This window comes from Strix aluco, chromosome 31 (genome assembly GCF_031877795.1).
Source record: "Strix aluco isolate bStrAlu1 chromosome 31, bStrAlu1.hap1, whole genome shotgun sequence".
In the NCBI taxonomy this organism is placed as follows: domain Eukaryota; kingdom Metazoa; phylum Chordata; class Aves; order Strigiformes; family Strigidae; genus Strix; species Strix aluco.
The window spans coordinates 745,344-1,012,784 of NC_133961.1; the positions used below are offsets into that span (position 1 = coordinate 745,344).

Here is a 267,441-nt window from a genome sequence, read left to right on the forward strand (position 1 = left end):
GAGTAAAGCATGAGCTTAAGTCCCACTGAATTCACCGTTAGTCAGATACTTAAGGGCTTTATTTAAAAATTACCTCAGTAAAACCCATCCTTGGTCAGTTCTTAATCACACAAGTTCCATGGGAAAGGAATCACATGGAAGCAGCCTCTGGGCTGCTAGAACATTAACACATGATCGACACAGTATATTATTTGTAGAAGGTTTTAAAATATTTTTGCCAGTTTTTAGAATGAGGGCTAGCCTTAGTAACCATGAAGTTAATTCCAGCTAGTTGGAGTTAATTCCAGCATCGATCTCTACAAGCCCCTGTGTCTCCATCTGTACAATGGAACCAAGAGCAGAAGGGGCTTTTTAGGAAAGTGGTTTCACAGTAACCCGTGTTATCCTCTAAGCTTTTGGGTTGATTTCGCTTTTAACCTTTTTCCATCCTTCCATCTGTTGAACACAAATCATTCGTGCCCGAGGCTTACAGCGCGAAGGTCAGCTTTTCATAACAAAGTGTTTAAAAAAAACCCTCAGGTTATGTCATGTGGCTTCGGTTTGAATGTAGTTCCCAGCTAATTAGTCTGGTAACGTATCTATATTTGCAAACAAAGCATAACTATGATATTATCCCAGCGGAGATCAGCAAAGGAATTTGGGGAATGCAGATGCTGATAATTGTAGTTCCTGTAGTTGGCTGGAGCAGACAGACGGCTGCCCTTGTGCAGACCCCGCTTGGTGCCAGGAGTGTTACACATGGGACAAAAGGCAGTAGTAGATCCGATTGCAGGATGAAAGGCCAGATTCTGATGTCCCACCTCATTTTATTCCATCCTTTCTCAGTTAAAGTTATCATGAGGTATTTCCCAAATAAAGATCAGGAAGATTCCCAGGAATCTTAAGTAGATGGAGACTAGGAATATTTAATTTCTTTTCTGAGAGGGGGCTGTAATTCTTCTTTCCTTTTTTCTTTCTTTACTTTTTTTTAACCTGTGCCTGAGTTGCTAACTCAGGTAATTCTGCCTGACTGTACAGGTATTCTGGTGCTTTTGACATCTTGAAGAACTCTGTGTTTTTAACACTTGCCATTCTTCTGGCTTAGAAAGGAACGATAACCTTGTTTCTCTTTAAAAACAAACACATACCACTACCACCACCACTTCAACCCTGATGATAGCTACCGTTTTGGCTTTGTTTGCGTTGAGCTTTTGCTTCATAATGTAGATTTTACAAAACACGGGATGATCTGCATGTCCCAGAGGACGAACGGTGCTGTGGCACTTCAGTTAGACTGTGTTTTCAGAAGGATGGAAAGGGCCCATCATACTGAAGTGTTAGCAATATCAGCATTATTTTTAGTGGACTTAGAGACCCTTGAGGGTAAGCCAAACATTTTCATAAATATTACTTCAAAAAACTGTGAATCCTTGGCTTTTTTTGTTGGTTTTTTTTTTTTTTTTTTTTTTTGCATTTCCTGGCTCTGTGTTGAGAACCTGCATGCTGCTGGTGGCTGTACATCTGTACAGGGAGGTAATAAATGAATCACGCCAGTGGTCAGTCTTAACAGAGATAGAAACAGGGAGAAATATCACTTGAATAGACCCAGGAACAAGTCTTCAATGTGGCTTCAATGCTGCTGTGCTCATCACAGCCAGTTTCACTTGGTTTTTGCTCTTGCAGTCTGAGTGTAGACATGGGCCTCTGCAAGAGCAAGAGGTTCCTCTCAACCTGATGCTCCTTAATCATCTATTTTATTGGAATGCAAAAAAAGAGTGTGTTGTACATTGACTTGACATCGGCCTGGCAAGTTGGATGGGGCTTTGACCAGCCTGATCGAGTGGAAGGTGTCCCTGCTCCTGGCAGGGGATTGGAACTAGATCATCTTTAAGGTCCCTTCCAACCCAAATCATTTTATAATTTCATGATTCTATGACTTTATACTATTTTTCCTATAGCAGAGGAAGAGGGGATCTTGTTTGCACACCAGTGCAGCTGGAGCAACCCCGCTGGTGTTGACAGCGTGTGAGGAGTTTGCCGCGAGCTCATTGCCTTTGGGTGAAGCTCTGGATCCTGAACTTGTAGTGCTGCAGCACTCACTTGAGCCTGTATTGTGCTCCCAGACGCTTGACTGACTCCCCTTCTCTCCCTCCTCTCCTCACCAGGCTTTGGGTATAACCACAACAGGAACTGACACTCTCCCGATGGCCACATCAAATCTCTTTAAGGCAATGGAAGCTGAACGCTGCCCGAGAGGGCTCCCCTGGCTGACAGACTTCACCCCCTTCTTTCACTAAGCCTTAAATAATGAAATCTTCTGGCAAAACAAAGAGGTTTAAAGATGTACAGCATTCTTTATTTCCTCTTTCCTTAGAAGGCGTTTCATCAGGCAACTTTCTGGGGAAATTGATTTAATTATACAAATGTAAGATGCTACTTATCACTTGATACCTCTCTAGCTTTTATACATAAAGTCAGACTCAAAGCAGGGAAATAAGTGGAGCAGACGCGTGTATGAGTAGTGTCCTGTTTTCCACTGTTAGTCACTGAGCATGGCAACGTGGTGGTGCTTCCCACAGCAGCTCCTGCAGAGCAAGCTGGCAGGAGGGTGACACGGATGAAGGCTACTGTTGTGTCTTCCTCTGTGTGGTTGTGATTTCTGGTGATGTTCTGTGCATTTGCAGTGAACATGAAGATACTTGGGTTTCTAAGGCTGTAAAATACTTTTCAGGGTTGAGCACGGGCTGATGAAGAAATGCAGTGCTGTGAAAAGATGCCAAAAGCGACCAAGACAACTCAGGGTCAAAACTCAGTGGCACGGCTGAGCCCTGTTTGGACCCTGGTGTGCCAGAGGAGAGAGGAGATGCAGCTCAGGAACCAGCTCAGCAGACACCTTCCCGTGGTGCCCAGCCTGACACCGGGAGTGGTATGGGGAGATCCTGAGACTCTTCCCCTGATGTCAGCCCCTGCCATAGAGCAGGACTCAGGGACAGTTTTGCTTCCCAGCTCATCTCAGCCCAACAGCCTGTGTCCCGAGTAGTCCTATGAGTCAGCTGGGGCAGCATCCTGCTGGCAGGACCCGCAGCTCCGGCTGCTTCGAAGGAAGACACAGCTTCCTCAAGGGGACATTATTCCTGCCTCTAGTTTGTGGTCAGCTTGAAGACCTGAAGGCTGAGAGCTGATGAACCTTGTCATTTCATCTCAGCTGACAGAGCTGCAGATGCTCTTCTGAATCAGCTCGATGCTGGATCTTTGTTTAAAACTTGCCTGCATGCTTTACCTCCCTGATGGCTGATGGCTCTCACAGGTCACAGAAATCATCTGCCACAGTGATACTCAACCTGTGCCTCTCATGCCTCAGTGCATCTCATGCAGCCTGGCAGTAGCTCCCCTCACATCTGCTGTTTGCGAGGCAGGCAGGGAGCTGATCACAGGAGGCTGCGGGGGAGAACAACGCCAGGCAGAGAAGTCACGCTTGCCTCTGCTTCTGTTACAGCCAAGAAGGAAGAGAAACATGCTCCTTCCCCTCAGGCAGTGGAATAAAAAGAAACCACAGAGGACCACAAAACCATCACAGGACAACATCTGCGAACGCTGTGCGCTGCCTCTAACAGGCTGGGACACAAGCACGTGAAGATAACCCTGTGTGGCCACTTCGCATCAGTTGTTCTGCAGTTTGCTTTCACATGAGGGGAATTAAATGGATGCTGACACAAGATCAGAGCCAACAGAATTATGTTTTCAAAGGGAAAAAATCCCCACAGAATGTGTCATAGACATGTCCCTTCTCACACAGCTCCCACCCCAGATAGTGCTCTCCCTCCATCAGGAGCCTGAAAGCTGCCTTTGTGCACCTGAGGCACCTAGTTCTATTAAGCCAAGCTTTCTTAAAGAGAGCAAGAGCTTGGCTAGGAAAAGCTTTTCTTAGGCTGTGATTTTTCAGATCCTTTGTTTCTCTTTAAAGTCTTATTAAGAAAAAATAAAATCCAGAGGTTTTATTTCTATTTAGAGCCTTCTCAGTTTAAAATAAGCCTTCAGCCTGATCCTAGCGAGAAGCAGGCCACACCAGTAGCCGATGAAGAAAACCAGAGGAACACGCGTTCCCAGCCTATACCCGTTACAGGTATGTGATTGTTTCTTTTTCTGTGAATCAAGGCCTGGAGAGGGTTTTCTAAGGGCTGGTTGATCATGTATTTCTAGAGCTTGCAAAACTGACAAAGATAAAAGTGGGGATTATCCATTGCTCTGAAGGATAAATATAGGAGTAGTATAAACAAATACACCTTCTCAGGGAAATTTTTGTTTCCTGTAGCCTTAACTGCCTATCAGGGAAAGAAGTAAAAGGTAATAGAGAAAGCTGACCACTTCTCTCCTAGCAGCCCTATTCCTATAAGCCAACAGCAATAAACACCTGCCTTTAACAGCTAGCTCCCAAGTACCTTAATCACTCCACCAAGCTTGTGCTCTCGGCCTGAATGTGTAGCCGAGGGAAGGGGATGCACCTCTTCACTGTTCTTTCGGTACTCAAACACCTGAGGCATAAGCACTTCTGTGCTACGGGTGTTTATTTCTGGATACAACACTCACTCCCTTGCATCGATAGCATTGTGCCTGTGTTAGAGCAGCTTCTCATCACAGCTAAAAGAGCTCTGCTCTTAAATTCTTTATTAAATCTAACTTTACCTGCTGTTAGAGGGGTTAAATTGTAATATAGTCTAGTGACTGTACAACCAGTGGTGGAGAAAAGAGGCAGAGCCTGACTGGGCTCCTGCCTTTGCTTGGCATCTGCTTCCCAGGGCACATTCAGACCCCACCCAGAGGATGTCAGGCACCTCCGGCAGCTCTCCAAAGGCAGGCAGCAGCCTGTGTCACAACTGTAATTCAGCAAAAGCCAGGGTGCACAGCATGCGCATCTCCTTGGTGAACAAATTCACAATACTTCAGCTTTTCCCAAGACTCAACACAAGTTTAATAATTGCTTCTGCAAAGCTGAGAAAGAGGAGGGCCTGAGAGGGGAGCAGGTTAAGGCGATATTGAATAGCAGGTCTTGGAAAGCTGAAATGAGGTTTGGCCCCATGACAAAAAAGACATGGCGATGCCAGAGGTGTCTGAAGGAAAACCTTTGGTCTTTAACATCAACGTTCAGTGGCTGCCGTGCTCCTGGGTTACCTAACACAGGCTTTTACATTTCAGCTGGGAGGCTTTATAAGCAACTAGTTGTTTGCTGATGGATGTACCCAAAACAGCAGAGTCCTGAGCTGACGCAAGCTGAGCTCTCGTGTGAGCCCCGTAGCGCATGGGCAGGTCTGCAAAACAGAGCAGCAGGTGCTGGTGGTGCCAGTTCTCTTTTCTGTCTAAAGCTGCTGTTACAGTCCCTTCCCTGGGGCAGGACTGGATGGAGCTGAGCTTCCTCCGCTGCTTCAGAGGGTCTGGCCTGCCCGCCTGTAAGAGGAATGCTGCAAGCAGCAAACCGTGGGGCGTTTAAGTGCAGTTGCAGAATATTTGTGCTCCGCTTTGTGCTCTCTGCTTTTGGTCAGGCCGTGCGTTCCTGGAGGTACCAAAATATTATGTTCAGAGCTGCTACCCTTATTTTTTTTTGTGGTGGTAGTCCAAAATATGGTTTTGAGGTTTTTTTAATTTTCTCCCCACAAAGCTGTGTACCCACGAATATTTATCTCCAATGGACCCACAGAGGAAGAGACCCTGGTTTCAGGGAGGCAGCCCGGGCGCATGGGGCAATGTGTTTCAGCTCCAGGACAGGAATTCAGGGTTTTAGCAGCTGGTTGAGTGCCTAAACCAGGCTGAATCACCCACTGAAGCTGGGGGGGGGCAGCAGGGTTGGGATCCTGCCTCGGATCACGTGCACACCCAGCTCCTGCTGTTCCCAGAGTTGCCAAGTATTTAATCCTCTGTGGGCTGTGACTTGAAAAGATTGTGTTTGACCTCCTCTGAATGGGAAACGCTCCTGATGGGGTGCAACGGAAACAACATCAAGTTCAAAGAAACACAGGAATGTGGCTTGCTGGACTTGGGATTAGACTGCATGGATTTATAAGGACGCATCCCACCCTGCTGTTTGATCATTACCATGTTGCAAGGAGTGGTGAAAAGCACCTGGCTGTGGTCACCTTTTCCTTCTGCAGTGTTGTGGGGCTTGCAGCAGCATGTCAGGAGGCTTTACAGACCACAGCAAAAGAGATCTCAGCCTTTCCAGCCCGGACCCAGAAGGGTTTAAATGCAAATGTTGCTGCTTTAAAACTTTAAATTCCCTTATACTTTGGGAAAAATCCTAATTTGGCTGTTGTTCTTCAAGCCCCTAATGGTGCTCCAGTGGTCTGAGTGAGCTTAAACAAAACAAAATTGGGTTTAAAAGAGCAGCAGTACTGAGCAAACCTTGTACGCAGTGGGTGGCTTCGTCTTTTCTGTACAGCCAAATGTCAGAACTGCAGTCAAAAATATTTATCTCTGTACAGTACATGAAAAGGCCGTGAGGAGTCATGGCTTCACCTTGCTGCTTCTCTATTCAGCAGCTCTGGGGAGGGTAAACTCCCTCCATGTGCAGATGCCCCAGCTCAGGCCACTGACAGAGTCTGCCCTCAGAATATTATTTCCCTGCTGCAAAATCGTATTGTTAACTAATAGCAGCTGAGATCTTTCCATAGGGAAGTAAACAAATAAGGGCCTTTTTTTTTTTTTTTCCCCCTGACTTGTTGCAGAAAAAACACCCACGATGTGTTTGAGAGGAAAAAAAGAAACAAGCTCCCTGATGTGCAAAGATTTCCAAAGAAATTGAAGATGATGACTCCCTCCCTGTTGAGGTATATTGCAAACGAGGTCTTTGTCTTCCAGCTTTAGAAAAGGCAGTGTCTGTCTTCAGAGCAGGTCCAGCTCCTCGTGGCAGAGGGGTTAGGGCAAGGAACAAGGGGGTGAAAGCGAAGCAGCCTGGCTGCGGGGGGCCCCCAGCCCGTCCCCCTCCGTGGCAGAGGGAGAGGTGGGGGCTGCTGCTGCGGTTCAGGCAGGGCTGGGGGGCTGCCGGAGCCACCCGCCTGCTCACCCAAGGAGTGCTGCGGCTCGAGGGGCAAGGGCCAGCACTGGGGGCCACCAACCAGAATTTATAGTCTGAACCGGCTCCAAAGCCCTATTTGATATGAGCAGGCGGGTCCTGCAGGCACCACTGTGTGTGGCCCTGGAGGGACGCGCCAGCAGATGGTTCCTGTCCCCGAGAGCCGTGCGGCAAAGAGGAAAAACATTCCAGAGGAGGCAAAAAAATCCTCTGTGTTTCTAAGTGGGGGAACTGAGGCATGAAGCAGCATCCATTGCAAAAATGTCAGGAATAAATCCTCTGCTTCCACTGGCGAGGAGATGGGGAGCACAGCCATGTGCAGGGCAGGCTGTGGGGAGGCAGCAGCAGCATCGCCCTGTGCCTGGGTCTTGCTGCCACTGGTTTGGGTACCCAGCAGCTAGGAAGAGTTTGGGTTTAGTCCTTGTGCCTCAGGCCTGGATGTGGCCCTGTTGGCTTCCCCGAGTCCACTGTGACCTCTGGTGCCTGTGGAGAGGCTGGGTCCCCACTGTGTGCAGGAGCTGGTGAGGGAGCCGAGACCTGGTGCATGAGGCTCGTAAGCCCACACCATGTGTGAACCAGAGGACGTAGTTCCCCACACTGCTCCCCACTGTCACGCTGGCATCTCCTCCATCAATCTCACTGTCAAGACCCTGAGAAAAGGGCAAGGCAGAAGGTGTAACTGAGCACCTACCCCTCCAATAAAAAAAATCAACCCTTTGGACCCCTTCAGGACTGAAGAAAAAACTGATGTGTGAGGTGTGCTAATGTGTCCTGATGGATCTTTAGTGGGAGGCAGGAAAAGGAGCGAGGCCCTTCCCAGCAAAGCCTGAGGCCCTTCCCAGCTGAGAGCAGCGAAGCAAAGCAATGGCTGCTGCTGTTCCTGCTGAGGGAGGTACGGCTGTGCAGGAGTGCTAACAGCATTGGGAGAGCAGGGAGGTGGAACCAGCAGGGTCAGGCGAGCGTAGCTGAACCAGCACTCAGAGGATGCTGCTCTGACAGATCCCTCTGGTATGGTGGGACTCCTTTCATTCCTAACGTTGCAGTCATTAGTCACCAAACCAGAAAGAATCTCATCTCCGATACTGATTTCCTGCCCTGGCTACTGATCCAGGCCATAATCACTTTGTTTTTCTCCCAGGGCCAGTCAAGAAGTAGACTGGAAATGAGTCGCGAGCTGGGGTCAAATGAGGAAGAAGTATGATCCCCCAAGGAAAAACATTTCTCAGTTGATGAAGTGTGAACCCAAATGGCAGGGAGGGGATGAGGACCAGCAAGCCACCAGCCAGTATTCATAAAACCTCCCAGTACTCTGAAATACAACGGGGGCCACAGCCATCCTGGCTGGGAGCTACAGCGAGGGGCACAGGGGCCAGCCCAGTGCGGTGAGACAATCGGAGGCACCAGATTCACACGTCTGCCCGTTTCTTGTGTTCCCGTGCAACCGTTAATTTCTCTCCCACTTTAAGAAGAGGTGAGGCAGAAGAAAAGGTGGCACAGATGCTTTTTCCTGGCAGAAATTGCAGTCCTGCTCTAGTTTGTCATGGGTAGTGTCACAGGGCTGGGGGGATGAAATCCTGAAGCCATAAATCCTGTGGGTGGGTGGCTGAGCGCGTGAGGAAGAGGGGAACTGGCAGGCAGCTCCTGGCCACTCTCTGCTGGGTCCAGAGTGCCTTTCGTGTCCACTCTAGCAGGGGGCTGACAGCTGCGATTATCACATGCCAGGGCCCAAAAGAAAAATGTGCCACTTGTTTTATGGTCAGGAGTAGCCTGTTGATTAGCACTGCACTCTGTAAATATTGTGTCCCCTCTCTTAACAGGGCAACCAGCAGTAACTGGTCTCTTACTCTTCTTGGAGATAGAGTAAATCATGAGATTAATTTCCTTTCTTTTTTTTTTTTTTTTTGGATACCCTTGTCAGCAGTAAAGTATATTAAACACACCATAAGCAAAAGCCTTCATGCTACCCAAGAAAATATATTCCTTTAGGGAGCCACTTCATGCCAGCAGGTTTTCAGCATCTGTGTTTACCTCTGGCTGGTTCTTTGTAGATGTAGAGACAGGTCACGGCCACTGGCAAATCACTTGAGCTCCACAGAAAAGCTTTTTTCATAAATAAAGAGAATTTTCAGATAATTGAGGTTGGTGGGAACTTACCATCCCCCCTGCAATGTGGAGGACGCTGGGTGTTGAGCCAGGGGCACGGCTGGAGCAGCAGCAGGGACCCAGAGCACCCCGTACAACCTGGGACTCCCCACTCCGAGCCTCTACCCAGGCCAGGGCACGCCAGGGCCAGCCTGAAAACCTGCTGACCCCTGTGGTGTAAAGATACATCCTGGGGTTTGCCTGGCCTCTGTTAGTCCTCCTCCACCACCAGTGCAGTTCCAGAGGGAACAACCTGGAGGGCAGCAGGGCCTGGGGAGCAGAAAGTACCTGGCACCTTTGGAAGCTCAACTCCGTCAGGCTCTGACCCCTCAAAATCACAGAATCACAGAATCATCTCAGTTGGAAAAGACCTTGAAGCTCCTCCAGTCCAACCATCAACCCAACACTGACCGTTCTCAACTCCACCAGATCCCTCAGTGCTGGGTCAACCTGACTCTTCAACCCCTCCAGGGATGGGCACTCCCCCCCTGCCCTGGGCAGCCCATTCCAACGCCCAACAACCCCTTCTGCAAAGAAATCCTTCCTAAGAGCCAGTCTGACCCTGCCCTGGTGCAGCTTGAGGCCATTCCCTCTTGTCCTGGCGCTTGTTCCTTGGTTCAAGAGACTCATCCCCCCTCTCTGCACCCTCCTTTCAGGGAGTTGCAGAGGGCCAGGAGGTCTCCCCTCAGCCTCCTCTTCTCCAGACTAAACCCCCCCAGTTCCCTCAGCCGCTCCCCATCAGACCTGTGCTCCAGACCCTGCACCAGCTCCGTTGCCCTTCTCTGGACACGTTCAAGTAATTCAATGTCCTTTCTGGAGTGAGGGGCCCAAAACTGAACACAGAAATTGAGGTGCGGCCTCACCAGTGCCCAGTACAGGGGTCAGATCCCTTCCCTGTCCCTGCTGGCCACGCTAGTGCTGATACAAGCCAGGATGCCATTGGCCTTCTTGGCCACCTGGGCACACTGCTGGCTCCTGTTCAGCCGGCTGTCAATCAACCCCCCCAGGTCCCTCTCTGACTGGCAGCTCTCCAGCCACTCCTCCCCAAGCCTGTAGCGCTGCTGGGGGTTGGTGTGGCCCAAGTGCAGCACCCGGCATTTGGCCTTATTGAAACTCCTCCAGTTGACCTGTATCAATCAAAGATCCTCAAACTGGTAACAAGATTTGGCAATGTGGTGTCTGGAGCAGAGCGGTGTCCCAGGTGGGATTTGAAGCGCACACCCTGGGGGGGCGTTTGCAGAAGGCAGTGGACAAGCCTGAGTTGGGGAGTCAGAGAGCTGTTTCCTCGGGCTATTTTTTAACGTGACTCGGCCCCCGGGGAGCAGGGGACCAGCACCTAACAGTCGCCTTTTGCTGTGTTCTGAGAAAGAGGCAGCGAGACTGTCTGAATCTCCAGGGTGGACTTGGGTGATGGTTTTGTTGTTGCCACAGGTGTCACCTTGGGTTAGACCCACGTCTGCATTTGGACTTCCCCACTAACCCGTTTAATCCACTGAGATACCAGCCGGTTCCCACCTCCTATCTAGCCTTTGCAGTGCTCCCGTGGCTTTCCCAGCATTGCTGGGGGAGTGGAGTTTGGCGCATCCCAGAGTAATACAGCTTGCAGACTTCTGCTGCCCCCAGGGTGGGACAGCCATGGTGCTGCTCATGGTTTAAGGGGATTATGTGGTTCTGCAAGACGAAGGCAAGCAGTGGGGAGATATGAGGACATCAGGGAGCTACCAAGGCAGATGTACAGCAAAACCCACGTTCCTGCTGAGTGGGAGTGAAGCAGGGGGGACAGGAGGGTCCTGCCAAGCTGAACCCTGCCCCCAAAGTCCTTGGCAGCCCTAAAGGAGACAGAGTAAACCTGTCCCATCCCTCTCTGCTCTGGATCCTGCGGGGGTATCAGCAGAGAGAGAAATAATACATCAAGCATCTGACAGCTCCCACAAAAAAGACAATAAATACATTTCCAAGTAAAAAGTATATTCCATGGCTTCTTCCCCATCTGCAGAGCAGACAAGACAAATATGGCCTAGTTTTCACAGATGCTGGCACCAATGTATCCCACCAGCTTTAGCAGGTGCTGCAGATGCTTGGTTCCTCTGGAAAACAGAAACCAGGTCATAAATCTCTCTCTCTCTACGTGTCATCTTCAAACTTTTTAATTAAAACTCTGCCTTCTCTTGTTTCTGGGGTCTGGAAATTAATTGTCATTAATACAGTTTAGGGCTCTGTTGCTCAGATCCTTTTGTCCTTCAGGTGTGTGGTATGATCAGAAATCTGGAGCAGACCATATACCTGCTGCCTTAAGGGAAAAAAATAATCCATTTTTGGAATTCACTTTGCAAGAGTTGTGAGCCTCGTTAAGCTCAGCGCTGCTGCAGCTCCCCTATGGTGGCTAGTGGTATTTCTGGTAAGACAGCTAGGTGATTGTATTAGAACCACGCCACTACTACGGCTAAAGCACAGTCCTGTGAATAAATGAGAAGGGGGCAAGTGAAATGAAATTGCTAAAAGTTTGTCAACCTGGACGGATACTTTCCCAATATTTTATGTCCATATTCATCTCTTTCTTTTTCTCTTTTTCCTCTTGTTCTATGTACACATGTACATAATCAACAGCTCTTTCTGCATTTCTTGGCTCCTTCGTTTTTTCCTTTGCCTGTCAACACCTCCCAGAGGACTCTCTCCTGACTTCTTTCTCTCCCCTGCTAAGTAACCACGAGTAACCATGGCCATGGCTCGCTCTCTGCCCAGCGTGCTGTTCCCTGAGCCGTGTGTGGTCTATTTGGTATGGAGCCCTTACAGTCTCTTGCATTTGCTGAAAAGCAGCTGGTGAGCAAAGAGCCCAACAGCACACACTGGGCCGCTGTGGCTGCAGCACAGTTTCTTGCCTGCTTTTCTGTGTATCATGGGAGGATTTCTTATTTGCATGTTCTCTACTTCCAGGCATGCTACGTGTGCACAGACACGCTCATCCAAATGGAAGAGAGTCGTGTTTCATGTGTTTTCTACATCTTCATAAAAAATCCAGCAAAAAAAAAATAATCTCAGGAGTAAATGCTCCCTTGGTGTATATTGCAGCTTGTCCAGAAACAGCTTTTCTTCACAGCTTTTCCCTGTCACTTTGCCCTGCCATCTTATATCACTACTCTGCTGCTCTGCGCCCTTGCAAAAGGGCACCACATTAGGGATGGAGCTAGTCATTAACATCTAATCTTTTTTGACATTGGTAACATCTGCAGCATGGCAGGGAAAAATACACAGGACTTCAGTATGGAGAGGAAAAAGAGAATTTCCCCACAACCTTTCTGGCCTGCTTCACTACCTGGGAAACAGAAAAGAGCAGGCAAGGCTTCTTCTTCAGAGTCAAACGTTGGATGGCCTAGACTCACAGAGGACCCGTTGGTGTTTTCACCACCTTCCAGGATCAAGTCTGTATGTCTCACTAAACCGTATGGACTCACGTGTCGCAGTCCAGTGTGCGCAATTGCACGCTCCCGTCAGCCCCTCTGTCAGACGCAGCCCTGCCCGTGGTCACAGGTAGGGGACCACGGACCTCTGCGTCCCCCAGGCAGGGGCTCTCATGGGTCGCAAGGGCAAAAGTGGAACTGAAGCTACATAGCTCTGTTAGTTTCTGTCTGACCTTGAGGCTGTTGAAGAAAAATGCCTGGATTTGAGCAATAGCTTGGGGCGTCATCTGTTCGTGTAAATTTTCTAAAACGCTTGCAGGAAAGCAAGCACCTTACCCCATGGTTTATAGGTAACAGTACATAACCCCCAAGAGAGAACACTGTCCCTTTGAAAGCTACAGGTATGTGTAAGAAAGCTACAGGGAAGTGTATGAAGATTATAAAAGATATTTATCTGTAGTTGCAGTGAACTGGCCTTGGTGGTCCCTCAAGTCCCCTCTTTACACTCCTAGTAATATCCAAGATTCTTACCTTGGAGCCAGTAAATGTCCCGGCAGTTTGTGAAAGATGGAGAAGCAGAACATTGTGATTGCCCGTGCCAGTGGGTGGGTGGCTCTTCTGGGGAATCAGCAGTAAGGCTCCAGGCTATGTTTCCTGTTAAGCTTTACTGCAAATTAAATAACCACACCACATACACAGAAATCATTAAAGATACCTCTAAAGCAGACTACTAATTTTTTCTTTTTCTTAATAACCAAAATGACTGAAAATGAGCAAGATGCAATCCTGGAGTTAGGGATGCAACTCAAATCAAATCAGCCAAGTCATGAATTGGCAGCAGTACGAAATGAAGTCAACAGCTGATCAAATCATCAAACAAGTGCATACAGGATTTGAGTAATGAAGCCACACAACATATGGCAAATTTTATGAAACAATGCGCACTGCTCCTCCTTACTCCGCTTATGCTTGTCACTTGCCCACACATACTTTCTTTCTCTCTGTCTTCCTTAAAATCTTTGTCTTTTTCCCTAGGAAGTAACTGGAGAAGCAAAGATAACTTTATTTATTCTGCTCCAGTAAGGATCAGCTGTTGATGATGGATCTGTCTGATGTGAAACCAGCTGAGGAAATACTAAGAGCTTGCAAAATGAGGATGGTTGGAGATTATTCTTGGTATAATATACAACATGATAGTTTGATTAGATAAGCCCATTTCACAAGATGGAGGGTCAAAGTTGTTTGGAGAAGCAGGAGAAGAAATCAAGGGAAACTCTGTCTCCTTTTCTTGAGAGCTGAGAGAAGGTCCTGACCACAACCAGCTGTTGCGACTTTTGCCTCGGCCCAGCTGCAGCCCCCAGGCTCCTCCGATGCAGCCAGGGCTGTGTGGGCTGTGTTAGGTGGTGAAGGAGAAGCAGTACCAGTCAGGCTGAAACCCAAAAAAGAGTGTGGGAAAGGGGGCTGAAGCCCTGAAAACCTGGTTGCCATACATGCTGCAGTTTGCCTTGAGGTGCTCAGTGTGGAGATATAACAAGACATCTCATAGTTATTAAGCTCATGAAAGTGGGTGTCTGTCTAGAGGTAGAGAAGAGCTGGATGTACACAACATTTATGCAGTATGTCCTCAGTCAATCTCAAATTCTTATTGGCCTAAACAGCAGCTTGCTATCATAATATCTACTTTTTCCACTGAAAACCATGTTGGCTGTCTAGGCATAATGTTTCTTCTCTCATTCAGATGATCAGAACTGCTCTGTGTGTGTGAGAGCAAGAGCTCAAGGATTTAAGATTCATGAGAAAATTCAGAAACAGCATTTTAGATGCTATATATCTACCGTTGTACTACCTGTGTAGTTTGCAGGCTCTTGCTGTCACAATGAAGAACAGCCTCGCAAAGGCCCCTCAGCAGTCCTGGTGCCACAGAGGATCCTTACGCCTTCCAGTCTGCGTGTCCTATTTGCTCAACGTGACATATTTATTACTAGTTTCAGTCTTGCATGGTCAACCTACCTTAACAGACTGTGCAGAGCACAAAGGAGAGAAAACTCAGTGAAGGCAAGTCAGATGGCACAGGACGTTCCTCCAGGCTTGTTCTGGGGTGAGGGAGAGACGTTAGGTGCAATTTTACATCCTCTGCAGATGATAGGCTAACGACAGACACACCAGCATTGCTTGCTGGATTGCTGGGCTGGCGGCACTTTACCAAGAGGCTGCTATTATTTATAGTAGGAGATTGCCCAGATACTGAGACTTTGTCAGCTTCAAGTGCCTCGTTCAGCAACAGGATAAAGGAATGAAAGTCAGATGAGAAAGCAGCTCGTGGGAGCTTCATAGCAGCACTGCTCTGTTGAGGCAGACCAGGGCTGGCGTCAGTGAAGGATCTTGCTGTTAGCTCACCGTTCCGCCAGCAGCGCGCAGAGAGCTCACAGCCCTGGATTGCTTACGGTGACCATATGTCAATGCAGAAAGCATTTCACCACTGTGCTTGCTGTTAATTAGCTTCAGTGATGCAAAGAAGCCAGCGAGGAAGCGGCAGCAGAGTCTCCAGCCTAGGGGGACACCAGCACACCCCAGGGAAGTTGGCCACTGACTCGGGGCTGCTCCCTCGCAGGCTCCTGACGCTGTTTCCTGGGGTGACCCCAGCAGATTTCTCCACTGTCCAAGGAGTTCAAGATAACTATTGTGGAGCTGCAGTTTGCTTCCTAGTTGTGCAAATGAGATTCTTCCTTTCCAGAAAACTTTGTCTTCTATTGTCTGATTCAAAGGAGATTCGGTTCCATCCCAACAGGTACAAGATTCCTCAATATGTATATGGGCAGTTTTGGGGCATACTGAGGGGGTGGAGCTTCAGGACAGAAAGGAAAACATTTTCCCAAGGAAGTCTGCAGCAGCAATATAATGGAGAATATTTTGGCCCAGAAGCAGAAATTAAAAATATTGCTAGTGCAAATGTGTCCTGGGAACTTTAATGATCAGTGGTGGTTCTCTGTTTTACACCTCACTTGGGAAACGGCTGCAAATAGTCACCCTAAAACTATGGTAAGGCAGGAGAAAGGCACCGCTTCCTCAATCAGTGGCTTTGGCAAGGGAGGCTCTGGAGACAACTCCAGAAAGTGGAGGAGGAAAGGGGGAAGGAGGAGGTAGTCCGTACGTGTGTGTGTATGTGCATACACACCCTTCAGCCCCTGAGGCTGGACTGCATCTTGGCTCCTTAATATTCAGCCCCTTCGGATCTGTTCTGGGACAGCTTCTCAGAATCGCTCTTATTTGCAAGTGTGAAGTGACCTTATTCCCCTTTATATTGCTGCTGTCTGAATGAAAACATCAGTGGAGAAAGCAAAACAGCACAGCACGCTGGAAAATAAATGGTGTATAACGCACGTGTTCCCGCCTGAGCTGCCAGGCCATTCTTCTTTCGGCCACGCTCTCCCCCCAGCAGGTTGTGGGACACTCGCACGTCGAGCCGCGTCCTGCCGCCTTGCACCAGGCTGCTCCCTGAGAGCTGGTGACAAGGAAAACTCCCGGTGCCAGCACGTCCCCAGTGCCTGCGTTTCCTCTGTGAAGGACAGGACGGTGAGATCCCTTGGCAGGCACTTCCCAACAGCCACAGCCCCAACGAACTCATTAGTGACCAGGTCATAGAATCATAGAATCACAGAATCATTCAGGTTGGAAAAGCCCCTCGGGATCATCGAGTCCAACCCTCAGCCCGACTCTACAAAGTTCTCCCCTACACCACATCCCCCAGCATCTCATCCAAACGACCCTTAAACACACCCAGGGATGGTGACTCCACCCCCTCCCTGGGCAGCCTGTTCCACTCTCTGACCACTCTTTCTGGGAAAAATTTTTTCCTCATGTCCAGTCTGAACCTCCCCTGTTGCAGTTTAAAGCCGTTCCCTCTTGTTCTGTCACTAATCCCCTGTGAGAAGAGACCAGCACCAACCTCTCCACAACGTCCTTTCAGGGAGCTGTAGAGAGTGATGAGGCCTCCCCTCAGCCTTCTCCTCCTCACACTGAACAGTCCCAGCTCCTTCAATCTCTCCTCACAGGATTTGTTCTCCAGGCCCTTCCCCAGCCTCGTTGCCCTCCTCTGCACCCTGGAGATCTCTCTCATATTGAGGTGCCCAAAACTGGACACAACCCTCCAGGTGTGGCCTCACCAGTGCAGAGCACAGGGGGACTGTCACCTCCCTACTTCTGCTGGTCACACTATTTCTAATACAAGCCAGGATGCCGTTGGCTTTCTTGGCCACCTGGGCACACTGCTGGCTCATGTTCAGCTGCTTGTCAATTAGAACCCCCAGATCCTTCTCTTCCAGACAGCAACCTCATCAGGTCACCTTGACGAGGTGAGACAGGAAGCCTCTCAGCCCAGGTGTCCCCAGTAAACAGAGTACAGCCGCATGGTGTGGCATTTCAGGCAATTTGGACACTGGATCAACCAGCACTTGAGTCAAAAAGATGTCTTGGTGGTGAGCCAAGCAGCATCAGACAGCAGGGCAAGCACGCCTCCTCCCTGAGTTGCCAGAGTGGCTCTGGCCTCTCGCTATTGCACTGTATGAGGTCTGGGCTGCTGCCAGGCATCTCAAAACCCACGTCTGTGGATGTGCGTGGGGATGTGTAGATCCCTGGGAGCACAGGAGCTGGGGAAAGACAGATGCACCAGGGGAAGACAGGAAGGATTTAGTATGCAAGCATGGAGCTTCTCGAGCCTGGCATGAATGGAGTGGATTTTGTGGAGAGAACCTTACCTCTGGCTCCTTGCTGCCACTTCTTGCCAATACTGGTTTTGCTAACGCAGTGCAGGACACAACTGGCCAAACACAGAACCAATCCTGCGCTGCTTTGTGGGGATCCTGAGCGCTTTGCCGGGTGCCACCACACATCCCCCTCATGCCCGGCAGTGCCTCTGAGTGCTGCCCTGGCTGCCAGCACGCTGCTGGGGCTCTCTGAATTTCAGGTTCCGGGCAGTGAAAGGGTGGGTCCATCCATCATTTATTTCCATCGTTTGTCATCCCCAAGTCACTGTGCTGTGAAAACATGAAAAAGCCAGGTCCCCGCTGACCACAGGGCAGCAAACTCAAGGGTCAAAGGCATAGCAACGAAACTGAATAAACAAACAAAAAAAAAGGCAATACTTCACTGGAGACAATGCAACAAGATATTTTTGGGAAATTGCTGTTTTGAAGGAGTTTGAGAACATGCTGGAGACTTCATCTCTTAGGTCACTGTCTCAAAGACAACTTAAAACCAGTTCTGATCCAGTCATTGCTACTGGACAGGCAGGCTTGTTACAGGCAGTAAGTTGGTTATAAGCCTGATCCCCATTGTTTGGGTCCCTCTTGCCACCGTTTGTGCCCAGGTTGAGGACAGTGACTTTCTGGCACAGTGGGTGAGTGCTGCCCTCTCCCCAGCTGTAGCTGCTTGGGAGCACGGCTGAGGCTTTCGGGGGCTCTGTGTCTCCAGGTATGCCATGTCCATGGTGCTCAGTGGCTTTAAATAGAGTTCTGGGAGTTTGGGGCCCTCTCAAAATTAACACCTGAAGGTGACTTAAACAAAGGCCATGGTGAAAGCTGCAGGGCTCACATGGCGCAGCTCACAACTCCACATGCCCGCCGAGGCTCACAGAAGCAAAGACACCACAGTGTCCATGCAAACCAGCACAGTGTGCCATCCAGCCCCGTCTTTCCCATCTTTGGGCTGGATTCTCATCTCCAGTGACATGGTAGCAGTTCCTTTTTCCTTATAGGAGTCTCTCAGTGTTTCCATTTGTCTCACTAAAATCACAGTCTGGCTCTAGGTTTTCATTCTGGTTTTGACACCTTCGCTTCCAAATAGGAGGACCATAAATTTCTCCTCACCGTTTTTGCAGAGGGCACATAACCAGAGCATTCCAGCCTTTGGAGGTAGTCCTGTTAAAAAGAAGAGTGAGGTGATGGTGTGTTAGAAAAGTTCTCCAGGGAAGCCTTTGCCACTATCAGCGTTTGAAAGACGATCAGCTGTTAGCTAAATCTCCTGTAAAACATCACTTAGTCTGCTTAGGCCAAAGTGGGTTGGTCAGAGGTGGTCATAAGGATTTGAGAAATGTCCCTTCAGCTTTACAGGCTAACCAGTCAAGAATATGAAGTAGAAAGCAGTGGGAGTAGAGATTTTAAAAGCTGTGCTGGCCCAGGAAGCGCAGCCACATCGGTGTGCCCACCCAGCGTTTGCTGAGAATGCACTATGCCACAAGGGACCTGCAGCTGCTCTGCCCTCCATGACTGCAGGCCCGGTGTGTGCCTCATCCTTGGGGCAGGGGCTGGGAGAAGCTTGCTGGAGATGAGGAACATCTCCAGCCAAGGGAACTTCAAAAATGAAGTTGAACATTTGGTTTAGATGCATCTTGCATCCCCGCCCAATTGCCGACACCTGCCTGAAGTAATGACGTTTTCCTCAGTGTGTTTTTCCACCTGAAAAAGAGGCTTTGCTTGTGGGTAACAAATGTGTGAATGCGATTTGGGTAATTAGTGTGACTGAGGGATTGTGCTTAGATCAGAGAGGGAATCAGAAAATAACAGAGGGGAAGAAAAACATCTTCGAGCGCTGCTTCTTGTAATCAGGCATCAGGGCTAACGCAGCGTCTTTCTCTATCCGTGTACGATCACTGCATTTACATTTCTTGCCTGAAGATACAACTGATCTCAGGACACATTTATAAGCTGATGGCGCCTGCCTCTCTGAGGTGGGCACAGGGCATGTCCTGTGCTGCAGGAAGGCAGACAGCTTTTTCCAGCAGCACGGATGCCGGGCAGGAGCTTAGCCAGGCTCCGGCTGTCTGCAGGAGCAGGTACCGAGGGAATGGTGGGATGAGGGAGGTCCTCAGCACTGCCAAGAGACAAGCTTTTCTGAGGGCAAGTAATCCCCTCAGCAAGAAAAGGGCTTTTCTTTCTCTTCTGTAGAAAATCAGCTAGAAAATATCTTGGAAGAAAATTCTGTTTCCATGAAATACGTGGGACAAACTGTTGCCATTTTGGAGCCTGCTGGGATCTGCTCAGGCTCTGGGTTCTTACGCTGGTGGGAAGTGGCTCAGGAAAACGAAGAGCATCTCTCATCTCTGTCGGCCAGTACAAACTGATTTTTTTCCTCCCCCTCTGCTGTTTGCCCTGCTGCACAGGTGTCCTGTGCTTGGCCTGCAAAGGAAAAAACCAATTTGGTTTTCTTCTTGCTTTAATTGTGTTTGCTGCGTGTTTGTGTGTAGCTGAAGGGCAACATGCACCTGCTTGTACAAACTTTAAATAGGCCCATTTGCTCTCACTGTTTCAGTGAGAGATCCAAGCGATGTCAAATGCGGGCATCTGTTGCTCAAAGGAAATAGTGGTGTCAACTTGTCATACTTCACTCCTGCATCCTGTGTAGCGAAGCAGCAACCCACGCACAGCTGGAATTCCTGCCAACAGAAGAGCAACAGTTGGTAGGTAAAATCCACACAGTGCCTCGTTTCAGTCTTTGAAATTAGACTCTTACAGGGCTCTGGTGTCGTGTGACCTTTTGCTAGGCTGCCAGACAGAGGTGAATTTTTCTTTTGCATGAAAACAAACAAAAAAAAGAATCATCTGACTTCAAAAGATTCGTTGTCAAAATGTTTTCCATCTGTGCGGTATTCTGTTTGTTATTTGCTTTTGTCTTCTGTTCCCAAGGGGTTAATTAAGACATGTATCCTTCCTGGCTTATTTCTTTAGTGTAGAGACACTGAAAACACAGATTTGTTTTAATCTATGACAACATAGTCGTATGTCCTGAATCACTACTGACAGAGCTGGAAGCAGCTGATGAGAGCAGCAATATATCTCCCTCCTGATAGTTTTTTTTTTAAATTAAATTAAAATTCCTCCTTGAAGGGCAGTCCTTGTGCTTTTATCAATATGATATATAGGCACTTCGATTACTTCCCTTGCTACTGCCCATTTCTCTGTTATTCACAAATCCTAGAGTTATCTGGAAACCGTGAAGATTTTGACTGTGTTTATAGTTTCGGCAGTCCAAGGAGGTCTAATTCTAGTTGCAATTAATTAAGACATGTACATACAGATTTGTTTCATGGTTTGCTTTTAGACTCTGGACAGGCTGGGCTGCTCTGCCACAGCATGGCTGCTGGTCGATTAAGGATTATATCCTTTGAGTTTTATCTCAAACAGTGAAGTTCAACATTTCCTGATTCCATAGAAGCCAATATGTTATCCTGCAGCTTATGGAGATGCTGGGTGAGCATCTAAATGTCCCTGCCTTGAGGCCCTGCTTAGTGCAAGGGCTTGTGCAAGGCGTTGTATTCACTTAGAGCCTCTCTCTTTAAAGAAACAAAAGTAAGGACAATAAAAAAAGAAGTAAGGGGAGAAAAAGGGAGAAATAAAGAAATTGTCAGAAAGGCCTCTGGGTCAGAAAGAGGTAGAGGCGGGTGAACTTACAGACCTGGTCCAGAAGACCGGAAAACTCAACGGGCTTTGGCTTGAGCACTGCATGTAGGACAAGCTGTATGGCCTCTGCTCCAGGGAGGAAAACAAGGCTTTTGTCTCCAGGCTGCCATCGTTAGCAACACAAGTGCCATTTTTGTGACAGCAAACCCAAACTACAAGGACTCTCCAGGTGATACCACATGCAAGACCATGGAAGAGCCCAGAGCCATACCCACTGCCAGCAGCCCCAAGTCTGGAGATCTTCCAGTGGGGTGCAGGTTGTTACAGTCCTGCTTGCCCGTGGCCTCCTCCTTGCTAGGCCAAAAGACATTTCTTATTTCAAGAGAAGGGGCTGTATCAGCGCTACACGTGGGTATGCTTCTTAAAAAAGAGCAAAGGCCGGCTGTCATCAAAGACAGCCTAGTCCATACTGAAATCTTAAGAAGACCCAGCGGAAGGACAATGTCAGTGTAAGGATTTCTGCAGCTCCATATCCAGCCTATAAAGTCCATAGGCCCTGCTTTCTGGCTCAACGAGTAGCATGGAAGATAAGGGCGTTATATCTGCGTTGAAAAGATTAATGTCAACGTGAGGATTAGTTCTCCGCAGCGCAAGAGATTAGGTTTGGCTTTTGCAAGCTTTCCCATTATTGGCTTTCTCCCCAGACAATCCCACAAGCCTGTACCACCTCCCTGGCCAACACTGAATCTCAGGGAGTGTCTCTCATTCAGCTGTACTTCCTTTTGCTCCAACTCCACATTAAAGCGACCATTGCACTGAGACTGGGCTTCACTGGGCAGATTTACTGGGCCTCTCCCACACACCCCCAGGGATAAAACCTACCTTCTGTATTAGGAAAGGAAAAGAAGCAAGTTTTCTGCTGCCAGGCAGAGGGCCGTGGCCACAAGTCCTCTCCCCATCCAGCCGTGCCAGCCAGAGGTGGTACCTCCTCCTCCAGCCGTTCATCAGCTCTCCTGGCAAACTGGTTCCTGTGAGCGCTCCCAGTCCTGCTCCAGGCAAAACCAACCAGAATAACTCACACTATCTACTTACATTGTTTAAACTAATCCAGGCTGCTTTGCCTGAAGTGGATTAAGGGGTGCTCTGACTGGGAAGTCAGGGGAGAAATCAATTTGTCATCCTCTCTGAACCCGCTGAAGGAAAGGCTTCTTCTGTATTCAGGCATCCACGCTGCCAAGAGCCAGGAGCAAGGCACAGGTGTGTGCCAGATGGAGAGCCGAGGGGATGTGACAGCGAAGGATGTGCTGACAGCCTCGAAATGCAAAGTGCCTATGGCCTGGCTTCACCCAGAGCGTATGCTCCAGCAGCTGTGGCTGTTTCGAACCCAGGTTCAGGAGGATCCTCAATTCTTCTGCTCTTAAGATAATTTCCAGTGGTGTTTTTTGCCTCACCTGTTTAATAGCCCCCACTCTGGGCAAGGCTGAGAGCAAACCTGTCGCTCGCTGGCCGGGGCGCGGGGTGCAAAGCCCACACTGCTGGTACCTCCAAATATTTTGGCATCGTGCTTAGCTTGGCTCTGTCCTTCGTTCAGGGTCTGTGTTCCACCAGCAAAGCAAAGCACATAGAGGAATACTGCCCGTTTGTGTTTAATGCTGTAAGTTCCAGAGGCAGAGACCCTGAACTGGAGGAGCTCTACCTGTTGGCGAAGCTGCACTTGAAGGAAAATCAGGGCTTTGTTCGGGAATCTCAGAGTTGCGCTGGTTGTTTGCCTAGTAAGGCTTCATATCATAATAGGATCAAATATGCTTTACAGACAGTAAAACTGAGTCACAGAAGAGAAACAGATGTCTAACTTTACACAGGAACACACGCCAAGCCAGAGAACATGAATCTCGATGTAGAAAAGGTCAGGCTCCCAAAACAATAAAACAATTTAACTATCTGACACCTTTTCACTGATTATATATTTCTGTGCAAACTTGCGACCATTTTTACTCTCCTTTAAATTAACATTTTGGCAAAAGGGAAGTACTTCGTGATGTAAAGTGGGGGGCCAGCTCTGATTCTTGCGTCGGTGTAAGAAAGCAAGGGAGGAGCACAGCGGGGAGGTGGGTGAGGAGAGGGGCACCACCACGCTGGGTCCCTCCTACCCTGCCCTCACCCCACTGCCTTCTGCAAAGTCCAATGGCTCCTCGCAGGCTTTCCCCCCAAAAACTGAAGGGGGGTGAGGAGGAGAGCTTGTGTCTTTATTTATCACACAGGTTTTAAAACACTGAGGGTTTTTTTAATCTTTGTATTTCTTACGCTGCTATTTCCCATGGCAGCTCTACATCCAGTCCCAGCAGCAAGGCTCATGCCAGGCAGCTGGGGACATTAGCACGCGCTGACCTGGGTCTCTTTTCAAATGACATCACTCTCTTGGCGCACTTAGCCTGGAGGACCCCACAGACGTGTAACCTGACCTGGAGCCGCACTGAGACCATACGGTTTATGCTCTGTCCCCACTGAGCTGGTGATGAAGCAATGAAATCTGAGAGCTGTGAAAAATGCATTTCAAGTTGAATAATCAAGAAAGTGTCGAAGGAAAGGTCCTGTTTTATTATGACCTATAAAATACTAGGAAAAGGCCCCATTCGTTTTCCCCAGTTTTATTTTTAATAGATTACTTAATGGGTTGCTGCCGAGGTAAATATATGTGTGTATAAAGAAAGTTTAAAAATTATTGTGCCCATACTAAAGGCTGCTCACAGTATTAAAAAACAGAATATGTGAAAATGCAAATACCTCTCTATCTTTCTTGTCAGTTTTTATTTTGCACCTTGCGGGAGCTCCATTTAATCTCTAGCAATAACTGATTTCCCCTGGGTTCTTAGCCTTGTCCTTCCTGCCTCTAATACCAGGTTGGCAACCCAGTCACAAACAGTTAAAAGCAATATTGTAGGGTGAATATAATCATGGCCAGTAACTGGGCAACTGCCCGCTTAATCTGATTATGGGGCTGTGACGCACTGTAGCCCGTTAACCTTGTTTTGACCAGCTTCCTGACACTTGTGGCACAAATGAAGTGTGACGTGATTAAATGAGACTGATCAGTTTTTCTCACCAGGACAATACCCAGCAGCTGCTGTGCTCGGGATTTACAATGCAGTGAAATCTTTGAAGTCCCATAATTTAGCTGTTATGATTGCTTTCCTCTGGCTGGAGGGATGACTGCCCTCTCCAAACACATGTGGTTCGGTGTGGACACAACGACTTCTCTGTGGTGGTTCCCTGTCGATCTCTGCAGGGTCCCAGCTCGTCCCCCAGACATAGGTCCGCAGAGCAGGACCTGATGCAACCAGCAGATGATAAACTCACCACGTGAGAGAAAAGCATGACAGTGCGATGAGAGAGAAAAAAAGCAAACACAGCTCTATAAATGTATTTGGTATTCTAATGATATTTTAACATATTTTTGGGGGGTAGTTTTTGGCCAGATTTTTTAGAAGTGGAAGTATTAGTCATGTAATAATCCAAGTAGTCTGTGTTAGGTTGCTTCCTAATGGTGTGAGCTGTGTTAGGTGATGATAGTCTTTCTGCTGCGAAAGAATAATTTCCCTTACTTTGCGTATTTTGCGGCCAGAATGACCGTTAAAATCGTCCTGACCTGCTGCGTGACATTTCGGAGCGTTTCCCGTTGGGTGCTGGAGGGCAGGGCCTTTGCTGGGGAGCGCCCTGGAGTGCCTGGATTGGTGCTGTTGGTACGGTGTTCTGAGCAGTCACAGATATGTGTGTGTCTGGTAAGTTAATGTGCTGATGTGCCCTTCATAAAGAAAAAAATCAATCTCTGCTAAGCTTGCAAGCCCTCTATTGTTTACTGGAAAAGGCTAATAGGAAAATAATAGGAAAAAACGAAGGAGAGACGAAGAAACAAGAGCATTAGGATGAAAAGAAAATAATTACCTTGGAGGGGATATGAAATCAAGGACAATATTTTTCCTCCCTGCTATGGGCATTTTTTTTACTAGTAGAGTGCTGGGATAAGGACACATTGTTCTCCTAACGTAGTCAAAACAAATGTAAAATCCTGAGTCTGACACTGAAAATGACGGGTACTTGTTCATTAGGCTGGGCTAGGGCAATCCCGATCACTATTGCCCTGTCTTCTCATGCATAACTTTGCACGTTTCAGTCCACATAAATGAATCCTAAATTCAAGAATGAGGCCTGTCAAATAAACACGTACCTGTGAGTCAAAGCAAAATGCATGCAGAATAAAAATGCCTGAGATTAGCAGTATGGTAAAAGTTCTTCTCCTGGACTAGATTAATGAGTAGAGCTTTGGGAGCTACACAAAAGGCTGCGTGCACGTGCGGACACCGCGTGGCAGGGGAAGGGACCAAGACACCGAGCCTGGTGGTGGCAGGCCGAGGGAAAGGTTCTCCTTGAAGGCGGTAACTCAGCCTTCATCTCCTGGTAATTCTGGGAAAGATTTCATGGCCTAACACTCACGTGTTCAGGATTACCTAGCCGAAAATTATATGACTGTCAGCAAGCTGAATCGTTTTGAATGAAGATGAACAAGGCACGTAAGCCAAGTCAGAGAACTACTGTTAACTAATCACTTGTCTGACCTTAACTGCTCTCTAATTACAGTGTCTAGGTCCTGGGTGCCTTAGATAAATGCTTATAATAATATGCTGGTTACAGGAGGACTGGCCGTGCTTTGTATGTAGACACGTCAAGTTGATAAGGGTATTAAGTCCTGTGAGACGAAGTGCAGGCAGGTCTGGTGCCTGCTGTCGGCTTCTCCTCCCTGCCCACTGCCTGGGGTGATGCTGCCATGGGGCCCAGCAGGACCTGGGGGGGCCACCCCAGTCCCCTCTTCCCCTCCATCTGCCCTTCCCCTCTCCCCAGGGTACGCCGCCTCACAAGATGAAGCCTCAGATGACCCAGGAGTGGAAGGCAGCACTTCATGGCTCCTGTGACACATTATTATGGGTGCCAGCAGTGCCAGGGGCAGGCAGCGGGGCACGAGGTTGTTGCTTGGAAGCAGCCACCCCGCGTTATCGCATTTTTAATGTATAAGCACAGATCTGCATCCAGCTAACACGTGCCAGGCTGCTCAGTGCTGCCAACTGCGGCAGGGATGGGGCAGCCTGGGGGACTGGGACGGGGTCTCTGATCTGTGAAATCACAGTCAAAGCAGGACAAGTCCGATCTGATGGTCCCCCAGTGTAACATGAAGCCCTGGCAAGCTACCACCAGGCACCAGCCCAGGTTTCTCTGCTGGAAACGCCTTTGGTTGTCCAACTCCAGGGGAGGAAGCCCTGAATGGGTACTAAAGGCAGGTACTTACCCAGCAAAAATAAAGCCTGGGCACTTCCCAGAGCCTGTGCTCAGTGGTCCCTTTCCTTCCCCAGGGAGGGACCGGACTCTGCCACATTAGTAGGCTTTGGCTACCTCAGACCTCACACTGAACATCACCCGGCTGCAGCGGGAAGGCATCTGGCTGCCTCCCCAAAAGTGGAGAGGTCGTCTCATCACCTAAGGCAAATAGCCAGACGCTGCACTCCCAAACACATTTGTTATAGCAGCGTTGTGCAGAGGTCATAATCACGGGTGAGGTCTTCCTCGGGCCAAGCACAGGGCTAGCACAGTGGGAGACTATCATCTGAACAGGCGAAGAATAGAGGGGAAGAGATCACAAAAAACCACTAGGATTAGCTGTTGGCTCACAAAAGGGAAAATGAACAGAATAGGATATCGTCAACTAATACAACTCATTCTGGGAACGGATGCCAGAACACCCGTACTCTGCCAAGGCAAAGACTGTCTGGGCTAGTCCTAAAGTGTGAAATTATTTCCCCATTCCTGGTCTAAGTCCCCATTCTCTCTTCTGGATGCAGGTTAAATTCAAAGACTTGTTCTCTGTTTTTCATAGCTGCTTTGTTTTTTTTCCGGGTGCCTGCTTTTGCATTTCTCTGATGTTTCCTGTAGGGATAGTCCTCTGTGATTCCCTACGACAACACTCATGAAGACAGACTGTTAAATATGAATCACAGATGCCATGAAGAATTCCCTGATATCAGTAGATAGGACGTAGAGGAGGTAAGAGTTAAGAGCAAAATGCAGTATGATAACAGAAGTTCATCCAATCCTACATGCTGCAAGGAAGAATTTTGTTAATGTAGTGTTGCGGTCTTTCGAGAGTATCCCTCTCCGGGAAGGATTTCTTGGAAGCTCTTAAGTGCCTTTGGTAAGTCTGAGCATTTAGGCCATACATCTCTGGTACAGATGATTTGGAAACTCTAGCTCCTGCTTCGGAACAATAGGGCAGACCCTAAGCACTGGTTTAACTCTTTATCTTTTACTTGGGACAGGATTGATGCAAGGTAACAGTCTGTAATGACGTGCTGGACAGAATTTGTCTTGACCTGGTGATTTTAGATTGCCTGATGTTAATAGCTGCTTCTCAGCACTCTTGTTGGCTTCCTGTTTACTTACCATTTGCTTTAGAGTGTCTTAACAGACCTGATGTGGTATCAACTCATTCGCTCCTCCTTCCTCTGTACAGAACAGAATAAATTGTGTCCTCCTGCCTTAGTGATGAAGACGGGAAATTTGTCATGATGGGCTAATGCTATTGCTAGGATCCCTCTCACTCTTGAAAAAAAACGCTTTTACAACTTGTTTTGCTCTTTTAGAGTCTCCAACTCTGCTTGCCATAGGATTGTCCCAACTTTATTTTTCTATACTCATCCATTTTCTACACTTTACAATCTTGACTGACTATATAGGACAGAAACGTACCCTCAGATGTGTTCCTAAGCTGGAGCTTTTGTCTCATGGAGAAATTAGAGTACAGATAGCTATGTTTAAATCACACCTCTCAGCTGGTTTCAGACCAGCTTAATCTGACTTGCTACATCTCAGTGCTAGTCACAATTTAGCCATTAACAAGGTCAAACTTGGAAAGAATTGACTGACTCAAAAACAAAGCTCTGAAAAGAGCGTTAATAAAGATAAATCCCATTTTCCTGCCATCCCAGCTAGCCCAGCCACCAGCATTTCAAACCTCTCTGCTAGGGCCTGATTTCTGCTCATGTCTGCAAGCTCAGGGGAGCACTCCTACTGCTAAATTTTTACAAGCTAACCCAAATGAATGCCTATACAATGCTCTAGTCAACCTTAAGAGGCTTCTAACAATACACTGAATAAATAAACACTCAGCCATTACAAATAACCCAGATCAATCAACCCGGTGGCCATGCAAGGGCAGGACAAGCCCATGCTAAGTATTTGTGCAACATGTCATGCAGAACTGTAAGTGTAATACAAACAGTAATGAAGCTATTTCCTGGGCATTAGCACCAGCTTCTAAAAAATGAATCCATTGGACTTTGGGGACATTTTGTTTTCAGATCCAAATTTGCTCTGGTTTTGTATGAAATCCCAAGCCAGTGAAAACTGTGACTCACACCTGAGAGACACTTGGGTCATGAGAGCTGATTCAGACCCACCTGAGCTCAAACAGGGCAGTTCTCACGGGTCTGAGTACATGCTGCTGAGCAGGGAAACCCAAACCTTCCCTTGTGCAGGATCTTCACTTTCTGCACAACCCCTGTTGTTGTGCAGCCGCATGCAAGGAGACAGGGATCACCGCTGCTTTCTTCTACATCAGCTTCTACACCTGCTGTTAGTGGTTCTGTGGTGTTTCCCTACATCCACAAAGGCTGTACTTTGTCTCTTGAAGTCAGCTGGATACTCCTTTACCTGACACCTTGCTGTCTCCTCATGTAACATGAACTTCATCTCGGTGTCCTGCCAGGTGTGGATGTGTGGCTTTGCACAGCTCTCTGTTAACTCCGGCCAGAGCGTGAGCAAGACGGCTTCTCTCCTAGTCAATGGGACAGGAAAGAACATTTCACAGACATAAGCTGTCCTGTACTGTAACCCAAACCTGCTCCTTTTGTTGGAGAGACAAAGAGAAGGAGAGTTTTATGCTGAGGGAGACATGCCTGCCAGTACTGGGCCAGAGGGATCTGCTGGCTGGAGAGTTTCAGATGCGACTGGAGCTGCTGGGGTTCAAATTCCCATTCTGGTTTGTGGCACAGTCATTCATTTTGCTGTTGGCCCTGCTGACGCTCCCAGCAGCCTCTGGACCTGAAAAGCCCTTTGTGCTTGTAGCAGGTGAAACAAATACCAATGCACGTGTAAGAGAGGTCATTTTGGATTTCCATACAGACAGGTTTTCTTTTTTTTTTTTCTTTCTTTAATGAGATTTCAGGAGAGGGTGAGGGAAGGTGGCTGATAGAAGAGCTTGTAATTGCTTATACAGCTTTACCTACCTGTATTAACAAAAGCACGATGGAAGAGAGGCAAGGGGCTGGCTGCTCTCTGGAGTGTGGTAGGGAAGGGCAGGGATGCATGCAGAGGTGGAGAGGGCTCTTCTGACATTGCATGCGTAATCTAATCTAGGCCATAATAATTTCCTACTGGCTCAGCATCAGTCACATCGTTAGCCTAACACTGAAATTAGATCTTGCCTGCCAGTGACATTTACTTTCCTATCTGGCCCATCTCTGTACTGCAGTACTTCCTGGCTCAATTCATGTGGGACCAACAATCCCAGTTATGTCAATCCAGACATAGCAGAAAGCTTTTACTGAGCACTCCCTGCAGACCAGGGAAACCATCAGTGAGTGTTTCAATATGCCATTGCTCTCTTGTGTAAAATAAGAACAGCTCCGTCTTACAACTTGGGGTCTTATTCCCTTACAGCTCCCTGCATTGATCACAAACAAACAAACAGCAAATACTAAAAAGGTATGGGAAGCATATCCCTTCTGTAAATCCATACTATATATATGTCTATACTGTGTGCAGCCAGCTGAGACAACTGAGCTGGTCGGCCAGATTCATTCAGCTGCTGCTCCTCTTCCTCTGTTAGGCACCAGGAAATAGAGATGCAGTGTTTCTGGCCCCTGCATCTCAGACCTCTAGTCATACAAGCTTGTGCTGTGATCTTATATATTAAACACGGTTTAGCCAGCAGGTTTCTCCATTAGGAAGCCTCAAAGTGTTCAGAAGTTGTGGCAAGGCAATGGGAGATGTGCTTTTCTCAAATCAGGGCTGCCAGAGCCACCGCACTAACAACGCTGCAAACACTGAAGTTTTCCCTTTTCCCCATGCGCCCAAAATGACGTGTCATTAAGGGGTCCTTGCAACAACCAGCCAGTTCTTCACGCTTCTGAAAACTAGAGAAACCTGGACAAGTTCCTGTGTGGGTCATAAATTTCTACTGAGCCTCCTGTGCTTCTCAGGGTGCAAACTTCTGGCTGTACTCACTACTGATGGCTGCACCTCAAGGGCAGGAGAAGTGATGTGAGCCCCAGTTTGAGCCCCCCCTCTTGCCCAGGAGGGGTGCAGCTCACAGGGTGCTGGCCCTGGCTCCTTAAAGAGGATATGCTTCACTTCAGGCACAGCCACTCGGATCTCTGTAAATGTATGAGCTGTCCCACTGTGGGAGGGATTAGTCTCCTCTTAGCTCCAGACATTTCCAGTGCAGTTGTTTCCACTGGAGTCAGACATTGGGAGCTTCTTTCACATTTGATGGAGACAAAGAGGCATTTCTGGGGGTTTAGCTCATCCTGAAGCAGACGTTTAAAAAGTCAGATGAACCCTAGAAGTGCTTTCTAGGAGGACTTTATCCTTGAACAGGTCGAGGAACATTAGTCATTGAAAAGACTGAATTGTGGACAAACTCCAAATTCCAGATTACCATTTAAAAATACAACATTTTAAACAAACATTTTAATGTAAGCAAACATTCAATTTACCCTTGTTAGCAAACACAAAATGACTTAATTCATAGTTTTTCAAATACCAGCTGGGTTCCCAGTTAGGAACTGCAAACACCACATAGATTATCTTCTCCTGACATCTTGTTGCCTTGCATTTCAGAAGGGCTCAGAGGAGATGGGTTCCTTTCGTAACCTCTTACCTAATCACAAAGTCATTTTATGGCCAAGACCATTTTTAAAGGTGTCTGATTGGGGACCTCAGGGTTCAATTCCAAAAGAATTAAGATCTGGCACTCAGAAAACTCAGTTTTATCTTGGCTCTTATTTTCCTATAAAGGTTTTAGGATCCTGGCTACTCCATTCCCTCCCACATTGTATTTTTAATGATTTGCTTGCTTCTTGTTACATTTCCTCTACCCTGTATACAAAGGCATCAGTGTGAGATACCACCAAATATTCTGTGAAAATATAAAAAAAATAAATTCCCACATAGGCATATAAAAGGAGGCTTTCGTGATGTGTTTTTTTCATGACCTGGAGCAAAAGAGAGGCACTCTTAAAATAGGTGTTAAGCCAGAAGCATGAGTTAAACTCTCAGCCCTTCAGGTGGCACAGACACTGTAGGTGGTGTACTGTTTTACTTCAGCTGGGTATTTACGCTCATAATGTAGTTTTATGGCGCTTTCCTGCAAACTACAGCAAATTTTCATCAGGTGTGCTGGGTCTGTGTGGTGGGGTCTCTGGTAACGGGGGAGGGGGCTACAGCAGTGGCCCCTGTGAGAAGCTTCTCAAAGCTCCCCCGGCTCCAAGTCTGACTCCCGTCCGGCCAAGGCCAATTAGTGACTGTGGCTGCTCCTCTGCCACAAGAAACCTGAAAGGAGGATGGTAACACTTCTTAATGTCCCATTCTGTCTGTTAAGTGTCATTGTTCCTGTTTTGAATTAAAGTGACATCCTTTTTCTTCCCCTAAGGAGCCTGTCTTTTGCCTGTGACAAAATGTAATGTAATGGGTGAGCGACCCCTCCCTGTCCTTACCTCCATTCCTGAGAGTTTGGATTCATTTTTCTCCTTCCCAGCACTGGTGGGGAAGGGGTGAGTGAACGGCTGCGTGGTGCTCAGTTGCCCTCTGGGCTCAAACCACATCAAGACATACCAATGTGACTTTTGTTACTTATTTGTTAGGACCTCTTTAAGAGACAGCTGGAGCTGAACTGCTGTGGTCCTGCTAGGAGATATGTATTCATCGAGGCATTCATTTATTGACTATCTACTTTACTGCCAAATAATCCTCTCTGTTTGCTTGTCTTCATCTACTTTAGATTCTGGAAGCAGCCTGGAAATTTCGCACACTGCCCATTACATTAATGGAAAGTATTGATATGTCCAGGAGGTGGTCAGAAGACCTGAGGACAACATAATCATGTTGCTGTTCTACATGCTGCCTATGATTACTTATTTTGAAATCATTAGCTGAAAATATTGACATGTTAGGTAATGAATAAAACTCACATCAAAGAAACAAAATTACTTTTTTAATTTAAAAAAAACCCTGAAAATGCAATGGATTTCTAATGAGTCCCTCCAGAAAACACAAGTACTCAGAAGGTCGGGTATAGTAATCCGAGTGGGTAAGGGGTGGGGGTTGAGGAGCTTGCAGACAAGAACTCTGGTTTCGTAGCTAGAGAACTGTAACTATAGAATTGCCTAATTTATATGTACATTTATAAATATGTAAAATGGAAAGGACGCAATTTTTTTGAAAGCGCTTTTATTTTGCAATTGAATCTGCTAGTGCAGCCCCTGCCACACCACGGAGTAGGATGACAAGGTAAAACAGGCATCGGAACTTTCCATCAGCTTTTATGATTTCGAACATTGTCCTTTGTATCAGAGTAGCTGGAATTGGGAATTTTCTTGGCTTGAGCAAGGGATGTGGGGATGTGGAACTGTCTAGACAGCCTGGGGCAACCACATATGTTGGGGGGCATGGGCTGGGTGTGGTAAAACTGCTCTGAAGATGCTCCAGCTGAAATTTAACATAGCTCAGATTAAAATGGGGAGAAGGAAAAACAGCTGTGTGCCACCTGAGCAACAAACTCAGGTGGGATCCTTCATCTTTTGTGTTATCAGGGAAAATGTAGACATCACCCAGTATACTCACAAGTTGCTATCATGGTGGGCAGACGCGCTGGTTTTGGCTTGTGAAGAGCAAAGCCCCTTGCCCTGCTGTCAGGCTATGCCCGGGGACATGCTGCTGCTGCCGTGGCATTGCAGCCTCCTACCACGGCTTTGGCAGTCGGGGAGAGCTCAAAACCCAGTGCACCCAGCTGTGCTAACAGTAGGGCAGTCGTGCACCACCACTGATGAGGTTTGTGCTAAGGAAGGGCAGGACCGGACTGAAATTGTGAAGCCCAAGATTATGCCGGCGCCACAAAAAAGAGGAGAATTTTTGCCTCCCGCTCCCTCCCAGTCCCAAAACCACAAGCGAAGGGTAGATAGGAGGTAGATGGAGGAAGTCAACCAGTGATGAGCTAGAAAGAGTGGACAAGGGTCTAAACACACTCTCCTGGAGCACAGCGTGGCAGGCCCTTCACTGTGGGTCAGTAAGAGGGACCTAGGCAGGTGATGTAAAGATTTTCCGTGCAATGGAGAACAGTCCTGCATTGCTCAGGGTATGGATAAACTGACCTCGCAAGCCTTTTCCATCTCTGGTTTCTGAGTCCCAAACAGAGAATGCAGTTACAGTGCAGCTGAGGCCAAAGGGGAGCTGGTGCGGCAGGAGGGTCTTTGCAGATAGCGTGAAGAAAAAATGAAAATGAATGGGCCAGAGCTTCAGAGCCTTCCCTTTCCATAGCACTAGGACAGGAAAGCCAGAGGCTATTGTAGAGCAAGGAGTTTCTGCCCATTTTCTAACACGCTGAGCCCACAGCCTGGCAGGAGAGGAGGAAGAGGATTTAACACTTAAGCTAGCTTAATTTGTACTAGCAGAACATCCCAGATCGGGTCCGTCATAACATACCCTTTCCGGATGCTCATTAAAACCATTTCTGCCCATGGAATATAGAGTAGCTTGAATCTGCAGAGACCAGGCCTAGCATTGAGCGCTGGCGTGCCTCAGGCAGCGGTGAGGGGTGAGCTCCTGGGAGCACAGAGGCAGGCCCCGGCGGCTGAGCGGACGCCTGAATCCAAGCCTGGCACTTCTGGAGCCCAAAGAAAGGTGCCTTAGTTCACCCAGGTGCTTCCTGTCGCTGCAGGCTCTGGAGCCCACGGTACGCAGGGGTTGGGGGAGCCTCGTCTCACTCACTCCTTGAGCTCCATCGTAGTTCAGTTTGCTGTTTTGAGAAGGCTGCCAGTGTAATCGCACGTGTCTGAGAACTGTTCCTTACTTTTGATTTGATCCTTATGTTTGCAACGAGCATAGTGATGAGGACCACATCAATGCGTAGTTAATAACCCTTTACATGTTATGAGAGAAGCATACGAGTGATATGAGGTAATCTGAATGCCTTTTATGACTTCTCCTTTGAAAACTGATCTCTGACTCTGTTTTCTAAATAGAATAATGTTGCAACAGTCAGGAGAGCTTCAAGCCTGATGCAGAGCTAAAGATCAAAACATTGCAAAGCCGTAATGGAGATGAATTCTAATGGATAGATGGATATAGGCTGATATGCTAATATACCTGTTTAACTTGATAATGTTAATGATGATGACAAATTTATGAATGTATTTGGATCTACATTTATCATTTGGCTGCAATATATTAAAAATTGGATTATTATTATTTTCAATCCATCAAGAAGCTGTTGCTAAGCACAGCTCCAAACTCCCTGGCTTGCTAAGTGGCAGTTCAGTCATATACCAAATAGTGCAATACATTACTACTAATTTTTATCCTTAATTAACACAGTCCTGACTTTTCATCATCACCAATCCTGTCACTGGGCATGACACATATGAATGACTAGAATTATTTTTTTTCAGAGCACTACTTCCAGATTGAAGACAGCAAATTTAGAGTAGCATCTAGAGACATTATTGCATTTTGCTCTTTTGCCTCAAACCAGTGTGAACTCCCTAAAAAATCAACTTCTAGCTTATAAGAATGATTGTGAAATTAAATGAGTTGGATACTGAGCTAGTTAGAAACAAGAAACGAAAAATCTGGCCTTCAGTTTACAACATGCTGAGCACTGGTACCTCCTAGAGAGGTCAGGTTCTCCTGGAGATGCAGATCCTCTGCGCTGTACTCATGAATAATCCTTTGTCCCCCAGAGGAAGAACCGGCAGGTCTGCCAGTATGAGTTGAAGACACTCCATCATCTACAATATCCTCAAAAGAGGTTAATAATTGTCAGAGATTAGCTTCAATAAACGTCTGGATAATTTTTTTGCAGGAAACCCTTTATGCTATTGGCTGTCTTTCATCTGAGCATCTCAAAAGAATATGCAACAAAAAGGGGGTTAAATCTCACAATCCCGGTGGCTTGAGTGCATTACAAAGATTAAATGCCCGCCCCTTGGCAGCACAGTAACATGGAGAGAGAACTTTATGCCAAAGCCACATATCCTCACACCTATTCTTCTACTGTCATCAGACACCCAAACTTTGACACACAGTTTGCTGAAAGAGCACCGGATTTGTTCACAGATTTGCCGCAAAGAAATTTCTAAGCAGGACAGAATACAGCTGTGATGTGGATGGAGACAAAGACTGCATACCTCTACACCTAATTCGGCACCCACACAAGACACTACTCACGCAGGGCACCCCCCAGCTCCTTAGTACTTCCATTACATCTGTCCCTACTTCAGCTTCTCTGAAGCCACCCGCAGCCTTCCTGTGGATGAGTGCGATTCCGTGAGCCATGGGGACACTGTCCTCACGTGCAGTTTTATTAAATGCTGTTTGATGTCAGGAGATTGGGATGTTTATAAATTAGAGGATTGATGATTTCATTTCAAGATAGGGCAGAAGGTGAAGCTGCATTTGGAAATTAAAATCCAGCAGCAAAATCCCACATCTTTTAGAGTAGTGAAGGAAGTGCCAGAAACTTTGGCTACTAGCAACTGTGCTAATATAAATGAGCCTTCTCTGACAAGCTTGGCTCTGAAGAAAATTTCCCTTTCTAGCCCTTGGCCATAGTGCACAAAGCTACAATAAGTGGCTTTCTCGTAATGGATCCTGCCAAGACCACAGGCCAAGCACAGCTATTCATTACTCCGGCATAATTTACTACGAAGCTAATAGAAGCAAGAAAATAATCTTTTTTTCAGAGTATATTCCTCGTTTGTTCTGATCATCAGCTGGTACCCTGCATTACTGGTAGCGATTCAGAACCCAGCCACATTCTGAGCAACCTGAAATTATTTATTTATCCTTGCAACATCTTTGTGGTGTAGATGGCCTGTAGTTTCACTGAGTCAAAGAATGGGTTGACAATAGCGACTTGCTCAAGGCCACACAAAGTCTGCAACAGAGCTGGGATCACATCGTGCTTCCAGGTACAAAACCAGAAATCCACCCCAGTGATACGAGGGCAGTTCATTCGAGATGAAGTGAATCAGAGTGCATATTGCTGACCTGAGGGCTGTGGTCCCGCTCAGTTACTGATACTCAGACCTCTTGTTTGCTGGCTAATCTCGTTTGAAGTTTGCTAGTGTTCACACACACCCACTTGGAACTGTCAGTGCAGATAGCTAGAAACAGGATTTAATCAGAATATAGGCTAGACTGTGGTGATCAACCACAGGGCTCAGCTACACTTGGCCAGCCCCTTTCATCCCTTTTTCCCCTTATTTTGCCATGTTTTTTTTTCCTCCTCAATCCACCTCAAACCGTCCCTCTCCCCTCCTTTGGTCTTTGCCCTAAACATTGTACAACATGCCTTGCATGTTCCCGAAATGGTGTTCCCACCGCATCCCTTAATGTGTCCTGTACCACAAGCAATAACCACCTTTAGTTTGCAAGGCACCTGGGAGGCCGTGTCTTGGCTGACTTATCTTGGCAGGCTTCACACCAGGTAGCAAGGTCTAATCAGTTTTCTCTGCTTGGGAGAAGCCAATGTTGTGTGCTCCCTTTTCCCTGATGAGGTTACTGTCTTTGTTCTCCCTGCATCTTTGTGTTTACAGGGATTACACTTTTAATCACGTAAACCAGCACCCACAAGGTAACAAGGAATCACACTGGACCCTGTGCTGACTAAGAAACTGAGATGAATAAAATGCTTTTATGGCCTGAGAGCTTCCCACTTAATCTCTTAGTGAACTAGAAGATCTCGCTTCTTCCGCCAAGGAGGCACCCACCCACCTCGCATTGCCTCTTAACCACCAGGCAGGGTGAGGCAGCTGGAGCCCGCTGGGGTGGGTCAGCCGGGGTCATCACACTGGGAGCCCAGGCAGGAAGGGCAGCGGCTGGGGACCGGTGGCCTGGCAGGCAGAGGAAATTCCCACAGCCACATCCCGCAGGGGTCAGAAACCAGTCCTCCATCGCAAAGCCCCTGCTGGGAACTAGTTCCCAAGCTGAGTTCCACGTGGGAATTAGCTATCAGGAGTTAAAATACCGTTAAAGAACTAACAGAAGCTAAATCTAGATATCCAAATACAAGTCTTATTCTAAATAAAAAATTAAATTCATCCTTGCAAATGATGTGAAATCCTTATCAATAAATCTCCTCAAGCTCCTCTGACTATATTAAACATTAGTTGTAAGAATTCTGCTTGAAGCAGTATTTTTGTTCAGATTAGCTGAGCACAGTTTTAGAAATCATTTGGCAGCTTTCTACTGTTCTAAACTGGCTTTAATTCTTAGCTAAAATACCTTCTGCACTAAGCCTTCCTCTTCAGCTATTAAATACACGCTGCAAGCTTTTTAGAGAGTCAAACTTTATTCTATACACATGCAGATCTACTTATGTACTTGACACACACACAGGGGAATACTTTACAACCAAAAGGTACCACTTAATGAACAGGCAGCGATTTTCCCATAAAAGCAGAATGGCTCATGTGGTAACGTGGGTTTCTTCACTCCTGGTCATTATATACTAAAAAATAATGTTCCCTAAAACAAGGCCTGCTCCTCCTGTGGCAGCCAAGCGGGATCAGGATTGGACCCCTAGACTGAAAATGCAATTTAAGTTTTCTAAATGCTGGGCTTCAGAGCCTTACAAGGATATTAAATCCCACAGGCTAGTTCTGATTGACTGGCTATAATGAAAATGTCTCTTATCTTCCAATTAGGGAATGAAGATGAGAGGAGCATGCATGCATCAGAAAATGGAAAGAGAGGCTTTCTGAGGGCAACATACTCCTTCCTTATTGCAGAAGGGGCAGAGTGAGCATTTATGTGCCCCGTGAAGGTCCAGCCTGCCCGCAGGGGACCAGTCCTGACCGACTCTGCCAGGCGTCACTGAAGGGCTCCTGCCTGCTGCTACACAGCAAGAGGAGGGGTGGTTGTGTGACACACTAATGCCGCCACCACCCTCCACTGTCCTCAGAACTGGCTGTAGGTGTCTGATGGGCAATGGATTTGAGAAAGATTATAGAGTCATAGAATGGTTTGGGTTGGAAGGGACCTTAAAGATCATCTAGTTCCGACCCCCCTGCCATGGGCAGGGCCACCTTCCGCTAGCCCAGGTTGCCCAAAGCCCCGTCCAACCTGGCCTTGAACCCTTCCAGGGAGGGGGCAGCCACAGCTTCTCTGGGCAACCTGTGCCAGGGCCTCACCACCCTCACAGGGAAGAATTTCTTCCTGACAGCTAATGTCAATCTGCCCTCTGTCAGTTTAAAACCGTTACCCCTCTTCCTGTCCCTACACACCCTGATCAAGAGTACCTCCCCATGTTTCCTGTAGCCCCTTTAAGCCCTGGGAGGCCGCTCTAAGGTCTCCCCAGAGCCTTCTCTTCTCCAGCTGAACCCCCCCAACTCTCTCAGCCTGTCCTCACAGGGGGGTGCTCCAGCCCCCCGAGCATCTTCGTGGCCTCCTCTGGCCCCGCTCGAGCAGGTCCGTGTCCTTCTGATGTTGGTGCCCCCAGAGCTGGACACAGCACTGCAGGGGGGGTCTCACAGAGCGGAGCAGAGGGGGAGAATCCCCCCCTCAACCTGCTGCCCACACCGCTCTGGGTGCAGCCCAGCACACGGGTGGCTTTCTGGGCTGTGAGCGCACATTGCTGGCTCACAGTCACTTTTCCACCCACTGCCACCCTCAAGTCCTTCTCCTCGGGGCTGCTCTCCATCCACTCCTCACCCAGCCTGTGTTTGTGCCCGGGATTGCCCCGACCCACGTGCAGGCAGGTGGCTCGCCGGACCCCGCCGATGGTCGCCAGCAACATCCTCCCTCCCGGTGCCAGCCGGGCAGGACCCGGCCCCGCGCGCGGCGGGTCCCGGCGGCGCTTCCCCGGCAGTGCGGGCGGGCAGCCAGGCCGGCGGGCCCGGGACATGACCCCCGCCGGCCCCTCAGCGGCGCCCCGAGCCCCGGCGCCGGCCCTAACTGGGCGGAGGGGAGCGGCGGGCCCCGGCGGGCCGGGCGGGCCGGGGCAGCGGCGGCGGGTGGGCACGGCCGAGGACCGGCGGGGCGGGGCGGCGGCGGGCACCGCCCTCGGGCCCTCCCCCCCCCCGCCCCGCCGCCCCCGGCCGCAGGCTCCGCCGGGGCCGGACTGGCGGAGCAGCCCCGAAGTTTGCGGAGCGGCCGGCGGCGGGGCCATGTGGCTGCTGTGGCTGCTGCTGGGCTCGGCGGGTGAGTGCGGGCGGCGGCGGCGCCGCCCGGGGGCGGGGGGCGTAGCTCCGCTCGGCGGAGGAGGGCGCCGGGGCCTCCCTGCCGCCGCTCCGCGGCTCGCTGCGGGCCGGGCCGGGGGCGCAGCCGGCCTCCCCTCCGCTCCTCTCCCCTCCCTTCCCGCGGCGGCCGGGCGCGGGGCACCGCCTGCTCCGCGGCTCGCTGGGCGGCCCGGCCCGGCCGGGGAGGGGAGGGGATGCCCGCGGTGGGGGCGGGCGCGCGTCTCCGTCCCCTCCCGCCCTTCCCGCAGGGCGTGCTCGGGGTGGTCCTGCCGCCGCCGGCGGGGCGGGGGGGGCGTGGGGCCGGCGGGGGGCCCGGCGCCCGCAGGGGGTTGGCGGGGCAGGGGCGGCCCTTGGGGTCGGGCGCCCCTGGGCCGAGCCGGGCGTCGAAGCCGCCGCCGGGCCGAAGGGGCCGCGGCCCCGCTGGTGGCGGCCGGACCGGGCCCGTGTCGCTGCCCGGGCCGCAGGGGGCCGCGGCGGTGCCCTGGCCCGGGGCAGGCGGGCGCCGGGCCCCCAGGTGAAGCCCCCGGGCGCTGCCCGGCGCCGCTCGGGGCGGTGCAGGGGGATTTCCTAGTTTTTCCTCCCATGCATCTTTGTAGAAACTCTTTTTCCCTCTCCACGGTCGGCATATGTCTGTCAGAGTCGGCGAGTTGATGATGTTTTGTGCAGCTTTGCTGCAGGTGTGAATTATTTCTGCAACATGATCTTAGCGGGCGCCTTTCCAGGCCGTGTCAGGGGCCCGGCTGCGCTGCGGCGGCTGCTTCCAAGTCGCGCCTTGGCGATGAAGTGATGACACGCAGTGGGTAAAGCCCAGATTATCAAGTTCAACTTAGTTTTTTTCTTTTTTTTTTTTTTTTTTCCGAAGAATATTTGTTGTCATGAAGAACCGATAAGTTTCACAGCTTCCGCGATATAAGTTTGTTTCCAGTTTGGTGTAGATGGGTGGGAAGAGGCGAAGCGTGGTAGGACTTACACTGGGTTGAAATGACATAACTGCAAACTTCAGCTGCAACACTTGTAAGTCTTGTGTAGGTTTGGGTGTCTTTGCAAAACTACTTCAGCAGTTCCCTTTTTGGAAAGCTTCAGGCAAAGCTCAGGTTAGTTTATCTGGATTGTGTTGCCTTCTTCCTTATTAATTTCCATTTTACTGCAGTCATGTTGCCAAGATTTCAACTAACTACTCCTAGCAAGGTACATATTTCCATGTGTTGAATGTATTTGCTTGTAATATCACCCTTAGATTAACACAGAGGGTTCCATGCTACAAGATGCTGATCTTTACACATGAAGATCTCGCAGCCACCCACACCCCGTGCTCTTGCTCCACCTTGGCCTGGGGGCAGTAACCAAGAAGACCTGTTTCTCATCTGGAAGTTAGTACTTCAGCTTTTCCACTGCAAACTGCCATTCTTGCACAACACTTACCCTGCAGTTATTTAACCAGAGGCTCTCGCTTACTTTGGGGCAGATTCAAAGAGCTTTCTGAAACATTTTTTTTTTTTTTTTTTTAGATGTGCTCTGTTTTTCCTTTGAAGAATAAAGTATGGGGTCTTTGGGGATTTGTTTTTTAAATGCTGCTTCCTCTGTATATTTTGGCACCCCTGCAAGCTTCCCACAGGGAGAATTAGTTTGTCTCTGCCTAGCCTTCACTGTGTTTTGAATTTTAGTTCTGGTAACTCCTGAAAATATTTCTTTTCCTACTGAGTCTTTTTTGGGTACAGATGGGAAACCTTGAAACCCTGGGGATCAATTTCAGTTAACAGAAAATAAACACTGTATAGCTCTGTCTAAACAGTTGTTCTGTTAGCATGCAGCAGTAACTGTTGCCTTGGATTGTGTCGGTAAAGATTTGCAAGACAAAGTTTGATCTTTTATTTGCATCTTTATTCTTAGTATTAGAGTTGGATCAAATAGTGCTTTTGATCCTGAAGGACCTTATCTGCATGGGAAAGGTTTTATCTTGTTATGATATATAGTGTGAACTTACACCAGCCTGTTTTAATTTCAGTTTTTCATTGCAACTGATAATTGATAGAGACTTGCTCTGAAGCTTCAACCTCTCTTCCCCGCACAGGAGTCCCGGATTCCTTCGCTTTCCTTTTCCGGTCCCCGCCTCACTTCAAGTCTCATCAGGCTCTCTGCCGTGTGCACACACACGCACACCCAGTCCCTCCTCTCCTTGCTGTTGTTGGTGTAAGCAGGTCGCGCTCAGCTCTGGTCCCCTCCTGCTGCCCTGCGTGTGCCGTGCTCCAGCCCAGCTCCCAGCATGGTGCTTTGCTCGCTGGCAGCCCAGGAGGTCCTGCAAGGATCCCACTTACCAGCTTCGGCTGTAGCAGCATCACTGGGTGAAGTTAATGGAGAAGGTTTGTTAGTTAGAAAACATCTATGTTTATCTTCTTCCACAGTTTGTATTACTTAAGTAATGCAAGCTGAGCCACACACGGTTACAGGGAGTTTACGAAAGGATTGCTTCAGAGAATTGCAAGTGCACTATAGCTGAACAAACCAATGAAATGTAAACAGTCCCCTACTTTCTGTAATCCTGACTACCACTGGGCTGTATCGTCAAGGCAATTTTTTTTTATTCAAAGAAACCTAAATCTACTGAATATATTTTGAACATAGATTTATGTAATTTTTTTCTTCAACCTGTATATTGTCCATTAAGGAGAGAAATGATGGCAGGAGTCATAAATATTTAGCTGAATAAACTGCTTTTAAAAAGCATGATTAAAAAGTGAGCGGAAAAGGAAGATTATGTTTTTTCTGACAACTACAAACCTTCCTGCTTTAGCTGTGAAGTACGTCTTAAAAATGTCGGTCTTCAACTGGCTGGAGCGTCAAGATGCAGTGCACAGCTGGAATTGCTGAGTATGGTCCCCAAGATGTCACAGTTAAGGACCTTTCTGATGCGTAAGCCAAATATATAATGTAGATATTATACCTCTTAAAATATACTCAACTTGCTCTGTATTAAGGGGAGGCTTTTGTGTCTTGTTCCTTCCAGTCTTGTGGTGTACTACTGTTGGAATCAGGGCCCTGTTCCACAGACAGCATAAACATGCAGGGCCACACATGTAGTTGCAAATTGTGATGAAAATGCATCTCAAAAGCTTGGAAAAAACCAGAACATCCCCCAAAATCAAGCAGGGCATAGGAGCTGCTTGAGGAGTGATGTTACCACATTAATCTGCACTGTGTAATGTCTGCTGGCTTAAAACTTGCACGTGCTACTAAGGAAATACCTAGTATTTGCTCACATGGGTCTTCATTTGTACTGATGTTCAGAGGGGCTGCTTTTAGTAGAATTTCTTTGCTGAAAACCTCTGTGTACTGCATGGGAAGAGCACCGCTGAATACTGTTCTGCTCTACTGCTGTGTAAGCGGAGAGAGCCAGAAAACCACTGTCTGCTTGGAGACTTGTGTCTGTCCTGTGTATACAGTAGATTTATTTTGTATTTTTGATACAGTTCTCTTAAAAACCCTTAAACTGCGTCTAGTGCTCCATAACCCGTGTTTGGGTCTCGGTACACGAGCCAGCTGCGGGCTTGTGTAGCATGTCAGTGTGTTAGAGATGGACAAGGATTCTTGTAGGAGCTCTGGCAAGTCGGGAAGCTTCAAACTTGGCAAAGTACTAGGAGAAATAGGTGATACGCAACAAGCATTGGGTATTTGCTGAAGACGTAAGTCTGCCAGCAGGCGTGGTGAGAGCAGCTGGGAAGTACTAACCTTGGTGCAAAGCTCCACATTCACGCTGGGGAGAATGTCTGGGATTTCTTGCGGGAGCCAGCGCCCGCAGGCAGGTTCTCTCAGATCAGTTTCTGGTTATTGGATGTTTGAGGCTGTTGTCAGACTTTACTCTTGCAAGTAGATTTTTGATGCAGGGGCTGAAGTAAGCAGATGATGCTTTTGTGGCTTTCATGTAGACTTTGGGGATTTTGAATAGCATCCGGGAAAGGGACATGTCCCTGTCTAGACTTCTGTGGGTTCCTGTTGCTCCTCGTGTGTGTGTGTGTGGGGTCGGAGGGCCCAGGAGCTTCCAGCCACCCCATCCCACTTGGGATAACTTTGTCACAGCGGCAGCCTGCAGTTGCCAAGGGCTGTGAGGGTGAAAGCGTGATTGCAATGTTGCAGGCACATGTTGTGATAGGAAGCAGAGATTGTTAACTGTAAAATAGGTAGTAAAAATGCACCTTTCATACCAATGTGAAATAAAATGTTATAAGCTTACAGTCAGTCTGCAGTACCTGATACACTGGGAGGCTAGCAAGCTCCATACTTCTTTGGATGAAAAGATTTCCTGGTGATACTATAATGTGTTTATTGTGACAACAGTAACCTGCATCCTACTTCCATTTGTATGCTGATTATCTATCAGGTGAGGAATAAAACGGCTCACTGCTGTAAATCTGGTAGACTGTAACAGGGAGATGATGATTTGTTAGGCAGCGATGATGAGCTGAGGTTCAAGCATCTCTGTTTCAGGGCAGTAGTGTAGGAAAGCCTAATAAAAAATTATCACCTGGGGACAGACTTTGTTTTGTGGCTTTTTTTTTTTAAATTTTATTTTTCCAAACTGGTAAATCTTACCAGGATAGTTTCTGTGATATATCCTGTCCTGTGGTTGCTCTCTGTGTAAGCATAAATGCAGTAATGGAGCAGGCCTGACAAATCTCTAGTGTAAGATCTGCTGTGATGATAGGAGTGCTCTCCATTTTAGTATCTTGTCCGTTGTGGAAGCTAATGATGAGTTTTATGAATTGGTAGGAAGCCTTGTAGGCTGTCATTGCTCAGTTGTCCAACCTGCTGCAGACTGAAGCTGTGGCTGTCCTACCTTTGGTAGAAGGCACTTTGTGATAAGTATTTAAACTGGCATTTTCAGGGTTTGAACTTGAAAGCAGTTTCATTATCAGTAGGTGGGTTTTGAAGATGAGGAGGGAGAAAGATCTTATGTCTCAATAGTGCTTGGTTTGGGTGTTCTTGTCTTTTCAAGTATTAAAGCAAACTTTTCTGCTCTGGCAGGATCTTGTAACAGGATATGCTGAGATTCAGAATGGAATAGTTCAAGTGAAACCAGTTTTAATGATGTATTTTAAGGTATTTCTCAAGTGAAACATTGAATGACAGACTGAAATGTAAGTAGATGATGGCTGGAGGTAATTTTATAGTCAGCCATTAGTATAATCAGTTTATTATAAATTTACTGACTGAAGAATTTTTGAGGGGGAGCTCACACGTGTTTTAAGAAAACCCCAACAACAACAAAGATGAAAATTTAAACAAATAGCTTAAAAAAAAACAAACCAAAAAACTTGGCAAACACCCCTGCAGAAAGCATTTAACTAAATTATAATATAATTCAGATAATGGAACTTCTAACTTATAGGATGAATCAGGGTTTGCATTTGCCATGGACTGAGTGCATATCCAGATACTTGCTTATCTGACATGTAGAAACTTGTTAAACTGCAGTAACTTGATCATGTGTTTGAGAGGGTTTTTTTTTTCGTGCAGCCACTTGTGCTAGTAAAACTGCCAGATGAAAAGGCAGTTAAAGTCAACCTTACGTTGTATGCAGTGTTGGCTATCACGAAGAAAAGTACTTTTAAGGGAGAAGATGGCATAATTTTAATTGGTTTTGGTGTGTGTTTGTCTTAACTTCCACATGGGAAGTGTTGAGGCAGTGAGGAGATTTCTAAAGGGATCCGTTGGTGTCTGTGCTCACCCTTGTTCTCAGCTGCTTGCACAGAGATCCACACTTGGATTGCAAAGGAGCTTGTGGAATAAGATACCTAATTTAACGGCAGCTTATAGAAATATGTCCTCTTTGAAAGTTTGAGAGAAATAATAGGCAATTCCTGTTAGTGTGAGAAATGTGTTGAAGGACTGGGGAATCGTGTGGGTGGATAATCAAAAGGGCCCGGATGAACAAAATCAAAATGGAAGCAATTTGCAGGAGGGTGGCTGGTGGCAACTTTCTCCTCTGTGATCCTGCCATGGCCTGGACAGCTGTGAACTTGGGCACAATGAAAATGTACCAAGCAAAGCTGCATTTTGTGTATGAGTAAATGGTTGTGTAACACATGTGTGACACGTCGTGGTGAAAGGGAGCTGAGGTAATGAGGTGATGTGGGCATGAAACTCGGCTAAAATGATCTCACAGGAACGAGCTTTTAACCCACTGTGTGGGATTATTTAGGATTAGGGGCTGATGAACTCATGGCAGATATGAGGAGGTCCTGATACTGTGTCCTCTTAGCCAGGAGGATTCAGTTTTAAAATGGATTTAGTATCTCTCAGGCAGCCTGTGACGCTTAATTTATTAATGGTTGAGAAGGATATAGGTTGAATATGGTTTAAGTGTGCTGTTGTGTTATGAAATAGTTTGTTTCAGTAGGGCCAAAAATACAGTTTTTCAGTTTTTACTGCTATATTTTTTTCTTTTAAATTAAAGGAAAATCTGCAAATGCTACATCTTTCTACGAGTCTCTGGTGTTGGGATGTTACCTTTCATCTACTTAGATTATTACTCCAGATGGCTTCTGGGGAACATGATGGGGGAAGATTCTTGGTTCAGGGTTCTTTTGTTGAAGACTTTAGATGGAAACAAATTACTTCAGATGAGGTAGCCTTTGTCAGTCTATTTTGAAACAACTGAGTTTGTTGGATGAAAAGTTCAATTTTAAGTAACATTTTCCTGTGGGGATTGATCTCTGTTATTGATAAAATGCAGTAATGTTACTGCAGCAAGTAGGTTGTGGTCCCATTAAACATTAAGATGTGAATTCTGGCTACTAAGTATTGCTTTGTGCTCAGATTCCTTCATTCCTTGGAGTCCTTTCTCTTGCTCTATATATTTTGCATGAATTTATCACTTCAGTTGTTAACAAGTCGGATGACGCTTGTAGCTCCAGACAGAACATGGTTGCCAGCCATATCTGTGTCCACTGAAGACTTGCACACTGCTGGGCAACGCTGTTCAGGGTCTTAGTGCTGCAGGACCTACTCCAGGTTGTATTACTGATCGGCAGTATGACTTTGGGCAAGACCTATTTCTTCCCTTTTACCCGTGTAATCAAGTTTTTTGGAGACCAACTCTCTTTCTTCCCATCTTTCTTTTATGCTATTAGTGCTACCCTAATTTTAGTCAAGAGCTGTATGTAACTAATAACAGGCATATCTTTAGAGTTCAGAATAGTTCTTTACCTTGAAGAGATGTTCTGTCTTGCTGGTAGGGGTTAGATGCAAGGGTAAGTAGGTATTTTTCTTGATATTATGAATTTTTCCCCAGTATTCCTATTTTTCCTTTCTCTTCTCTTTGTTGTTGTTACAGTAAGGTCATTAACGTTCTTCAAACAGAGGAGTTTGAGGTTTAAAAAAATGTGAAGCATGATATGGACACACAAATTGATATAATTATGAAAATCCATGTATTTGGCAAGTTGCACTTGTAAGGCAGGGCAAGAGTTGACAACTTGCAGTACTGTTGCTTGTCCAGGGTGCTCTTCACAGGTGACCTGCTGTGTAGTACTGTATTGGACCTTCTAGCTAGCGGCTGCTTCACGGGGAACGTGGTCATTGCCCATGCGTGGCTACAGAAGGTAAAACTTCAGCTTGTGTGTTTGAGTTTGGAAGCTGCAAATACAGTCTTGGGACTGCTCTTGTGCTGATGTTCTCCTGATGCAAGAATAAGTTGTATCAGGGGCTATGAAATGTTTCTGTTGGTCTTTCTATAAGCGTAGCTAAAATTCTGCGGCTTAAAATAGCCATTATTTCTCAGATTGTAAATTCCTTTCTTGTCAAATTCAGATTTCTTTGCCTCTCTTTGCCTGTATCCTTGTTCTCTTGTTCTGAAGCTGCATGTTGATGACTTAGTCTTCACTTGCTTCTTTCCATACTGATTTGTCTTACCTCCCTCCTCCCAGGCATCTCAGTACCCTGTCTTCTTTTTTTTTCCTCATGACCTCACCTGAAATTGTACCCATTGGTGCATAGTTCTAGCTGTGAATTTCCTCATCATGCCTTTGACTCTGTACTTAGGCCAGATTCTTTCTTTTATATATGCCTGTTACACCTATACTTACATGCTAGGATTGTCCGCTTCTGTAGGCCAAACCTGCGGCTAGGAATCGTCGTCTTTCCTTGCCTCTATTGCAAGTGCTCAGCACCACTCTGCTGCCTTTCTCTGCCTGCAGTCTGGTGTCCCAGTTTGTATCCCTAGCCTGTCATGAGGGTGCCTTTCCTCTACTTTGTGGTCCACTTCGTCTGTCTTCTTGACTTGGATCTTACATTCTATGGAATATGAGATCACTGATGCAGAAAAGGGGATGCATTAGGATGATCCTACGCTGCTGGGCTTGCTCCTCGTCTACCTGTCCTTTCCCCGATCCATCGCTTAGCTGTGCGGGGTGTTCAGGCCCAGGTTTGGGCTATGTGGAGCTTCTGCTGTAGCTGAGTTTGGAAGGTGGTGTTTGGTTCGAGCAGACTGCTTGGGGCTTGGTCTCCCTCGGTTCTTGATACAGTTTTACAAGTGAATTGTGCGTCTTGAGCAAATTAGTTTTTCAGGGATCATTTATGAAGTACAGTTAATGTACTTGACACACAATGCAAGGTGTGCATGTATAAATGGCTAAACAATTTGTGAATGAGGGCACTGTTAGAGAGACTGATATAAAATACAACAGAGCAGTTCCTCATGTTGTTAAGTATGCAGAGTAGCTCTGCTTTGCTTCACCTGACAAAGCACATCAGTTCTTTATGAGCAGATATATTGATAGTCAGCTCTTGTGACCTCCAGAGGAAACACATTGCAGTCAATGAACTTCAAAGGCAAAATAACTCTTCTAACTTGCTAACCAGTCTCCTGTCGATGGCCCAAGTTGCTCTTGTGGCTAGGGCCAAAACTATGCGATTTTAAGAGCTGGGTGGAACTGCACACTAGATGATCTAACGGTTGGACTAGATGATCTTCAAGGTCCTTTCCAACCGAGATGATTCTGTGATTCTGTGAAAATGAATATATGGTCTGACTGGAACCTGAACTGCAGGTATTTTTGTCTTGAGGAGAACGGCTGTCTGCCAGAAGAGTGTGGGGCTCTGAATGAGTGATCTTGGGGGTGGGGGATTGTCTTCCACGATCTGAACAACAATAAGAAACGTATCTTTTCAAGGACTTGGCATCATGTAAAACAGTCTACAGCTTTGCTCGGTTACTGGAAAGACACAAAACTGGAAAGATGCTGAGATCAAGATCCTCTCAGGTCAGCAGAATGCAAACTGTGCTTGTGAAATCCTGGTCTGGAAGAACTGTACTTACTGCTCAATCAGTTTTAGAAGACTTAAGTCATTAAACTAATTAGGCATAATTCAGAATTGGCCAACAAGCAACAACAGCTTGTTTTGTGGTGATTGCTGTCTATTCAAACTCAAAAAAGCTTTTTATTTTTTTAAGACAAGCTTTTGAAAGGTGGAAAGAAGGTGGGGAGGGACAGAAAAAAATCCATGTGGGTGAAGTTGGTCACATCTCTTAATAAAATGCTGGCTGAACTTCAAATACCTGAGAGTGAGTGAAATAAAAGCCTGCATGGAGTTATAGGTAGAATTGTAAAAAAAAAAACCAAAAGCAAACCAAAACCAAACAAACCCACCATTGTGAACTTCTGAATGAACATATTCACTTTACCATGTAACTGAGGTTCTGCGTGTTAAACTTGCCTTTTATTAAATCAAGTCCTGTTGGCATTCCAATTTACATTCTCTTAAGAAATTTTTGTTTGCTAGCCCTTTCTTAAAAGGTGATACCTGCCTCTACTTGTTAGGCATTTTCAATCCTGTGAATGTACTGGCTTTGAATGTCAGCAAGTGTGAAGCTCTGCAATATTTCGAAAAGCCTGTGAGTTCTGAAACAATGCACAAGCATTTGTCCTTTTACAGTCGGATGGGAGGGCTTCCCTCTAGATCTGCAAGCAGTAGGTGAGTTTTGGGAACCAATTCATTTTTGCTCCTCTGAAAAAGGAGCCGCTGTGTGCAGTGAACAAATCAGGAGTGTACATGTGACTAGAACATTAGCAGAGTACCTGAAAGATAAAAAGGACATTGATAGTAGAGTTGCTAAGAGTATTTATGAACAATACAAATTGGCAGTACCAGTTGTACCCTAAAAATCTTCCATGAGGAGTGTTAGCTTCTAAATTGCAAGCTTGAGGAAGAGCATTGTCAGCTTTTTTCTTCCTACGAAGACTGCATCACACTTTTTTGAAACATTTTTTCATTGCAACCTTCCTTTTCCAAAAAACAGTCCAGAATAGTTTCAGTGACCTTTTTTCATACTTGTATGTCCATAAGAGCACAACAGCCAGTTTTCTTCCTCCTTCCAGTTTTCAGAAAGCGTAGAAACAAAATGTTTTACAGTGTAATTTCCTATTTGCACTGCAGCTTCAAGTGATTTACTTTTTGAAATGCCTGTCCTTTTCAACAGGTGAGATATTAGTAGGCATTTCATGGAGAAGTCCTGATTCTTTGGAGATAATGTATAGACGTGTTTGTCTCTTAGTTACATCAACAGAGACTGCCCTGAAGTAGTGGGTACTTGATGACATCGGCTTGCACATCTATACCTTTTCATCAGTCTCACTTTTTTACTATAGTATAGAATGCTTTTGCCATTCTTATGCAAAACTATGCATATTAGTTACAGCAGCAATGTCCATTGTCTCTTCCTGCAGCAGCTTTGATAACTTTCAAGCTTTCAAAATTAAAGGCGCTCTACTTATTAATGACTTCTACAAGAGTTAGACTTCAGCATTTAATCAGATTGGGTTTCCTTAAAATTTCTAATGGGATCCTTGAAAATCTGCCAGAGGACTATATAGTTTTTCTGATGAATTGTTTTAATGGAGCTCTGCCTTGCTATTTGGTTAACAGTCTTCATGGTAGCCTCCGGCTGCTTACTTTCCAATTTCCTTGTGTTATCTGTAGATAAATGTCCACCTTATTGGAGCTTAATGGCCAATTAGCTGAGTCAAATGAAATCTAAAAATACAAAAAGCAGTCTGATCACTGGCAGGATATTCTTGTCCTAACTGAGGTTGAACCCAGAGTTGCTGGCCTGCTGGCTGCCACTGCTCCTTGTAAGGAGTCTCATGGGGAAACTGTTCAGCCTGTAAAGGACTGTTTAGCTAATTTTTCCCTACAGTGTTGGTACTTCGTTTGTTTGCTCGTCAACAGTTGCAAAATTAGGGAGCCCACTTTTGTGAACAGACTTTCCCATTTAAGAAGTGATCAATGTAACGTCCCTTGGGCCTGTACCGAAGAGACCTGTGTCAGGCCTGTCACATCCTGTTAAAATTAAACCCGCATGACTTAAACTTCTACAATACTTGGTGGTTGTCTCTGTTTTGAACAGGAAGCGTGTCTGATATGGGATATCTCAAAGGGACAGTGACTTTTGGGAAATTGGGCACTTTCCACCTTGGCCAGTCTGGCCCTTGAAGGTGGGATGAGTTGGGTGTTTGCAAACACGAGCCTTCCAAGCTATTTTGTGCATCCCTATAAGAAAACTCACTTGGCATAGATTTAGTAAATATTCCAGTGTTGTTTACTTCAATTTGGAAGGACTGTGTTGGACTATTGTTTTGGAAAAAATGTGTTATTGAAATGCTGTAGTAAATGTTTTGGTTAGAGAACAGTTTGAGTGAGCTCAACTGTCAAAATTAACCCCTAGGTGCAAGCAGCTGTACCAAGAGCTAGTCATTGCATGTCTCCAGGACAGTCATTCTCCATACCTTGAGATGTACAGATTCATAATCTGTTTTTAAACAAGCTTCCCAAGTTGTTTGCTTCTCCTCCTCCCACAAATCATGCTTCAGCATTAAACAAAAGGAAGGGGTAGGTATGAATGCATGCAAGAGGAAAACAAAAACTGACACCATAGGAGCGGTTCTTACTGAGCCCCTGTGAGTGTAAATAGAGGGCAGTTAATTTCTGTGTCTAAAATTACTTGGAATTTTCTAGGTCCAGAGGATCACTTGCCTCTATAGAGTCATTGTGTGAATTGAGTCTGGTTGGTAGTTGAGCAGGCAGGAGTTTGGGAAGTTGGAGTTTTGCCTGTTACAGAGTGAGCCTACCTATATTTTAATCAGAATCCCTGGGGTGGGTATTAGCTGCATACCTGCTCAAAGGTTTTTGGTTATGACTTTGCCTGCTTACTACTGAGGAATAAATTATTCAAGATACACCTGTGGGCTTTAATATTAATAATTCACATTTTTATGATACTTCTTAAAAACCGGTTTATATATTTGAAAAACTACTGATCAGCATATATCTTCAGGTACCCATCTCCTTGGCATCTGAGCAGCACAGAAACAAATTATGGATGCTTGCAGCATTCCCGTGGGACAGGAGAGCATTAGCAATCAGTAACAGATAAGGGAAACTGAAGCCAAGCAAAGCAGAGTAATATGATCATATAAGACATCTGTGGCAGGGCTGAACCCTGTCTTCTCAAATTCCACCCAGAAAGCTGCCCTTTCCTGAAAGGGATCCTGTCTGCAAGGCTGGACTATGTCTCAAGTACTGACATTAATCTTCCTCCTCCTGAAGCTTACATCGCCAACATTCCTGTCGCGGAGCACGCTGGTATGAAACCATTGTGTTGTTTAACCCAGCATCATGGTGTTTAGATGACATATGGCTGCCAGTTTGTAAAGCTGAAATCTGTGTCTGCCTCCACTCTGGCAACTGCTGTTGAGGGTGAAAGCTCTGGGAGTGTAAGAGACTTACATTTAAGTGTGTGTAGACAATATGTAGGGCTTGGTAAGCTTGATGACGAGCTAGGAAGGGGCAGGATAGGTAACACCATGTGCAGTGAAGGCTCATGTCCTCCTGTGTCTTTGGTGTGTAATAGCACAAACAGATAATGGCATCAGTGAAAAGCTCAGGTGTGAAGTGTGGTAGGAGTAGACTAAGTTCATTTTCCTAGATTACTTTTATACATTAGTGATAGGAAATGTGCCTGTGTGGTGTTACTGACAGCCTTGAGGGGCTGGCAAGAGTCTTTTAAATCCAAGACTGAATTCCTTGGCTTTCTACTGAGCTTCTAAGTTGAATATATTTGCGTTGGCAAAAAAGTTGGCTGACTTGAAGACATGCTACGCACAGACTTAGTGTCTTGAAATAGTAGGGCTTGAAGATCATCTTTGCTTTCTCAGGGGCAAATTCTGCCACTGAACATATGTTGTCGATCACATTTTGAAGTATTTTTTTCGCTGGCTCCCATTTTGTTGCCCTTTGCTTTGAATGCAGCCTCCCCCCCCCCCCCCCCCTCCAAAAAAAGCTGGTAAGATGTGGTTGCTGAAATTACTGAATTTTGTACGTGGAGCGCTCACTGTGCCCCTCTGAAGTGGGAATATTTTACACATGGGTATAGCGGGACACAAACCGAGGTGATGTGTGATCATGTACAAATAGAACTAAGATAACGTCTTAGAGATAACGGTGATCTTTGGCAGTGCCTAACATCAGGCAAATTGTTTGCTGTGCCTTAGTTAAAATGGAGATACCACTTACCCACCTCAGTTTCTTTAGTTTCATAAATGCTGATAAGTGCTCAGTACCCCACAGTGAGTGTCATCAATAATTCATTATCACTTAATTGCTGGAGCTGATTTCTGATTGATTTGGTAAGTAGGATGCTAGGAAATGGTACGTTTCCGCTGTCAGTTCCACTTCACTGCTTTGGCCAACATTTCATGGGGGAGTTGCCCACATACCTTTTCACTCTTCTTCTGTGGATGCTTTGCCCTAGGGCCACGATAAAACTGCAGGATCTTACAAAAAGAGTGGGGCAAACAGCATCAGATAGGGTTGTGGATTTCTTTTTGCATCAGCAGCATGTCCAGGAAAGGCAGAACTGCAGACGGGCTGGTGTTGGAGGGCTTAGCCCTGCACGTATGACACACTGTCACTGTATGTCACTTCTCTTCTTACTTGTTTGGATAGAGAGGGTTCTTCTGGACTACTGTCTTTTCTTCCTGCTAGTGCTTAAAGGTCTGCTACTTTTGTCAGATGCTGTTGTCTGTAAGCTTGGCTGAGAAGGCTGTTTCAGTTGTCCCTTTTGTATCCCTACTTTGAATCACTTGTGAGCTCGCTCTGATGGTTTTCTGTCATAATGGGAATACATAGTTTTGGAGTGGATGACCGTTGCGGTTGTATTTTGCTTTCTTTATGTGAGGAATGTGTGTTAAATTGTAGCATCAGAGGTGAATTCGGAATTATGCAGGTTCTCCTTCCACCGATTCCTGATTGCAAGAGGGCGAGTGCCTCCAGTCTCCCAGGGTGGAGTATGGCAGATTTCTCTTCTGGCAGCAATTTGGACACTAGAGAGGGGAACTTTAAAATAGATGTCCTGGAAAATATGTGGTGCTTGTTTTTAGTAGCATAGGATAGTCTCTGTTCTGTTTAAGATATGAACTAAAATACAAAAGAGGAAGCAGTGCAGTATCAGTCTTGCACACCTAGAAATGAGAGGTGGGGAAGAACTTTTGGCTTATCTATATAGTTTATCCCCTAGGGCTACTGTAAGCATCTGTCCTGGTTTAAGCCCAGCCAGCAACTAGCCACCACGTGGCTGCTTGCCCTGCCGTGGTGGGATGGGGAGGGGAATCGGAAGAAAAAGGTAAAACCTTGTGAGTTGAGATAAGGACAGTTTAGTAGAATGACAGAAGGAGGAAGAAATAGTAATAACAATAATACTAATGAAAGGATGTATAGAGTGAGTGATGTACAATGCAGTTGCTCACCACCCAGTGCTCAGCTGGTTCCAGAGCCACAATCCCTCTTCCCCTCGCCATGGCCAGCTGCCCCCGTTCGTATTGAGCTTGACCTCCTATGGTATGGAATAGCCCCTTGGCTAGTTCGGGTCAGCTCTCCTGGCTGTGCCCCCTCCCAGCTTCTTGTGAACTCTGTCCCAGCTGAACCCAGGACAGCGTCTTTCATCCCCTTTGTTGGATGAAGGTCCAAAGGTAAGTAACTACAACAGGACTTTACTCATAGTATCTTCTGATCACTTTCTCATCGTTTGGGACATCATCTTGACATTGCTGTACCGTTTAACACCTGTGCAGGGTTTGGCAATGCAAAATGTTCTCAGAGGCTGTGGTACATCCTAAAACCAGCACAGAGTCTGTGGGAGCATGTCCTTCATCTGAGTCTGGTTTGCCAAGGAGGCATTAGAAGGGAATGTGGTGGGGTTGGTGTTTTTTTTTTTTTGGTATAAACATATGTATTTTTGTATAAACATACATAGTTTCCAGATAGATTCAGTTCTATCTTAAACACATATCAAGAATTATTTTATTACTATATTTATACATTTTTGAGGCTGTGTGTCCGGATTCTTCTCCTCTTTGAATGAACTTACATGGATATGTTTCAGTGCATGAACTGTTTTAAAGTGCTATTCATATAAAAATGAATTGACAACCTAGGTCTCAGAAATAAGTCCTTTTGTTTTGAGGTGTTCTGATGTCTTTAAACTTCATTGAAATGTCAAGGCTGGAAAGCACAGCAGTTGCTAAGCTGCTTTGTGGGATTCCCTAAAGACTACTTTGAGTGAATAGTTTTCCATGGAGGAGTTGTTAAAACTTAAGAGTTTGACTTGAACACATTGCAGCTAGGATATCTTGAGCAGTAATGTACCTGCACAGTATGTTCCGAAATCTGTTCTTTAACATCTCACAGAAAAATTTATTGTAGACTTTTTCTTGAGAAGGGGAAAATAGTAATTTTAACATCTGAGTGTAGTGGCTTAAACCCTCACTTTCCACAAACAAAATGCTTGATTCTGTGTTCCTTTTCACTGGTGAGATTTTAACAGTTTCAGAGGAGCAATTCCAATGTAAAACTGGTGCAACAGGAGGAGGAATAAAGACTTGGGTTGGTCTATGGGGAAGGAGTAATTGGATTTCGATTTCTAGTGGCACACTTGAGTTTTGTGCTCTGGGTGGGGCATGCATGAGGGGAAGGAAGCTTATTCTGTCTATACATTTAAAGTTTTACTGTGGTTTTCATCTTGCCATGCAAAATTTCTTGTGCTAAGTAAGTGTGTGATCACAAAGCATCTCTGTTAGCATGTGCTTCTTGCTGACAAGGTGCTTCTGAAACACAGAAGGTATGTTGACATACTGGTAAAGTTGTGTCACCCATCCCTGGCAGTCGCTGTGAATGACATGACAATCTGCTGTGTCTGTGCCTGGTGAGAAATGTTGTCCAGGTACCCAAGCCGATTGTGTCAGTGTTGTCTGGCCCTTCCTGAAACCTGTTGTTTACAGAGTTATCTGAAATACACTGAGGAATTCTTAATGGGCACTCCGAAAATGGCAGTAACAAAGCTGCAAAGTTACCTTGCTGGCAGCAGTCTCTGTGCGAAAGTCTTCCTGCCTTTGCGATGAACCTTCCTGACGGCTGGAGGATACTCTGTATCATTGGCAGTAGAATTTTAGAGGAAGTAAGGAATTAATTTTCCCCAGAGAGCTCATTTCTTTGTCACTGGATTTCTGGTTGTACCTTCTTTACAGCCTCCAGCTAGCTGAGTTGACCTGTGTTGCCACTGCTACATGTTGTTTGTGTGTTGCCCCCTCCTTCTCTTCGGGGTCAGCATGTATAGATGAACTTCTGGTCATATGGGTAATCTTAGGGACCTCGTAAGTGGAAAGGAAGCAAGAACTTTCATCGTCCCCTTAAGGATGTGTGTGCTTGGGATGTTGTATCACAGACATGTTCAGGTATCCTTTGAGTTCACACATGGAATGAACTAGTGCTATTTGGTGGTGGTAACACTTCATTTAAGTTTCACAGAATCACGGAATCATCTCGGTTGGAAAGGACCTTGAAGATCATCCAGTCCAACGTTTAACCCAGCACTGACCGTTCCCAACTCCACCAGATCCCTCAGCACTATGTCGACCCAACTCTTAAGCCCCTCCAGGGATGGGGACTCCCCCCCTGCCCTGGGCAGCCCATTCCAACGCCCAACAGCCCCTTCTGCAAAGAAATACGTTTGTGCAGTCATCAGCTGTAATGCAGTCAATACTTACAGTATTGTTTTTAAATTTATTTCTTTGGAAATCTGGACAAAACACAGCCATAGTGCAAAGAACTAGTGGATAATTTCAGTGCTGCTGGCTGAGCCACATTATCTCCTTTGTGTATGAAACACATGAATATGGTGTGGGACACTTACAGCTTGTGTTGTGTTTACCAGGAATGAAGTTGTTTGGGGCTGGAGTCCTGGGCAAGTTTTAGCATTGCATTATGTTTTCTGTATCTCAGTTTTCCCTTTATACTTTCAGCTAGTTCACAGAATATGGGTCAGTGTACATGGTCAAAAGTAATATTATTTTTGTGTTAACTTCCTGAATCAGAAATATCCATATATATAACTTGCAGCAAGGCAATGAGTGCATAAATCTTTCCTTTCTGTGTTACAGATAATTGTGTTGGAATATGTGAAAATTAATTGCATAGGAGGTTAGGAAAATGGGAAAGACCTATAGTAATCATATTCAGCCTTTTTTGAGTGATTAAAAAATTCAAGTTAAATGAATTGTATTTATTAATTGAACTTTACACCTTTTTCCTTTTTAAAAGGGACTAACCCTTGAACAAAAGGGGAACCCTGTTGCTTAAGTAGAATGCAAAGACGATTGAAGAGAGAAGTGCTCTCAGTTCATTTCTTCTGCACCCACTCCAGTTACATGGCCATTAACAGTTAAATTATTAATGAGTATTGCTGAAGGCAGCCACACCTGACTGGCAGCTATTCTCTTTCCTCTGTGCTGGTCGCCAGGGTCACAGGAATCTTGTTCCACATGAAGCAGTGTGAGATGCAATCAGGCTTTCTTCCAGTGGAGAACGTGGCTGAGCTGTTGATGTCTTTCACAAAACTCATTTTTTCTAGTTTTCGAATGCAAGGAATTTACTTTTACATTACAATGAATGATGAGCATCCTCTTACATACTGGCAAACGAAGGCCTGTCTGAAGTGAATCGGTCTGGGAGGCACTGGCATGGGCGTCTCTGAAAAGAGAACATCCTGATGTATTGTGTAATATCTGAGGTCACGGGTTATCCAATGACATCACCTGTCTCATGGTGCTTATCCTGTGTCCTGGGTGGCATGGCTTACTGTCATCCTCTAGTGTATAATGTCTCCTGCTCGCAGGACGGTGTAGCTGTCCTGTTCAGTTGCTGTGACAGGGTCTTTACAAAGAGGAAAGCACCCTTTTTTGGAAGTATCTTGAAGGACGGTGACGTTTTTTGTTTGTAATAAAAACAAGATTAAAAAAGATCCCAAATTCATGGTCTGTGGGATCTAAGTGCAGGATTCATTTTCTTGTCCAAATATTTTACCTTTGTAAGAGTGATTTTTGAGCTAAAGTACTGATCTCTAATTACTTCAGTAACTTGCCAGTATTGGGAAGTGTAAGTGAAGAGAAAATTTGGGGAAGATAATTGTGTTAAATGAAAGCCCCCTCCTGCTTCTTTTGTAGGAGGAGAGTCTTTGCTCTTTAAATTTTTTTTTTTCCATTTGCTTTGCCCCTTGCCTGAAGGATGTGATCTCTTTCTGAAATGTTTAATTTTCCAAAGTTATAGCAGGGTCTGTTAGCTCAAAGAGCTTTATACCTCACCCATGAGGCTTGTTTCTCTGATCCTGATGAAGAGGATTCAGAGAAGAGAGGAAACCTCAGTGTATGGATGAGTGCAGTTTACCAGGCTTTCCAACTGGGAAGGTGGGAGCTGTGACTCTGTAACTCTTTGATGGAAGACCTGAATAGAATGTGTCAGCTTGTCTTTTAAGAAAAGTAGAAATTATTGCAGTAGCTGGGAATCAAAATTAAAGAAATGAGTCTATGAAGAATCTCAGGTGCCTTTTTAAGGCTCTTTATTGCTCCCAAGCGTCTTCAGGTTTCTCCAGGAGAAAAATGAGTTTTGCATATTCAGCAAGATGGCCATTCTCTTAAATACGGGCTCATGAGTTTAAAGCCAAGGGTATGTGTGGCAGCGGCTCTGGTGCAGTGAGACTGAAAACCTTAGTAAGTCTGGAGTAAGTCTGCTTAGGTACTTTGTTAGAAAATCTAAACCCAGATGAGCAGCAGCCAGTATGGGCTGCAGGTGGGTTGAGTCACTGTTCTGTCAAGTAAGAATTAGTTATTGTTAACAGCAGTGACGTGCAGACACAATGGCTCAGGGAAGCACAAAGGCTGGAGACTGCTCTGTGTGGTCGCTGCCGTTGCACACTTGTGTTACGGGGAGTAGGAAAACCCTTGTCTAGCGCCCGTGTGCGTTATACTAGTGGTCTGTTTTGATGGCAGTGGCTGTCAGTCTAGCACTATATATTACCTACCAAGGTGTCCTTAAAAATATCTACTATGCACAGTTTTCCTTGTCTTCTGAACTTGTAGTGTGTGGGAAGGACAGAAAGGAAGGTGCAAATGTGTGAGTGGTAGCGGAGAGCCAGTTAGAGCTAGCCAGCTGCTGATTCCCTGGGGCTGCAGAAGAAATTTGAACATGGTTGTTAAAGAGAAAATATGTTCAGATTGTCTTTGTATTCCAAAGACGTCTCTTTCTGCTTGCCTTATCTTACCAAGATTTGATAGCTGCTTGGCAGAAGTCTTGGCACTGCTTGGCACTAGCAATTCTCTGCTCATCGACCTGAAAGAAATGACTGCTGAAACTCAGAAATGCGCAGTTTGAGCTGTGCTGCCTTTGTCATTATCCAGTCAATACAGTATGATTTTTTTCATATTTCTTTCTTTCCAGAGATAAGGGGAAAAAATAGACAAGCTTTCATAAAGTGTGATATCTTTCTTTTAAGTCTGATTAATCAAATACAGTCTCTACCACTGAAAAAGCGCAATATGTGAGACCCACGATGCTAAATTTACACCCTGCAATTTTCCAACATTAGTTGCTGCTAAATTGACAGAGTGACTGGAGCCAAATATACCTGCTTTGCAATTATATCTGCTGCGTTGGTATTTATGGGAATAGCCAATGAGACTCAAGATTAACCCTTAATGGCAACATGCTGAGACGGCTGTTTCATTAGTGTCTTCATCGAGGCTTTCAAGAACCTCCGCCACGGCCAGTCTCAGGTGCTACTGCAAGTGATGATGTTTGCTTCCCTAGAACCTTGAAAAAAAGATTGTCAAATCTATAAGCTTAGTGCATCTGAAGTTTCAGTTTGGGTTTTGTGTGAAAACAAATTTATCCTGCCGTGGAACCAAGTAGATACACGCTTTGAAAATAAAAACTTTATTATTGAATATGTAGAAGCATTGTCTTTTGCTTGGCCGTCTTGAGGTCTTGGGGTACCGAGCTATTACAGACTTTTGTCTTTGAAAATTTCCATGAAATTCCTGAGATCTTGTCTGTTGCTTTAGGTCCCCATCTATGTACCTTCTGTCGGTGATTCCCCAGCTCATCAGGTTGCTCCGCAGCCCTCGGAGCGTTTGCCGGTTTGGTGCTCTCTGTCTGGACATGTCTTTGCCCCAGCTTCTGCAGAAAGTACACTTTGTAGCCTACATAAATATGATGGATGCCGGGAGGAATGTGGAGCTATCAGAGTTTGTTTAACCAGCAAAATGGTGCAAGGGGTTATAGCAAGTTTTTAGAGATCCCCTGAGTTTTTCTTTGGCTCAGCGGAAGAATACCTGATGCAAAAAACGTTGAATGAAGCCTTAAAAGGCAAGAATGGTTTTATAGTTAACCAAAAACTTAGTAATTATTGTTAACTTGGAATTTGTCCCAGGATTGACCCATCTGAGTAAAACACATCTAGGTTCGGAAGCTCCAAGTGGCTCAGGTGAGACACCCAAAATATTTGGATTGGGGGCTGAAGTATATAAAGGCTTATTCTTTCTTAACTAGAGTGCACTGGGAAGCTTCCCTCTGAGACTTTTTCTCCAATGGGCACTTTGAGTAGTGGTGAGGTTTAAACTCAGTGGTCAGACAAGCACCACGCAGCCGCTTGCTCACCCTCCCCTGCCCAGGGGATGGGGGAGAGAATTGAAGGGGTAGGGGTAAGGAGACTAATAGGTTGAGATAAAAACAATTTAATTGAAATAAAAATAATAATATTAATAATAGAAAATACAAATGAGTAGCGCACAATGTGATGGCTCACCACCCGCTGACCGATGCCCAGCCCGTTCCCAGCTAGTGATCCCAGAGAAGTGAGAATCCTGAAATCACAGTCCCAGCAGTGAGAGCCCCAGGTCCCAGCCAGCCCTCATCGATACACTGAGCATGACGTTACAAGACATGGAATATTCCCCTGGCCAGTTTGGGTCCGTTGCTCTGGCTGTGCTCTCCCCCAGCCTCTTGCGTACCTACGCATGGACAGGACATGGGAAGTTGAAAAGTCCTTGATTTCTTAGCAACAACTAAAAACATCACTGCATTAACAACATTCTTCTCATACCAAACCCCATACTGAATCCAAAACACAGCACTAGTCTAGCTACTAAGAAGGAAAAAAAAAATTAGCTCTATCCCAGCTGAAACCAGAACAAGTAGGGTGGCATAACTTTTTTTTTTTTTTTTTTTTACTTTCAAGGCCAGGACAGACTTCTAAAAAGCAGATACTACTTTTCTTTATTGGAAAATGTTCAGAGGATTTTAGGAAATAACGGAAGCAGAATTGGCAGGAATCAAGAAGCAAAAAATTAGAAAAGGAAGAAAGCTGGTATACCACATAGACTAAATCCTGGACTGTTTCTTGGGTGGCCCTTTCCAGAGACGTTAACCACAATCGCCTCCACTGCTCCTGGGGAAACGTTCATTTTTTCTCATGCTGTATCAAAAGTTTTTCTGCTTTTTTGCTAAGTCTTCCTCTGCGTATATTCATTCTGTTATTCTTCAGTCTTCACTGTGCTGTTAAACACAGCAACTGTTGAAAGAGCCGAAATCCAAGATTGCCTATATTGCAAACAAACCCCTGATTTTACTGCTAGCTCGAAGGCAGTTTGTAATATATATATAGTGTGCGTGGATGGTGTTTTGCTGTGGCAGTATTTGCTGGAAAGAATTGGTCACCAGTGCCTTGCAGAAAGATTGCACAACAGCACTGTGCACCCGCATTAACATCCCGTCTGCGTGGGGGCACTGTATATGTCCCTCTACAGTGGAAAAACATCGTTGCTCTCGGCTAGGGCTTCTGGTACGATGAATAAGTGAAATAAAGAAGGTGAAATTAAAATCTTGGGAAAAGAATGAGCCTCTCGCTTCAGTATAATCCCTGTTATATATCTTCTTAACAGCATGTTTCCCATTGACAAAATGCAAATGCCATTTATTTTTCTGTTATTGATTTGCTTACAGAAAGCAGCAGAAATCTAATCCGTGCAGCAAATACTGAGTCACTTTATCTTCTGTATAAATTTTTATTATTACTGTATAAAGCACATCAAAGAGCTCAGTTTGAATGGGAGAAAATCATGCTTTAGGTAGGTGGTTGTAAAGGCTGTTATTTTTCACTTGAAGTGATTATTTTCTAGGTCTCTGATAGTGATTATGGGAAATTCCCAACTTCAAATAACTAACCACTTGTGTACATCTGTTATTCCTGAGCCCCATCTTCTGCCCCCACTTAACTCTGAGGCTTGCCCGGTGGAGGACAGGCGACCAGAGCTATGGGAGAAAGACAAATGTACACTGTCTTTTGTAAAAGAAACCTCTCGAGTGTAAAGCAATGGCAAAAGCTCTTTAAATACACCTAGGGCATGTCATTTGAAGAGGTTTGTGTCCTGTGATGTCTCGGTATTGAATTAGACCAGTATATTAGCAGTGATCCTCAAAATATTGTGAGTGTGGCGTGAGGTCCTGGACGGTCTAAAGGGTGTTGCTCTGGCTGTGCCATGGCGTGTCAGGTTTTCAGTACAGGGTGGATGAAAATTGGCCGATTATAATCAAGGCTCTAGTTTGGCTTGTTAAGTTGAAATTTGTTTTTCCTGAAGGTGTGTATGTCCATTTCTGCATTATCATTGCAGCTGGAGAGGAATGAGTTGTCTTTCCCCTTGAAGATGCAGGGATGTTCTAAGTTCACTTTGCACCATGTTTTGTCACCCAACTCGCGTGGGCTTAATGTATGTCCTCTTTTCAGTCTGACTCTTATTTCTGTTGGATTTTCATTCCTATTTGAAGAGGTTACCATCCATTTCCAGGTAATGCTGGCTGTGTGCTGTCACTAGCACCTAGTACGCTCTCCCTCTCTTAAACTGTTGCCTTTCTTTGACTCTTGATTGTCTTCTGCTAATTCTTCTCCTAATTTTAACTGTTGCTTCAAGGTATTGCTTGGAAAAACATTCTTGTTGCTCTTCCAGATTTTCTTTTTTTTTTTTTTAGGAGCCTCGGGAGAGAGGTTTCTGGTCTCCTCGTTTTCTGTTCCGAGGGCAGGACTTCAAAGCAGGATCTGAGTTGCTTTCCCAGGGTAGGGAAGTCTGCAGATCTGTCTGTCTCTGTCTAGATTAAAATCGTGGTTATCTGTCATCAGTCTCCTAACGCTTGGAAATTAGTTCGGTGTTGTTGAGTGAGAGGTTATGAGTTTTTTTTCTTTTATTGTTAAGGACATTGTTGATGTTCTGTTTTACTCTGGCCTGCATCCTGGCCCTTCTTGGACTGGAGCCTCACATCCCAGCTGTGTCACAGGCTCCTTCCGAGGTGTGGCCTTTTAATGTAGTAGTACAGCCCAAGTTCTCCCCCTGTTACCAATATCACAGCTTACTTCCCCTCCTGACGTGCTGTACTGACATGCAGTCAGATCCTAAATGCCTGAGTTACTCTCCTGATATCATCAGGACAATATCATTATCATAACTTCATCCTGTTTTGCTTTCAGAGCCCTGCATGTTCTGCCTCTAGCCCACGTGTCAAATGGTGGTTCACCAGTAAGATGTCAGCATGGGATACCAGTCTTCACCCCCTACTGCTTGCTGGGACACAGCATGGCATGTCGGGTTCTGACAAGCAGCTTTCCCTGCTGGGGAAGATTTGACGTGCAGCTGCCAAGACAATTATTGCTCTTAAACTTTCACTGCTTACATAAGGAATTGTGGCATAGTTGTTAAGGGCAAGCAACTTTATTAGAGTAAGTGATGCCTGTTGGAGTTGAAAATGGCAGGAGTGTTTTGGTTTTAGGTTATCTGGTTTACCCTGAGAAAGGCTATAGGTTAGCTGTGGTTAGTTTGACGTAGTGCTTCTGTCACTGACCAAGAATATCATTCTCTGCTGTCATCATCCTACATATTTGGACTCTAAAAGTATCTGGAGACGCAGAGCTTGTTTTTTTGGTTTAGTTTTTTTTTTTTTCCTCACTGGGTAGGACATTCTTCTGCCTACCAGTTAACAGTTTCTGTTTATAGTTTTTCTTCCTAAAACGCACAGCTCTTCCTTAAACTGCATTCGTTAGCAGAGGTTGATTCTGTGTGTGATCTGTGTGTGGGACAGCAGACTGCAGAAATACTAAATGTAAGTGCTCAGTGACTGCTTACTGGAGAAGAGGCAAGAAGATACCTCCTCAGCATCCTGTTGAGGGACAAGATTGACATCTCCTTCATAGTTACTGCTTTGCCCTTCCTCTCCTCCTCTTCCATGTTTTTGTATTACTGCATATTTGGGAATTGTTGCTTTTGTATGCTGGGATGTAGAGAGGGATAGCGTGTCTAGTATCAGCTACCAACTCCAAAGGACTTCAGTGCTTTTTATGCCTATAAGTTACTATATAAACATACTTTACTGCCATAGTGAAATGCTCCTAGAGCAACTGACATTACAGAAACTTTTTTTGCAAAGAATTAACACTGATATTTACAGCCTCACAGCTAACTGCTGCTGCATTGTGTGATTACTTCTCATTGGAGCCCCCTTTTAAGTCATTGTTGTGTGGCACAGCAGAACAGCTTGAGGTAGCACCTGCGTGTGTGGAAATAAACTAATAGTAAATTCAGTTGTTTTCTCCAGACAGAACAACTGTGAGATTTTTCTTACATCGGGTGTAAGACCTAAAAGAATCTGCCCAGCTAGTAAGGCTGAACATCCCAGAGTTTGCACAGCTAACCATAATTTCTGAAGGCGCTTAAGTACAGGTAATTCAATACGTGTTTTTAAGGAAGAAAATGTAATTAACAGCAGCCTTTTATGACCTCTTGTATCTGCATAGTGCAAAAAAAGTCCTTGCAGAAACAAGTCTCAAAGAGCAATTAAAAACCTTTGATCTTTGAAAGTGAACGTTAGATTCTGTGATTGGCAAACTTAAATTTAATTGTGCTAGGTAGGTTTTTATTGACATGGAGTATTGTGTGAGGAAATTTAAACCTAACCCCCAGTTGTTAGAAACCGAAAAACCCCCAAGGTGCTCATTGTTGAATGGAATTTCTGTTCATCACTTCTGTTGTTATAGGTTATTCCTTTAAATTTGATTAATTTCGGACATTGAATTCACTTTTGTTCTGAACCTGCAGCTTGGTAGATTTTGATTGGACAAATGTTTCTTTACCAGCATGTATCTGAACTGAACTGACAGGATTTCTAATGGTTCTGCAGTCACACTGCAAAATCCCGACTATAACGTCAGTTGAACTTTGTCATTCTTTATTACTTTTCTTGCCCTTCTGATCATTTCATTGAATGATACTTTCTTCTTTAATCTTGGCGTTCACTTTGTACAAGATTTACTGTCCAGTTCTGCCACTTGTCCTTACTGGTTTACACAAGCTTATGATTTATACTGGGTGATGCTGTCGGAAGTATCATGTTGCCAAGGAAAACGTTAGACAAAGAAGGCTGTGTTTGCTGAGAGACCAAGCAGCTAAACCCTGGGCATGTAACAGCAGAAAGTAACTATATACAGATCTGTATGTAGCAGTTTGGTTTCATCTCACATGAATATTTAAAGACTGGATTTATGGGTGACTGATTAGGCCCTGCGTCGGGGAAGCATTTTAAAATTTCATGTTTTATTATGTTTTGGAGACAGACTGTAATTGTCTCAGCAGCTTGTGAGATAAAGGCAAATTTGTGTTGAATCCCTAGGAAAGATCCTTGAATAAACTAAAAATTATAAGTAGCGCTCCTCCCACCTTCAAGGTGTTTATCTGTCGATACGAGACTGTATTTCTTTTCTTTCCTCCCTATCAATAGGCCATTCAGGATTAGTGCTCAGACTTCCTCCTGTTGAAGAAAAAAGATAAGATTCAGCTTGGAAATCTTATCGCGAGGTGGATGTTGTCCATGAGTACGTTTCTCTTACCCTGCCTTATCAGCAGAGTAAGCAGTGAGATGAGACTGGAGGAGGAGGAGTTTCGGCATTAAGAGCTGTTGCAGACAAAGGAATGTAAACATTTCCCTGGCTGTGATTGGTATCATTTAACTTTCCAGTCAGCTCCTCTTGTCTGCCCTGGTAAAAGATGGATTTGGTCCCTGCAGTGGTTCAGACCAGCAGCCAGAGCTGATGTTGCAACCCACAACAGTCCTGTTTCTTTAGAAAGTATTTGAAATCTCTAAGTAAGCTGACATTTAAAAGCTGTGAAAATCAAGTGTTTTTTATCTTTCAAAATGATAGTGGGTAGTAATTTGAGCATAAGGTCTACAAATCCAAGATTTTCTGCAATCATACACAGGGGGGAGTTTGATATTGATGGTAGTTTGGGACATGAGAAACAAGACTGAGTTTACTTACTCTCTATTTACTCTCTTTGCGTCCATGTCCTGTTGAGAATAATTTAGGCTGTGTTTTCAGGGTGACTAATGGCAAATGACCAGATAGTGCAGGCTTGATGAAGACAGCATATCTGTTCAGTTTGGTGAGATGCAGCAGTGTTGTCTGTGGGGTGACAGATGATACTCAATAGATCATAAAGTTTATCAAGGCAAAGCTAGCCCTGCTTACTTTTTTTAAAACCCAGGCTTTTAAGGCACAACTGGCGGACTAATCTGAGGTTCTTCACTGTGTCAGGTACTTGTACTTTTATTCATCTGACACTGGCTATGGTATAACAAAGCATGGTCTGAATCTGTCCAAGAGGAGGATAATACACCTAACGGTATCATAAGGGTTCTGCAGAGAAATCTTTCCTCAAAGGTAGAGAGGCTGAGCAAAACAAAATAAAATAATCACTTCTGAGATGCTAAAAACAGTTATCTTCTCTGTCCTCGGCAGGTGTCTGTAGTTTGTAACGTGATCTGTGAGGTGACTTACTGTTGTTGCCCTTTATTGTAGGGTAGCCAGTGTGTAGTGATGAATGTATTACATACATGGTTCATGAAGAAGTTGGATTCTTTTCTATATACACAGGTTCTGTCTTTCATCAAGAAGTGTGTTGAAAGTTGCTGAGTCTGGAGGGTATACAATCAATAGGATCCACTTTGCTTTTAGCATGTTTGAAGATAAAAGTTACATCTAAGTTTTTTGTTCTTTCTTGCTGTTTTTGCTCCTACCCCCATCAAGATGCTTAGTTGCATTTCCTGATGTGTATTTATACTACTTATCTTTTTGCCACCGGTACTCTCCTGTTCTTCCATCAAATTGAAGCTTGAAGTTAAATTCAGGAAGTGTCCATTCCTAGCCGGGGAACATCTGGAAAAGGATTATACGTCAGACACTAACCTGGCTGCAGTCAAAGCAAAGTTCCATGCAACGGTGTCTCTATTGGGAAACAATACGTGATACTCAATAAGGGTCTAAGCCAAACTGTTGGCACTGGTCGGGCCGGGAGAGCCAGAGCTGTTTTAGAAACAGGCAGGTCTGTCACAGCCTGTGAAGATGACTGCTGTTTTCTGATGCTGAAGCTGAACTTCCAAATAATCTGTCTGAACGCAGAACTGTGCCTTCAGAAGCAGTGCCTTCTGCTAAGAAGTAGAAAGAGAAGTGGTCCTGTTAATGCGCTGGTGTTTGGAGTAGAGCTGATAAATTGCTAGGAGTGGTTTCAAGGGAGGAATGCCGCTGCCCTGTGATTCAAAGCACTGTGCTGAAGGAGGGATCTTAGGAAGACTGAAAGCCACAAGTCAGTGGTCGTCACTGACTGCTGCTTGAAAGCCTTAATGGCCTATAAATAACTGCGCACTGCCATACTGAAATCTGAAATGTGAGCTTCTGGTGCAGCAGAAACTAAAAGAATCCCCCAAAATCTGCTGGTCTTACCTTTTTACTTTGCTAACTGTGCACATTACTTCGATAAATTGAAGATCCTGTAGACTTCTCTAGCAACCGTGCAGCAATCCCTTCTGTCTCTCTCCTCATTGTGCTTACCAAGATGCACGAATGTATACCTGGCTTTAAGCTGCATGGAAGTTGAAGTGATTAAGCACCTGATCGTGGAGCCGACATGGAGACAGTAACTGGCCAGCTTTCCTCTGTCAGAGAGTAGCTTCCCTCTGGACTCAGTGTTTGCAGGGGGTCTGTGTGTGTGTGTGAGCTGCCTGCTTTAGTTCAGTTGCACTGCTGTGGAATTTTTATTTTTTTTTTTTTGTGACAGTGTCTTCTGCTCTTTTGGAAGATCAGAAAGATAATAAGAACCTGTGGGTGTAAGACAAAATGATTAGAAGAGAGTCACTGTTCAATAACCTGAAGATGACAATTGATGGAATACATCCTTTGTATTTCAGATTTTTATTCTGGACTGTGTTAACTTTCCATTTAAGTGCCTGGAGATAATAGCTAAGCTCTTCTGAGAGTATGAGGAACACATAATTAGGGAAAATGTTTCCATTCCAGAGGATGTTAATTATTAGAGGGTTCTGTGTAAGGGCATGCTCTAATTGATTGCACAGTAATGGTTTTCATAGTCTGCTTAAAATCACTGAAGGGGGAGGAACTGGAGAGGAGTCTGGGATAAACAAAACAATCCTAAATTTGTAGTATTGATCTCGTTCTAGGAGTTGGGTGGATGAGTCAGTCCAAGTTGGTCTTCCACTGTAAGTTATCTTGGGGGATTGAGGGCAAGCAGGGTGGGGAAACTGGTAAAGATAAGCATTTACTCATGTGGCCACTACAGTCAAAAGAAAGAAGTTGGGGGTCACGTACTGACCCCTTTTGCCATGAGCATCCAGGAGTCCCCACTAACAAAAATTAGGGAGAAAGGTAACCATGTGGTGACTCCATTGCCTTGCAAAGGATCATAAATGTTATTCACCAGGGGATAAAAAGGGCTCAACTCCATCATTCCTTAGTTCTTGTCTGGAGCTCCATATGCACTTCTTGGAGTTAAATGCTTAAATTCGTAAGTGAATGAATTGGCCTCAGTCTCGCTGCTGTCACAGTTCAGGCATGATCTCTGTGTTTTCCAGGCAGAATGTCAGGAAAAGTTGGCCTAGTTGTCAGGAGTCCACAGCAGTGTGATGAGACACACAGGCTTGTTACCTCCTCCTTCACCCCTACCCCTCATTTAATTTCTCTTAGGTACAGCTGTTTGATACAAACACTCCTGTTGGCAAGTAATTACAAGTATAGTGCTAAAGCAGAGACTGGGATGATGAAATCTGAATTCTGTCCCAAGATCTGCTGTAGGTCTTCTGTGCTATTGTACATAAATCCTGTAGTCTTTTCTTTTTGTGAAGACAAAAATAATGTAGTCCTCGGGGTGGTGTTAGAGCAATACATTCCTTGAAGGTATTAAGAATAAGATATATTTTCTTCTTTCACTTCTGTAAGGAAGCGATCTGGTTGGGTAACGTTCATTTGGGTAAGAACAGTGTATAATCCCCTTCTTGCTGGGGAATGCTTCTCTTCCGAGGTACACGCCATTCAGTAATCTTTCTTCCTCCCCTGCCCCTCCTTTTTCTGTTTGAACTTGTACTAGTTTGGAGCTTTGTTCACTCTGTACTGTTAATGTTCCACCACGCCAACCGTGCCGAGAGCCCACGGTCCTAGGGGATGTGTGTATTTTTGGTGTGTGCTCGAGCAGCTGCACTGGAGACGAGCAGATGTGGGGGCTCTAGTGAAATGCCCAGTCCCCCAAATATAGAATCCAGCCATGAAGGCGGTAGGATTAAAATAAGCCTGTTAACCTTGGTTCACTTCCTGCACATGGTGTTGCAAGGAAAAGGCAAATGGTTGTTTATTCGGGAGTGATTTAGAAGATTGTATTTAATTTAGGTCCTTGCATGACTAAGTGCTGAAATGCAGCCACCTACTATAGCGAATGTGCCAATTTTGTAAACTAACACTGTAGGATATTTAGAAAAAGATATTCTATGCATATTGTATTATTTACGATGGAGATCATGATGTGTAAATTGCTCTGCAGTTCCATAAAGGCAGCTTTTGCTGTGAGGAAATAATGGGTGAAGGATGGGCTCCAATAGTAGTCTGTGTTCCCCACCACTGTAGGTTTCCCATCTAAATTAAAAGAAGCTGTCCTTTAGTGCTCTAAAAAGGGTTTTCCCATTGACTTTGACTTGCCTCAGTAATATTTAGTGTTTAATTGGAAGTAACCGGAGGAGTTTCTGTTCTTTTGACTAGGCTGTGTATTTTAAATCTTGAAAATGCTAGATATCGAATATATTGCGTCTCATGGATCACAGTTGAAAACTGAAGGAGGGAAAGTTGGACCTGAACAGTGAGCAGTTCCTTGAATAATCACAAATTTACCCACATTTTTGAGCGCTGCTATTGCAGTGGCGCTGTCAATCTGCATTTACAAATAACCCTCATAAGTTCTAATGTTGCATAAGCAATGTAATCATCAGGCAGTTTAAATGAAGATGGGGAGGATAGGGATTAAAACTGTTCAAGGGGATTTAAATTGTCAGATAATCACTGGCAGGTGTCCTTTACTTGTGACAGATGGCTTAGGTGTTGTCAGAGGCTTCATGGCAGAGCAATAGAGAGCTTGTCTTGTTCTTTGCTTCCCAAAGCCAGCCTGGATGTGCACTGGGATGCTGTTCTTCTGCAGTAGCGTGTAGGAAGGCAAACCAAGTTGAAGACTAGCATTTATGGGGATTTACGAGAAGCACTTATGAACATGCAGCTGCAAACAACTTTTTTGGTGATACCAATGGTGTTTAAGTGATGGAAAGTAAACTTAGTCCTCATTACTGTACTTCCCTTTACCTCTTTGGTGCAGCTAATGGGCAATCTTTTTATGCCCTACGTACTTGAATTCAGTATAGGACCTTCCTCTTAAAAACTAGTGCACTGTTTTAATTTTAATGATGGTAAAGTGCAGTAGGGAGGTTGGGTAAGTTTGCCACAGACTCTGGGTGGCTGCAGAAGTTCTGACTTTGATGTTCTCTCATAAGTGGAAATTGGCTCTGCTCTCCGTTTCAGTGCAGTGAGTGTTAAGCCAAGTCTACCTTAACTCCACTGGTGTTATCTTGCTGACAGCATACTTCTGTTGCCAGTGAAGTTTATGCACGCACATGTTAAACTGAAGTTTATAGGCAAAACGTAATGTTTAGAGTTTCTTCATGCTCAGCTTTTGAATTCCTCATCTGGGTGCATCATCTGCATTAGTAGATATTGTAAAGTAGATGTGGAGTGGGTCAGATGCTTGATGTCAACATAAAGAGGTATGATCACAGAATCACAGAATCGTCTAGGTTGGAAAGGACCTTGAAGATCATCTAGTCCAACCTTTAACCTAGCATTGGCAGTTTCCAACTACACCAGATCCCTCAGCGCTATGTCGACCCGACTCTTAAACACCTCCAGGGATGGGGACTCCACCACCTCCCTGGGCAGCCCATTCCAACGCCCAACAACCCGTTCTGTAAAGAAATACTTCCTAATATCTAGTCTAAACCTTCCCTGGCGCAACTTGAGGCCATTCCCTCTTGTCCTGGCGCTTGTTCCTTGGTTCAAGAGACTCCTCCCCCCTCTCTGCACCCTCCTTTCAGGGAGTTGCAGAGGGCCAGGAGGTCTCCCCTCAGCCTCCTCTTCTCCACACTAAACCCCCCCAGTTCCCTCAGCCGCTCCCCATCAGACCTGTGCTCCAGACCCTGCACCAGCTCCGTTGCCCTTCTCTGGACACGCTCGAGTCATTCAATGGCCTTTTTGGAGTGAGGGGCCCAAAACTGAACACAGTCATCGAGGTGCGATACATCTGTTAAGATAAGATCTATAAGATGTATCTGATAAGATACATCTGTTCTTAGTGGCTAAGTTTACAGATGCAAATGGACCTGAATGTAAGCATTTGTAAATAGTTTTGCAGCCTCTGAGGAATCAAATCTCACAATATCCTACCAGTCATTCAGCACTGCTTATTTGCTCTCTTTTAAGATGATGGAGGAAGATCAAAAAGCATTTGTTAAAGTCTGCTGTTATCACTCACTTTTCTTTAGCTGTGGTGTGTTTTGCTGGTGAGCAGATGTTGGCAGGTATTGAAGGTGGGTATTTTTGATGCCATCTTGCTGCAAATTCCAGCTGCTGACTTGTTCTAGTCTCTCTCCTTTTGTTTTCACAACACGTTGCAGATTTCAGTAGAGTGAGAACAGATTTCTGGTGTGCTGAAATCAAACCTGGTGTGGATTTATACCTGGCAAGGGGATAAGCAGAAAAAAAGAATGAATTCATTCAAGTATGGAGCATACCGTGTGCATCATGGGATAGGAAAGTATCATGAATACCCCTTCAGCCTCACAGCTACGTACCAGCCTGGATCAAAATAATTCTTTTCACGTTTGAAAAACTTGAAGCAGCGATGTATTGAAAGTATCCAGTGACGATGCCAGGATTCCCACAAAAAACATGCCAGAGGTTTGGCAGTGAAGAGTTCATGCTTCATCCTCGGCGATAGAGGGTTTTGCAAAGAGGCTGAAGTTACTGGCATTGTTCATGAGGGTGTTTAACACACAAATGTCTGGTATTTCTTCCTCAAAACCTCCTTGGCCAGGGTGACTGCCTACTCTTACACTGTCTGTGTGAGAGTGATACAGAGGCAGTAGTGTGATCTGTTCTGTAATGTGCGCAGTTCTCTGGAGTGCTTTCAGGTAAAGGGTTTTTTGTGAAAGATATCCTTGACTTGCTTTCTTAATACAGTGTGAAGTGCTCAGTATGACTTGTCCTTTTATTTATTTTTCCCTGATTCTTTTTCAGTGACTATTAAATATTTAGATGCTAACATTTTTGGAAGTGGTTGCTAAAACAGATTGACTTTCTTTACTCAGTCCCCTTCAGAGTGAAACACGAGTCCCTTTTTTTATTCAGCCCAGATGGTATGCTGCTTAAAGTGAGCAATGTGTTGCGGTGAAAATGGACTACTTCTTTCCCCTTCCTCCCTTCCTCCTTTACTTAACTGAACACATCCGTGTAGCTCATATTTGGGTTGAATTCAAAATTAGTCAAAGAGGCTGCAGGGTAAATATGTCAACTATTGGAAAGCCAGCTCTGCCAGATTGAAGGAATTTCTGCCCCTGCCAACAGGCGGTATAGTCAGGTTTTGTGCAGCCAACTTGCATCTGTATGGACCTTATTAGAAAAATGGACAAGATGAGCTAGTTTGGTCCTTTCCATGTCTGTCTGGTGCATGTGTGTAACCCTGCTCCTCCTCACGCGCGTGCTCAGAGCCCCCCGAGTCACGCAGGGGGCTCTGCGCCGAGCGGGCAGGAACAGGGCGTTCCTGAGGGCTGGGAGGTGATGACTGCGCTGAGGGTTGCTTTGAGGGTTTTTGCATCCGATAGAGGAGACTGGCAAAGTGAAGGAAGCAAAGGAGCAATACGATTTAAAACAGTTCCACATGTGCAACTGTTTTGACAGTTCTTTACCCACCAATGGATTTTTTGGAGATGGAGTAATGCACGTAACAAGTTTCTAGATGTGTTGACTATGACTCTCAAATCGCTGTCTGTAATCTGCAGTTTTCTTCTAACAGCTGATGAGATGAAGGTCATGTTTTAAGACAAAGAGCTGTTGCTTTGAAACTGGGTTGAGTCGGAGTTCTGTGTTCCCATTCCGCAGCAAAGCTTGCACAGGGCTGTCGGCAAGTAACTTGATCTGCCAGTATTTTTTGTTTCCTGTTTGGTGAAAAGGTTAGTAATACATCCTTGCTTTAGTAGAACATTGAGGATAAATTTATTGTATGACAAAGGAAATCCTATAAACAAACAATTTACTGAGTAACAAAATCTGGTATCTGTTCCTGGAATGTTGCTTCAATTTAGTAGGTAGAAGTATAGCATTTATTTAAAGGAGTTGTGGAAAGTAACAGGGACTCGATAACTTTTTTGGAGGGTTGTTTCTTGGTTTGTTTTGCTTTTTGAAACTAGAAATTCCTTAAATGATTTGTCTTGGTCTAAATTTTTTCATTAAAGAAGTGTGGACATCATGGCTAAAGCTTTTCAGGCAAGATCCGGCAGCAGATCTGACAGGAGCTGAACTTCAGTTATTCCGCACAGGAGGTGTTACAGGGCTTGAAATGTATCCAGGTCTGTTTTCTGAGGCACACCCTGATGCGTGGAGGGCGGAAGACAGTTCTGTAGTTAGGGCAGGTAGTGGTGAGACCCGGTGTCTGTTCTTAGTGTAGAAGAGGTCTCACTTAAGCATTGACAGCAGGATTTTTCATTTTGAATAGGTGCAGCTTCCCTGTGCAAGTGGAGCAGGTTGGATGAGAGATGTAGGTATGAGGTTAGACAAGAGGGTAGCGCAGAGCAGCAGGGAGAGATGCCATGAGAATGGCACCTTTTTGATATCGCTGCCTAAATGTACTGCCTAGGTGCTTAGGTTTTAAGAGAGGAGAAGCCTCGGTGATGCCTAGTTCTCTTGTTAAGCTTGAAATAACTCTGGTTTACATCAGAGATTTATTCTTAACCAGGACATTTCAGTTTTGTAATATTTGAAAACTTGTAAATTTTCTCTAATAAAAGTTATGACAACTACCAGGAATGTCTTCCAGTGGTACCATACTGACCTGAAAGCTATTTTTGGGGGGGAGTGTGGAAAAAGGGAGTTAGATTCTGCTGTTGAAGCTCTTGGATGCTTTATAGCAAACTTGAGAACGTGGCATATTGCCTGTGCATGGAATAGAATGTTTGCACTGAATATATAGAACATTGCAAAGAATACCCGGGTGTCTCATCTCTTTCATATCTCGATCTGGTGACAGCATGCCATAGTTTTGTAATACTGTGGTAGATTTTCTCCAGTTGCAGGCAGAGGTGTTATTAGTGCACCGGGAGTTGTTTGCTAATAGGAGGTTGTGTAACAGTGACGGTTTCACCCACTGTAGCTGTTTGAGAGTGGTGATTTGGTTTGGTGATTACTTACCAGGTACAGGTCAATGATAGAAGACTAATCCGAATGTGTTCAATTGCTAGTTTAAGGAGGAAAAAAAAAAAAGGGTAAAAAAACCCCCCCAAGCCAACAACAAAAAACCCTTTGGTGGTTGAACATAGAGCTGTAGAACTCAGCAGTGATGCTGCACCAGCCTGGGGCTGGTTATTGACAACACCGTAGCTGTTGGGTGTTTCATGGCAGGACTAGCCAAGGACAAACTGCTCCCATTGCTGATTCAGATTTAGGGAGCTGGGCACCAAGCAGAGCTGGGTGCAGCGTTTCCCCGGGAGCTGCTGGGAGCAGTGAAGGCCCTGCCTGAGCGGGCTGGAGCTCAGCGTCTGCCGGTGTGCTCTAGGTTGTAGCCTTTTCCCATCACAGTGTAGGGAGCAAACCCGTTCTTTCTTGATCAGAAGAGCAGCGATGCAGGGAATCAAACTGAGGTTTGAATGAAACTGCTAAAAGCAAAAAGCCTCAAATTGTCAGCTCCGAAGCCTGGGCTTGCTTTTTGCTGGCTGTCATTTTTGTTCTTTAAGAGGCTACAGCAGCAGAGTTACAGGTGGCTCTGGGTGTGTGGCCAGTGGCTGAGACTGCCACATCTGCGTCAGAAGACCTTATTTCCACCTTTTTCTGAACTACATTTTCTTTTAACAGCTCAGGGCAAATTGCCATTAAGGTATCTGCTCTGTGCTGGCAGATTCTTAAAACATCCCCAGCAGAGTCAGCTGTTTGCAAGAAATGACATTTGAGAGGAAATGCATTGTTTGGGGCAAACACAGGCATAAAAAAAATACTTCCCTGAAGCATTCCTATCATGTGTCATTTGAAACAGGGATGTAAAACTTAGCAGTTTTGCCTGTCAGGGATGGAGCATTTTGCTATATTGCAAGGGAGGAAGGGAATCATCTGCGCTGGGCTGATTCAGGAGTTTCTGGAAAGCCTCATGCTTAGAGGCTCGTTGTTTTGGCAGCTGAGTTCTCCAAAGATGGAGAACATGTATGGAGCAGGTTCCTCCCTGGGACTGCAGAAATGAGCTAGGAAAGGGTCTTCCCTGAACTGGCTGATCCTGGCAGCTCTGTGCCCCGTGCCACGCTGCAGAGTGGGGCCCTCGCCGTCCTGTGCTTCTCCACGCCCCTGGAGCTCGGGCCTTCCCACAGAGGGGAAGGAGTTGGGCTCCAACTGGAGCAGCAAGCGAGCTGGTGTAAGGTGGGCAACGGAGGGAGCTGCCTGCCACTCCCCTGGGTTCCAAAAAGCATGCGATTATCCTCAAAATAGGTAAATGATTAAGCTGCGCATCAGCTTAATTTGTTCTTCCTGGTTTTGAACCATGAAGATATGTGGGCAGGTGGGGGGCGTATTTTTGTGACACCTCCACCCTTACGTGGAAAGGTTTGTGTTTCTGGTTTTGCCTGGTCAAGTGCGTGTTGCCTGGGACTAGTCTGGAACATGACAGAGGAAGATGAGGGGAAGGATATTCTTTCTGTCATCTGCTGCCTGTCTTGCAGCTTCCCCCCAGCTCGACAACACGACGTGCCATTTTGGTGCTTATTAAAGCCATTGAGTGTCATTATCTTCCTTCACTGACGTTTGTGTTTCTGTGACATCTGCATCCAAAAACAATGCACAAAGTGGGAAACTCAGTAGATTAAAATGACTGACTAGAGCTGTGTTTAACCTGGAAGGCAAATCTCTAGGTTTCCCTCTTGTACTGTTCTCTTGATCTCCAGTATCCTGCTCCACTTGGCAGGCTCTTAGTGTGCTAACTGCCTTACTAGCCTGTGGACAGATACATGCCAGGGGACTATATTAACACCAAGAAGCTCAATTATAACTTTGATCAGCAGCACTATATTTAAAACTTAATTGAAAACCTAGTATGAATTAGTCAATGTGTCACCTAGTTCCTAGCCCTTGGGTAACAACAACAAAACCAAAATACTCTACAAGCTAAGTACTGATCTGACAAAAGCATGGGAGTAGGAGCGGAGTTCTTTGGTCTCATTTATTTTACTTGTGTTTAGACCGACCCTGTGAAGGAGAGATTTTTTTAAATTTTTTTTAAAACAAACTTTGCTTTGACCTTAGGATACATAGAAGGCTGCATGTATGTTCCTAGAAAGAAAATGGCAAGAAAGAAATCTGTAGAATGGGGAGTGTGAATGGAGAACAGGTGAAATGATAATTTAGGAAGAAGAAAGCTCTGCCAAGTACCATGCTCAGGATGCTGGTAGGATAGTGACAAAATAACCAGCGTCAAGATCCATTTATCTCCTCTTCGTTCAATTACTGGTAAACAGCTTGCTCGGTGCCTGCTTTTGCTGCCTTTTTTAAAATCCCCTGTGAACTTTCCTCTTTTTTGTTTGTCGCAGAGAGCCAACTGTTGCCTGGGAATAACTTCACAAACGAATGCAACATTCCTGGGAACTTCATGTGCAGTAATGGGCGGTGTATCCCAGGGGCCTGGCAGTGCGACGGGCTGCCGGACTGCTTCGATGACAGTGACGAGAAGGAATGCCGTAAGTGACCCCTGCTGTGACCTTAACATGCTTAATATCACAGGGCTTGGCTAGGTGGTGTTACTGGTGTGTTCTGTGGTGTGTTTTAGGGAAGTAACAAAGTTACAGCCAGTTTCTTAATTTAGCTATTGTTAGAAAAAACGTACAGCTTGTCTTGCTATTTCAGATCTTTAATGTTCTTCAAATTGTCCAGTTTTAGTACAGCACTTGGTAGCAGGTACCTAAACCCCCGTTCATGGATGGATAACTTGAGACAGACTTGACTTACTCTGTCAGTGGAAGGGTGGTGCTCTGCTTTTTAGGGACCCTGCATATACTGCTTCAGCACGCTGGCCTGGTACTATGAGTTGACCTCCACTACATCAAGACTAGTCCCTTTCATTTCAGAATTGTTGACTGTATCCTGCTGTTTTCGTTCTCTCCTGTCAAAATGTAATTCTCAACCCTTTGAAACTTAATATTAACTTTCTGGAAAATAGACCAAACGAATTGGCTACTAATGTTTACATGTTTTAATCCTCCCTACAGAAGTCCCAGTTCTAGAGAGCTACAAAAAGTCTGATCTGGTTCTCCTCTGTGATTTCATCTTTTTCTTCGCATTAATTAAGCTTTAGTTAATGTTATTCAGCCATTAGTTAAGCATGAAACTTTCTATCCTACATGTTTTACCCACACAGCAGGGTTACACTGCAGCATAACACTATGATTTGAAATCCAGTTGGGAGTGAAAAAACTCTCAAATTCTAGAACTGAGAAATTCCTGAGAAGTTACTGCTTTCCATCTAACAAATGTTGCGCCTTTACATATATACTTCATGGAGGTTTTCGTTAAACTTAAACCAAATTAGCTTACCTTTCCCAGGACACTTCCAAGACATCATTAGCTTCCCTTATGGAACGAAAGGAAGAAAGAAAAGCTTTGTCCAAATTAACTGACTAGAAATACCATGTTTTGTTACATGCTCTTGCTTTTTTTAACTTGATGCCTCTTCAACCCCGGTTATCCATTCCTTTTAAAATAAAGGGACTTTAGTGTGCTGTAGAAATCTCCGTACGTTGTTCTGCTTCAAGCCAGTGAGCTTTTCTTCCTTTCTAAGGCATTAAAAGTATAGATATCTGATGCTTTGCAGTCTTTATAAAGCATCAGGCTTGTCTTGCAGTGTTGAAGGCAGGTTAATTTTTTTTTTTCTTCCTTAGATTTTAACATCTCAGGAAAGGATGGACCCGTTGTAAGGACTGATCATAGTCATGCGTGTCTGGTTAAACCCTAGCAGCATCTGTGTTAGTGGGAACTTTGGCAAGAATAAAAAATGTCCGAAGTTCAACCTGTACCTTTCGGTGAGATGTTCCTGATGACAACAGCTGTGGGACTCTCAGGTTCCTCCTTGCCTGGCTCCTGAATGTGCTGCTAGCATGACTTTTGGTGTGCTCTTTCTGCTTCTTAAAACAAGCTGAATGATGGCACTTCTCTGCATTTATAGGATATAAACTGGGAGATTTTCTGTCTCTAAGAATGTTGTCATCCTCTGCCTTGCATGAATTTTGTTTCACGTGGTACAATTAGAAAATCTTAATGAAGATTTTTCAGTAACCTTAATGAAGATTTACTTAATGAAGACTGGGCTGGGTATTTGCCCATGAATCAATAACAGGAAAATACACTTTGTGACTCTGTTCAAAAATTTCCTTACCAAAATCAGTTGGATCTCGTGAATTTCAGACAGTAATGAACATAGTAACTGATAATAAAATATAAATAGCTGCAAAATGACAAGAACAACTTCCATGAACTGTCGTGAGAGACTCAAACCTCACTGACCTGGGCTATGCTGCAGCTGTGAATTTAAGTTTCTGCAGAATTGTCCTTTGCTGGGTGTTTTTATTTAAATCCTTCCAGCCCCTTTGACTGACAGTTTTCTGGATGAGCATCCTTTTGATCCTGACCAAATTAGTAGAGATAATTAGACTGTTCTTTCTTCTTCCCATACATCTATCTGCTAACTGATCACCTTCATAAATGTAAAATTAGCATGGAAAAGAGACACCAGGGACAGCGAGGATTCATATCCTGTGCTGGCCTGCTGTTAACAGGTCAGATAAACCAACACAGAATGGAGATAGTGCTCATTTGAATCTCCAAACAAAAAATTATTATTCATGCAAACAAGGTTCTGTAATGCATCCAGAGAGCTTCGAGCTGCCTGCTCTGCATCACCATCCCCTCCATTTTAGTAGGCAGCTTTTAACTCTGTGTGTGCTGCCATGAGAAGCGTGTCTAATGACCCAGCCATGGCGTGGGGGATGCTGAATATGCCTGTGTGGCTACAGTCAGTGCAGAGACACGGAGACACGGAGTGGGACAGGCATCACTGGGAGAGAGAATTACAGCATTAGTAAGGAGGCTGGGAAGGTTTTGCGTTGTTAGTTGTTGGCTTATGTCTGAATTGAGGAAGTTGGCTTACTGTCTCAAGGATAGATGATCCTTCTAACCCAGGAAACATCCCCTTCTGAGTCCTGCTAAGCACCTAGCCCTGCTGATAGCTTCAGAGGGACAATTCTGTCACTTGTATATGCATACAGTGTGTATAGCTAAAAAAGTTTGCTTTGCTCTTTTGATGAATTTTGAAAATGGTCCTATTCTTACAGTGTACTGTTAGTGTTACCGACCAGTCTTTTACATCAGAAAAATAGTCAAAATTTGGATGGGCTTATACAGCCTGAATCTGCTGTTAGAGGAGTTCCTAGCTCAGAGTTAAGCTGTTGAAAGACAGCCCTAATGTCTTGTCTGAGAAGGTCTCCCCCCTCCAGCTTGTGTCAGTCTGTAAAGATAGGCTCCTAGGTTACTTTAGGCTGGAGAGGACTCAGCAGGTCATTTGGTCCAGCTGCCTGTTCAGAGCAGGACTAACTTGGATCAGGGTTGCTCAGGGCCTTGCCTGGTCAAGTTTTGTACATTCCAAGGATGGAGAGTCCACAGCCCCAGTGGGCGCCTGTTCCCGGGTTTGAATATACCCACTGGGAAAATTATTTTTCCTAGTACATGATCAGTTTCCAGTGATGAGATAGAAGCTGAATCAAACAATTTTTAAAGATGTGCAGTGCGATTAACATTCAGATCCTCTGGCCTTGGTGAGTGTGAGAGGGGAATGTAGGAGCCCAGGAATTGTTGTTCTTCACTGCGGAAACAGCAGCTGAAAAGTAAGAACAGTTGACATTCAAAATGTGTGTGGGCATCACCTCTGGTTGTGTCGTTGTACCAGTGTGTGTTGTTACTTGTGTCAGGCAACTCCAGGGAGGACAGCCGTGCTTGAAAGTGTCATTCTAGCATCACAGGGGTTGGAGAGTGTGTGTGTGTATAGATACAAGTATAAAACTTTATAATTTTTTTAATCATTTTATGTATAAAACTTTTATTTTTTTAATTGCTTTAGGCTAGGTTTTGTTACCTTCCTCTTAGCAGAACAGGGCTATACTTACTAAAACTTACCTTGCAGCAAAATTGGAGTCCTTTGTTTTCTTCTGTGATGCTGCTTTGTGTTAGCTGAGCTGTTGGTAGTGAAGACAAAGCCATAGGAGCAGCATGAGATGGCTGAGCTCCCAGTGTATTACTACTCCGAGCTGTGCTTTAAGCTGCTTTGTCTGTGATTCCTCATTGACTAACTAGTTCCCATTGAAAAGCTTTACCTTGCTTTAAAGTGTTTGTGTGGGAACAGGAGTTTGGTTACAGGATTCATGTGGTACTGTGTATTGTGAAGACAAGGATGCTGTGTTCTGGCATGCCCACTGAGGAAGTTTCATGCAGACGTGTGTGGTTACGTGCAAAGTCTTCCCCTCTCCTTTGGATTGCCTTATGGTTGAATGTGAATGTCCAGCAATATTTTATCAATTCCATCGCTATAGCATCTCATCCTGTCTGTCCCCCTTCATACAGGAAAACTTACAACTCATGGTCTGATTCTCATTTTCTGCAGCCAGCAAGTGCGAAGTGCTGGTCTGGGCGGGAGGACGTAAGATGCAAAGCAGAATCATCAGCACCTTGTCCATTCATGTCTTACCCCTTTCCTCTGTCCTTTCGTCCCTTTTCTGTCTCCTGCTTTGCAGGACCATCTCTGTTAACCATGTCACTTTGCTTGTGGGCTTTTTCTTCATCTTCCACACTTGCCAGAATCCATACCATCTGTCATCTTCCTTGCTTCCTCTGGGCCCTGACCGTGATCGGTTTAACACTTCCCATGCCAGCTGTCTCTGCTGTTCAGTGCACAGAACATTTCTCATACTTTTGCCTTCTGTCAGGGCGATGTGATGACAGAAAAATTTTACCCAGTTTTATGTGGGGAGGAGGGTTGAGAAAAGGCATAAGAGGGAGGGAATAAGCTGAGACAATGACTTCTTACTGACATAAATAAGAACTGCTTCTCCTTGAAGCTCAGTATCTCTTTGGCTTTTTCTCCAAGCCACTAATTGAGCTTGAAAATAATGAATTGACCGTAGCAGTGTAAATGTTTTCTCAGTATTTCCAGTACTGTATAGTTTGAGTAATCAGGTATCATCAGTGCATCTCCCAAAATGGAGAACCCTTTTGTAGTTCATTCCCCCTGACTCTGCTGGTTCTCTTCTGTTGGATTGCTCATCAGCCTGCGTAGTCCAGTCTCTGTCATACAGGTTTCTTTTAAATGTTAGTGGGCTTTTAACTACTACTACTGCTTTTTTAGCTGTCTAGATGATTTATAACAGAAGCTGAGGTTCCTCTTGACAAATGAAGAATCTTTACCAACAGGACTTCCCTGTGGAGCCCTATAGGTGTTGATTGTGTAGCTCCTAAATCCTGCTCTGGTTGCATACCAGGCATAATGCCTGCACTGGTCGAGGCGGGAGCTGCACGCTGTCAGCCACTGTTCTCTGTTACCAGACACAGAAGATCCAAAATGGCACAAAATAAAGAATCTGAATGGAAGGAGCCTAGAAATGTGTGCTTGCACGTTTCAAAACATTTTGAGTTAAATGGATTAGCTTTATACCTACCTGCTGACATGTTCCTTTGGGGCCAAGACCTCTATCCTGCTGTTGAAAGGATTCTCTCCTTGAGATTTAAGAGTACACTAATGTTCTTAGTCAAGCTCCTAATTTACTCTGTCATCTGTTTCCTCTTTTCTTTGCTCTTTGTACATCTTTGTATTAGATTATTACAGAAAGAACAATGTGAACACTGAAAATGGCTTTTGTCAGCTAATGAGCAACAGCTAGTGGAGAGATGGCATGTTGCTCCCTTTGTCAGCTAACGAGCAGCAGATGGTACAGATTCAGAGCATGGCACATCATCCCTGCTAAGTGCCTGGCATGACAGCAGCCAGAATTAGAGACGTACCAAATACCCAAAAGTCTAGATTTTCCTTCATCGCTCTTCTGAGAGCCATTTCTTACATGCCAAGTTTGTGTGTTCAGCTATGAGCGAATAGTGGCACACAGTGAATACAGTGACTAGCTGTAAGGGCTAAAGAGTGTCGACTGTGGGCTAGAAAAAAGGCCCTGTGCGAGGATAGCCTCGGGGCGGTGTGTTCTCACGTTAGGAACTTCTGTCTCGCACGTGTTTTTATTTCCAGTTGCCGCTGTTGCTCATTCAATGCAAACGTAAAGGTGAAGGAGGTTTTTGAGTCAATGCTGTGTGATTGGAGTGTGTAGAGGTCTGAGCAACAGGGCATCATCCGTGCTTGTAGGAGTGTGCTGCCAACACACTTCTGCACTGGCTAGCAAGAGCTGGCCTCTGTAGGAACATCTGGAACTGCGATAGTAAAAACTTCATCACCAGCAATCCATCATCATCAGACCTTGCTCCGATTGTCCTTCAGACAGAGTCTTTATGAGTAAAAGTCAGTCTTTATTCTCCATGGGGGGAGTGTCTTCATTAAATGAAGTGCTGCATGAGAGTGGTCAATTTTAACTAGCATTCCCCAGGCAGGTACTGAAGCCACCCACCAGCAGGCTTCTGCTACAGGGCAGCTTCATCTCTTGCCTGAGACACTTGTGCTTGCAGGGAACCCCCTGCAGTCAGAACTGCTGGGTTATAATGTCTACGATCCAGGGTTGCACTCAACGTGGTGTGGTGACCCAAGCTCTTCTGGAGTCCCACACCAGCGGGCTAACTCTCACAGCCCTGAATGCTGTGACTTGTATTTGGGCAATCTGAGAAACCAGTTTAATTTGGAGGTCTAGCAGATCTGGTAAGACCCCTTCTGTTTCTGTAACAGGGAACTGAAGCCCTCGGAACCCATGCTGAAGCCATGTCATGGTGACAGATACCCTAGGAACTCTTAGATCTGGTAGGCTGCCTGCTGTAGTGCAGATGAAGGCCTGAGAAAACTTAAATTTTCTTTTTATGTTCAATTCCTTAAAAAAGTGTTGGCGGCGGGGCTTTTATTGATGTGTGGTGGGAGTGTTTTCTGGTCTGTGTTTTTATGGTTGTAACCATGCTTCTACTGTTGCTTTTTCAAGCATTTTTAACTGCCTTTGGCAGGTTAGTAGAATAAGATTTGAGATAGTGCTGTAATTACTTGTTCATTACTGATATGTTGGCATATTAATCCTTAATTTCATCTTCTCTGATGTGTTTCTTAACCATGTTCTTGGTTTTACCCTGTAGAGTTTGAACTGTGTGTTTATATATAATAAAAATGCTCTATTTTTTTCACGTTCCATTCTGTGTCTATCTTTTCTACGTTGGATATATTTTCAGTTCCATGCAATCTATTTAAATGCACACAGCATTTTGTATAAATGCTTTATAGTCTCAGAAGACTTTATAAATCTTCTGGTGTCATCAGGAGGTGGAGTGAGGGGATGGGACATGTGGCACAACTAAACTTGCATCATTCAAAGCGTTTGTATCTGCACGCTTGCTCTTACTCTTCGTTGGCTCTGCACTGGTGGGGAGTTAAACTGGATTAGCAATATATTGTAGTTTGAAAACACAGCCCATGATAACCATTTTTAAGTTTCCCCAGGGTTTCCCATACCTTATTGTTCCATGTCCAATTTAAAAACTACCTATCAGACAAATGTTTACTGCTCCCTCTGGTGTTCACTTGCAACAGGTTTTACTGCTCTGCACGATGAGGAACAGAGTCTGCGGGACAGTGGTGTTAACAAACAGCTACACGCAGTTGTGGATGAGATATAAAGAGGCTTTTCACAAGAGTGCTAAATGAAACCCACGTTCTGCAATTAGCAGCCTGGGTTTCCTAGATCATGTGAAGAATCTTTTCCTGTGCTCTAAAACCTTTCAGTCTGGAAAGTGAACAAAGGTGGGTTGGTTAGGTTTTCATCTTCAGACTGGTACTTCAGGTGCTTTTTGACTGACTTAATTACACCCAGTTTCTACACAAGAGGTAGCTTTTGAAGAACTGCATGCATTGAAAGCTGCACAGCATCAGAGGGGTGGAAATTATTTAAAAAAGAAAAAGCCCGCTGAAACCAAAGTCATGGCTGAGGCAGTTGTTCTGTCATTGGAAAAGCTCTTGAGTGCAAGAACTCCTTCGCTGCCCAGTGCAGCCCAGAGCAGGAAGGAGGAGGAGGACTGAGTGGGGACTGCACCGGCTTCAAACCCATGTCACACACCTGGGAGTCTCAGATGAGGACTGTCAGACTGCCTTGTCCTGTCCTCTTTGACGTGGGGTAGATTTCAGAGGAAGGCCTTCAGATTTGTTGCTGTTCGCTGCTTTAAAAAGAAAAAAAATAATTCATGGAGTTTGCCCTCGATGTGGAGCTTTGAGCCTGCTCTACAGGAAGATCACGAGCTGGAATTCTATTAAGGCACATTATGTACCCATGCTTTTCCCTTTAAGTCCTAAAATTAAAATGGAGGCATGGACAAAATTTACTAATAAATGGTCATTACTATCAACCCAAATCATTGTGGTGACACTCTGAATTTAGGTGTTTGTCCTTGCCTTCCCTTACGCTTTGTTGTGAGAGCAAATTCATGACTTCCACACTACTAAGTAACCAGATCTAGTAGCCACTTTAAAAGACAGAGGGAAAAGGTCTTGTAGAGACAATGAGCTCTGCAATCTCTATAAGCTATTTAATGACTGCTTATTATGATAGTACAATTACTACAGCTGAAGATATTTTGCTTGGGTTTAGCCACTCAGCAGAGTCAGACTAATGAATGGCTTTCATGTAGAGGAACAAAGGGCACAAAATAACTCTGGCTGCTCTCCTTTTAAATACTAGGCTTTAGGCTCAACAAGCAGAGCTCAGTGCACTGAAGAATTACGTGCAGCGTTTTGTTAATAAGAAATGTCTGCCCAGTTCAGAAGGGATTGTCTAAACCAGCTGAGATTTCCTAGAAATACAGCAGTGGGCCAAGAGCCCAGGTAGGACTAATCCTACCCATCGGTGAAGATTACTAACTTTGAATTGTTTAATATATCAGTGGCCCCCCAAAATGGTTCTTAAAATGTCAGTTAAAACCTGGTGTTAACTAAGGCTAATGCTATAGATGGTGGGGGGTCGGGTGGTATTTTCAAGAGACAAATTCAGATTCCTGGGATTAAGATCCTGCAACAATTTTTTAAACTGCGCCGTCATGTATAAAGGTGAAGTTCTCTCATCTGCTGCAGTCTGTTGCTGCTAGCCAGGTGCACTTCTAGCTTGGAGGAGCTTCCAGTGCTGGTTTCTGATGTTTGGATTCTCTCCTGCTAGCTAACAGCTTATAGTAGTATGAGCTAAATAGCTGTGAAATGTGTGTTGTATCAAAGCTCACCACATTTTGGAAAAAATAAATAAGCGAGTAATGAATACCTGCAAGTAAGTGATACAGCAACCTGTCACTGGAAAAAAACAAACCACGAAACAACAACAACCACCACCAAAACAGGGAACTCCAGCATCAAAATCACTTTGTCACATTGGAGGATTTTTATCTTACAGTTCTAACACCATTCAAAAGTATCAGAGCTGAGGTTGTCCTCTTCGGTTCACCAAATCTATATCTGCTACTTTGGGACGTGTGGATGGCCGTGGCGTGGCCGGTCTTACTCAGCAGTCTTAGGTGGCTGTGAACATGGGTCATTGTCTGTGTGCACTTTTGGAGATGGTCACCAGCCTCTGCTCAAGATTGATGTGTCCAAAGACAGCTAAATGGTTGATACAAATAACTGAGCTAGCCGTCAAACACTGACTGATTTAATGTGCTTTGTGATCCCCCACGAGCACGAAGGAAGGTGATACGGGCACAAGGAACAAGATAAAGGCAGAGAGATAAATATAAAAGCAGCACGTTAAAATAGCAACTTGGATACTTTAAAACTCTGTGTTCCTGCTGAAATCTATGTGAAATGGTGGAAGTGTGGGGTTTTTTGAGAGTATGATCTGGGAATTTAACTCTCTATAAATGGGACTAACAGTCTACCTTTGTGGTGCCCTACCTTGCACTACATCTCCATCTAGTGCATTTTAAATGTCTGTGGAGAAAGCACAAGTCTGTAAGGAAACCTTTAAGTCGGTAATTTATTTTTTTATTGACTACTTATGGCAGTGGGGGTTAATACATGGAAGGAGAAAATCTAACAGCAGGGCCAGAACTAAGGAAGAGAAGCATTCTGCCAGAGCTTGCACCCTGGAAGGATCACAGCAATGAAAAGCTGCAGTCAGAGTAGATTTTGTGTATTTATGTTAATGGAGTAAGTGTTGTCATGTGCTGGGATGCCAGGCTGCCAGGTGTTGTGCAAACAACCTGCGCAAACCCAATCTTTAGCAGTCCTGTTCTTATTTGTAATCCAGTAGTAATTTGTGTAAAAGGCTAATGAAATTAACACCTTTTTTCTTCTTCTAAATAACTAGACTACATAGCAGAAAGCTAGGAATTCCTCTATGGAAGTAGTTGTGTGTGTTGTAGTAGTTGTACGTATACCCATGGAAGACCTCGGGACTTCTACTCCTGAGGGCTTTTGAGCCTCCTTCTGTTTTTCTTGCTGCTTCCTCTTATCCAGGTTGACCTGGAATATTTCTTGCAGGTAGGTGACAAACATCAGAATTCTTAAGCAAAGCTGAATATTAAACAGTGCATGAAATGAGCATTTGCATTAATTGGGAAGATGCTGTAAGCCAGCTGCTGATCTTTGTCGCATACTCAGATGGCTCTCAAACTTTGAATATCAAACTGGAATTAACTCTTGTTTTCACTCGTGATTAAGCAACCAAATACTTAGTAGTTATAATAAGATTTATAATGAAGTGACCATGGTGAATGTTTCATTTGAAGCTCAATTACAGAAATTCACACATGAGTAAGGGCAAGTGCAATAGCTACTTAGGTTTGATAGCTTTTTACTCAGGGAGATCAAGAGGGTTTGTGGTGCTAATTACTTAATCCTCTTGATGGCCTCCTAGATGGGGTTCAGTAAATAGCTGAATTGGAGAGCTTGGAATCGGACAGGTTTAGCAGTCGGATGGAATCAGTGGCACAACTGCAATAAAAAGATCAGGTAGCTAGTAGCCCAGGATGGGGTGAGGGATCATTAGCCAGCTGATTTAGAATTTGTCCTTTTGTATGATATTATTGCTCAGGTTGTTTAATGAGGAGTAACTTCTAATATACTTCTTGTAGTGAGACACTGCTTTACTGACTGTCTGAAAACCAAGCTTTTTTGTCGGTGCTCTCTTCTGACATCTCATCTGCTTTGTGATGATTTTGAAGGGCTGAAACATAGACTTCTAGACCATGAAAGATTCCTTTAAGGCCCTACTGTCTGGCAAGAAGTAAAGGCCACTGACCCATAGTAGTCCAACTCTGAAGTGCTTTCTCTTTTCCCCCTTTTCAAAGGAAGCAGTTTACTCTTCGTGGCAGCAGACTCCACTGGCTTTTTTACTTTATCAGTGTCCTTTCTCTCTTACTGTAAGCTATAGTGTAAATATTGTCCACGTGAGTGGGTGATAGTTTACTATGTTGGAGGCAACCTCTGATGTTCCTAGGGCGCTAATTTTGCTACTTCAAAAAAAAAAAAATTAAACTTGTTGCCTTTAAAATAGAGTACTTTCTAGGCTCACTTTCTCTGAGTTTACATTAGCAGTTTATGCCTAGCAACTCTTTCACCTGCGTGCTTGGTTAAACAGGGCACAAAGCTAAGAGTGACCTAAGGGCTTTTTGTAGGTGCTGTGAATGCTCTGCAGTTGCCTGTTTTAGATCAATTAAATAGTTGTTTTGTCTTGAATTGGAGAACTTCTGGCATAGTAGACTGTTGGGTGGATTTTATACTGGGAATAGTACTCAAGTGCTAGCTTTTTTTCTAGAGAGGAAAAAGCAAGCCGAGGAAGTGAAACTTCTCTGTGTCATTGTGCAAGACAGCCCTGTTGAAGAGCTCTGTGAGCCAACAAATGATGCGTTTGCCTTCTGGGCTGAGACAGCTGAATGACTGCAGGTAATGGTGGTTTTCCCACTGGGAACTGAACTGAGAATACTGTAGGGTCCTAAATAACTGGTAGCATTAACTGGGTTATGATTTACATCAGTTCTTGGGGTGAAAGGGGGTCGTGTCCTGGTGCCATCCTGCTTGTGTTACACACTATTATAAAATCGATCCTTCTCTTCTTTGTATTTTGAGGTTAAAACCTGTTTTTCAAAGAGCAGGGACAAGTGGAAAAGCCTTTAACTTTGCTGAAATGCTGCGCCTCGCCAGGCATCAGGAGAGCCTGGATTTACAGTGCTGTCTGATGTGGCTGGGGCATCTCTCAAAATAAATGAACAACAGCCGAGAAGTTTAAGATGGTTCATTATCAACGTCAGGAAAATACCTGTGGCTCTGCAATAATGCAGCATCTGCACACAACACTTTCTGTCTGGAGAGTTGCTCTTATCGCATGCAAGTAATCAAGTTTTGATTAGCTGAATAAATCATCATCTGTTGTTGGATTGTGACGTGTGGGTGTGAAGCAGCATAAAATTATTCTGCATGATTGCTACCTGGAGGGGTTCTAAGGCAACAATTTGAGTTCAGAGATGCTGGTGCTGGAATCCTGTGCAGTTTACTTCTAGCTGCAGATTTTCACAAAATGTCTGCTGTTGGATCTGCTACATCCCATTTCCCTCACTCCAGATTGCAAAGTAACTGAGAAATATTTCAAAATAGATATGCTTGTCCTAGTGGCGGCATCATGTGGGGTGCCTGTTGTGTGCTCTCTTGGCATCTGTTGCTGCAATAAGCAGTGCAGGCGTGAAATGCTGGAGGTGGGGACTAGCTGGCTCAACGGTAACGATTCAAAGTTTCTTCCCTGAAGTTTAATTAGCAAGACTGTACTGGCTTCTGTAAGAGAAACTCAACCTGTTATAAACACATAATGTCTTCTCTTTAAGCATTGTGTCATGGCGGGGCACAGCTCTAAAATTTTACTGTGATATCTAAACAAGAGGTTGGTATCTGCTTACACTTACACATGATAAATTTTCTTCCAAGAAGTTGGACCATGCTGTCTTGTCCTGGCTGTGTTCTTCAAGTCTGTAGTCCACAACTGCACTTTACTTGCTGATATTTATAGAAGACGTTTGATATCTTTGCTACTCTCTCTATGGAAGGAAAAATCACCTGCCCATCACAGATGATCTACTGTAACCCTCTAGTCAGGTTTTAAGTCCTTGTAACCAAGTCAAGAGTTTCAGAATTGCTTTTATACAAGGGGGTATCTATATACAGTATAAGGTTTTACAGAGTATATGCCAAATCTGATTTTTTTTTTTTCTCCTGCTGTTGTTCATCTCTGCTGAGAAATAATAAAATGGATTACACTTTTTGAAAAATAGTGCTGTTTCACACTTAGTACCCTAAAGATAGCAAGATGTTTTCCTGTTAATGCTGTAGAGCCGTGCCTGCAAACTGTCACATCTTCAGTGGAATGTACAACTGGTCCTGATGGGAAGTTACTATTTTTTTTAGAGCTTTAAAAGAAGGGGGTGGGAGGATTGGTTTCTGCATAGCATAAGGAGCTACTTCACACACTCACACATACAACTGCCAAAATAGTTTTCTTCAACTTAAGCAAATCAACCTGGAGGGAATGTGTGGCAAGCTTATACTGTGGCCAGCAGTTCTCTGCCACCATCTTCACCACTTGCTTCGCGTTTGAATTTGAAGAGATGAGAAGAATATTTTAGTGAAGAGCAGTTTCTTCCCATGGCTGATGGAGTCAAGGAGGCTCCTCCAGTGCATGGTGGTCCACTGACACCTCTTTCTAAACACCATATCAATTCCCTTTTGTGTAATGTAAGTACAGATTCACGATAACGTTTCATTCCTGGATTGCTTCTGCCATGACTAGGTAACAAATGAAGAGTGGAACTGGAATGAATTGATCCTTTTCTGCCGTAGGTTCACAAATTGGTTGAATGTCAGTTTATTTGGGGTGGTTTTTGTACTTGCTGTATTTCTGCAAGTGGATTGAGACTGGATCTGCTACTTGAGTAGCCTTTCTTTAAGCACAGTTTTGTAAGTTGTTGTGTGATTTCTTGCTGTATTTTGAGGGTGTCTGGCAGTCCCTACCCCTTCCCCTCCAACGTGTGGTGTCTCAGTTCCTTAGGTTCTGGAGACCCGGGCTCAGGAGGACTCGCCAGTTCTTTTAAAAACAACTAACTTCTCCCTTCCCTTTCCTTTAGCTGGTTATAACACCAAGGCTAAACAAGGTCAGATGATCCACGTGTGTCTGTGTCCTTTTTCACTTATCTTTTGTCATTTCCTGATATCCCGGGAATTTTGATTACCCTGAGCCCATTTCAGCCAAGTGTAACAGAAGGATATAGATTGCAAAGATAACGCTGTCCTTGAAAGCTTATCACGGCTGAAGTCACTGAAGGAGCCAAACAGATAGCTGCTGTTAAATAAACGTAAAGCTTTTCACATACAGTTCTGCCTGAGAACTTAAGACCCGTGCAGTAGAAGACACAGTGATGAGAAAGGAGAAGAAAACCTTTTTCATAGCAGTGATGTAATAGGAGATGGAATTGCAGAGGAGTGCTGTGAATAGCGCAGCACGTGACTTGAATCTGCTGCAGGCAGGCGTGATCCTGGTACACAGATCTGTTACTTGTGAGGGGCTGAAGACCTGGAGAAAATGGATAAGCCCCTTCACGCTAAGGGTATCTCCAGAGATCGCTGCAGAACGGGCAGGTGCATTTCTGCTCAGGAAGAAATGATTGTGCTTTCCATAGGAACTTTATAAGCAATGACCAAACAACACATGCTTGAAAACCTCAGGAAAACCCGAGGGACAAGAAGGATATTAAATTAAAAATAAAGCCAAAATTCCCCAGTGGAGTTCTCCAGAGTCAGGAGACGTGGCTTGGACTAAGCCATTACTGGTTTCTCATTTTTCGTGCGTTTATGCATAGCATATGAGAAATGCATTTTGTGTCTGGAATTTGGGAGTGAGACTTGTGTCTAGTAAACGGCTAGCTGTGTGACTAGTGACTCGTTATGGTGTTTGAAATGCTCTTATCTTCCCGAGGTGTACAGTGTAAATGTAAGTTTGAACTGGGATTGGTTTGTGTGTATATCCATGCCCGTTGCAAATATGGAGACCTGCATTTGGGTTTTGTTTGTTGTTTTTTCCTTTCCTCAAGTTTAAAAAAAAAAAACAAACATTGGTTAACTATGTAAAAGGAAAACCTAGAGATAATTTGAAGGTGTTTAGTTTCATGTTTGTTTTTTGGTCTGTGGTTACTAGTATGTGCTCTTTCAATAAACAGTTATTCTAAAACAAAATTTTCTTGTTCTCTGGCTGCTGTTTCAAGAGGAGGAGATAGGAAAAGGTCTGGGGAGAAGACGTTGAACAAAACGTTATATAGTGTAATGGAGGTGTCTGAGTAATACCTCCATTAAATCATTGTTCTGAATGGTTTCTCCCTCTTTTTGATGGGGTATCGGGATGCTTTGGATGGAAGACAGAGTTGCATTTTCCAGAAACTTGACTTTGTTCCTGGTCATTCCAGCACCTTTTTCCTCCAGATGTGGTCAAACATTAAATATTGCTTATGGCTTTACTGCGGTAGCTCAAGGTAATGCACCAGATGTGCTTTGATCCTCCTCGCCTTAGGGGCCAGGACAGCCGAGGCTGCTTTGACGTGTGTCTGTCGTACCTGAAACAGAGCTCCTGCAGCATTCGCCACCACTTCTAGCTCTGGTCAGGAGCGTGCAGGCACACGGCTTCTGCTCTTCAGAGGGCCAGAGGCTCAGGTTTTCATGGTTCTCAGTCTGAAGTCTGGAAGCGTAAGGCTGTAGGAGTAAGAGATAATCCCTATGAGAAATTTTAGAATCAAATCATTTTGAAGCCTTAATTTGGTGGGATTTTTCAGAGATGGCAAAGGGCATCTCTGAATATGATTTGCCAGAAAGTTGATAGCCTCTGAATTCAGCCCCCAAATGACTGAAGTAAATCTGCTTGAAGAAGTGTGATCCAGTAAATGTTAACAGGGGCAAAACCACAGTTGATTTCCACTTCTCTTATTTCTTCTCCCTCTCCTCTTCTTGGAACTCTTCTGGCTTAAAATACATCTCTAAAAAAGGAAGCTGTCCAGAGGCAGTCATTTGGTCTGGGGAATGTAAATGCACTGTATGGTTTCAAAAAGATGTTAGCTTTTAGAAAAAGAAAAACAACGACAAAAACATAGTATGTGAAGCATTGGGCACCTCTCCACATACATGTGTTATTAGCGTGCGCTCCCCGCAGCAGCTTGGCTGGCTGGTTAGGGTGCTAAATATTGGTCAAATGCTAATACAGGCTGCTTGCTTCCCTGACAGTCTGGGAATCTGTTGCGGAGGTGTTTGTTTTGCTGCTTTTGTTTAAAGACTGGGGGTATGGTACTGCCTCAAACCTTGTGGTTACTGAATTACTTAGCTGAGATCAGTCTGCCTCAAGACTCCAACACAAGTTGCTTTTTGAAGTTGTGTTTTGAAGAATTGCGGGGGCTCAGATGTCTTGGCTGAGGGTTTTCCATTGTCGGTGGTGCTAAGCAGGGCAGCTACTTCAGGGTAATTTATCACCTGTTTTTCTACAAAGTAACGGTTCGCTATTTTTCCCCTTAAGTGGACCTTGGATACTCTTCAGAAAAAGTGGTAGTTGAATATGTGAAATTCAGTGATACATCCTATTTTACACTTCATAATTCTAATTGAAAGCTACTGATATAATAAAGAAAAACATGTAGGAGAGGAACTGCAGGAATTTGCTTTTGGAGGACACTAAATCAAGTAAGAGTTACTGTAGCTGTGGTTTAAAACAGTTTATAAGCACTCTGCTGAGTGATGGAAGAAGGGTTTGCTACAGCTGCACTTTGTTTTTAACTCTCGAAGAGACGATTCCTTCCAAACTAATGCTGAAGCTGTTTGTCCTTATTTCATACACTCTCTTTGTCAGGTTGTCCCTGACCTTGTCCTGGCCTTATAAAACTCTGTAGGTTGGCGTATTGATGTGCTATGTGGCTACATAAAACCACTGCCTGTTGCTGTGATCTCCAGATCTGTCACATCCCAAAACCTGGGAGTTGCAAACGCATCTTGTAGATTTGGTGTAGGAGTACATTTACTCAAAGGGCCTGCAAGTTATGGAGCTGGTTCCTCCTCTGGTGTTCTCCCATCAGCGGGCTGTGCGTGGGATTACCGTGTGTTCACGTTGCACCACACACACACCTTCCTGCAGTTATGTAGAAGAATTTTAAATATAACCTCTGGTTTATTTGAAATAGATTTTAAGGCCTGATGAAATGTGGTCAGGACTTAGCTATCTTGTAAGGCAACTGGAATGCTGCTCAACAGGCCTGAAAAGTGTTCCTAGCCTGCTACTTGTGTAGTCCCAACCCAAGGCTGGTTTAAAACCCAGTCAAGCTAATCCTAGAGAGACAATTTTAACATAGGATGCTTAATTGTTTTGCTAGATTAAGAGAATTTAGTATATAGAAACTACTTGCTCTACCTAAGCTTTTAATAGACCATCTTGAAGTCTTTCTCAGAATTGTGCGAGATGAAAACTAGTGGAAGAAAGGTGAAGAAGATGATGACCCGAAAGATGACCCTGAAACTGAAGCAAGAATTGGAACAGAACGATGAGAATCAGCTGAAGCTGTGGAATAAAATGGACTTTTGAAACGGGTGAAGAATGAAGAGCTAAGAGTTCGTGGCAAAACACCAAAGACTTTTGTATTGCATAGTGTTATATAGAATCCTATATACAGAAGACGTTTTTTGTTAGCCACTGCCACTCACTGAGGTGATGGCCCAACTCTGAGTTGTTAATAAAGCCAGCCTAGAGATACCCGCAGTCTGGTGAAACTCTTTAACAGGTTACCGGCGTGCTCTTCCCGCTGAGACTGGCTTTGCTTCAGAGCAGACTTTCTGAAGAGTTCAGCATCCTGTAATGTGCTCCATTGTGTCATGTGCTAATTTGAAAAAGCAGAAGGGAGGAAAAGAAAAAAAAATCTAACCATGTCTCATTAAATTGTTTTTCGCTTTGGGAGTTGCTTTGTTCTAAGCTGGTTCTAGGCTACACAAGACTTAACTTAGGGCGCTTGCCTTGAGCATCGTGGTGGAAGTGTCTGCACCGTTCTAGCTGAGGGCAGTGTTCTCTTCTTGCCGTGAAGAGTTGCTGTGCAATGGAGTAAAAAAAGTGAAGTACTTGAGATCATAGTGAGATTCTGTGATCTTTTGTTAAACGCGTTTTGATGCTATTGTTTAGTGTTACATGAATAGTGTGCTGGTACTATGTATAGATGCAGTTTCTGTCCTGAAGAACTGTATAATGGGTGATGGAGAAAAGTACAGCAATTCATATCACTCGTGTTTCTTTTGCACCCGGTTTTATATAAATTGTGCCGAATAAAGGCAGTGTTAATTATAGCATCTTCTTTTTTGAGTTTGATTTTTTGTAGCCTGAAAAATACTTTCATGAAGGTCTCTCGTGTTTCTTACTCTCACAGTCACAAAGACACTAGCTTGCTTGATGTCTCTGTATTCCTTCTTTCCTTCTCCAGATGTTGCCTTACTCTTTGTACACCTGTATTTGCCCAAGTTTGCCTCCAGATCCCAGATTGTCTGAACTTGCTGCTGTGTTCATTATCTCTGTCTACCTTGGGCTCTTCACTGTTTGACTTCTCTGAGCAAGCAAGAGAAGCTTGATGGTGTACAAAATCTGGACTTTGGCTGCTGTTTAGTGTTTGTGGACTCTGCATGACATAAACAGACTGGGGGGGACTATGACTAGTCCAGTAGAACTTTGCTTCTGAGGGTTGTTGTCTGCTGCCTGAGGACCTGCTTAGATGTCTGTCTCCTGGACTTCGGCCTGGGGCAGTGACATTTACAGCAGGCTTCCGTGCAGAGAGAAATTTCCAGTTGAAAAGAGGAGGAGGAGATAGAAAAAGTTCTGGGGAGCAAATGGTGCTCTTGTTTTCTGTGAAGTATGACCCTCTATTGTAATTTTTTTTCCCCCAGTGCTTCTAAGTTGGTCAAATTCACGCAGGTCTTAAGGGACAGTAGGGCGTACCTGCTTGTCAAATTCACAAACTTGTACTCCAAAGCATGGGTATCTACATCTGGTTTGAGAGGTCGTTTGACTTGTTTTAAGTTTGAGTGTTTCGATCGTTCCGGAAATCATACAAATTGGAAAAAACTCAGCCCAAGCAAGTGAAATCTCACAAAAAAGGCAGTTGAAATCAGGCCATAGGGAGCTTGGAAGGCACATGTCAGTGCCACCAGCACTGCCTAGAGTACCCTAAGCTGTACTGCTATAGAAGTATCTCTAACCTTTGTAAAATTTCCCTCATCTTTGCCCTCTTCTGTCTATGTCTTCTCCCAGCGAAAGCCAAATCCAAATGTGGTGCCACGTTCTTCCCCTGCGCCAGCGGGATCCACTGCATCATCGGCCGCTTCCGCTGCAACGGCTTTGAGGACTGTCCCGACGGCAGCGATGAGGAGAACTGCAGTAAGTGTGAGCCTGCTCACGAGGGAGGCTCCTTCTTTTTCTTTCAGCTGAGTACTACTTAGAAAGGAAGCATTTGTTAGCCTTCAGTTTCTGAGTCAAATGTTCTCCCTGTCATATATGACCCAGATGATCCTTGTGCTTTTCACTTTGTAAATGACAGTCTTTTTTTTTTTTTAAGGTCCAGCTCAGTCTTGTTTTGTGTATAATGCCTGACTGATATGTCAAGCCCCTTTGAATTGAGATTTAAGCTGCATGTTTGCTTTGAACAGGTTCTCTGTACTCAGATGTAACTCCAGTTGGGCAAATATTAAATATGATTTAAAATGGTTTAATTTTTATTTGCCTGGGTTTTGTCACTGAAGAATACAACTTATTTGTTCATCAGGAGATTTAGGTTTCTTTCTTTGTACATGTTCTCAAACAACAAAAAAGCAAATAAAGGGTTGTTTAATGAAACAGGTTTTCGTAAGGAGAAGGAGCTTCTCGGAGTCAGACGTGCCTGCCAGTGCACCAGCCTCAGCTGCTGTTCAGCAGCTTGCAGGGCAGTCGCAGCAGAGAGATCAGCTGAGGTGCTCCTTGACTTGGGTTAAACCCCCTGCGTGTGGCTGCATGGATCCATTTGTATCTGGAAGTCTAGCAGGGATATGTCACAGCAGTAAGGAGAGGTTACGTTCCATCCAGCAGCTCTGTTGCTATTATCAGAAGCTGGTAAAAGCATGGGTCTGTAGGTGGAAGCTTGCAGCAAATACTTGTGCATTCTCCTGTCGGAGCACACTGTTTCCTTTTAATGACATTTAGAGGTCAGGAGGAGGACAACAGACACCAGCTTTCAGAGATAACAAAAGGGGTGATCTTTACGGTTGATCTATCACTGTCTGCTTCTTGGAGGACTTGCCTTTCTTGCTTGTGTGCTTTCCCCCACAGCAGGTGCTGTCTGTTGGCCTAGAGAGTCTGGTTTGGGCCTGGGAGGACTATGGCAGGGAGACAGCACCTTTGTGGAGCAAGTGAAGCTAGAGAAAGAAGATTGAAGGACAAGGAAATTCCTTTGGGTTATGCTTAAACAAGTGGACTAGAAAGAAGTTTTCACAAAAGTGCTTTGGATATCCTTGAGGTGGTGTACTGACAAGTGGCAGGTCTCAACTGAAAACGCACCAGCTCATGGAGTGGGTTATGAATGACATCGTTTCCCGTGAGCTTGTAGGGTGTAGCTCCAACAGGACCTACAGCTGCTGATCTCCCCATTTCTCTACGCCCTTTAAGCGCGCACTTGGTATTTTCTAGCATATCCAAGTGTCTGGTCACTGTTCTGTGTATGTAGAGGAATAACACTGTAGGCCCTGAAGTGACCTGGAAGATCAGTGTGCTGTGCAAGTGTGCAGCAGTGTCAGACCAAAGGAGGTTTAGCATGTTCATGATAAACGTGCTTTTTGGGGGGCTGGAGGAATTGGGAGTGTTTGTTATACATACTGCAGGTTACATGCATGGCAGACTTTAAAGTTTTATGGATTTTTTTTAAAGAATCTTTAAAGGCAACTCTTACTTTAAACAACAAGAAATGAGAAGCCAGTTAGTATATGGGAGCTGTAATCCCCTTTGTTATTGTGACAGAGAGGCACTTTGAAGCAGGCGAGGCATCTAAACATCTTTTTTAAGGATTTCAATTGGGAAGTTGCATTCCATTTCAGTCACCTCATTACCAAAAACTGGCGTGAGTTCAGAGAAGAGTGCCAAAAGTGATTAAGGGGCAGAGAGAGTGATTTATGAGGAGATATTAAAAACTGCTAAATTATGCATATCTCAGCTAGGTGATGACTATGTTGGAAGATAAGGCTGTATATGAAGGGTGCAAACACTGTTCAAGGAGGGATTATGTAGTTACCTGTGCTGGACTATAGCTAAGAGTAGAGGGATGAAATTAGAAAAGAGAGAACTAAGATGAATATCAAGGAAACTTCCGGTGAGATGCATTGAAGCTGTGCTGTAATCTGCTAGAAGTGGTGAAAACTGCACTGCTTGAAGCTTAAATGAAACTAGACATAGCATCTTATGGCATATTTACTACTGGCTTTGGCGTGGGTGAGAAGACTGCTCCACCTAAGTGAGCCTGCTTAAATACTGTTCTGGTTTTGCTCTGTGTGCAACACTGGGCCTTATGTGAAAGGATTTTCTGGGTGCTACTGTAATGTGTATACTACCCTTAAAAAGGAGTTGAAATTGAAAAAGAAGTTGAGAGATGTCAACATTGCCATTATATGAAGTCAAAATAGTGAGGAGAATGGGGAAGGTGGAAAAAGACAGAAGTACAGGTAAATAAAGCTCTGCCTGGCAGTTCTCAGCCAGGGTTGTTGGCTTATAATATGAAACTTGAGCTAAACTGAGTTTGTTGTAATGGGATGCAACAGGCAGTGTTTACGGTAGGCAGTGCTACCCTCCATATGTCTTCAGCGTGAGCAAATGCTGAGCACCGAGCAGTGAACGTGCTAGGGGCTCTCAGGAAAGTGAACAGAAGGCTTATCACAACTGTGGGTGGACTAAATCTCTGCTAATTGTAATGAATCTTGCATGAATTAGAAATTTGAGCGCTCTCTGTTTAGAGAGACAAGGTTGGTTTGATGGCCAAGTTACTCCCACATACTCAGCGAATTGACCCCTTGTGGCCCTGTTGTCGTTGATTGCTTAACGGCTATTTCGCAGCCTGGGTAAGAGAATTTCTAATGAAAGATCTTACTTTCTCTTTTCACAGCAGCAAATCCCTTGCTTTGCTCTACTGCCCGATTCCACTGTAAAAATGGTCTTTGTATTGATAAAAGTTTTGTGTGCGACAGTCAAAATAACTGTCAAGACAACAGCGATGAAGAAAGCTGCGAAAGCGCTCAAGGTAGGCACAGGGTTTTTATTCTATTCTCCAACATTCTACCAACTCAAATTAACGCGGAACAGGCTCAGTAGAAAATACAATTCTGCTGGCTTGCTCTGTGTTGGCTAGAGCTGTGGTTTCCTGATTCTGCAAATAATGAGAGTGAAACGTGTAGAGTGTGTGTATGTGTGCATACATTACATTTCATTCTCAGTTCTCAGAAGAGTGGTATCTTTTCCAGCTCAGCAAAAATGCACTTTTGCAGGAAGTGCTTATAATCTGTGATCCAGTGCTCACTGGAGTTGCTGGGAATCCATTTAGTGACTTCTATGAGAGACGGATTGGACACAGAGGGATCAGTACTAAAACTTCAGTTTGAAGGAGTTCGGTGGTCTGTTTACCAGATGAGTAAATCTGTGTAGGCTTAAAGCTTTAGATCCTCATTGCTCAGTTACTTTCTGAAAGGCATGTTTCACTGCAGGATGAGTCTACAGTGAAAGAATTTATTCCTACCCTTCCTTGTTTCTGTATCTAGAAAAAAGGGTGAGGACAGGGAAGAAAATTTTCATTTGAAAACTGTTGTGTATTGAGTCTTGTGAGAATCTCAAAACATAATCTCTGGGTTTTCTTTTTAACTTACATAAGTCTACGTCTAGTGCTCCTCAGTTATGTTTTCTGTAACTTAATACCATAGTATTTTATAAAATATGAAGTATCTATGAATGACTTGAGGTTCACAAATCTATGTGCATTGGACATCGGCTGCTAAACATTTTAATGTCAGAGTTACTCCTGAGAGATCAGACTAGGCAAAAAATGGGAGGTGGTGGATATTTGCAGGGGAGGTGGGATGTGCTTGGGCCGATAGAAAGCAGGGCACGTGAGGAGAGAGAAAGCAGGGTATGAAGGAGGAAGAAATCAGGGAAATTGAAGGAGAATGACTTCAATATCTAACTGCACTGATGATTTAGTCCTTTGTGGAAGAGAAAATAATTCTGAGCTTACCATGGTGATAAATATGCTTGACAGCTCATGGGAAGAGCAACAGCAGTGCCCACAAAACAGGGTTTATAGCAGTGGTATGGACAGTCTCCTCCGTTGCCATTCCTCTGTCGAACCCGTGAGCTCCTTCCTCTGGCTCCATGCGTAAGGGCTAACGGGTCACCCCGGGAGCTCGCCGGCTCGCTGGGCTCCATCGCAGCCTGGGAACGCAGCTCTGCTCAGCTCAGAGCCTGGGAGAGGGCTCGGACCTGCCTCTGCTCCAGCTGGGGCACGGAAGGGCTGGCGTGTCGGTATTACCGCTGCAGCGATGCTGCTGCCCCTGTGCCGAGGGCAGAATTGTTTTTCACTGCAGGCCTAAGGCACTCTAATAAGATTAATGCGGGTGGTAAGGCTTCTTGTTGGGTTTCTTTTTTTTTTTTTTTTTTGGGGTGGGGGGGTGTTGTTTGGCTTCTGAGGCTTAAAGCAGCAGTGTTTTTTTCCAAGGTTGGGATGACTGCTTCCTCCGGAGATTAATTGGCTGGATTGCCTCCAGGTTGTTTGTTGTCATGACAATCTGCTTTTGGAAGTGACTGTCAGGCTCAGGAGAAGAAAAGAGCTGTATTTCTTGAAGCCCTTACTTTTGTCTTTATCTTTGGTCCTTCTGGAAAAGTCAGATTAGTCAGAGATTTAAGCAAAGTAATTCTGTCTGATTCTATGCATGAAGGAGCCCTAAACAAGGAGGAAGGAACTCTCTCTCATTAGGACCGGGAGCAGCGATGGTTTGTGGGCTTTTTTACTAAAAAAAAAAAAAACCAGAGTCCAAATACAGCGTTAGGAATGAGGAGTCCCCAAAGTGGAATGCTGGTTGTGGGGAGTGTGGGTGATTGCCTTTCCCCTTTGGCAGCTCAGAGCCTCCCTGAATTGCCTTTTGACTGTCTGTAAGTGGATGTTGCTCATGTCTGTCAAAGCTGGGATTAAACAGTGTAATGTGCTTTACTTCCCATCTGAATGTAAATGACTCTTCCCTCTGGAGTTTGCAGCTATGGGTATGTCTGTCCTGCCTTCCAAACACACCAACTACTTTGTGTTAATTGAGAATTAGGGGCTTCTGTGAACAGTCTTTCTCACAATCCTTTCTACAGCAGATCTAATTACTGTAATTACAATGAGTTTGGTGTTAACACAGTACCCGAGAATCCTGGTCATTAACTAGAACTCATTGCTCTGGCTACTTAGGGACAGAGCAAAGCAGATCTGTAGGGTGTTATAAAATCAAGACAGAGGGTTTTCTTCCCACTAGCTGTTATGTTGAATGTGGTAGCTTTAGTTCAGTGTAACTGAGTGTAGTCTGACACACGAGATTGCCCTTGTGTGCTGCTTTTCTATCTAAAAATGTGTGAATTTAGAGATCGCTAAGGTTCTGAACCACTGTATGATAGTGTCATTATCGCCATTTAACAGCTGGGGAAGAGGGGGGCATAGATCAGCTAAATGAAATGCCCCCGGAGTGACATGCTGGCTGGTAGGAATACAGCTTCATCCATGCTTCTGTGCTTCAGAGGCATGTCGTGAGACTTAATCAATGTTTGCAAACTGTTTTGAGATACTATGATAACATGTGGAGTAGAAGTGTGAATTATTAATTGGCACTTTGCTCTCCTTCTTCTCTTGGGTATACTGACAAGCTTTTTAAATTAACACCTCTTCCTACTCCTCCATGAACTTCAAAGGCCCCCTTTATCCTGCTGGCGTTACTGGAAAGCTCCAGTAGCGTATCAGTTTGGTTTGTGTCAGATACTCCTCCATGCATAAAGATCCTTTCAGTCAGGAAGGGTCACTCTGCAGGCTAGGAAAACAGGAATGTGACCCCCCTATTGAAAACCGTATTGACCCAGCTTTGACATGGAACACTTCAAAATGTGCCGCCCTTGATGAATAATAGCTTTGCTAGCATGCTGCAATTTGAGATGAGCCTGAAGCCGTGGGTTTATAAAGAATTAATTTTAGTCATAAGTAGTGGCAGATTCTTTTGAGGGGAGAGAGACAGAGCCCCAGGATTTAGTTGTGAAAATGGGAGGAAGGTCAAATTTTTAAAGTTCCTGCCCCCCTTTTTCCTTACCGCTTGTATCTGAGTGTTGCACATCTTACAGAGGTTTGTATGTTGTGGGGAGAGTGTCAGTTTAAAAGCTTAAACCATGACAACTTAGCAGCAAGTCAGACAATTCTGCTCTAATTCCCAACAGCAATTATTTGTAGCTCTTGTAGCTGCCATGGTAAACTTCAGAGCTGTTCCTTTAATCCCACCCCAGCTATACTTTGGTCATCTCCAGTTTCCAGCACTATGGCCAGATGTTTCCCTTAGACTGGAATGTGGTGTATTCGTCAAAGTATGTGCCTGAGTTTTGGGACTGGATGGAGGATATAATTGCTTGGAGTCGCATATATGAATTGCTTTTTCTAGGGCGTTACTCCAGTTTTAACAACGCTTGCAGCAATTGGAAATTTCTGCTCCTGTTCTATACTTAATGGATCTTAATCCAGGAAAGTTCCTCTCCCCCATACACTTTTTTTTCTTACTACTTTAAGGTCTCTCCCTATGCCTGGAATTGGCTGGCAGTGCAGCTACCCTGGGTGTACTCCTTTGGCCACCTGTCCTTGGGGGAATTCCCTGCTCTTCGACAGGCATCCACTCAATTTGAACAGAATTCCTCCTCCTTATTATTTTTCAACAACCACGTAAATTTGTTCAAGTCTAGGACTGAATTTATTCTCGTAATTGCTTTTTTATCTAAATGTGTCTTCACAGTGCTTCTTCATTTAGTTTTCTCCTCCTCCATTTTGTACTTAGAGTCTAGAAAGCTTTAACACCAACAAAAGCGTACTGGATATTTTAATTCAAACTCCTTTTCCTTTCATAGCCCTTCTTTTCTTTCCCTCTAAGTTTGCTAAATACCTTTATTAGCTTTAACCCCGTTGCCTAGGAAAGGGGGTTTTATTGCTGGGAGTCTATATTCACTCCGGTGCTGTAGAGGGAGGCTCTCGTCTTCCGGAATGTTCCTACAGTTCTAGCTCTGCAGTTGTTAGTAAACAGTACGTTGTGGTCAAGTTATAAACCAAATGTTTTGCAGGTGTCCTGAAGTTGATGCCTGCCCTGTGTTTCTACAGTGTATTTGGTAAACGTCCGCTGTTATACATGTGGATACCTCCTTTTTTTTTATTTTTGCATATTTTTTTCATTGAATTTGTGTTAGGATTCTGATATACCCCAATATTCTAAAACTGATTTGGAAGCGTGCGCAGTTGTCAGAAGTGTCTGTTCTTTCCTCTGGGCCGTGTACAAATTGCTTGTAGAAAAATTGGCAGCATATTAACAAATCAAAAATCTGACCCTGTGTCAAACAAGTGGAAAAGAGTTCAAAAGGTTGACTTGCTAAAATTAATTTTTAAGTGATAATATAAATTCTGTAATGATAACTTCCGTGGATTCAGTTGCAAGGGGACTGGCTGTAATGATAAACGTTATGGCCCGTTGGTGGTGTTTGCACAATTGAGTTGCAATGCAAAGTGGGTTTTAGGACTGACAGCCAAGTGGAACAGACACACTCTAAATTTCAGTGAAATACCACGAAACCTAATTCATGAAACATAAATAGCTCCCAGAACATCCCACTCTGTGTGGAGCTTGTAACCAGCCCTTTGCACATGGCAAATTGAAATTCTGAAATTCCCAGATGCTGTGGTATCACTTAGACATCCCAGAGCTTTGTAGTCGGATCCTGGCTGCATACGTTTCGTTTTATTGAGTCTCTCTTTGACTCATTATTGACTTAGTCTGTAAACTGAAGCTCAACTTGCAATTACTGTGCATCAGTTTAGGCCAGATTCAGCCTACAGCAGGAATTTAATACTCAGAGGCAGACTAAATAGAAGCAGAAATTTAAGGAAGGATACAAATAAAATGTCACTGGATGTTTTATTAAATGAAGGCTTTGCCTAAGCATATTTAGCTCTCTAATATCCCTGGTTTATAACACTTGCTAGATGGAAATGTTTCTGTCAGCTGTGAATTCCTTCTTTCCTCTGTTCCTCCATTCCCTGATTAAGTCCAGGCTTCCTCTTCTTTCTCTTTTTCTCTCCTTGTAAGATTATTTATTTGGGAGGGTTCTTGTCAAGAAAAATACTGACCCATCTGCATGGAGACTAAAAGGTAAGGTGAGCTGCAGTAGGCAGATGTTAATATTAATTGGTACTGATATTTCAGATGACCAGGAAGTTCATCTGTGCATTTATTTCAACAACAAGGGACACCACGGTCCCTGCTACCTCCCAGGACAGTCTGTCATTTGCAAACTTGGTCACTTCATTTGAACAGCAAATAATAACACAGGCATAATTGTAGATGGTCCCAGACTCATTCAGAAGCGTGGAACTGTGAGAGGAATTCTTACTTCGCTGTGCATGGAGGCTTTGCAATTAAAGTAGTGTTAAATAGATGTGGGAGTCTCAGGGAGAGGTCCAGGCAGCTGGTACAAGTGGATTTGAGTCGCTTCGTCTTGCAGCTCCCTCAGCTTGCCAAGATGACAGGGTTTTGTGGAAGAACAGGCATGTGTACCTGAGGAAGAGTCTTGTGGATCAGCATGTTGCTCCTGCAGGCACTCTGGCCTGGCATTTTGGCAGAATAATAATAGACATGCTGCCAAAACGTTCGGCTACCACTGTTTGGAGAACAGTTACTCTATTAAGAGCAGCTATAATGTGACAGGCAGTGATTTCAGGTCTTCAAGTGGACAACAAACTTACTTAAAAGGGTGTTTGTAGATCTGGGAGATGTCTAGCCTCTTCACCTGATCTCCTGTTCAGCCCACCTTTGATGGCTCGAAAACTCAAAGCAGTGACCAGCAGTTATCAGGTGATGACTCCGCCGGTGTAAAAATCAGTTTAAAGACCTAGGTCAAATCTTAGACAACGTATCACTGTATCACTGGAAGCTCCTCATGTTTGTCAACAGCTCTAGCAGGGAAAAAAAGGAAGAAAAAGAGGATTTGGCAACAATCACCTTGCCCTGAAAGCAATTCCTTGAAGACAGTAAGGACAGGGAACTGACTTTGTGTCTCCAGCTCATACTACGCCTGTTCTGTAGGCAGGTGTACCTCAGGGTGCTGATGGAAGCCTTCCCTCAAGGCACAGCTTACTCCCCTGGTGGAGGTGCTGTTCTTACAGGAGTGCCTTATTGCTGTAATACCATGGTTTTTAATTTTCTTTTGGTTGGGGCTGAAATTGCAGTTCTCAAGATGGTTACAAAAACAGTAGGTGCAGGTAGTGACCATGTATCAGCTACTTTCCTTTCAGCCAGGCTGATGAGGGGAGCTGGGAATTGAGACTGTAAATGGCATGGGTTTGTTCTCACCTGTGAAGAAATGAAATATGAGCTCTTAACAATTGTGTCCAGATATTTTTACCTTCACTTTGTGGTATTAATGCCTAATTAACAGGTCCAGGAAAAGGTGATGACATGAATATCCAGTTTCTTTGCCTGTGCTTCAGAACTGAAAAACCAGGTGATAAAATGTCATGCTAGAGGAAGACAAGTTTGAAATAAAGGACATGCTTTTTCCTCATTATTATTGAGGCTAATTAAACTACCTGTTGAGCTCTCATTAGTAAAAATCAATTCCTTTCAAATACATTTTCCACAAGTTTTTAACAGCATGCAGACATTGGAAATATACAGTATGTATTGGCGTGTCACACCGTGTCCTGGCTGCTGAACTGCATTAACTTTTCATAGATGTCTGTGTCATTTAATTGTGCAGGACCATAGGTGCCAGCCCACAGCCTTTTTGCTGTCAGTGGAGGGAATCCAAATAAAAGGCACAGATCTTTGACTTGCTGTAACACAAAATCTACTCCAGGTAGGGTGACTGAGTGCTTTTTCTATGGATATTGTAGAAAAGGATCATAGCGTTTGCATTTAAAATGAAACTTTCATTTTTGTTAGTACAGGTTTCAGTACTGGGACAACCTGGTTTTTGTGTGAAGTGATAGTTGTCATGGAGGAACCATGGTAAAAGTTTCCTGGAGAAGAGAAGCTCTTGCTAGTAGAGAGGGAGTTAGCTTGGCTGTCTCTTCTTTTTCTAGTCCTAACCCTCATTCACGAGACCAGCCTGCCCCAACCTGTAATTCTACTTCCAAGCCCAGCTGGGAGCTGCTCTTGCACAGCTCTCCTGTCAGGTCTGGCCCATCAGCCCTGCAGTTTCACTCAAATGGCAAAACCTGTTCTTTAGCTTGATTGTTAGCATTAATCTTAGCTAAGTGATAATGCTTCAGCCTAAATCTAGCTTTGAGGCCTGCCTGCCTTAACCAGGGCAGCAAAGAGTCTGAGGTTAATTTATGCTTCAGTGCCTTCGCAAATCTTGGTCTGGCATTGTCGTGTCTGTAACCACTCGTAGGAGATGATTTCCCAAGGTGAACTACTGAGGAAGCTCCTTACATTCAGCAGTTTGCACAGGGACTTGGGCAGCGAGCACACGAGTTTTCCTTTCTTGCTCTTGAGGAGTTGGGCTGTTCTTTTTGTGCAGCAGTGGAATTGAATAAAAGACCAGTTTTGCTGCTCAGACCTGTGTGAGCAGGAGAAAGGGATCCCAGCGTCCTGTGTGTCAGAGTTTGGGGTAGATTTTTTATTTTGGTTTTACCCTCTGCAGCTGCCAGCAGTAAAGTTGGAAGATGTGGCTCTTAAAATGTCAGGCTGCAGTTCTGTCCCCAGCTGAAACTAGTTTTGCACATGGTTAAAATCTGTATCTTTTCACAACTTCACTTATATCTGGGAATAATTTGTGACATGTGAGCTCTGTCAAAGCTTGTCTGTGTGTTCTTACTCAAATGTAAAACCACAAGCAAAGCCAGTATGGCCAGGTGTAGAAGTGTCTCTGTTCAGATGTTGTAGCAATTTAATACATAATCAATTATGTAATTGACCTAAAGCAGCGTGTTTGCACTGTAGCCAGTCCCCTGGAGCAGGGTTACCAAGGTCTGTTGAAAAGTTTTACTGACATCTGCTCAACAAGAATAAATGCAGCGACTCCAGGTCAGCCAGATGTCTCTCTGGCTAGAAACTGCTGGTGCAATGCACTTGACTCGTAAGGAGGAGAGCAGCTAGAAAGGCAGAATTGCCCTCAGGAAGGTGGGCAGTCCCATGTGTGCAGGACCTTGATATGTCTGGGCGGTTTGTGGCTGTTATTTTGAGAAATCCTTGCTTAGAGTAATTCTGCTTTTTCTCTAAGTGGTTCCACTGTGCTGGCAGAGCTACAGTTTTACTCTGCCTTACAGAAAATATGGGTTTATATACAGGAGAAAGAAGGGTATGGAAAACTGAATTTGGGGAGGATACCTCGCAACTGAGGTGGTATTAACATCAAAGTGTGTCTGCCTCACTATGGCTTTGTGCCCACTCCTTCCAAACGCTGGTCCCAGCCAGGTCAGCGGGACTGTTAACTTTCTGCAGCCGAAGCAAATGGCATTTGTTTCTTTATTGCAGGTCACGCTTAAGTTGCTGTACCAGTGTGCTGTATTCACTCTGGAGCATAAACTACTTCAGGGTGATTTTTAAAACCCGAGCAAGTTGCCAGCCAGGGTTCCAGAGAAAGGTATTTCATACCGCCTGCTCTAAAACTAGCAAATGAAACTCCATAAGTAAGTGGATTACCACAAAAAAAGAAAGTTTCTTGCCAGGGTTTAGATTAAGCCAAGATTCATCCTCAGCCAAGCATTTCAGTACCTGTAAATCTGTGAAGGATGAGGCTGTTGAATTCTAGCTTTCCCTTCTTTGCTGCTCTTGCATTAAAACTTGTGTCCCAGAGTCTGACCAAGCTTCCTTGGAAAGCTGGGCACTGCAGCGGATTTTCTTCTGCCTGCTGAAAATTGTGAAGTCATGAGAGACATCACATGCCAGTCTAGTCTGCGTGCTGTGCCCTGAGCTCGCCATCTCACGTTACCAGATATTCTGTGCTAATTTGCTATAAGGGATTGTGTTAAAAATCCATATTTATGAGGGATGTTAAAAACATAAAGCAATTATATGGTTTTCAATTACATAAACAGCAACATGCAATGGGAATTAGAAGCTCAATAATTAATTTTCTGTCTTTTTGTAATATAGAGTCTATGCAAACAGTAAAACCTGGAGAACAAGCAGGGGGAGGAGTGTGGAGGTACAGTGCCATAAAATGCTTTTAGTATCTATTCAAAATCGGTTCAGATGTCAAAGTAGGTATTGGCTGTTAAGGGAGGTAGCAGCCTGCTGAGGGGGAAGCACTGGGTGCAGGAGTCCTGTTCGTACCTATGCCCTGTTAGTGGAGTAGCATTTCCACTACCGTGGCTGAGGTTGGGCAATGGGGGTGCCCGTTCACGTGTCCTGAGCACAGAGGTGGCAGCGGCTAGAGCTGCCTGGTGCTTCCTGCTGATGGCCTGGCCAATGACCTTGGGCATTCTGAGCTAATGCCTGTCATATACCAAACTTCTAACCTTTGAAAGCTCTGTGAAAGACTGTGAAGTCATTTGAAGAAAATTAATATCATTAATCATTTCTTAAACTTATCTGTCACCCGAAGTGCCCCAACCAGTTGCTGTGGGGTCTGGGCATTGGTGCTGAATTACATCCTCCAGGGCTTCAAAGCAGAAGCTTTCGAGGCTTCGTTTATTCTAATAGCGTTATTGCACCACAGTAAATGCAGTGATTACCAGCTACTTCTTAAGTGGAAATAATTTTGGGGATCTCCCATTTTTGTTAAGAGGTTAGGAAACGTGTTACGCTGCACTAAAACCTGTGGGAATTAAAAGCTAGCTTGTTCGTTTGTTCAACTGTTTATTCTTCGATTGTCTCCCTTTGCCTCCTACATGGTGAACAGCCAGCAAACACCAACCTCGTTTTACTGATGGCTGTCTAGGAAAAGGCTTTTAGGCTTTCTGAGGCAGGTTTTTCCATGGTAAATGGTGCTCATGATTTACCCTCTACAGAAGACTTAGGACTGTTCTTCTGCAGAACAAATTCTAGAACTGAGGGTTTTCTTCAAGAAAGGTTTTCTGAACTAAAACTTGAACTATTGTGTCAGTTAACCTTGAAGTCCGTGGTGGCTGGACCCTTGCTGACTGGTTTGCAAGGAGGTAGCTTGGACTTGGCTTGAGGGAAAGGGATCATTATGTGCAATTAAATGGAAGCTCTGCAAGGTGTTTGGCACGATGCTTGTAAGAACCCGTAGCTGTAGGAATGTTGTACGGGAAAGAGAGTGTCCTTGCGGGAAGTGACTAACTTGCTGTCAAATTTAATTTTCTTTTTTCACACTCTAGAAGCAGAGCACAATAGGCATGTGACTTCAGGAAAGCAATGCTGTGGGGGAAGTTATATCTTTGTTTAATAACTGGACAAGTGTGATCAGCCAGGAAAAGGCGAATGAGAAGACCATATGTTCTGTTCAAAAGCTAACAAATTCCAGGCTGAATTTTTTCTGTTGTTTTTTCTTGCTGTTAAAGCCAAATTTGTCTGGCCAGATTGGAACGGTTACGTTGGTGATCGGTTAGATGGAGAGGTTGTTCAGAGATGGGCTCAGACAGCGGGGTGGCCACAGCAGGTCTGAGAGGACCGAAACAGCTGTTGTGATAAAAATGAGAGATGGTGGCACTGAGCAGATCTGGGCTTGCAAATAGGGGGTGGGCGTCATAGGCAGGGGCTTAAGCCATGCTCCTACTTCTTTTGTTTGTTTTTAGTTTTTTTAATGAAAGGATCAACCTGCCATAGGCTTGTTATTTGCTGTTGTGGGGAACCAGCTCATATAATTAAGACTGAGATGGTGGTAACCTTCTCCTACGCACACACAGTCGATTTTGTGATGAATCAGCTGCCAAGGTTTACATTCCTGAGCCCAAATTCTTGTTCTTTCCATTGAGCTCTAAGCACAAGTGTGATTGAATCACTGAGTGTTTGCAGAAGCCACGGTTGGTCTCTCCCTTGTTTTCCAGGCTGCCTTTTCCACCACCTCTTGATATATAAATCCTAGAGAGCTAATGATTAGTTGGCAGCCATACGAGATCAGATTCTAGTCATGACTGATAATTGCAAGAAAATACCCAGGGAGTACCTTCCTGGCCAAGCTGGATGTAATTCAAGACTCCGTATGTGAAGGAGTGCTGGCTGGAGGTGCCTGAGGAGATGTGCAGAAGTGCTCTCGTGAGCTTGCCTGTTGGAGAGAGGTAGCAGCACAATGCCTTTGCAAGCTATACGGCCTATCTGAAAAGGAAACCAAGGAGCATGGAAAAACACTGTGAAATGAGTTAACCTTTGAATAATGGATTTCCCAGGAAGGTACAGGAATGCTTTTGGTTTGTGCCTTTCTTATCTGTACATCAGTAATATGGTCAGTCTTTTCAAAAAGCCTGGTGTAAATACAGAGTGGAGAAAACATACCGAACCTGTTCCTGTGCTCCTTCATTCATCCTTTCACCCTCACCATATTCTCTGCTTTCTCTTGTTGGAAAAATTCTCCAAGCAGTTTATTAAGTTTTTGCTTGTAAAAAAAATTAAGTCCAATTTGTGTTTCCCTGTCTTTTTTTTTTTTTTATTGCATTCTTTCCTGTAAGCCATCAGGGGTTTTTCCTCACTGTTTCCTGTTGCTTGTTTGCTTTCTGGTTTATTTCTCTCTTCAGTTTTTGTATCATGCTCTCTCTTCATGTGTTTGGTTTTGGCTTTTCTGGAGGTATCAAACAGGAACTATACATTCAGCCATATTCAGACTCCAATCCACTACCTACAGTTAAAACACTACAAAGTTTTTTGTTGCCCTACTCAGGTAAATCTCTCCTCCTCAATCATTGTTCTCAGATTTTAGTATCACCCTGCAGGGGCCTAGGTGGTCTAGGCTTAAAACACACAAACAAATACAAAAGAAACCCAAAACCTGCATGTGGGAGAAATCATACATCTCCCCGAGAATCACAGAATCATCTAGATTGGAAAGGACCGTGAAGATCATCCAGTCCAACCGTTAACCTAGCACTGACACTTCCCAACTCCACCAGATCCCTCAGCGCTATGTCGACCCGACTCTTCAACCCCTCCAGGGATGGGGACTCCACCACCTCCCTGGGCGGCCCATTCCAACGCCCAACAACCCCTTCTGGAAAGAAATCCTTCCTAATATCCAGTCTAAACCTTCCCTGGCGCAACTTGAGGCCATTCCCTCTTGTCCTATTGCTTGTTACTTGGTTAAAGAGACTCATCCCCTCTCTCTGCACCCTCCTTTCAGGTAGCTGTAGAGGGCCATGAGGTCTCCCCTCAGCCTCCTCTTCTCCACACTAAACCCCCCCAGTTCCCTCAGCCGCTCCCCATCAGACCTGTGCTCCAGACCCTGCACCAGCTCCGTTGCCCTTCTCTGGACACGCTCGAGTCATTCAATGGCCTTTTTGGAGTGAGGGGCCCAAAACTGAACCCACTCATCGAGGGGCGGCCTCACCAGTGCCGAGTCCAGGGGCAAGATCCCTTCCCTGTCCCTGCTGGCCATGCTAGTGCTGATACAAGCCAGGATGCCATTGGCCTTCTTGGCCACCTGGGCACACTGCTGGCTCCTGTTCAGCCGGCTGTCAATCAACACCCCCAGGTCCCTCTCTGACTGGCAGCTCTCCAGCCACTCCTCCCCAGGCCTGTAGCCCTGCTGGGGGTTGTTGTGGCCCAAGGGCAGCACCCGGCATTTGGCCTTATTGAAACTCCCCCAGTTGGCCTCAGCCCATCGCTCCAGCAGAGAGAAGACTGGACACACATTCCTTCCTGTTCTGTCCAGCTCTCTGAGATGAACCACGTCTCTCCAATATGAGTGCCGGACAGTGGTCCTCTGTGAGAACGTTGTCAGTTGACAGTATTCATAGCAAATGTGTGTTTACTGATTATAATTTAAGCAGAGGTTGTAATATTAAAGTTCAATGCTGTCTGCAAGTCACAATCAGGTGAGAAAAGGAGGCAATTTCTGCTCCGGTTGTGCTAAAGCTGTTAGAGCAGGAATTTCCTTTCTGCCTATTACACCACATGATTTGTACTGCTTATATTTTATGGCCTTGACTTATAGTGTATGTCATGAGTTTCTCTGCTGCTGATAGCAGTTCCCTGCCTGTGGTTTGCTAGGTGGGAGCAGTGTCCTGATGCTTTTGACAACGAGGTGCGTGTGTTGGCCGCAGCGCGTTCCTGCTGGCCACCAGAACCAAGCACTCGCAGTGGCAGGGGGGTCTTCAAAGATGCTGCTGAATTCAACATCTGCTAGAGGAGGAATTTTTCACAGGAACTGGGTTAATAGTCCACTTCTGGAGTGTAAGCTCGGAGGGGGCATTCAGCCAGCCCCCGGCCACACGCAGCACATGGCAGCAAAGGCAGCACTGCAGCAGTTGGTGTGCAGGGCAGGAACTGCACCCTTTGGAGTTACCCACTCATGTATTAAAGGGGAGGAGGGAGAGGAAGCCTTTGCAGCTGGGTTGAGTGCAGGCTGCTGCCAGCAGTTGTCTCGAACATTCCTCGCTGCTCTGAGATCTGTCAGGGGTGCTTCAGCGAAAAATCTCCCCCTGGGTTTTGATGGTTTTCAACCACAAGTCTTTGTCATTTGCAACAGGGTGGAGTTCTCTGCAGTGCTCTTCCCCGAGCTTTTCAATTGTGGGAGCTGCATGAGGAGAGAGGGGAGAGGAAGAAAAGACATTTTCAAATCCTTCCTTTCCAGGGGCTACATACTGCCTCTCCAAAACTGTTACTCTTATGGCAGTTGCCTCTGGAATTGCATTTGTAACATATTCTGTCTCTTCTCCTGGTAGTTAGAAGGGGCTTCTTTAGCTTTTTGCTTTCTCTCTCTCTTTTTTTTTTCTCCCTACCCTTTTTCTTCTAATTTTACTACGCAGTGGGAGCGCTAGGGAAATGAAGAGGGTGCTGCGCACCGCTGCCCTTTTCACACTGAGAAAGGAATGTGTGTCTTCTGTGTAGGCTGGGGCTATGTCCCAACAGGAAAGACAAAAACTGTGATGATGGATTTTTCCAAAAGTGTCTGTTTAGATGCACAAGTAAGGTCAACTTTTAGTAAGTTCTGTGCTCTTAGGCATATTTGAAGAGATGACCCTTTCTATGTGAAGTCAGTATTTTTTTTTACAGGAGGTAAACAGTGAAGCACCAAAGAAAACTTAATGCAAGCAAAACTTCTCCCTCCTTGCAAGAACACTGACTTTAGCAGATATCACACAGACTTTATTTTCACTTCCCTCGTTGTTAGAGGCTGGAAAGAGGATGTCCACTGCTTGACAATTCAGTTTGCCCTCTGCAACACCACTCTGTCGTGCTTTGTTCAGTGTAAGTTTCAAGGCCTCGGGTCGTGAGGATTTTATTACCATTCCTGGACAATTACTGTACCTGAAGTTCTCACAACAAGTTTTCCTGTTCTATTTTCACCTCTGCTCTAAAGCCAAATAAAACTCTTCAAGTATGACATTCTCTACCTGGTTTCTGGGCCTCTACAAGCCTGTAGTGCAGGTCACTTACTGTGGGTACGGAATGACTCTAACCTTTCCTTTCCTTTCTGTTTTGCATGCAGAACAAATTCTCTCACCCTTTGATTTCCCAAATAGGGGAGTGGATTTATCTCAGCTGTTGTGGGTGAAAACTAATGTTGAGATTTGAGCCCTGCCCTGCACTGGGCCGCTTCCACTCTTTCTGTGAACCGTACAGTGAATGTGTGCCCTGCATTCAATGAACGCTCCATCCCATCTGCATTTTTTTATGAAGATCTCGTGGACCAGTTGTTGCTGAGTCTTGCTAAATAACTCTCTTGCAAGAAGATTCTACTTGTCCTGAGGTAGGAGCATGTAGTGCTGAGCTTGTCGTTCGGCTTGTTACTTTTCCAGTGGTTAGATCAAGCTGAATTCAGGCCCGTTCTGTCATTAGGAACTAATTAAACTGCTGCTCTATGGCTTCATCTTTAAACATCAACCTTTCTGTTGACATTTTGTGTGTGGTTCAGCCTGCCCTGATCTTCTGTTTTCTGCATTTTATCTGCTGTGGGTTTTTTCCCCTCACAAGTCTTGTGTGTTTGCATAGGTGCTTCATTTCAGAGGAGTACAGGAGGGATGCAGATGTTATGACTTCATTTTTTGTTATTTATTATACTGTTTGGGCTTTTGATCTCTGGAACTCAAAACAACGATCAAATAAGGATTCTTTTTCATTTTTCTTGGCACTAGTTTCTCTCTCCATGGATGGAAGTGACTGAGGTTGGTTCTCACAGAGTCAGTGACTGGTAAATCACAGGAATCCATCCTCAGTCCAGCTGAATTTATTACCTATTTCTGTTTTTGCTGGATATTAATTTCTAAACCCTTCTGCCCTACATGGGTTACGTTTAGTGCTTCAGGCTGAAAGTGTGTCTTGTGGGCCTGGGGTGGAAAGCTTGGGGGTTTCCCCCTTGCCGTTCTGCTTGTCCCTTGGGCAGGATCCTGTTCCCCGAGTCCAACGCAGAGATGCCCCGGGGAGCCGGGAGGGGAGCAGGATCCAGGCCCTTGTCCCCAGCCTGGCCCGGGCAGTGGCCAGGCCCCTCTGTGGGGTGGGACTGTGCCAGTGTTCGGCTGCTGCGGGTGAAAGGCAGCTCTGCCACAGCCTCAGCAAGCGCTCAACAGCATTTGTTTTCTTAGGCACTTTCGAGCTGCATGAAGATGATTTCAGGAAGCAGAAACATGTTTTACTCGCCAAGTATAGCATGAAATGTCCAGAAAACAGCTCTGGTTAAGAGGAGACCTTCCTTGGCAGGGTAGAAGGAAGATAACAGTTGTGTACTTTTTACTGCTTTGAAATAGCACCTCTCACAGCTTACTATGTACTTAAATCTGTCTGCTTACTGACTTGTTTGTTTCCATTTCAAACCTGGATTTAATTAATGTAATTTTATAAACGTGAGTGCGTAGAAAAAAGGGTAATACAACTTGAGAGACCTTGTTCTTCGGAGCATTATGTATACCGCCTTCTCTGCAGTTCCTTTTGCAGAGCAGTTTATGTGCAGCTTCGAAGTATTTATCCTGCTTAAGAACAATGTTAAGTATCTTAATTAGCTTGAAAAATGTTCTGGGCTTTTTTGTGCTTTAATATATTTTAAAGATATCTTCCATGGTGAGGCTTCAAAGCGACGTTTCTACAATGCCTTTGGCTATGCAAGCAGGCTGTCATATTCTCTAGAACTGTGTAAGCTACCTGCTGACATTTTTTTGTTTTCAGGACATCTCACCAGATGAGATGAGACTTTTGCAGATAGGCCCACAAGCCAGGTTTGAAAGCGTTGAGAAGAGTTGGTGCCACATCACCAAGCCTTTTGTAAGAAGAAGGAGGGAGAGGCTTGAGGGAAGACTTAAATGCTTTTCTGGTGTGGAACACATGGACGTGCTGCATATGTCCCCTTGTATGTGGCCCAAAGAAAAAGCATCACCTGCCCAGAGGCTGGGATGGGCACAGGCGGTACAAGCCCCATCCTGAGCTCAGCCAGGGGTGCTGTGCCTGCCCCCTTCAGCCCTCAGTTCTCTGCATCACTTTGTTTCATCTCTGTGCAGCTGGCAGGTTTCTCTTCATTAAAATCTTTTGCTGGAAGAATCTGCTGGAACATCAGGCAGAAACTTCTACATCTGTAAGTGTGTAGACATCAGAACCTGTCCGAGGGCGTTCAGCAAGGTGGAAAGGGGGAGATCTCTTTGGTCAAAATAGTGAAGTCCGTGATAGTCCCCCTTTTTCTTTCTCCCCCCACCCCAGTATCTCTTAAAACTTCCAATTGTTGCTGCTGTTTGTTAAAAGATATTTTCATTCTGTCGTTCATGGCTCCATCTCACATTTATTCACTGGTTGTGCTGCACCAGTCCCTGCTCTTGCCACTGTTGATGAAAAGCCTTTCCTTTGCCCTTCAAGCAGAGTTCCTTCACATGCAGGCGGTTGTTGGGTTTGCCAAGTCGGGGTTGCTCTGCCAAAATAGGGGAGTGCATTAGCTATTTTACAGCACAAAAAGGAGAGGTTGTTGCTCGTGTTGGTGATTCTGAAGGCGGTCTGTTCTCTCTTTAATTGGGGAAGATGCTCCAGTGTCTTCACACCAGCTCGTTTGGCAGTTTCTGGTGAATCTGAAAGCCTGTTGAACACATCTCAGTGACATGAGAAGCTCTGGGCTTTTCTGCTGGGCCCTGCAAGCTTGGTGATTCGGTGTCACCCTTCCCCAGGGGCAGTTTTCCACCCTTGGTGGTAAATGGCCTGTGGGCAAAACTGCTGTTTGGCTGATGTGGTTTAGGTTCTGTTGATGGAGAAGTGGTAATGGGAAAAGTGGAAAAGTAGATGTAAGTGGGAGGTGTGGGCCTCTACCACCATGCAGTGGGAAGGAGGGAGGGAGGGAAGGGTTGTTCTGTGGCAGGAAAGGATCTTCAAGCTGCCAGTGAATGCATTTTTCAGACCTGTCTTTTCCCTCTTGATTTCATGCTGCATTTTAGCCATATGCTGTCAGCCCTGGAGAAAGCTGCTGCCTTTTCTTGTTTCACGTGCTTAGCTAAGGTTATGAATGTTCATTCCTCACAAGGATGAACTCCTGTCTGTCGTCATTTAAAAGTGCTTACTATTACGAATAACGACGCTGCCTCTGCTCTGCCCAAGAGTGCTTCAAATGAAGCAGGGGTTTGGTTCATTGAGGAGGAGCTGTCACTGCAGCAGGAGTCCTTAGTGTTAACATCGGGCTCGTTCCTACAACTTTTGCCATGCTGCATATAAATACACATTTTAAAAATGCTTGACGTAGGCTTCGAGAGCTCAGATCGTTCAGTCTGTGTTCTGTTAGGTGCATCCTACCTTCAGTTTTAACTTGCCAACTAGCGAAAGCCAAATTAATTACAACAGCTTGCTGGGGAGAGATGTGTTCGGAGAACTCCAGGAGGCAAAGTGGGAGTCCTAAGAGCTCGCACAAAGGACGTGCTTTGCTCTCCATGAACACTTAGAGATGTGGTGGTGGTAGTTGTTCTGGTTTTAGGTACCTTTCCAGAGGAACTGCACTGAGGGTGGTGGGGCATAGGCTAAGGTAAATTGTAATTTGAGTCCTGTGAAAAATGCCACGTAACTGCAAATCAGGTATTGAGGTCCAGGACTGTCAGTCAGGACCTTGTGTTTTCATCTGAGAGGAAGCCTTGAATATTGAGGAATCTTCTAGCATGGTGGCACAGCAGTGTTCCACTGATAAAAGTGGGCACTTAAGTTGCTGAATTCCTATTTCTGCTGTTTGCAGTAGCTTTTTTTTCTTCCCTTTCTTCGTCTCCACACTGTCACACGCATCTCAGGAAACTCGTTTACCCTAATCCTGTGTTTGACTCATGAGACCAGATGAGCTAATAGTTTAAGAATAAATTGCTGTGGCAATTGCATTCGTAAATATCATGAACAGCTTCCTTAAAGTGCTGTTTGATTACTTGGGACAAAGCTTTCAAAACATTAAAACAGCTTAAAAATGATTAAAACAGCTTAAAAATAATTACTTGGCTAAAGCAATAAAGTTCTTTGGATACGTTTCATTTTTCATAACCATCTATTTTTTCCCTTTTTCAGAAAATGGACAAGAAGCCTGTATTAAAAAGTAATTAAATCTGCAACCCAAGCAAGACACAGAAAATTCAAAATTTAATGCTAATGCAGTATTTTCATTTTGCAGATGATTGTTGCCCACTCACATGCACGCGAGTATGCACATCATTAGCATTGACACAGAGCTGTTAACTTTTGAAATTCTTGGTTTCCAGGACTTTATCTCACAATCTCATTACATAAATGTGGTTTTTTTTTTTTTAACTTTGGCCGTTGCCATGAGAATAAGTGTCTGTCTGGAGCACTGCATGGGATGTATCCTGCAAAAGCTAGGCAGAACTATCTGTTCTGTTGAGAGAGAGTTATGTTGCTTTGATTTATAATTAATCTTTAAGACTCTAAAGCATCTTGACAGTATAAAACAAACAAATCTGACTAACGGTGTTGGATGAGACAAAGTGTCCCTCATTGCATTGTATCCATTGCACTGAGGCTTGATGGCTTTCTGCTGGGTAATTGCTGCCTTTCCTAAACAAAAGGTGCGTGTTGTGTGAGGCTGTGCTCCTGCTGGAAAAGGGTAGGAAGGAATATGCTTTAAGAACAAGCCCTTCTGGCTATCCGTTAAAAAGAAAAAAAAGTATTGGATCCCTAATTTTGTCTACCACAAAATGGGGGGATGATATTTGACAAAACCTTATTTTCGTTGCTTCTGGAGGCCTGATGTATTTGTTGTTGATTACGTGTCTGATCCAGCACGAGGGAAAGAAGATCCCATGGAGCACCCCACTGCCTGAAGCTGTCCTGGCTGGAGTTCCCATGTCAGGGAGTTCACTTACCAAAAAGAGTAGAAGAGAAGCCTCGTTACAGTCTACTTTATGGTCATGTACAGGCAGGAGTTGGTGGGTACAGGTGATGGGCATGGCAGGATTTATTTTCACTGGGAAAACAGTGTACTTCTGTGAAGTTGCAATGTATGGTGACCAGTGCCAAAATTACTTTTTGTGAATGCTGTCAAATGCTTTTGGAAATAACGTACAGAAACTTGTCCCATCCTTCTGTGAAAATAGATTCCTTCTAGCTTCTCATCGTGAGGAAGGGGATTGAAAAGGCAAATGGTTCAAGATCATACTTCAAGGCGCAGTAGGTCAACGTGTCTTTAACCTTCAAAGGTTGTTAGCGTTAGTCCATGAATTCTGACTTTGAAGCTTGCAATGGGTGACATGTTATCTATGAATCTTGTTCTTTTTAAAACAAAACAACAGACCCTTAGGTGGGATTGCTGCTTAGGACAGGAGGTGTGGTTTACCTGTTAAATAGAGAATTTTATGTTTGGTAAAGAACTTTGCAGCTCTGTGTTACGCCAGGAACATGGAGATTGGGGTTTCTTAGCACTACTGGACTCGTAGCTTGTCACAGAATATTTAATAAGAGGTATGTGTAGCTAGAGGTGAGCGTCAGGTTTTGAAATACAGAAATCTGTTGACTTTCATGTGGCTTTAAGCTTAGAGTGAAATGCAGTAACTTGATGATTACTCAATATAACCTCTGCACTAACGGCAGTCTGGTTTGAACATGACTCTGCTAGTCCCAGTCCTATGGTGGATCCTTCCACTAAAGCTTCACCTTCCTTCATCCTCACACCTGCAAGGTAAATGAGCTGCATTTTGCTGTCCTGGCCGTTGCAGCCAGACACTGATGAAGATAATGCTTCGTTCTGAAGAAGTGAACCATCACAGGCGTCTTGCCAGCTGCCATCTCGCTGTCAGGAGAGACTTGCTAGCTACAGCATGAATGTTCGGTGGTAACACCTCCCATCTTCTGCAACCAGCACGACCTGGCGTTCCAGGGATCAGCGGATCCAGAGCATCTCTGCTGCTGGTGGTTTCATTTTCCACGATCTGGTTCATGTATATGCAACTCACCGCTGTGGGTTTTAACATTCAAAATAGTTTTTCCTCCTGGCCCCATACAGAAATTGCTTTGAAAGCTGAACTAATGTATTGACTACTTCCCATATTTTGCCCCATATCTGCAGATATGCCTGTTTCATCATATTTTTATAACTTGAAAATGGGCCACTTCAGACACTTTCCTGTATAAAAATTGAGCTAGATCTTTCTCATGATGAACCTTTAAAATTAGAAACTTCACACTTGAATGCCAGAGTTGTGTATAATTTACTATGACGACAACCACATGGCCTCTGTCAAGGAAGAGTGAAATGTCTTGAGCTGTTAATGGGTAAGTTTGTGCCTGTTTCAACAGCTTCTGTGCTCCCATAGTACAGATAAAAAAGTCAACTCTGGGTTGTGTTACAGCTGAGCTTTTCTGGTGCATTACAGTCACTCCGCGGGGAATTACCAGCCTTTTGTTATTTGTGCCATGCCAGGGTTATGCCAGTTTATATTTGTAGTTTCTGTTCTGCTATTAATGGCATCATGTAAATGCTGAGTTTGGTTTGTGTTTAAAATTACTAGAGCGAAGGAAAGATCTTTCTTCTCTGGGCTACACAGAGAAAGCTCTGGAATAATATGTTTGATTTCCTATCAGAATAACTTGCCATTGCCTCCCTCCCTGCAGAGGATAACGTTTTCCCTTCTGGTTCCCATTACTATAATTACCTGCATTCAGAGCGTTCTGTTTCTGTCTATTAACATGTAATCATGTGATTGATTCTTGCATGCCAAGTAGATACTTTTACCGGAGGAAACGCGTATTTTACGTGAGTTTTCAGACCAGCTATGTAAACGGAGTGCTTACAAGAGGCACTGTGATGTGCAGCTTGAACACTAGTCTTCCAAGCTTCCGTCCTCTGCGTGTACCTCCATAGCTTTCTGCTACTTTAATTGTTGGTTCCCCTACTACGACACTTAGTCAGATGTGCAATGCACCGGCTATTTAACTTGCCAAGGGATGTTTCTGTATCATGTGGATTTTTTTATTGATCAGGATTTAGTGGGAGGCTGACTTGCCTTTCTGAATGGATCACTTGTGTCAAGGAGAGCTGCTGACCAAGGATATTTTTAGACGTTGTTAATGATCCAGAGAATGTACTGTCAAATATTTTCTTTTCAGTCTTTTTTCTTTTTCTGGCATCACATCAGGTTAACATTCGGCTTGTCGTGTCTGCATCCTTTGGCACTATGAATCCTTTGCATGCTTTGGGATAACTGTCCATACAAACCCTGTGTCTCTGATTATTTCTGTACTCCCTGTTTCTTTTGTTCCCTAATGGAAGGGGATAATATTGCCTCTGAGCTGTAGCAGAATTCCTAAAAGTAGCCAGGAGCTGTAAAAATAAAAAAAAATAAAACACCCATACACACACACACACCCCCCCGCCCTGTTTTTCAGCCCTGGAGAATTAAATTGTATGCCTGTGGATACGGACATGGGTGATCAATACTGTCTTCCTTCAGATTGTCTTGTGCCAGAGTATGGGATCAGTCTGAGACCATGATTCCAGAACCATTAATTCTGGGGATGTGTGCTGTTGTATCAGCCAGCGGTACAGATTTAACCAATATTTTTGCCGTTAGCCATGACGCTGGGTTTAGATCAGCTGAAGGAGAGCAGATGATACCTATCTAGCACAGAGTCTTCAGACACAGTCACTTGTTTTGAATAAATTGCTTATCCCAAACTAGCACTTTGCATCATGTGGCCTGGGTATTTTTGATTTCATATTACAGTCTGTGGCCCCAGGACCTGTGCTGGGGATGCAGTGGCTCAACACATCTAATCTAGGAAGGGTATTGAAGCCCCATAGGTGAGCAGATACTCACTGCCTGCTTCTTCTACTGCTATTCTGAGCTGAAATAGACCTTTTCACCTAAAAGCAGGAGCTCTCTTATTCTTCAGAGATGTAAAGAAGGATGTTTTAATGTCGTTTCTTTATCCTGAATTCTCCAGTCTGTTATGGCTTCAGAATTTATTGTGGTTTATGGTATAGGGCAATTGCAAAGTAAATGAGAGCATCCCAGCTGCTTCTGCTAGTGCAGCCCATTGCTGGGTTGACAGACTCAGGAGCAGGGTATCGGTGATAAGTCCTGTGATCTTAATCTGCTGTTATATTGATATATGCTTCTAGTGATAATGCTTCTAGTGATTCCTCTATTATAGAGCCTCTTCCTAGGGAATGACCATTTGCTAGGAGTATTTGTGGAACTTAGCTTTGAGAATGCATCCTCCCAAGAAGGAAGGGAGCCTGCTGGAGGGAGTTTGACATACAGTCACACGTTTGACAGTGTGACCCAGAGTGCTTACTTGCTGAATATGTGGAGCTGTTCCTTGCTGTTGAACTCCTTGATGTTAATAAGAGGATCTGCATTGTTAGCAACTGATTTTGCAAGTCAAAGATGATGTCGTTTTTATTTTTAAAAATACTTTTCTGCTATTGTAGCTAGAGTATAAATATAGGGATGATCTGTATGTAGGCTGCCTGGCAGACTCTAATTGCCACCAGAGATCATAAAGGTAAAGATCAAAGAAAGCGTCCTTGCCACTTGGGCCATTCTAATCAAAGAATTGAGGGATTGAATGCACTTCCTTGATCATTTGTGATTCTACTGTGTGACTTACAGCAAGTTTCTGTCTCGATAATTTTTTTTTCCCCCCAATTTTTAAAATAGCAGTACTCCTTCCTCGTCTCCCAAGGATGTAGTTGGAGATTATATAAACTATTTGTTGATTGCTTAGTTAAAAGTCTGTCTTAGGTGATGAGAGTCACAAAAGCCGCAAAAAAAAAGGAATTTTTAGCATTATGCTAAGACACTGAAAAGACTGTGTCCTGGAACTGACTCATGCTTCCTTGGTGTTTTTCTCTATTAGTTGAAGGAAGGATACTCTGGTAACACCAGATTTAATAGTGTCTCTTAGTCCTTGTGCCACCATGCTCGTTCAGTATTTCTCCAGTGGTGGGAGTCAGTGAAAGCAAAGGACTGCCTTTGCCCTGTCCACCAGACAGATCCGAGCAAGGCACAGACCTGCCAACGCCACAACTCCTTTCCTCAGAAAAGTTTGAAAAGAGGCAAAGGAGAGTTGTGTTTCTGAAAGCAACGCGTGTGTTCGTGGCTCTTAAACGGGTCAGTGAGGAAGCGGCGAGTCCCGTGACGCAAACTGCAGCCTGTAGTAACGCCCAGTTGTGCGCAGCTGTGGGAGGCCGTTGGGCTGCTGCAGGAAGATGAGCTCTTCTGGTTTATACTGCTGTAAAATCCAGCCATTACCTCTACAGCCTTCTGGTGTTTGATCTCTCTTTCTTTAGGAGGAGTCGATAAATTATATGTGATGCCTGTCTCCAGCAGACTTTCACTTGCCCTTTGGCAGACTATGGCCATGGTAGTGTTTTACATGGATGTAACAGCTGCGTGTTCTAAAGAAGTGAGACTGTTTTGGGGTTTAACATGGCTATTTTCACTGCTCTCAAAATCATCAGAGAAGAATGATAGGTGACAAACGCACACTGTAATCATTGATCATGGGCACTTAACAGATGCATTACTCGATTTCCAGTGTTTTCAAAAGGCTACATAAATAATTTTTAATTGTCAAGCTGATATGTTAGTAGAAAACAGTTTTGTTCTTTCCAATTCTGAGATTTTCTTATACTGAATATCTTTTGATGCTTGTTAGCATCATGGCTTATTTATTTTTGACAGCATACATAGAAAAATAAGTTTGTCTCTCTTTTTAAGGGCTCTTACAGGTTTTAAGGGAGGCGGGGAATCATTTATGTAATTTTAAGCTTGACAGAGTACCTATAATTTCAGGTAATTAAAAAAGGAAAAAAAACCCCAACAAACTACAGCAAATAACCAAAGTTCAGACTTAAGTAGTCGGTCAGTCGTATGCTGACAGAGGCAAAATCTCCAAGTCACGGTGCTGCGTGATGTTGTTTGCACCTTGATGTGATGTGGTACCCAGAACTTGCAGTAGGTTACCTATTTGCTGAAAGATTGTATCTCCGCTTTAGCAGGGTGTTTTGTGTTAGCTTCACAAGCTGCAAAGCACGGAATTACTGTCTAAACAGAGCAAGACTGCTAGGAAATGGGAAAAATATATTTGGTTTTGTTTTATTGAAGTGAAGGGGGCAATACCTTGCATTGAGATTATGAATGGGTTTGTGCCAGTGGTCTTAAACACGGCCTTTAGATGGATTTTAGTGGACTCTGACTGTGCGTTAGTGTCTTGTCTTTAGGGTCCATCAGGGCAGAAACGTACTGTCACAAGTTCACTTGAAAACACTGTTCAGGAAGAAGTTAGGAATGCATTTCTCGTTTGGATGTACCCTTGGAAAGGTTAAGAGGTAATTGCTGCAGTTCCCCAGGGCACCTACACCACAGCGTTTTGGAATAGGGTGGTCTTGACTGGATCTTGCTGTATGGTTTGATTCCAATTGTACTTCTCCTAGTAGATTATTTCACAAGGAACGTGGAGCTTGTGTATGTGGAGTTTCCCAAAAGAAATTAAAGCTGAGTTACCCAAAATGCCAGCAGCACTGCTGTCTGACCTCTGCACAGGTGAGATGGGCACCTCTCTGTGCGTGGAAAAGGCTTGTATCGCTCAGCAATTTGAAGTGCAACAAAAAAAAGTAAGTTTCCCTTCTGATCAATACAGTCTGATCCTAGCCTTTTTATCTTTGTTTTTTAGCATGGCTCTTTTATCCCTTGTTAATCCTCTTGAGCAGTGAGACCCATTTCACCTTTGAATTTCTGGAAGCCAACACTTCAGAGTTGTATGAAAAAAGTAATGTGGGGACAAGAGGATATTTGCAAAATAAGCATTTACATTCTGATCTCAGAACGCTCACTTTGACCTCTAAATCTATCAAATGTTTTTTATTCTTATCTAGCAAAATACAAGAACATGCACTCACTTATCCCTTTTCATATTTATACATTTTCATTTGAAATCAGTCCAGCAGCTGGTAAATATATCAGAATATCAGAACATAATTAAGTCACTCTTTTGCTTCTGCTGTGAGAACAAATGATGAAGTTTATCAAGCTGCCTCTTATGGTTTGTAATTTTTTTTTTTGCTTACATGGGTAAGAAATTTATCAGTTTGTGTCTCTTAAGAGGATGAAAGGCTTAGGTAGCCTCTCCCTAGCGTTGACATATACTTCTACAGAGTCTAGGTATGTTATCCTCTGTTTCCAGTGAAGTCTTTCTGATTTTATGGGGGTTTTTTGATTAAGCTTTGTGTTAGGCAGAGTTTAGTTCTTTCAAAGACTGCCTTTATTAATCAAATCCCCAATACTCATCAGGAAGAGAAAAATACCTGTTAGCTAAAACAATGCAGTTAGTTAAGAGTGTTTTCACACTGTTCTTCAAGAGCCATGCTTGTTCAGCGCTGCTTTTCTTTGAAGACAATGATGTAGAAAGAGAGGATTTTTAGCTGTAAATCAGTGATGAAGGCCAAAACATGAAGTAAATATGAGGCATAGCACAGAGAAGGCACTGAGGTTTTTTCATTTAGTCAAATGGCTTTTGTTTTATTCTAGGGGCAGGGGAGGATTTTTCACTGTTTTTAATTAACAGCAGGAAGAAGCATCTGGTGTTCTACAGAGGGCTTTTACTTGGAAAGTAATTTCTTTGTTAGCATCTTCATAATGATCGTGTTCACATGGTTTGTGTACATGCCAGCCTCTGTTCCCCTAAGTTACAACATACAAGCCCCTTGGAGTTTGGGGGATGACACAAATGCTGGGGAGGTGCTAGGGATAAGAGACTCATTGCTGCTTGATTCTGTGACGATCTGAAGCCTGTACACGTATGAAGATGCTCCTGTCTCCCCTCAACTTGACAAAGAACAGCTCTTGTTTGTTAGTTGTTTTCAATCGTTATGTGGGAAGACGCTGTTTCATTCTGGCATCTCCAAAAGTTGTTTCAGTCTGAAAGGCTACTTCTAAACAATTAAAAGCTGTTTTCTGTTCTGTAGACAATTCTGAATTTTATGTTTCTGTACATACTGAAAAGAATTAATATAAAAAAACACACCATATAAAACATTATGTGGGATGTACAGTTCATTGATGTGAATTCTGTATTCAGTGCTGCTCATTGAGCTGCTTCTGTTTCATTTCTTTGGATAACTCAGTGAAACAGTCCTCAAGTTACCCAAATTTAAAAGATATCAGTAATTCTTCCATGGATAAATGTGGTGGAAATACAGTCTCTACTGCTTTAAATCATCAGCTCAAAGAAGAGACCAGTCAAGCTGAAAATCCAGCAAATGGGGTCAGGATGTTGTGTGAGGTGAAAACACCGTTACCTTAAAGAATATGATTTTCTAAATAGAAAAGGCCAAGTGCGAAGAATAGAGACTGGAACAATTATTAAAATTTATAGTAGTCAATGAACAACGAAGCAGTTATCTATTATTGCATTTCCTCATGGTGGACACACTTTCAAATGAACATGATGTATCACGGAGCTTCAATACGCAGCTCTGATCTAAGCTAAGCCAAAGCTGGAGCAGTGTGGTGATCAACTCCGAGAAGATCTGGTGCTGATGGTGACAGCAGTTTTTCACTTACCTGGTTGGACGCTGGTGGATGCCATCCTGAGCTCCTCTGGGCCGTGTGGTCTTGGAATTGGCCTTTTGCTTGAAAAATAGTGTATTATTAAAAGTTTTGGATCAAGAGAAATTTTGAGACTTGCATAAATTACATTTGTTTCATGTCTGCAGAGGTGTGGAGGGAGGGAAGGAGGTGAAACAGTGCAAAAAAAAAAATTTAATTTATTTAAAATTTCACAAATACCCCTCACTCCAAAAAGGCCATTGAATGACTCGAGCGTGTCCAGAGAAGGGCAACGGAGCTGGTGCAGGGTCTGGAGCACAGGTCTGATGGGGAGCGGCTGAGGGAACTGGGGGGGCTTAGTCTGGAGAAGAGGAGGCTGAGGGGAGACCTCATCGCCCTCTACAACTCCCTGAAAGGAGGGTGCAGAGAGCTGGGGATGAGTCTCTTCAACCAAGTATTGAGTGATAGGACAAGAGGGAATGGCCTCAAGTTGCGCCAGGGAAGGTTTAGGCTAGATATTAGGAAGAATTTCTTTACAGATTGGGTAGTCAGCCATTGGAATGGGCTGCCCAGGGCAGGGGGGGAGTCCCCATCCCTGGAGGGGTTGAAGAGTCGGGTTGACCCAGCGCTGAGGGATCTGGTGGAGTTGGGAACTGTCAATGTTAGGTTAATGGTTGGACTGGATGATCTTCAAGGTCTTTTCCAACCTAGACGATTCTGTGACTCTGTGATTCATTTTCTTTGTAAGTAGATCAGCACTGCATGTCATTACCCACTGATTTTCATTTCCTTTTAACCCAATTAGAAGAAATGCATACACTAGTGGTCCCTGTGTTTTGAGGGGAAATGTGCGAAAAGGAAGGATCTTGACCGTACCCCTCTTGCAATCGCTCCTCTCATGGGTTGGGTGAATTTTTTATATAGTGTAGAGAAGAACTGGTTGAATCTTCTCCTTATTTTTCTGAAATTAAGTATTGATCATCTTAAGATAGAAAAAAGTATTGGCCATTGCCAAATGGAGCCCAGAGCTGAAGGAAAATGGAGCTGTGCAGGCTCGTGTGTGTGAAGACATGCCCAGTAATGCATTGCTACTGGCATGGTAAGTTAAACTCAGCCATACATATATGTATATATCTCAACTTAAATATTCAGTTGACAGCTCTTGGATCACTTGATCTCAGCAGGAGGGGAAGAGACTGCTTCCCTTCCATTATCTAGATTGATTTCTGTTCTCATCCCCACGTCTGAACTGGAAACTATTAACTAACCTGTAGTCTACAAGATTGGTCTCACATGCAGATGGAGGCTGTCTTATTTCAACAGCACGGTATGTTAATAAACTTACATTTGCATCAGTCCAAAAAATGAAATGTCTCTGTCGTTTCAAGCTTCAGCAAGTGCTTGAAGTTCAGTGCTAATATTGGAGCATGAAAGTGTTACCAAGTACTGATCAGTGTGACAGTATTCGTTGTGAGAACTTGTCAACCAGTCTTGAGATTTTTTTTGTGGTTTTTGTTTAAAAAAAAAAAAAAAAAAAAAGAATGCCTAAGTAGTTTAAATCACTTTGTAGATGTTGCTGAGATGAATTTTCCAAGACTAGTTGCCCTAGGGGAATCAATATTAAGATTGTCAAAATGTGAAGGACCTGATCTTAATAGAACATACTCCATTTTAAATGGGTGGTAAGTCATCTGGTATTGTGGTAATTAATCTGGTGTAAATGAGATTAAAATCAATATCAGATTAGTGTCTAATTGGAGGCCTCTGATTGGTGTGGGTATGTCTCCAGGGGCCGTGGAGAAATTCCCATGGCTAATTCCGCTGTGCAAACTGTTTTCTTTGTTCTTTCCCCCATTTGCTCCCATGCTTTTCCTCCATGCCTGAATTTGCACACTCATAATCTAGAGCACTGTGTAGTGCAGCTGAAGAGCTCTCCTTGGGGGAGAGTATTTCAGAATTGGCTGCTAATCTCTGCTAAGAAAGATAAACCTGAAACCAGAGCAGATGGTGAAAATTCATACTTACTAAGAAGTAGATGTTACAAAATTCAAATCTTCCTGCCTAATATTGGTGCAGTTGTCTTATATTCTTACTGTTCTTTGTCAAGTCCCAATTCTGTCTGATTTTCTCACAGGCTTGCTTTATTGTTCTGTGTTCCTTGCATTCAGGTTGCAGTACAGCTGGCTGACAGATGAGGGGGAATTGCAATTGTTTTTCTTTGAACAAACTGTATTAATTAAAATGCCTCCCACTGGGCTTGCAGTTTGCTGTAAGTAACACATATCATTAGCTTTTAAAAACCAACAGGATCATAAACTTAATATTATTTTAGCTTAAATGCTGTATGATTTACAATGCACCGTATAACCCCGAGGCAGAACACCAAACCTAGACACGCAGCTCAGTGTCCCACGGAAGAATGTATTTTTTTTTGTTGATGGAAAAGAGTCTGTATTAACTAGAAGGGGGAGAAAGTTAGTTTTTTTGATCAGCAAAGCAGGTTCATCATTTGACCAAAGCAATCACATGTGAAAATTAATACAGTCTTGACAGATCCGTTCTTTTTTTTTGTATACATGTGCATATATTACAGGAGAGTAGGGTGCCTGGCATGGTTTTTTCCTGCCAAAATGCTTTCAGTAATGAACAGCAGGCTTCATCCGTGGACAAGCTGTGGCTTGAAAAGTGTAGGTGTTTATCTTTCCTGCTTTTCAACCTAGGTCAGAATATTCTTCTAGACAGGTGAAAACATTTGTTTGCATCTTTTTAGGACATTTTAATGATCAGGAGTTTGTCGGAGTTACACTTAGAGTGTGAGAAACTTTGGATCCAGTAGGAAGAAACAAACTGATTTCTCTGCGAAGCAAGAAGGGGTGAAAGGAGAATTCCAAGGTACCTGGTTTGCTATAAGATATCAAGAATAATTGTAAGGAACATGTACTGTGTGTTTTAGGAGAAGGTGTCATTAGCTACAGGAGAAGGTCAGAGCCTTGGACTATTTCTATACAATTAAGTCTGGGTTAGGGTTTATTGAAGTGACCCCTTGAACTGTTAAAAATGCACAGTGTACAATGGATGAATGAATAGGAGCTTTCCTCTGCTAGAAAAGGAGGAATTTGCATATAGTATTTAAAATGTTTATCACACACCAGAAGCCCCAGCACTGAGTGTATTGCCATGGCAAATGCTTATGCTTTGTGGCATGCATTCACTGAGTATAAGTAAATAGAACGGATGAACTTGGTCTGTTGGGCTTCAGATTAAGGGAAATTTCCCTTATTTAAGGGAATTGGCCTTGGGTAATGTAATGCAGTATCTTTTTTTTTTTTTTTTTCCACTCAGCCCATTATTAAAAATGCAGTGCAGTATAAAGGATCGTTAAATAAGGATGTGCAGTTCATTAAATGAAATGCTTTATATCCAGTTAGCAGTGAAACAGCAAGCAACTAGTAAGCAAATGAATAATTATATTTAGAGCTTCAGCAAAGAAACTATGCCAAAGACAGGAAAGAAAGTTTGTTGTTTATCTGTCCCCCATAATTTAGAACTACACTGACGATAACGGTTGGAGACAACAGAATGAGAAGGATGCGTGTTTGAAAGGGCTGTGCCGTGGAGGTGTGGCAAGTAATTGGTCAAACAAGTAGCCCTAGATTAATGCAGTTGAAGTGTTCTGCTTCTGGACAGGGCAAAGCAGTTTGGCTTTGGTTTCACACCTGTATCTGGCTGGGATGCTTTCAGCTGGAGTTCATTTACCAAAGACTCCCAAGGTGGAGGACTCACATGCACAAACAGGATTTAAGTTCCACCAGAAATGTATTGTCGGCATCTATTTAGCTCAGAAAGACCCAGGATAAGCTGCTTTTCCCTTTCACATCCACTCTCATAGTTAAATCTTTGTCCAAGGGTGTGGAACACTTTGCTGCCCTCATCCTAGGGTGATTAAGAAGAAAACCCCTTAAGAGAGAGCCTTTAACTGTACATCTTCGGGCTATTTGGGTGGAAACACTCTTTTCCTTCTGTTTTTTTCCTTTGCAGGAGAGAATTTGAGAGTCCTTGGGCTGATAAGGGGGAGAAGGAGGAAGGATGCTGCAAAAATGGCACGGGAGGGGGCAGCTCTGTATTCCATTCTCCTCCTTAAGTATGACTTATGTATTTATATGTTGCATTGTATAGAAAAGCGTAAGCAGTCCTTGGGCAAGAGATCAGAATTGCTATCTCCTGTTTCCCAGGTGAATTCTAATTGCTTGGCCACGACCTACAGCCTGGGTAGGTTCAGTAAGTCTGGGGAGATAAAAGAACATGGATTTGAACTCCCTTGACCAGATAAGATCCCACAACCCCAGTTTCCTTTCCTATTAGATGCTAGTGAAGGAGGAGGATAGAAGAATACTGCTTTTGTCTTAAATGTCATAATGCTGCAGTTCCATTATGGAATTAGCATGCAATGAAGAACGTGCATAATATTTGTTCTGTACAATGAGTGTCAAGTTTGGAGTCTTTGTGTAAGGTGCAGCATTGAAAAAGGGGCGTGCATCACAGGAATTGTCATTGTTTTCTCCTTCATCTCTACAGATACTATTACTTCAACGCTGGTTTAATTACTTTTCTGGGTATGGTCTCTTTCTCCTCGTCCTTAAAGCATCATGGTTTTAATCCCAATGGCAGAAAACCTTTCCTTTACTGAAATTTGGCAAGTCACTTTCAAAAGGATGCACTTTTTCTGAGTCTGCAAATCTGATTTATTGGTTAATCCCCACAGAGGAGGTAGAAAGTGTCGTATGTTATACATTCTATGAGTTTTCTGTCTAGACAGTGTATTAGAGTAGGGTTATAAAGATACTCAGGAACATCTGCAATTTTTAAATGCAAGAGGACTGTATTACTAAGTACCTTCTCAGCTGCCAGTTGCTTTTCACTGAATACTTATGTTTTTTTAATAAATCCAAATGCCTGCAGTTGCTTCCTGCTAAACAGCTTTGGCCTGTGTTCAGCTACTTGGGTATCATTGAGCCAATAATTGCTTTCATTGCTCAGGTTTGCCCAGAGCCAGAATCACTGTCTCCATCTGACACATCGCCTTTTGAGATTCTTGGTCCAAAATCTTAGTGCAGAAAAAGAACGAAGATGTACACAGGTTTTCCTTCACAGAGGGCTGAAAATGGGTGAGGTGGGTTTCAGATTGCCAACTGCTAGCCTAGAAGTCCCTTTACGTCATAGCTCAGGAGAGAACAGAATTTCTTACAGAATCACACAGAATCATCCGGGTTGGAAAAGCCCTTGAAGCTCCTCCAGTCCAACGATGAACCTCACCCTGACCGTTCCCAACCCCACCAGATCCCTCAGCGCTGGGTCAACCCGACTCTTCAACCCCTCCAGGGATGGGGACTCCCCCCCTGCCCTGGGCAGCCCATTCCAACGCCCAACAACCCCTTCTGCAAAGAAATCCTTCCTAAGAGCCAGTCTGACCCTGCCCTGGCGCAGCTTGAGGCCATTCCCTCTTGTCCTATTGCTTGTTACTTGGTTCAAGAGACTCATCCCCCCTCTCTGCACCCTCCTTTCAGGGAGCTGTAGAGGGCCATGAGGTCTCCCCTCAGCCTCCTCTTCTCCAGACTAAACCCCCCCAGTTCCCTCAGCCGCTCCCCATCAGACCTGTGCTCCAGACCCTGCACCAGCTCCGTTGCCCTTCTCTGGACACGCTCGAGTCATTCAATGGCCTTTTTGGAGTGAGGGGCCCAAAACTGAACCCACTCATCGAGGGGTGGCCTCACCAGTGCCCAGTACAGGGGTCAGATCCCTTCCCTGTCCCTGCTGGCCACGCTATTGCTGATACAAGCCAGGATGCCATTGGCCTTCTTGGCCACCTGGGCACACTGCTGGCTCCTGTTCAGCCGGCTGTCAATCACCCCCCCAGGTCCCTCTCTGACTGGCAGCTCTCCAGCCACTCCTCCCCAAGCCTGTAGCGCTGCTGGGGGTTGTTGTGGCCCAAGGGCAGCACCCGGCATTTGGCCTTATTGAAACTCCCCCAGTTGGCCTCAGCCCATCGCTCCAGCCTGTCCAGGTCTCTCTGCAGAGCCTCCCTACCCTTGAGCCGATCAACACTCCCACCCAACTGGGTGTCGTCTGCAAACTGACCGAGGGTGCACTCGATCCCCTCGTCTAGATACATCACGTTGGGTGTGGTTTTGGTCTCTTCCAGACCTTGGATGTGAACAGGAAGCTGTGCAAGTGACTCTGCTCAAGGTGACAATCCTCATTCTCAGTGTTTGATGGAAACACTTTGTACTGATGCTGTGTGACCTAAAACAATCTTCTGCCCCTCAGTCCCCTCCACTTCTGGCTGAGTTGTTTCCTAGGTTTTCTCTTTCCTTTCCCCTTTCCTGTACTGCCCATCGTCCCCTGTGAGAGCTCTGACTCTTTCACTTGAAGTGACCTGACCCCTGGCTCCTGTACTGAGGTGGCTGAGTGAAATGGTCAGTGAGAATTATGAGGAGAAAAATATCAATCAAACCTGAAGGTGTTTAGGGACTTCTGACATACAGGTCCACTCTTACTGAGCTGATAGAGTTAAGGCTGAATAGGCCTTTTCCCTGTAATGGTCCAGTTATTTCCATCAAATGTTCAGCTGCCATAGACCTCAGGTATGTTTGGATTAAACTAGTTAAACCAGTACTTCTTTGTGAGCCTTGTATTATTGAGAATAGTGTTTAATCTATGCCATAAGGGACAAATTCCTGTGTCCATCATCTTGCCAGACTGAGGATTTTCCATTAGACTGAGGTCATCCTGCTAACCTTCACTGATTTCAAGTGGAAACAGGCTCATTTTAAACCACAGCAGTAATTAAATCTGCATGTCCACCTGACCGATTTGATACTTAATTAAAGCAGAAATATTCTGGTGGGGTAGTTGAGGTAAATGGCAGACAATATTTGCAAGACTGACACAATCTGCTTTTTCTTCCTTTTTTTCTTTTTAGTTTTAAAAATGTTTCTTAGTACAGTATGTAGGTATGCATGGAGAAATCCTTAGGAAATATTCCACTAGCCTGGAATGTTCCTAACAGGCGTTTTCCAAGTTTTGAATAACAGCATAGAAGACTCATCAGATGAAAGAAGCAGAGTGCATAAAAACTTGGAAGAATTTCACACCAAACCATTCATTGTATTTGTGTGTATATATCTGTGTAAGACTATTGCTAGCCATTAGCAGAACGAAGAAAGAAAAATTCTTCGGTTAAGAAAATTTTAGGCTTGTTTACAAAGAGCTTTGCAATACTGTGTGATTAGAAGTATTTAGCTATAGTCAGTCTATGGAAGTGTGCAACTCAATTTATGTTTTGCTTGACTTTTTAAATTGGACATGGTAAACAAGTAGGGATTTTTCCCCGTTGAATTGCAAATTATCTGTAAAACAGAAATCATTGCTTTCTGACAGGGTATCAGTCTAGTTTGTTCAGAACCTCCTAGTTAATAATATACGCGTGGCTCACAGGTTCGACAGCTCTTAGACTACTGAGACAGAACAAATACTATATTCATTTGCTTTACTGGTAAGGGATCACTAATCACAGGTCTTTACGACACTGAAAGTGCTTTTTTGGCATTCTTGGGCTCTTGACTTTCAACGCTTTTTCTTTTTAATTGCCTTTTTAATTACTCCTCATTTACTGTGGGAACTCACTATTGGCTCTTCCCTCAGGAGTTTTGAAATGAGGAATTCCTCTTGGCTATTAAGATTCCACCTTCCTTATAATATCTACTCTGGTGATTATGATGTACACCTCCTCCTGACTCGATGAAAGTCCCTTTCTGTCTCTTACTGTAGATGTGGTCCAAGCCAGCTTTATCCCTGTGCCCTGTCGTACAGCTTGGTATTGCTGACGTGTTCTACTAAGCAGTTTCCAACACAACTGATGGGATTAAGTGTCTGGGATCTGATTTTTTGTTGCAACACGATTTTGAAGCATTCTGGATATATTCCAGATGTAGTTGCTCTTACCGGCCTTTCGGAAGCTCTTGTTCATTGACATTGTACCAAATCTGAGGCGTTCCTCTTCAGCCTTTTGGGTTTTGAGGACACCAGTCTTCACTCAACTGGAAGAAAAGTTAGTGGTAACGATTCCCTTCCTGGCAGAGTAGCCTGCGCCGTGGATCTTTGTAACAAATTTATTGTGGACAGATCTTTTGCACTGTTGGAGCAACAGGAATTTTTGCAGAATCGATCAACTTGGTTTACTCCGTTTGTGTAGTGCTGTCTTGTTCATTGAGCAGTTGTCACACTTTTGAGAAGAACTTGCTTTCTGAAGGAGTCAGCCTATAAACTGTCCACCCTGAGTTGTTGCAGCTCACTCTTTCTAGTTCTTGTAGTGAAGCCTTGAAAGATTATAAGAGAAAATTTACTAATTGAGTTAGGTAAGTAGCTTATAGAGACTGTGGAGGAGTAAGCTGCAAGTGTTCTGCTTGCAAACTTCTCTTGTCCTTCTGAAAATCTACTAGCTGATTAGACATTTGCAAGATTTCTTGACCGATGAAAAACCTTAAACTTGATTAAACCCAGAAAGACTGAAGCTTCAGAGTTAAGCTGAAACTTGAGTTGACTTTGTTGTTGTTGTTGTTTTGGTTTAAACAGTAATTAATTGTTTTAATGGGCCAAAAAGCTAATATCGCCGTTATTATTAGGCACTAAGGACATGGGTTTAAATGAAAATAACTTTAATAGTTATTTTCATTACACCACATAGCCCCATGTGGTGTGGACCTCTGAAATGTCCTCTGGTTTGCTGAGACATGTTACTGGTCCTTTTCGAGTACCAGTTGCATTCTGGAAGTTGCGGGGCTGCTGCATCTTGCATCTGCTGTCACAGCATGGGATTTAGATGCTTTTTAGTAGGCAGCAAGATTTTACATTGTACAGTGTCCTTCGTAAAAGGCATATCCCAAATCAGTAAGACACCATGTGTCCATAGCAAATGAGGAGACCCTGTTAAATGCGTGCTTATAGCTTTGAAAGCCTTTAACCTGTTGATTTAAAAGTTTGCCAGGCACAGCATGTACTCCAGGGTAATTATTTTTCTAGGCTAAATAAAAATTTTTCAGACAATTATTTTTTTTAGGCCAAGTCAAAATTTGGCTTTCCTATTTGATTCTTCCTCTCCCCCCACCTCTCAAGGGAAGAAATGTTTGTTACTTTTTTTTTTAAATCCATTGTAGTACTGGACATCCAAAATAATTAGTCACGCTTGAAATGTTAGGCACAATGTTTGAACCAGAGTCAAAGAAAATTCCAGGTTTGAGTTTGATCGAAGCTAACTGTGGCACTGATGGAGTAGCCTGTGTCTCGGGCAATGATGTGCTCATGGACTGCGTGAGATGCCAAGTGGCAGCGGGCAGGTTGAATATTCTTTGAAGAGTGTACAACTAACAAGCATATAGTAAATATGTATTAGGGCAACACTCTTATTTTAAATGATAACATTTACAGTACTCCTCTCTGCTCCATTACTGGTACTCTATGCTACATTACTAAAAGCAATTAAAAGAACATTTTGGAGTATGGCACCATCTGAGCTAAAAGCACCGTGCTTACAAGAATGACTTGATTTGAAAAATTTTAATTTTCAATTAAGCTTGAAAGGACAAAGTGCAAAATTAACTAACTTGCAATTAATTTCAGTAGTAATTATGTAAAAAATTCCAGGCATATAGAAGATGAGAAGCATGGCATAATTAGTTGTGGAGTTTTTTACTGCTGTAATTACAGTGATGAATATGCATGAGGCTGTTTGGGGAAGGGAAGCACAGCAAGCAATTGTATTTAATTAAACTTTTAGCTGGCTTAGTTATGGAGGCTGTTCTTTGTTTTAATGCCTTCAAAACTGCTGTGAAACTCCCAAGGCAGGGTAGTTACACCCTAGAGTGTAAAAATGACTTCTCAGGATCTATTTTTCCTATATAAAGGCCTCCCAGGTCATCTGTCACTTCATGAGTCGTAGGTAACCATTATGCTCCAATTTTCTAGCTCTTGAAACTTCCACGAAAAGCCTGATGAAAGCAAAGTACACCTTTTATTGTTTGTGTATTAAAAATGTTCAAAGAGAAAGATGTAGAGTTGCACAGGTGAGCATGAGGTGGAGGAACCATCCTGATCTTCAATAGCACGAGGCAAGAGGGACTGCTGTACGCAGGGATGATAAGATCAGAGTCAGTCCCTTGGCTTCCAGAGGTCTTTTTTATGGGGTCCTTATCTATAGAAACAGAAATTAGCTGAAAAATTAAAGAGAAACGGTTGTAAAGGGAGCAGGAGCTCATGAGGAGTGAGTGTATGTGATTCGTTTTGGGGTTTTATTCAATATTTTCTAGATAATTTTCTTTCCTAATTTGTGTTTAGTCAAGTTTTTAGGCTGACGTATGAGCGTGTTCAATCAATCTCCATCTTGAACACATGGACACTGTAAGTGGCTTGTTAAAATACCACAGAATGCTGGGGAGGACAGTACTGAGTTGCTCAAGGATAATGAAGTGCACTTTAAGAGTAAAGCAATAAAGCTACCTCCTTTATGGCAGTGAAGTAAATAATGCAGGTATGTGTGTGGAGAGCAGGGGGTGGCTGATGGAAGCCAAGAACTGCTGTTTCTGATCCTGGCTGACAATTTTTAGCTCTGTAACTTTAGGTGAATAATTTTATTAATTTAATTCTTGTTTTTTAGGTAAGGAATATGTTTACCTATCTGTAACATTTCAGTGATTTGTCTGTAAATACTTGAAGGAAGAGCACTGTAAAAGAAATACTATAATTCCTTACTTGCATCTGTATTATAAAGGAGTAGTAGTAAATGGTTTTGTTTCTTCCTGTTTGAAATTAGGCAAACTCTTAACTTTTTTGGTTTCAAGAATGATTTTTAAAATTGCTGCAGATGCTGTTGTGTGGTTGTGTATGGGAACATGTCTCAGCTATTACAAAAGATGGTCCATAGAGGCTTTCACCACGTGACGTGGTTATTCCCCAGCACATATTCCATACGGTCACCCAGTTTTTATTTAAATATAGTCATGAAATATCATTTCACCGATTTTCTCTTCTTTGTGAGAAATGTGTCATTAAATTTATCCTGCATCTATTCCCTTTTACCCTTTAGTTCTGGTCCGCCCAACAATCTAAAAATGAGTCACTGAGCTTAATTTTTATAACCCATGGCTATTATAAATACTTCAATCATGTCTCCTCTTAATCATCTTTTCTCAAGACTAAATAAATCCTACTTTTTTCTCTCTTGATATTTAAGCGCTGTTTCCCCATTCATCAGCTTTGTTTCTCATGCTGTACTCTCCCTAACCTAATTCTGTCTGTCTTCAAATAAGCTGGCCAAAATAGAATGCCAGCATTCAAACGTGGTTCCATTGGGGTTTTGTAGAATCATGCAACAGTATGTTTAATATCCTTTGCTTGTGATAAGCCAGTTTTCTATTAACCTTCTTTACCACTGCTATGCATTAGACCAAGATTCTGTCAATAAAGGTTCATTTTTCTGTGACACTTTAGCTAATTCAGTGCCTTTTAAACCATGCTTAACTACTAACCATTATTATTTGCCTCCAGTCTTTCCATGCTACCAAAACTCTCTTCATTTGTCCTTGCATACAGTAATTATCTTGACACAGTGATTAATAATTATGATTCTTGCCTCTTAATACAAATTTTAAAATACATTTTTCTTTCTTGCATTGTACACGTGCTTTCCATATCAAGAATTGCACAATTCAGTATGACTGGTTCACTCACTCAGCCAGGGTCAAAGGGAAAATAAATGTTTCCACAGTCTCTGTGGAAATAAAAAGCAAGACTACATCTTCAGTGAGAATAAAATCTGGCACTCTCACATTCATTAGGCTGTGTTTGTCAGTGCTGAATAAACAACCTTTCATCAAGTGCAGCAATTTTCTTCGTTCTGTAATTAAAGATATTTTTGCTTAATTTATTTATATGAAAACTTGCTGAAGTGAGACCAAAATTTTTATAATGCATATTTCAAAACGAAGAATGAAGGTTCTGGCTAAAGCCCCAGGTACTATAGTATCTTGATTTACTGTCTGAAATGTTATGCTGAGTCCATCCACAGAGGAAAGATATCCAAGTTTCCTCTCCGCATTAAAGGAGGAGATGAGCTCCTTCTTCCTTTATGAATGCATGGTTAGCTTCTAAGGCTTGTAGAAATTATAGATTTGTCAATGAAGTATGAACTTCTGCTGAACTTGGCAGTAGGATGGGATCATGCAACAAATGACATAAAATTCTTCAAAAGAGGAGGCCCATCCTCATTGGTAGAGGGTGTATTTGGTCTTTTTTCTGTTTATCTGAAGACAAGCTTGGTGAAACTAATGCAGGTTTGTTAGCTCACTTGGAGAAATAACACAAATTCGGGGTTTATGGGGTGTTTTGGATTCTTTGATTGTCAGGGGTGGAGGTTTTTTGCTTTGGTTTGGTTTGGTTTTTTTTTTTTTTTAAACTATAGGCCAGCATATACATTCAGGACTATCAGGGGTCCTGGGGTACCTCCAAAGAGGCGTCTAGACCATTGTTAGCTCAAGGTGATGTATTCCAGAGCTTCATTACCCTTGCCACTTGGCAAGCTGTATCTGACACAGAGCTACACACGTAGCTGATAGTTGGGGTGCTTTGCCTTTGGGGGTAACTGATTCAGTTTCAACCTGGCTTGTAGTTACTTAAAATTTGTAGGATTTTTTTTAATATTCTGCAGAAAAACTTAGGGAAACTCTCCTGAGGACATAAAGGGATGATAGTCCCGACAGTAAAACCATCAAAGCAGTCAGGGTAGCTGGAAATCTAAAGGCATGGAGGCATGTGGTGCTGCTACTGTTCACTCACAGACAAAGTGTCGCGGATGAAAGTATTGACACGGTAATATTTAATAAGAAATCTAGGTTTATTAATAACTAACAGCAATTTATTATTATAAAATAATTCAGAAATACTAAAAGAAAGAAAAACGACTTATTCAGATTCTAAAATGACAAGATTCACACTAACTTACTTAACGGTACCTATATATATATATATACACATGCATGCACATAACAAAATGGACAAACATACAGAAACAAAGGTGTTTGGATTCAGTAGAATGAACACAGAACGGACATATGCACACAGACACAAGGGTACGTACCCGCACACACACACACACACACACACACAGAGTAAAGAGAAGCTAGCTCAAAGAAAATTTCCCTCTCGAGTTTAGAGCAAATACTCACAATGCCTTGGCATTCCTCAACGGGCGATAATTGAGACTCGGGTGATAATTGAGACTCGAGCAGGGGACTTCGCCCTGGCCTTCCGTCTGGAGCAGACGACACCTCCAGGGTTTGGTACCTGAGAGGCTCCAGCTCAGGGGAGATGCTGGTCACAGGCCGCTGCGATCCAGGAGAGCTCAAAGGGTCTCCCTGGTGGTCGCCATTTATAGGGTCCAAGATAATTGACTTTTGTCAAATACCTTCTGGTGCCTTCCAGCAGTTACAAAAGAATTTGATTAATGTGCGACTCTGTTATTGTTCCCATTTGACCACATCCCAGGCACAGGTGTGCCAGGCCCTGAGGAGTTGATGGGCCGTTTTAACCATTTCCGAGCAATCGGGAGGGGCAGGAGCCAGGCTCCATAACATTGTCAGTCCTTATCTCCACAGACTGGTGTATAGCTCGGGGGATGTGGGTGGAATCGCACCTAGCACCAAGCAGCCCAACAAAGAGGGGCAGAGGGGGGGTAAGAATTGCACCACCACACAAAGGCAGCAGCTCTCATCAGTTAGATGTACGAAATAAAGCTGTGATCTCTCATGTAGTCATTTGGGACGTGTTCCTGCAGCTTTTGAAAGCACTGAGTTTATATTGTTAGTTGTAACAGGCATTGTTTTAATTCTCTTTCATTTCAAACTTCCGTATTTAAAAATATTAAAAGCTTCCTTGCAGTGTTTTCTTCAGCCTAAACAACCCTGATTCTTACGTTTCTTGGTAGTTACTGTCTTACGGACATCTGATAATTCCAGTTGTTCTCCACCAAGCTCTGACTCACCTTTGCTTGTTTTTAAGTGTGATGTCCTGAGCTGGATAAACACTCCAGCAGACACCTTCCTAGGGCTGGCTACTGTTGGGGTTGCATTTTTTCCCTGCCAGTTAACACCGTTCTTTGCTGACACCTGACTCCATGTGAACCTGACCATCCCTGCTATTTTCTGATCATTTTGAATTTTAATCTCGTCTAGCAGAGTGCTTGTGCTACCTAACAGCAAGCTGAATAAGCATATTCTCTCCACTTTGTCATTCAGGTAGTTACTGAATAGTATCAGATGCAGAGCAGAGCCCTTTGGGCCCCCCTGAAAAGCTTTCCAGTTGCTGATGAACTGCTGGCAGCCACAGCCTTTGAATGGTTCCCTCCCACTCCCTATTTTCAGTGTCATATTTTCTGATCAAGTGAGATTTTTAGCAGAGGGTGAAAAGCACAAGTTTATCTTCTTCCTGCATAAATGCTTTCCAGATGTTCTTTGGTGTCCCATTTGTGTACAATAGCTTTCAAATGCAGCTTTTTTCCTTTTTTTTCCTCTGCTTCACTTGCTTGTCTTTTTTTTTTTTTTCCCCTTTGCTTGCTTCTCTTTTTTCTTTTTTCTTCCCCCTCTCTCTCTGGCATTAGAAGGTCTGTGTCTTGTGATCAGAAAGGCCAAACAGGGCTGTGCAATAGCTACTTTCACAGCCAATTGTTGTCATCTTTGCTGTTGTGTTTTATGCTTTTTTTTTTTTTAATAATATTAAAGGAAATTTTAATATTAAAAATATTAAAGGAGTTTGATTTGCAACCAAGTAGGGTGTTTAAGACCCTCCTGAAGGTGTAACCTGAACATAGAGGATCTCCTGAGGCCACTGTTTGGCAAGACTCTTGCTGTTTACACTGAGCTTACAGAGCTTGTAGCTGGAGGGAAACATTAGTTTGTGTGTCAGACAATCGTAACGCAAAAGCAGGATAACTCTAAGAAGAAAAGCATCTCATGATGCACCTTCACGCAGGTGCTTTCCCTGGTGGAACCAAGCACTGAGCTCCACCTTGGTTTGAGCTGCTCATCTACCCAAATCCACTGAGCCGTCGTGGTCTTGCTTTCCTCCCCAGGATCCTTTTGCTTCCTGGAGGCAGACGGGGCACCTGCAGAGCTTTTGCTAGGATGGACTTGCCACCCGTTTCCTCTGTTGCATCCTAGAAGCAGTCGTGGGGGCGTGAGGTATGAATGGATGATGTGAAATGTGATCCTAGGAAAGGGATTAGGTGACCTAGCAGGTCTTGTCTGACTCTGCCTTCTGGTTTGATTCTTTTTTTTTTTTTTTTTTTTAACTCAAGATCCCAACCTGCTAATGGTTTCTAAATCACGAGGACGCTATCTTGAGTAAGTGAAGCTATGTGGATCGTGTATCTGACATCTCTTTGTGACCTCTTCACAATGCTAGAAAAGACCAGGATTGATAACAGTAATATATGACAGGGCATGGACTTTGTACTAACACTTTTTCAAAAAGCAGAGCCATTAAAATACAGTCCTTCAATGATGAAATTTAAAAGCTGATTAAAAAGTTACTTTACAGTATATCTAAATCACACTTAAGCAGTATTTCTTGCCAAGTATTGCTGACTCTGCAGGCTCCGTAAACCCTGCACCACATCTCTTCAAGCCTTATTATCCTCCTTGTGCACCAGCTGTCTGTACCGCTAATGCGGCGTCTAGGAAGAAGATAATGCACACGTTCTAGCTGAACAGTATGTGTCTCTTCTTACCAACCTCCAGAATAAACGCTGTAAAAAGGCGATTCATCTGTCTGTCCTGTACGCATCCCACGTTCAGCTTTTTCCAGACGTTCCACTGAAATTACATGCATTTTTGCAGGCATGTAGATCACCCAAGATAAATTGGCAACGCTTTTGCAACATGGCGTAATTTAGTTTCAGGGTTGATAGATGGTCAAAGCACACAAGCATTTCATCCACCGATTTTCATTTTAATTAGTTTACTTTTGTTTTGAGTTGGGTTTTTTTCCCCTCTTAAATATTCAGATGATTCCAAGGAAGCTGAGCATGTTAGCATGGAAACGTGGATTCTAAATTCTCAGGGTCAGACTGGAATAGGAAAGACACAGCCACCCATGGCCTTTGACAAATCTATTTTCCTTCATACTTTTGACTTGATGCTGCTTAAGACCTTTCAAAATTAATCCAGGTAGAGCATGCTTCTGCGCTAGCAGGGAGCTGATACAACATCCAGGCTCTTACCTACCTCAGAGCTCCAATTAACCTTTGCAGAAGACAGGTTGGTGCACTTGCACATAAATTTGCCAGTGTTGCCAAGGGTATCTGGTAGAAAATACACTTGTTATGCCATTAGTTAAAGAAGTGAAGATAAAGCTGATGTTGGAGACTGTGTGAGTCCACTTGGGTCTTGCTGGTTGAATTTCATAGTTCTGTTAACTTTTCTATTAAAACAGTCTTTAACTTTCAAGACTGTGCAATACTACTCATTAATTGTACACAAAGGATTACACAGCAACCAGAAACTCAAAATCTGGACTTTTCCTGCAGTTGGGGAATATTGGTTGTGACTTGCACAAGGTGAGACTGGAATATCTCTTGGGAGATCAGGGGGAAGAAGCAGGCTGGGGTACAAGATCGAATGGCTGTTATCTCCAACTTGGAGACAGTGGGGCTAGAGCCTGGGATGCTGCTCGTTGTCGTAGGTCTTGGCAAGAGCACCAAGAGCACGTTTATGCTATGAAGACAATGCAGTTTTTCTTTCTTTGAATGAAGCACGTTGTTGCTTTATTTTATAAGATTGGTCCACCAAAGAGCCTTTTAGTGGTGCTGCTGTTTGAGATTCTGCAGAACAGGTTTAATTTAGTGACTGGGAGGAGGACGATAGTAGAGGAAGCCCCTAGAGCTTCCAGTGCACCAGGCTCTTTCTGAGCGGCATCTTCCCATCATAAAACGTTATGAGAAGTGTATAATAACTAACTTCTTGTCAGTCTCCTTGATGGTGACCCTCCGTTTTCAAAGGAGAAAGAGGAGACGAACAGAAGTAACTGAACCCCTCTATTTAGAGAAGAGAACTTTATTAGTAGAAAGTTTATCCTTTTTTATCCTTTTTTGCGTTCTGCCCCTGCTTTTGGGCATAGTTTCTGTGCTAGCTGTGAATTAATCAAATTACACCACTAGCCTTTTGGGCTATCACATGTCCAGGAAGTGCTGCTTAGATCAGTGTCAGAGTGATCCTGAATTGCATTTGAGTAACACTTTAATTTCCTCCTTGGCCTCCATCCAGCTGCCAAGCCTGGACCTTTTGTTTCCATGCTTGATGTTAGGTTTTGCCTTTGCAGGTTTTTACATTCCTGCCAAGTTAATTTTAGAACTTTAGTTGCCATGGCTACTGCTGAGTATTTCTTAGTTCTGTACTTATTTGCTCAGTTTGCTGCTTTCCTTTTTTTTCTTTTTTTTTTTTTTTTTAAATGTTTAAACTGCAATGTGTGAAGTGCATGGAGTAATTATCCTACCCTGAAGATGATAAAAAGGGGGGCATGTGAGAGGTGAGGTTCTTGATCTTCAGTCTGATGACTCAGCTGCTCTTTCAGCAGCTGCAGAGCCTTGAAAAGCACAGCTCTTGCAATGCGTGGCCAGGATGAGGGGCTTAAGTCTGGGCAGGAAGACATGGGTAATGCACTCATTCTGATGCACTGAATGAGACTTGCTGAGACTGCTGCTAATTCTGCTGACCAATACTGTCTTGAGGTTTATCTGTGTCTTGCTGGCTAGTTGTATAGACTTAGAATTATATATAGTACCAAGTCTTACACTTAGCTTTAAATTCTTTGGAACAATGACCATCGTCTTGCTCAGAACCTGTACAGTACGTTATACAGAGATATCCTATTTCAACACTAGAGCTCCAAGATGCTACACTAATACCAATAATGATTTTTAAAAAATATGGATGGATAGATAACAAGTTCTCCATATCGAGATGTCCTACTGGGTTTATGCAGGCAAGGTCATGAATGCCTTTTCAGTTATCTGAAAGAATAGGCAAAGACAGAGCACCCAGTGGTATTTCGACTTCTGATTAATACTTGAAACACTTAAGCTTTTGAGGAAAATGTAGTTCTTGTCAGTACAGGAGAACCTGGGAGAATGTCCTGAGAGCCCAAGAACATCCTTATCTAGTTTTCAGGTAGCGAGAGCATGGCAGGGAGCTGGGCAGAGGTGGAGAAAATGACCTGGTGGACAACTTCAAGAGCTGGGAATAGAGTCACCCTCTGCTCCAGCTTTGTAGCTCGAGGGCTGTGCTGGCTGCTGTGGTTCTGGTCCATGGGTGTTAGGGACGCTTGTGATTAGCACAAGGTGAAACACAGAATAACCTGGTGCCATTTCAAGCCAGGACATCCGTGCAGATCAGTGTTGTCTGGATGTGAAGCCATCACTGTTGTAGATGTACCTGGAAGGAGTTTGGGGTTTCATCCTGCTGCTTTCCCAGAAATCCATTTACCAGGTACCTGGTAAGCAAAGAGGTAATCCTATTGTATTCCTTTGGCCAATTCCCATGGATAAATTCTGTTTAGTATGTGTAAGACCTCTGTTAAGAAATCTATCTTCTGGGCCTGAATCGGAGAAAGCCAAAGCAGGGCAGAAACATGCTTTGAATGCAGCTGAAAACAAATCCTTGTCTTGGGTGTCTGAGGGAAATACGAACCTGCTTGGGGAGATGAACATATGGTAACTGAGGATGAAACTCCATGAAGTCAAGGTGCTGTGCTGTCTGGGCTAGCTCTTGTTTGTAGCTTGGAGAAGAGCAGTAGGGAAAAAAGATAACTGGGTTAGAAAGGACATCACTAGAATAAAGGATATTCTAAAGTCCAGTGCATAAAATCTACATAAGACTTGTTTTAGTGGGACATAAAATGACCAAGGATGAGAAATTTAAGAGCTTTTGGAGACTTAGGTGGATGCCCTAGGAACTCCTAGCACAAAAAGTAATAATGTGCAGAGGCTCTGCCTGTCTGTATTTGATATCTGTCGTCTTTAACCTTCCAAGCTGCAGCTCTGCTCTTTAACCAGTTGGAATTTAAATGTGTTGTTACAGTAGCGTCTTTGTTGGAGATGGACCATGACTCGTGCTCATTAAGGCTACAGATGTCTGCTCAGATTATGTATTTCAAAAGCTTTTTCTCTGATGAACTGTGAAAAGCCAGGCTTGAGCAGAGGATTGTGAAAGATAAAATAATAGACCCTCATCCCTGTGTCTGGCAGGCTTAATGCCGTTACTCTCAGATCTCTTTAAAAACTTGAAGACAGCAAATTTGTTCACAGTCAATAAGATCGCCCTCTGAGCACAACTCGTTATGTTTCCTTTATCAGTCTTTTCCTAAATTACTCACAAAGCTTTTTACACTCCAAAAATCTCTAATCTGCAAATTCAGCATTTCTGAGATAATAAGGTTTAATAGGCATAAGTGGCATTGATAAACTGTTTATATGTGGCGTGATTAGAAAACATAGATCTTCTTAAGCGGGGCGGGGGGCGGGGGGGGAGCATGAAAGAATAAATACTCCATGAATTTAAGCTAAATTAGCTAGCCCACTCACCTTTTTTGTGAATTTGCTTTTAATATCAGAGCAGAACTTTTTAAACCTGCCTGGATAATACCTGCTTCATCTGGGAGAAGATGACTGAATTATCAAGAAATTCCATTTAATTACTTCTGTGATGTGTCAATATTTGCTGGAAGTTAATAGAGCAGAACTAAAGTGTCGTTGCTATTTCTTTCTGAAGTAGTCATGCATGCCCAGCTAAGATTTTTCAGGTGTTCTTATATCTCACCTTCTCCCTATTAAAATGTGGACAAAATGGGTAGAGGTTCCTCAGGCAGTCTCAGCTAGGTACCCACCAAAAACCAGAATGTTACCAAGGAATTACCAAGAAGTTACTCATTTCAGCATGATCAGATATATAGTAAGATGAAGAAGAAACTTGGTGTAAAAGTAACTTGTATGCAAAACTGTCTCGTAGTTCTGCTACTTTTGTTATAGCTGTACTATAGAGCAGTTTTCTTGCCAGAGCATTATTTTGGAAGACCATTAAGGGCAGTTCACTTCTTTTCCTTGAATGGGAAGTGCCCTCTCTAGGGCTACAAGTCAAGCAGTGTTGATAGGCTCAGGTAACGTTACTTCCATCTTTTGGATTTACTGACTCTACTAGGAAAAGGAGGTTAGATGCAGATTGGTTGGTCTTTCTTGGTTTAAACTTCACCACAGCAGAAGCTAAATGCCACTGGACTTCACTTGTGAGCATGTTTTGCTAAGGGACGTTAAGATTGTGTCTTCTAGGCCCAGAAACCTACCTATAAGGGAAGAAGGTGGCTGTTATGGTGGTGGAAGAAGACTTTGTTTTGATGATAGCTGAATCTTCCTAGGCAGAACTCCGTCTCAGAGATACAGTGTGCCTCTGTTCCTGTAAAGGTGTAAGGGTGATGCCTGTTAGGGAGCTGGATTCTTTGCTTGGGGAGAGCGTCTCCATGCAAAGTACTCGGCACTGCCCAGGGCACAAGAAAAAGCACTTGACATATAAACCAGATCCTTTCCTTTTCAGTGCAGCTCCGTGTCAGACACACGTAGGCTAGAACTAGCTGAACTGATGGAGATGCTGATTCAGATCCCCGAAGCAGTGTTGCTGTGTTGGCTGGCTCAAAGGTCGCACCAGACAGAACTATTCAAAACAGCCCCTTCGCGGCTGTACTTCTGGTTCAGAGCTCTCTACACACACCTGTAGTCCCTAGCCTAGGCATGCCCTTAGATTGCTCTTGTTCTCAGAGGTATGCTCAACTAAATGGGAATAAAGCAACGTATCTAAAAACCTGAATAGTTACTGGTAAACAAATGGGTGTTTCGTTAGCCACAATAATTCCAAAGCTCCAAACCGGCATGTTAACAGCAAATTTACCCAGAATCTGGGCAAGATCTATAGCTGGTTGTTGTATGGAAGGGATCATAAAGCCAGATAAAATAGATGTTTTGTTTCAGACTGTCCTAAAGCTGATCATCATATCTCATCTGACTTTTGACTAGATATTTTTTTCTTCAGCAATCTGGTTAATCTGTTTGGGTTATGGAGGCTTTTCACGCGGGGCCTAGAGGATACTATCCTAAACAGATGGATAACCTTAAAAATTTTGAAAAGAAGTAGATGTATAATTCACTTCTCTCATTTTTCTATCCTTTTAATAAGATGGAGATTATGAAGAGAAGGAACTGTGCTGCTGCAGCATGATCCCATGGTAACTAATTAGGTCCATCAGGTCTGCAAAGGCATCCTGTTCTCAGTCTTAGGCCAATGCACAGTAACCAGTCAGCCAAGCTGAATGAAAGTCTTGTGGTATTTTACTGGGATGTCATAATATATTTAACTTCCTTGCACTGAAGAATTGAAGGTAGTGGTATTCATCCACGTATCATCCCTTGCAAATAAATTTGTTGATGTTTACATAAAAATGATCTACTTGTCACCGTACTCCCTGCGCTGGCCCTTGTCCGGGGTATGTGACATGAATTCATTTGTCAGCTGGTGAATTCAGGGAGTGTATTAAAGAAGCCACAGCAATATGTGATGAGCTATAATTAAAGTTACTAATACATGTAAATTCCTTTCCTCCCTTCTGCTTTGATTTACATTCTTCATGCAGACTTTCTTCACTTTGCTGAGTGAGCCAGAGACTTAGTGTTGGCGGGTAACAATGGTTTCTGCTTTCTCTCCAGCACGGTTGCATGGGGAAATAAACTTAGTAAGGATCCTTGCTGCAGGGTGACACTAGGTATCAAGCAAACTGTGGGGCTTGCAGCTGGCCTGCAAAGCTCTGCTCTGTTTGTAGTGGCATCATCAGTAAGACAGATTAGTTAAGAGCGGGTTTTTGTAGTCAGTAGCAGGACCAATAATCAAGTTCTCTTAGTTCTGGTACAGTCTTCCTTTCCCATCTCAACCCTTCTTACTCAAACATATATGATTTAAAATGGAGGTGTTTAAAGGATTAGCCATTTTATGTTGATTTATCTTACCTAACTAATGCATGAGTTATTTTTAGCGATTCTGGAAAGTGTGGTTTTGTGTTTAACCGTGGAAGTGAACTACCAAAATCAAATATTGAGAGAAATACCCAAAGCATCTAGATGCAGAACAATGGGTGCTTGAGGAAAGCTCTTCTATTATGCCAGACGCAGTTGGTACAGGTATATAATTCATTATTTTGTTGCTAGAGAAATTTGTAAGTGGCTCGGTTGCAATTCTGAGTGACCAAAATGCAGTTTTAGTTGATAGGTGAAAGAAAGGGAAATCGTGTGTAAGGATTTACTGTCCCAGCCTTCTGCAGGAGGAAATGAAGAATTTGGATGGATAGTGCTCATGTAATTGTGTGGATTTTGGAGGTCAAGGGGTTCGTTTTGTTTTGTTTGTTTTTTACTCAGCCTCTTGTTTTTCTTGAGGTAGATGAATGTCTTGTATCAGAATAGTATTTTTCTTTTTGAGGCTAATAAGGAGTTACAGCCTGCACAGAAATAGAAATTCTCCCCCAAAAAAGAAAACATCACTCAAAGGCTGTATGACCTTGTGAACAGAGGGCTCACACGGAGGCGGCGGAGCTTGGTTCTGTGGTGCTGGCGCCGGCCTCAAGTGCAGCAGCATTGCGTCAGTGTGTTTATGCCATTTTGCTTCTCCGAGTCTCTTTCCTCCTTTGCATTTTGTTGCCTTTTATCGTGTTTTCTCGTAAGACGTGCGTGCAGTTCAAGATCCATTTGGATGTTTCCAGAGTCATTATTCCATTCCCTTTTTTGTTCTCCAGGGTGCGGGCGGGAATTCCTTCTCCTGTATCATGACTCTGAACAAATCCAACTGTAACTTCTCTTACAATTCTTGGACACTTTGCCGATTCCTCAGTGCCTCTTGCAAATAAAACATATACTATATGCTATCTGAAGTGCCTCTTCTGATCTGGTCTTCTAATCTCTTCTCATCATCCCTTTAATACTGCGGTTTAGGGTCGTGCTTCTGCTCCTACTCCCTGCCACGCAGTTACCATTTCCAACCATTCTCTTCACCATTTCCATCTCGGATGGAAGCTCACTTGTCTGGTCTTTCCTGGCCTCAGCCCAGCTCATGTTTTCCTTTTCCTCATCTTATTCTATCCTAACCTGGTTTTTTGTTTTGTTTGGGGCTTTTGTTTTGTTTTTACCATTTGCTTCTTTCACTTCACTCTTTGCTTTTAGACTTTCACATCTCTTACTGGTATCACATCTACCAAGCTCACGTTGCTGGTTTTGCTGTTCCAAGGCCTTTTCTTTTAAATTTTTTCCAGCAGGAGGTCTTCTCATTGTAAACATCCAAACAACCACCCTTTACTGAGCAGCTATCTGTATTTTCCCCTGCACTTATTTTGGGCTGTTAGATCTGTGGAGCACAGGATGTAGTTGCTGCCTTTTTTGATGTACTCCGTATAAACTTTGACTGCACTGCAAGTTATTAAAAGTAAAGATCAGGCCTTTTACATCTGTGGGTTTAGTGTGCTTTCCGGGTACAGTGAGGTGCTGTGCTTGGAACTGGGAGCCTCACCTCTGGAAACAAAAAGTTATGACTGAGAGCTGGGGATGGGGGAGATACTCCCAGGATAGTGCACATGCTTCCTGCTACGGTGTGTGTTTTCCTCTTTCTCAGTTTGTCTCTCCCTAGTAGTTTATCTGCTGGCATTTACTGCTGGTGAGGATGGGCTGAGTGATAGTCAGCCAATCTCTGACTGGCGTGCATATGCTTTAATAAGCTAATTTTTCCCAATCCAGTGAAAAAAAGGAAAACTTGCTTTTGTCACACAGTGCATTAGCAGAAAACGCAGCATAGGTGAAGAGCAGTTTTATATGGAAACAAATCTCAGGCTTCCTTTTCCTTTTGTCTTGCAGAGGCAGGCAGCGGCCAAGATTACGTAACCTCAGAAAATCAGCTGCTGTACTACCCCAGTATTACCTACGCTATCATTGGCAGCTCTGTCATTTTTGTCCTCGTCGTGGCCTTTCTTGCCTTAGTCCTGCATCACCAACGGAAACGCAACAATCTCATGACCCTGCCAGTGCATCGACTGCAGCACCCTGTCCTGCTGTCCCGGCTGGTGGTCCTTGATCACCCACACCACTGCAGCGTCACCTACAACGTCAACAATGGGATCCAGTACATGTCCAGCCAGGCCTACCACAGGCCAGTGGACCTGGACTCTCCGCCATCCTATTCAGAGGCTGTGCTCGACCAAAGGTATGTACAGGAGCTAATTCTGGGCTCACCAAAGTTTCACACCTACTGGTTCCAGCTCTGTTAATCTGTGCTTCTGCTCCCCATTTATCCGTGTTGCTCCTTTTGACAGAAGTACAGCATTGCAATTCTGTCATGTGCATAGGACAAAACTGGGCAAATTTGAGCTTCTCCTCCATATGAAGAATTCATGGTCCTCAGGTCCCCTTACTGTTACTGGTATTAAAGGAATTTAAGGGAAATTTAAGTCACGCTCTCTTTGCACGTGTCGTTGGTAGTAGAGATTTTGAGGACGGCAGGAGAACACAAAGAAATGTGTCACTTGTAGTGATATCCTGTGCCAGTCTGGAATCCAAACACGAAAATTGAATGTAGAGTTTTGCCAAAAACCAGCTAGGTTGTAGGTCATACTATTTTAAAAAAAATTACCCTGGTCATATATGGTAAGTATATAAAGGTGAAAGGTCTTCAATTCTTGCATAAAAATACTGTATGGTCCCTCTGCTCTGCCCTACTTTCCCTTTACCAGTAGAAGAAAAGAAGAGGATTCTGAAATGGAAAGCGCTGTTCTCATTTTAAATAGCCAGAAGCGCTTTGAAGTGTTGTGGGGGGGTGTGGTTTGGGTTCTGACATTTTTGTAGTTATGACACTGATTTTATTTGTAGAAAATTAAGCTTTGTTTTAACCTCTGTCTGTAAAGTCTTTCCAAACAAAACTCCTAGACTGGCATCCTCTGTACCTGAAAAGAGCATGGTAGAAACTTTAATGATCCAGACTGTTCACCGTCACCCTGTCGGTATTTTTTAGTACAAACTCTGGCATCTAAGAATGATATTATAATCATTTACATTCCTCTTCTCTACTGCATTTGGCCGCAGCTCCCTTGTCTTAATAATAATGGTATCTTCTCATTAGTAAGGTCAACTAAATGAGCAGCCATCCAGACTGTAATCACTTCTCACCTGGGCTGATACAAACCATCAGCAATTTCAGAGCTAGTTGCTCCCAGGACCGGTAATCTGCTAAACCTTCCAGTCCCTTTACTTGTTTATATCAGAACAACAAAACAGTTTTCCTGAATCCAGTACTCATCTTGTCTGTGCCTACTTAGCAGTTGCTCTGCATGTGATACCATGACAGCAAAAGTGATTTGTCATGTGAAGAATTCAGTTCATTATTTCTTTGTAGAGTGTAAACCATTAATCTCTGTCACTTAATGGAGGTTTTCTCGCAGCTTTCTGTGTTCACATCTTTATCTACAGGTGCAAATCCACTACTTACCTTATTTCTTTTAAAGTGCTTTCTCAGGGTGTATAAATGTCTTACCTCTTGAAGCTGTCTTTGAGGGTAAGCTGAGGTTTGCTGGAAGTGCATACCCGTGAAAATCAAAAGTGTTAAGCAGGATGTAATTGGCTATTTTGCATCTTGACCAGAAACTTTAGTGCCTAGTGGGGGTATGGATGTTTTGGAATGACGTGAATCACGGAGGCAGGTCTGTTTGAGATCTCCTGGTAGATGTCATCATGGAAAAGCCAAGAAATACTGTTTCCAATTTTTTTTTTTCCAAAAATTTTTTTCAAAAAAATTTTTTAATAATTGGGAAACTATGTACTTTCTTCCCTACCACTGTTTTCAGTAACCTCTTACAACGTTGTGTATCTTACAGCAGACCACCTTGGTTCGACCTTCCCCCACCGCCTTACTGTTCTGAGTCTGAATCCACAAATCAGCCAGATCTTCCTCCTTACCGATCTCGGACGGGAAGCTTGGCGAGCACGGACACTCCCGTGGCAGGAAGCCCTCTGGGCACGGCCGTCAGCTGGACAAGAGACATCCATGACAGCATGGATGGCCACAGAACTCTCCTTGAGAGGACAGCAGATCTGAGCGATTCTCTGGTCAACCACATAGCTGAAAGAGAAGTGTAACTGTCCAGTATTTGGGATGGGCAGGAAGGCATTTACTTTTTCAAGTCTCTATGGGTTAATCTGCTGTGCCTAATAGGTTTCAGGGGAACATGTGCCTGAATGATGACTTGATTTGAATCCACACTAAGTTAATGGCTGAATTCAGCATTTTGGGCTCATCACAGACGGAGCTGTGAGAGCTATACCTAGAGTCACATCAGCTCTCCACAATATTTCTGCAAGCAAGTTTCAGACTAGTAAGAGAAACATCAGTGCTGGGTCAAAGAACTGATGTAATGTATTTCTTGGACTATTTACTGTATATGAATGTATATGTGTGCATGTGTAATATATATACAGATGTTGCACACAAAAACTATGCCAGAAGGACTCTTGTTCTCAGACTGCCTCCCGTCCTGTCGACACGTGAGCTGTTTCTCTTACTGCCTGGTGCCAGCTGGTGGTCACTGAAGCACAGGAGGAGCAGTCTTTGTTCTTGGAGGTCTGGTGCCCAATGCTGGCCCACTGGCAGTGCTCAGATTGCAGAAGATGCCCTACTTGACCCTTCCCTTCATGGCCTAGAACATTCTCACTGTGAATGTAATTTTCAAAGTTTAAGCTTGTGAGGATGCAACAACTCTCTAACTGAGCAAACAGGGTTTTTTTTTTCCCAGATGTTAATACCTAGGCCAAATATACATGGGTTTTCTCAGGAACACCACAAAAGTTGTCTTATCTGTCAGACTTCAAGGCTGAGCACAGAGGCACTGAAGCTTCTCACAACCAGTGCAAGACTTCTTTCCAAGCATGGCAAAACAACATTACTCCATGTGTTCCTTAAAAAAAAAAAAAACAAAAACCCAGCACAACCAAAAAAACCCCAAACTGTTTCAGCTAAATCTTGAACACCAAAACCAGCCTGATGCAAACACCCATCGTGGGAAGTGTTAGTATGAATGTCTAGTTTGTTACATTTGTAAAATAACTGAAAGCAGGTCATGTAGTGAAAGGTGTTGGCCTTGTTGACCGTGTCTACAGGGTGTATACATGTTTAATAATATGTGTACGTATGTAAGTAGGTTTTGTGCATAGATTTAGTTCTACTGCACCAGTAGAACTCTAAAATACCAAAGTTTCACTTAAGATATTCTCATGGGTTTTTTTATGGAGTTTGCCATTCATTTAGTTAAAATTCTAGCTTCTGCAGAAAATCAGAATTATTTGTGTCTGTTTTGTCCTAACTCTTGGAGTGGTCGCCTGTGAAGTGTGTTTCAGTGCGCGGTGTTGAATCGCCTGTGTGAAAGCATCTCAGAGGTAGAGGTATTCAGAGTGGCAAGAGGGGAGGTAAGCTGTGAATTTAAATGCCACTTCAGTGGCTTGTGCTCAGTGTACAGAAAACAGTGCAGTGTCATCCTCTTGTCCAGAGGGAAATTGGCCTTGAAAAATTATTTATATTTGTCTATCAGACACATTTCCCACTCCCTTCCACGTACTGAACCCTGTCATTAAACGGACTTTGCTGTTCAATGGAAATGAAGGAAGCTGACTGCCCACACCTTCTGCTTTCTTCCTCCCCATCTTTCTAAGGTAATTTCTTTCACCCAAAGGTTATATGCTCAGAACCCAAGAATTTTTGAGCTTGAATCTAGGTAGGGGAATGACTCAAGTTCAGTCTCGGTTCCCACACATACACCTGAATTTTTTTTGTGGTATTTTTTTTCATTTCCAGCTCTGGAATCTACTGCCATGCAGGGGCCAGATGAGTTTACAAGCACGGGTCATTCCAGGACTGAGATGACACAGTGTGGGGAGCATTGGAGAATTCTAGTGCTGATGGGCTTGGCTGCCTTTGGAAGCAGATTAATGGCAGGCTTTCATCACAGGCTTAGGCAGCCTGTCTTGAAGGGCCTTGGTGAAGATGCTCCTAGGTCCCTGTAAAGCAGCGCACAAGGTTGGGTCAGCTTTCATCCTTGCTGGGAGATCAAGCAGTGTGATGATGCTGTCCTTCACAAAGCAGGACTTGGCTACTTAATGACTCCGACTTGATAGGCAAACTGTTATTGTCACAGAGCAGACAGTTGCTCTTTATTTTACAGGTAGGTTAAACTCAAGTACATAGCTGAGTTAATAGTAAAGGTGGGTGCAGGGGTGTCTCCTGTGAGCTCCGGGCCCTGCTGTCCCTTTTGCCTTTTTTTAAGGTTCTGCTCGGCCTCTGTCAGAGCTACGTAGTGGTGTATCACAATTAGCCATAACGTTTTTCAAGCACTATATTGGACTTTAAAACATATACTATTGAAGAGTTTGCAGTAGTTTCATTAGAACTAGACATCTTTTTAAGTTGCCGAAGGCTGATTAGTGAAACTAAACCATTGTGCCCAGTCTAACTTTCATGGCACACATCCCTCACTCAAGCCCTCCACGGGGGACTGCGTTTCACCACGTGTATCCTCAGACACCAGGATGTCTGCAAACCAAATATTGTTTGCCAATGGCATCGGAAAAGCATTGCCTTGCATTTCTAAGAAGTTGGAAAAGAGTGGACATACCTGCTTCTTCTGCCTTCTGTGTCAGTCACTGTCACATATGTACATATATGTATAGATATTAAAAAAAGTTACTCTTTCAGGTTGTATATATTCATGTACCTTTTGCATTAAGATAATCCATTTGGACTTTACCAAAAAAAAAAAAAAAAGAAGGAAAAAACATTCTAAATGGTGTGACGTTTTCCCTTCCAGCTAAGGGTGTATTTATCTTTGTATAGGAATCTTTTAGTTTATGAGAACCCGATTTACAAAAGGAGATGGTGCCTTTCTGGTTGGATGTTGATTTGGGAGGCTGTTAACGACATGTCTGGGTGTTGTTACGTATCATTGTCTAGAGATCCAAAAAGAGAAACAAAGTCTCATCTTCCTCTTTGTTGTTCGTTGTGGGGACCACTGAACTTTGAGGGGTGCGGAAGTCAGTATCTTGTTCTGAAAACTTAAAGAGGGTTTTCGTCTCACTCCAGTTTTCTGGTTTGTAGAACAGATTTGCTAGCTGGTTTCTTTGGAAATTGCTGTAGTATCACACAGAAATTGTTTATAACGTGTCACTTCTAGTAGTGTTAATACGGCATTATACTGCATTATTCAGTGGAATCGTTGGGAAACCACGAGAGCGACAACAGCACTGATGAAATTAAATATTTCATTAAAAATCCTGCACCTTGTAAAGCCGAAGTTAAATGTTCATGAAATACCATGTGGAACAATTTCTTTTCAGTAGCTGGTAAAATTGGGGTTGATCATTCTATTGTTTGCAATTGCTCTTAACTTTTTAGTTTAAGGTTAGTCCTCCAGGAGCTTTCCTCTGTACTTAATATTTGAACCAGGGGATGTTATTTCAAAGTCCCGTTCTCACAAAAATAAAACCAATTAAAGCTTTCTTGCAGAGCCAAACTCTGATTCCACACCTGTACTGAACGGTGACCACTGTAATGAGTAGCTCTCCTCAGCGCAGCTATTAATGTAGTTGATTGCAACAAAACAATTTGAAGAAATGACCACTTGAGGTAAATGAAGGAATGTGGATTAGCCTGTTGGAAATAAGATTTGGGTTATTGAAAAATAAATAAATTTTAGGAGTTTTGAGTGTCTGTAACCTCTGCTGAAGTCAGGGTGCTGTGTATTTAACATTAGGCCGTTAGTGAATCCGCGTGATAATAATCTGAAGTTCCTTGTAAGGCAAATTACAATTTACCTCTCTGCTATTGTGCTACTGGAAAACTGGGTAATGCTTCTAAAAGAGAACCTGTGAATAATTTTCTTGGCTCTTGTCTACAGTGACATGCCCGACAACACTGACTGCATTGCGATTTTTAAATAACTCTGCATTCATTCTTCCTCGCCTTTTAAGTCAAATCAGTTTTATTTACACCGCTTCACTTTGATACGGCTAATAGGGCCCTTGTGATAGATTTAGAAGCTGGGTGGAGGAAAGAGATGATGACTCTCATTTTAATTAATGCTGCAGCTTGTTAATCTTGTGCGCTTTACTTTTTAGACATCTTGGGAAAGACAAATGGTTTTTGTAGATAAGGAAAAACTATTAACGATGAAAAGGATAGAGGGACACTGATTCTGAAGTTTAGTTTTTAATGAATATTTTAAATTGTATGAACGAAGGAAGAATTTAATTCTGTATTTTTAACATGGCGATCAGATGGCAAGTACTGTTTTTTAACTGTTGCTCATCAGAAGCTACTTTACATATAAAGCCTGGAACTAAAATGATAAGACAAGTGCTCTTCTTGCAGTTCAGACTAGATCTGAAACATTTTTTATTAACACAAGGCTGTATTGTACCCATGGACTGCAGAAAGAATTTCAGTACCGTGCTGAATTCTGCTGAATGTACCCCAGTACAGGACTGTGGCCTTCATTTGTCCTTTTCTTTTTTTTCCCCCCCTATTTGAGGGGTTTTGTCAACTTGAAGTGCAGATGTAATATAAGAGCTTTAAGGGAGGTTGTATGTTGGAACCCAACCTTGTCTTAAACTTTTGTAAACTGGAAATCTTCAAAAATGTATTCCGTTTTCCTGAATAAAGTTGGTGTTTTAATACCACTCGCAAGTGAGGATGTCCCCTGTCTCATGAAGTCTCAGCTGGTTTAGTTTTATAGCTTTATATGGTTGTGTAGTTTTATAACATGAGGCTTCTTCTAACTTCTTTTGAATTCGGTGTTAAGTTGTGTTAAATCTTTGTGAGGTTTAAGTGTATTTTTGAAAGAAAGCGATACTGGAAGCCCACAGGTGTGTATAAAAATACACTGATACATACATCTCCATATTTATACAAATGAAAATTGCTTAATTTCATAATTTCTCATTCTCATTTTGCCATTCTGTTTGTGCTATCAAAGACAAGGCATTTGAAGCAGTCGTGTTTTGTTGTCGTCTGCTTTGTAAGCAGATCCCTAGAGGCTTCAGCAGAGACTGGTTGAGGTGTATGAACATACCAGCAGAGCCAAGGGACCTTCAGTGCTACCTCCTACCTCCCCCTTTCCCCCTGCCGCGTTCCCAGCGCAGCGTCCCTGTGTATCTCCAGGTGTGGGGTGTGTGAGCCAGGTCCCGTTGAGCCGCTGTGGGAGGGTGGGGGCCTGGCTGGAGTCTTGTCCCCCTCCCCAGCTGACACCTGATGCACCACCACTGTCGTGGGAAGCAGCCCCATGAAGTCCAGACCCCCTTGACAGCTGGATCGTAGCCACGCTCCTTGTCAAGGTGCTTCATTAGAGACAGTCCTGTCACCCAGAGGACTTGTGTTAAGAAGTGCCCCTTACGTTATGGAGTTATTTTCACGGGCTAAGGAGAAACGGGTTCGAATGTTACATCTAAATATTTCAATCTATATAAGTACGTAGAGGTTGACGTCTTTCACCTCCATGACTCATCTCCCCTTGCTACCTTCACAAAAGCAGGTCAGTTTTATCATTATCCTGGTTAATCAAGTCACATACCCTCACCGAGTTTCTCAGATGTTCATCTTGGACACTGGCAAACTGCCCCAGCAGAAATAGCTGTGGAGGCAGAATTCACACCAGCAGCACAAGGGAGGTGAAGCTGCTGAGACGGCCACGACGGGCTCTCCGGGGTGGAGGAAGCGCTGGGGTCTCAGAGCTGCCCCAGTCAGTCACGTCCCAGCAAGAGCTGTGCTTGAGAAATGTTGATTCAGAAGATGGCTGCTTATGAAAATAAATAGCATACTCTCCAGCTAAGCTCCCTGCTTAATCATTTTTATTCTCTCTGCTTCGATTTGTTTAAAGATGTTCATTTTTGCACCTTAGAAATTACGTACGCCGTTTATTTCAGCAGTGATTTCTGAGTGCGGCGTCTTTCCTTGCTGATTTGCAAGCAGTCTCTGAATCATTCAGCCTCAGCTGGTGAGAGAACTAAACAGCATTTCACTTTTTGGGGCCTTGTCATCCAAAATTTTGTGCTGTTATTAATTGAAGTAAAGGCATCTCCCTGCAGAAGTTCACAGCTCTCCTTTGCTTTTCAAAGCTAAGTTGAGGGTATGCATATTGCATAAAGCACTTTGGAAGAGCAGTGGATTGATCTCTCTAGGAAATTAACTTTGTTTATCTGCCAAACGTACTGTGAATAGATAAAGTGGAACGTGATTCTCTGCTTCCCAAAATCCCAGCAGTATTCCTTGCAGCCTCCCTGAGGGGACCGCTGCAGATGAAAAGGTAGAGCAGTTCTGCAGCTGATCTGGCCCTTGGCTTTTCTGTGGGAACGGGCACAAAGTGGGTCAGTAGTGCCATTGCTTTGGTGCTGGATACCATGCAGGAGACCTTTCTCACTGAGAACTGATTTTGGACCACCACTTGCTATATGCTTCCCAACAGCCACAAGTAAGTGAGGTTTTTTGGTGTTTTTTTTAATAGCTCTCACCCAAGGTTACTTCCTACCAGTTACCCTGAGGTAAAGAAGTTTATATCTCATTACTTGATACCACAGCCTGTAACTCCTTCAAATTTAAACCGTGGTCGTTTCTCAGCACAAAAGTACAGGAGCCTTCACTTGTGTAAGAACAAAAGGAGCAATAGCTCAGTCTGACCCACAGCAGCTCACCTCCAGCAGCCTCGCCGTGGTTGAGTGAATGAATGAATGAACGGTCTGCTGCAATTATTCGGTATGCCTGCTACTTCCCTGACAAATGCAAGTGGTGTTGCAGCACAGCGATGAAGAAATATGATGTTTTATTTGACAGAGTGGGTTTTTTCTTCTCATTTGCTCGTGACAGTTATCTTTTCGAAAATGCTCTTTGCCCCACGCTGCACCCAGAGCAGCGCTGGCTTGCAGAGGTGCAGGGTAAGGGGAGGACAGTGAGGTTAGCTGTTTGATATAGCTATAACCCCGTTGGAGGTTTCTTAAGTGTTCCGGCTGTTATACCTGAATAAGAAATATTTAAATGCTGCACAATAAGTGTGTTTGCAGACTAAGGAAACATGGTTGCTATTTGGCTGCTCTTTTACTAGTTTCTGTGTACTCAAATACGACGCAAAGCCAAGAGCAAAAATTCTGCGTGCATCTGTGTTGCTGGGTTTGTTGTTGTCCCTTGGCAGTCCGTGTAGAGCAGAGCAGTTAGCAGAACCAATGAATTATCCAAACTGGGTTTGGAGAGGGTGCTGCTTCAGAAATAACGGAGCTGGTTTAAATATCCGCTTTCAGGGTGTCATGTTAGATATGCTGGTTAAGACATGGATTACATAAGATAAAATCATACCCGAGCTTCTACAGGGGGAAAAAAAAAAAAAAAAAACAAACCAAACAACAACGCTGTGCATCTGAGAGGTGGAGTGGATGTTCGTGAGCAAAGCCAGTTTCTAGGAGCTGCGGGTCAGGGTCAGAAATTCCTGTGCCAGGAGCGCGGCTGGCCCTGGTGCTGGTGCAGCACTCGGAGTTGAAAGCAATGGCTGGTAGGGGTTTGGTAGCACGACTTGGTCTGTCTGGCATCCGATCCCTGAAATATGTGAAAATCGTTCTAGACCAATTGTCACCTTCCTTCAGGAAGCTAGATGGAAATCCTCTGGCTGCTCAGTTGAAGTCGTGTTTCTCAAGCAGCTAATCACTCTTGATACTCTCTTCCTTCGTACCAGTTGCAGGGACCGGAGGAAGACTTGCACTGTTTTCTAAGAACAGCTGAGACAGGGAGAGACATCAAGATGAGTTTCAGGAATAACAGAACCTGCATCTTCCAAGATCCAGCCTCCTGACCCCTGGGGTAGTGCTGTCTTATCCATCCATTTGTAATCTTTTAAATCCATTCGATTTAACAGAAGATTTTTTGCAGATTTAAATTTAAAAAAAAAAAAAAAAAAGAGGTAAATCTGGACCTGCAGGTAACTGTTTCAAGTTCTCTTCCTTTTTTCAAAAATTCGGGCAATGATCGAAAAACAGAAACAAATATTTGAATTCCATATTCTCTTCTAACCTTTAAGTACCTGCTTGCCTTATTTATATTTTCAGGCTTATTGCAACAGTTATTCTGTATAGCTCTTTGTGTGGAGGAGGATTCTGCTCTAGAATAAGTTTCCAGGCTGGGACTTAACCTAGAGTAGGTATTTCTGTAGGTTTCCACAGGTTAACAAATATGTGGGCTCTGCATGTCTCCCAGAAGGGAGCTAGGGTGTGTTGGGGGTGGCTTGCCATAAATAACGCTGGCTTAAAGATGCAAACTGCAGTTGCAGTATGTGGAGGGTAGGGGCACGGGTTCCTTACAGGGGCTGTAGGAACACTGTCAGGGCTGGCACCAACATTTTTTGCTGTCTGCAATTGGGAAAGGAGGGGGAGGAAGTGGGAGGGAGAAATGTCATTTTGACCCGGAGCGTATAGGTAGCTCCTGTAGGGAGCTACAGAGAGAAGAGAGCGACCTGGCTGACTTTTATGCTGGCATTTGAAAAATGAGATCAAGATAGTGCTTTGAAGGGTGGCTTGGTAATGTTATTTTTTAAAAAAAAAAAAAAAAAAAAAAAAGAAATTCCCTGCTTTCTTTTCTTGATTTCAGTGGGGGGAGAGCGGTTTGAAATTATTTTTGGATGTTGTGGGGGTTTTTTTCTTCCTTTGAAATTTTAGGTGAAGTTAATTATGGAATGGCAGCAGCATCTGATTTGAAGCGGGCGCTTTCATCTCACCTCCTGCTTTTCAAATAGCTGCGCTCTTATCTCTGCTTTGAGGAAGGGGGTGCAGGGGGGGGAGCACCCCGGTGCTCTCTCAGCCTGGCGGTTGCCAGATGAATGGAATGCCTTGTGAGATCTGAGGCCATTAAAGACTGCCAGCAAAGAATTAGTAAGACTTTAGGAGCTAATTTCCCATGGTGATGATGACCGGAGGAAGAGGAAAAAGAAAAAAAAAAAAGCCATGATCTGCAAAAGACAAATGAAAAACATAAAAAATTAATGAGCCCAATTACTTTAATACTGTCCAAAATATGTTCTGTTTAAAAGAAAGTGGAAGCAGACAAGGATTTGGAGATGTGATGGGTGTTTGCCCTAATACCCACTGACAGCCTCAGTCACACAAATGCTGACATTAACCCCCTTCCCTTCATTAATCACGACTAGATTGCAACTATTAATCATTATTAAGAGCCCGCCACTGTGCTGATAGCATTTTTTTTGTTTTAATCTGATAAAGCAAGCCAAGGAGCTCTGTCCCCAGCAGCAGCCAGGTGCAGCGTAGAGAAGCACTCCCTGCACAGCAAGGCAGGGCACGCTTTGGGCTGTCAGGGGAGGCTGGGATGTGGCGCTGGGACAGAGGACTGAATGCAAAATCCCAGGAGGACGAGGCCCTGGCTGGGGGGGAAGAGGGAGGCAGGGAGCTGGAGAGCTTTATTTTGCTCTCTCCTTGCTGCCTGCTAATCGCATCAAGGCAGAAATTGCCTTGTTTTATCCCTGGGGATGGGCGTACGCCCCGCACGTGGTGAGATCCCAGCTCGTGTGACAGCTGGAATCAATCCTGCTGTGTCCGGGGGGGCTCCGCTAAGCTGCTGGGTGATGAGGTTAATGACCCCCGTGCAGAGGTTAATAGTGCTGGGGGCACCCACGGCTGCAGGGGTTACCCGTTATTTCTCAGGGAGGCGGAACTTGCCTCTGCAGGCACACCTGAGCGTTTCCTGTGCTTTTGAAGAAACAGGCGTTTGTTTCAGTGGAAGCAGAGTCTGATCTGAGTTTCCACAATCACCTGTAGCCAGTGGTTCATCTCTTGTCCTGCTGAGCTGTGCTGAGCGGCCTTCTGATGGTGGCTGTCCTACCTCTGAAGTAAGATAGCCTTTAAGGAATTAATCACTCCTAGGATTTTCGTTTTTTAGGTCACCGAGGCTAGATCTATGTGAGGGGAGATCTTGGATTGCTAGATATGCTCAAGATGAGGGCTCTGGGCTTCAGGCCTCTTCCAGTGCCTGAGCCTGCAGGGCAGCCCCAGGAGGAGTCTGTCTGCAAGGCCTCGAACCACAGTATGGGATCCAGGCATCCCCTTGGACAGACAGACTGTGTCAAACAGACTGTGGCAGGTCCAAAGGCAAAGGGGGTGGAAATGAAGGGGAGGGAGGGATAAGAACATAAAATATCATCTGGAAACGAGCTTGTGCTGTATTTGGAGAGCTCCTGACTTCACACCGTCAGCCAAGCAGGGGCCTACAAAGGATCCCTGAGGCTGGGGGGGGGGGTGGCTTTCCCCCACCACTTTCAGCTGCTAGGAAAATGCCACTGGGTCAGCCTGCCCTCATCTCTGTTCAGAGAGTTTATTAAGATGCCTTGAAGAAAGTTTATTAAGATGCCCTGAGGAATTTCTTTTTTTATTTGTGCCTGTGGTTAGATCGCTTCTGTCAGCTTCATGTTATGCGTCCCTTTGGTGAAGGTCTGGTGCTCCTGTGCGTGCTCAGTCTGAGGACTGCCTTCTGCCCTTGCTGATGGAAGGTAATTCAAGCCATTAAAGGCCATATCTGAACTGTTCTGGGATATTTTCACAGCCTAACATCTCCCAATGCTTCCTATCGCAATCTGGGATGAGGCTGTCTTGTATGGGCTTTGTACCCTCTTGTACGATGGGTTTTAGAATCACAGAATCATTTAGGTTGGAAAAGACCCTTAAGATCATCAAGTCTGACCGTTAACCTAGCACTGCCAAGTCCACCACTAAGCCATGTCCCTAAGCACCATGACCACACGTCTTTTAAATACATCCAGGGATGGGGACTCAACCCCTTCCCTGGGCAGCCTGTTCCAATGCTTGACAACCCTTTCTGTGAAGAAATCCTTCCTAAGAGCCAGTCTGACCCTGCCCTGGTGCAACTTGAGGCCATTCCCTCTTGTCCTATCGCTTGTTCCTTGGTTAAAGAGACTCATCCCCCCTCTCTGCACCCTCCTTTCAGGGAGTTGTAGAGGGCCAGGAGGTCTCCCCTCAGCCTCCTCTTCTCCAGACTAAACCCCCCCAGTTCCCTCAGCCGCTCCCCATCAGACCTGTGCTCCAGACCCTGCACCAGCTCCGTTGCCCTTCTCTGGACACGCTCGAGTCATTCAATGGCCTTTTTGGAGTGAGGGGCCCAAAACTGAACCCACTCATCGAGGGGCGGCCTCACCAGTGCCCAGTACAGGGGTAAGATCCCTTCCCTGTCCCTGCTGGCCACACCATTTCTGATACTATTTCCCATAGTTTTGTCCCAAAGCTTGCCAGCATGGAGCAGGTCTGGCTGCACTGCTGTGGCTTGACCAACTGCTTGGATCTCCGCTCAGTCTTTAGGCAGCCAGTAAGCGTCCCTCTCCTGAGGCAGCAGGTTGGAGAAGTCTCTCCCAAGCAATGGCTTGGTAACACGAGACATCCCCCGCATCTGAGGCACCACTTACCCTTTTCTCATGCAGTCATATTTTCAGTCAGCAGCCCGTGCAGATAGAAGTGGTAGCATTCTTCTCTGTAAGCCAGACCCTGGATTCAGGCAGATTAGCAGTGCATTAGTTATGATGTGTTTGTGTTTTTCCAGTTTTGTCTTGTTTTTTCCAGTAGGAAATTATAGCTTCGGCTGTAGTCTGGTGAGTCGAGGAGTCACAACTTAAGGAAAAACCTTTCAAATCCAGGATCTAAACCAATAAAACATCTGGGATGGTTACTGCTGAGTTAATGGCCCAGCAAGGAAACAAATCACTGTGTGACCCTTCGTGCTTCTAGTCTGCCTGATCTCCATTTTCCCCCTGCAGCCAAGCTACCCTCATCATCCAAAAATCAAATGCAATGCAATACAATCAAATGCAATGCAATAGTCTTCTTTCCCTTCTCTGGCTGGGCTTATTTTTCATCCTGTGCTACAGAACAAGGGGGGCACGCAGCCATGAAGCTGAATTCATTGCTCCCCCTCTGATTCAGCAAGAGATTACTCAGATTTTTTCGTAGATCAGTGAGTTGCCATCGTGTCCCAACAACCTTGCACTCCCTGGTAGAGACATGAAAAATGAGCCTTTGTCTTCCATGTGGCACTGGCACTGTGGGTGACAAACGCTCCCTTTTTTAATGCCTGCTTATTTTATGGCATTGTGCACTTTTCTAGATAAGCTGCGTGGCGGCCCTCTCGTTAATCAAATGTGTTGCTGGCCTATGAACTGCTAGCCTGGAGCAATCTCTGTAAGATTTGACCCCGCTGAAGGCGGGGTGGGAGGGGCTGGTGGTTCTGTGGGGACTGGGGTTGTGTCCAGTAACATCCCATTTCTTTGCTGAGAACTGTGCACTGGGGTAAAGAAGTGAACCTATCAAGTATTAGTCTGATTATTTAAGAACCTCTCTTTCACAGAATCACAGAATCACAGAATCACAGAATCAACTAGGTTGGAAAGGACCTTGAAGATCATCTAGTCCAACCGTTAACCCAGCACTGACCGTTCCCATCTACACCAGATCTCTCAGCGCTATGTCGACCCTACTCTTAAACACCTCCAGGGATGGGGATTCCACCACCTCCCTGGGCAAATGCATGAAGCATTTAGTCCTCTTTAGTCTGCAAGTACACCAGTGATTCTCAGTTAAAGGTAAATGAGAAGTGGAAAGTATCAAGAAATGGGCACTGTGGTGTTTTTAGACAAACTTCTGAAAAAAATGCCGGAGCGCAGCACTTTATAATTTTCCAATTGAATAATAGTTTCAAGGCTTTTAATTTTTGGATGTTGAATGCCCTCCTAAATATACCCCGCCCCCCAAGTGAGACTGCTAATGAAACAAGCAGATGGTGATTTGAATAGAGTGAAAGGACATCATAAAGATGTGCTTTGAAATAGCCAGACACTGCAAACTACACAGGAGACGGGGGCAAAGAAAGTGATGGAAAACTGAGAACAAACCACCACAGTGTTCAGGTTATCGACCAAATGGCCCAGCATGTGAGTGGAAAGGTGTTTAATTATCTTCCATAATCTGATATTAAAAAGCCACGTTTTTCTATCCTGAATATGTTGGGGGTGGTAAATAGAGAATTGTCGTCTTGATCAAGCACAGGGGCCGGTGGCATGCATCTCCCTTCTGTCTCCAGGGCTGTGTGTGTCAGCAGTAACATTTGTTTGCTATTTTAAGCAATGCCTGGGAAAAACAGACCCTTATTTTTTTGTTTGCCTCTTTCCCACATTAATGCAACTTGAAATGCTGTGCCAGAGCGTCTGGAAGGCCTGAGGCAAAAGCTGAAACTGTGACCCTCCGAAGATTAGACTGCACTGTGGCCAGCTGAGTGCACTCTTACTGACTTTCTGTCTGGGGAGAGCAGAAGTGCTTTACAAACACTATGACTTAAGATTTATAAGCTGCCATGAGGAGGGAGAATGACAAAAATAAATAATTTAATTATTTCAAGTCCAAAATAAAAATAGGTAGCGGGATCTGCCCCAAGACTGCGGGCTGAGGAAAAACCCTAAATGGATTTTATTGCTGCTCTTCCCAAGGTTTCTGCTGCTGGAGCAATGGAGCATCTCCCCTTTATGCCCGATTTCCCTGCCCTAGTGTGTCACAGATTTGCTGGCCCCTACCATGGCACTGGAAGCAGTTACCCAGGTGTTGAGCCCTTTGGGAAGTCACAAGCGATTCACTTAAACTAAGGTGAAGTCCCTGAAGGTGGGAAGAGCGAACGTGACTCCTTTGGTTCAGGCCCAGCTACCAAAGCTGGGAGAAAAGGGATGAGTTTGGTAAGTATTCTTAGCTATAGAGTAACCCCCTCCCTCATCTGCACCTGACCACATGGAGGTAACAAATCAATATCCAAGACATGCCCATCTCCAAAGCTTTGGTATTTCGGTGTCTGACATTCTGATACTTCCAGTAAAAATTAATTGTGTTCTTCTGTTGGCCGAAGTTTCCACAGCAGCCTCATTAACACACAGCCAAACGTTTCTCTCTTCTGACTTGCTGAACTAGAAATGAGTTTTATTTGCTTGGCTTTTGCTTGCTGTGAACAAAACGCTTCCTTGTTTCTCTCGTGCCTGCAATTGCTCCCTGAAAGGAGGAGGAAGGCAAAGCAGCCTTCAAGTCTCCCCATAATCATCAAAAGTTTTGCAACCTTTGAGCATCATCTTGCACCTCCCCTTGCTGTGTGGGAAGTTGCCTGGTTCCCTCCTGCACCCTTCTCTCTGATCATTGAAATTGTTATGATCACATCTCCCACAGCAGAAACAAGCAGGAGCTGTGGGTGCCCTGATGGCCCAGCTCACTCAGTTTGGTGCCAAAACAACTGTGGCAGCTACTCAGTCTCAGAGAGAAACTTCAGTGTCACTTTGTGGTTTTTACTAGGTTTAGTGAATAATAAATATGTAACTTAAGCAACAGCAGGTTCCTCTCATGCAGACACACATCAGTTGTGGCTCGAAATCCTTACACAGGTTATTACACAGCCCCTTACAGAGAACCAAAGCTTTTCATCTTCCACGTGTAAGCTAGGAAGAAATTATGATCCAGCTTTTATTCTGGTGTACGTCGCAGGCAGAGAGAGGTGAGACAGCCTGCACGCCAGGCTTTACTGCGTGAGTCGGAACGGGACCCCTGGAGCTGGCTTGCTCTTCCAACAACTGAGCTGTGCACCAGCTTCAGCAAAAAGTGATGACGGTGGGGAGATCTCTGAAAGCATCAGAGGGATTTGGAAGCACAACACGTTCCAGAATGTACCACCTTGTGCGTGTTGAATATGCCACTGGCATGGCTCTGCATTACTACAGGGTGTGTAAAAACATACGTTGCCCGCAATAGTTTTGAGGACAAAAGGTGGATTATCAAGCATAAGTAAACATCTAGTCAAAAACCTGATTAACACGTGGCTGTTTTTCATTATGTGGAATCAGCTTTTTGCTGTTCTGTGCATCGGAAGCTCAACCCTGCTGACAGTGATGAGGCAGCTGCTGGTGGTGAAAGAAATGTCTCTGTCTTACCCCTCCTCTCGCAGCCTGCCACGTGCTGTGGCTGCTGAGGCATCCCAGCAGCCATCCATTACTTCTAGCAATATGTGTTTTTGCAAGGAGTAGGGAGTCATCACAGTGATGTGTAAAAGTGAATTTTGCTGTACTTTGGAAGACTGTTGGGTCAGCAGCTCTGGGAGAGGTCAAAACCTCAGACTAACGCCACTTGAGGCTGCTTTTATTCCTTAAGTTTTTCTAGAGGTTTGTGTGCAATGCAACAGCTTTTTAACTTCATTTCAGCTCACCTTGCTTAGGCAAACTTTTCTGTGGTCTTTCTGGTGAGCCAGGGCCAGACAGGACAGCTCCAGGATGGCCAGGACCTGCTCAGTTTTCAGGAGTGTTTCTTCACAGCCTCTGATGGTGTGTGACGACCTGTCCTGGATGGCGGTGAGGAGCAGCGTTGGCAGTGCCCAGGAGGAGTGTGGGGAACAGGGCCCACAAACCTCTGCTGCCAAGATCACAGATCCACAGGGAAGCACCAGTTTGCTTACGGTGGAAATGATGTATTGGAGTATAGCAGCTGGGTTTAACTGGCAGAGCTGGTCTCTGTCTGCAATGGGACTGGGATGGTGGATGGGGGTATCTGCTGAGCCGCCTCAGCCAGTGTTGCCTTGTTCAAGCTGAGCTTTGAGGGAAGGAGGGAGGGACCTCCACCTGCTTCTGGGGCTCCCCAGAGTTTCTGCCTGTGGAAATGGCTCCTTTCTCAGGGGTAGTAGTTGTGCAGGGGATTTCGGCAGGGCAGGACGGCAGCAGCTAAATGGGCTGGGAGGGGCAGGGACAAGGCAGATGGCTCTGAGCTGCCAGAAGGATGTTGAGCTGTCAGGACGTCAGGGTGAGGGCTGTTCCCCAGGGTGCCCTTGAGTAAATCACTGTGTTTCTGTGCCTTCTCAGTCACAGGGCCTTCTCAAGCAGCCTCAGGAGGAGGGGACATGAGAGGGGACTTCAGTGGTGGCGGGGAGGGAGTAGGGGATCCCTCAGTCTCCCGCTACCTGGGTGGAACGAGAAGCAGTTGGCTGAAAATTCACGTCCAGGCTGGGGACTGGGAAAAACATCTGTGAAAAAGGCAGCAAGGCATGGGTTGGACTGCAGGAAAAGTCTTGGGCCACCTGAGGGAAAGAGTCATCAGAAGCAGGGGTGCACCCATCTCCTGCCCGAGCCACACCGCAGCACCCACCCAACCGCAAGCCATGGTATGGGGACATCTCGTTCACTAACCCTGTCCTGGTGTTATATTTGCTCTGGAGCCTTCTCCAGACATCAGTACTTAGGTTTCTATCTTGCTCTCCTTTCCAAACTTCCTTCCCCTTCATGGCTTTCGGCTTGTGGTGTGGAAAAAACAGAGCGCGCTCTCTAAAGAAACTCATCACAGCTTCGCGCGGTTCCCAGCCTGGCCTGGTGACGTGCAGGCAGCAGTTTGTGCGTGAGAGAAGTAATGCAGACAGGGTAAGGAGTTAGCCACTGACCCTTGCACAGCGTCGTAATAAACTGGAGGAAGGAGAGGAAAAAAAAAAAATTCAAAGGGTCTTTACATCCAAGGCAGAGAGAGAAGCTGCAATTAATGTGGTCAGACGTGAGAAATTTGGCAGGGAAGAGGACCGGTACCAGAATTTGCACTGATGTCCTCCTGTCCAGACCCTATCAGACTTAACAGGGAATTTGACAGGCAAGAAAAGTCAAAGAGCAGCCAAGGGATTCTGAAATCAAAGGGCTTTGATAGGTGGATCAGAGAATGGAGCACAGTTTTCCATCTGCTTTGAATTTATTGTTGCTAATGAGGAAGCAGCCTCTGCTCTGAGTGAACATGCTGGACCAGAGGGGTCACTAGACATTTCCATCTCGTTCAGAAGAGGCTATCGAGGGACTCTCTCCAAGTCAGCCCTTTCGCTGTCGAGCACGTACAAATGAGCAGTTCAGCACGAGATGGCACAAGGAGGGAAACGTCGGCCCCTTCCAGGCTGACAGAACGTGCTGCTTGGACTCCCAGGGTCCTATTTGTCCATCTGACTGGTGGGAGCTCCTGCAGGCAGGGCTGAACATCCCAGCATTAGTCCCTGCTGCTGAGCCCTTCCTAAGTGTGTGTGTGTGTGTGTGTGTGTGTGTGTGTGTGTGTGTGTTTCTTCTGCTTTGTTGCTGATGTTGGCTGTGGTCAGTCTTTTTCTGTGGGGCTGTGAATCCAAGATCTGCAAGTACCTTTGCTCAGTAACATATAATTTATATAGAGAGATGGAAGTGGTTGTGTCAAACACTTATTTACAACTAGGCCCTGTGTCCCCTTCAGGCTGGATGCTGTCCCTGGCAACAGAAGTTGTGTGAGGGGACAGACCTCCCTACCCCAGCCTCTCCTAAGCAAGGAGCAGATGAGCAAATAGGCTGATGAGACCAAGAGGAGTGTTGAAATTAATTTGAAGCCTTTTGCAACCCATGAGAGTTTATCTTGAAATTGGTAGCCTCGCTATTTAAATACCAAACACCAACCTCCCCATCCCAGATTCCCCAAAACTCTTCTGTGTTCCCTGCCCTTTCCTGCCCGCTGCCCTAAATGCTGATGCCATCGTGTTTGATCTTTTCTGACAACGCTGAAGGTGCAAGAGCCAGAGACGAAAGCCACGAGAATCTGCTTGCTGAGGTTATGATCCCCAATTACCATTCCAGGCTGCTGCCAGTCTGCAAGGCAAGAGCTTTAGCTGAGACTCACAGAGCTGCAAATCTTCAGAGGGGGACAGAGTGTGCAAGAGGAAATGTTGGCACAGAGCAGCATCCCTGACTCATCACCGAAGAGATTGGCCATGCAAGCCAAGGAGTCTCTGTTGCAACACGGGGCTGGGCAGCTTGCGCTGCAAAGGTACACTGCATCTCTTCTCCTGAACACTGCAGAGCTCCAAGCCAAGCTGGCTGTTGGAGTAGGCACCGGTCACAGAAATTAGTTCAGGGGTTGAGCTCAGAAAACTTGCAGAGCAGGTGAATGGAAGCTTGAGTGGGTTCACTCCTGTGAATCTTTTTCTAGCAAAACACATTTAAACCTGTCACACGATGTGACAGATTAGCCCCAGCCATTCAGAAGGGGATCTAGTATGGCCTTAACTCGGCATTTCTGACCTGAGCGTGTCCTGTCTGAAGGAGGGAAGTGTAAGGTGAGAGGTGTTAACCTGCCTGTTGCTGCAGTTCAAGTCAGCGCGGTTGTGTGGGCTCTCAGGCACTGGAAGCAGAAGACACTAATGAGTTAGTGTGGCTCACTCTGACATGCAATAACTTGTTAAATGCTGGTGGACCGATTGTGTGGCCCAAGCATGAGATTTGCATGAGCTTAAAACCATAAAAATGAAATTACAGAATCATCTAGGTTGGAAAAGATCTTGAAGATCATCTAGTCCAACCATTAACCTAACGTTGACAGTTCCCAACCCCACCAGATCCCTCAGCGCTGGGTCAACCCGACTCTTCAACCCCTCCAGGGATGGGGACTCCCCCCCTGCCCTGGGCAGCCCATTCCAACGCCCAACAACCCCTTCTGCAAAGAAATCCTTCCTAAGAGCCAGTCTGACCCTGCCCTGCCGCAGCTTGAGGCCATTCCCTCTTGTCTTATCACTCATTACTTGGTTCAAGAGACTCATCCCCCCTCTCTGCACCCTCCTCTCAGGTAGCTGTAGAGGGCGATGAGGTCTCCCCTCAGCCTCCTCTTCTCCAGACTAAACCCCCCCAGTTCCCTCAGCCGCTCCCCATCAGACCTGTGCTCCAGACCCTGCACCAGCTCCGTTGCCCTTCTCTGGACACGCTCGAGTCATTCAATGGCCTTTTTGGGGTGAGGGGCCCAAAACTGAACCCACTCATCGAGGGGCGGCCTTACCAGTGCCGAGCACAGGGGCAAGATCCCTCCCCTGTCCCTGCTGGCCACGCTAGTGCTGATGCTCTCTAAGGATTAATTCACGACCAGTCTGTTTGTGATCAGACAAAGCTGCATGACGACGTCTCTGCTATGCCCTGTCCATCTTTCTGCTCCTCTGACAGACTTTGCCTTTCCTGAGATATTTCTGCTTTAGTTGTCTTCTTGAATGTCAGGATATGTAGTTCTAGGGCAATCCGTTGTCTGACTTCAGCAGTGTTGCACTGGGTCTTTTAACAGCACTTCTGAGGCTACTTCAGTGGATTGTGATAATGCGGTAGAGATATCAAACAGCAAAGGGTCCCGGAGTGGATGAAGGATGCTGTGGCCATTGGTTAATGTGATATTTAGGATTATGTTTTCAAGTGTTGGGAATTAAAGAGACAGTGAGTTTTCATTTTATCTTCTGGGAGTGTTTAAACCTGGAAAGACACTGTCGATAACATAGCAGGATTAAAGCTTGTTGCACCAGCATCAGCACAAATTTTGTTGCCAGCCAGTAGCTGGAGCACAAAGCCCCTGTGTATCAGTTAATTCCCTTATTCGGAGGCCTTCCTGCTTTCTTGCCTGCTAAATTGCAAATACCGACTGACAATTGTCTGTTTAAAGCACTGTCTAGCCTCAAATCTCCCCTCTGAACTTCCACCTGGATCCCTGCTGCTGTCCCCAGCCCAGCTCACTGGACGACTGCCCGAGCTCAGCACAGAAACCTGCAGGACTGGACACATCTGCTGCATACCCTAAACATTGCACAGCTTGGGGGGATCTAGACCTTCTGGGTCACGCCAGAATTAGTAGATATATATTTTTCTTACAAGCTGTTTTTTCAGGTGAATATAGGTGTTGATTTTCTAAATCAAACGGTTTGCTAAGTCTAATCTTAGTCAGCAACCAGTTAACGAGTGTTAAAATAGGACCGTGGTGTAGTCTCAGCCTCCATTTCTCATCACTAGGCTGACTGGTGAACATTTTCAGTCTCATTGCTTGCAAAGAGCATAGAAAAATTGATCCTTCTCCTCCCTGCCTCACTTTTTTTTTTTTTTTCTTTTTTTTTCTGTAATTCTCCTAGCTCCAAATAACAAGGCAAGCTGTAGGCATCGGGGCAGTGTCGCTGCTGTCAGTGCCTCCCTAACAGCACCTGGCGGGTCGCAGGGCCCTGCGCTGCCCGCAGTCGTGTCACAGCCGTGCAAAGCTGGGATTAACACCGGAGAGCCCCAGTCCTGGGTCCTGGCAGCAGACCCACCCTTCAGACTGTGCTCCTGAGGAGGGCGAGGGGAGGAAGAGAGGCAGAAACACCGGCTGAGGGACTGTTATATTATCATAAAAGAGCTTGTGGCATTTTCTGTGTAAGTCGGTGTACAGTGGATCTCAAGGGGATAGTAATGGACCCATAAAGCTCTTTGTGAGCTAGCCCTAATAAAGGACAACACCTGAACATAACCAGTTCATTGCAGGCATTTCTGTCAGGTGTGGGCTGTCCAAACACCATAAAAGATGTAATAAAAGTGGGTTAATAAGGTAATAAATGGCAATGATGAAGTCTCTGGTTGATTTCTGCTAAAAAAAAAAATCTGTATTTATATTTCACTTAGGATGGCTGAAGCCTTCCTTCCCTGTCTCCTGCATCTGCTTCATCTCAGGTTTATTTGAGCAATATATCACTCCACCCATGAGACATCGCTGGTATCTGCAAGCTCTGCAGACCCTCCTAAAGCCCTGCCGAGGCTATACTGCCTTCCAGGATATATTTATTCTGCAGCAAATCTGTGCTGGTTTTGGCTGGTGTAGAATTAATTTTCTTCATAGTAGATGGTATGGGGCTGTGTTTTGGGTTTGTGCTGGAAACAGCGCTGATACCAGAGGGCTGGTTTCGTTACTGCGGAGCCGTGCTTACACAGAGCCAAGGCCTGTCCTGCTCCTCACCCCACCCCACCAGGAGCTGGGAGGGGACACAGCCGGGACAGCTGACCCCGACTGACCCCAGGGGGGGTCCCAGCCCATATGGCGTCATGCTCAGCACATAGAGCTGGGGGAGAAGGAGGAAGAGGGGGATGTTGGGAGCGATGGCGTTTGTCTTCCCAAGTCACCGTTAGGTGTGATGGAGCCCGGCTGTGCTGGGGATGGCTGAGCACCTGCCTGCCCCTGGCAAGGGCTGAAGGGATTCCTTGGGTTGCTTTGCCTGCCTGCACAGCTTTAGCTTTACCTATTAAACTGTCTTTATCTCAACCCACGAGCTTTCTCACTTTTACCCTTCCGATTTCCTCCCCCGTCCCACCAGTGGGAAGTGAGTGAGTGGCTGTGCGGGGATCAGTTGCCGGCTGGGGTTAAACCATGACAAAATCCTAGAGCAAATGACTGGAAACCAGGCAACTCTGACAGAAACAAAACACCCTGGGCAACAGGGAGCTAGCTGTGAAAATGAAATTCATGTCAGTGAATCATGATCAGAATCATCCAGGTTTGATTCATCCAGAAGTGTCACAAACCAGCGCACACTTTGGAAATGCATGGGCATGTGCAGCACACGGGCAGCGGGGAATTTAAATACATGACATTTCTTTCTTGTGCCCAGCAAATTCTCCTCCCCAGTCCCAGCTATGTGAAAGGAGATGCAAGGCTACGGGACAGGGTGCCACTGGAGACGGGGAGAAGGGAAGGGGAATCATCTCGGTAGTTGCCAGTTTACTGGCAATGGAAGGTCTGAAATTGAGTCAAAGCAAAGGGGTGTTCTTCCAAAACAAACAGATGAGCGGCTCTTTCGTTGTGGCCTCTGTTCACAGCTTCCTTCTGAAGCCTTTCATATGAATGCGGTAGAAGGACAAACTTAAAGTGGGTCAGGGAGAGGTGAGGAGTTGCTCTCGGCTATAAACCCAGCAGGACGCGATTCCTTTGAAGAGCATTGTAATAGTGATTCAGGCTTTAGTTCAGGAGTTGAACCCTGTTGTATTTTCAAAGTGGTGTGGTACTGTGCTCCTGAGGAACTGGAGAGAGTGATAAATTCTGCAAAACACTGTTTTCTTTGAAGGCAGCAGAAAATCATTTCAGCCTGCGCTGTGATAGGGAACACAGTACTCTGGCATTGACATCTTCTTCTTGGCAGTATGCTCAGTACACTTGTAAGTTCCTTTGCCTACGCACTTCAAGAGGCTTAATACGGAGTGGACTGGTTAATTATCCCATCATCTCCCTCAAAATAGGTGTAACCTAGCTTTCTACCTGCCAGGCAGAAGACAGAGGTAAAAAGTGAGCTGCTCGAGAATCGTAGCAGAGACAAGCATGCAGCTCCGCAGTCCTTGCTCATTTCCAGTCCTTGCTCTTGCCTCCACCCTACCTGCTTCAGTTTTCTTGGGGTCCCAGAGGTGACATCAAGGCCTCCAGTTCTGCTGTAAAGGCCAAACTCAGTCCCATTGCCCACGGTCAGACACGGCCGATGAGCCTGGAGAGCTGCAGCTGCTCTCCCGGACCCTCTTTGTTTCTGCACCCAAGGAGCTGTGAGAGGTTTGACTTTTAGGGCATGCAGAGGTCTAAGCAAAACCAGGCTGGGGTCACGAGTTGCACCAGGGCCTACCATTCAAACAGCCCTGTGCTAGATGACACTCCTTCCCCAGAACCCTGCTAATGAGAATAAGCTGCCTGTAATTAAGAATAAATATTAGTGACCAGGATATTTATTTTGTATGCAGTAATTATCCCCAAAGCTTTTCCCCCCTCTCTAGAGAATTACCAATGAATTGAATTTCATCACCTGGAAGTCAAGCTCATTTGCTGTTGCTAGCAGACTTCATCGCTCCTCTTCACTGCTTCAACAGCAGCATTAAAGACAGTCTGTGTAAATGTACTTATTTTTAAATTTTGGTACTTTTCATTTATTATTATTGAATTCTTCAAGTAGAATGGTGTTCTTTCACTGCCAGAGTGCATGGAGGATGACAGTATGATACAGAATGATTTAAGGAAAAGGAAATCACAGAATCACAGAATCAACTAGGTTGGAAAGGACCTTGAAAATCATCTAGTCCAACCATTAACCTAGCACTGCCAGTTCCCATCTACACCATATCCCTCAGCGCTATGTCAACCCTACTCTTAAACACCTCCAGGGATGGGGACTCTACCACCTCCCTGGGCAGCCCATTCCACTGCCTAATAACCCGTTCTGTAAAGAAATACTTCCTGACATCTAGTCTAAACCTTCTCTGGCGCAGCTTGAGGCCATTCCCTCTTGTCCTATCACTTGCTACTTGGTTCAAGAGACTCATCCCCCCTCTCTGCACCCTCCTTTCAGGGAGTTGCAGAGGGCCATGAGGTCTCCCCTCAGCCTCCTCTTCTCCACACTAAACCCCCCCAGTTCCCTCAGCCACTCCCCATCAGACCTGTGCTCCAGACCCTGCACCAGCTCCGTTGCCCTTCTCTGGACACGCTCGAGTCATTCAATGGCCTGTTTGGAGTGAGGGGCCCAAAACTGAACACAGAAATTGAGGTGCGGCCTCACCAGTGCCAAGTACAGGGGTAAGATCCCTTCCCTGTCCCTGCTGGCCACGCTAGTGCTGATACAAGCCAGGATGCCATTGGCCTTCTTGGCCACCTGGGCACACTGCTGGCTCCTGTTCAGCCGGCTGTCAATCAACCCCCCCAGGTCCCTCTCTGACTGGCAGCTCTCCAGCCACTCCTCCCCAAGCCTGTAGCACTGCTGGGGGTTGTTGTGGCCCAAGGGCAGCACCCGGCATTTGGCCTTATTGAAACTCCTCCAGTTGGCCTCAGCCCATCGCTCCAGCCTGTCCAGGTCTCTCTGCAGAGCCTCCCTACCCTCAAGCAGAAATGTAGAGGAAGAAGAAATTTTAAACCAAAAATGCCACAAAAATTATTTCTCTTGGGGAAAAAATTGTGCTGGGATCCCTTCTGATACTGCGGAATGGATGAGCCTGGAGGGAGGGTTATCAGAAGTACATCGGCAGTATGTGAAGTTCCACAGAAAGCACGGTACACCTCTGAAAATCGGACAGTTTCTCTGTGAGCTGCCACTGGGGACACAATCCACCCATTAAACTGCATAGGTCAGCCTTACTCATCCAGGAAAAGGTAAGAGCACTGCTGTGTCAAGCAACAAGAAAGCCTGAAACCTGATCCTGAAATAATTAAAGTACATTGGCAGTGCATTACAGCCAAGGGACAGGACCCTGGGTGTTGCTGATGACAGCACTGGTGGCAGCGTCGGTGCCCGACCTGGGGCTGTGACAGCAAGGTCTCTGCCTCCGAGAACGCGCAGTCCAGAGAGGTGGGGTGCAAACCAGGACAGAAGAGGGAACGAGAGGTGCACCTTGGTTAGGTGTCTTGCTTAGATATTTTTTGAAACCATAGAAAAGGTTTTTAATTTGTTTCTTGCCTGAGGACAAGGCAAAAATGTCTCTGGCTTTCATTTCATTCAAGAGGCCTTTGCTTTATTGAGAACTACGTTACCACACCCACGAGGGTAGCTCTCAGTGTCTCTATTTTAATGCCTTTAGTATTAGCCAGAACCTCTAAGAGAGCACCAAAGGGAGAAATGAGGTCACTGGAAAGCAATGGGTATAAATTGTAAATAAGATTGCTTACAGGGCTGATGTGGTAGATGAGAGTGACAGTGGTGTTTGAAGTTTACCATCTGTGCCCAGGAAAAGGAAAACATCCTGAGACACAGATGGCCAAGTACCCTTTCATGCTGTCCTTTTCAGAGAGGAGAAAAAAAAGTTCTCTCTAAATGCAATTCTCATAACTTTCAGTTATGCAGGGCACTCTGTCATGATTCTGTGTTTCTTTGATTTCGTTCTGATCCTCTGATGATTTATTTGTCACCAGACATGTCTTTAAAAAAGCTTTATCAGCTGTCTGTCAACATGCAGTTTGAATTTCCTAGATTATCCATGACTTTCTGCCACTCTGGTTTAGTAGAGCATGGAATAATACTGACTGTTATTAGTGGATGAAAAAAAAATAAATCAAAAGCAAGGGTCATGTCTCTATGTGGGTATGTAAATGAGATAAATGCAGAAACAAGCTGGGGAATGAGGCACCAAAGCCTAAATGCCACAAAGCACTAAGGACCTCAAAATACTTCAGGCAGGGTGTAACTTACTGATTGTGGTCCTAAATGTCCAGCAAAGTTTCTGCGGGCGGAGCCCTGAGGCTGTGTGGAGCTGGGACACAGCTCAGGGAGCCTGGCTGACCTGCAGTGGGCTTTGGCAGTGACAATGACAGCAACCTCAAGACCTACCAATACAGAACGGGGGTTTGGACACCCCCGGACCTACAGCCACTGACACAGCTGTCAAGGTGTCAGCGTTTCCAATCAGCCCAGCTCCCCGTCAGCGCAAAGGCCAGGCATTAGTATACTGCAGTCTCCTCAGGTTTCTTATCTCATCCTCACAGCATGGTCCAGAGTGTCAAAGCAAACTTGGTATTTATTTTTTTGCAAGAAACTAAAAAGCCCACTGCAAGGTCCAGATTTTCAACATAAAGTTTCTCCTGCATCTTATTTGCATGGCTGAATTATAACCCTCTAAATTACAAACAGAAGCACTGGCAGACTCTAGCTAACAGCTCTAATGGATGCTATTATATTTCCGCTGCTAGTCGGCACTCAACCTTCACTATCTCATCAGCATAAAGGGATGCTGTCAACTTGAAAAACTGTGTCTTCCTTAGAGAAAAAGGAAAAAAAAGCCATACCTACTATTGTTCCAAACCAGCCTTTCACAAGAGCAGTAAGCAGCAGAGTGAGGATGTGGAGGCGATGCTGTTTAGCTGTCCCGGCTCAGTGTGGGTCCCTCGCACCGTGGCCTTGGGGCTGGTGTGCACTAGCACTTCCTCTCTGCCACTGGTGAGACGGTGCCTCCTGCGAGGCCGGGGGGGGCAGGAGGGTCAGCCAGGAGAGGGGATGCTTTCATCCCAGGCCTTGTGTTGGCAGCAGCAGCAAAAGGGAATGAAAAAGCAACAAGAGGATTTGTATATACGTGGAGAACAGAGATCACATATATAGGATGCCATTGTGCTTAGAGCACTGGTTAAAACAGATTGTAACATGCTTGGGAGAGCAGGAACTCTCCCTCCCCCCATCTTCCTTTCTTCTCCAGAGATGATTTTTACAGTGCCCTGCTCACTGCTATTTAAAGACAAATCTATGCAAAACTTGGACTCGCTAAGACGGGCCAGTTTGGACCCGTCCCAGGTTGTCATCATCCCTTTAAACACAACTGTTCCTTTCCCTTGCAGGTGCCAAAGCTGTCCCCTGAGGAATTTGCCTCTAACCTGGCAAAACAAGGAAGGGTTCCTACTTCTTTGTGACTAAAATGACTGCACGCTGCAGAGACCCATCTGCTACTACCATCTCTGCCAGCTTCCCCTAAAATGGGCTCAGCTGCCTCACCCACAGGTGTGTTAGCAGATGAGAGACCTTTTACTAACCCGTGAGCAACAGTCCCCTTGCCGTTCTGCTGCTGAAGTGAAGGGTTTGGTTTGGGCTGTTGCAGGCCCTCCACTGCTCCCAGTTTCTGCCAAAGGCAGCCCAGCTGCTGCTTCCTGCCCGGGACCGGTGAGGGAATAGAAATGGGAGACCAAGCTCGCCATCTCCTGGGGAAAAGGCATGTACGCTTCCAGGAAAGTTCATTTCATTTCAGTCCTTCCTTTCATTCTCATTTTCTTTGTGAAAGATAACGATTGTAGAAGGCGGTTTAGGCAGCTTGTAGTGCCAGCTCTGACCCCACTGTGGTCCCTCTTCTTCCTGGGAGACTCGGTAAAACAAGAATGAATTTATGTCACAAGGTGGGTACACTGTATTTTTATTATATACTCACACGCACTTCAGCAGCAGCAACGTTAGTGGCAGGACTCGCACGGGTTACTAACCCCAGAAAAGAGGTTTATAGTGTCGAGCAGATGCAGGAACAGTCAGGCTCTTACAAACTTAAAATGGCAAGGACTGTTCAGTGACTGCTGCGTATGCCCTGTGGAGCACGGGGACATGCTGAAAGCTACAGCAGATGATCTAGTTACTGACTAGTCACAGCGTAACAGCGCTGTTCACACAGATAGTTATATGTCACTTCAAAGATTGATGCCTACAGCAAGGCTTCTAAGGATACCTCCAGATTTTTGAGTGTAACTAATAAATTCAGGACCTTTTGCACATTCCCATCACCAGGCTTGCTACAAAAGCCCCCCCTGCTGTAGCTGGCGAGGTTTAATTCACCACTGTTTGTAACACAGCTGTGCTGCCTTCAAGCAGGGGCCAGCTGAAGGCGAACCGTGAGAGCTGCTTGCAGATGCCGGGAGGGATGACTGAATCCTGACGGCGGGTGAGCCCTGGTGTTGCACTGGGCTGCCACAGTGACACTCCTGACGGGGTTAGTGGGAAGTGGCAAACCAACTGGAGACTAAATTACACACCATTAATCGACTTACACCTTGGAGGGGACAGTTATTCAATAAGCAAGGCCCAAATGTCCCAAGCATTATTAGCCTCTTACATTAAAAACAGAGCAAAAAAATCACCAACTACCTGCACGACATCTGTGTAGATGGGGTAAAGTGTATGACAGTGTAATTACGGTGTCACAGAGGAGTTTCTAAGGGGTCAAGAAGTTAGAAAAGGGTCTGAGGAGGTGGGATTCTGCAACTCCCAGTGCAGCCACTGATTTATCACAACCTTAAGCACCTACTTTATCACTCTACAGCTCAGTGAGATGAGTCTTTTAAGGGGTATGTGAGAAGATCAGTGTATTCGTTAAACTGGTTACTTTTGTAGAGGTTACTATGACTCGGAATAACTACAGTTGCAAAGCAGATGAGGAAATTATACTGCTAGGTATGATGTTCCTGGTAGCAAGAACTGAGATTAAGCCGGGCTGTTGTGATTTTTAAGAGAGATGTTGTTCACTTCACAAGAGATCTCTCACACATTTGTTTCCATAAAAGCCTTTTTAGTCCTAATCTGGGCAGGGGGTCCCATATGTAATGTTAAGTCTAAACTCTATTATCTCCAGTAAAAATTAGTTCCCAAACAAACTGAAACTAACTTTTTTTTTATTTAGTTCAAAACAATTCCAAGCCAGATTACTAGTAAATAATTTTTTTGAGGTGAAATAATTACAGGTCAGTTATAAACAAAGCAAAAACTTTGTCTAGATGATAGTTTTGGAAGAGCTTGAATATGTAAATTTCATCCATTAAACCAAAATTTAAACATAGAGTAACTATTATACCTTTACCAAACCAACATGAGTCTTGTAAAGTCTTCTACTGTCTTAAACCAATGTTTAAATTAATTAATGGAAGTGGAAGCTAGGAATCATAAAGGCATTATTTTCCTAAATTCTTCTTGCTCTCAATCACATCCGTACAACTTTCAGCCTGTCCATCCTAGAGTACACACTGTCTTGCAGTAAGAGGAAGCAAGATTTTGAGTAATACAAAATAGGATTTAATGTTTTAAATGCTTTTTCAACATTTCGACACAGCTGGATCCAACACGACGTCTGAATTGTGAAATTACAATTTGAATTTAACTTGCATACTTCTGTTTTACAAATAAATTGATCACTGTTTTGCTTAGTGTAACTGAGTTATCACTCGATAAACAATGCACATGTAGGAAGTGGCTTTTCTTTTCCTCACATACTAGAATGAAGATGGAGTTTCTGAGCTCCACTTCACAGTGAAGGCTTGTGGTTTCCTGGGAGGAGGAGTTCATTCAGGTGATTCACATACTATGACAGCTCTGTTCTTTATTAATGTCCTTGGACTATTCTTCTCCAGAACTGAACAATTGTGGTGACATCATTCAAGGGAGATGCAAACTGTAAGTGAAGAATGGCTACTACGATGCTGAAAGGCACAGAATATAGAGCTTACTAGGCTCAGCCATCAAAAGTGGCAGGGGATCTCACTGCTTTGAAAGTATGAGGAAAAAATGGAAAGGTAGGAGAGAAGCACGCCAAAGAGGAGAGTGTTGGCACAGGAACAAGCTGATAATAAAGTAGTGCTGATTACATTTAGGCTAGCCTACCAAATAGCAGCTATATGTGGAGGGAGGATAAAAATCCAACTGATTTTAAGAGAGCTATCATTTTATTAAAAAAAAAAAAAATCACAAATGATTGTCTGCAATAGCAGGCACATTGTTCTCTCTCTGTGTAGCAGTCTCCAGAAGCAGGACTTTAATGTGAAGTACTCTTGCTGGTCGCATAATGACAGTCCTACTCAGCCACTCTTGTTTTAGGTACCTTTTTCTGAGCAGTCTCACATTAAGAGACTGGTGATTAAGAGCCAACAAGAAAATACCTGCACTTTAGACAAAGATTTGAAGGCAAGCTCTCATAGCCTCCGAAATCTTGGGCTAGAAAATACCAGTATCTTCCTGCAGAATGACTGGAGAAGTCACCCTGATGTTCATCATGCCTCTGATCCAGTGGACAGCCCCCTTTATTAAGTCTCCATGAGCAACTTTTAGCTACCTGCAGATAGTGCCACTCTGACACTGGAAAAGCCTTTTCAGTTTTAAGTCTTTCTTTTCTTTACAACTCTTCTATAGTTGTATAACGGTTTTGTATAAGAATCCCGTGGAACTATCAGTTCTTCATTTCATTAGGACCTACAACACCTTGACTATAACTTCAGTATTTACCTCAAGGATTTCCTCTCTGTATTGACTTCCCCAGCTCCTCTAGCACTACAAGTACTTCATTATGCATTATTTATCTCCTCAGTGATTCTTACCTTCTAAAATAAACAGTGTAATATAAACTATTTGAGATTTTTTTAAGGCTAGCCTGCAAAGGCAACAAAACTTCCTCAAACTGAAGAAGTCTGTTACACATGCTTTTCACAGCTTGAATATCCATCTTCTCCTTTTATTTTGCTACTATATATGAAATTTCCCAGTTTACCCTGATACTGTACTAAGAGTTACAATCTTTGCTCAAAGTAGACCTTAACAAGTGACTTGTCATACATCTCATCTCAATGCACAAGCTGCATTACATCAGTATCTTTTAAAGGCACTGGCTTCATTTACACTTACACTCTAGCCTGCGCTCTGCGGGGATGTATAAAATTCACTAACAAAGTTCTGTAGTTTATCCACACTTCTTGAATGTCTCCAAACACAAGAGACAATGTTTTGTGTCTTGAAGGAGAGCCAAATGTTTTATGAAAAGCCATAAACAAAGTATTTGGATCCAGTCTTCCAGTTTGGAGCGTTATAGAAGCTTATTAGAAGCAAGAGTCTGAATTTTGTTCATTTTCTGCACTCACTCCTCCACGCTTCCAGTGCACATATATTTATAAAGTTTTAGGTCAGGGTCATCACCTGTAATATTGCACAGAGCTAGTGCCCATGGAAAAAGGTGCCCTGAAATGGTATTATCATGAAGAGAAGACAGTTTAAAAGATTAATCTATTTGAACAGGAAACAAAAGATCCCTGTTCAGCCACAAACATGAACGTCCATTAAACCAGCCTAGAAACCAGGCACCATCACAAAGAGGCTGAGGTAACCCAGGACAACGTCTCTTCTAGACCAAAAAGGATTCACAGTATCAATTAGCAGTTCATTTTTTTTTTAATTAAATGAATATTTATACAAACAAACAACTGAACACTTTGGGGAAGCATAGGCACATATTGCCACAGAAGGGTTTCCTACAGTACAAACAACAGCCATCAATTCTTTACCGTCACAGTCTGGTTTTTGCGCAGCAAAGGCAAAGCCCAGAGTCCAATAAACCCAAACATGAATTATCTGAACTCCTTTCTTCAAACAGAAGGAGTAAATGACTTGCTGCTAAAGATGTTCAGAGTAGTCATTTTGCAAATGGTGTTACGAAGCTGATCAGAAGGGAACGTGTTGTAGAGTAATTGCCCTGTTTCAAAGCATTATCCTGTACTAACGATCTGCAGCACGGCTGGGCTTCACTGAGAGGGAGAGCGCGATACATCCAGCCTGCACCTCAGTACCTGCACATTCCAGAGAGACCCGCCCTCCTTGTCTGCTAATGCTGGAGGGCAGCCCATTAACCAGCTTGAGCCTTTTAGATCCTAATTTCAGGGAGAGAGATAGCACTTGCTTCACTGGCTGCAGCTATTTCCTATTTCCAGTTATGACCCCTGTGATTAAGCCAAGCTCTGAGCCCTCAACCCTTTTCTGAAAACAGAGACCGGCTTTTGTTCAACAACATATTAGGAAAACAATTTTTGGCATCAGACCAAAGGAATGTTTAAGTGTTAGCTTTTCAAAAGCTATCTTTTTAACTCTATAAAGAATCTCTTTCATTTTGTTTTGTTAAAACAGAAAACAGGTTACATTCAGCTGCAACTTATGATAGCTGTAAGGTAGAGGATACTTCCCTTCCTCGCTGCTGGAATCCATGCCCCTGAGTATTCATTTGTTTGCAACGGCAGAAAGCTGGTCCCGGATCCTTCCTAGACCTTCTAACATAGTGTCCAGGGTTTCTTTGCTCAGTTCCATAGTCAGTGCAGAAACAACAGGACTATTTCCACATAAGGCCGCATCTTCCTGAATCTGAAAATAGGAATGCGGATGTTAGCTGTATGAAAAATTCATTCACATGTTTTTCCAGTGCCACTACAAAAGTCAGTGTTTAATAGACAGATTAAGAAAAATGCCTTAACTTTGGCATCCAGCTCCATCCTGAAGGACCATGGCACATTTTATAAGCTGTGAAATTTTCTAAGCCTCACTAGTGAAGTGCGCTCCCACTGACAGAGTGCAAGTAAGCATATGCTGCCATGAGTAGGGGGAAATTCTGAAGAGACTCATGGCAGGAAGCCAAATCCTTATCAAAAGCATCTTAGCAGATACCGCACAGGATACTTAACCCCATCCCACACACACAAATTAGATTTTTTTTTTTTTCCTCCTCCGAAACCCACCCATCCCATTTTTACTGGTTGGAGGGATCCAGAAGTCTGTAGAACATAAACAGTAAGTTTAGCTGTACTCCCCAAATGATAGATGTGGCCAGTGAAGGAAACGATTAGTAACCAAAAGTCATTTCCCAACTAATAGAGTCAGTAAACAGGCTGATCAGTGGCTTAGAATTAAAGGACAATGACTTCATCATTTATATTCTTTCTTTCTGTAGAGATCAATGGTGACCAGGAACAAATACGGTGCCTTCTCGCATCCTCATGCAAAGAAAACTCTCTCTTGCAAGAAAAAGAGGACTTTCATCAGAGACATCATTCCCAGGCTCTGTGGTAGTCCAAAGATCATCTCTGAGAAAGCCTGTTGATTGCCCACCAGACAATAGGCAAGCACCAGATGCCTCTCTGAACTGTTTTGCACTACCACTGGTAAATCAGGTGCTGGATTTGATTATTTTGGTCCTGTATCCTTCACAGCCACTGAGACTACCTTTAACTGAAGCAGGCAAGTAGGGACTGCCATTCTGCTGATGCTGTCTGAAGACGTCTTGATGTCCACCCTCCAGTCCATGTCGACCAGCCGAGGCAGGGAGACTAAGGGATTAAAAAATGGGTCTGTTAGGCCCAGCAGCACACGATGACACCAGACCCTGGAACACGTGACTACCACCGTGTACATGCTTCTCCACTTCTGGCCCCAGGAAGTGTGTAATTTCAGCGCTACTACATGGTTTCACACCATTTTTACTCTGCAATAAGCTAGTCTCTGAAGGCTTCCTCATGACACTGGAAGGACAAACAGGGTTCTCCCATCATCACATGCAAGAATGGTACAGTGCAAGACAGCACAGGTAAATTCACAAAGCAGCTGGGAGAAGGAGAGCTGCAAGATATCTCCTCCACCTCTTCACCCTTGTTGCCCACAACACTCAACCAGTGTTTCACCATGAGTTGCTCTGGGACCTACGTGCTTATTGCTCTGTTCTGTAACCGGTAAGAAAGCACACAGGAATGGTCTTAAAATCCAGCAGTATAAAACATGTTATTTCAAGCTCCCCAACCTGTGAACCAAAGCATCCTGCAGTACAACATATATATTGGTAAACTGCAATCTTCACATGTCCTGCCAATTTGTTACAAATACTGATGATATCATCCTGATTAGATGTAGCCTAAGAGAAATCATTCAACAGTCTGGTGCAATACTGACATCAGTTGTTCAGGGCTGGAGACCCCATAAGCCTCACATGGGAAGGACAGGTCTGACTTGGCTGCCCTGCCATGAAATTTGTGCAGCTGCCTCTTGCAGAGAGGAGATGGGGATATTCTCTCATGATGCTGTGTACTTAATGGAGCTCACTGCTCTATGAACCCTCAAGAGTCCCTAAGCACTGGCATAAAAACTGAGATTAAGGCTCTCCCAGCAAAATTCTGGCACCAACAGCCTGGCTGCAAGTACTCTTTGTCAGTTCCTGGGAGCATAATGTTTTTCAAGAGCACCTTTCAGCTGCCAGTAATAAATACAAGGAACAGCTGAAAAATATATTCAAGTGAAACTAAGGCAGGTATTTAGATGGGTGGCATGCAGATATCTTTTCCCTTTGTTTGAATAAAACAAAGTTTCCTACTTTCATTAAAAAAATATATATATTTTAACCCAGAAAAAGAAACAGTATTGACATTTTCATCTCAGATTTACAAGTGTTTTCTCACACAAACTGCAAACCAGAGGAAAGCATAATTACTTATCCAAACAGATAACAACAGCAAGTGTTAAAAGATGAGGCTTGAACCCTTGACTGTCCAGTGGTAAAGCACAATTTACCACCAGAATCCAGAAGTGTGGAAAATGTCTGTAAGGTAAATTCCTTATTTAAAATTTATGTAAAGAAAAGAAGTTGCAAGGTGCAGTTTAACAGGGCATACTTAAAGTCATTCCCACTTTGGTACTGTCACATTTGTAAGACTCAGAACACCTCTTGCACCTTTCTGAACCTCATTTTCTATCAAGAGCTGAGCTTCCTATTTTCAAAAGTGCAGCATCCAGTTTCCTGAGAAAAACAGTAAATTGTCACTAGAAAAAACTCTACACTAAGGACATGAAAACAAAGACAAACCATTTTGGTTTGAAAAGGGCATGTGCAGCTAGGGGGCTTAACTACTGTAACTATGTCAGAATAAATGGCTACAGGATACCTGAAGAAGCACTGCTGCTGTTGATATCAGCTAGGGATTTTCAAAGAAGTCTGAACGAAACATAGGACCAACCCCATAAGAGATCTGTAGGGAGATGATCATTTATTCTCAAACTCAGTTTAAAATCTCGGCTTTGGTGCTTGGTAGGCTTGAATGTCTCTGCGAAGCCTTATCAAACCCAGTTGTCAGCATTCTCTGACATCTATTTAAGGGTACCAGAGAGAGACGAAGATGCAAAGACTAAACCTCTGTTGAGTGCTAAGGAAAGAGCTGTCTCAACAGGCAATTGCAGCCTGTCTGGATTCTGCCTATCATAAGATGCCTAGCTTCCTCCCCAGGGGTTGATTGCTAGCCTTCCTACTGACTCCAGATGCTCAAGTTCCTTCCTTAACAGTGGTGACAGAAATTTCTCTTTCTGTCTGGGGAAAGGCGCTCCCTCCTCCTCCTGCTTCCCTGAGCAGTGCTCCAGAGGCAGTGCAGAACTGGCTGCCTCACTCTTGCTTTTGGAACAAATTCCAGTTTACACCCTATCAGGGCCAGCACTTGGCAGCATTTGCAACAACATCAAATGCATCTGTTTAGCCTCGTATGTTAATTAAAAGATTGATTGCTGGTGGCTTGGGAGGGGCAGGAAACCATCCATGGTTTTATGGTAACATAGATCAATCAGTTGGAATGTCCGTTCTTTAAATCACTGCCTTGGTCCCTATGTAATATATGACAGACACTCCCGAAAACAATACTAAATAATCCATAATTTCCTATTCCAACAGGGTTAAATATTCATCTGATGAATACAAAGATGAGTTTCAGAGCAGAGCTCCTGGGCGGTGCTCCAAGAGCCACACACCCCGCTCTGCTCTGGGTCGTGAAGATCTAACTAGTGTGTCATGCTGGTGTGTCATACCTTGCTCTCATCTCCTCTAATGCATGATAGTGTTAAAGATACAGGAAAAAGCATCGTGTGTCTTGGTAACACTACAACATTGTTTAGTGTAAGCAACTGCTCTATTTACTGTATTAGCATTACACAAATTTCTTCCCTCTTCCAATTTATACTCCATTAAAACTTTGAGGGACAGTGTATTTAGAGGTCTTGCCATACTGTTTAGCTGTTGGGCACCATCTCCTCTGAAGGCAAAGAAAAGGGTAAAGCAGATCCACATAGACCTCAAAGTACTCTGCTACGTATTGGCTCTCATTTGTAAGCCTCTAAGTGCTACATGTGTAAAGAAAACAAAGCATTGTAGGTGCGTAGAACACCTACCTGGGATGTAACTCATTGCCCATGATGCTATTGTTAAAGTTTGCATTCCTTAAGTACATCACAGGTGAGGAAAAAGCAGAGTTATGAATATATGCAGTGTACTTCCTGACACGTGGAAGAGAGAGAACGCACAGAATTGCCTAGATGTGAAAAGATAAGTTATTCCCCCATATACACATAGCCTTGACAGTGCACAGTTACTGAATATGGATGTCACTGAATGACCTGAACGGCGAGGTCAGAGTGCTTCACTTTCAAAAGTTTTGCAACTAGCTGCTATACGCCGTGCTCTGCAAGGCAGCAACAGACTGAGCATTAAACGGAATTGCTTGAGGACTGGAAACAATTTAGCACTGCAGCACAGATCTGCATACAGGCCTCAATCATTCAAAACTTCATCTAAAGGCAAAAGGGGTATTGCTGTGCTACATTACAAAACCACGGTGCAACGCACTATTCTGAACTCTAAGCTCAATGACCTCAGGAAACATTAACTGCATCAAGATGTCCACTACTACTTACTCTGACTTGCTTGTGCTTCATTCCTCCAAGCAGAGCTGTGATAAAGGGGAAAAGACAAAAAACAGTATCAGCAGTGCTTTGGAAAAAAAAAAAGAAAAAAGGTAGGGAAAGCATTCAGAGTGGCTTATCCCTGACAGAAGGGCTGCAGCAGTAAGCGGGGGAGAGAGACTGCCTGTGCTACAGGGTGCCGAGGAAAGGTTGTCCCTGGTGAGCAACGGAAGGCAAACTGGTGACCAACTACTGGTTCTTCTATAAGCGTGGCTCACTTAAGGCATGCCTCTTTCTCCCCAGTTTTATCAAAGCAGTGGGCTACCAAGCAGTGAGCGGTACAAGCACGCAGAACTGCTGTCCCCTGCCACTACCGCACGTATGCTCTAGTGCATACAGTGCCTCTAGATACTACTACATACTACTCAATCAGACTCTGTAGTGCTGAAATCTAGCCCTCTAAGTTTTACCATTATTTGTAGCATTTTTCCACTACACAGGCGAGTTGTTAGAATAAAAGGGGCTTTGTATGATGTGAATGAGGCCCACACCCATTCCAAAAGTCTTGGGAAAACCCTCTGGGCCCACGGCTGTGTTTTGTTTGCCATTCCACTCAGGTGACACGTTTCATTCAACTCTGCTCATCCCAACCTGTGTGATTATGCCCAAGGCATGCACAAAATTCACAGGAACAAGACTGCTTGCTGCCAACTATCCACGTATCAAACCAGATATATAGGCTTTAACTTCCGAGCTGAAAGCAAATAGCAGGTGGGTAGCACTCACATATTCTCCAAGATTATTTTAGTCAAAAGGTTTTTCAGGTTTTGGTGGAAATTTTCTGGAAAGAGAGCGAGGATATCTTCTGCCCTCGTCAAGCCGTGGTACACAACATGCCTGGTGAGGTTGTGCAAAGCAGATACCAGCTGTAGGAAAGGAAAAGGAGAAAGGGCTCTGCTGGGTTGTGAAACAAAGAAATTAACTCAACAGTCAGAAGCCAATATCACTGTTCAGCAGGTATTCTTTTATTAGCAGCGCTGGGGTCGCCCTGGGGATTCTCCACCATAAGGTTCCCAAGAACTAGCAAGGGACATCAGTTTCCATACACACAAATTATACATATTTATTAGATTCCCTGGAAAGGGGTGCCTTGTGATAATGAGTTCCCAGAATTCATTTACATAGTCCGGGCATGTGTAGTGAAAATAGGGTGAGGATCTTCAGTGGTCGAGGGAAGAAATAAGTAGTCTTCATCACAGTGTTGGCTAGCTGACCCTCTTTCCAGAGCATGAGCTGTGAAGTCCAGGTGTCTCCCTCCTAATTCAGCAAAATCAGTTTCCCTATAATAGTGTCTCTGTGTCTCTTTGTTCAAGCCCCCTTTATCTCATTCTAGGAGTTGCCCCAGTGCCCACTGAAGGCCTTGAGTGTGCTATTAGTGATTTATATCGGGAGCCTAACGAGCGTTTCAATCTTACCTAAACAGACAAAGGGACCTAAGGAAACAGTTGAGGAGTCAGGAGTCCTTCAGAAACAAATGAAGCAAAACACAAGCAAAACTTTGAAACAAAAGAAACAAAGCACAAGCAAAGCTTTCATACATCACATCACAGTTTAGTCTTAATAACTATCAGAAATTCATTTGTTTGAGCCCTTCCATTCCCTTTCAGCTGACACCCGTTACCTACAGTACGGGACGGGCCTTCAGCAGCCAGGACAGACACAGCTTCTGCAGCGAGACCGACGCCACCGGGGCCCTGGACACCCCAGCGCTGCCCGGCAGCCTCCCGGGCACGGCCAGCTCCTCAGACCCGCACCCTCAGGCACTCACCTCCCGCCGCCCGGTACGGCCCCTCCGGGCTGCGCCTCCGCGCCAGGATCGCTTCTGACGAGGACGTTTCGCTACAGCAGCAGCGGCCGCGGTCCGTCGGGGCCTGGGATAAACCCTGGGCTGGGGCCCGCGCCGCTGCGGGCCGCTCCGGGCCCGGCCTCCCGCTCCTGCCTACGGGCCTCGGTCGCTGCCGCACCGGCAGCTCTCCCTTCCTTCCCTCCCTCCCTCCCTCCCTCCCTCCCTCCAGGAGCCGGCGCTGCCCCGCCCGGCCCTACCTGCTCCGCTTCCTCGGGGCCGGCGGCGAGGCCGGGGCAGGCGCGCTGCGCCAGCGGGCCGAGGCCGGCGGCCGGGCTGGAGAAGCACTCCTGGCACAGCTGCCGCACGGCGTCCCTCGACGGCGCCTGGCCGGGGAGCAAAGCGGGGCGAGAAAGACGCTCAGCCGCGGCCCGGGAGGGGCAGCCCCCGCCGCCGGGCCAGGCGCCCCATCCCCCGGCAGCAGCCGGGCGGCCCGCTCACCTTCAGCAGGCTCTGCAGCGCCGCGAACTCCGCTTCGCGCGCCGCCGCCATCTTGGCGCTGTCAGCTGAGCCGGGCGCCCGCCTCCCCCCGACGCGCCGCCGCCATCTTGGCGCTGTCAGCTGAGGCGGGCGGGACCGGGGTCGGCACCGGGGCCCGGCCGGGGAGGGTCCGGCGCCGTCGTCCTGCCGTGGGGGGAGACTTGTCGTTACTGCGGACTGGAACCTTGGCTCTGCGTTGAAGGCTTAGCGACCCCCGGCCGCTGTCGAGCGTGTGGGAGTGCGGCCGCTGTGGCCTGCGGCTGTGTAGCGGGGCCCCGGTATCGGCAGGGGAGTAGCAGGGACGAGGGCAAGCCCTAAATGTCTGGCCTCGCCCTCTGCGATCTGCTCATTTTTTCACTGTCAGTGCAAATCTCTGCGTTGGATGCAGAATTTAGCTGTAAACTCTCTTTTCAGCCAGTGGGAACTGAAAGCAAAAGATTTATCATGGCACTGCTGCATGGACCGTTACCTCAGCAAACTGTGTGTATCTTTCATTTTGTAAAGGATTTAAATAAGTCCTCTTCTGAGAGAGAAATAGTCTTCTCTTTGTTTTGTGTAATTCCCAGCACATCTGGTTCCAGGACATCAGTAGTAATCTATGATCTTTCTGTTTTGTGTAATTCCCAGCACATCTGGTTCCAGGGCATCAGTAATCTATGATCTTTCCCCACCACTACTTCTGTCACAGCACCCCCATCCTCATTTCCATTTGCCTGGTTCTGCAAGCAGAATAATACACTGTAAGAAATGCAAATATGTAAATGCTGTTTGCATGGGGCTTCACAAGCTTGGCAGGGAAAAGGGCTTCCTCTTGCAGAGGAGCTGATTTCCCTCTCATTTGCTGCGAAACCTTAAAGGGCAGAAGAATTCAAAGGGAGAGGATTTGATTTTCCATCGTTTTTTATGAGCAACAGGAAATGAGGCTCTGGGGGAACTATTTTGGGGTATGAGTTTACCATCTGTGGCCTCTTGAAATTAATTAGTATGATTGATCAGTTTGGAGAGCTGCCCTGTATTTGTGCAGCTTTCTCCAGCACTGTGTCACCAGCAAACCTAACCCAGCGCTGGCAGCACGTTAGGTAAAGCTGAGGGTCTGCCGTGGGGGTCATCTTCACAGAGGGGCCTTCCTGGGAGAGCTGCTGAGTTTAGGTGACAGGATCGAGTGGGCAGGGGGTCTTGTGCACGGCAATTTCTTATCCAGGTGACCATAAAACTCAATACTCTGATCAGAAAACGAGCTACACAGACAACATTGTCTATTCCTTCCTGAGAGGAAGTATCTGAAAAATTTGGCAACTGATGCCACAGAGATCATTTTCCACCTACACAAATACAGCAGCATCTGTAAACTGCACGCTGGAATAGACCAGAAGGGGAAGGGAAGGATGGTGGGATCCTAATTTGTGTTTCCATAACGAAAGGTTGGCAGAGTTAGTGGGTTAAGCGATAGCATTTCAAAGGAAAATCGGGGTAGTGGTTAGAGGCCAGGGTTTAGGAGCTAGGAAACAGGAATTGTGTTCTCTTGACCCTGCTTCAGATGAGTCACTTTTGTCACCTGAGTGACAGGAAGGTAATATAAGTACCTGTATAACATAAAGTTATAAAGTGGGCATTTATAAACATGAGCAGTAAACTTAGAGGTTGTGAAAGGATAAACAGAATGAAGGCAGTATGAAAAAACTTTAATCTGAGCAAGTAAGCCTAAAGGAAACATAGGGATGGTTCACAGGATATCACTTAATACTGTAATTGCATCATTGACCTCATAATCTGCCTGCTTGTCTTGTTCCCAAACCAATAAAACTAGCATTTTCTACAGTCAGAGGTAAGCAGAATTTTTCTAAGCAGTAAAACTTCTGAAATGCTGTATCCAACTGGGGAACAGGGTCACCGTTTTTTTTCAGGGCTTTTCTAAAGCGATGACTTTACGAGACTTATGTAAAATCAGATTGATCCTTGCCTAGGTTAAGGACTTAACTGTACAGTGTAACTTTGTCAGACAAGTAGGTGGAGAGATGCAAAGGGCAGGGGAGTAGGTAAGTGTCATTGCTAACTGTCACAGGAGTATGTGGCAGGAGAGAACGTTTACCTGTGGGTCACATACTCAGAACAAAGATGCTGCCTGCCAGTAAGCACAGCTGGCATCGTACTGAATTAGCTCTTCAGTCCACCTCCTATTGTTGCCATTTCCTCGCTCTGGGAATTATGAACCTTCTAATTATGAGGAAATAATGACAGGTTTGATTTAATATCAGAATTGAAATGCTGTTTATAACTCATGGTCAGAAGCCAACAGAAGTGCTTAGTAAAATGCTTTATCTGACGGTGATTCCTTCTTTTATTTTCTTTTTTTTTTCTTTTTTTTTTTTTCCTTTGGTACTGTTGGTAGCTGTTTTTGAGGTCCAGGCCTCCAAAATCAGATTATAAAGTGTAAAGGGTGACACTGCATCATGTAAGGAAGGCTGGCCCTGTGACCACTGTGCTTATCAGGAAGTTTTGAGAAACACCAGTTCAATTATCTGCTGTGCCAGAGGCAATGCTTTCTGAGTTTGAAAAAAAAAAAAACACTTAGAGGAATGAGATGGATTGGATGACCTCAGTAGGTCTTCTTGCAGCCCTTTTTTTCCGTGATTTCATGTCTATATCACCCAGTGGGACTCGGCTGTGAGCTCTGAGCCTGCAGATGCATCTGTACAGCACTATGTGCAGGAATTGGCTTGGATCTCAAGAGCTAAACTGCTGTTAGTCCAGTTGTTGAGTCTGAAAATTAAACTCTGCTTCTGAGATGGGCAAATTTGCCGGACTGATTTGGCTCGCTCTCTCTTGGTTGACCCAGCCTGGGCTATCTGCAAATCGTTCTTCCTGAAATAGTGCAGATATGTCTAGATAAAAACACACACGGGCAATAGCACTGCAGGAGGCTGGGGGAGTGAGCAGTCTCTGGACTATGACTCTCTTAAATACTGTTGATAACTTTCTAAATTCAGGATCTCCTGGACATGGGTATGTGGGTGTATAGGTGTGTGTACTTACCTGCCGTCGGCTGTTCTTGTCTGTGACCTCTATTCCCAGCCATTTCAAAAAGCCTCCAGAACTGGTATTTCATGTGGGGAGAGAGGATCAGGGACCCTGGCTGGGAATCACTTGAACGAGAGGGGAGGTGAGGCAAGAAGTGGTGGTTTCTGGGTGGGAGGTTTCTGGGGGAGTTGGGGACCTCCTGGGGCTTGCAGTAGGAGAACAGTTCTTCATTTGCCTTTTCACTTACAGCAGCAAGTTGTCCTAGTTTTCTGTCTCTGCTGGTACTGGCAAGGAGTAGCCAGAGGGAATTCCCTTGTTGCCAGGTATATATACAGCTCTCTCTGCAGGGCTCTGAGGGATTTAAGCTTTTCCCTACCTGGAAAATATCAGGAGGGAAGTTGCCTGTGTGCCCTTTGCCTTTTTTGATGGAGAGGGACTGCCAACCCTTCTCTTTTTTTAAAAAAGAAAAAAAAAAAGAAAAAAAAAGGGAGAGGGAGGTAAGAGGAAGAACTGTGTGTATTTCATATAGGAGGCCTTGAAAGAACTGCATGCATTTCACGTACAAAGTATTTATCTTCAACAGAAGTCAGTTATCATGACAGAATAAATTCTGTGATACCGCGAGGCAAAAAAGCTGGAAAGCTGAATGGAAGAATTTCAATAAGTCAGTGTAGTATATGCTCTGTGTTTTTATACATAGCTATATAACTCCAATGACAGATAAACACTTTGCAAAAATGTCATCTTTGTTATAGCCCATCAACTAAAGTGAGAGCCCAAAATAAATGTATCTGAGACAGATTGTGTTGTGAGGAAAAGTCAATCTTGCTGTTCCTAATATATTCAAGGTAAAAAATAAGCGTAAAAAAGCAAGCAAATAACTTGACAAAGCCCATCCCAGCCAGGGTTGTTTTTTTTTTTTTCTTTTTTTTTTTTTCCCCTTGAGAAGTAAAAAAGGAAAGGAATAAATGTAGCTTCCCTACAATTCTTGGTTGGAGAACTGTAACCTTTTACACTCCAGGGAAAGAAGCACACAGTTCTAAGCTCACTTTGGCTGTTCCAGGCTCACTGGGAGAGAAATCCTTGGGGTATTAAGGATTTGATGGGAAGAACTATTAGGTTTTTCCCTGCAGTGTCTGTATTCACTGGAGCATCTGTTGCAGAACAATGGTCCCTCCCTTACTGGCTTTCTGCGGCCAGGCAGGGCTGTACTCCGTAACCCCACCCTGCTGGTGTGTGCAATTTCCCTGCTGCAAGGGAAAGTGAAGCTGTTCTCTTGCCCTGAAGAAAAGAGCTCCATACTAGGTGACTCTGGTTCGAGCAAGATAAAGCATGAGAGACATCTTTTCCTCAGTTACTTCTGCATTATTTGTTTTTAAATGGCGTTTCTTTAGCAACGATGAGCAAATAATAGGAAAGAATTCTTCACAGAGCGTGCAGGCAAGATAGTACTAGCTGCCTACTTGGAGCCGTATTCTCCAACCAGGAATTTACTGAAACGTCTCCAGCTTTCTAAAGTCCCGTTTACACTATCTTACATATTGATAGATGCGTCGGTCTTTCCATGCCAGGACTAGGGCAGAAGTTTCTTCTAGTTGTTGTTACTGGGAATCAGATTATTTGCCCAGGAGGGCAAATTTTCCCCGAGATGTCTGGCTGCATCGACACTAGTAAACGAAATGGTGGCAGAGAACTTTGCTGAGTCCTTTACTGTTAAATTGCTAGTGCTGTTCCTGGCGTGGTTTCCACTCACACTGACTGTCACTCTCCCAAGCAGCTCCAGGGTGTGGGTCAGGAGTCGGCGTGGATGAGGAAGCAACCCCAGCAAGCAGCGTGTATGTGGGCGCCCTGTAAAGATGCCAACAGCTGAACAGCTCTTGCAAACCATCCAATGCCCATTTTTCTCTGGGCCAGGAAACAGTTCAGAGCATGTTTAATTTACTAGCACAAATCTAACTTCCATGTTCTTGTCCTCACTCCTTTTGCTCCAGTTAAAATGAGCTTTCCAGCAGACATGGTCTCTCTGTTCCACCTAACCCGCTACATGAACATCAGTCACCAGAGGTTACCACAGGCCTCCTCAGGGTTTGTGCCCAAGGGCACAGAGAGACTGCAGTTCATGAGCAGTCATAAAAGCTTAAAATCCAGGATTTTAATCCTCAGGCTACAAAACATGCCTTGGCAGGGGCCTGTAGGGGATGCGCAGAGTGCCCAGGCCAGAGGCGTTTGTCCTGCCCGTGGGTTACCTGCCTGCAGGCTGCCTGCATTACTCAGCTGGGGGCAGACTCTCATCCATGCCAGGGGTGCTGCCAGCAGAGCTGTGATTTTTTTTCTGCATATTTCTAGCTAGCATCACTGCGTTGACAAGATTTTGTAGACAATTTTGACGCTTCCCTTATCTAGTAGGGGAGTGGCCTTCAGTTTTAAATATGATTAAAAATCACCCCTGAGCATAAGACAATAGCAAGTGTCTTGGCACCTTGACTCAAAAAGTGAGAGCCAAGCACGTCCTGACTTGTGGTGATGACCAGTGTAGAAACTAAGCAGAAAACAAGATGGATTCACTTTCCATTCAAAGCATGGGAGAAAATACTTGCAAAATGGATAGAGCAAAAAAACCAACAATGAATAAAACTCAAGTTGCTTAAACTGCCCACTGATCCTTTATTAGGATGCAGGAAGCCTCTGACTTCAATAGGAAATGTAGATTCCTAAGGACTTAGAAGAACCGTGATGAACTTTGAGAAACCATAATAGCCTCCTCCATCTGGAAGATTGAGCTGGCTTGAAACGAGAAACGTTGCCAGCATGAAAATGCTGGCTATAGAAGTAGACACCATGCCCTCCAACCAGTTTAGCTCTACTGGCAAAACACTTGAAGTAGAGCCAGCTGCATCAAAAGAAAATTATTCTGCTGGTTAAGATGCTGAGTGATGAATGTAAGCTGAAAAACTCCCTAGATGCTGTCAGAAAGCCTTTGTATGCTTTTTTGTAAGCCAACATAGCTGCTCTAACACAGTCCCAAAAGCATGGAGGGACCTTTACAACATGAAAATCTGTTTCTACATGGTAGCCGTTTCAGAGGTTTCTGATGTCTGCTTTGGTCCTTCTGTGCTTGTTAAACGCAGGTGCCAGACATGAGGTAGCTGTGGTTAGATATCAGCAGGTGTCTAAATAGGCACAGGGGTCCCCCCCTGCTCAGAGCGCTGCAAGCCAGGAGTCATGTGGACTTAGAACTCAAACACCCAACATGCAAATCTGCTGAAGAAGGGCTATGGGGACCAAATCTTGTCTGTATTTTCCAGCTATAACAACTGGACTGAAGGAGAAAGCACTACATTGCTGGAGTGTTTTCCAGGTGGTAGTGATTATTTTTAAGGTTGCTAGTGAAGGCAATACAAGAAAAGTACCCCAAGTATAAAATAATACCTTGGTTCTTGTTATTTATGTTATGGGTGCAGCCAAGGTTTTCACAGTTCATGCACACAGAATGGAAAAAAAATAATAGTCCATAGCCCCTAAACTGTACGTAGTCTACGTACTGTCGGACTTGTTTATAAAAGATTACCAGTTAGAAGTTAGGAACTTTGTGTTCTCTCTTTTTATTTCTTATTAGGTAAGGTAAGGAAAATCCATATGAAACTTGTAAGATGGTGTTGCATATCCAGCACTAGAAATCCCTGTGCCAGAAATATATATACTGAAACAGCTCATCCGTGACCATGCTTGGCATTAAACCACTGGGGGACAGAGATGGAAAATGTCTGGCAATTCTGAAAACAAACAAACAAACAAAAAGGCGAGGAAACTCCTCTATTATATTTTATTTTTCCTTTTTTTTGTTTCCCCCCTACCAGAAAACTTCTGGAAATTCTGACAAAAATTAAAGTAGCTGTTTTAAATATATACATACAGGAACAAAACTATTTACTTCTTTAGGAATGAGATATGCAGTGTTACCAATAGAGCTTGCATGCAGAGATTCCTGCTGGAGAACATTTATGGCATAACATAGTACCAATTCTTCACTTGTAAGTAGCTATTCACATACCTATTACTGGAGATGGAATCCTGCTGCCATGAGGGTATTTGTTATCTCTTTGTCCCGTTGATATCTCTAAAACGAAGGGCTATCTTTCACGTTGGAAAGCACTAATATTGTGGACTTGTAAGCAGAATGGAGAGTCATAGCCATAGGGCCGAGAAATAATATGTAAATTAAAAGGGATGATATAATGCAGATAGAGAAGGAGCTCATTTTTAAAGAGCTTGGAAAATCACCATGACCTTCCTATGTATTTTCATTGCACTGTGATTAAATATACCATAGCATTAAAGACTGGAAACAAATCTGGCCTCCACAATGTGAGAGCTGTAATTGCTCAGTACCAGCAATTTTACAATGTGTTGTCTTTATTTGAAATCACTGCTAGGAAGAATTCTAAAAGCCTCTAGTGCAACAATAATAATACAATTTTAAAATTCTAAAATTTCTCTGCATTGTGAGTGAAAATGTTTAATATAAAAGCAGATTTTTTTTTCATTTTCCGAAAAAGAAATACTAATTTGTCCTTTTCTTGCATTTAAAAAAAATAATAAAAATAAATAGGAAGCTTTGCTTCTACCTTTTTCCTTCCATACATTCATGTCACAAGGTGAGAAGCTGATATAATTTCAACAGCACCCTAATGCTCGTAAGAAAAAGCAGATTCCTAGTAATGAAGTTGCTTATCCTTTTCCAAATTAGAAGGTGCAGGACTTGGCTCCTAAATTAAAGCAGTAGAGATGTGACATCAAGTATATGTTGATCGAACTGGATGTAGACTGTGTGGTGACCAGGAGAAAAGCTCAGTGCCCCAGGCAGTCGGCGGTAAGCCCTGCAGTTTCAGGGTGCAGGATTTCCAAATGGTCACCGACCTGCCTGCCAGCACTTCCCGACTCCACAGGAGAGTCAGCATCCACTGCGGTGCAGCCTGATGCATGACCTTCAGAATGTCTTTATCTTCAGCCAGTTCGACAGGAGACGTGGCACTGGAGTGTTAGAGCATCAGGGGTACCTCTGCTTCCGGCAGTCCGGCTGTTGATTGCACCTGTTGATGACAGCCGGCTGAACAGGAGCCAGCAGTGTGCCCAGGTGGCCAAGAAGGCCAATGGCATCCTGGCTTGCATCAGCACTAGTGTGGCCAGCAGGGACAGGGAAGGGATCTTACCCCTGTACTTGGCACTGGTGAGGCCGCCCCTCGATGAGTGGGTTCAGTTTTGGGCCCCTCACTCCAAAAAGGCCATTGAATGACTCGAGCGTGTCCAGAGAAGGGCAACGGAGCTGGTGCAGGGTCTGGAGCACAGGTCTGATGGGGAGCGGCTGAGGGAACTGGGGGGGTTTAGTCTGGAGAAGAGGAGGCTGAGGGGAGAACTCATGGCCCTCTGCAACTCCCTGAAAGGAGGGTGCAGAGAGGGGGGAGGAGTCTCTTTAACCAAGTAACAAGCAATAGGACAAGAGGGAATGGCCTCAAGTTGTGCCAGGGAAGGTTTAGACTAGATATTAGGAAGTATTTCTTTGCAGAAGGGGTTGTTGGGCGTTGGAATGGGCTGCCCAGGGAGGTGGTGGAGTCCCCATCCCTGGAGGGGTTTAACAGTAGGGTCGGCATAACGCTGAGGGATCTGGTGTAGCTGGAAACTGTCAGTGCTGGGTTAACGGTTGGACTAGATGATCTTCAAGGTCCTTTCCAACCTAGATGATTGTGTGATTCTGTGATTCTGTATCCTGGAGAGGGAGAGAAAACGGGACTTGCAATTTCTCTGGCCACTACAGCAGGATTTGTCACAGCTTGCCTGTCAAAGCCCTTAGATTTCACCTAGTAAACTTATATCTACTTTTGTGAAGAAGTTTGAGATTTATAGACAGAAAGCATTAGGCAAGCACTAAGTACATTTGTCTTTCTGAAATAAAGTACCAAGCAGTTAAAAATATTGGAAAGCTATACAAATGAGACTGACAGCAGCCTTTGAACGTGCATTGATTTAGACACCTTTGCAGGCATGAACACAAGGCTCTTGCATTTAGCATTTTGACACATATTTCTTTTTACTGCAATTTGGGCAGATTGATTGGTCTGTGTGATTGGGGAAAGTTTCTGTATGGATCACTGGACCTGGCAGGTAATCCTTGCCTTAAGGACTTCTCTGTGTTAGACTCTTTTCATCTTAAAATTTCCTGCATTTATTTCTGTTGGTGAAACCTGTTAATTTTCTGAGAGTGAGAGTAGGGTAGGACCATTTGGGGTACACTGTGGGCATGATTAGCAGATCACCCTGTGCATCGTCAGGCTGTTCTTTGTTGCAGTGGCTAAACAAGGTGCAGGTAATTTAGAATCAACATCTTTACTGTTCGCACTCCTGTAGCATTTGGCCCCATCTGTGCTGATTTCAGCTGGGCTAGGTAGTTTTCTTCCCCGCAGCTCGTATGGGGCTGTGTTTTGGGTTTGTGCTGGAAACAGCGCTGATACCAGAGGGCTGGTTTCGTTACTGCGGAGCCGTGCTTACACAGAGCCAAGGCCTGTCCTGCTCCTCACCCCACCCCACCAGGAGCTGGGAGGGGACACAGCCGGGACAGCTGACCCCGACTGACCCCAGGGGGGTCCCAGCCCATATGGCGTCATGCTCAGCACATAGAGCTGGGGGAGAAGGAGGAAGAGGGGGATGTTGGGAGCGATGGCGTTTGTCTTCCCAAGTCACCGTTAGGTGTGATGGAGCCCGGCTGTGCTGGGGATGGCTGAGCACCTGCCTGCCCCTGGCAAGGGCTGAATGGATTCCTTGGGTTGCTTTGCCTGCCTGCACAGCTTTAGCTTTACCTATTAAACTGTCTTTATCTCAACCCACGAGCTTTCTCACTTTCACCCTTCTGATTCCCTCCCCCATCCCACCGGTGGGGAGTGGGCGAGCGGCTGCTGGGGCTCAGTTGCCAGCTGGAGTTAAACCACGACACCATCTCTAGTCACTAAACAGCTGTCATCCTGACAGGTTTTTATTGTTACCATTTTTTAATGAATGAAGCGAAACCATGTGGTTAATACTTGGGTTTGTTCTCTTCAGCGTCAGTTCTCAATCATCTTTCAGGTGACAGTATTCCCTCCTCCGTGGCCGCTCAGCTGAAGCAGCTAATGCCTTTTCAGTTGGAATTGCTGATACTTGAGACTCCTCAAATGGGACTGCAAATTAGAGGGTGAGAGCACTGCTGACAGATGTGATCTGTAAGGCTCTGTGCTAACAGATACTCTCTGTGTGCTATGTAAGTCTGTGGACACTTGTTGGTATTAAAACTGGCAAGTGAGCAGCCTAACACTGTTGTGGAGAAGGCACTGCACATTAACAGATCATCTAAGGTAATTTTCTTCCCCCCCTGCTGCAAGATGGTCCCTATAAAATTTGATAGACAGGTCAGTCTGTGCTGGTTCACAAGATTATGAATGTGTTCAAAATGCAAAGTATCATCGGGACAAAAAGAAGCTGGGTATTTTCCAGCAGATAGCATTTGGCCTAAGCATAATTCCGAGCTTTTACAACTCTCTTTATCCAAGCTCTCATCCAGACAAGCTCTCATCCAGACTCATAACAACCATTCATTCATGCTCACAAAACTCCTGGGAGAAAGTTCTGTGTAACGTGTCTCAAATCAATGGAACTGCATCCGCTTTTTAAAAGCAAATTAAAGCATGCTTTCAAACGTTTTCCTTGAGGTATTTGCAACCCTGACACCATAGCAGAGTTAGTTCTGGCAAGACAGAAGGAACAAGCCACCAGGGACAAAAGCAAGACGTTTAATCTCTCTTAAAAAAGCAAAAAAGTAAACAAGCCGCAGAGTTGGCAAAGCATAAATATAATGTTTAAAACTCATTGCAGGGGACAGTTCTTCCTCCCCGCTCTCCTTTTGAATGTCAGTGTCCCTCAGCACGGCTGGGTCATGCTGAGCCTAGACAAGGGAGCACCAGCACGGGCTCCTAAGCTCTGCCCTTCAGCCCTTGGAGGTGCCACACTGTGAGCAGCAACAGGGAGGGGAAGGCAGCAAGGGAGAGCTCAAAGATGCCAAAGTTCATCGGTTAACTGTGGCTGACAACAGCGGCCAGAAAGGGCTCCTTCAAACACGGCGTGCGAAACAGCCAGCTTCCAGCACACGCGTTTCAGTCGCACGGTTTCTTTCTTCCAACAGAGAACTTACCTTGAGTAGCAAGCAGTTAGTAGGATCTACTACTGGGAACCATTACTGGCAGGAGAGCAGTTTCTGCACGTCTTGGTGAGCTCTGGCCAGGTTAGGCTTCAGAGCTGAGTGAAACATCAAGGACCAACTCTGAGAGTGCAGCGATGCCAGTATTAACAAACCAGTTGTAGAAACATTTCATCAGTTTAATATTCTGTACTCATTACAAAGTCTTTCTACGCCACAGCCCGTTGTAGTCAGCTGCAGACACAATCCAAGGTGGCTGTGACATGATTTATAATCTCTGCTTAAGCATTTTTATTCTGCTAAAGTTTCTTGCTTCCCTTCCACTTTTCCACAGCCTAAACCCCGCTTGATCACTGTCCTCTGCACTGCCTGGCTTTAACCACTGGGTGCCAGGGGCCTCCCAGCAGGGAGCCACCCATGCACTGGCTCATCCTCCTGTGATGAGAAGGCTGCCTGCAGATAAGCAAAGGCTTGGGAATAAACCACTGGGATGTTCTCCAAAACAAGGCGTAGAGTATAAAAGCACACAGAGCTACCGGCTTCTGTAATGTGAATCACTTGTAGATGTGTGGGGCACCACACAAAATGCACCAAGAGGCCCATGTTCAGCCGCTCCACCTAGCTGGGCTTGTGCTCAGTTTGCATTTGTGATGAGGGCAGATGTGTGCGACATGCCGGGCTGTTAGGGGCACCTGGGCAGCGGCAGACCAAGCTGGGCTCAGGCCCTTGCATACTTCAAGAAATCGCATGTCCACGTTCACCTCGTGTCGCGGGTCCTGTAGCTCAGGCTGCCTGCCGAGCTGGGAGGAAAGGACAGCTGGGAAGCTGGGACTAACCCAGAACTGCACCAAGAACCCCACCAGCTCATTTGGTATGAGACTAGGTGAGAGAATCACAGAATCATCTAGGCTGGAAAAGACCTTGAAGATCATCTAATCCAACCATTACAACAGTCACTGTTAGTTTAAACTGCATCTCAGTAAGCGAACGGATTCATATCCCGTTATCAAGGAAATGCTGAAGTGATTCAGGCCCCTTTTGGTGCAGTTGCTGCCTTTTATTGGTTTGAAATTACAATTAAGGGCTTATTTCTGCCTTACTAGCTAGGATTATCTTTTCATTCTGTGTTAATATGCCGGCTAGTTCAAAGAAGTCCAGGTTTAAGTGCTAAGAAATACTAACAAAATCATAAAGCCTCAATTTATTTCAACAATGCCTTGATCACGCATATAATTGCCACAGAAAACAATCAAAAAGCAGTTTCTTCATCTGATTGTTTTGAGTAGCTTAAAACTCAAGAAAAGATGAGGTATACCCCATACAGTCAGAAAAGTAATGTCTCAAAACAGAAGAGCAGAATTGTAAAAACTAAGAAACTGGAATATAAATTATAACCCTCTTTCTTTTGCTAAAGCTCAACCTCATCACAACCCCACGCTTAAATTACCAAGGGCAAATGTCAAGATAAATGCTTTAAAAATGTCCTTCCCTGTATTATTAACATCACCATGGGCTGTTAAAATTAAAGGGCTTTTTAAAACATAATTGATTTTTCATTATTTATCTGCTGCTGCCACTGTTCACTTCCTCAAGTGTAAGCAGTAAATCCCCAGAGGGGGGTTTCACATCTGTGTGAATGTGTATGAGATGCCTTTTAGAACCAGCACCAATGCAGCTGGGGGGGTGTGGGTGTGCAAACACAGACAGGGAATAAGGAAGGGCTCTGGTGAGGACTCCAGTGACTGTCAGTGCTACACACGCTGGCCTGAGACAGCCATCACCCTCACATAGATCTAGTCCTTTCTGAAGGGGGAATTACACCAATTACTTGACGCTTGTCATACACGAAGAGCGCATTGTTTGCTGTGAGAGATGCTTAATTTTATGCTTGCATTTCTGTTCCCCTCAGAACAGCAGAAATCATCTAATTACATTAAGATTTCAGATTACGTTGATGTGAAACATTATGCTACAAATAAATTGAATCCACCTAGCTCTCTGCTGGCCGCTTACCAATAGGATAAGAATGAAATACAATATAATACAAATCAACCTTTCTTTTAAGGAAAGCTCTTTGAGCGGATAATGCAAGATACATGGAAGGACTCTTCATCCCCAATGCACTATTACATAGTAAATGCAACATATTTAACAGAAATTAACACCAACTTCCTCTAGCAGAAATACCTGTAACCACTGTGTGTGTGGTCATTGTATCTCACAGTTCCCATCCCCAAAGGGGTGGTTTGGATGGAAACAGAACGAGCTCCATTTGAAAGCAGTGGACCCCTGAAACTTGCATTTCTTTTGCCAGCATTGGGATTATTTGAGTCAGAAACAGGCTGGGATTTACGGCGAGCACTCTTGCAGCAGGAAGCGCCGAACAGAACGAACCTCCGGCAGCATTTATACATACATATGGACATGTATAACAGGGTGAGTGTGCCTGGGTGCCAGCTGGTCAGTGAGCTCTGCCCAGGCGAGCGTGGCATGAGGTGGGAGCGTGAACTGGCCTGTGCAGTGCAGGACAGGAGTGTGGGACCACGGTTAGGGTGGCCAAGGCAGAAATACCTCTGTTGACGTGTTCTGGGCTGTACAGAACGCTAGTGGCAGGCAGAATCATCATAGAATCACAGAGTGGTTTGGGTTGGAAGGGACCTTAAAGATCATCCAGTCCCACCCCCCTGCCATGGCCAGGGACGCCTTCCACTAGCCCAGGTTGCCCAAAGCCCCGTCCAACCTGGCCTTGAACCCTTCCAGGGAGGGGGCAGCCACAGCTTCTCTGGGCAACCTGTGCCAGGGCCTCACCACCCTCACAGGGGAGAATTTCTTCCTGACAGCTAATGTCAATCTGCCCTCTGTCAGTTTAAAACCATTACCCCTCTTCCTGCCCCTACACACCCTGATCAAGAGTCCCTCCCCCCTTTCCTGTAGCCCCTTGAAGCACTGGGAGGCCGCTCTAAGGTCTCCCCAGAGCCTTCTCTTCTCCAGCTGAGCCCCCCCAACTCTCTCAGCCTGTCCTCACAGGGGGGTGCTCCAGCCCCCCGAGCATCTTCATGGCCTCCTCTGGCCCCACTCGAGCAGGTCCGTGTCCTTCTGATGTTGGTGCCCCCAGAGCTGGACCCAGCACTGCAGGGGGGGTCTCACAGAGCGGAGCAGAGGGGGAGAATCCCCCCCTCACCCTGCTGCCCACACTGCTCTGGGTGCAGCCCAGCACACGGGTGGCTTTCTGGGCTGTGAGCGCACATTGCTGGCTCACAGTCACTTTTCCACCCACTACTACCCCCAAGTCCTTCTCCTCGGGGCTGCTCTGCATCCACTTCTCACCCAGCCTGTGTTTGTGCTTGGGATTGCCCTGACCCATGGGCAGGACCTTGCACTTGGCCTTGTTGAACTCCATGAGGTTTGCACGGTCCCACCGCTCCAGCCTGTCCAGGTCCCCTCTGGATGGCACATCCCTTCCCTCCAGCATGTCAACCACACCACTCAGTTTGGTGTCATTGGCAAACCTGCTGAGGGTGCCTCGATCCCACTGTCCATGTCCCCAACAAAGATGTTAAACAGCGCCAGTCCCAACACCGACCCCTGAGGAATGCCACTCAACATGGCTCTCCACTTGGACATCAAGCCGTTGACCACAGCTCTTTGAGTGTGACCATCCAGCCAATTCCTGATCCACTGAGTGGTCCATCCATTAAATCCATGTCTCTCCAATGTAGAGACGAGAATGTTGTGTCAAGTGCTTTGCACAAGTCTAGATAGATGACATCAGTTGCTCTTCCTTTATCCACCAATGCTGTAACCCCATTGTAGAAGGCCACCAAATTTGCCCATAGTGAAGCCATGTTGGCTGTCACCAGTCACCTGCCTGTTTTCCATGTGCCTTAGCATAGTTTCCAGGAGGATCTGCCTGTACTTCCCTGGGTTTTCCCTTTTTTCCCTGAGGGGAAAAATGGGGGCTGTGTTTCCCGTTTCCCAGTCAGTGGGAACTTTACCAGTCTTCTGTGACTTCTCAGATATGATGGATAGTGGCTTAGCAACTTCATCCACCAGTTCTCTCAGGACCCTTGGATGCATTTCATCAGGTTCCATGGACTTGTGCACCTTCAGGTTCCTTGGAAGGTCTCAAACCTGATCTTCTGTTATGGTGGGCAGTACTTTATTCTCCCAGTCTCTGCTTTTGTGAATTGAGGGGCATGGCTAGACCCCTTGCCGGTGAAGACCAAGGCAAAAAAATTCTTGACTACTTCAGCCTTCTCCATGTTGGCTGGGGACATACAGTTTCTTTCATTGTCCTTTGTTGTCCTATGTACCCGAGGAAACCCTTGTTATTTTTTATGTCCCTAGCCAAGGCCCTGCACTCCCAGGCCATATCCCTATAATCTCCCCAGGATGTGTATCCCTGCCTCCACTGTCTATGCATTTTGGTTTTGTGTTTGATATGATAGCCAAGGTTTCTTTTCCCTGGGCCCATGAGGCTCAGGAGAACCATACTTTCACTAAGACAGTCCAAAGCCAGATTTTGCCAAAACTTAAATATTTCATTTCACTTCAGTCTCTGACAGCCTTTGTTGTCCATGTTGCTACACTCCTACAGGAACGAGCACAAGTTCCCTCCTGATTAGGACATGGAACAGACTGGGAACAACGAGGTACACCGAGATAAAAGCAGGTCAGGCTGCAGAGCTCACCTGTGAGCACGTGAGGCACAAGCCAAGCTGTGGTGTGGCGGGAGGGGGCTGGCAGAGGTGTGACTCTCACGCCCACCAGGTGAGGTTTGGCAGGCCTGGTTCAGAGAAGGGCACGTTAACAACAGGAGTGGGTGCCGCCCTGGGCAAGGAGTGGCCACTGCCCTGGGCAAGGGGGACAGAGGCAGCCGGCAGAGATGGGAATCACACTCTGCATCGGTTGCTTACTTCTGAAAGCATCAAGTTCTTGTGTGTATATACTAAGTACCCCATTGGTTCTTATTAATTTCTTTTAACTGATTTCTTTTTAAATTCAGAACATTTTATGGCTGTGGTGATTTATGGTCTTTTCCCCTCAGTAAACGGCAGAATGGAGCTTGCAAAAATCCCAGCCTCTTAGGACATGCTGTATTTAATCCTGACACCCACGATACATAGTTTGATGTGTGATCTGAATCTTTTGCCATGCCGAGAAGAACACCTAAGCACTGGTGTGCTTGTTGTTTTGTTTCCTACTGGCTGGTACATCCGGCAAACAATGTGACTTCATCCCTTGTCCCCACAATGACAGCATTGTACAATGCCACAGATCAGCATCAACTGATGCGTGGTGCCTCATGGTACCAGAGACTGAATCGAAGGGCTACTGAGGCGTGTCACAGCCTTAAAAAATGATGTGGCTGAACCTAGAATTTGTTTTGTTCTGTTTTGATAGCTGTTGTTTAAATCAAGCTCCCCAGTATTTCTCTGTTGAAAACATCTTCTGACATGGTTATAAAATTACCTTAGTTGAAGGGTAAACCCAACGACCATGAGTCTAACATCAATCCTAGGAAGTCACTCCTTGGCTTATGGCTACTGATGTTGCCCTGTCACTGGAACACTTGGGTGCTTTTACCTGAGCTGCACACCCTCACTGTGACAGGCTGCATTGGCAGGAGAGCCACTACCCGGGGAACAGGAGCTCGGGGAAGACAACTGCAGACATGGTTTTACTGGCAGAGTGGCAACTCTGGCAACTATATGTTTGCTGAGGATTTGTGTCACCTCAGAAAGAGAATTTCTGCATGCAACAGAAAGGCTGGACATTGGTGGCTGACTTTATAGTTTCAGTGTATCCACGTCCCATACAAACTTGTGATTAAAAAAGGAGATGTAAAAAGTGGTGTAAACCACAGCTTAAAGGATTCTCCACTTTCACCTGTAAGTCCTCATGCCGACGCTACATGGGAGCATTGCTGCCTGAATCCTCACGGTGGGATATCTTGCCAATATACAGTGATGTAACGTTATGCAACTTCGTTATGAAGTGACACAAATACTACGGAGCTGAAGCACTACTTGTAAGAAGAATTCCTTCCAGTAAAAATCATGCTTACATCAACACAAACGCAGGGTTTTGGCAGTAAGGCGACTTCATGTCACCAACTATTTTGAATCAGCATGTCTGGAAATGAAAGGAATTCTCCTATCTTCACAGAATCACAGAATCATCTCGGTTGGAAAAGACCTTGAAGATCCTCCAGCCCAACCATGAACCTCACACTGACCGTTCCCAACTCCACCAGATCCCTCAGCGCTGGGTCAACCCGACTCTTCAACCCCTCCAGGGATGGGGACTCCCCCCCTGCCCTGGGCAGCCCATTCCAATGCCCAACAACCCCTTCTGCAAAGAAATCCTTCCTAAGAGCCAGTCTGACCCTGCCCTGGTGCAACTTCAGATACAAACTGTTATAGTTTAGACAAATATAATTACTTTATAGCACAGGAGATGTGCCTAAAAGTGGAATCTCATACACTGGTCTGGAATCAGCAGAACCATGTGTCAGTGTTACGCCTTTTCTCTGCATTGTGGCTGTAATGTGCAGTGAAGGTAAACGTGGGACAGAGTATAACCATGAGAGCAGTCCTGCCAGCAATGCTTCTGATGTGTCTCCACTAGTGTTCTAGTTCAGATCAGAAGTGTCTTTTTGATGCAAATCTTCCAATCATGTCTATTGCCTGTGTTTCATTTTGCATCAGGGACTGATTGTGGAGTGCGAGTGCAGGGATTAGATTCTGTTGATTGAAATTAAACTGGCAAATGTTCTCCACAAGTGCACCTGAGGTGCTCAGACATCAATAGTCCAGGGGACCCAAGTGAAGCTGGTCTGAATTTTAAAAAACTGGAGTATGTATAGTGTGCAGGTCAGATCCTCAGCATCAACTGTGTGTGTAGAGCATCTGCTCCACAGATTCTTGGGCTACTTGACCTCACCATGCAGATGTAACCTTACCTGATTTTTCAGAGGAGTTGAGAGGACCTACTGAAAATCAGGCTCCTAATTTTTAATTTCATCTTCCCCATATATGAAATGGACCAAGTGAAATTTTTGCTTCTCCATAGACTATGATCATTAGTCAATTAGTGCTTACCCAGTGTCACTGCAAGGGACATGCCATTGCTGTAAATGTAGTGATAACAGTGAGGAAAAGTTGTTCTTTTATTCTATAGCTTCTAAAGTATTTCACAACTTATGTAACTGGTAAACAATTTGTTGCTGGAAATGCAGCCACTTCTAGAGTGGAAATGTCAGCTGAGTCAGCATATAAAATTACAATACAGCTATAGGAAGAGGGGAAAAAAAGGGGGAATTGCATAAAGAATCCAATGTCCTAGGTAAAAATCAGCATATCGCAACCCAGACTGGATTTGGAGTAGCATTTGCCTCTGCTTTTATAAGACTCAGTGTGATTTTCAAGTACTCGGGATCCTCCCAGCTGCATTTCATTGGGAAATATAGTCTGGAAATGCTCTAACTCAGTAAACTGAGGCAGGGGCAGAAGTCCTAGAGAAAAATGGTTTCTACAGTAGAGCAAAAGCAGTACTCATTAGCATCCTTGACATTTTTCCTGCCTGCATTTCTAAAAGGAAAGGCATTTCAGATACTAGTTAATGTAAGGACTTACGTTGATTAGAAAATGTTAAGCAGTGTTTTGAGAAAGTGGGATGTTAATTAATTACAGGAAAATGTGCTGCATTTTCAACATTTAGAACATTTTACTTAAGCAGAAGAAAACAGGAAGCATAACTCTTTCGGTATCACCACTGATTCAGATTTGATTCAACTAGATCTGTAGTAAAAAAAAAAAAAAAAAATTTAAAAAACCCTCTTTCCTTCCTGGAACAGGAAATGTAAAAATAGGAATAGTCTACTTCCAAACCCTGCTAAAAGAGGTGAAAATATCCGTTTTCTTTGCCAAAAAAAAAGCTCTACCTTTGTTTGGAAAAGGCAAGTATAATGACCTAACCAGTCTCAGATACGGATATGCAGCATATTAATAAAGCTTGTTCTGAAGTGACACTGCAAACACTAAAGCACACAGAGATCCTAACTACCTTGATTTTCGAGACCGCTACCACAAGCCCCAAAACAGCGTCAATCAATTCAATCAGTCTGTGAACTATGAACCACTACTGATCCATAAAATGTAAGAGTCCAGGCAATGGAACCCTTGCTGACTTCTGACTGTTGAAGCCAGGGAGCAGTGTCAGTGCTCCAGTTAAAAGGGCTGTGATTATAACATGTAATTTAATTTTTCTAAAATCACAACTTTTTATTAACTAGATGTCAGGTGCTCTCTTTACTGAGCTCCTAATTGACAAACACTAATAGTCTATAAAATGTTCCAGAGACTCACCACTTTTTCTATTTTTTTTCTTTTTTTTTTCCCCCCGAAAACTATTTGGCTTGTTAATTACAAAAGGTTGAGAACGGCTTTTCTTACGGCCCAGGTTTGGGCTTGGATAGATTCTCAGTCAGAAACTTCCTGGCCCAGCTCTCTCTTTCTCTTGGTCAGCTTAAAGCCACAGTTGTTTGAAAAACTGATGCCTTAGTTTTTTGTAAGTCGAAGAGAAGCTTCATGTTCAGAAGACTCACCAATCCACATGGGTAAGCCTCAAATACTGCACAGCTCAAACCCCTGGCATCTTGAAGGGGGAGCCTCAGAGTCTAAAAATCTCCTTCTGCTGGAGTCATGAGAACTGCTGTGTTTGGACAACCATTCCCATTTCTCAAGATAAGGAGGCAAGAGAGGAGTTTTGAATTTTTTAGGTCTGACATGTGGCCAGCGACTTGACTAAAGAAGCAGTCGCATTTGGGGGGACTTGAACAGATGAACCTCTCTCAAAATGCTGAGGCCAACTCTCCTCCCATCTAGAGCAGGGAGGTTTCTTCCAGAATACTTTCTTGGTTGCATCCAGCAGCCTGCACTAACCTCCTGCAAATACGATCCACATGATTAGCTGGAACGGAGTCAACACCCCTAGACTAGGGCACAGGATACAGGAGGATTTTATTACGAGTTGGGTTTCCTGGAGGGAAGTCCAGCTAAAGAGGAGGCTCACATTCTCCCCAGTCTATTGTTCAGTCAGACTTGGACCCTGGCCTTTTCAGTTTATTTATTCAGACAGCCCATCTCCTTGCATACCAATCTGTATGTGTACAGTAAACACTGGAAGGTCGTTGTAGTGGTAATAACGCACTGCAGCTACAAGAATCCACATCCTCCTGGGTCAGCTGCTAATCTTTGTTTTTCTGCCCCATTTTCCCTGCTGCCAGGCTCATGCAAGAAGGTAGGTGCAGGCAGTCTGTATCCTGTGCATACACACTGTCATTCCCCTGAGCATTGCTGCACACTGCAACTTTCATCAGGTGAAAAAAATACCTTTATGCCAGCAAAATGTCTTTTTCAAGGGTAATGGAGGTGACAGAAGATTTCGTTGCTTAAACTTGCATATTTATATGAGAGGAAGACTTTTATTTGGTTAATTTTATGACCACTGTGTGTAGAGAAGGGGACGATATGGAATCAGATTATGGCTAGTTAGAATTGACTTCATTAACTTCGCAGTTCAGGCTGTGGCTCTGTATTTGGCAGCAATGCAGCTTAACTCATGTTAACCCAGTTAGTCCTCTTTGCCCCCTCCCAGGAATGCATGCCATCCTTGTGCCATGGAGTTTCCCCAGCGAGACATCTGTCCTTCGCAGACTTTGGAAAACATAGATGTGAAAATAAATTCAAACACATCTGCAATTGTAGAGGAGGAGTGATTGAAGGGCAGGGAGCCCCTCTGGCTAGCTTTAACTTAGCTAATACAGGTAAAAATAGTGGTGGAGATGACTGAGAGAAGTCATCTTTCCATATGCTTTTCCTGTTCCTACGGTCCATCCAAGGCATCTACTTTTGGCTACTCTTGGAGACAGAAAACAGAACTAAAGGGACCCATTCTGGCCATTACTACGTTCCATTGCCTAGTAACCAAACGCGGGCTGGCTGGGGTCCCTGCTAGCCTGCCTGAGCTGAGATTTATGCAATCACACAGGTTCCCTATTTCCAGCTCCTTGGAACAATTGCACAATTAGACTAAGCAAGCGTCTCTCAGTGGTAGAACTACTCATTTTCAAACAGGTTGATCGTTCGTGGTGAAAACAGATCTGTCAGAGAACGCGTAGCTGCACTTGCCTGTCACTTCCAAAATCACAGAATCACAGAATCATCTCGGTTGGAAAAGCTCTTGAAGCTCCTCCAGCCCCACCATGAACCTCACCCTGACCGTTCCCAACCCCACCAGATCCCTCAGTGCTGGGTCAACCCGACTCTTCAACCCCTCCAGGGATGGGGACTCCCCCCCTGCCCTGGGCAGCCCATTCCAACGCCCAACAGCCCCTTCTGCAAAGAAATCCTTCCTAAGAGCCAGTCTGACCCTGCCCTGGCGCCGCTTGAGGCCATTCCCTCTTGTCCTGGTGCTTGTTACTTGGTTAAAGAGACTCATCCCCCCTCTCTGCACCCTCCTTTCAGGGAGTTGCAGAGGGCCAGGAGGTCTCCCCTCAGCCTCCTCTTCTCCAGACTAAACCCCCCCAGTTCCCTCAGCCGCTCCCCATCAGACCTGTGCTCCAGACCCTGCACCAGCTCCGTTGCCCTTCTCTGGACACGCTCGAGTCATTCAATGGCCTTTTTGGAGTGAGGGGCCCAAAACTGAACCCACTCATCGAGGGGCGGCCTCACCAGTGCCGAGTCCAGGGGCAAGATCCCTTCCCTGTCCCTGCTGGCCACACTATTTCTGATGCAAGCCAGGATGCCATTGGCCTTCTTGGCCACCTGGGCACACTGCTGGCTCCTGTTCAGCCGGCTGGCAATCCCCCCCCCCCAGGTCCCTCTCTGACTGGCAGCTCTCCAGCCACTGCTCCCCAAGGCTGTAGCGCTGCTGGGGGTTGGTGTGGCCCAAGTGCAGAACCCAGCCTTCCCTTCTTGAACCTCACCTCTCCCGTGCTGAGCAACCCCACACGCTGGGTGCAGCCTAAGACAGAGTCCCTTCACAAGAGTCTGTCGGTCTTTGCATCCGTGCCTCATTTGGTGGATCTGTGCTGACCCAGGCGTTCCTTCACTGAGCTCTCATTAAAGCTATTTTTTTCCACAGTCCAGGACTTTGCCTTTCCTTAGCCATGACCTAGCAGACGCACTTTCTGTTGCAGAGGGAGCTCATGGATCCGGTGAATAATAATCCATACTTGGAATGTTTTTGCCATTTTGATTTCACATGTTTCAGCAAGGTGTGAAAATAGTGGGGGAGGGAGGGAGGGAGGGAGGGAGGGAGGGAGGGAGGGAGGAAAGGAAGGAAAAGAGGCAGGCTGTTTTATTTGTTGAATTTTTTGGTTGCAAAGTCCAAGTGTTGGCCCTGCTTCTGTTCTAGTGAGCTGGCACTACACACACACACAAAATCTCAGATTTCCTTTATGAATGGCTGAAATTCCAGTCTGGCCTGGCAGAAGGATGAATTCCCCATAAAGAACAGTCTCTGTGGAGAGTTTCTGAAAATAAATCAAAAACCTGAGAGACTGAGAAAAATTCTGAGAACTGGAGATGTGTCAGATCGATTTGCCCAGCTTCATATTGGCGCAGTTAGGATATGACCCTCTTCCACACAACTGCAGAGCCCTAGACACAGATTCCACAGCTGGTGTTCAGACACCCGGGTAGCTCTCTGGAGGAGAGCGTGTCTGTACACAGAGCCATTTGGCCACCATACAGTATTGCTCTTAAGACATACGAACACATGCATATGGGATTCTCTAGTTAAATACATTTATTCTGTCAATCGCAAACTGAATTCCACAAGTGCACAGGCCCTCCTGGCTTGCAAAGTCTCATCCTGTGCAGCAGATTGATACACAGTCTGCAGCTTCATTTAAGCAGGACTTTTAGCATCTTATATCATAGAATGGTTTGGGTTGGAAGGGACCGTAAAGATCATCTAGTTCCACCCCCCCTGCCATGGGCAGGGACACCTTCCACTAGCCCAGGTTGCCCAAAGCCCCGTCCAACCTGGCCTTGAACCCTTCCAGGGAAGGGGCAGCCACAGCTTCCTTTTACACAACTTTATCCTTCCTTTCGCTTTATGGTGCCTTTGTGGTACAAAGATAACAATAGATAATTTGGGATCAGAAGCATCTCCATGATCTCCATGAAGCTGTCTTTCACTTTACCATCCACATAATGACCACAAGCTGTGCATATTCTGGGTATTTGCATTTTACTCTTACTATGTATATTCAAACGCAGTTCGCCTTTCAAATGCCCCCATTTGTCCACCAAACCTTCTCAGCCTCTCTACTGTACTCCTACAGTACAGCCTCACTGTGCCAATCACTTCTAGGCCAGAAGTCACCAACACTCCTATGCCAGACAAGAGCATCTATTCAAGGAGTTTAACTGCTCAAGGAGGAGGGATATAGTTAGAGAGTTATAACTCACTAATTGTGCCAGTCCCTTTCTCTGTGTAGAAAAACTCTGAAAGGCCGAAGGCTGGACACCCTCCAGCCTTCTCCCCCACAGCACAACTCCATTCTGGGGACAGACAAAATAAGATCCTTTAGCTACTAAAGGCATCTTCCATTTGGCTCAACCTCAGCACTGCTGCGTCTGGAAGAAATGACCTGGCATTTACAGTGGGAGTCAAGAGCAGGCAAATAAATAAGCACCGAGCTGTAAACCTGTAAATTCAGACCAGGGCACCCAGCTGCGTTCTGTCGTTCCTGCCTTTATCCAGCAAGGCAGGGTCACCCCGGGAGGTGAGGCTGAGCTGTCAGCGACTGCGCCGAATCAGCAGCATAAACCACGTGAGAACAAATGAGAAACCTGCTCCGAAGGGAAAAGGCATGTTGGCTCATCATCCCACCAACTGTGGGCCGGCTGGGAGGGTTCAAGTCTCTCCCGCATTCTTTCTGAATATAAATATAGGCAGAGCCACTGTGATCACTTCTGGTGTGACACAGGATTTCTGCTTGGCCCCCAACTAAACTGCTTCTTGTGCCAGTCAGCTCAGGAGGAGAACGTGTCCTTCTGCTGCGTCCACACAGATTTGTTGACTTCAGATGGCTCCGTGAGCTACATCAGAGTGATGGTGCTGAATGCATTTAGGTGTTTTAAGGAGGAAAGGCTGTTTTTTCTCACTTAAGGCAGCTCTACCCCTGGTAGCGGTGTTCAGCGCATGGGAGTGCTTCTGTCCCGCAGAGCATAGCATGGTCAGCCAGTGAGGTGTAGGAAGTGAAAAAAAGACAGACTGAAAACCAACAGATGAATCACAGCAAGTCAGGGATGAATAAAGGAAGGTACCTTAGAAACCTCCTGTAATGAGAACAGCGTGATTTGGCATCCGTTCACCAATAAGAGTCATCTAACACCTAGTGATTCACTTGTTTTGCCATAAGAAAGATGTCTTATACCACGTGCATACTCTTCTGGGTGTGTGGCTTTGAAAGACAATACAGCCCAAAGCTGTTGCCAGCAGACAGCTGATACACGAAATGTCAGACCTCTCCACAGATGGTAACTGAGCCGTTGGCCACCTTGCCAAAATCATCGACTGTGGTGACCTCTTTACTGGCCCAGCCTACAGATCGTAAATGACCCCAAAGTGAGCCCCATGGCTTACAACAAGGCAGCGCACGGGGCGGAGAAGCCTGCAGTGCTGCTTTTGGGGCTTTCCTCACACTGAGGGCACACACTGAGGGTCGCCTGGGCTTGTAGGCTGGTGAGTCACACAACAATGGGTCCAAGTGCCTTTTCCCAGTGCCATCAACAGAACAGAGTCGGGTCAAGCTCCTTGTAGGCAGCGAGGACAGTGTCATTTTGTAACTCATTTAATCTTCCCGATCCAATTCGCTGTGCGGTCACATAGATATTTGATGGCACAAGGCAGGGACAGTGCTGGGCAGAGCTAAGGGCCAAAGCTAGTGTGAGTGTGAGATGGCCTTTTTCAGTGGCAATCACAGCTAATTTCGGGGAAGCTATGATGCGAGAAACCACAGTAACACAAAGACAGGCTGAGAGCTGTGGTGATAAGTAGAGAAGGATGGGCTGAGAGGGGGATGGAAAGTAAAAGCTATTGCTTTCAGTGTGACAGGTGAGGGCAATGACATTTGTAGCACCATTCTGCATAGATATGAGTGAAGATTATATTTTTGAAAGCTGGAAGAAAAGATATCATGGTAATTTTGATATGAAGTGACTAAAGTCAGGCTGAGATGTGTTGCTCTGTGGATAAGTAAGGACATCATTGAAAGAAGACACACAGAAAGTAAAATTTAGACATTGCCTGAATATGAGGACCTAGAGAAAGGAAGGTCTCAGTTAAAAACAATGCCCAAATAAATGTGTATAGATGGCAGTGGGGGGTGGGGGACGAAGGGGGCATTTATAGCGTAGTATAGCAAACTGGTAAAGGAAGAGATAGGGCTGGAGTAGAGAGTACAACCATGCACTGGTAGTTAAACTGTGAACAGTTAAACAGTGAAACTGCCTGGAGACAAGCTGAAGGAGAAAAAAAGTGGCCAAAAGAAAAAGCCATCCCTTATGAAGCTGAAGGAGGATACAGTGGTGAAGCAATTAAGGAGGTAGAAGAAAACACAAGAGGCCCATCAGGGAAAACAAAAGGCAAAAGGACAGCCCTGTGTCTCCGATGCATCGGAGAAGATGGGAACTGCTCTGAGGACTGACTGAAACGTTGGGTTTAGAAAATGTGACATACCCCTCTGATGCCTAAGGTATAGAAACTGGATTGCAGAGGGTTTAGGATGGATGTATAGGATTCCAAGTAAGGAATTTAAACATTCAGTTTACTGACCTTGGGGATGAAAGGCAAGAGGGAAATGGAGCGGATGGAGATGCTGAAGAGATAAATGACGTCAGGGGTGGGATGGGAAGAATTAAAGCAGGCGGATGGAAGGAAGGGTCTGTTCTGCTTGCTTGTGTCCTTTGGAAATTTATATTATGGCTTCTAGCAGAGGTCAGTATAAGGAAAACTGCTTGCCACTGCCATTGCCTGGCTATGATTTGTGGTGTGACTGTGAAGTATCACACACAAACATGCTTTAGTTCTTTTCTTCGTTTAGATCTTCTCTCCCTGTGGGCTAGTTTGTTTGTCTTCTCCTCGGAGGTTTGCCACTGACGTGACAAAGAGTGCTCTACAGAGGAGGAAGCTTCAGAAATACAGAAATTAGAGATGGAAAATTCCTTTATAAAAGATCAACTAGCCCACTGTGCTTGGTAGGCCGAGGGATAAACACTAGTGTTGTGCTTATTTAAAATACCACAAGAAGAAGTCACCCGGAGCAACTGCTCCACCAAGCAGTGGATTTTACAGCCAAGCCATTGTAACAGTACTCATCCTAATCTTTTTGCCTCATTTCATCCTAGTTTCTCCTTCCTCACAATAATAATGCTCTCACTTCTCCAAACCTGAATACTTGTTCTCCCACGGTGCCTACTTTTTGTAGCTTTGTGTCCCACACGCCATGCGCAGCTCTTTCAACTCATACGACAGTGTCTCTTAATCAATCCTCATCACTTCTACTTTTTTAAAAATTAATTCCTTTATGTCTGCTGATGTCTTTTTGATGAGAAGATGTTCAGGACTGAATGCAGTATTCCAGGGGGTTTACACTACAATATCACTAACAGAGGCCTTTGTTACAGTTTCTGTTTATGAGCTGTACTATCCCATTGTTTTCTTTTTTTTTTTTTTTTTTTCCCTCCTGTCATCTCAGATTACAGGCATGTCTAATTTACTGTCTGCTCTCCTGCTATTGTAGGTCTCTTTCAGTGTTACAGCTTCTGAGAATCCTTCTTCACAATGAATAGCTGTGATTTGAATTATTTTTCACCAGATGTAGTATAGCTGCATTTTTCCTTGTGGAATTACATTTTGTTTCCTGAACATCTTTTGTGCCAGAGCTTTGACTTGTAAAATTAATAGAATAATGTATCCTCAACCCCACAGCTTGGAGGTGTTTCCTTCCCTCCTCCTCCCCTCCCCAAGCTTGAAACCATAAAAATGAATATTAAAAGACAACTAGAGAAAAAAAAATTTTTTTGTTCTCTTTGCAGGAGTTGTTTAGGCTTCATAGCATCACTGATACATAGAATTTTTTCACTACAGCCCCAAGAGAAAGGTGAACCACACTGTTAAATAATTTGCACAGTGTCACTGAGGTCTGCCAGAACTGTCCTCACTGTCTGAGCTGCGATGGGAGGTTGCTGCTCCCAGCTTATCCCCAGCCATCTGCCCCACACTCTGTGCTAGAACCTGCAAGGGAACTTCAGGTGTAGCTACTGCCTAATCCTTTGCTGTCAAAATCATCCACTTTAGTTGAAGTCAATTTTTGCTTGCTTGTGTGCCTGCGCTCACTCTCAGCAGGAGCCATCCCAGCTGATGGAAAGGGAGAGAGATCTTTGGTGGATTGGATACGAATAAACCAAAGGACAGTGACCTCTTAACCTGGTTCAGCTGCAACCCTCAGCTCTTTGAAAATTAGTGCCAGAATCAGGAATGCTCCTCAGAAATTACGACTCTCCTAATTGCCCTCCTCACAGACCACACTGTGGGTCTTTTCCCAGAACTCATTTCTGGGAAGCACGTGATGCTGAAGATTTGTTGGATCACACAGCCAAAGTGAAGGCGATATGTTTTGGATTCATCCCATCATCAAGAGCATTATAAAGAAAACCAATAAAAGGTCACATCTATTAGTCACAGCTCTTGTGGTTTGGCTCTTATTGAACACCAGGCTTTGTGAGAGCAGGACGTGTGTGTTATAGCGTGTGCTGCAGAGAGGATGTGTGGTGTTGAGGCAGTGTCAAAAACAAAATTCAGGCTGTAGCTATTTTTCACATATCTGTTCATTCTATAAATATCTGCAGCAACATCGCTGATGTTGTCAACCTGCCTGCTTTTCAGTTCTCTGAGATGCTGCTGTAGGTTTGAACAAGGCCACCGAAGAGTCGACTCCTCTCACACAAAGCTCACAGCAGTCCATTTGCACCATGGGTTGGCTTCAGTGATGAGAGCAGATGTCTGTAGATTATCACATGTCTGTGTAAGACAAGGAGCTTTCTTTGGAAACCATATTCTCCTCTTTTTGCTCTAACCAAAGCTAAAAGGAAAAAGGAGTTATTAAAGGCTATTTTTCTCATCTGTCAATCTAAACAGAACTCTTTTCTCTTCAGATCCCTTTCACTGCAACCCTATTCCACTCGGGTAAGCTTTAGGGCAGGATTTACCTTGCCTAACTTTGAAAGCTACGTGTGTTTTGTATAATCCCAGATAGCTAAAGTTAGGTAAAATGAATCCCACCTAAGTCTTTTATCTCTCTCTGCTGGGCTAATGTTTCAAGTTGTTTTTCATGTCTTCCCTTGCTATATATTAAAGTCTTCCTAGTACCTGTGCTTCTGCAGGGTATAACTGGGGGCCCTCCCTCCCAGTGACAAGGACTCTTTCCTTTCCACAGAAGCCTCGCTTCTTCCTAATGAGGAAATCAAAGGGGACCTCCCCCTTCCTCCCAGTGCAGTGGCAGGGGGGCCTTTTCAGCTCTTTCCTCCCTCTCCCACAAGCTGGGGTCCAGCCATACATCAGGATGGTCCCACTGAGCCCGTGTTGTGGCATTATGTCCCTCAGTGAGTCCTGAAGCTAGAACCACATGGGTATGGTGAACAGCTTTAAACCCGGAGTTCCACAACTCTGCATGTGCGGGTATTTGTCCCAGCCCTGAAATGCATGGTCAAGTTTTGATTCATAACCATGTGAGTTAAAATTTGGGGAAAGATGACAACTTGTGTGCTGGGTTTTTTTTAGAAAACCTGATAATTTCTCTCAGATGGAGCATGGCACCTGACCAGGTACGCCAGGTCACCATTCCCTTCACCTGCAAATTCCTTAGGTCTTGGCTGGCCCACGGAGAACAGTTCAGCTCGATAAATCACATCCTTGCTTCTGCGCTCAATGTACCCACAGTGGCGGCCACTTCACCGCCGTATCACGAGCCACAGATTGGGACCACCGTGCAACGAAACTGAAACCAAAAAACCAGTAACTGTTGGCTCGAAAAGCTGATGCAGAATGAATGACAGTCTGCACTGCTGTTAGCAGATTAACAGCATGTGCTGGATAGGTATCGACTCGCATCATACGCCACATCAGGCTGGGACAAGAAACGTGGTTTTGGATGTGTCCAGAGTTTGCAGTAAAGTCATGTCTGCAAGCCCCAGGTACTGATTTCACATTCCTAACAGCAAATCCTGTTTGTATAATTAGTAGTAGCAATGGGCAGCAGGTAAGCTTCACAGTGAGCCTTTGTTTTACACATCTAGAGCTAGAAAAGGAGGAAGCGTGACAGAATACCTCTGCTACAAACACATCCAGCAAGCGTTCTCACCTCAGCCTGCTATGGGTATCTACAGAGCGACTTAAAAGTGCTAAAGGATCCCCACATGGGCTGATGGACTAATGCACTGACTCCAGAGCAGCATCAGCTTTTCTCATTTTAAGGCCAGGTGCAACTCAGTGGTAAAGTTACGGTTTGAATTCTCTTCCCAAGCAGCGCACTGGCTTACCAAGCATCAGCAGTACCGTGGGTAAACTAATTCACAAAAGCAGCGAGAGAAAACGATCCCATCTTACAAATTTGATCCGTCTCCTCTAAACACTTAAAAATCTCAGTGCTTTAAATTAACGAGTGGCTCTCCGAAAGCCGGTGTCACCATTGGAGTTACACATCCCAGGTGACTGCTCCCTGATTGCGGCTAATTGCGGCCTTTTAATCTCCTCAAGGACCCCGAATTACAGAATCACAGAATCATCCAGGTTGGAAGGGACCTTGAAGATCCTCCAGTCCAACCGTTAACCCAGCACTGACAGTTCCCAGCTACACCAGATCCCTCAGCGCTGGGTCAACCCGACTCTTCAACCCCTCCAGGGATGGGGACTCCCCCCCTGCCCTGGGCAGCCCATTCCAACGCCCAACAGCCCCTTCTGCAAAGAAATCCTTCCTAAGAGCCAGTCTGACCCTGCCCTGGCGCAGCTTGAGGCCATTCCCTCTTGGCCTGGCGCTGGGTCCTTGGCTCAAGAGACTCCTCTCCCCTCTCTGCACCCTCCTTTCAGGGAGCTGTAGAGGGCCATGAGGTCTCCCCTCAGCCTCCTCTTCTCCACACTAAACCCCCCCAGTTCCCTCAGCCGCTCCCCATCAGACCTGTGCTCCAGACCCTGCACCAGCTCCGTTGCCCTTCTCTGGACACGCTCGAGTCATTCAATGGCCTTTTTGGAGTGAGGGGCCCAAAACTGAACCCACTCACCGAGGGGCGGCCTCACCAGTGCCGAGTCCAGGTGTCCCCCCCGGCGGTTCCCTGCCCGCTGGCAGCCGAGCGAGCGGCCCAGGAGAGCTCAAACCAAACCCGGCCCCGGCCCCTTCCCCCGCGCCTCGCTGGGGACGAAGCAAATCCCGGGCCGGGCCTGCGAGGGGCCGCGGCCGCCGAGATCAGCGGGGGCGCCCTGGCCTGGACCGGCCGCTCCGCCCCGAGCAGGGCCCCCGCATCCCCTCCATCCTCTCCCTTCCCCTTTTTGTGCCTAAAGGTCAGAAGAATTTAAACTTCCTGACTCTGCCGGGTCGGGGCGGGCCGGGAGGCCGGGGGGAGGCAGCCCCCCGCTCCGCCCGGCCCGGCCCGGCCCGGCCCGGCCCGGCCGCCTTTTGTCTGTGCTGGGAGGAGCCAGCAAGAGGCAGATTGTAAAAATAAAGGCTGGCCGGCAGCCAGGAAGTGTACAAATCCTGGCGGGCTGGTGGCAAATTTCGCCAGATCGCGGCGAGGAGGCAGCGCGGCGGAGCGGCGCGGAGCGGGGCGGCGGGGCCCGGCGCGCCCCTGGCAGCCGCCCGCTGGGGGGTGAGTGCGGGGACCGCGGGCGAGGGGCCGGCGCTGGCCTCCGCCCGGCGCGGAGCGGCGCGGAGCGGGCTGCGGGGCCGCGGGGGCAGCGGGGCGGGCAGCCCCAAGGCGGCGCTTCCCGGGGCCGCTCACCGGGGGCGGCCGGCGGGAGGGAGGGAGGGAGCGGGCGGGCTGAGCCGGCTCCCCGCGCCCGGCGGCGCCGCCGGAGCGAAGCGCAGGCGTAAAACCTGGGTAAGTTCTCCTCTTAAAAATATTAAAAATAGACCCTCCGGCTCCATAGCGCTGCCGAGTGAGTCATTTCCAAACCGAATGCCTCGGTCTAACCGTTCCCCCCAGGAGACACAATAATTCTGAAACCGGGGGTGAAGGGAGAGGGATTTTTCTCCCCTTTTTCTCTAAATAAATTGAATTAGCGCGGAGCCGCAGCACGAGGGGATGAGAGCTGTGAGGAGCAGGCTGCCTGTTTGAAGCAGTGAAGTGTAGCTCCATCCCTTCCTCTCCTCCCGCGGGCCTCTCCCCCGTGGTGATGCCACCCGCGTTGCTGCCCTGGGAGAATTCACGGTGCTTTCCATTTTCGTGGACATCATCTATTTTGAAGTTCCTTCAGCTGCAAAAGCCATCCCCCGCCACCTCCTTCCCCGCGGGACACCCGCCACGCGTTGTGCCAGCAGTGACCCCAGTTAACACCGTTCCTGGCTGGCTGTGCTGAAAAGAATAGTCCAAAGCACAGCTATTTTTTTTCTGCCTTTTCCAGTCATATGATGATTTGTTCATGTAAGTGGGCTGTCTCAACTGGAGGGATTTTTTTTTGTTTGTCAGCAACAAGTGCTGAGCGTATTTATAAGCGATGCTGCAATTCTGTGGTGTGGAAGGTTTCGGTTACGCGGGGCTCACCGGTACCTGGATCAGCGTGCAAGAGCTGTTTGCATCTCACATATGCCGCTGTATGTGCGTGTGTGTTTAATGTATACACCCGTAGATCTTACCTCGCGGTGAGGCAGCACGTGCAGGGCACAGGAGCTGATGTGTAGGCTACGTAGTTCTTTTCTAAAAATCAGATGCCACCGTCCAAACTCTGCGCTAGTCCCTCATGGCATCGACAGAGCAGCCGAGACAAGACGCTGCGCTCTCCCGATAAACTGACTTTCCTGAAACTCGGAAACCACATCGCTAGGGGTGAAATCCTGTCCTCTGACCCCTGGGAAGAACTTTGTTAGCATTTTGGCAACAAAAAATGACCTATAGCTGAAAATATGTGCAGTAAGGTATGCCAGCTATTTTACAGCCGTGTGAAGGTTTGAGAACGTAATCTGTGGTAGCAACCCCAATCTAATGGTGTTTCTTTGTAGGTAAGTGGAGAATTGTGATGTAAAAGCACTTGCGTTCTCTTTTTGCCATTTAGACTCAATTTCTGCTATTAAAGCTATTTATATCTTTTACAGCCAAGAGACACCATTGTGATTGACCTTTCACACAGGGTGCAGAGTGCTGGGAGATTCCTGCAGAAGGTTTGCACCTTTTCTTTTAGCTGTCATATGTAAGAGAGCCACAAACTTCAAAGTGCTACCAAAGTACTGAACTAAAAAAATATGAATCTCTTGTGTTCCAAAACAGAAGAAAAAGCAGACTTCACATCCCAAGTAAATTAAAACTTCGCAGTAATCTAATACAATGCACGCTCTTGATAGACAGTGGCGTGGCCAACACACGTTGGCCGTAGGCAGCGTATGGCGTCCTTGCTAAGATTTTAGTACCTTGGACTTCTGTAACATGTCAGAGGGCGGAAAATTCTTGGGCTTGGGTCAAAAGACAGCTGTTTTTTGGTGAAACTAGGAAGAAACTGTTCCAGAGGCGGGTTATTCTGTGGTTGTCTCTTATGGGGGTGTCCTGAATCTCTGCTTGAGATAGCTGCCGAGTCAGGGAGGGCGCGTTGCGGGGATGGTGCCTGCCAGTTGGCAGTGCCAAGGGTGGGCAGGGAAGTTCAAGCACACTCAAGCCCATAGAGGAGTCTTTTTTGCTATGTCAATTTAATAGTAATATTTCCTTTTGGCAGTTTTACAGCAGAGTTAAGGTGACAGTTTCGCATTTGTCTTCAGCTTTCAAGATAAAATTCTTTGTAATTAGTTTTATGCAGCGTGTTTATGGGCTGTCTGATGTCAGCTGAGACTCTGATAAGACTTCCAACGTTCGCTTTCAAAGTTCATCTGGAACACAGGTAGTGTTTACTGACTCCTCAGTCCCTTTTGGAAGAATTTCAATTCCTTAAATTTCCAGCAACAAAAGACACAGAATAAGTGAGGTATTTAACCTTTTATTTGAGAAATAAGCTTCTATTCTTATCGAAAGCCTGGAGGAATGGGACTTCAATGCATCATCAAGGGCTTAGAAGTAGCAGGCAAATAAGTACTAGAATTGTATCCTTTTTGTGAGTCATTTTCAAAGAGTTCAGTTTTCATATGTGACTTTTCAAGTCTGTAGTATTTGTGGGTTTTTTTCCCCATTATGCCTTTTGTACTCATTGTTTCTGCTAATGTGAATTCAAGCATAAATATGCATTAAGTATGTGCTGGGTTCCAGTGCTTATTCAGTAGGGCATAACAACCCGTTCCTACTGCACGAGATGGGGCTAAGTGCAACTCAGAGGATGGGAGATTGTGCTGAGGATTTTAGCAAAAACTGGGTTATACTGGAGCTGGCTGAGGGTGGGCTGTGATGTATAAGCAGGCTATTTAACTGCCATGTTTTGTAGCCCCGGGGTTAAAAATGTGGGGTGTACTTATGTTTTTGATAACAACATCAACAGGAATGTGAAAGTGAAAAACAAACAAAAAGGAATAAGTATGAAGTGCAAGAAAACACGATGGTAGTCATTCTGGTTGCATCAGAGATCCTCAAATAATTGCAGTTGCTGACGTTTGATTTTGATGAAGCGTATCCTGCATGCTTTCTGATTAACATTCCTAGAAAATTAAACAGGTCATTACATTTAGACTGATAGGATTTTTTTTTTTTTTTCTCTTCTGAAACTGAGTTCTCCCCCCCTTCCATGCTTCCTGTGCCTGGCATCTTTAGGAAAGCATCCCCGTGGCTCTCCCTTGACTGTTCCCCCCTTGGAACTTTATGACTTAGTGTGTGAATTTCACCGCATTTGACCAAGGAAGGAAAGGTCGAAGAGCGTAAAGTTTCTCTGAGCTTTGTGAAAATGTTTTTAGAGCCCATGCTGAAGGAAGAGCTCTTGGTTGGGGTTATCCCCCCCTGCATGTGTGAAATTCAGAAGGGAGCGTGATGTGGGAGAGCGGGGATGTTTTAGTTCTGCTGCTCATGTAACTACTGAATATGAGCAGTTTACTTGTTGAGCATCTATGGCTTATATTCCTTTTAAATACAAGCCAACGGCTTCTCTGTATGCTAAGCAAAACTGCTGTGATCTCTACAGACTGTGCAATGTACTTTGTAGTTTGTTTTGAATAAGCTAATACACGTATTTCCTGAATTTTGCAGCAGATGCTGCTTGGAAGTTATTGGAAACAGGTTGAAGCTGCTAAGTTAGTTTCTGGGTTTGAAAACACGTTTTTCTACAGCAAAAATTTTCATGGCTTGCTCATACTTCTATCATTCAAGTGATACATTCCTGGCCTGTTTTGTTCCAGTAGGGATGCACTTACTAGTGAATGTATTAAATGCTGTTCCCAACAGTGGAAGGAAATAACTATTTATGTGCACGTCATCTGTTTTTTCTTGTCTTCATGCTATAGCTTGTTCTCATATAGCTGTATAGATTAAAAGTCACTCTGTTAATCAACAGAGTTTAAGACTGGTAGGTGTGGGCCACGGAACTGGGGGACTGAGCTCCTTAGAGCTATTAAATTTTTTAAAATAATATTTTAATTGCATTTTTTAAATAATTTTTTTAACTTTGCTATCAAACCAGTGGTGGGTTTTAGAGTGTAACAGCTTGAGTAAAGCCTTGCTATAGAACTGGAGACAAAGCAATGGTGATTTTAACTCTGCTGTCTGAAGCGAGCTGTGTCTGGGCGGGTAAAACTCAAAAGAGGGATGCAGGTAAGCCTGCTGCTTGAAAAATCTGTGCTGGCTGCTGTGGATGAGGACAGCACTGCACTGAGTTCGTTTTGCAAGGGTGGTTACTGCAGCTGTCATGGATACAACTTTATGGAACGCCTAAAAAAACCTTAAGGCTTTCAGTTAATCAGAAAATGATGATTTATCTCTGCTTTTCTCCCTCGTATCCCTTCTTCCTTTCTACCAGATGGGGTTCTTATTTAACCAAAGAGGTAAGTGTATTTTTTCAGTCCAACCCAGTCCATCAGTTTTATGATTCTGAAACTCTGCTACGTTTTTGCTTCTTGCCTTTCACAGCTAGGTTTTTGGTGTGGTAGTTGCTTATACAGGGAATACAATTTGTTTCAACCAGATTAAATCAGTTGCTAGTGCACCTAATTCAAATTTGCCTCTAGCTTCATACAGAACAGCTAAGTGAATCTAATGAGGTGTTCTCCTCTATCCTCCACCCAAGCATTTCAGAGTGTTCTGCAAATATGTGGCGCCTCTTCATAGCTGTAACAATTTTCTCCATTTTTGAATGAATGAAGTCAAAAGAATTAGGTTATGTTTTTTAAATAATGCAGAAGACCTGTGCCAGAGAACAAAATAACTTCGTTGTCTTAGATGCTACTCCTATATTACAAAATATTTATTTTTCTATATGTTCTTTGCTATAACCCGATATCTTTACTTCACATTGAACTGGCTCACTCTGTGCCATTACTGATTTCTTACTTTTTTTATGAGGAATTGTACTATCATGTATATAGATGTGCAGTAGCAGTCTTACTTCTAAGAGGCCATCAACTCCGAAGGGGTTGCAGTGGTCTCTGAATTACAGAGAAGTCTCTCAGACTGTGATGGGATATAGGCAAAGGTTTTTCCCCCTCCTCTTCTCATATATCCTCTCACTCTAAGCAGAGTTTCACTTTGAGTTTCAGGTTTGCTTTAACCTCAGGAACTCAAAGCATAACTAAGTGGAAACCACTGAGTTTCTTTTCAAATGTTACGTGGCTCTGCTATCAAAGCCAAGTTAGATCTGTTTGTGAACTTGTTTTCAGATGTATTATGAATAAAGGCATCGTGTGGGTCCAGTTTGAAGAGGGAGTATGCAGAAGATGGGGGAGGAAGGCAGGGATGCTGGAGTCTGATTTGTGGAGATGCGTGTGTGCTAGGAAGATAGGGAAAGGGAGATCTTGTTTTGGGTCGTCAGAGCGTAGCAGTAAAATTGTTGGATATCTGGGTGCATACCAGAGTGTCAACGCTTTGTATTGAGGGGGCTGTTTTCCCATGTTCTGTTGATGTTAATTCCTTTACATACTTCATCTCTATAGTTAAAATCTTAAACTTAAAAGTTTAATTAAGGGTAGGTGAGACCAGTAGAACACCTCCAGACTATGGGGCACCAAGTTGCTGCCTTCGTGGTGCCCAGCAAAAGAATAATAATAAAAAATTGACACCTTTTGGTATTGAGTCAGCTTTGGAAAGGAGAGGTAGATCAGATGAATCCTTTCCTCTCCCAACTCCATGGAATAATTTGAAAATTGTTATTAAAGGAGCTTAGAGGGATGTTTTTGTTTGGTGAAGGCCTGGGAGGTGGAAGACCCGGGTAAGTCACTTCACTGGCTTTGCAACTTCATTTCCTCAGCTCCAAAACGATAATTGTTTTTACTCTTATTAGTAATCCTCCAAGAGCTCCTGATGAAAGGAGTGTTTTGCAGGACTGAGTGGCCCATCCACCCAGGGCTGAGCCTGCCTGGGATACCTCAGGGCTTTCCCGTGGTGCAGGGTGGGGTGATGGAGCCAGAGAGAGGTGTGGGGCGGGCGAGCCCGAGGTGTGGGGCGGGCAGGCTGGCAACCCCACTGACCACACACAGACACGCTGGGGCCAGCGGGGGGCTGGCAGGAGGTGTGCAGTGGGCCTGCAGGTAACTCGCTTTGGCTGGTGTGGAACCCCCACAGAGAGCTTGAGGCATCGTTGCCTTGTGTTCCCCGTGGGACGGTGCCTGGGGCACGGCCGAATGAGGTGCTGGTGGAGCACTGTCCTCCTTCCTGCCGGGGTCCCGCGCGTGCCTGTGGTCCTGAGTGTAGCTTCTCTAGAGTTTCCCTCTGCAGAATTTCTGAGCTGGCTTTGTCAGTGGGATTTCAGAAACAAGTGGCATTCATAGATGGGTGGAAGAAGCTGTCTTTTAAAGTCTGCAACTTGAATCAGTCCTAATGACAAGACTGTCGTTAATGATGTCCTAATGACAAGACCCGAAGGCTGGCCTTGCGCTCTTCCATTTACCTTCCTGAACTGCGAATGTCTCTTAGCACGGGCTGTGCTCCTGGTGCTAGCATGAGCACCCCTGAGGGTATACTCTTTGTTATGTGAGGGGCTGCCCGTAAGAGCTTTCTCTTATATTTTCCTTGCTGTTTCAGGGCTTGACTCAAGCCATATTAAGACCAATATTTAGATTCCTATTGTTTCTGATAGGCTGTGGATTCAGCACTAAAATTTTCATGAGTCAAATTTCCAAAGGTGTGAAGGCATGAAAGGATGAGGGTGTAGGAAGGACCAAGACTGGGCCCCAGACTGCCTCCACAATTTTTGACACTCTTGCTTTCAATAACTTCTGACATACATCTAAGACACAGCTTCTGATCAATGTTAACCACAAACGACCTTTGTTAGTTATTCACTAAATCTCGATTTGATAATCTTCTCTCCTTCTGAAAAGCAGACCTTGTTTATTTTTAAGAAACTGAGCGATTGGGGGCTGTAAGAGGAGCTGGATGTGTTGTAAATTTAACAGGGGCAAATGCTGTCAGTGTTTTCCTGGAATATAAACTGAGTTCATGCATGTGCATGTGCCATGATAACCTAAAAGTTGAAGTTACAGGTTGCACGCTGCTTTTCCACTTCTCAGTATGGCTGTGTAGCAATAAATGAGGGATTTTTGTCAGAAATAGTGTCTTCAGAGCTTTTCAGTTGAACTTGAATCAAGGCTTTTGCCAATCACATGCTTTGTTAAGGATTTACTGGGCTGAAAGGAGAATCAGCTGACAAGAATCTAGATGGTTCTCTGCCTATTTTTTGTGTCTGAGGTAGGATGAAACCGCTCATTATGGGTCTGTAGGCCTAGTACAGTGAGGGATTTTTTTTAAGATTATACTTCTTCCACACCCAAAATCATTACAAAAAATTCTGGTGCAAGTTGCAGTTGTGTATCTTATGGTCATAGATTATCAATGTCACAATTGCACAAAGCATATAAAGGAGGGGAAAATGGGAAGTGGATATCTTTCTTCATGAAGGGGCTGGTTTTTTACCACTAAAAAAATGCTTAAATGGCAAAGCATCACTTGTATCTGGATAACCCCTCATTCTCTGTTGCTCTTGATTGCCAGCCGGCTGAACATGAGCCAGCAGTGTGCCCAGGTGGCCAAGAAGGCCAATGGCATCCTGGCTTGCATCAGCACTAGCGTGGCCAGCAGAGACAGGGAAGTGATCTTACCCCTGTAGTCGGCACTGGTGAGGCCGCACCTCGATTACTGTGTTCAGTTTTGGGCCCCTCACTACAAAAAGGACATTGAATTACTGGAGCGTGTCCAGAGAAGGGCAACGGAGCTGGTGCAGGGTCTGGAGCACAGGTCTGATGGGGAGCGGCTGAGGGAACTGGGGGGGTTTAGTCTGGAGAAGAGGAGGCTGAGGGGAGACCTCATGGCCCTCTACAACTCCCTGAAAGGAGGGTGCAGAGAGGGGGGATGAGTCTCTTGAACCAAGTAATGAGTGATAAGACAAGAGGGAATGGCCTCAAGCTGCGCCAGGGAAGGTTTAGACTAGATGTCAGGAAGTATTTCTTTACAGAACGGGTTATTAGGCAGTGGAATGGATTGCCCAGGGAGGTGGTGGAGTCCCCATCCCTGGAGGTGTTTAAGAGTAGGGTCGACATAGCGCTGAGAGATCTGGTGTAGATGGGAACTGGCAGTGTTAGGTTAATGGTTGGACTAGATGATCTTCAAGGTCCTTTCCAACCTAGTTGATTCTGTGATTCTGTGATTCTGTGATTCTGTTTCAGGAGACCTGGGAAATGCTTGTTTGGATGAATTGAGGGTCCTGTGACATCTCCACTCTTCCTTTCCCTCCCATGCCATCTGGTTTAAAGTTACTTTTTGACTTGTGGCTTTTTGGTGTGAATTTGGTGTGAAGCAGTGCTGGTGAAAGTTTTCCTCTAAGAAGCATAAATGGTTGTAGTGTTTGCTGCCCCATCACTTCCCTTAGAAGCTGTTGCTCTGAGTCTTGCAGAGAAGGCATCAGAGGAATTGAAAATGGTCTGTTCTTTTGTTAAATCTCAGTTACCATGGGCTTTTTGGCCCAAAATTCATGGAGATTCATAATTTGGAAGAATTGCTGCCAACTTTTTCTTTGGGTTATTCTTTCTTTAGTAGAGAGAGATACCTAGGTATATTGCCTGATCTTGCTTTTCCTCCAGACAGTCAGATGTATTATGGTCTGTGGGGAGGGAAAGGTCTTTTCATGAAATCATTTTATAATGATTTCTCTGTTGGTTTTCATAGCTAACAGAAAACAAACGATAAAAAATTCCTAGCTTGATGACTGTAATGTTTTTATAAATGCCTGTATCTGTGTGTGTTGGAAAAGGATTTGTCTCCATGCTTGATTCTTCTCTTTAAAGATTCAGATTAATCCTAAAAGTGTTTACTCAGATGTGATGAATTACAAGTGGATGAAATTACATTGTTGTCAGATTGACTCATCGTCCTGCTTTTCTCCCCTAGTTGGGAACATTGACTTCCAGCTTTGAAGTGTTTGCTCACTTGAAGACCTGGGTTTTACAGAGATGAGATATCTCCCTTGTTAGAGATTTAGAGGGTTTTGATAGCTGGGTTTTGACGTGATAATCAAGGATAAGAGGAGAAAAAAAAGATCAGGGGGTAGGACAGCTGAAAGGGAAGGAAAAGCAATACCTATCTCTCTGATTACGGCAAGCTTCTTCCCAAAAAAATGTGCAGGGTCATTAAACAAGATGAGGAGAGGGGGGAACGTTTTAGGATCTATCGGCTGGCAGGCAGTTTGAAATGCCCTGATGCCACGTAAAGCGTTGCCCCGGCAGCTGGAGCATGTGGCAGCGAGAGATTATCTTGGTGTGGCTGTATCTCTTATGCACTTGCTGCACTTCAGTCTCCAGGTCTTCGTGCCTTTTGTAATTAACAGTGAGAATGTTGCTTGGTGGTTGGAGCATGCTGAACTCTGCATAAAAGGGGAAAAATAATTGCTTCTCTGTAAAGCTTCTAGTTCTACGTTTGATAAATAACAGGACTCTGATTATTAGAAGTAGGTTTTATTTTGTAGTCTTCTAAAACACTTTAATCTTAGGAAAAGGAGACTGTAGGTGTGGGGGAGTTTGGACTGAAGGCCTCTGGGAGGACAGTATCTGTTTCTGAATATTTCTGCGTAATTCTATGAGAGTTCTCATGGCAAACTGAAGAGGAAAATTGTTCCTTGCTGTACTCAGCATTTTGCTAAATACTCTTCATTCCCAATAGCTAAAATAGCCTGAATACCATGAGAGCTTCTTACTAACCTATAACTATGTTAATGCCTTTCTTGCCACAAGGGCAGTTTCAGTAAAAAGCCAAAAAATTACACACTGCAGAATGCACAGTGGCCACTGCCAACAAACTGCTAATGCCACTTTCCTGTGAAAATGAAACAGTATTTACAAGGCTGCCTTGCTCTGGGGAAAACTTCCAGTGGGAACTAGTTGCTGTGAAAGGAAAATCTGGGCTGATGGAAATGTTTGGTTGGGTTTGGGTGCTTTGCTGTACCTCCACGGGCACAGGATCTGCAAACTACTTGTGCCAAAAGTCTGTTTTCTAGTAAACGCTCTGCTACTTTTTGTTTTATGAAACTCTGCAAAGAGTTTAAATAGGTTGTGGGCATGGGGAGAGGATGGTCCTTCTCGCAGACTTTGGCATTTCCAGGTCTGATAATGTGAGGATCAGCTCTGTTTGGAGACCATTTGGTGGCTAGCCTGCCTTCAGAGTAACAGTTTGCTGTGCCTGCTAGTTAACAGTCAGCAGTTTAAATAAGATAGGAGAGATTTATACCTTTGAATCCTGAAGAAATTAAAGTAAGACTCTGAATCTGGTCCTAAAGCTGAAGGTCTTAAATTCCTGATGAGAGCCTGAAGTAAGGTTGCTTGACAGTAACACAGGATTGCAGGCTGGGGTTGGGGGGGGAAGGGGGAACAGAGGTGTCTTATCTGCTCTTTGCAGACAAGAGCTTGTTATTATCTGTCCGGGTGACTTTATCAGAGATTAAGGAAAACAACATGTATGTTTCCGTGAGCAGAAACAAGCACATTCCCTTGGTAAGAAGTGTTCAGGAAATTTGTCGTGGGGCCCTGTGTAATGCCATGGTTCTGCTGCTGTGGGATCAGGCTCATAAATCCAGAGCCCAGGCTGAGGAGGGACCTTCCTGACAGCGGCGTTTTACCGCTTGTACGGAATGGGCCAAGGAATTTCCTATACAAACTTTAAATATATGTTTATATTTATATGTACACATATTTATATACATACATCTAAATCTATAGGCACAGAGGTTGTTCTCCCAATTTACATTTCTGAATTTAAGCTTTCTCCTTGCAATATAATGTCACACAATTTAATATAAATGCAGCTTTATAAAATTATTTCATTGCCCGGTAAAAGATACTCATCTGCACTTACAGCACCTGGAATAGTGATAGGAGGAGGCTTGTGGGCTATCACAGGCATCTTGACCACTTCTTTCTAGCCCTGTTAAATGCCTACAGCTGATCTAAAGTAACACTTACATTGCTCTGAAAAATGTACGCTGTTTTCCCCGTGTAAAAATTAAGCTAGAAATTTTACTGCACTTCTGGGAGAAGTGAGCTCTCATTCCACTCCTCACGCTATCAGCGTTGGAACCTGGAGACGACAAACACTGGCACAAGCACTTGTTTTGCAACCAAAATATCTGTTATACTTACGTCTCGCCTCCCGGACACCTTTTGGTATGTTGTGAGAAACGCCTGCCCTCGGCTCTCCGAGGTGCTGTAGCTTTTTTCCTCTAATGATTTCTGAGGTGGTTACAATTGCCAATAGAGAAATTGCTGACAGATTGAAAATGTGTGGGCGATGTCAAATGAACTGTTATTTCAAAATGCACACAGAAGATCTTGCTGGTTTGGTTGTATTAGTTTACATTTATTCTTAATTTCTGAAAGTTATGAATTTTTATTATTTTTTTTTTTTTTAAATTGGAACAGAGCAGCCACAGAATCAACAGATTGCTGCCCTTTCCAGCAACAACAGTGAAGGCCAAGCTCATGCCATGAAAGACTGTCTGGACTTTGTCATCTCTAAAGACAGCCAGGAGTTGTCTAAAGACAGAAAGAAGTTGCGCTTGTAGCCATGTTCCAGCTCCACAAAGATCTGTGCAAACCGCGTTTAGCTTGTGGGGGAATAACGACGGTATTGATTTCTTGAATAGCACCAAGAATGATAGTACTGCACGTTTCGGTGCCTAAAAACGGAGGTTTTTCCTCCGTGTTTTCTCCTCTAACTTCCTCGGTGGCCAGGCACACGGTGTCTGTGGCCCAGCAGGGGCTGGCGAGGGCTTCAGGGCAGTTGATCCCAATCTGACAAGGCCATGCAGAGGCGGGGTAGCAAAGTCAGCTCAGCGTGAAACGGGGCTGGCGGGGTGGGAAGAAAGCTGTTCTCTTGCATGTAAACTGGTTAATTATGGTTTGGGGAGTGAAAAGAGTTTCCTGAAGCTGAGCACTATTCACATTAGAAGCGCTGTGCAGATACACATTTATTTGGCTGATCATCTCTCTTTTCACCTCATGCTGAAGACGCAGTGCAAAAGAGAAGATTTTGCTTTCCATCTTTTGTGTGCTGTTCAGTTACACTTTTTTGTTTGGTTTTTTTTCCCTCCTCTCTCCTTCCTCCCACACTTCCATTCTTTAAACTGCCAGCTACATCTACTCCTTGTATTCATCTGAAGTGGGAAGATTTTGAAGTACAGAACCTTTTGCCAAAGTTTTTTTTGTGGTTTTTACCCAAGCTAACTTCTATTTCTGTGGTTTACTTGGAGCTACATACTCATCTATATGGAGATGATGATCAGAGTGGAAAGTATGGATATTTTGTGTTCGGCCTAGCAATTACTTCTTATTCTGTAGAAAACAAAACAAACATAGAAGTCCTGCTTACTCTCAAAATATCTGGTTGTCAGACCTCTTTTGCAGAAGCTCCCTATTGTATCATTTTTGTAATGAACTGATAATGAGCGAGTTTATTCCCTTGCACAACACTTCTCAAAAAAAAAAGCATTGTGTTTGTCTTCATCTTTTCTTCCATTGTTCGTGTTTTGTTCCTTTCTGGTGAAATAGTTTTCTCTTTCTCCAGTTTCTACTATTTTATACTGAGTTGCTTACTGTATTTAAAGGTATATTTGTAACGTGCCTCTGGCAGAAGAGTTTAGGCACCTCTGTTCTTGCCCCTCTAGCTGAAATGGAAAGAGAGTCCATGTTAGTATTTCTGGGTGTCTGTGTTGGGTCATTATTTAAGGGGCAAGATGGGAAAGCTGTTGAAGAACTGCAGAAGATTTCCCCAAATTTCCCGTTAACAGGATAGGATATTTTCACCCCTCCCTTCTCTGTCTTGCTCTTTTCCTTTCTCTTTTCTTTGCAGGACTGCTTCAATTCCTTCGTTGTCTTGCAGTGCATGTCCGTGTCACAACCTGATGCTACAGGGAACTGCTAGTCCAAGGCTGACTCTTTGCTTTTGCTGCAGGCTGAGTCCTTGGGCATGAAGACTTGTTGACATCGCTGAGATCGATGCTTAGACCTTCAAGAGAAGAGACTTCCTGACAGCCCTGCTCCACTCCACCTGACCCTATGACTGGAGGGTTCACCGTAGCTCTCCAGTTCCACAAGATGGGTTCATTCAGAAGGCCCCGGCCTCGCTTCATGAGCTCGCCGGTCCTCAGCGACCTGCCGCGGTTCCAGGCAGCCCGGCAGGCTCTGCAGCTCAGCTCCAACTCTGCCTGGAACAGGTGAGCAGCACGCACCGGGCTGAGCCTTGCCGCAGCCCCGCCACACAGGCCATGCATGGCTGATCTCTGTGCTTCAGACCGTTTATGGCTAAGCTCGTCTCTTTATAAGCAAGCATGAATTTTTGGCATGCCCAAGCTTTGCCAGCTTTGGAAGCCTCCATGGAGATGAAAAAATTAGACTTAGTAGTGTTCAGCCTTGGTGTTGGCCAGTGTTGTTCAGAGGTACTGTCTTGAAGTAAAACGGAATTGCATCTTTTAAGTACCATTTAGGAAACACATTCCTAGTACTGTAATAAAGGCCAGTTTCTCAATGCACAGCGGCATTTATTTGTGTATTATGAAGCTTTTACCACAGTCAAGTTCCTCTGAGAACTGCTAAGCTTGTGGCTTCTACCAGCATTTCCTATTGACAGTCAAATCCTGTCTGCAGTGATGTCGTGCAACAGTGGCAACTGGAAAAACAATGTGTAAGGGGAAGAGTGAGCTGTCCTGATCTGATCTAATGGTCTGCAGCTATCAAAAGTGGGTGTTCCCCCCTGCCCGTGTGCCACCTTGCACCAGCTCTGTGCTCTGCAGACCCCTCTCACTTGCTGAGCTCAGCTTACTGATGTTGCACAAAAGCAGCCTGGCAAAAACATCACATTTCTGTGCCAGGATAGTGAGCTGGGGTCCGTGAAGTGTGCAAGTGCCATAACTGGCCCACAGAAGGGAATGCCTGACACCTCCGCTTGTTAGCCATGGCGAGCATTTAGACCATCTTGCATGCTGTCGCTTCATGACTTCCGCTGTGCTGGTGAGAGAAGTAGGAGTTGTAAGATGCTGTTGGAGGATCTTCTGAGCATTACCAGGGCTTAAGGTTGGTCTGCCTGAGGTGCTGCTGGCTGCAGAATCTCTTCAGCACAGACAGGGCCCTGCCAGGCGCTGCAGATCGGGTGGTTCCTGCTAGCACTGCCCCATAATGTCATGTGCTTGGCAGGTATTGCCAAAAATCAATGTCTCCTCACATCAACCAGCCTGCAGCACACAGCAGAGATCCCCTAAACAGTCATGTTAAAGATATCTCTGGTGTGACCGTGTTCTTTGTGAACAGTGTCCCTGTAACGACTTTCCCTCGCTTGCTCTAGGCGCAGCTTGAGGGCAGTTCTGCCCCGTCTCCCATGAGAGATGTAGGTAAATAAGAGTGATGGTTTCCAGGGGAGAAAGAGTGGAAGTATTTAAGTGCAATTAACCTCTCCACCCCATGATAACCACTCAGCTTTTGGCGGCTAGCTCACACTGCACTCTGTGTTAAATCATACTCGTGGCTGTTATTTATGGATGTTGTACTGTCTCATTTCTTTTTTGGCAGTGTTCAAACAGCAGTGATAAATGTGTTCAAAGGGGGAGGCTTGCAGAACAATGAACTTTACACCCTCAATGAAAATATCAGGTAGGTTGCTGAAACGCGTGAAGAGGGATTTTTGTTGCTGCTTGCTTGGTTTTGTTCCCCTACAGAACCACAGTTAGAGGATACTGGTGGGAGGAGCAGGGATCAAAGCAAATTTAAGCACAGCTTTGGGGTTTCGGGCTAACTTTTTTGCTGTTAGGTGGAGTGAATGGCATGGGGCGCTTGCATAATGTTTCTCTGACTTGTGTGGATGTGTAGCTTTGACAAGGACAGGATGTGTATTGACTTGGATTACAAGGATTTTGTTCCCTCCTAGGGAGTTTACCTCTTCTGGCTGTTTTTTTTTTTTTTTACACATTTTTATCAGGGCATTTGTGATGCTAGTGACATATGTTTCCTAAACCCAAGCTTCTCAGAACCATGGAGCGTTTAAAATGAAAGCAAAACACGACATTTCATTTAAAAGCTTAATCTTCACATCATAGAGCAGATCCTGAAAATGCAAACTGTAAAGATAAAAAAGCTAAAAGCCTAACAAACATTTTCTAACACTGATACTAGTGATTATTTAAAGTATCTTTTTTTTTTTTTTTTAAGCAGGTTTCATTATTATCTGTGGTTTCATTCTGATTATTTGGAAAGTTTGGTTAGCAATAGATAGCACTGTAGATTAGCTGAAGAACAACTTATTCTTGCCTTGGTTCCAAGTGCTGCGAAGAGGAGTATTGTCAGAGCTCACGGATGTAGTTCCTCCTCCCTCTCTTTCCCACTACATCCATATTCCTTCATCATGAATGCTGTCATATAGGTCCTCACTTCTTTATATGCTCCCCCCCCACGTCCCTACTGCATTTTTCCTGAGCACCAAGATTCAAATGGCAATTTGGGCTAAGCATGTGCAAAGCAGCAGTCTAAACTACCCCTTTCCCTACTTTCAAAATAAATGCAGCTTGCAGGGCACTAGACTCTGTCCTACTTGGTCTGTTCCCAAAGGTGAAAGTTTAATACAATTCTTCTTGAGAGCTGAGTGAGGGCAGTGTCTCATGCTTTAATGGTATTTTAGTGTGCTCAGGTCAGAAGTCCAGAGTTAGGTTTAAGTACTTGGAGCAGTCTTAATCCTCCATGGGATGAATATTTCTGTACGTGAAAAGAAAAACAAATGTTGTAAGACTCTGGGAATACCCTAACTGGCAGCCTGTTGGCAGACTTGGGGCCTGGCTTTGGGTTTTGTGACTTGACTGCCAGGCTGTTGCCCGCGGCGGTGGCCGCAGCCTGCTTTCCCTCCCCGCTGCAAGCAGGCGCTTCTTCGCCAGGCAAAGAGCCAGCGGCTGGACCATGCTCTCTTCGTGTCGGTTACTGAAGTGGATTGAGAGTGTGAAGAGCCGGATGAAGGACAGGAAATTCGCTGTGAACTGTGTATGCTCTGAGAGCAGAGCTGGTGGCGGGGGGGGACATGCTCTCTTCCACGGACAGGCACTCCCAGGCAGCACTTGGAAGCACTCACCTTGAAATACATGATTAATGTCCCTGCAGGTGCCCTGAGCATTGGTTACATCTCCAAATGTCATTCTCTAAATAGGCCGCTTCAACATCTGAGTAGCTCATTAATGTCCATCTGAGGAGCGAAGGATGTGCCTCTGTGTGTGTGTTTGTGTGCACACCCGCAGCCTCGCACCTCTGGCTCTCGGGGCAGCTCCCAACACCCTGTTAGCTCTGTGTGCCGGAGGGGAATCTCTAGCTTGACTCTGGGCAAAAAGCCAGACCTGTCAGACGGCCACCCCATGTGTGCCATTAGGTTGAGCTGGCGCCTTTTCCTTGTTTGTCGTTCTCCGATCAGCTCCTTGGTGGCAGTTAGCAAATACAGTGCTTTAAGAAACTTAGAGATTCTGCACAGCACTTAGTTATTTGACAGTGGGAAACACAGGAGAGTTTTAAAGTAGGACAGTAACGACAGGACCAGGAGACAAGCAGGTGGTATAATTTTGCTCTGGATTGCTGCCACCAGGTTTTTATCTCGCTGTGATTTGATATCATCTTACTGGACACTTTTTTTTTTTTTTTTACTGCTCAGAAAGTCAGTTCTCACAGCAAGAGGAAATGTTAGAAATGCCAACAGGAGATGGGATTTCAGGAAGCAGAAGATGGCCGTGATTAGGAGGAGACCCCTCCCTTGGGTTGTCTCTAGGGTACAAGCCTCCGGTACTGGTCTTACCTGCACCAGGCAAAGTCCTGCCTTGGGCTTGTCGGTCAGGGAAAGGGCCCTGGATTCTGCCGAAGCCAGTGGAAAAGCTTCTGGCAAACAGGCCCCCAAAGACTTACCTGGTTTATCCATCTCAGAATAGAAATGTGCTTTGAGATTGGCAAGGTGAATATCACCACGCTGCGAGAGAAAGAGTAAAGGCGTGTTGGCATGCGAGTACATGTAGAAGTGTTACAAAATGGGGAGGGGGGAAGGTTACGGCCAAAATTGACTTTCAGCAAAGATTAGGAAAAAGTGGTGTAGTTTGTTAGTAAGAACCCAGCCTGAGAACTGGATGGCCCCTGGTTCAAATGCCATTTTTGAGCACTCTTGATTATACTTCACATTGGTGAAAAGCAAAACTTAGAACAGCAGAAAAATACAGTGTTTTTCAGTGAAAAGCGTTGGGCACCTTTTAAATTTTAGGCAGAATTTACTGCTAGAAGAATTTATGCTCACATTCACTGAAAGCTGAAAGTGCAAATGCTCTGAACTTTGTGAGTTGTTTTTTTTAATGCTGCTTCTAATGTAAAACAATGCTGAATTTTATATTGGAGTTTTGAAATATGAATTTGTATTAGAATTTCAAATTTTTATCACAGCCTGCTTTAAAAACCAACAGTTTTTATCAGAAGTACTCGTTTAGAGTGGCTTCTGTCAGCGTGTGTTTAAAACACTTTCTTGTTAAATTTCTAGAATTTCTTTCTTGAAAAATAGGATGGTGTGGTTTTTTAATTTTAAATGCAGTAGTCACGGGGAAGCTGAAGCCACAGTTTCTGCTTGTGTGTTTACTTCATTACTCCTCTCCTTATCCTCCCACCTTCTACTTCCAAGAGAAAAGGAAGTACAGCGTTAGGGAGATATGCTATTTTCAGTGAAATGAAAGGCATCTTTGTTTAAACAAAAAGCAGAATAAAATGATGAATTTCAAACTAAATAACCTTAAATGGTCTCCCCAACTTTCTGTGCATTCAGGGGGTAAATTATTTTTGCTTGTTCTAGGTGTGTGACTTATAAATAGAAGATTTCAGTGAAACTGTTTCCTTCCTTCGTAATTTGAGAATAGCCTTTGTGGGCTTTCATGGACTGTATACCTAAATGTTAAAGAAAACTAACTGTGGCCAAAATGACACGTTCACATATACTCACGTATCTTTGGTATGACTGGTAGTAAAGCGTGAATACACCCATAAGAAAAGCCCAGCAGTGGCTGTTACTTCATGGCTGCATTCCTTCTGTCTGCAGGCGGCTGCTGAAGAGCGAACTTGGATCCTTCATCACAGATTACTTTCAGGTATTACATGATTTGCTTGCTTTCTTTTGAGGTTTGCTCGCTTTAGCTTTTTAGCCTATAAAGAAGTTAGGACCCCTTTTTACATGCACGTAGCCTACAAGTTTCACTTTTATTTTGCTGCAGAAGATGATGGAGGTACTGGACTTCTTTAATGGGAAGTAACGTATTTATGGGTGTATGTGCTAAATCAAGGATATTCTTCCTCTGTGGTTAAAAAAGGCTGCTAGTAGCCTGCCAAGGTCAGGAAGGAATTCACTTGAACTTTTAAAAGAAGATGTGATACCTTTCATAGTAGTTTTCACCCTATTTCTCTAGTATAGAGAATTCAGGAGTAGGTTTTCTGCAAAAGGGGCCGGCAAAGGGGAAGAGAAAAGATAAAGGCTTCTGTTTTTGGGGGCGGGCAGAGAAGGAAGTCCCTATCAGCAGGAAATCAACCTGGCGACTGTTTGCCTTTTAGTCCCACAAATATAAATGTAAACCTGTGAAAAAGCAAAAGATGAAAGATGACGGAAGACCTGATCAATCACAAACGTGAATAAGTGTTATTGCCTTTTACTGATACTGTCCAGATAGATGGAGGTTCAAATGTAACCACACGAAAGTGTGTTGGATGATTTTTGAGAGAGCGCTGATGGCTTTCAGCGTTGTAAGTTGTTCGGTGTAGTGTTGATTAAAAAAAAGGAGGAGTCTGCTGAAAACAAGAGGGTTTTCTTCCCTTTGAGCGAGACAGAGAGAAAATTTCAGTGCTTGCTGAAGCGGCGGACGCTTCTGCGTCCTGTGCTAACAGCTTAGAAAGGGGAAAGAGAAGACTAGTGTTGTTTCCTATCAGTATTAGATTATGTGACTTCAAAAAATCCCCCATGCTGTGCTGTCAAGTGCGAAGCAACCTCCAGCCCCAGGGGTAGTTATGTCTCACTTCTTCAGACCGTATCTGCACAAGTCATTGCCTGGAAAGAGGCGGCTGCTGACTGCAAGGTGGGACATTTCCTAGACGGTGAGCAGGGTCTGGTGGCAGCCCAGTGGAAAGGCCCTGAGCTCATAGCATGAAGTGCCTGGCTTAAGCGGAAACCTGCTACTGCTCCTGCTAATTTAAAAACAGGCAAATGAAAGTTTGCAACTAAATATATATGGCGAATTGAAATTCGAAGGGTTTTGAGGTACCCAGGTGCTGCAGTGTTAGGCGTGATGTGCGAGGCTGGAATAAGCAGATGTCTGGAGGCAACTTCATGCGCCCGTAAGTCTGAACAGAGCGTGGAGCTGAGCACGGCCCCAAGGGATGCGAGGTGCTGACCTACGACTGTTATGTGGGCTTGAAAATTCAGGGTGTGCTGAAAGAGGCCTGGGGGGGTTCCAGCACTGAGTAAGGCACGACTGCGTGGTGTCTGCACGCAAGAGGAGCTGACCACTGCTGGGGACTGGGTGGCTCCCAGTGCTGGGGTTTGGATGTGTTGTGCTCTTCCTCCAGACTGTAAACCTCAAGCCTGCCACAGTCCCCCGACACTCCTTCCATCACTTCGTGGAGCGGACGACTGACCCTGCCTGGACACAGCCTGCTTGCTGCTGGAGGCCGGGTAGCTGTGTTGCGTTCCTCTTAGCAAGCTGAAGGCATCGGGTCTTGTCCTGAGAGAAGGATCTGATCACCATCACAGTTTTGTGTAAAAGCAGGAGCAAAACTCGTGCTCTTTCACCCAAAAGGCAGGGCTGTACTGCTTCAGCCACGGGCCTCAGTCGCAGTGTGCTGCACCACTGCCATGGCCTTTGCCTCGGGGGAACGCAGTGCAAGGGCTTGGCTGAGTTTGGTTTTCTGTCAGTCTGTCTGTTCACGGGTGTGCAAATACCTCAGCGTATACGTACTGGTTTGCCTGCAGCTGCTGTTCTCCCACTGAAGCCGCTGGGACTCAAATTTAATTTCTGGGATGGTTTTTTTTTGCTCAATGTTAAAAAGAGTAACTTGGCATCCATCAGACTTAGCCTGAAGTAAAACTCCTGGTGCTGGCAAGCCATGAGACAAACCGGGAGATAAAGGCTGTTGTAGGAAATGAGCTTTTTTGCCTGCTGTGAGCTAAGATGCAGACTTATTTCTGATTCTAGACTGACAGCGCGTGGCAGTGATAGAAGTTACCACTCCCTCCTGAATGTCTTTACTGACAAATCCTCAGGCCATGGAGTGGGGAAAGACTATTCATGTGCCAAAGAAGGGCTGACAACATTATTTCATTTCTCTGTGGGTTCAGTTTCGCTGCTGATGCCAGCTGATTTACAGCAATACTGCTGCCACCAAAACGAGCAGAGATGAATCAGGCTGCTGATTTCACTGAAAAATAACCTTGAAAGAAAAAATAAAGTTTTCAACTACTTCTTGTGCTCATCACCTCTGACATGGGGGAGGTGATGGGAGCGGGTCACCAGGATGGGGAGTGGAGTGAAAGTGCATCTTTTGGCAGCGACTTCCTCCTCCATCTGTTAAAGCCCACTGAAAAGCTATCCCAAAAACCAAGTTTACTGTTCTCTTAGTTTGAAATGGACCCTGAAGTATCTGCTCTCATGTGTAACCAGGCAGTTTGGAATATCTTAGCAGCAATTAGAGCAACTAACTGGATCATGTAATATTTAGATGTGATAAATTGACTTACATGTTTTCCATTTCTTATGCCACAGCTCTTGTAACAGGAGGCACTAAGATAATTTTTAAAATCACATTTTCCATTGTTTTAAGAGTTCTGGCTCTTACAATATGTATATTTTATACACACGCAGAGGCACAATTTTTCTAACCGCTGAATATTTAAGACTAAAATGGAGCAGAGCTTTTGTAGCGAGACAAATCTACCTTTGTGATCAACTTGACTTGATTACTCACAAGTCCTTTTCACCAACAAATTACCAGTTTTTAGCTCCTGACGTTGCTAAAGGGATGTTTAGGGAACGGATGGGGTTTAGGCAGTGTCTCTCTGCTACCAAACTGTCATCATACCAGAGTTACTGAGTCTGTTTTGTATTTGAAAGAGAAATGTAATTCCTGGAAGGGTTTTGGTGGGAACTCAGATGTTTCATTCTGGAGATTTGTGTTTATAAATCTGCTGCTTTAGCAACCTTGTTATAGATACAAGCCATCTCCTTGGATCGGAGTCTGAGTGTAAATGCCAGATAGTTGGAACTCATATTTGCTGCAGATCTGCCTTAAAGCTTCATGCTCCAGGTTTTCCAGTACTGACTTTGCCTGTGAACTGATCCGATAGTTTTCTGCTGCTGGAAAGGGCCACTTTGTACCCACTGCTCTGCTCAGTAACCCCACGGGGACCACCCGCTCCTACTGCTGGGTTGGTTCCTTAGTGGTCAGCTGAACTGCAACAGGGAGAAGTCCTGTGGCTGTGGAAAGGTTTGGAGGAACAGGGTGTATTGGCTGTAAGATTTTTCAGATAAGCTCCTTTCATGCTGCCTGACCCTTGTGGTTGTGGAGAAAATTTTTGAAATGCAGAACTACTGAGTGTTGATAAATTGATGCATTATCTTCCTGGTTCTGCGAACAGCCTGAAACAAAACCTTTGGAAAGGATGAACCGTTTCTTTTCACTCTCTGGGGGCTTGCTAATATTGAAACTCATGGGGGAAAATGGAAATGCTAGCTATTTCACAGCTAACCACTTTAGCAGAACTGCCTGGTTTATGCATATTAGCTCCAAACTGTCTCCTTTCGAGGCAGAGAGACCCAATCCCTTCCCGAGCTCTGTAACCTCTTGCAGCTCCCATGGGCTGCAAATGCAGAAAATCAGATGCCCAGAGTTGATGCCTCTGCAGCCTGATGTCCACTGTCTGCACCGGCAGAGCTGGTAGGTGCGGGGTGGTGAGTGGACGGTATTTCCTCATTTAATCCGATGAGAGCTTTGATGTCTTAAAACCAGAAGCGAAGCTGTTACATAATTTCCAGCCTGCTGCAGTGGAGAGCCGGAGGAGGCGTCAAGTCCTGACTCAGAATTAGGCCCGGCTTTCTGTTTGTATGCAAAACCATAGAAACCACAACGTGTGAGCACCCATGTTGCTGGGCTGTCCAGCAAAGTCAAAATAGGAAGATGATAATGTATAGCTGTGAAAGTAAGGAGCAGCAGTGACGAGGTGAGCCCACAGCCAGGCCAAAGTTGATTTTGTTCCCTTCTCTTTAAGCACGGTGAGAGGTGGGACAGGTGAAATTTCACGTGGTCAGAGTTGCTCTCGCTGCAACAAGGGGGAAACGGGCTCCTCCCTCTGCTGTGGCACTGCAAAGCTTTTTGCTTACGTCCCTGCTGCACGTCTTTCTGGGACTTCAGCCTGTCCAGCATCTCTTGTGATGCTTGCTCTTCTTTGGAAGGCTGCTTTGTAAAGCCATGCTGACAGCTGGAAATGCCGTGCGTCCCTCTGCCCTGCTTAGTCAGAGACAAAAACCTGATGCGTCTGACATTTCTTTCCTTGGCGCCAGGTTTCTGCTTCTACCTGTTTGGCAGCGAGGCAATAGTTGTGTAGGTTGTTGGAGTGATGGTTGTCGCTGGATAAAGGCAGTGTTAGCTCTTCTCTGGCCAAGTGCTGTCTCATGCCCGCTGCCAGGGGCTGCAGTGGCTCGGCCGCTGCACGAGGGGAGAGAATTCACACTGGTATGATTTGTGGAGCTCAGCCGTACATCTGCAATACTCTTGGGTCAAGCTGGTCTTTACTGTTGTATTTCTCTCCTCCCTGACTAGGAACCCCTATTCGTGCAGGTCTGCTAATTACTTCTGCTTCATCTGGCACTTTCTAGGACTGAGCTTTCATGGAGCAGCTCCAGACACTCCATAGCAACTGCCCAGCTCCGTTATCACGGACGGGGTCACCCGGCAGCTTGGCCCCGTTACTGCGAGCCAAGCCGGGGACCCAGTCCTGGGTGGCAGCGGCAGCAGGGACACCTGCTTTCAGGCCTTATGTGCATCAACTCCGTAGACACGCGTGACTCACTTGCAGTGGTGCCTGGTTGCTCACGCTCCAAGCGTAGCGTGGGACGCGTGCCGTGCCCTGGCCGGGGGGGCCTGGCTGCTGGATTTTCCCGTAGCTGCTGCCTCGCTGGCACGTTGTGGTCTAGACCGTAGCAGTGCTGCCTACTCGGTCTGCCTGGTCTGCTCTCTGTACTCTCCCTGCCTCACTTCCTCCCTTTAAGTGGGCTTTCTTTTCGATCTGTTTTGAAAAAAGCCATCTCTAGAAGAGTCATTTTACGATGTTATTTCATATTTTTCCTGCAATTTGTTCTCTATGTAGGATCAGAGCGATCTCTTTGCTTCTGTCAATATTTCCCCTCTTTCTAGAGGAAAAAAAAAAAAAAAGCATGGGGAGGGATGCTCCAGGTATGAGATGCTGCAGCTCACACAGATTTGCATTTTGTAAAACAGTGCCAAGAAGTAGGTAGGTGTTTGTGTGCGACTAGCAATAACTTTGTAGAAAATACTTGCCAAATCAGTTTGGGTAATGCTTTTTTTCTCAAATTAACATCATATTATCCAAGAAACAGTGGCTATGCGTTAATAGAGCCTGTAAAAGCGTGGTTTAACACTATAACACAAAGCATCAGTGGGCTAGGAGAGGGCGCTGCACTTAAAAAATGCTGTAATGTGAGGAAGAAAACCTGATTTTTTCACCCAGCAAAATGGGGTCAATTATTTTGAATTTGCTCAGGATCGGTTAACTCCTGTTCCAAGCTTATGTTTCTGTTTGATGAACTAGTGTTAATTTGAAGGTGGCTTTTTAAAGGCATACTGGCCATGTTCGGCTTGGAGACGTGAAAGGAAAACAAAATTTGTCTGTAATTAAATGGGTATTCATCTAAACTTCTCCCCCCCGCCACCAAGAGTAGGGAATTACTGGTAACTAGTAATATTTTTTGATTAGCAGGAGAATTCCTTTGTGCCTCGCTACGCTGCAGAGCCGTGGCTTTCTGTTGAGATGTGAAGTCGCCTGTGATGGCTTGAGCCTCCTTAGCTGCTTTTCACCACCCTTCTGCTGGAAGGTACCACCCAGAGCAGAGCAAGCCATGCTAGTGGCAGGGCTACCGCCCCAAAATCCTGGAGGCTGTCCCTGTGACCAGGCTGCTGGCAGAGGCACCATCTCATTTGTCTCTGTCAGATGGGTACCGTTCTGCCCGGAGCGCAGCGGGAGCCCGCGCAGGAAGGGCCTCCATCACCCACCCGCGCTGGGGATGACCAGCTCCCGACAAGGTGGAGGTGAAGGTCGCTGCTGGCACTGCCAGTTCGAGAGAGGAGCCCCGGCCGTTGCGTCTGGGACAGCTTCTACCTTCAGTCGTGCTGGGGCAACTGGAATTGCTCCTCTGGGTATGGATGGAGAAACTCGCCTCAGTTTCTCAAACAGGGGAGGGGAGGGGGGAAAGTATCTGTGCTGGGAAAAAGAAGGAAATACCTGGAAAGTGTCTATGTTTTACAGCATGGCATGTGACTGTCTTCAGATTTATTTATTTTTTTATTCCCATTATTTCAGCACAGCTTACTTTGCAGGAGTAGTGAGCACGTGCATGTTGTGGGAGGGTCTTTGAGGGGAAAAATAAAAAGTGATTTTTCTGGAGCTTTTTAAATCCTCTCTTCCAGAACTTAGGGCATTTGAAAACTTGCTTAAAGGCTTTCTCTAAGCTACACTTCTTGGTGGTACACCTGAAACAGCTATTGTGGTTTTCTGCACTGAGAAAAATAAGGGGGGGTTTCAGCCTGCGAGATTTCACAAACTTCTCCCTGCTGCAAAACATCTCTCTCCAAATGTATCGACTGCATCCTCGTGTTGGGGTTTAACTCGGGGCTTGGTTTCTCTGCAGCGTGTGCTTCACCGTAGCAGGTTTGCAGCACCCACAATGTGGTCACCCAACAGCAGGGTGAGGGTTTCACCCTGGGGATCCAGGGAGGGCTGACTTGGGGAGGGAGCAGCTGCCTCCCCACGCACTCAGTTTAGCTGCAATTGCAGCTAATAATAATAATAATAATAATAATAATAATAATAATAAGCTAAACTGCTTTGGTGGCAGCTAAACTTTTTCAAATAAATGCGCCCTTCAAGCTCACTTGGTGTGAGTCTTTATCTGGTCTTGCTTGCAAATAAAAGATTTATTTTTCCTCTTAGTTCCGTGCCTCTGTGTTGCCTCTGGCAACCAGGGATAAAGCAGTAAAATGAGACTTGTAATCTAGACAAGGTCTGATACAGACCTCCGCTGCAGCTGCATTTATTAGATTGTATTGATTTGTCAGCAAACCCTGTGGGGTTTTTTAATGAAAATTTACCTGTCTGGCTTGATCTGAGGGGATAATGTTTGGATTGAATCCATTTCTAAACCTGTGACTTTAGCAGAAAAGACAGATAAGTAAAATTTCCAGGTATTTTTAAGATGGGGAGAAGGGAAATGAAGCGTGGTGGTTGTTTTGTTGTAAAAAGTCTCTCTTCCACGGGAAAAGGGAAAATTTGAGAGGATAATTGAAACATCTGGAGTAACTATATGGAGCCAAGCTTTTTATTTTAGAAACCTTAATAATGAGATGGTGCAATCTGTTTAGCACACGGAATTACTGATAGTACATTCATAAGAGCATTAGAAATTCTTCACTACAGGTTAATGATTAATATATCTATTTTTAATAGATAGAACTGTGCTGCCCATAAAGGTGTACAAATGCGTAGTTTGTTTGCTGACATAGCTGTAAAATAACAAAAAAAAATCTCTGAAAGTAGAAAGCATCAATGATACTAAGTTATAAGCAAAGTAGCTGGAAAATTGTATCCACAGTGCTCAGGAAGTGTATGTAAATTGAAACCTAATGTTCTAGTGCAGATAGAGAGGGAATTCATATTTCTTGACAGAAACACAAGAAAATAAGCGTGACACCCTCATATATATATGTGTATCTACTTTTTTATTATATAGTAGTTTAAAATGACGCAGTGTTAAAGACCAGCTGTAAATTTTCCCTGCAATATATGAGAGGTAATTACCTTGAGCTCCAGGTTGAAAAATAAAGAATTGAAGTACTTTATTAATAAACTGAAAGCATTTGGAAGGATTAAAGGGCAATATCACTCCAAACATTATCATACTGTTCAGGCAGAAAAATACTTACAGTGTAAGTGGGTTTCACTTTTTTTCCCCTCATAATTTTTTCCATTCCAGATTTCTTCCTTGCTCGTTTTTCACATTGTTTTTTTCCTGGAAAGCCTTTTTTTTTTGTGGTTGTCCAGAGCCTGACATGTGTAGTCATTTATTTCTTCTGAAGAAATCTAAAAGTTGAATGAAGATCCCAATGACTTAATATTTCCCTCCAAATCCTATATTTCTGCTACAGAATCTTTGCAAAATACTCACCTTCCATTAGTTGATAGCAATGTTTGGAAACTTTTTTTTTTTGTGTGTGTGTGTGTGTGAACGTATTTATCCGACTTGCTAATTGCTGTTGTCGTTGCCCAGATGAACAGTGTCTCCCAGGTGTGGTATCTTTGCAGCTTTCCCATCCTTTGGCAGCCCAAGGAAGCTTTCCCAGTGCTCTGCTGGGAAACCTGACTTTTTCTTTCTCTCAGCCCTAACGCTCACCCCAACTGAGGAGTGAGCCCTAGACAAAGCCCCCCAGCCATTAAAAATTTCTCACTGACACGTTGCCTTTGCTCCCTGCAGCTTCCTCTGGCAGCACTTCTCATGTTGGTGATGATGAGTAAATCTGAAAATAGGCTTCTGCAGGAAGGGGGTGAATTCCAGCATCCAAAAACCTGCAGAAAGTGGACTTGTTTTTGGAATAAATGTATGGCTTTTTGGCTAAACCTGAGTAAGCTGTTGTAAGCGGGGTGAGATACCCCAGGGCACGGAGGTGGTGTGAGCCATCGGGTGCGTGTCCTGCTGGAGCCCCTCCACTCCTGCAGTCAGCGCGAGCCCTTCGTGCGCTGTTTGTGAGTGGGTTCAGGTCATGTGCAAAAGTGCTTTGGGTTCCTGTCTTCACGTGGCCACCTGTGAGCAGAAGAGCAATTTTAGCATGTTCCTCTGACAAACAGGGCTGTTCCAGTCAGTTCTGATTCCCGTGCTGAAATTCCTAGGATGGGTGTCGGGGTTTAAATGCGGCCGGGAGCCAAACACCACGCAGCTGCACGCTCACCCTCCCCTGCCCCACGGGAGGGGGCAGAGAATTGGAGGGGTAAGGGTAAGGAGACTCGTAGGTTGAGATGAGCACAGTTTAATAATTGAAATGAAATAATAATGGTAATCATAATAGTAATAATAGAATATATAAATGGGTGATGCACAATGCAATTGCTCACCACCTGCTGACCAATGCCCAGCCCATTCCTGGCCAGTGATTACAGAGCAGAGAAAATCCTGAATCCGCAATCCCAGAAGAGAGAGACTCAGCTTCCCCACTGACCCTCATCGATACACTGAGCACGGTGTTACAAGACATGGAATAGTCCCCTGGCCAGTTTGGGTCCGTTGCTCTGGCTGTGCTCCCCCCCAGCTTCTTGTGCACCTGCGCACAGTCAGGACATGGGGAGTTGAAAAGTCCTTGATTTCTTAGCAACAGCTAAAATCATCAATATATTATCAACATAAATCCCATACTGAATCCAAAACACAGCACTATTCTAGCTACTAAGAAGAAAAATTATCTCTATCTCAGCCAAGACAATTGGTTAATAGTAGAGTACTGAAATTTGTTTATAGCTTGACTATAAACAAACTTGTGACTTGGATGGGTGGTTCAAATAATACAGTTTCATCCCGTGTGTTGCTCCTAAAATGCTCTGGTTTTGCTGTGTAACTAATTTAAAAGTAACCTAAATTCTGCCTTATTTTAGGAATAACACCACAGTAGATATTTTTGGGTTTGAATTCTGAAAAAAAGCCACCTACTAGCAGGGCCAAATTATCTTAATTACAAGCATGACCATTAATTATTTTTCCTTTATATGCACTGTACAATTTTTAACCGTTATTGCTACTAACAGAGCTTACCACTGGTGGATTCCTCCTTATGTCGTGACTGAACTCTGGATACGCATTAGAGGATGCGGGTTTTTTTTTTTTTTAAAGCAGTGTCTTAACGGTACTTAACATCTGGCTCATTTAAGACAAGTAAGCCATTGTAGCAAAACATGAGTTTTAATGTGGATGAGGTAGCCGTGAGATGGGACAACAGCCAAGCCAAGGTCCCCATTTCCTCTCTGTTGTGTAACACCACACTTCTTTCTCACCGTGAAGAAGACAGTGTCTGTACAGTCTTGTCTTGACTTGGGATGAAACTTTTCATGGAAGTTACCCCTACTACCCATACCACGGGGGGTGACTGGGTGAGCGTGTATGGCTCGTTCTTTCTTCCAGGATCTTTTTGCTGAAATCTTGACAAAGATGCCGATGGAAAAATTTCTCTCTGCTATTGCAGTGGCACCCAGCCCCAAAGGGTCTCAGCACTCACCTTGCAATGGGTGAGATTCCAAAGTAAAAGGAGTTTCTTGAATTCAGCCCCTGGTTTTATTAATGTCAGCATTTTCCTACCTGACTGCTTTTTGACTGTAAATTCTCCACCAGGATGATGCATCCAGAAATGTTTCCTTACTGATAGGATGTCTGGTGGTCTTTTCAGTCCCTCAGCCTCAACATACTTGCAAAAGAAATCTGTTTGATTAGATACTATTTAAGGACTAGCCCTTCCTTTTCTACACATTTCAATGATGCTAACGAGTAGGACTAGCGAGTGGCAAATCTTCCTTTTGTTCTGGAAAGCGAAGTACAAGTGGAGAATGTCACAGAGCAACGTTTCCTTCAACAGTACCCCAGTTTAGTATTGGTTCTTGTTGTAGGGAGGATGCAGATGCTGCTCTCTTTGCTTGGGGTGGCTTGCAGGGCTACCTGCTCGTGTGTGTTGTGAATGAGCCAGCCCGGTACGTGGTTACAGGAGGCAGCAGCACAAGGGCAGCTCATCAGGAGGCTGTGGTGTAACGGCAGTGTCCATCGGGAGTGAAAAAAGATGTGCCTTGCTCCTCAGCTGATGGAAGGTTGAAAGCTGCAACTTTGACCTGGTTACCCATTAAAAACAAAAGCTGGAGGGTGAACATGAAAGAGAGGGAGAGAGGTCTCTGGATATTGTGCGCTACCCTGATACTGAATCCTCTCAGAGGGACAGAAGGCTTTATTTTCTATCAACGTGATCTCTGTGGTAGGACTGAACCTTTTAGGATGCAGTAATAGTGTATTATGTGGTGATAGCAGCTCCTTTCTCTGTGATTCTCAAAGCTTTTCGGAATAACTGATTCTCCTAGTGCTGTTGGGAGAACAAAAAGGTAGGTGTTGTTTTTCCACCATTTTTACATTTAGGGAAATGGGAGCAGAAAGCTTATCAGCTGTTTAGATGTCCTGAACTGCAAACAGGCACATCATTATCTTCATCTGTCTGGTTCGTGATTGTTAAATTTACCTAGACAGGCTAGCTCCTGACGCTTCTTTTGCAGCTTGAGACTGCATACTGAGATGATCCAACCGCTCAATATAGCAAAAAATATAGCCTCATAGAAAAGAGAATAGGTAGGAAAAGAGAAGTAAGGGTTAGGGAGCTGAAGTGGCTTACTGTGCAGTCAGGCAAGCACTGAACTGGTGCAAAGGAAGATGAGAGTGGGGCGTTTTGGTAGCATTTGGCCCTTTGGTTACTTCCATCATATGGCTTATGTGGCTGCACTCTTACGTTAAGAATCATTTTGTTTTCTTGACTCCCTCCCTGTGACCCAGGACGGGTCCTTCCTTCCCACTTCTGATAAGCGTTTCAACTATCTGCTGTTCCGGTTGTGTTCTCATGTCTGGCTGAACAAGACGGGGTTAATGAACGTGCAGCACTCACAGTGAGACCAGGTCTGGTGGTGGTGCTGGGAGAAAGTACTACGATATGACTAATCTTTAGATAACTGCATGCAAAGTGGGGTGACATCTAGAAAAAATTAATTCTTCCATGTTTATTTGAAATCTCAGAAAAGGCAAATGCATGTCTCTCTCTCTTCTCTCTTGGCAGAACCAGCTCCTTGCGAAAGGCTTGCTGTTTATAGAGGAGAAGGTTAAGCTGTGTGAAGGCAAGTATAGTAAGAAACCCGTTTTGGAAGGGAGTTGTGCTTTGATGTTTGGTCAGACAAGATGATTTGCCTGTCTGGAAAGTGTACAGCCCCTTCTGGTCCTGCCTTAGGGTGTCACACCACCTCTCAGGAGCCGGGTTGCACTGCAGCCCTTGTGAGGCTTAAGGGGTGGCGAGCTGTTGGAGTAGCCACATAGCTGCAGAGCTCCCACCAGCCGTGTCTTCTTCACCAGAGCAGGAACACGGGTCTTGGGTGGCAGTTGAACCTGGGCTCAAAGCAGTTCTGGGCTGGACACGGATCCTGTTGCGAAACTGCTGAGAGCTGCTTTCTGCCTTTTATTTATCAACATGATTTGCAGCTCGATGTAAGCACAGTTTTGGTTCCTGTGTCATGCTTTTGAGAGCTGAGTTTGTGTGAATTTAAAGAAAAAACAGTCACTTGAGTGGGAACGCAATCTTTCAGGATTGCACTTGAAGTTCTGTTCAAACCTCTGGGGTACAGATGCTTGCCACAGCAGAGCCTGGGGACGGAGGCCAGTGTGGCACAGTGACTCTCGGGTGTATGAGTTAGTCACGTTTATTAACAGTTTGCTCAAGCAGAGCAAGCTGTCTAGAGCACATGTCTTTATTCAAAACTAGGCTGCCGTTTGATTTGACCCAGTTTTGTAGCCTGTAGGGAAGATCCCTTGCTAATCACTTGCAGTTATCTGGGTCATTAAATGCCAATAGACACTTACAGTCTCGCATCATTGTTGATGCTCGGTTCCCCCACACTGTTCTTCACCAGGTGACTTCCCCACACGACCAGCAGGCCGTAGGACTCGGACCCTGAAGGAGCTACACAGTTGCCAGCCTCCTGCTTGGTGCGTGCTCCTTCAGCACTGGCCCCGTAAGGGGGGAAAAAAGGCAGATTCATGCGTTTTCCTGAACGTGGGTACCTGCCCTGCTGCTGCCAGCTCTCCAGAACGAGTGCTGCGCAACTGACCATAGGTTTTGTTTTCTGTATTCATATAAAAAACTATTCCAATATCTGTTTTAGCATCATGAAAATTGAGGTCCAGTCTGTAAGTAAGCCGAGAGCTGCCCGGGAGCAGTTTGCAGCTGCTCAAGTGGTTTGGTTAAGATGAAGTTTCCCAAGCAGACAACAAAACCCTCTTCCTATGCCTCATTTTTTTTTTTTTTTTGTGTCCCTAGTTTGAAGTGACACTGGAGCCACTTTGCCTGTGCAGGCTGGCATCTCTGCAGGGGATGACTCATGGACACATTTCTTTCATAATGTGTAGGCCTGTTGCAGGTCTTGTGGTCACAGCAACAAGAACTTCTTGTACATGCTTCTCAGTTAGCTCTGTCTTCCTGGAAAATTTCTACTGTCCCAGTACTCAGAGGCAGAATAATGTTCCTGCTGCAGGGCATGGCAATGTTTTGCTGTGTCTGTTTTTCAAATCACAGCCTCTTTTTTTTTTAACATGGTTTTTCTTTATACAGTCTGTCAGAATCTCTCAAATGCCTGTAGGATTTACGATTTCTTGAAGAAACAAGCCGTTCCCCCTTCCCCTTCAGAAGTGATCTACGACATTTCATTCTGGCTCCACACACCAAAGCGTTGCAGTCCTGGGGAGGAGGCAGAGGAGGGGAAAAATTAAACATTCAATTAGTCTGTTTCCTGTTGTTTTTTTCACTTACAGTTTCTGGTAACGGGTAGCTGTTATGGGGGTGTTGGGTAGGTGCTCGTCTGCCTGCAGTTCCAGTTTTGAAGCCGGCGTTGTTCCTGACGTGGTGAAGCCTCCCTCTGAACCTCGTTGGGGGGCTCCCTGCTCGCAAGGAAATGTCTGCAGGGTCTGGTCCTGCTGCCTCTTTGCTCTCTGGCTGTGTCCTAAGCAGCACAACCCATGGGCGAGCACAGTGAAAGCCCATGTGGAAGCCTCCAGATGGGGAAAGCACTTCAGTACCCCACGATAAGGCTCCTCCGAGTTGTGATTTTACACGTGTTCCAGTTCCTCATGTAGGGCCTTTGGTCACCTTGAGGCTGAGCCTTCAAAGCTGTCTGGAGCAGCCGTCTTCCATTACTGCTCCTTGAGTCTTGACTGCTTGTGAGCCCCAGCTGAGGCTCTGTGGAAGGTGTCCTGGAAAATCCTTTTGTCAGAAACTTGTGTTATTAAACCTGGGTCTGTATTTGTACCTGAAATTTCTGGGGGAAGTATCTAAAACTTGAAAAAACATTGCAAGCTGCAAGCCTTTGGCCTTTGAGATGGGAAAAATCTCCTGAAAAACTTAGAGGCTTTGGGCCCAAATGCTGAGGAACACACAGCTCTAAGTCAAGCCTATGAGCATAATTTAAAATGTCTATTCAGACGGTTATGTTCAGTAAAGCATTTTTTGTTAATAATAGGTTTTGACCACGATTGTATTCCTGTTACGGGAATCACGGGTTGCATAACTCGGTCTGCCTTCATTTTAAATATCCACTTACACTGGGGGATGTTGGTTCCAGTTGGAGTCATATGAGGGGTGGCCACAAGTGGATCTCATTGGGGAGCCTTCCCAAGTGCCACCTTTGACAGGAGCACGGTGGCTTTGTGGCTCGTCAGGGTCCTGAGTGCTGTGTGTGTGCTTGGGAAGGGGGGGGATGCCGGAGGGGGCTCAGCTCTTGTAGATGCTCTTCCTGACTCCGCTGCTGCAGGGCGGTTGATGTTGGCTGTGAGCTGCTGGTTTATAGATTCAGCCGCTAACGTGCGGCCGTGCTCCCACGCTAGTTGAGTGTGTGAGCTGTGAGCTGTGAGGTTACTCAGTCCTTTGCTGTGGAGTTAAAGCCTCCGGTTGAAGAGGGGCTTCGCTCTTTTGTTGGAATCGGTCTCGTGTTTTGCACAGAGCTGTCTTTGCAGTAAGCAACAGAGCAATTTATGGTCTCTGTCAGTTAAGGCGAAGCTTAGCTGAGTCGTGTCTAGTTTTGGATGGAAACTGGATGTGGAGGGTGGGTTTGTATCTCTTATTTGGGAAATTAGAGAGTAGTTGGAAAATTCAACTTGATTTTAAAGCTTTTGCTCCCAATCTCTCTTCGTAGGTGAGGATCGCATTGATGTCCTGTCTGAAATCTGGGATCACTATTTTACAGAGACTCTTCCTACACTCCAGGCAATATTCTACCCAGTCCAGGTATTCTTAACTATAATTCAGTCTTCAGTCAGGTGAGGCAATGTAACTTCAATGTCTGCTAACAGCACAGGGAAACTTCTCTTCTGTTCCACTTCTCACTGTCTGGCCGGTGGCTAAACAGGTCTCAAAACCTTTAAACTAAATCTGGGAGGAAGTAGAGTTTGTCCAAGTCAGCATTAACTGTGTAAGGACTGCTAAAATCTACTGGGCAAACACAGTGTTTTGGGCTGAATTTATTCTTATTTGTCTGTGCTTAGCTAAGCTTGAACACTGACACTACTGGACTATACTTGTCTAGGCTGAAGCTCTGGGCCATTTATTTGTATTTATAGTTTTTCCATTTTTAAATACCTGGGACTGTTGGTGCAGATGACAACTTGTCTACAGAGAGACAAATCTGAAGACTAGAGCAGGAGCAAATGTGTTCAACTCGCTCTTAACTACTTTTGGAGGGCTTTTATCCCAGTTGTGCCTTTGGAAAATCCTCTGTTGGGTTTTTTGAAGCTTTAATAAGGGGAAAAGTAATTCTATGGGTACAGAATGAATGAACAACTTTATGTAAGACCTGTTTACACTGGATATTTTGAAAGCTGAGTATCCCATCAGAAGTGTTGAGCTGTATCATTTTTTAATGTAGTTTGAGTCAGGGTTTCCATATGAGCAGTCTAATTCCCTCCCCAACCTATTTTGATCTTCTCTTCCATCAGAGGAAAAAAAAAAAATATACCTCGTGAGGAGACTGACGCTCTTGGAAATGCTAGCTGCCTCCTCTTGACTTTTGCCTCTTTCCCAAAACATGTTTTCCAGAGCCTTTTAAAATTATTTTTCCCTTGTATTGTTTGAAAGGCAGCAGGTAAAGCTCAAAGGTTGCCCTTTTCTTCTAATCCTATTAAAGCTGGCATTTTCTAAAAGAGAAAGGCTTTCTGCAAGACAGACACTAACCTTTCTACTGTGTTTATTTTTATTCTTTCCTTGCTGCAGATGCTTAAAGGTAGGTGTTTGGCGGGTAAAACTGTGCAATTATAATATCCTCCCTTTCTCTCCTTTTGCAAGTAATTCTCAGTCAGGGAGTAACCTAATCTATTTAAGCAGGGTTTGTCTTCACTGCAGCTGCCTGTGCCCTGTGGAAACAGCTGAGCTAACTGTGTGTTGTACCCACTGATGCTAATAATTCTGCCACTTATCAGAAAAATCTACTCCCCTGTTATTAAATGTCTGTAATGAGAAACTGAACAAAAGTTACTGCACAGTGGGTGCAGCTTTTGGAAGCAACTTGGTGGTAGTGGTGGAAGCAAGAGTATGGGATGTTGGCATTCTTTGAAAGCATAACTTTCTTACTGTGTTTGTCTTGTCACAATATCTGAGTCACACAAAAATATTTCATAGAAGCCATGAAGTTAGGGAAGTATTGTCGTTTTACAGATGAGGAACTGAAAGGTAACAGCATATTTAAAGCTTGCTAGGCACCTAAGTCCTACACACAAATGTATGGATTTAAATTGCCTAAATGTAGCTGTTTATATAGTGCATCACCACACATGCAGAGAGCTCACCTAACACATCTTTTTCACCAAGTCCAGTTCTTCATGCGTTACTCTGGTAGATGGGAAAGTCAATTTGTTGTTGGTTCCCCATCCTTTGCTGCAAACATCGATGGGATTATTTAGTTGTGCTCTCTGTGATCCCAGCAACCGCCCATTCAGAATGAAAGTCAGTCAGTCAGATGTGTGAGCGTATGTTACCAAAGGTAGTAACTAGAAATAACTTCCTATCTCAGCTAAGTTTAAACCCGAGGCTCATAGCTGTTGCAGAAATATGACCTTTAAGCAGCCAAGTTGGTTAAATTGCTGTGCAGAGGGAAACTATGTAAACAGGTCACTGGCTTTTATATAGTTGCAGCTGTTGATGTAACTACTTGGTGTGGAAAAAGAATAGCAAATCTTGTTTTGTTTGGCACAGCAAGATGTTTGCGTTTTGAAATGGGGTATGAAGTTAATGGGACTAAACTGCCTGATATAAATAAAAAGCATGCAGCTGCTGAAATGCAGTTCAGAGATACCTACCGGTCTTTTCTACACCTCCATGCTTCTAAACATGCAGTGATGGTTTAAAACAGCAAAGTGCTTTTATTATGGCCAAGCTGCCCTCCAGACTATTGGCTTTAATCCATATTTACATATTGATGATGCTGTTAATGATGACATTAAACCCATTGTGAATTAATTATTAACTATGGTTAATTTCTTCCAGCTAAATATTTGCTACGTTGAGTGTGTTATGGAGACCGTAAAATGGTTCCCAGACTGTGGGACAGAGATTAACATGCTGGGAAGAACAGGGGAAACTCTTGAGGCTGGAAAGTGCTGGGCAGGGCTGGGAGGAAAATTTCTGCTGTTAAGCTGCAGTGGGGCAAGAGGAAGTTGTGTGGATGTTAAGCAGAGGGAAAGGCAGTAACACCAGAATGCCAAATGGAGTCCAACGGTGTTTAAATATGCTGAGAAATATTACAACATCTTCATCTGTTCAGCCTGCTCACTTGTGGTTTTGGTGTAAGGAAGTAATGGGAGGACACGGGAGTGCCTTGCAGTGGAAATCAAAGCTGTTGCTTTTTATAATGATGTTTGGTACAAGCAGTCTCGCTAGCTTTGCTCTAACCTAAGTCTTAAAATCTGTAATGGACTGAATTGTGGATTTTTGTCACATCAGCAAGGTCTAAAGTGCAGGCGTTGAGCCAAAAGAGGATACAACACAGACCAGAGGTAGGCTTAGTGAAGGAATACCCTGTACCAACCCCTTTTGCTACCAAACCTTCTCTGGTTTCTCAGCTTGGAGTGGCAAAAGCACGATCTGCATCCATTGTGAACTTTGGATGTTTGTGACCAAATTGGATGCTAGTTGGTTTACTTGAACACATAGTCTTTTGGTGAAATCCAGCCCCATTTTTGGCTTCACTCCAAACCTAGTGGCGCCTCGGATGAGGCGTTACTCATTTCAGAATTTGTGTGGGACAGAGACTGAGAGGGAAGAGACCAAAGAGTATCATGAATCCTCAACCTGAGCAGCTGGGGGGGTCCTTTGCCAGAGCAGCAACAGGCAGGATAGAGCCTTCCTGTCTGTGTGCATACATGTGTTGGTGCAACGCTCACGTGTCCCTGTACCAACTTCTGGATTTTGCCTTCTGTGTTTTTTAGGGTCAGGAGTTGACTATCCGTCAGATTGCTCTTCTTGGCTTCAGAGACTTGGTCTTGCTAAAAGTAAAGTTGGAAGACATTCTTCCTCTGGTCCAGACAAAACTCCCAGCTTCCATTGTCCAGATGCTGTTAATTCTGCAGGTGGGGAGCCTCTGCTCTTCTTCGTCTGACTCCACTTGGGTTATCTCGACGTCGCTGAACTAATACAAACCCTGGAAAGGAGAGTGGGGAGGGTAGAGGGAGTGATGAAGGGGAAGTGATGTGTGCCTATTTGGGTAAATATAGAAATGAGAGCTGAATTTGAATGCCCTGAGCTTTCCTGGGAACAGGTAAGGATGTTACCGTGAAAGGGCCGGATTCTGCTCTTTGATGCTTGTATTTTTCTTGGTACCTCTCCTCCTGAGCTAGGAACAGTCTCAGGACTCTTTTTTTTTTTTTTTTTTCCACATAAATTTTCATCTCCCAGACTCTCTGAATGCCTCTCTGTGCCCTAGTTCTCCTGGTTTCTCAGCTTTGCAATGACAGGGTGAGTCTCCATCGCAGCGGATTGTGGAATTTGAACGAGCTGACGCTGCCGGCTGCCCGATGCCAGCCCCTTGGCTGGCTGGGGTGCTGAGCAGTGCCCATGAGAGGAGGAATACCTTTGGCAGCAAGCAGAATGCTATACATCTTCCAAAGGCCTCTCCTGAGGGACCCAGACCTTCTGTGAGGGCTGTTCTCTTTATCCAGACCTCAAGAGAATATTTTCCAGGCATGCCAGATACAGCCAAGCATACCAGCTGTTTTATCTTTTTGTATCACCCAGCCTGACAGTTCTGCAAAATACCACATTACAGGTGGCTGTTTCGGTTCCTCTCACTTTTATTTCTTCCCCAATATACCTTATAATGAGTGGCAGGGAATTAAACCTTCTGAAGTACAATCAAAATTGTGAAGTTGTTAAGCTGGCATATCTGTATGAGTTCTTGCTGCTCTGATGTTCCCAGTCACCCAGGCTGTAATAGCAGGATACTGAAGTGCGAGCTCAATTTCCCTGAAATATTTTAATAAAAGAATTTTGAGGGCAAAGAGGGTCTCGGGGTGACGCATTTGAGAAAATAAAGCTTGTTGAGGCTTTGCAGGAAGTTGAGTCTGTGAACGGTTTCTGAAATTACTGTTAAATTGGTTAGTGTTATCTACCATCTTCACAGCTGTAAACTGAACTACAGAGGGTGCTTTTTCTGCAGTCCTGCCTGGGAGAGGAGAGGTGCTTTGTCCAAGGTGTGTTAAGGCTTTTCTACAAAGAGACATTTCCTGGTAGGACTGCCCTGGGTGTAATGATATCGCTGTAGTTAAACTGTGCAAATCCTCAGTGTGAGTGGGTGTACCTTGTACCTTCCTATCCCTTGGTCAGAACAAAGACAGCTGCCTGCTCGATGGCTGTAGGGTTATGGCTGGGACTTGAACGAAGAGGTTGACCAAAAGGCACCCAAACTTCCATTTGGGCTTATCAGCTGTGCTTCTCCAAATGCCCTACCAACATGGCTGGGATATTCCAGTGCAGAGATACTTGACAGACCCCAGGCTTTGCTCAGAAACCCTACTCAAAACTATATAAGGGTAATGTTGACTTTTTATGTTTGAATTTCAGAGTGTCCATGAGCCTACTGGCCCCAGTGAGGGCTACCTACAGCTGGAAGAACTGGTCAAGCAGGTGGTATCGCCGTACTTGGGCTTGTGTGAGGATCACAGCTTCTCTGGTAGCACCTGCTTGCTTGGTAAGACACGTGCATCATACAGAAGCTCTCGTTGGGGTGCACGGGTTGGTAAATGTGAGGCAGAGCACATCTGTAGTAGCAAAGGAGACAGCACATGACTCTGTGAGAGCCAGACAACAAAGGCCAAAACACCCCAAGAAGGTCCTGATTAATATCCCAGGGCAGGGGTGGAGTCCCCATCCCTGGAGGGGTTGAAGAGTCGGGTTGACCCAGCGCTGAGGGATCTGGTGGCGTTGGGAACGGTCAGGGTGAGGTTCATGGTTGGGCTGGAGGATCTTCAAAGGCTTTTCCAACCTGGATGATTCTGGGATTCTGTGAATATGTTTCTGAATGTAGATTTTTGTGACAGGCTTTTTATTTTCTATGACTGAGTGAACTGTTACTGCCCCACCACTGCGCACACATACGTGTGCGAAGTCTTCCCTCTCTCTGGAGGTGGGCTGGATTTTAAAACTCCCCGGTCCATGCCCAGTGAGAGACTGCACCCAGTTGGCTGCCTGCTGCCTGTCCCTGCTATCTAGCCTGCTTCGGCTGCCGAGGTTCCCATAGCGACTGCTGCATCAGCCAGCAAAACTGTTGGATGCTCATTCTGAGGGATTAAAGGGTTTTTTACATGGAGTCTTCCTTCCATCTGAGGACTCTGTTGAAAAAAAAAAAAAAAAAATCTGTGTTTAAACCATGGATCTAGGTGAGAGAACTGGCATTTCACTTCAGGGAGGGGATGCTTATAGTGGAAAACTTCACACATGATCCAGGAGTTCTGCTTACACACAGAATGGCCAGCCAGAACAGGTTGGCTAGCTAAGAAATGGGTGTAGTGTTGCTGGTTTGATAGTCAAGAAGATTTAAATAGAGCAAGTGAAGAAATCTCCAATCTCCTTCTGTTTTTATAAGGTTTATCCTTTGCTTTGATGCAAATTGTAGCAAGATGGCAACGCGCAAGCTGGATACACACGACCTGTCTTGTGCTACACCTTAGCAGCCCAGGGAAAAGGTAGACTTATCAGGACTCAGAGGACCTGTGCCTGTAACAACCTCTTGGCATTACTTTAGGTGAACCGTGGGTCAGGTTTTTATTCTTGTGGTTGATGGGCAATTAAATATCTTTTATGCAAGTGAACATGGTTATACAGTTCAGCATTGGTTTGCACACCTGATCCTGAGGCTGAATCTAGACCACATTCCCCCGTAAAAGTTGAGCTTTGACAAATCTGGTTGGCTGTTTATGGACATCTGCCCGCTGCTGGGATGGTTTGAAGGGTGGCTGTCTGACCAGTACTGATGTTTCCAGCCATCCTGGGTTTCTGCCAGCTGAACAAGGCATTAGTGTCAGTAAAAAAAATTTTGCACAAACTGGCCTTGTAAAGTTTATGTGCCTTAAAATCGTTGTATTTACTTTGATTTTAGCTGTCATTTCTTTGTGTACGTTTCCAAGGTGGCCTTTTGCTCCTGTTCCACCCTGTGCTGAGTGGGAAGAAAGGACTTGTGTTTGCATTATATGACAGTGACAGCAGAGCAGCACTTTTCTGCAGATAATCTTGGTATTTTCAAAGTGCTGCTGTGGTGGTGGTTTCTTTTTCTTAACTCCCATTTCTAATCAGACTTCTTTCTCTTCCTCTCTCTTTCTGTCACCTTTTTGCTTTCTTGGAACCAGTTTCTTCTCTCACTGGGCAGCCTGTAATGATGATGAAGCCCAGTAGGTTCCCTGTAATAGCTTTTTGGAAACGCACTGTTGGGCTTTGGGTACGCTTGCATTCTCCACAGGATGCTGTGGAGGCCAAACTGCCCTCTGGACTGGGGCCTTCAAGATGAATGAGTGTTGAGAAATGCAGCTGAAGATGTCTGATCACAGCTGTGAACGCACATAAGGCTTCAGCCTGCAAGGCTGCTGCATCTTCAACTTGATTTGAAGTGAGAGAGGAGTGCAGCAGGGATCATTGTGACAGGGGACAGGGCAGCTCACAGAGGGGATTCGCAGAGGGCAGCATCCCCACCTGCTCTCCTGTTACCACCCTTCTTGCTCTGCCCATGTAAATGAGCCATAACCTGCTTTGTAAGGATGGAGTATGCTGACGGGATCCACTTGTCTAAGAAACAATGTTTAAATAGGGAATAGGGAAGAAGATAAAACATTCACCCTGGTACCCCCATGTATTAAGCCTAACGTCTGCTGATTTGAGTTTACTTGCAAAAAATCCCTTAAAAACTCCTCCCAGTTTATGTTCCTGGCCATAACACACCAAAATAGCAATAAGATTTCTAGTTAAACTTTGTGTGACAACTCCCTTAACACACTGTCTTTGGTGGCCAAGAAAGTGAAGGGAGAAAAGTAAAGCAATAAATGAACATTCAGACTTTAGCCTAATTTTTACCCGATTCTCATCATAAAGGATTTTAATTTTGCTGCAGGAAAATCATCTGTGGATGTTTTTTCCTCAAAAGAGTCAGGTCCCAATGCTCTCCAACACTACAGCTAGCTGTGGCTTGAGCTGCAGATGACGCCTAAAGAGTATATTTACCGTAACCAGCCTCAAAAATTATTTGCACATATTCTTAAGCATGAAGTGAAGTGTTTTGAATTAATGTATTACTGGCAGCAGTGGAGAAGTGTTGTCATTGCTTGGCTGCCACCAGTGGTGGTGTTTTGGCTGCTCACCCGTTCCTCCCTGCAACAATATAGAGTTTGTTTTCTGCTTTTCTTCCTGATGCAAGCTTCCAAAACTCTTTTATAACCTTCAGTGATGAGTGCTTTTGTTACTCTGTCTCTTATGCTCTTGCAGTCTTGGTGGAAGTATTTTATATGGTTTAAAGGCTTCCGACTTTAGGAAATGAGACCCTGCACTTCAAGGAAGTTGGTGAGAAGCAGAGAGACAGGTAGGGAATAGCTTTATCAGCTGCTTCGGGATAGACTGTGTGAGGTGTTTCACACCACGTGGCGATGGCGGTGGAAGACAGCAGGTGAAAAATAATCCTGTCTGATTCAGCCTGCCAGGGGAGTGAATTACAGAGAGCCGAGGCACAAACTCAGTCCCCTGCTTTTCTTAAAGCTTTCGGTGTTGGAATTGAAATGGTGCTTCATGATACGGGGCTGGGGAATGTGCCCTGGGTTTGAGTTTTAAACCAGGCGTTTTTCCCCCTTAATGTTTTTGCTGAGCAGATCGTAGGCCCTGCACCCATCACTTCTGTGTCACCGCTTCACCCTGCTCTGCAAGTACTGCCTTCCTCATCTGCACCTCTCCCCCAGGCTGTTCTGGGCTCTTGCTGTGCACTGTTAGGTGTTTTCAGTGTCTGGCCCCCAAACCAGACATGTTTTAAAGTGGATGAAATGTTCTTTCTCATGCATAATCTTTAAACAACACAGTGGGATAATGCTAGCAGAACCACCTTTCCCTGGGCAGCTGAAGAGGCATCAGGAATTTCACACTGACACCAGCTAACGGCATCTCCTGAGAGAAATTTTCCAGAGAAAGGGATGGCAACTCAGGTCCTCACTGGATGTTTCTTTGGGGACTTGTGCCACTTTAGTGTCACCGATTTTAGTGAACCTGCACGTGAGAGCTACTCAGTTCTCATCCCCTGGGTAGGAGAAGAGACCATCAGGGTGCTGAAGAAAGTCCCTTTGCTGCACTCGTTAGTTTTTGGCTGAATTCTCTTGCTGGCAGCAGCACCCACAGCAGGGTGGGAGGTTTCTGCTTACTGGGAGAGGGGCAGAGCTCCTTTCCAAACCCCCGGGAGCATCAACTAATGACTGTTCCCGATGGTAACGGGGTGGGATGCTCAGCAGCTGCACGCTGAGTCCCCTCTGTTCCCTGAGACCAGCCTAGCAGTTCAGGCCACGCTTTGTCTGTGCCCTATTGACTCTTCCTTCCTTTTTCTCTTCCAGAGAGACGATACTCCAGATCCCGTCCTAAGACTGGCGTACTGAATTATTCATCTCACATGGTGACAAGCTGGCAGCCCAGTGAGATGGCCCTGACCCCACTGACGGAGCAGGAGGGTGAGGCTTACCTGGAGAAATGTGGTAGCATCCGTCGCCACACCGTTGCCAATGCTCACTCGGATATTCAGCTCCTGGCAATGGCCTCCATGATGCACACGGGAATGGTGATCGAGGAGTCGGACAGCACCGACAAATGCCTCCTCCTGCAGCCCAGTTTTAGCCACAGGCAGTGCTCCAGTGAGCCCAGTATTGCCGATGGGCCAGAGGGAGTCCTGGCAGCAGGTAGGCAGGACCCCGCAGAGCTGAACTGCACATCGGTCAGCTAGAAGCCTTGCTGAGGAGAGGAGAACTGTATGCACTAAGCTGGACAAAGCGGCGTGTCATCCCTGCTGGGAAAAAAAGAGAAAAACTTTGAGTTTTGCTCATGTCATTGAAACGGCCTTGAGGGATCTTACATCTCTTTGGGAATGCTTTCTAGATTTGTTTTTCTTGTCTGTCTGGGATCATTGTTGATGGAGGTACCAGGCTGCTCCCAAATGGGCACTGAGGGCTGCAAAGGTTTCAGTCTACCCTCTGTAAGCTTTCTTCCTCTACTAGTCCAGACCTTTTGGCCTCAGGTTTCCTCCCGTTTCTTTGGTATGATACAAATTAGCCTCTTTCTGCTTTTCTCCATCTTTCCCAGCTTTGTGCTGCTTGTTTGCTTGTTGTTCCTGCAGCAGAGAGCTCTGTGCTAAATGTCCTCTTTGCTCCTGGCACTAGGGTGGTGATGGCTGAGGACTGCATTTTTCTCTTTCAAAGCTGAACTCAGGGATGAAACCATCTGCATCCTGCAGAAAGATCTGAGCCACCTGAGAGGGGGCTTGTAAGTGAAGGATATCCTTCAATTTGCCTCCCATGGGCAGCCCAGATTTGAACAAATTAGACTGTTTTTTTTTTTCCCCAGACCTGACGAGAGCTGAGTAGACATGGAGGCCCAGCTGAGTACTTCATATGTTATCTGGTTCCAGTCATAACTCTGGGGGTGGTGGTGTAAATTGGGTGCAAAGGGGCGGGTGGGTGTTTAAATTGGAGGGCAAAATATAGTCCTGAGCATCCTGGCATTTGGCATCAATTTGCTCTCAAAATTTCAGTGGTGGTAGGGCTACGATGAAAGGCGAGATCTGAACGGATTCCTTCGGGAAGGAGACGCTGGGCAGAGTCTGTGTTTGTGCGAGAGACATAAAATTTGTCCTCAGCCCTGGGCCATCGTGATTCCAGACCAGGAGGTGATGAACAGGATTTCATCCTTGGGCTGCTCTAGTACTTTTAGCACTTACAGATTTCATGAGACCAAAGATAACAGGCGGGGGGGGGTGGGTGTAGAAAGGAGTCCTGCCTCGGCAGCGCATTCATGAAGTGCTCCTGACCTCCAGTGGTATCTCACTCACCGCAGTGTTGCTTTTAAGATAAAGCGAGGGCTCTCTGCAGTCTTTGTTTTTGTTTTTATTTTGAAGATTAGGAGTGGGTCCAGTTTGCAGGCGTCTGTGTCAGGCACTGCAGTCCACAGTGTCTGCTCTGTAGCATCACTTGGTACTCAAATGCTGCTTCGATGGGAACAGAACCAATCTGTTGGAGCAGTCCCCCGGGATGCTCTGCTGTCTTGCTAAGCAGATTTGCAAGTGTAATTACAAGCTTAGAGGTGAACTGAAATGCTGCCTTAAATGTCAAATCCCATTAAAAATATGCATATAACACCACTGCCACTCGAATCTAGTCCCTGTGGTACTGACTGTAAATAAATCTGTCTTGACAAGGAAACAGAAGGTTAGGATGAGCCTTCGGGATGTTTTTTTGCATGCTATATGACATTAACTGCAGAATTTGCCCTGCTTCTGCTCCGCATTAAGCATCTTCTGCTCCACTGGCTGCACCGAAAGTGCAGCTCTGACCTGTCAGGATTTGGCCTTAGTAGCACGTGCAGCAAAAAGAAAAGCAGATTGTTATTTGGTAACAAAGCATCAGAAATACCAGCAACGAGAACAAGTCACACTGCCTTTGTAAATGAGGGTGTTGCTTTGTCTCCTGTGGTTTGCAAATGTTGAAAGAGGCACTTGAAAGGGCCTGTTTTTTCTTGCAGTCACCTAAGGTACCCTGGCTGTTGGCCTTTGTGGAAATGCCAAGTGTTTTGATCACCAGCTGTGCTTACATGTTGGAGAACAGAGATTTAGTTGTGCTGGCTGCCTCCTCCTTGGAGGATGCACAGAGGCCAGGAACATGTGGCTTTCAACAGTCTTCCCTTCAGATGGATTCTAGGATAAATTGCCCTCCTGTTCATAAATTGGACTGACCAGGCCAACTTACTTGTCGTCATCTGCCCCAGGGTGGCCACGGATTGTGGTGGAGCTTCAGAACCTCTGTGGTGACTGCCAGACGTGGTTGGGCCATGCTGGCCTCACCTTGGCACGGTCCCTCCAGCGTGGGGCAGATGATGGCATCCTGCTCAAAAGGGATTTCTTCGGCCCCTTGCAGTGATTTAAAGCCTTCTCTTAGTCACAGCGGGGCATGCAGGGAAGTGATCGCCCTGCAGCATTTCAGTTCACTCTCAGAAATGCTTTTCTTCTTTCTGTTTCTCCTCTAACCCATTTGCCTTCTGTAAATACCCAAACCATTTGGATTAGTGAGCAGCACCCTCTTTTATGGTGAAAAGTAGAATGATTATTTATTTCCTGACATATTTTTGGATCATCTCTAGGGCTAATAGGAATCCAGTCCTGGTTTTAACTTGAATTTCTTTTGTTTTACATGTCTGTATAATTTGAATGGTTTTGATTTTGTGTCTGTTACTTTGCAAAAATTTGCACCAAGCCACTCTGGATCATGCACTTCCCCAGTTGTTTTGGTGTTTAGGGAGAATTAAAGCTGGTGGCTTTACTTTGTAAACTGAAGTAAACAAAACTTGTTCTGTAAACCACACTGAGGGTCTGATCATCAGCACCACACTTTTACAGCCACGTGAGGTGCCCCAGTCTCTGCAAGCCCGTACCTTTTACAGGCGGGCTGGATGAACCTGGAAGCAGTCAGGAGGCTGTGCCGAGGCTGGCACCCAAGGGCCGGGGTGACAGACTGGAGGGGCAGCTCAGGGTGCCCTCGGCCTGCAGAGGCTCAGTCCCCTGGAAGTGAAGAGCAAAGACTCTGTCCCTGGGCCAGAGCCACGGCATGAGAAGCACTTGTATTTTGGACGCAGGGTTCTGGTCTGGGGTTACGCTTCTTTGCCGCTCACCGCGTCGCACGGCTGTGACAGGGGCACAGGGCAGGTCTTTTCTGCCCTCATGGTCATCCACTTGAGAAAACCTCTGGGAAGAGCTGTCAGAGTGGGAAGAATGGATTTCTCTCGCCACCTCCCAGACTGTTACCTCCTAACTGGATAATTACCTAGATTGAGTCGCTTCCCATCACACTGAATCCGTCTTCTCTTTTTAT

General features: G+C 44.9%; 3 protein-coding genes and 1 long non-coding RNA gene across 10 annotated transcripts; 2 read left to right on the plus strand and 2 right to left on the minus strand.

Annotated features, from left to right (window-relative positions):
- The first annotated feature begins 39,420 nt into the window (after window positions 1-39,420).
- On the plus strand, window positions 39,421-157,104 carry LDLRAD3 (low density lipoprotein receptor class A domain containing 3). Of its 4 annotated transcripts, none has more exons than XM_074809804.1 (6): window positions 39,421-39,497; window positions 77,168-77,314; window positions 96,140-96,265; window positions 99,009-99,143; window positions 150,250-150,595; window positions 152,259-157,104. In XM_074809804.1, exons 1-6 carry the CDS (start codon window positions 39,464-39,466, stop codon window positions 152,518-152,520), a joined length of 1,050 nt encoding a protein of 349 aa, XP_074665905.1. In that variant the 5' UTR covers window positions 39,421-39,463; the 3' UTR covers window positions 152,521-157,104. The 4 variants fall into 4 exon arrangements, with proteins under 4 accessions (XP_074665905.1, XP_074665906.1, XP_074665908.1 ...); XM_074809805.1 differs by having other exon boundaries at window positions 99,012-99,143; XM_074809806.1 differs by lacking the exon at window positions 39,421-39,497 and adding an exon at window positions 62,870-63,023.
- A 23,269-nt stretch (window positions 157,105-180,373) lies between these two features.
- On the minus strand, window positions 180,374-191,047 carry COMMD9 (COMM domain containing 9). 2 transcript variants are annotated; one of them, XM_074809823.1, is made up of 6 exons: window positions 190,569-191,047; window positions 190,328-190,453; window positions 189,011-189,150; window positions 188,237-188,271; window positions 184,742-184,845; window positions 180,374-183,886 (listed from the first exon to the last, which is right to left on the minus strand). In XM_074809823.1, the coding sequence occupies exons 1-6, from the start codon at window positions 190,617-190,619 to the stop codon at window positions 183,746-183,748; spliced, it is 597 nt and encodes a 198-aa protein (XP_074665924.1). In that variant the 5' UTR covers window positions 190,620-191,047; the 3' UTR covers window positions 180,374-183,745. The 2 variants fall into 2 exon arrangements, with proteins under 2 accessions (XP_074665924.1, XP_074665925.1); XM_074809824.1 differs by lacking the exon at window positions 190,328-190,453 and having other exon boundaries at window positions 190,569-190,657.
- On the minus strand, window positions 189,228-190,046 carry LOC141916915 (uncharacterized). Its single transcript, XR_012621224.1, has 2 exons — window positions 189,700-190,046; window positions 189,228-189,541 (listed from the first exon to the last, which is right to left on the minus strand). It is a non-coding gene; the product is annotated as an uncharacterized LOC141916915 (long non-coding RNA).
- Window positions 191,048-221,729: 30,682 nt separating the features above from the next.
- PRR5L (proline rich 5 like) lies at window positions 221,730-265,017 on the plus strand. 3 transcript variants are annotated; one of them, XM_074809800.1, is made up of 9 exons: window positions 221,730-221,783; window positions 234,678-234,939; window positions 236,288-236,368; window positions 239,811-239,859; window positions 251,885-251,942; window positions 255,003-255,094; window positions 258,286-258,426; window positions 259,916-260,042; window positions 263,926-265,017. In XM_074809800.1, the coding sequence occupies exons 2-9, from the start codon at window positions 234,782-234,784 to the stop codon at window positions 264,306-264,308; spliced, it is 1,089 nt and encodes a 362-aa protein (XP_074665901.1). In that variant the 5' UTR covers window positions 221,730-221,783; window positions 234,678-234,781; the 3' UTR covers window positions 264,309-265,017. The 3 variants fall into 3 exon arrangements, with proteins under 3 accessions (XP_074665901.1, XP_074665900.1, XP_074665899.1); XM_074809799.1 differs by lacking the exon at window positions 221,730-221,783 and adding an exon at window positions 232,746-233,351; XM_074809798.1 differs by lacking the exon at window positions 221,730-221,783 and adding an exon at window positions 232,746-232,891.
- The last annotated feature ends 2,424 nt before the right edge of the window (window positions 265,018-267,441 follow it).

What these genes read in the sequence shown, in the direction of transcription:
- LDLRAD3 (XM_074809804.1), top strand. Translation starts at nt 39,464, where the DNA reads ATGTGGCTGCTGTGGCTGCTGCTGGGCTCGGCGG. An exon ending in GCTGCTGCTGGGCTCGGCGG is followed by an intron (nt 39,498 to 77,167) that starts GTGAGTGCGGGC and finishes TGTTTGTCGCAG; the next exon opens with AGAGCCAACTGTTGCCTGGG. An exon ending in GAGGCTGTGCTCGACCAAAG is followed by an intron (nt 150,596 to 152,258) that starts GTATGTACAGGA and finishes TGTATCTTACAG; the next exon opens with CAGACCACCTTGGTTCGACC.
- COMMD9 (XM_074809823.1), bottom strand. Translation starts at nt 190,619, where the DNA reads ATGGCGGCGGCGCGCGAAGCGGAGTTCGCGGCGCTGCAGAGCCTGCTG. An exon ending in CGCTGCAGAGCCTGCTGAAG is followed by an intron (nt 190,454 to 190,568) that starts GTGAGCGGGCCG and finishes CTCCCCGGCCAG; the next exon opens with GCGCCGTCGAGGGACGCCGT. An exon ending in TGAAGCACAAGCAAGTCAGA is followed by an intron (nt 184,846 to 188,236) that starts GTAAGTAGTAGT and finishes TTAATCCCTTAG; the next exon opens with TCTCCCTGCCTCGGCTGGTC.
- PRR5L (XM_074809800.1), top strand. Translation starts at nt 234,782, where the DNA reads ATGACTGGAGGGTTCACCGTAGCTCTCCAGTTCCACAAGATGGGTTCA. An exon ending in GAAGGTTAAGCTGTGTGAAG is followed by an intron (nt 251,943 to 255,002) that starts GCAAGTATAGTA and finishes CTCTCTTCGTAG; the next exon opens with GTGAGGATCGCATTGATGTC. An exon ending in CAATATTCTACCCAGTCCAG is followed by an intron (nt 255,095 to 258,285) that starts GTATTCTTAACT and finishes TGTGTTTTTTAG; the next exon opens with GGTCAGGAGTTGACTATCCG.